This window comes from Zosterops lateralis (genome assembly GCF_965231275.1).
Source record: "Zosterops lateralis genome assembly, chromosome: 5".
In the NCBI taxonomy this organism is placed as follows: Eukaryota; Metazoa; Chordata; class Aves; order Passeriformes; family Zosteropidae; genus Zosterops; species Zosterops lateralis.
Genome location: NC_139766.1, coordinates 8,461,235 through 8,749,592, shown reverse-complemented (window position 1 = coordinate 8,749,592; position 288,358 = coordinate 8,461,235). Strand labels below are relative to the sequence as shown.

The 288,358-nt window shown below is 41.2% G+C and overlaps 6 protein-coding genes across 14 annotated transcripts; 3 read left to right on the top strand and 3 right to left on the bottom strand.

Annotated features, from left to right (window-relative positions):
* Positions 1 to 57,629: 57,629 nt before the first annotated feature.
* LOC310909908 (NELL2-interacting cell ontogeny regulator 1-like) lies at positions 57,630 to 70,765 on the bottom strand (the record flags this gene model as incomplete). Of its 3 annotated transcripts, none has more annotated exons than XM_083862241.1 (4): positions 57,630 to 59,961; positions 63,715 to 63,803; positions 70,302 to 70,459; positions 70,638 to 70,765. In XM_083862241.1, 4 exons carry the CDS (start codon positions 70,763 to 70,765, stop codon positions 59,896 to 59,898), a joined length of 441 nt encoding a protein of 146 aa, XP_083718367.1. In that variant the 3' UTR covers positions 57,630 to 59,895. The 3 variants fall into 3 exon arrangements, with proteins under 3 accessions (XP_083718367.1, XP_083718368.1, XP_083718369.1); XM_083862242.1 differs by having other exon boundaries at positions 70,570 to 70,648; XM_083862243.1 differs by having other exon boundaries at positions 70,580 to 70,647.
* Positions 70,766 to 79,028: 8,263 nt separating this feature from the next.
* Positions 79,029 to 88,797, bottom strand: LOC310909732 (NELL2-interacting cell ontogeny regulator 1-like; the record flags this gene model as incomplete). The annotated part of the gene is given in 5 exon segments (XM_083861844.1): positions 79,029 to 79,560; positions 84,655 to 84,743; positions 86,494 to 86,636; positions 88,713 to 88,782; positions 88,785 to 88,797. Coding segments are annotated over 5 exon segments (387 nt in total). The 3' UTR covers positions 79,029 to 79,488.
* A 24,274-nt stretch (positions 88,798 to 113,071) lies between these two features.
* On the top strand, positions 113,072 to 137,013 carry NELFA (negative elongation factor complex member A). Its single transcript, XM_083861722.1, has 11 exons — positions 113,072 to 113,681; positions 120,767 to 120,938; positions 122,153 to 122,314; positions 123,234 to 123,323; positions 125,127 to 125,257; positions 125,428 to 125,497; positions 126,319 to 126,407; positions 127,544 to 127,655; positions 129,830 to 130,086; positions 131,094 to 131,193; positions 132,684 to 137,013. The coding sequence occupies exons 1-11, from the start codon at positions 113,430 to 113,432 to the stop codon at positions 132,866 to 132,868; spliced, it is 1,620 nt and encodes a 539-aa protein (XP_083717848.1). The 5' UTR covers positions 113,072 to 113,429; the 3' UTR covers positions 132,869 to 137,013.
* A 6,179-nt stretch (positions 137,014 to 143,192) lies between these two features.
* Positions 143,193 to 157,319, top strand: LOC310909731 (uncharacterized protein). Of its 2 annotated transcripts, XM_083861843.1 has the most exons (10): positions 143,193 to 143,515; positions 146,396 to 146,427; positions 146,620 to 147,070; positions 148,355 to 148,490; positions 150,402 to 150,490; positions 152,170 to 152,233; positions 152,605 to 152,693; positions 153,779 to 153,891; positions 154,461 to 154,617; positions 156,715 to 157,319. In XM_083861843.1, the coding sequence occupies exons 1-10, from the start codon at positions 143,461 to 143,463 to the stop codon at positions 156,864 to 156,866; spliced, it is 1,338 nt and encodes a 445-aa protein (XP_083717969.1). In that variant the 5' UTR covers positions 143,193 to 143,460; the 3' UTR covers positions 156,867 to 157,319. The 2 variants fall into 2 exon arrangements, with proteins under 2 accessions (XP_083717969.1, XP_083717968.1); XM_083861842.1 differs by having other exon boundaries at positions 146,396 to 147,070.
* A 1,832-nt stretch (positions 157,320 to 159,151) lies between these two features.
* On the bottom strand, positions 159,152 to 257,959 carry NSD2 (nuclear receptor binding SET domain protein 2). 4 transcript variants are annotated; one of them, XM_083861721.1, is made up of 25 exons: positions 257,908 to 257,959; positions 256,965 to 257,096; positions 218,070 to 218,695; positions 203,185 to 203,350; positions 199,492 to 199,658; positions 198,628 to 199,119; positions 194,532 to 194,676; positions 193,431 to 193,508; positions 191,854 to 191,972; positions 189,680 to 189,784; positions 188,361 to 188,442; positions 187,259 to 187,383; positions 174,405 to 174,536; positions 173,243 to 173,366; positions 172,018 to 172,218; positions 171,157 to 171,336; positions 169,933 to 170,089; positions 168,966 to 169,171; positions 168,414 to 168,517; positions 167,925 to 168,194; positions 167,716 to 167,832; positions 165,805 to 165,946; positions 165,102 to 165,208; positions 163,682 to 163,886; positions 159,152 to 162,771 (listed from the first exon to the last, which is right to left on the bottom strand). In XM_083861721.1, exons 3-25 carry the CDS (start codon positions 218,664 to 218,666, stop codon positions 162,506 to 162,508), a joined length of 4,287 nt encoding a protein of 1,428 aa, XP_083717847.1. In that variant the 5' UTR covers positions 218,667 to 218,695; positions 256,965 to 257,096; positions 257,908 to 257,959; the 3' UTR covers positions 159,152 to 162,505. The 4 variants fall into 4 exon arrangements, with proteins under 4 accessions (XP_083717847.1, XP_083717845.1, XP_083717844.1 ...); XM_083861719.1 differs by lacking the exons at positions 159,152 to 162,771; positions 163,682 to 163,886; positions 165,102 to 165,208; ... (8 more) ...; positions 256,965 to 257,096; positions 257,908 to 257,959 and adding an exon at positions 232,800 to 232,899 and having other exon boundaries at positions 173,145 to 173,366; XM_083861718.1 differs by lacking the exons at positions 159,152 to 162,771; positions 163,682 to 163,886; positions 165,102 to 165,208; ... (8 more) ...; positions 256,965 to 257,096; positions 257,908 to 257,959 and adding an exon at positions 224,860 to 224,952 and having other exon boundaries at positions 173,145 to 173,366.
* A 112-nt stretch (positions 257,960 to 258,071) lies between these two features.
* On the top strand, positions 258,072 to 282,644 carry LETM1 (leucine zipper and EF-hand containing transmembrane protein 1; the record flags this gene model as incomplete). 3 transcript variants are annotated; one of them, XM_083861876.1, is made up of 14 exons in its annotated part: positions 258,072 to 258,150; positions 261,992 to 262,049; positions 265,231 to 265,687; positions 270,237 to 270,380; positions 271,051 to 271,188; positions 274,088 to 274,291; positions 274,747 to 274,866; positions 275,931 to 276,062; positions 276,683 to 276,853; positions 277,481 to 277,636; positions 278,417 to 278,551; positions 279,114 to 279,301; positions 280,846 to 280,984; positions 282,353 to 282,644. In XM_083861876.1, 14 exons carry the CDS (start codon positions 258,072 to 258,074, stop codon positions 282,500 to 282,502), a joined length of 2,271 nt encoding a protein of 756 aa, XP_083718002.1. In that variant the 3' UTR covers positions 282,503 to 282,644. The 3 variants fall into 3 exon arrangements, with proteins under 3 accessions (XP_083718002.1, XP_083718004.1, XP_083718003.1); XM_083861878.1 differs by lacking the exon at positions 258,072 to 258,150 and adding an exon at positions 258,512 to 258,543; XM_083861877.1 differs by lacking the exon at positions 258,072 to 258,150 and adding an exon at positions 260,040 to 260,078.
* Between the last annotated feature and the right edge of the window lie 5,714 nt (positions 282,645 to 288,358).

Here is a 288,358-nt window from a genome sequence, read left to right as displayed (position 1 = left end):
GTCCATGCAGGATGCCTCTTACTTTGGTGTCCTCCTTTTTGGGGTCCAGAAACCAAGAAAGTGTCAACAAATTTGACTCAGGATGTGGCTTGGAAAAACAATCACAAGAAAAAACATCTCTGTGACTTATGAAAAAAAAATGGAAGCTGACTGAGTTTTTTGATCACTGTGTAGCAGAAATCTGACACCAAAGGACTTCATTTTTTATGGACAAAGATGCAGGAGTCCAACTATGAGGAGCTGAGGCCAGGCAACTTCAGAATAGAGGTTTCTACCAGTGATGGAAACTGGCAGCAGGAACAATTTACAAAAATATATATTCCATATTTGATTGCTTCTTGTCTTTAAAGTCTTTGGATCAAGAGAAAGGGTTGTTTTTTTTCAAGAAGATAAACTTGCTGGAACAGAACTCTGAGAAAACTCACATCTCACCTTTGGGAAGTTGTCAGACTAGAAGACTGGGGTCACAGTGTTCTGGCCTTATGAGACACAAATTTGGATTCTGGATTTTAATCAAACATGTTTTGGTATGCCCCTGTCTTGGAACCATCTGCATATTATTCCCTCAAATGTTCCCTGTAAAGAGATGTCTAAGAAGGAAAATTAATTGCAAGTAAGCAGATATTGGTTTTGTTATCTTTATTTAAATCCCAAATACATTCTTATTGGCTTTCCTGGAGTTTGAGAGATGTCAAGTGACCTTGTTCCATTGAGTCAATTGCTCAGATTTAAACCAGGATTGCAAAATTAGCGATCAGCCTAGTGATCAGTGTGCTGCGAGTGTCTGGTTGCAGTTTGTGCCATATGTGCATTCCATTTCAAGGGGGCCTGTGAGAATTTTGAGGACATCTGTTAGCAGCACTGTCCCATAGGAATGCTCACAAGTCACTTGTGAAACAGCCCATTTTAATTTTGAAAATCCTCTGCTTTGTCTATGAGATAGGGGATTTTCTTTACAATTTGTCAGGGTTGACTCTGCTGAATCTAACTGCACCAGCTTTGGCACTCAATTCACAACCCAGTGTTTGAGGGAAAATAGTCCATCTTCACTAGTCAAGATGTCCAATTTGCATTTCATTCATTCATTTTCCATGTGTGCTGCCAGGTGTTCTAAGGCCTCGTGATATCTCTAATCTCCCAAGCAGAATATTTTTTGAAACAGAAAGTATTTGAAATTCATCATTAAAAGAGCTTGTCCACTTTTCAAAAATCCCCTCTCATCTTGACAGACTAAATATTTCATAGGCTCAGGTTTTAGAACAGGATCTTAAAAGGATCAGGAAACTTCAGCTTCCCTGTATTTTGAAGACATTTTGAAATCACACAATCTCAGATCTCAGTGGAAATATTTGATGACTTCATACTTGACAATTACCTCTCACCACAGCCCTTGTCTCAAAGTGTGTTGCTATTGACAGCTCTTTAGTGCCCTCTCATGATGATTTGTGTTTGACAGCATAAGAGAGAACATGCTCTTTCAGCTAACTCGAGTGATGGTTGATGAGCAAACCTTTGCACTCCTGCACCATAAGTGACCCTTTATAATGAGATAAATATATTCAAAAACTACAGCCCTACCACTTATCTGCACCCGTTATGGGGTCAGAGCGCAGGGCTCCTGTACAATCCGTCTATTGCAAAAGAGAACTGAAAACCCAGATGTGTAGGGTTCTGTGTCTGTAATGAGTATTATTTCCATTGCCCAAAACTGTCTAGGTTTTTGCAAGAGGCACAGAAATACAGGCGTGGTGCCCTAAGCCTATGAATGCTGATAACAATACTTGAGGTCATGAAGTTCAGTCTTTAATCAATGATTCAGTCTTTAAAAAAAAAAAAGAAGGTACCTTGTAAACTGACAAAGAGTGGGGAATTAGTGGGGAAGGACTACAACAGAAATTGATCTGGCCTTAGTCAATTTAACTATATGAGCCTAAGACTTGTAGATGTGCGTGTGTGATTGAGCATTATGCAAAATAAAACCAAATCTCTTCTTTAATCTGCTTGATTTAAATATTTGTGAGAAGTCAGCCGGTGAGTGGTACATATCAGAGCTCACTGAAGATCTCCAGGGAAAACAAAATTATCTTAAAAATATTAAGGTCCTTTTCTGGCTAGTCACAGTGCTGGTGCTGATGAGATGCTGAGAAAGCATCCACAAGTCCATTTAGAAACATTATTCAGAGGCATTTTGTATTGAAAAATCAGAGCTCTCAGCAAGCTGATCTCCCGTTCATTGCAGGAGAGTTGTATTAGATGATCCTAAAAGGTCACTTCCTACTCAAAATATTTTATGATTCTATGATCTCTTTATATACTATTGGTCAGTAAAGTTGTATTTTAGACACAAAATTAGTTGTTTGGCCTAAAGAATTTGGGTGGTTACAGGGTTAGGTTTTTTTTTTTCAGTGAGAATACAAACTGACCTGTTAAAGCTCACAAATAAAGCACTTGGTGGAATCTTGCTACTTTTTCACAAAGATACACTTTTCTATTGTGCTTGCTTAATGGCTCAGTAAGCTTAGATTTCCTTCACAGGAAAAGTTTCCAGAGCAATTTATCTGCTAAAATAATGTCTTTAGAACTATGGTAAAAGTAGTCATCTGCTTCATTACTAGCACTTCTCTGCCATTTTTTAATTTTCCAGTATCTCTGGATGAGAAGGAGATATCATGAAAGGAATAATAAAGTATGTCTGAACAGTAGAAGACTGTAAGAACTGGCAAAGTTAGCTGATAGCAGAATCCATACCTGAAAAACCCTTATTGTGGCTTTTTCTGTACTATAAGCAAGCTACTTTCTGGGAAAAGGCCTTTAGATACATAGCATGGTGTAGAGAAAAGTGTCTGGGAGCAGGAGATATGACGTCTGCAGAATCCTTATCAAAAAATTGAACCTGATACGCAACTCAAAGATGACTTTAATGGGAAAATAAGCAAACTTGAACAAGGAGATACGCATCTTGGAGGTTTTCCAGTCCTTTTAAATTATGGTTCCTTTTCCTAAACAACAGCTCTGTTAATGCTTGGTTCTCAAGATCTTTCAGATGGAAACACAAAATCTTCAGATGAAGGGCCACTTTGCTGCTGCTGAGGAATCATGCAATGTCCAGCACCACACAGTGAAGCTCGAGGAATTGTAACGTTAACTATACTGCACAGCAGCTCAGAAGGCGTAAGAGCTGAATCACAGCTTGATCCCACTGTCCCACTGGGCTGCAATCCTTTATGGAATAATTGCACATATGTCGATGGGATTGTAAGAAAGGTGAATTCTGCATGGAGATTTTAACAGAGCAGTGGTTTTGAGAAAGGGCTGCAAGATGTATTTATTCCTAGAAAAGTGACAAAAACTAATTTAAACCAGATTCAGTTACAAAGCAACCGAAAACGAGGATTCAAAACCTGTTGTGCTGGCATTTTGTCTCTGCAACACTGGTGTCACATAAACCTGCAAGTAGCTGCTTGGTGGCACTGTTCTGTGTGGAGCATTTCCAAAACTCACTAAGCAGGAGACAGAGCACACCCCATTGGTGGGACCTTCCTCACAGCCTTCAGCACATCGAACACATCTCACAGTTCTGTCAATTCTTCAATCCCTTTTTAAAAATACTAAGCATCGGTCCTATTAAGAATATTGCAGGGGAAGGTTCTTGTACATTTTTTGGCCTTTTGTAAATGATCTTTTCTTTTCTCTTAGGCAATTTCTAGTCCGTGACAATATTTGGTGTCCTATACCAGGGTATTTGTTTCCCAGATTGCCTCCTGTGGAGGACTTTGTCCTATGTCTCTTGGAAGTCTAAGAAAGTCACATTCACTCTTCTGGCAATGTATTAAAAAAACTCTAGTAGATTAGAGACAATTTCCCTTCAGTGAATCCAGACTAAGTCGTCCCCATTCTGTCATGTTCATCCAACTAAACTTCTGGTTTTGATTAGTTTCAGCCAATGCAGCTGGCACTGGAGAAGGGCTCACTGGTCCCCCATCCTAGGATCAGCTCTTTCTAAAACATGGATATGACATAAATGAGAGGCAGTGTATTTTTGTTAGCAACTCAGCTCCTCTTTCCTTAAATTCCTCCAGTTCTCCTGGGGTATATACCTTTCATTCCTAGCAGCTTGTGCCTCTTTAGCTTCTTCAACACCTCATGTTTTAACATCTCACTGTCTACGATTTGAGCCTGAAAAAATACATCTGGGGCCAATATTTCCCAGCATTCTCTGTGGTGCAGTCTGATATTAATAAATCCTTTAACTCTGATGTAAAGGTCTTTATGCTCCTAAATACTTCGTTATTACCTTGCCACTCTGGGGAGTCTCTCCGAGGCTTCCTGTTTCTGCTGTGGTGAAGCTTGACATTGTGGGCTATCTGCTACTCTGAAAGCACTGTTCCACAAGGTACATGCCTTTGGATATATGCCTCCATAGAACTGTATTTCCATTTGCTGATCTTTGGCACTGAGGCACACTGCTGTCCTCACAGCATGCAGCTGAAATAGATACTCCTAAAATGCACAGTGCACGTGCAGAACTGGAGCTCCTTAGAAGCCTGAACATAGCCAGGTTCTGCTCTAAAATGAATAAAGAAATCATTCAGATCCCCAGTCATGGCTTCTTTTGAGTGTTCAGTTACCACAAAATGAAGCATCAGTCTCACAGTGGTCATGTGCCAAGATGCCTGGTTTGAGGAAGTGCATTCTCTGGAGAAGATATTTCCTTTGAGCCGATAACACTGACCCAACAATTCCTTTCAAAATTGATCTTGAAATAAATGGTGCATTATTTCACAGGCTTCTATCAGTTACAGCTGACAGTGAAGCATACCCGAAGGAAACAGCACCACCAGACTGAGCAAGCTTGATGGTACCACTAGGCTCAGGAGCAGAGCTGGAGGGGTATTTGCCCACCTTTGCTAAAGGAAAGTGGATGCAAACCCTTCTTGTAAATAATTTCTGTTCTTGCTTCCTTCTTTATGGGTGCACATTTTCCTGTCTGAAGCAGCAAACACTGATTTCAGCAGATGCTATGCAAAATGGAGAGGATGCAAAGTGTGGGTGTTTGTTCAGAAGAGACAGTGTTTATCCCCCTTGGATGCTGAAAGTTTTATGCAGAGCAGCTGGCCTGGCCTCCCTCGGTGAGTGAGACAATAGATGTCTTATTCTTGTTATTCTGTCTCTCAGATAGGAATTTATTTGCCCTATGAATATCTTCAGAGTAGCTCTCCATGGCATGGCTCTCCCTGAGCTATCACAACTTCAGAAGCTCAGGCCATGAACCATGCACTCAGGGGAGATTAGATAACAATTAATGACAGTATTTACAAGGCCAAAACTGTGTAAAATTGGAAGCAGAAGACCATAACAGAAGTGGAGAAAATGTCTTTGGGTGCAGTCCAGGCCATAGGTATTTTCCTGACCCAGCTTTCCTTTTCTAATTATTATAATTTTTTGTGTTTATATTGTTGGACCAACATGCCATTAAGCTAAACCCTTCATTCAGCATGTTTTTAGCCACTGGACAGGAATTGCTAACGAAGAGGTGCATCCTTGCTTGGACAGAGCAGGAAGCCATCAAGGGGGACAATAATTTCAGGCTGATGTTAGAAGCTGTCTGTGTTCACACACTGTTCTGGGCTGATGGGCCAATGCTTGGTGTTGTCTCAAGCATTCAGCTGCCCCAATACCAAGGCCATGATTGCCATATCCTTGCTTCAAAAACCCTCCTCAGAGGGATAAATTGGCAGAGCCTGGCCTTTTCTCACCAAGGTTTTTCCCACAATCTAGTTATCCACAGCACTGAGATCCCTCAGCCTGGCCCTTACTGCCCAGGGCTGTGCACTTCTCCATAACCTCTGGATTTTTAATAAGGAAAAAAACTTGGTCTTGTCTTACTCTTTTCAGTGAATTTCTGCCCCATTCAATCTGTAGAAGATGAGGCATGTGAGTCTGCTGCAATTGCCATACTGGCCACAAAGAGGTCACAGACTTACTGTATTAGCCCATGTCACACTTCTATAGCTCTGTTTCATTCTCTGTGCCTTCAAATCCCTCATCTTACACTTGTCACTTGAGACAGCAGGTAGGAACATGCACAAATGTTTTTATAAGCAAACACAGATCAGATTGAAATGTAATTGTGCAGCCACGGTGACTTGCCTCTCTATTTTTCAGTGTCTGTACTTAGATGTGATTTGTGACACTTGGTTTAGGTATACTTTTTACATTGATTTAGCATGTCAGCCTTGTATTGATCCCACCCTTAGGTCTTGTCATTTGTAGACAGTGCAGACTGTAAGCTTCTCTGACTATTTGAGGGCTGTCATCCAAATCCTCCATACATGTCACTGTCCTCCCCCTGTCATGCTCTTCTAATAATTTTCTTGGCTTATATCCTGCCCGAAAATGTGATTGACTGAAAATCAAGTTCAGTTGATTGTCTGTGTTTCCAAGTTTTCTCTTCTTGTGTTTTAAATGCCTTTACTGATCTCATCCCTCCAGCTTGTAATGGCATATGAGAAAATCTAGAGGATTGGAAGATCAGCTGAACTACATCTTCCATCAGTCTCCTTCAGCTTGTCCAGGCAATGGTGCACCATGGCAAAATTCTTGTGTTTTAGTATCTTGTTTCAGATTATGACAAACATAGCAACTAGTAAGTAACGTTTGTTGCCATCATGAAACCTGATGCTGCCACCATGCCGCATCCTTGAAAACAACCTGGGCCCACCAGCACTCCTCTGTCACAGTGTGATGGGTTTTGAGCCAGGTGTGTCAGACTGGAGCATTGTAGGGATATGTGCTGGGGAGAGGGCCCCTTCCTGTGTAGGCTCATAGATTGACAGAGTAACAGAGTCAAGGAATGGCTGGGCTTGGAATGGACCACTGGAGGCCCTCTAGTCCAACCTGCCTGCTCAAGCAGGGTCCCTGAGAGCAGATCACTCACAGTTGTGTCCAGGCACCTTTAGAAGATCACCAGAGACTGAAACTTCACAGCACCTCTGGACAACCTGTTCCAGTGCTGAGTCACCCTCACAGTAAAGTTCTTCCTCACATTGAGGAGGAACTTCCTGTGTTCCAGTTTCTACCCATTGCTTCTCATCCTATTGTTTGGAACCACCAAGAAGAACCTGGCTCCATCCTCTTGACACCTTTCCATCAGATGCTTATGGACATGGATAGGATAGGATAGGATCCTCTCTCAGTCATCTCTTCTCAAGGCTGAACAGGATTCCAGGATGAGCCATTCCATCACATTTTCAGTGACTGAGGTGAGGTATTTAGGGCATCAGAATGAAATGAAATTAAATGAAACAGCATGTTGCTAATGCCATTTGGCATTATACTGGATTTAAATAATCTTTCTGGGGGAAAGAACACGTTTTTTACTTTATTTTAAATGAACCAAGAAAGCAAACTAATTCTTTACATTTCAAGGCACCTTTCTGATCCATTGTTCTATTCAAATTTAGCTTTCAAATCTCATTACTTCTCTAGCTGCTCTGACTGTTCAACTTTCCCTTTGCTTGTCATGCTTTTATGCAATATAGTGGAGCTCAAAAAACTTGATTTAATTACCTTTTAGAGGACCCAGGTTGCAACCACAGAGCTTTCACTCTCACCTAATCACATGTCAACTCACAGGCTGGAATTATTACCTTTTATATCTGCAATGTAGCTCCATGAAGGGAAAAATGAAGCATAAACCCCTCTCTGCTAAATGTAGCAGTGACAGTCCCCTTGGTTGCTGCAATAATGTTTAAGTTGCATTTCTATCTAATTAGCAGGTTGATCCTCAGAACTGACCTTCAAAGATACACAAAGTTCAAACTCCCTTGCCCAGATACTGAGTTGAAGAAAAATAGCACAAACCAAACATTTATAAATCACTTATTTCTTTACTCACCAAACTCTCTTACCTAATCTGTAGGGTGAGAAGGCACAAGCATCTTCCACTTGACAGATGCAAGTAGGTTTACAGCAGGGATGGTGGATTTGCTATAACAGAGTTATCATCAGAGATAAGCTGAGATATGATCACTATCAGGGAGCTATGAGAGCTGGAGAAGAACTTTTCAGAAGGGCATGTAGTGATAGGACAAGGGGGAATGGCTTTAAGCTGAAAGAAGGAAGGTTTAGACAATTTTGTCTATTGACACATTAAGCATTTAGTAAATCAGACTTTGCAATAACGTTTTTGATAAAAATATCCACAGAAGTAGTTCAAGGTTCTTGCAAACCTTGGTATGCTTCATATCTTCCCAAAAGGAAGAAAAAGATGAAAATTTTGTCCTCTCTAAAATATTTTTTTCAGCAGGTCTGCTCTGCTGACAGCACAACTCTCTTGTTCCTGTTCAGTTCTACTTATTCTGTGGCCAATGCAAGATCTTCCCTTCCTCTCCTATTGAGAGAGATCACAGCTGATTTGTGTTTAATCCAACAACTAATTACCTCAAAAATGAGGCTGTATAAGCACAGTCAATGGCACCATGAGGCATTTATATGTCTAAATAATGAGCTAAACAGCAGTGCCCATGCTGTTTCCACTCCTCATCATCTCCTTAGCTGGGATTGTATCAAGAGCTTGCAGACATTATATGTCAAGACATTCACAATATGCCAGGATTTTGCCCCCCAGTTCATTCTTTGTAATTTCGGCCTGACTGAAACATTTACAGCTTGTCTGAAAGTCAAGCCAAGCACTCACTGCCAGGATGTGACTGGTTTTCAGCCACTATCTTTCCCGAACTCCTGGGTGCACAAACCCTCTTCACCTGTGTGCCACTGGCACTGTGGCCCTACAGCCAAAGCTGGCTGTAAAACCACAGGTTCACACAAGGCTTTGTGAAATAATGAGAGCTGGTGAGACCTGGTTTATTCCTGTTCCTGCTCTGCCCAGCATCCCTGCCCTTCTTATTACAATAGAGGGGAGGATTGTGATACCTCTGCCATCCCCAGTGCTTTCAGGGGTGCCATGAGCAGATGCCGTGGAACCCTTCCCTCTTCCAGCAGCCTTGGGTCAAACTCAGACCTGGCTGCTTGCTGCATAATCTTCAGTCTGTTTGCAGAATCTGTGCCCCCTTCATGTCCAATTGGTCTTGTGGAGAGCCTTCTGCACTGCCAATCCTCCCTCAGTGCCCACAGAGCCACCTCTGAGCAAGACTCCACTTGTTCTATGCTTTACCTTCAGTGTTGGCTGTCTGCAGATGCGTTTAAAGGTTTCTTATGTGTAAACTGCAGATACATTTAGAACTTTTGTCTGACCCTCAGCTGTCCTGGATGAGAAGGGTGGGAATAGCACCACATCCCTGGGCACAGGGTCAAGGGAGAAGCTCTGCAGATTCCTGATAAAGTTTCTTTGCTCTGACTATGCAGTTGTGCCTTCAGATAATTGCTCTGCCCACAGACCATGTTACAATTTCTAACACTGAGAAACTCTGCCCCTGAGGGTACAGGAGGTTTGGAAAACAGTGGCTGTGAAATGGGATGGCCTCTGTTTATGCAGGGCCTGTGCAGGGCTCCAAAGTTCCTCAGGAGCTGCAGAATTCTGTTAATATCCTCACCTGGGAGCTGGTACCATGGGCTGAGCAGTTCCCTAGGGCTGAAATTGGTAAATATACATTTCCCCCATGGTTATGACATCTCTTAGGTAATTTCAAGCTAATAAATGTTTGTGCAACAGTGCAGGCATTCACCTTAGCGCATTCATGTCCTCAGACATGAAAACCATGGGATTTCAGTTACAAGGTCTGACTGCAATTAGGAGGGGAGCAGAAAGGTGCTGCTGACATCTAGGGAGAGATTCATGTCCTGGGGTTTTGTACACATTGCACACTGCCAAACCTCAGGCACTGAGTGACAGTCTTACTGCTTAATAGGGGAAAGAGGACAATCTTGCTTAATAAATGACACACAAGTGTGATGATTCAGAAGGGCTAATTCCTCCAGACTAAAAAAAATTATAAGCAAATTATAAGCAAACAGGAGGAAAGCAAAGACAGAAGGCTAATGGAAAACAACAATTTTTCAAATCAAAATAATCATATTCCCACAATCAATAAAGAAGACAATATTGGCTGAAATCCCTTCCAGTTTCTGTGACAAAATGAAGGCTCCAATCAGAAATAGAAAAGCGCCATATGACAGAGAAAGAGAGAGGAAGCAGATCAGAGCTGATAAAAATGCAGGTTCTGAAGCCTAGAAAATTGGTAATGTGTGATAAAAATATCCAGGAAAATAAAGACTTTTAAATAATATACCAAGAACGAAGGCCTTCTTCCATTGGACCAGAGGATACAGATCCCATAATGCAGAAGGATACAATGTCAGGGAGGTGATTCCTCCAGGCCCTTTTCCCAATCAGTCTTCAGGGGAGCTGGAAAGAAAGATGTGCTAGACTACCTTTATTTTTGTCATGATCCAGCATCATGTAGAAGAGTTTCCATCCTCTGGCCTGGCTGTACACATGAACCGTGGAGGCTTCCTTTGCTCTGGTCCCTGCTGAACTTTTGCTGCTTTCACCCGAGCCAGCAGTGAACAAGAGATTTTTGCACAGAGGGGCACACATGAGTCCCTTTAGGGGTGGGAGCTTGCCATATACATTTTCTACAAAAGACCTGTTCTCCTTTGAACACAGACAAGCTGAAATCTTGACTGTGTTTTTACAATATAGCATTTCCCCTGTTCCCCTGTCTGCCAAGTCCTTTTTCTACCAGCCACATTCATACAGGCAGTGGGCAGTAGCTGTAAAACATGACCAGCATCTGGACTTTCATATGCTTGGTTGCCTTTACATTATGTCCCACTCAGCCTCTCATTCAGTTCCTGAAGGAGGCACTGCCCACTAAGAAGCTCTTCACAGCTCTTCCCTCAAGGGTCTGAAGACAGTCAGTGACAGGCCCAGGTCTGCAAAAATCCCCTCCCTAGGTGAAGGATAAGGCAGCCACAGGGAATTTCTTATTCACAGGTTAGGTGCATGAATAACCATGATAGTGACATTCTCTGATGGCCTTCAACTGAGGGCCAAAGTCACCAGCCAGGTTTCCAGTGCTCATTTCTGGCCATTGCACCTCCCTCTTCCCTGGAGGCTGAGTCCAGTGCTGGTCAGGATGAGGCCTTGGTCCTCCTCCTGCCCAGCAGGCTCCTGGTGCCCAAAACCAAGCAGGTGGCCTGGCAGGTCCCTGCAGGGTGTGACACAGACATCCCAAAAGCTCCTGGCTCTGCCAGCACCCACACTAACCCTTCTAACCCCCACAGACATGATCTGAAAGCCTGTTGTTGCTGGAAGTTTGTTTTAACTTTGTGCCATGTTCCTCCCTGCAATACACCAAATATCTCCTCTGTGAACAATCAAGCTTGGCTCTATCTTTTTTTTTTTTTTTTTTTTTTTTTTTTTTTTTTTATTTCCTCTCTCTTTGGAAAGAGAGAAAGGGCATCAGAAGCAGAGCTGTTCTCACCAGATCCATTGCTTATCTGCTCTGTGTAGCAGACCGTTGGATATTGGATCAGCTTCTGACAATACATGAATAGATTTCCCACCCCACATCTGAAAGGTTCTTGGGATGACTCATCTGACTGCTTCTCAGATGCTGTGAGTGCAGCTATAATATAAACCAGCTGTGTCCTAGTTTGAAAAATATCCATCCATGTTGTTGAGGAATAACTGTGACTGGAAATACCTTAAAATAGCTGAAGTAATCAATTTTATTTGTAGGCTGCTGCAAACTGCTGTTCCAGAATGGGCTGCACTTAGTGGGCACCACATTATCCTGTGAACAGGATTTATTGCTACGGATTAAAAAAACAGGGAAACTGTTCTTAAAACATCTTCCTCCAAGGCATGTCTCTGCCTAAAACTATGGAAAATGCAAGATGTGTTGGCAGCACATTGGAAAGGTCTGAGGAAGGGAAACCAAGGAAGACTGAATCCAAAGTGCCATTAATGGTTGTTGGAAGTAAATCCCAGAGAAGGCAACTTTCAGTCTCTTTTCAGATAGATCAAAGAAAACTGGAGATATGAACAAGGCTTTGTGTGCTCTTCCCTGCATTTTGGAAAGTGGGAACTCCTCCACCTGTCAACAGACTGAACTGTGTCAGGGGATGCATCCATCCTGTGCCTTCTCCTGCCTGGTAACACACCACAGAAGTGAAACAAAGCCATTGCCCAAAGCTCCTCAGGGACATAGAGCAACTCAAATGTCTGCAAGGTCAGAAAGCTGCTTATTCACCTGCTGATTGCTCCTGAAGACTTAAGAATCCTTTCAATAAGAGCTAAGCCCGTGATGTTTGACAGGAGAGCTGTCCCACAGGTGCAGGATCACGGGTGGCTCACTAGCATTCCTCTTAAGCCAACGAAAGACTTCCAGTGATTTCAATACTTAACAATTTCCAAGTACCTTAATGAATGAAACATTTCTCATATGGTCTTAAAAATCTGAAAAGGGTACTTGAAGTGAAAGGTCAAGCAATATTATGGAACCTGACAAGACATCATGAGTGCTGCTTTTTTTTTCCTGGTAGCAGAAGTCATGTAAAGAGGGATATTTGCACTCTACATTCAGGCCTGCTTCCATGTTTAGTGAAGAGAAACTGATGTAAGCTTATTTCATCCCCACTCCTGAGACAGGAAACAAACATCCAGAGGCAGAGATGGGAACTTAAACAACCTTTGCTGTACATGTCCATGTACAATCCTCTGGGGTTATTTGTAGGAGAAACTTCAGCAAAGCCTGGTCCAAAGAATCTGCCCACGGCCAAGCCAGTGAGGACTTTGTACAGCTCCCTACAGTGCTTGAGCAGACAGGTAAAAAATTGATGGAAATTCTGAGCCCAGAGACTCTTTTCCCTCTCCCTCTAGTATGAAATTCAGTATTTCCTGCTAAATAATTGTTTCTATATAAATTAATGGAGGTAGTTTGGTAAGTGAAGTATTTTGTGAGAAAGATAAAAATGAGTCAACAGCAAAGAAGTGTTTTCAATGCAATCCTCTTTCATTTACAGATGCTGCATCCATCCTACTGAGAGAGGCTTGAACCTCATGGATGTGGAAACCTTTACCACTGCTGCTCACCATTGACTGCTGGCAAAACTCACCACAGCATTTTCCAGTCAAGCAGAGATGTCTGACCCCACTACCAAACTTGTGTCAGAAGAAGGACTAAAGCTGAAAATAGACTTTGTTTTTGCCCTTTTAGGACAGCTGTAAATGAAACTCAGGTATATATCCAGGAATCCCCACATCATTCAGCCCCACAGTCCCTCACACTGCAGCAGACTAGCAGGCCTTGTAGGGCACAAGAAATACAACTGCCATTACAGCATCTCTTTCTAACCAGTATCACTGGAAACAAGACCTTTACTCCTTTGTCCTACCATAAATTTAAAAATAACAAATTTTATTTGCCATAGGAGTGTAGAGGACAAAGATTTTTTGTTTACATGAACATTTGGAGAGATTTCAGGGCAAGCACAAAATCCAATTTACTTCCAGTTTTTCAGCTACAAAAAAAAGCCCTCAAACCAAAATGAGATATGCCAAGGGCTGGCATCTGATGAAAGGAATTACAGCAGCCCACAGTGTAAGCAAACCAAGAGCAAACCTTTACCACTGCTGCTCACCTTATGGATACAGAAATGACAGGCCCAGACCAAGGCTTGCACTCACACTTACATCATACCCATTGTGTAGGGATGAGGGCTTGTGCTCTGCTGTATTTTAGGAGATTAAAAATGCTTCTGGGCATCCTGCATCAGGCTGGGCAGTAGTTACTGCACAAATCTTGTCCTCTTGGTGAGTAAGTTGCATGCACCAAAGCAAAAGCATTTTCAGAGGGATTTGAGCTCATCAGTTTTCCTACCTGGTTCCATTTCAAATGATCTTGTGGCTTTGTCTACTCCTTTCTCTATTCCATTTTTGGTACATTTTTTTTTTTTTTTTTTTTTTTAATAATCTGTTATCTGCTGCATTATTTTGAACCATAGCCATCTAGATATCACATTTCTTTTTTCTAAATCTCCTGATACTGCTGACTGCTGCTGTTTATGCCAAATTCTGTAATTACATCAGAAATGTGTTGGTTCTTTGAACACACATGGAAACCATGTCCTTCTCTGTGTGCCACTCACATAGCAATTAAAATTTTGTATTTTCCTCCAACCAGATTATAGTAGTAATTTCTTTATGCATAAACTATCTTTTTTATTGCTGTTGTTTCTGTATGCGCCCCTTGCATATCAGGATCATTTTTTAATAACTGGATGACAAAATTGCCAACCACTACAAAGATAGGAAAAGGCAGACAGAAAACTTGCAGAGATTAGAGGAGTTTTGGAAGGTTTCCAGAGCAAATCTGGGAATCTGATCACTTGCAGAAGAGGTGACAAAGGTGAATGGTGAAGAGGAAGGTTGTTTTTCCCTTAGGGCTGCCTTCCTGTGTTGACTTTGACATGCACACATGGGATGACTGAGCCCTGGCTGCTCCCTGTGCCTCTTTGAAATGCAGTGGTGTGGCAGCAGCTGCCCTGCTGCTCTCCTGACTGCCTGTAAGGCAGACCCTGGAGCTGTGACTCCAGTTCTGAGTACACAGGAGAGCTGTATACATAGCCATGATATGAGTAAAGGCACGTCAGAGATGTCAGTGGTAGGAGGTGACAGTCCCTGGCCTTACAGTGTCCCCTGTTGCATTGTTGACACCTGTAGCACTGCAAAGGGGCCTGGTTTGCCCAGGTAGCTCCCAACAGGGTGACCTGCAGTGGGACTGCCTGGGGAGCCCCACTGCAGGTGGAGGAAAGCTTCTCAGCTTGCAAATAGTCCTTTACAGGGAATAAACCATGATGCTAAAATGCTGCCCAGCACAAGCACTGTGCAATAGGAGAGGGAAACTAGAGCACCTTCAGAGAGAACCCAGCCAGATGGCAGCCATGCATATGCTCTGTATCAAAAAATAAGTCATTGTGATCCTGGCTTTCCCTCTTGACACAAATTGTCTTTAATACACTGTTTGCAGAGTAACAATAAAAAAAGTAATTTAAGAGGCATTAGCTGACTGATGGCTGTTGCTTATCCTGTGACATCCTGAGGACCAGACCCACAGGACTGGGGACCAATGCCTGGGAGTCCAGCAGCCGAGAGATACACTGCAAGTCACGTGGGTTTGCACCATCTCCTGGTGACATATCAGACAGTGCAAATGCCAGAAACCCAACACAACTCCTGAGAGAGAAATAATCACTGCTCTCCCCGGGGAAGGGAGAAGCAGCAACTGTAATTTGTGTAGAACAAATTCACCTTATCATCAGCTGTCACGGGAGAGTCCCTAGGCGCTGCTGAAGAAAATGTAGCTGGAGAGAGGCAGCTTATGTCAAAAAGTCCAGCAAGAGCAATCAAATGAGCTGAGAAGGGCGTGCTTGTGATGTGGCAGGCAGAGGATTGAAGGCTTTGCTTATTTGAGCTGACGAGCTTGGCTGGTGGCTCACAGGGCCACTTCAAAAGGCACCTCTGCCTCTGCTGGGATGAGTGTCTGACAACTTTGCAGCACAAGGACTCTTGTAACAAACTAGGTGTTAATTTAATTTGTTCACTGGTGATGGGTGCATGGGTTTCCTGTGTTTTTACTTGGGTTTGAATGCAGTCATAAGATTTACAAGCTGTGAACATCTGCAGTTTGGATTTACTTTTACAGCTACAGCAGGCTTTTCAGATTAATTTGTAAGATTAAGAATTTTCTGCTCACATGTCTTCCTGGGGTTTAAGAAGGGAAGCAGGCAGCAGGGTGGACAAAGTGCTCCTTTCCTGGACTATTCACATTCCCATACATACAGCTCTCCTCCCTGAGCAATCCTACCAGCTTTGGAGAACCTTTTATGTCACCCCTGAGGCTGAGGGATCTCCAAAGCTCACTGAAGCCCAGACGTCTCCAAAAACTTTGTGACTTATTTTCTCTTTGTGATCTGAGGACAGCCTCACCTCAAGCTAAGTCCACCCACCTGCTCTGGGAGAGGATGATGTTGATTTTCCCTGGCTTCCATAACCACATGGGGAAATATTCACAGGCCTACTGTGGATGGGGAGATAGTGGCTAAGTTTGCTTCAGAATAAAGTGGTAAATTTGGCCTGTTTCTGAGTATCTCTGCAGGAGCAGAGAGGCAGCCCCTCAGGTTGTGATATCTTTTCTTTCTTTGTAATGGCTTTTGGTCTGATAACATGAGCTAGCTCTGAGACATTGTGCTGGGAAAATTGATAACAATATCCTCTCTTCTTCTGAGCTGCTGCTAGAATTGTTCAGTGGTTGAAATAAGTCCTTTGATTATTGTTTCCTATTGTTTGAGTGGTTTGATAAGGTATTTTGAAGTCAGTGGAGTAAACCAACTCATACCAACTAATGGTGAGGCTTGCTATTGCTCTGGGATGATTTGCACCACGATAATTTCTGAGGCATTTGGATGCAATGTTTAATTAATTCTGGTGAATGATTTAAACTCCAGTCAATTGCTGCTAACCTGAGATAAGGCTATTTGTATAATTTCAGTATAATCATCTTCTTGCCTGCATTAATTAACACATGCCAGCATTACACTGACTGCTTCTTAACACTTCTCTAACATTTCTTCCAAATCTCTCTCTCCCAATTCCCAGTGGACAATATGTCAATGAAACCCCCAAGTATTCTTTTTGAAAGCCCTTCATGTTTTAGTGTTGTGTTTTGCTGTGTGCAATGATACAGGCTCATACCAAGGCCAGTTGTTCACTGTCTGGCTGAAAGACTGATGAAGAAGCCATGGGGTCTCACTAGCCTTCAAATTCATCCTGAAATCCAGAAGGCACACATACTGCTAATAATGACAGGACTTGGGAGATGTGAAGAACCTAGGGCAAGGCCCCCACTGGGATGAGGAATTGCACAGGACAATTAGGAAATTGACTTTTTTGGGTAGTATTAAAGTGGTCCATGCTCTGCTGCTGTAAGGACACCATAGTGTTGGAAAACGTTTTTCAGCCTGTGAGTTTGTTTCTCATCATCTTTGTTTCTGCCTCTATATTCTAGCAATAGCCTTTTAATGAATTATCATAAGTATTACTGCATTTCCCAAACATCTCTGCAGTTGTTAATCTGAATTCCTGAATATTTTCTCTAACATTTACTGCAAAGCCTTCTGAGTTCTGTACAACACAGACACCCACCTTCACCTCATCAGGGGATAACACCTGGGTCCTCTTGACTCACATTCTCTGTCTCATGGGATCATACCAAACCTCAGATGCCCAAGTTAGATACCCTGGCTATGTTCCCTCTATGGTCTTGGAGACTCCCCATGTGAAGTTATTTCACCAGATTTGTCTCCTGCTACTTTAGGTGCTTGTAACCAACTTTAATCCAGGAAGAATCTGGGGTCCAAAATATATCCACAGGTTTAACTATTTGTTTTTTTAGCTTGCTTTCCCTCATCTAATCATTAATTCACTGCTGTAGCTTACACAAATAGCTCTCCAGAAATGACCCTTCTTATTCCCTGCCGTAAAAATAGAACCTGTCCTTAGATCATAACTCTGCAGAAAAATCTCTGCAATGTAATTTCAAAGAGGTAGATGCAGGCTTTGGAAGGAATAAGTTGTTCACAATTCACTGCTCAGAAATATCTCACAATTGGCTGATGTGGCTTTGAACAGAGTCACAACAGCATGTTTGTGGAGGGAAAGGAACAGCAGCTTCCCAAGCCTGGGTTGTGCAGAGGTTGTTCCTCCACCACCCCTTCACCCTGCAGTCCTCCCTCCGGCTGGCACACAATTTTCTGAGTCACTGGCACTTGTGCATCTTGCCCTTGCACAGTGATTATCATTTCTCAAATCATCAGTAGTCCTTCCTCTCCTGCTGCCTCTATGTCTTAAAATAGCCAATAGAGCTCTGCACCCTGTGGAGAGGATGACTTTGCTCTTAAGCTCTCTCCACGGCATGCAGGTAAAGAAACACAGTAACGAGTATCTAAACAGCGCTTCTCACAGTAACCTTTTCAGCTAACTGCATTTCTTTGGTTATTGAAGTGTAGAGGGAAGTGTGATCTTCTTTGATATATATCGAGCTTTGACTAACATGGTTAAGAACAACCACAATGCTCTGGCCTTACCATCTCCTGGACAATGACTTGGACTGATCCTTTCACTGACTCCACCCCGAGTCACCAGGTATCCAGAGTTTCTGCTAAAATTAAGTACCAGTTGAAATTGCCTGCTTAAGTCTTGTCTAAACTTGCCCAGAAGAACACTAACAAAAAGATTTAAAATACTAAAAAGTTTCAAAAGGATCAATTCGGTGCCTGCAAGTATTAATTCCACAAAGCAGAAAGGTTTGACTAGCTATTCCCTAAGCATCACTTCACGGAACAGCGTTTCTGTTTACTCCAACTCACTCGTATTTTTGAATGCAACACACCATAGCATTTTTCCCCTTGGACTGTGGTTCCTAAAATGCTAATACCTTTTAGCTGCAGGTCCCTCTACATTGCATCTCACTGGTGAATTAAATTCTCGCTGCTTTATGTTCCTGCAGGCTAGCAAATGTATTTGGAGTGCTTGAATGTTAATTGTCAAAAATATTTTCACAGGGTTCTACAAACTAAATTCATTAGAATAACCTCAGTATTCAGTGGGGAAAAAATGATCTGTAACAGAGATCCACCCTTACAAAGCTGTTGCAGGAAAAAAAATAGACATGTATAAAGAATGTTTCTGATAGAGGAAAAAATAACAACGTAGGTGAGTATCTGGGAAGTACAGCTTTGTTATTAAAACACTGGGCTAGGAGATGGATGTCTGCATCATATTTCCAGCCTGCCACAGATTTCCCATATGACCATGGACAAATTGCTTGCAGATTATTTCTAAGATTGGCCTGCAGTTTTTGGGTGACATTTTCTGAAGACTGACGCTTCCTCTTGGCTCCAGCACCAATGATGCCTTTAATCCTGAAAAGCTGAGGCCAAGGCAATATTAGCTTTGCCTGTGCTGCTCAGAAAGATCAGCCTCCAGAGCGGGCTCCGGCACCGTGTGTCCAGTCTCTTGCCCACCACAGTCCTTGTGTCCAAGCCCAGGCTCCTGGCTCATAGCCTGCCTGGGCAGCTCTGCCAGCAGGGTTTACACATTCTCCTGCTCTGTCTGTCTGGACCTGCCATAGCAGATCTGTTGGGTTTACTCCATGTTTAACTAGCCTGATCTACCTGTCACTGACGAGTGCCAAGGCTCAGAGCTCTGGCACAGCATCTCCCCAGCTCACACACAGGCAACAGCAGGGAGCCCTACATGGCTGTTTTGTAGGGAAAGACCTGAGCAGTGGTAATCCTAAACTGAAGTCATTCTGCCATAAGCTTGGATCAAGCAGTTAAAAACAAAAGAAATAGTCACTTCTAGGGATGGTGATTATACTACCTCCCTGGGCAGTCTGTTCCAAGGCTTGACGACTCTTTGAGTGAAGAATTTTTTGTTCCTAATATCTTATCTTGACCACTCCTGGTTCAAATTAAGGCCTTTTCCTCTTGTGCTATTGTTGCCTGGGAGAATAGGCTGACCCCAACCTGGCTACAATCTCCTTTCAGGTAGTTATAGAGAGTGAGAAGGTCTCCCCTGAGCCTCCTTTTCTCCAGATAAAGCACCCTCAAGCTTCCTCAGGTGCTCCTGATCAGACTTGTGCTCCAGACCCTCTCCCAGCTCTGTTGCCCTTCTCTTGTAATACTCCAACATCTTGATGTCTTTCCACTGAACATTCCAATTTAAAAATGGTTTCCAACCAAGTCTGTGTCTTGGTTCCCTCTCTGGTACAAAGGGTTTGGTTTCTCTAATTAACTTGCAGGCTGTGACAACAAATGCTTGTATTTTTGAAGAACCCAAACACCTAAGAGTTCCAGAGACATGCCCAGGAGAAAGTGAGTAATGCTGTATTCAGAGCAGGATTTAAAGATGGGCATTAAATAAGACATCAGAGCCTTCCACAACAGTAAGAATAGAAGAGATTATTGACTAACTGTCCACTAACTGAGCATCATCCTTTCTGAGTACTAAATGAGGTGGGGGACTAGAGGAAATGAGGGGGACTAGAGGAAACATAATCTGTCTTCAAATTCATATGCATGGAGGGGCCTGAATTAAGACTGCACAAACACTATTAGTGACATTTCCTTAGTTGAATGCTAAGTTTTGACTGCTTTTATAACATACTTTTCCCTCTTCCAGTCTTGTATTGCACAGCATTATTTGGGCCAAAGGAAATGGAAACAGAGCAGAGATAGCAAATGCTTCCTTCTATTCTCAAACAGCAATTTTCTTCCACTCTACACTGGTGGGAAATACAGACCTCACTACACAAGAATATGAGGCCTTTGGCATCAACACTGGGAAGCCAAGAACGAGGGTGTCCCAGAATCACAGTTCATAATTTTTGTTGGGACTTGACTGTGCCTTTGTTTTCCTATTTACACAATAACAATGCAGATTCATTTTCCTGAGCGATTTTCAAGGCCTCATTAATATTTGGTGGCACCATTCATAAAGAGCCTGGGAAGAGCAGGTCTGCAGTTTGCAGCAGAACACCTGATGTCTTAGTCCTCAGGCAGTAGTAATTACCACTGATTGCCTGGTCACATTACATGCCAGAATATGAAAGGACAGAACAAACCATAGTGAGAGGATCTGGTTTTGCTACAAGTAGCAAAATCCGCCTTAGACAACTCTTACATGCTGCCATTGACCACAGCCAAGGAAAAAACAAAATGCACTGCTGTCAAATATTTATATATTACAGCTCAAAAATACCCTCCAGGAAGAGCAGGAGAGAAAAGAAGTGAGAAGGCAACAACCTAAGACAGGAGGAGATCATTTATAAGAGATGGGCAGTTCATATATCTGTAGGAATGAATAGAGCCAGTCGAATGGTCCCTGTGACACAGCACAATAGTCTATTGTCTTGGTGTCGATAAATCAGCCTCTCAGCCTGTGCTTTGAGAGCCAGATGTTCATTATTAAACACTGTTCTCTGCTCCCTCTTGTGTTTCCTCACCAGCCTTGTTCCATCCTGTGCACAGGAGAATGCTGCCCCTCCTACCTGGATAAAGCTGTGGTGGGGACTGATCCTGGAAGGGCACTTTAGGTACCACTGTCCCACTGTGGTTGTTTCAGCTCCACACAACACCAACATTGCTCTGCATTAAAGTCTGGCTCCCACCAGTGCCCATCACAGTGCACCAAACCCTCTCAGTGCTCACATGTGCTGCCAGGACCGAGCTCTGCTTCCCCCATTTGCCTGGTGGAGTAGCTTTATGAGCAAGGTGTTGATAGTGGGGAGGCTACAGGGGTGGCTTTTGTGAGAAGCTGCCAGAAGCTTCTCCCATGTCTGACAGAGCCAATGCCAGCCACCTCCAAGCTGGATGGAGGAGACAGGGAAAACTGGGAGTGAAGTTAAACCCAGCAAGAAGGGTGGGATGGGAGAAAGGGGTCTTAAGTTGTAGTTTTTATTTCTTATTATGCTACTCTGATCTAATTGATAATATAATTCTTCCCAAGCTGAATCTGTTTTTCTCATGACACCAAGGGGTTGAGTGAGCCTTCCTGTCCTATCTTGACTCATAAAGTTTTTGTTAGGATTTCTCTCCCCTATCCAGTTGAGGAGGGGGAGTTATGAAGTGGCTTTGGTGGGAACTTGGCATCCAGTTAGGGTCAACCCACAATGACTTATCAGACAAGTCTGCACACCGAGGAGATCTCAGTTCTTGCCTCAGTGAATAGGATCTCCTCCTTCTAGACAGCAGCAAGATCACCTTGGCTAGCAGGTTTCTCTTTAGGGGAAGCCTTTGTTAAGAGTCATACTCTGATGAGCCCAGGAAGGTTATGAAAGAAGTTTTATAATTTTAAGCACTTTCCTGCTTGAGTGCTGTGCAACATCATAAAGATATGAACAGCTTTGTGTGCTGCCAAACATGCAAAATTACTTAGAGCCATCAAGAGCTTTTCCCCAAATGCAGGCTTTGCTCTCGACTACTTGCCGGCAAAACAGCTGCAGCATATAAGGTGGGTAAAGGTACCTTTATCTGCACCTGGGCCCAGCAGGCAGAGGTTGGACCTCAACTCCCCAGAGGCCACTGTTGGCTGAAGCAGATGTAGTGCTGTTTGAGAAGCTGGGCTGTTGATCATGGACAGGTTTTAAGATTAATATACTACCCCTTCCCCTGGGTAGTATATTAGGCACCATGATCCCTCTCCCTTTTAGGTTGCCAAGGTTAAAAATGTCCCTAAGAATCCTTCACTGAACCAAACTAACCTGGGATATAAAAACAGTAAATCCAAGCAGTTTTAGGCACACATTTGTTTATTTTCAGTACTTTACTCAGCTTGGGCAGCAAGCAGAGAACATTTCATTTGTCTTGGCTCCAAGTCAGTTTCTTTCTCTGTTGGCAGAGGTAAGGTGGTGTGTGGATTATAAGACACAATGTAAAACTCTGGTTAGAAGAGCCATGGCTGATAACCAAGAGGACAGCAATGACTTTTTGAGTAAGTACCAGGCCCAAGTACTGGCTACCTGCCCCTATAGAGGGCAAATATTTTGTCAGTGCCCTCTGTGGGAAAATTGCTGGTGGGTGACAAGAAAATACAAGAAAGCCCTTGAAAGATTCTGCAGTCACAAAGGACCTGTGCACAGGTACTGTATGGCAGTACCTTCAACTGCTCCTAATAGATGGCTTTTGCTCCAGATATCCTGTGCTGGGGAGGAGGCAGCCTCCCCAGGCAATCTGCTGCAGTGTTCCTCAAGCCTTGTGTTGAAAAGTCAGGTGTGGATGTCAGACGTGCATTATCCCATCCCCAGAGACTGGCTTTTCCTCCTCCCCTTTGCAGTTCACTCTCTGGCATAGTTCGAGTTGCTTAGTAGCTTGCTGGACTTGAAAGTTTGTTGTTCAGTGATCTATCTCTTGCTAAGAGAGAAATTACTCTTTTTCTCTGGCCCCTTGATTTTTCCTTCCCTCTGTCTTGGGCAGCAGAACTGGATTCTGGTGGGATCACTTGTGTGGGAGAAACTCAGTCTGTGCTCCCAGATATTCAAGCACATTGCAGACCTGCCAGGCTCTTACTAAATAATGCTTTACAAAAAAAAAAAAAAAAAAAAAAAAAAAAAAAAGTGTACAGAGGAAAATTTAAAGCTCCAAAAGAGGGGGCATGAGTCAGTGGCAGGCATATGCCTCTCTCTCCTTGCTAAGTCCCCATACCAAATAAGAGCCAAAATTCTCATGCAAGCAGTGCTTGGCTGAAGGCAGAAATTAAGAGAATGAAGTCTGGCCATGCAGAGCATCTGTGGCAGCACATGAAAAAATGTGATTTACCAAGCAGAAGAAATAGAAGACAAAATTCATGCTGCAGATAAGGACAGACTGAAACAAAATACTGTCTGGGTGCAGAGATTAGAAGCTCTGAAAATCTGACATTATTAAAGGGAGATGTTGCATTTGGGAGCAACAGTCTCATTTAAACATTAATAATAAAAAAATCATTGCTTATAATATATGGCAGGGAATACATCCATCTTCCTAATGATAATAAGACAGATGATTTTCCTAAAACTCATGCCACTTTTGGCTGTAACTGAGGAGGAACTGGGGATTGCTCCAGAGCATATGGACCAAGGATTTGCTCCAATGCACATCCTGTTGTGAACACACCACAGGCTATGATTAAGTGTCTAAAAGCATTTGTGAACAGAAAAATGATATGTGTCTGATGTGGCTGTGTCCTATTGCTTCTGCTTTGAAAAAGGATTTGCAAAGTAATCTCAGTGTTTCTAATGCTTCCCACTGTCTGCATGCAGCACATCCCTTACATTTCCATCTCTTTGGAGTCCTCATTTGTTCAAAGGCAAATGTGTGGATCTGTGGGGGTTTCCTTCCTTGTGTTTTATGGCATTTTTCATGGTACAGCATAACACCTGGATTAATTTGAAAGCAGTCACAGAAAGACATTCCAAAGATCCCAGGCAGAAAAGTCTCTATACCTAGAACAAACTGTAAACTGGCTGTCCCTGCTCTGGGCTCACATCCCACCTGACAGGTCTCCTGCCTAGCATACACTCCTAGATGTGAGAACAAAGCCTAGCCACTACCACAGGGCTGAGAAGGAAAAGAGAGGAAAAACAATAAATCAGCCAAATGAAACAGGAAAGCATTTTTTAATGCTTTTAGGAGCAGCACCACAGAGCAAACACCAGCTCTGAACTAAACCTCTCACTCCTTCTGGAACTCAGAGCAGAACAGCGTGGCTGCCAAGCTACCAGGCCTCTCTCCAAGGCACTGCCAGGCTTTGGACACCTCAAGCCCTCTCAGCAGCTCAATTTTCCCTGGACAGGCTGATCCTCCAGCTGCCCTAGTGCTGTGCTCCAAGCTCACTTCCATATTTTACAGACTAAGCTTACCTCTAATTCTTCTTTGGAAGCTGGTTTGCATATTTCCACTGTCCTCTCTGAATGTGAAACCTCTCCAAATCATACAGCTGGCAAGGTATTGCTGCCCCTCCCACCAAAGTTCACGAACTATGCTTCATACACTCCAGTCTTTTGGCATTTCCTATAGAAATTGGACCCTTTGGGACTATTTTTGTCAGCACTTGCCTCTGTGCTTCTCACTTGCTGCTGAGCAGACACACAATGGGTTTAACAAGCCCTGAGAAAGCAAGGATTGACCATGTCCCGAGCTGTGCTGCTGAATGCCCTGGGCTTGAGGGGGTAGTCAGGGAATCATGGAATGGTTTGGGTTGGAAAGGACCTTATGGATCATCTAGTTCCAACCCTACTGCCATGGATAGGGATGACTCCCACTAGATCAGGTTGTTCTGGGTTCCATCCAACTGGGTCTTGAAGACTTTCAGGGATGGGGAATGCTAGAAAGAAGGAGGAAAGTGGCTGTTCAGGTTTGCCATGGCAAGGGAAATCCCTTGCTGCTGTCATACCCAGCCCCATGCTTTTCCTTAGAGTTTGCCACAGGCACAGGGCTGGGACAGGTGATGAGTTTCAGCCCTGGATATATGAGGTTTTGCAGGTGGAGGGACTGGGAGAAGAGAGGCCACTCCTGGCTGGCCCAGGTTGGAGTGAGTAATTGGGAAAGGCCTATCTGCTGTAGCAGGTGAAGTGTGGCACCTGAGAAATGTGAGTGCTCACCTGAGTATGAGGAGGTGGTTTTCCTGAGCAATGAGTGCGTCTGAGTGTGCCTCACAGCAATGCCTGCAGACCCTGCTTTGCAGCACAGCAGGGAAAAAAAAGAGAAACTTGTGGTGAATCTTTTAAGAGCTGAGGAACACTGGTCAGTTTGCATTCAGTTAGCAAACGGTCAAGAGAAATTCTCATAGGAAAGCAATTTTTCCCTGCTTTTTTGTCTTTCACTCCCATGACTGCCTTTGCCTGTGTCCTGGAGATTGAGAAGCCCATTGGATGTTGTTCAGGAGTATAAATTACTCTTATCCTCAAGAAGTGACTTTTCACAACTGTCTTTAGACCTGTACCTGCCAGAAACAAAGCCAGAGGAGAGGGAATATATCAAGAGACATCTCCCAGCACTGGGTAAAAGAACTCCTTTCACATCTTGAAGGCAGTGTGGCTCCAGACAACACTACTTCAATAATGTAGAAAAATTGGGTCTCCAGAGACTGGCAGATGCTAAAATGAGCTATATATGTGCAAGTAATTACGGACACAACCCACAGGCATAAAGATGGAAGGGAAACATCACTAAATACCTAAGCACAGACTTTGGGATTTCCCTTTCAGGCAATGAAAAGATAGTGAGAATTTTCCATCAGGCAGCCCAGAGGTTTTCTCCCTTTGAAACCCCTTTCAGGGTGCTACAAGAGGAAACACTTTACTGGAACAAGGTATGATAGAGATATTTCACATGAAAAGGTCTATTGTAAAATAAACATGCCCAGTTTGGAAGTGGTAAGGAACTTTTTTGAGAGTCCTCACAAATGTACTTCTGCCTTCCAGCTCTCTTAAAAATATTGCTGTTGCACTGGAGGCAGACTAAGGCAAATTCAGAACCTAAAAGCTTGGGAAAGAAATTTGGAAACAAACCTGGGTTTTATAATGACACCTCTTTATTGAACTGTACTGGTAACAGTATGGACAATCTATACCATAGCCCATGCCCATGGTTGGCTACTGGAGCACTGACACAAGCTGTTCCTGTAGCCTGAGACCATTTGAGAAGATGACTATGCAAAGGAAGCACAGGTCCAAGGGCAGAGTCCTGAGGGCCCAGAGTCTTCAGGCACAGTTCCAGGTGCTGGCACAGAGCAGTTACCTGGGACAAATCAGGCTCTGCCATCTGCCACAGAGAGCTGCAGAGCTGAGCTGGAGGACAAGGGAGGAAGAAACCAGAATGAATTTCTTCTGCAGGCCCCAGGGAGCTCATATAAGCTGCAGAAACCATTTGAAGCTCTTTTTTTTTTTTTTTTTCAGGTGTTTGAAAAGCAGACAAAGTATTTTTGAGGGTCACAGAAAAACCAGGAAAAAGCATTGGAAAAAGCCCCTTGAAGTTACACTCCTCAGAAACAGCTCATCAAGGGGATGATACATTCATTAGGGTCCATGCCCCCTAGAAAGAGGATGACTGCACCCACTTGTCTCAGAACAAACATTTCAGGGCAGCTGCAGATTTAGACTTGTGCTCTGTTGCAAAGATGTACTTACTGCTCTCACAGCCACCCTTTACAGGGAAAACTCAGTTTCTACAGACATAATGATCCTTCTTTTGCTGAAAGGTCAGAACAGTTCCCAAGCACAGTGAGCTCTGCCAGCAAGATGACTTGCCTGCAACCCGAGGTATGTCTGCGTGCAGACTTCTGTTATTAAAAAGGAAAAGCAAAGCTCTAACAATGCTGTGATATTGTCAGGCATTTCTGTAACTTATCCCTTCTGATATGAGCACAGCAGCCTTGCTCAGAGCAAGGTCACAGCTGGGTTTTGGGTTGATGTAATTGCTGTGCAAGAGGAGGCTCTGTATGAACCAAGTGCTGAGTGGCTGTGGCATTTCTGCATCAGGTGCCGGAGCTGCATCACTTGGGCTAAATTAGGTTGTTCCTGATTGCCAACATGGGCCAAAATGCCTCCTTTAGTATGCTTGGTCCTCTACTAGGATAGAAGTGTCTGAGAGCTGTGCCCATATGTTTCCCTGCCATATGGGATTAGCTACACTAGTATAAAATAACTTTATACCAGGCTAATGCCTTCCATTCTGCCTTTTAAAGTGGTTAAAGCAATCAGCTTCCACGCAGAGGCAAGACTTGAGTTTCTTTTCACGCTTGGAAGGTTTTATTCAGAGCTATGAAGGCCAGGCATTTTATCTTTTTTTTTTTTCCTTTGTTTATTGAAAGTCTGAGTCTCAGAGAAGAACCTCAGCTGCTATAGAACTGTTCTGTGGATGGGGACCTAAGAAACAGAAACATTTCATGTTATGCATCAGCTAGGAATTATATGAGAGGAATCTTTTCTTCATTAAAACTGTTTTGTCTTGTCCCCACAGCTTCCAGTGGCTGGCAGTTGACTATGCATGGCTTTTTTTTATTCATGAGCTAATAGCAGAAACCGCCTCTGAGTGAGATCTAACATTGGGTACAGCCTCAAGACACTTCACAGTGTTCTTCCTCCCACTCCAGTTTTCATGGTGTAGCCATCACTCATGCATCCAGATTTGCAGCCAAAACTAAGACAGACACAAATCTGGTTTGAATAAATCCAGCTGAGGGCTAGACTTAGTGGAGGGAATGAGGATGGCCAGCTGCAGCTGGTGAGGTTGTGGTATTTTTTTGTCACTACTGATTGTTATGCCCATCAGCTTGGATCAACTCCCTCCCCTTCCCTTTTGATTTTTGACAATCTGCAGTGTCCACATTGGCTGTCATATCTTTGCTCTGAAACCTCATCAGGCTGAAAGATGAGGCAAGAAACAGTCTTTTCAGCTGATTGGACTTCAACTACATTTCTGCTTTTCTGGGACAAGAAAAATGAGTTTTCTTCTGCTGGCCTTTCAGAGAGTTGGGGCTGCCTGAAATCAGAGGGACATCTTGGATGAGGAAGGTTGGAAAGAGCACTGCTGGAGCTGCCAGCACAAGCAAGCATGGCAGAGGGGACATGGTCCCATGGGATGCAAGGTGGAGTTGAAATCACTAAATCACAGAATCAAAGAATCACAGAATGAGAAAGGTTGGAAGGGAGAACAGATGGATCATCTGGTCAAACTGCCCTGCTCAGGCAAGGTCATCCCAGGGCACATGGCACAGGATTGTGTCCAGATGGTTCTTGACTATTTCCAGTGAGGGAGACCCCACACCCTCTCTGTGCAGTCTGTCACAGTGCTCAGAACAGTAAAGTTCTTCCTCATATTCGTGTGAAACTTCTTGTGAATCAGTTTCTGCCTCCTGCCTCTTGTCCTATTGCTCCTAGAAGAACCTGGCTCCACTGTCTTGGCATCCTCTCTTCAGATACTTAGATATAAATGACGACAAGTAGGAGCAGCCAGCAGTGGAAAGGGAAAGCCAGAGGGAGCAGCAAGAAGAAAAGGTCCAGCAGACCTGGCTAGGGAAGGAGTGACCCCTGAGTGGGTGGCTCTAGGAAAGGCCAGTGGGATTGGTAAGGCCTCTCTGTCCAACAGCCAGCCCTGGGATATGTGGGGAAGCCTGGAAAGCCTCAGTTCTTTTGAGGCAAAAAAGTAAATTCACTGCTTGTCCTCTCCAGTGAGGGGCTGCTGTGTTGGAGCCAAAACTTTGTGTGAAGGAGCCTTAGGAGCAGGACTGGGGAACGTGCAGCTGAAGGCAGCCCAGGTATTTTTGATCTGGTAACTTTCAAAGGCATCATCCTTGTTAATTAGCTTCTAATTTGGTGAGAGGTTACATGGTGAGCCCAGGATACTGTGATGTGCGAATGTGTTCACAAGTTTGTGCCTTTTGAATGATTATAGTTGCTTCCTAAAACAAAGTAGAATTAAGTAACAAATGCAGAAGATCAGCTATTTCAGACACTGTTAAAACCTGCTCCGTGTTTATGTGTGGAGCCAATGGAGTTATTTGTACTCAGGCCAGATTTGAAATGACCTACCAAGTCTAAACTGGCCAGTATAAGTAGAAATTCTGACAGCTCCTTAAGGAAATTTAACCACACAACAATACCACAAACTCACAGAAGCCGATTCAAAAGGGATGACTGCTGAAGACCAACAACAGGAACAACACAGCACTTACAAAATGTGCTGTCAGTCTCTCACAGAACTAGCCAGCAGAACTTTATAAAAGCCTGCTAATGTATAAGATGAAAGGAGACACAGAAGAAAGTTCAGACAACTTTAGTGGACATGCTAAATATAGAGAGGAAAAAAAAAGAAAAAAGAAAAAGAAAAAAAAGATGTTCCTAGACCACACTAGGTAGCTAAGCAACTAACGTACAAAATGCCAAGCTCAATTCCCCCCAAATTTCTCCAAGAACTGAAATGAACTCTTATAGCTGATACAAATCCTGAGTTACTGAGCAAAATCTCTGATAAAAAGAAGAGATGGAAAGAGAAAATAGCCATTAGCAAATCTTGCATAAGGAACTCAAACCCATACCCTACAATGAATCAGGGAAGGAGGAAAATCCACTCAAGGATGCAGAGATGAACTCTAAAACAAATTGTGTGAAAGCCCAGGTGAATAAACTTTCAATTCATATAACCATGCTCCAGAGAATACAGGAAAAGGACCACAAAAACCCTTTTGGAAAAGCAGATCATTACCTCAGGAGATTACTTAAAACAGTCTGTTTGTTTTGTTGTAGGAAGAGAGAAAAAGTTATGAGAAATAATTGCAAGTTTTCCTTATTTCTTCAGACTCTGGGGTATCTTCTTCAAATGGCAGGTCTTAGCACATTTTTAGCATATTTTTCCCTGCCAGAGCTCCTCTTCCTCAGAGCAAGCACTGACTGCACCATTTCTCAGCATGTCTGGCATACACAGGTTGTGTGTGAATCCAGCTGTTTGCCCCAAGAAGTGGGAAGAGCAGGACACAAGAGCAAGGCTGACGTACCATTTTCAAGGCTAAAATTTGTCAGTCTCAGCTAGAGCACTGACAGCATCTCCTGTGCTGACTAAATGTGACACTGGCTGGAAATTTTTTTCTTAAAAGATGCTGCTCTAGGCAGGTTTAAGCTATTACTTACCATGCCATTGCACAGCTCTGCAGGAGGATTTTGCAGGCAAACCAAGCTCATTTAAGGGGGTGTATGCATTACACTACAGAGCTAGAGGAAATGTCTTGCCTCAACTTGAAGCAAGAAAAGTATTACATTCCTTGGGACCAGTAAATGCTCTGTTACATCCAAAGAGATACTTAAAATGTGGCATTTTACTCAAAAGTACAGACACAGTGAAGGTGAAATTTCTAAAGCAAAGCTCTGTAATTTCTCATATATGTGATGACAACTTTGCATTTACTTAACATTTTATGAAGAAGCCAAATTCCAGATGTATGAATACTTTGGCCAAACCACAAAAGCACAGAGGAGGTCAAAGATCCATCATTAACCACATTAAATATTCCAGGCATAAGCTCCTGAATTTAATATTTCATCAACAGTTAGAAATCTATTTTATGAGGATCTGTAAAATACCTTCACTTCTATCCTGCTGCCAGTAGTGAATTGGTTAGCAAACTGTGTCTACTAACTTTGGTTAACATAAATAAGAACATAGATATGCTGGAAGTCAGGAAAATAATAGGCTCCCATTTATAGCTACTGCCAGCTGGTGTAGCTCTGATGCTTTGCTTCCACTGTTGACATTCAGCTCACAGAATGACACCCACATTTAGGCATCTACAGGTGCGCATCAAATTCCCCATTTCAACCTGTGGGGACCTAATTTCCCTCTCAGCTGACAGATGGCTTGATTGGTGCTTTGAACTCCACTCACCACTGGAGCAGAGTTCCACTGATGTACCCCTGGATGCCTAAATCAAGTTATCTTCACAGACCCCATCTGGGGGTCTGATCCATAGTATGAGGAATACAAAAACAATCCAGGTGGGGCAGCTCTGTGCCTACTGCCCTCTCATTGTCATGGCCAGTGCCTCGCTATGGAAAGAAATGGGCATAACTGCTCCCAGTACAGGAAAGTGTTGTCCCTCTCTCTGGATCACAAATTTCCGTCTCCCATCCTGTTCTCTTTCTCCAGATACTCCTATCAATTACTTAAACAGCCTCTCCTGCCAACTGTCACAGTCTTCTAGGTTTAGCATTATTTTAAACTCTTCTGTGCAGAGTTTACTGAATGCTGAGTGCCTGGAAAGATGCTTTTTCTAAAAATGACTCAGTGAGCAAGGTAAATCAGACCTTTTGCTGGAGCTAGTACAGTATTATATAAAAAATCCCATGTGATTTGAAATTTCATGTTCAGTGATTACGAACAACTGCTGGACATGGCAGTACCAAAGTGCTCCCAGAGTGACTTTCTGCCTCTTTGTGGAAACCTGAAGAGAGATATTTTCTTCTTCCACAGAAATGCAGCACTTACTAAAGGTTTATACTGCTCTGAGTTTCATTTTTCTCACTTTGCTTATTTATCTTCTTGCCCTCAACTGTCCTGATGCTCCTTGAAAGCACCTGTTAGATTCATCCCTTTCTTTTACAGGTTATTCCCCTTCTAAGTGGTTTTTGAAGATGAGCCTTTTCCTCTAAAGGAGTGGGGTTTGTGCCACTTTTTTTTTTCTTCTTTTTTTTTTTTTTTTTTTTTCTTTTGATGGCACAATGACAGCTTTGCTCCCAGGTTCCTGGTCTGTTCTCAGTCCCTGTGTGCTCAATGAGCAGGATTACTGCTACTGCTTATCATCATCAAAGCTGCTTTTCTAGCTGTGATGGGCATGGACTTGAGTAAGCAACAGAGGGGACAGGCAAGCAGAGGTAGTTACCAGTGGGGCACCTGCTCTTTCAATTAAAGTCACCTTTTCCTTCAGACTTCTAGGTTGGCTAGAACAAAGAAAGGGAAGAACCTGTGCAATGAAACTCTATTTTTAATCTCAGAGCACAGTGTAGTTCTACAACAAAATATGTGAGAACAGATTTCTGGGGAAAACAAAAAAAAAAAAAAAGGAAAAAAAAAGAAAAAAAAAAAGAGAGAAAATACATAAGATCCACACATTTTTCCATTTCTAAATTTTTTCCATTTCTAAAATTTTTCATTTCTACCCTTATTGCTCTAAACAGAAGTAAGGTACAGGTCCCCAGGTAACTGCTGTATCCTCTGCTACTGCTGATGCACAAACCCATGTCATTTATGGAAGTGTCCAGATATTTGCTCAGACTGTACAGTTGCTGGAGAAGAAGAGTCTTCAAAAATTTTCATGTGAAATATTTGTCAGACTGGTGGCATTATTAAGATGAAATTATTTGCATTTTACCTGTATGTGAATCTGCACAAACTGGGCCCGAGACCAAAATATTTTGATTCAAGCAGAAAATAATCCCAATATTAGGTGGCACTGAGTTAGTTTTGGAACACATTCATTTAAAGGGAAAAAATGGGAGGAACTACTAAACTAGCAGTACTAGTAAACAAGGAAGTCCCTGAATAAATCTTTTGAGGCACGGGGCTTTAGGCTGACAAAAGTTCAGCTGCAAACATAATATCTCATTTCCACTAAAGTATTCTGCATTTAAGACTTTTGGCTCATCCAAGGTGCACTGAAGCCAGCAAAAACACTCCCACCTTTTTCCATGTGTTTTAGGTCAGGAACTTTCTGAGGAAGATGTGTAACAAATCCAGCACATCGAAAGCAACAGACACGTTTCCGGCTTTGCAGAAAATCTAGCTAGGGAGGGAAAACAGGCAAGAAAGTACATGATTTTTGTGATTTTTTTTTGCAATCCATCTGACTATGGATTAATTCTTTTTCCCACTTAATAGTCCCTTGTACCCTTACCTTGCCACTGTCTGTAATAGCCATTTATTGTCTCTTGTCTTACTGTGAGCTCCTTTGGAGCAAGGACTGTCTTTCAATTCTGATTTTGTATGGCTCCTGGCCTAAGGGTTCCTGTCCAAGATGCTGCTGCAACATAAAAAACAATCAATAAATAATGACAATATGTCTTGTAAAGACAGCAAGCAAAAGTGCCAGACTTTGCACAGATTTTGGCTGGGTTGAACTGTCCCCATAGTCCTCTTCTGTGCCCTTCTGGGCTGCACAGTGCCAAAGGACTCCATGACTTTGTCCCAGCCCTTGCTAAAATGCTGGTGGGAAGTGCTGAGCCTTTTTGTCTACTCTCAATGACAAGGATAGAGCCAAAGGCACTCAGCATGTTTCAAAAGATACTCAGTCCCTTGCAGGATGTGACCCTGATGGATTGCAACTGTATCATAATAAGGGTGGATGAGATCTGTTACCAAGGCATGGGTACTAAATTGCCCCTGTAGTTAAAAAAAATGGGAAATTATACATCCCATGCCATGAAGCAGCTCATTTTGGGAGGGCTCGTTCTGACAGCTTGCAGTTCTCCTGAATGCTTTGCACAGATTTTGTGGACAGTGAAAACAACTGTCCTTCTGGCATGATCTGGAGCTAATTCATCAAAAAGTAACAAGTTTTCCATTACTGGCTCCCTGTCCTCTTTCTGTAGGCATCCTGCCATTCTAGTTAGATATCCTGGCATCTTGTGCTGGAGCATCCAGCAGGTCTCTTCCCAAGAGCTGTCCATAGGCTCCATCTCACCGTTGCCTGGACAACACGTTACAGCCCTCAGCACAGGCATCAACATCCCCATCCACAGAGAAATGAGGCTGTGCCACCGAGATCACCTTCTGTGGCTCTAACAGCAGAGGCCCCAAACTGCTAATTAAAAATAGATCAGAAGAGAAGAGAAGCCAGCAGGCCTCGAGCCTCATCTGAAATGTATGAAGCGAAGACTTTGGATGACACCAGGAAGCGCTGACTAAGTGATCCAGTCCCCAGGACTCTCACTAATGCGACAGCCACAGCCTGGAGATGAGACTGACTGTTAGGACTGATTAAGCTGACTCGCCACAAAACGGCCACGAGATCAAAAATTCCACGTAAGGTCGATAACTGAAGCCAGGCAAGTCTTTGTGGAGGGGATGCCCTTGCAGGGGGCAATTGAGGGCCGCGTCGAAAGGAAAACGCCGTGTGAGAGCAAGAAGAAATGCCCTCAGGACCGTGAGGGGAGGCGGATAACGCGCCGCGGGCTCGGCGGGCCGCGCTCGGGGGGCGCGGGCAGTACCGGGCGCTGCCGGCAGGTGGCGGGGCGGCTCCCGGGCCGGCGGCGGGCGGGAAATCCGGGGCGGCGGCAGGGGACGGGAGCGACAGGGACCCCCGGGCCTGCAGAGGCTCCCAGCCGTGCAGGGGCTTCCGGGCCTTGCAGGGACCCCCGGGCATGCAGGGACTCCTGGGCCTGTAGGGACCCCCGGCCGTGCAGGGTCTCCCAGCTGTGCAGGGACCCCCGGGCCTTGCAGGGGCTCCCCGGCCGTTCAGGGTCTCCCGGCCATTCAGGGACTCCCAGGCCTGCAGAGACCCCGCCTGGCCCCTAACCCATACCTATGGCCACCGAAAGCACTTCCCAGCCCCGGTTTGCTACAGCCCCATTTAAATATCCAAACACGTAATGAAGGCAGATGTTTCCATTCTGGTTTGATTTTTTTTTTCTCTTCATTTAAAGAATAAAAATCAATGAGTCGGGTCCATTTTTGATTCTCACTCATCTCACTTTCAGGCCCTCAACACCGCATCCCAGCAGTGCCCAAGGGCATCGATTTGAAAACAAGAATTTCCCTGCTTTACTGTTAGCTGTTGAAATCATTGTGGTTATGAAATACTTTTCAATTTCAGCAACGCTGGCCTTTAAGAGGCAGGCAGCAGTGCTGAAACACTGAAAATGGTTTCCCTTATCAAGGGTGGCAAAGAGGAGAGGGAAGTGACAAGCAAGGACTGCAGGCTGACTGTGCTAAGTAAAAAGTGTGTCAAAAGAGAAGGTAGTTTAAAATGAGTATTGATGCATAAACTACAAGGTCTCCTTGAACCTCAGAGCTGTAAGAGGCAGTGGAAAGAGCAAAACCCCACTCAGAAAAAGCTTGGATTTAATTGTCTTTGTATTACAGAAACTACATGATACTTTCTCAGGGATGAGAAAGGAATGGGAACCCTCATGTCTAGGGAAGAAGGATGCTCAGAAGAGAAAATACTGTTCTTGTTGTTGCTCCATGTACAGAATATTTCTTTCATAACTACAGGTTAAGCACTCAGAGCTCCAGCCACAGAAAAAAAATCAGACCTCTCAGTGACTTTGTGGATTTAAACTCTGAGGTCTTTTTGCTTTGATTTTCTAACTGCAAAAATAGACAAACAATGTAATTTGCCTGCTGGAAGCAGAAAAATGTTGACAGATAACACAGGGGCAGGGGCCATACCTGCAAAGGAAGTCCACAAAGTAGGTTTATCACCAGGGGGTTGATTTATCTGTCATCAGTCAGATAAGTAAAAGTGTTCTCGGCCTGACAAAATCCATCTTGTTCAGCAGGTGAGTGCTAACAGACAGGCTGTTCTTTAGTTTCCCTGGATGGCACCAAAATCTCATGTTTTCCTTACTGAAAAGACTGAATTTCACTCTAGAAGCTGCTTGTCGCCTGTGATCAGCTGTGTCCACCACAGCACTCAGCAGTGAAAATGACAAACACCCTGACACAAAGACAGAAATCCACTCAAACCCAAATATCTCTTTCTTCCTGTTATCAGAGCACCTCTTTTCTCAGGGTAGTGGCAGTTGGATCAGGTCTTACCATCAAGTTTCTATTGCTTCTGCAAAACAGCCAGAGAATATTTTGGATGGAGTTGTCAGCAATAACCCTGGAAACAATCTCTCATATTTACAAGTCAGGAGCAAACTTTCTATGTAAAAACCCTGTGGGGTCAGAGGATGCCAACCTGTGCCGTATGAGGGGGACAGCAAGTTTTATCCAGTATGAAATACTGGGAATACTTTTTCCTCCCACATCACAGCTTCACTTGCTTGCTGCAGCTCACTCAGCAAGCTGTAATGTAAAAATCAAACCAATTTCAATTTCAATTGAAAAGCAAATTTCAATTTTGCACTGAAAAGCATCTGAGTACCTTTGTGAGGGGAAGGGCCCTAAGCATCAACTGAGAAGTTCAACATCATTAACTGTCTCAGTTTACCTCATATACAACAGAGCAGGAGAGAAAGGCAAAACACCTCAGCTACATCCCAGCCATGAGAATGCAGAGTCTCAGTGGATGCAGGGATCTAAAGAGGGGTTTGAGTACAAGTAACTGGCAGCACGCACAAGTCAAGTTGTTTAAGGAAATAAAAAAGCGGGATGTGCTAAAAGCCAACCATTGTCTCCTCCTGGAGAGCTGCCCACTCTGCAGGCACTTACTGCTTCTGTCAGCTTTTAGGCTGAATTTAATATTTACACAGCTCTGGAGATGACCCTATCTGGATTTGTGTGACAAACAGCATGAATATAAAATCCTCCTTCTCCAGAGGCACCTGGTTGGAGTTCTATTTTCCTTGCCAAAACGTCATCTTCTGCCTAATCTAAAGGAACTTGGCCCATCAGTGCAGCCCAACATTCTTTGGAGCATCATCAGAGATTTTGAGACCTACATTAGCTGGGTATCCGGCAAGCTTCCAGTCCCCCTAAATATTTTCTAAGCACTCAGCCCCCTGAGGGAAGAGATTTAAGAAGAAATTGGCATGCAGTAAAACTACTTTTATTTGTTCTGCCACTGTCAGAGAAATGGCTGTGGGTTTCTTTTGGAAAGCTGCAGGTTTCCACTAAGATTTTGACATTTGTGCTGTTTTGTTTGTAGCTGACAGGGCCCAAAATGATGAAAAATCAATTCACCTGGTCCCCAACTGGGTGCTGTAGAGACTGAGCATCTCTGTACACTGCTATTTTATCCTTGCCTCGTGGCAGTCTGTGCCCTTGGGAACTGAAATCCCTGCCCAATCCCTCCCTCCTTTTCTGCAGTGTATTCTGTACTGCACAGCTCATCCCCACTGCCATGAAAATGAGATCTTCTGGCATCCTCCTTTTTGGTATATAGGCAGGGAATTTGCAGCAGATTCTTTAGTTGAACTTATAACACTGGTAAAACTGCCTGTTCTACAAAAGATATCCAGATGGGGTCATGGAGACTGTAGTGAAAATCCCATGGAGAGGAAAGATGGACAGAAGGGCAAACTTACCTGCAGGGTAAGTAGCCCCAGACCCAGGAGAAGTAAGAGATTGTTTGGTTCCATTTTCCTGCCATCTCTTTTGATCAATGCCCACCACAAATTCTACCAAGGAGTTTGAAGCACTGCTGGAGATGCTGTGGTTCAGTGTTCTGTCCTGCACGTGGCATCTCCAGAAAGGTAGAAACTGCAAGTTCTCTTATGTTGGATCTGTAGTTTCAGAATTTTCCTACATTTATTAGAACAGCTGAAGTTCAGTAACACCACAGTACAAACCCAGTGCAAACAGCCTGACCCAGACTTGTCCCTGCATCAGCCAATTCCCCTCTCATGGATGCTCCTCCCAGTTTTAGCTGTTGTAAGGCATAAATCCACAGGACTCATCCCAATTGCCCCAGTCTCTCTCTATGGGGAAGATTTTAGCCCAGTGGTTACAGGCAGAACACCCAGCCCCACAGAAGTGCGAGTGCACTTTAGACAATTCACCTGTGGAGAATTTAGATGCTGGCATCATTGGGAATTCTTGACACACATTGAAGCAAACAGAAGTAAAACAAATACAGACTGAATACATGTGAGGCTGTCTTGAAAACAGCTCCTATGACTCAACATGACACTCTATCAGGCCATGTTTGCTCTGAGGTTACCAGCATAATATCAAAAACAGTATTACTGTGGCTGGATGATAAAACACAGAAAAGTTTAAAAAAAAAAAAAAAAAAAAAAAAAAAAAAAAAAAATCAGATTTTTTCTTTTCCATCCAAGTTTTCTAATATCTGTAGAGGGACTCCTGCTGAAGCAGATGTGAGTATCTCCTGCTGCACAGATGTAACATAGAGAAGATTTGGATTTTCAAAGGCTGTGCAAAAGTGCTGACCAAGTGCCATGGTTAACAGTCCTTACAGGCTTGTACCTCATTAAAAATGTGGCAGCCTTGTCAAGTATCTTATCTTAGCGTAGGTTTTCCCCAAAGGATTTTGCTCTAACTATTTAGGATTGATTCTCTAACACACAAAGAATAGAGATTGACCCTCCTCTTCAGAAGGGTCAATGCAAAACATGCTCTGGGGCTGTTTAAGTGACCAGTGTTGGGATTTAGTGTTGGGAAAATTCTTACAGATATTCCTCCATCCCCCACCCCTCTTCCTGTGCAGGGCATGTCTGGAGAAAGCATATTCTAGTTTCTCAATGTGGGTTTTAGGTTTAACACTGAATTACAAGAAGGTAAAACTGCCAACAACCCACACCTCTGTTCATTGACTGATAATAGAAACAAAGAAAGAAATATTATGAGCAAACCTTTTTCATGAAGTGCTTGTGTAACTTGTCTTGCAAAACTGTTTTGTATGTTTCAATGCATGTTCAAGATTTACACTGCCACAGTTTGGCTGTGTTAATCTTTAACTAGCCTACACAGCACATGGGTTGATCAGACAGGCAGCTCTTAGAGGCAAGAAGACAGAAAATACAGCCATAAGGAAGGAAAAATGTGTAGGAGTTCAGTTTACAAACCAGTGAAACCAACCCATGGGCTATAAATCAGGATGAAGTTAATGTGTCTTACTTCAAGAAGACCCCATGCATTGGAAAAATGAAGTCTGACTAAATTAATGAGACTGATTCAAACATAATGGAAAAGATATTTGGTGCTGGTGTGACAGCAGAGCATCGCCAGGAGCAGTCTTTGTTGGATTTGTTTTATTGCAGACATGCTGTTTTGATTCTTGGCATCACTGAGCCAGGGATGTTCACACTAGGAAGCTGAACCCAAATCATCTTACATTTCTGGAGCTGTCTAAAGCTGGATACTTGGAGCCACCTCTGAAGCAAAGCAGCTGGTTTTTGGTTTTGCTTTGAATTACAGAAAGAAGAGAGAATGTCTGTGCTGCACTGAGCCCTGTGCATGGGTGTACTAGCTTAGCATTCATGGCAATTTTCAGCCACCAGGAGAAAGTGATACCTAATATTGTGTGGGCATGGCAGCTCAGAGGGGTCTTGGTGATCACAAGTGCCCTGTGGCATTCTGTTTGAGATTTTAGGCTTTCAAGGAAGATGGCATGAAAATACACGTAATACTCAGACTGCTCAGAGATCACTCATTATTGTAGGAAGGATACCGCTCTACCATCAGAAGATTGTCAAGATTCAGTGACTGCCAAATTGTGGCACTGTGTCATGCCCTCTGGACACTGTTTTATTATATCTCTGTAAAGACATGCAAAGAGACAGAAAAGTAAGATGTGCCCTACATTCAAAAGAGAGCTTGTAATTCAAGTAACATATAGCAAGTCCTCAATATCAAATAGAATTTGTGAGTTGTACAGACAGATTTAGACACTACCAGGCTGGTTTATTTGTGTACCACAGCTGTCAATAATGATGTGCAGTTGCTGCTGAATAGCACACACACTGTAGGGTCAGTTCCAGAGCTGTGGGGCAGGGGGTTGCAAAGCCAACATGTTGGGTCTGCTGCCCTGACTTGGAGAGTGTGTACAGAATTAGGACAATGTGAGGTAAATAAAATTAGATTTTCATCCTTTCATCACCAAACCTGACCTCCAGGGACTCCTTATCTTTGCACAGGAGCATCAGGCTTTTCCTCTACAGGGACTGGTGTCTGCTTCTGTTCTTGGACCTTATCTGAGGGAGTCACAGAGACTCCTAACACCCAGGAGCTTGCTCTAGGCTTGCTTAGCCATATCTCTGCTGCCACATGTGTATCCAGTGCTCCTTTAGACACCAGAGTGAAGGGACACATCTCTAGGAGCTCAGACAAGATATTGCTACAAGAGCTGCAATATCAGAAGCTGCAGGACTTCAGGCACTCTAGAAAACCCAAACCTTTTCTGGGGGCTTTCCTGATCCAAGCTTGTTTTGATAACCTGGGCATCTTTGGCTGCAGCATCATTTAAGGTCATATATTTCAAGCAAATATCTGGTTTTCATTCAAAAAAAGAGCTCTAATGACCCTGAACTCAGGCTCTAAAACACTGTGAGCTGGGATGTTTTCAGAACTCTCATACCATTACAAGTGAGAATCATTTTAAGGCTCCCCTGAACACAAAAGTTTGACAGACATAAGGAAGTGGGCTTTGCTTCTAGGTCATCATATGTGAAATAGCAGGGTGAAGTTTATTGAAACAAATACAGATAAAAGATAATACAAGATACAAGATACATATGGAGATACAGATACATCCAAATACAGCATTTGGATGCTGCTGACTTTTTTTTCTAAATGTCCTCTTTTATTTTACACTATTATTAGGTACTGCCTCTGCCAATTTTATCTTACTGCTATCCTTTGTCCTTAAGGCAGATCAATTTTCATTCTATCAAAGACCTGGAGAAAGAGGGAAATGTTTTGTATGTCGTTTGTTCCTTTTATTTTCTTTCTTAGTTTTATGGAATTTCTCCACATCAAAAATACAGTGACATTTTGTCTGTCTTTGTGATTGAAATTACACAATTTTAAGAACTGTATATTCACTTAAGATTTAATTTTCAAATAAGCAGTTTCTTCAAGTGACGGGAGTTTAGATGTAACTCTGTCCTTACTGTATATCTGATGTTCCAGTCCCCAAAGAATGTTGAATTAATAGGCTTTGTTCCTTATATAATGAAAGACAGAAGAAAATAAATACATGTAAAGATGTTTACTATTTGATATACTGAGCTTTCTGAAGCTCTGAGTTTTTAAAATTCCCAGTGAATTCAGTGGAAATTGCAAATGTAATAAACCAGATCATTAATGACTAAGGATGAGTTTATGGCTATTAAATAAATTTGCTTTTGGCTGATGATAAAATTAATGAGGTTTTGGATGTATTAATAAAGAGATGAAAAACTCATTTGAAAAGATGATTTATAATGCTTTGACATTCCATTTCTATCTTATTCCTAAAATGTCTTTGTCCCATGAGCACTACAGACAAGTAAATATTGTATGATTGTGTTTACATTCCAGATTAATTTTAAAGGTCTAAAGGATGAACTTGATGATGAAGACAGAAAGTTGGGACTATGATCACTTTTCAGTTCTCCTGTCAACCACTTTTGATGAATCTCCTCACATAAGTGCCAGCACTTCCCCCACTGTCCATGTTTTAGGAGGAAAATCAGCAGGTGGCTCAGAGGGCTGTGTGATGGGAATGATAAGGGCCATGCTAATACTTAGGTACATATCAAAAATCAGCAGCTGATCACCTTAAGCTACCCCGAAGACGTTATTTTGTATAAATTGCACATGAGGTTGCAGGGGGTCACATTTTCTGCTTCTCAGGGGAGCACTGCTGCCCTTCCTTGTCCTGGCTGTCCCTGACGTGTGTGGGGATGGTCATTCATTCTGGTGACAGTGCAGAGAAGTGACAGCCCTGCTAACCCTTGGGAGGTGCTGGCTGCAGGGGGAGCTGCCTGGCTGGGCACAATTCACTCCAAGTTTCCCAGCTCCTCTGATGCACTGGGCTTCTCCTGAGGGCTGAGGTGCTGGTCTGAGGAGTCGTGCAGAGAGTGGTAATGAATCAGTTTGGATGATAATGAACCACGGAATGGATCTGACACTGCAAGGTAGAGTGCAGTTAAAACCCTGAGGTAGTACAATTTTACTTGTCTCCCTAAACATCAGCACATCTGACATTAATAAGGAGCAAAGCCACTGAATAGGGAAATGCCTTACCTTTTTCAGGGTAAAACTGCCCTTTATCTCACCCAAACAAAAGCGTGTGTGGTGTTTTTCACAGTCCCCAAATGAGCATAATAGCTGCTGGCAGTGACTCTACTTTCATCATTATCAAGGGCCCTGTGATTATGTGTGTTATTGGTTCCTGTTGAGATTGTTACAGTGAAAACCATTTGTGGAAAATTAATTTGAATAAAAGCTTAAAAATCTGGTATCATGTTTCACCGTTGTCTTCTAAGGAGTGAAATTAAACTACCTATGTAGGGGAGAAAGCCAAGAGCCCTTGTAAGCAGGAACATCTATTTGCATGGAGTGTTTACATCTAACAATGTGCTTTATCCTTGATAATTTACCCTGTTTGGGTCCAGAAGAGCTCAGACATTATTTAAGCATGGAGTGAGGAACAAACACTTCCACTGTGCTGGATTGAAGTGTGTGCAGAGGTACAAGCCTGCCTGCAGAGTATACTCACCCTTTGGCAGGCTTTGGCACAGGTTAGAAAAGTGCCAGCTGAACTAGAAAAAAAAAATCATAGGAGTGTCATTAGATGGGGGATTAGTTGTCTGGACCAGCTTTCCTGACTTTGGCCTTAACTAGTGTGAGCTGATATGGAGAAAAGTGAGATGAAGGACCAGCCTTGATCAGAGCAGCTCCAACCTGAATCATGGAGCCTGGAAAAGGCTCATGTCCTAAGAACATGCAATGCCACTGAAATTCCTGTCGGTGCTAAAATTCCACAAGGGAGTACTGAAATCAAGAAGGTCTTTACATTTTCTTCCTGTTCATGATAAATCAGAAAATGGCTTATGGGATGGCAGGACATTTAAAGAGGGTCTTTCTAGAAGTAAACTAGAGGAGGCTGCAAAGTTAGAGACATTATTTTTATTTCTTCTAATTTTGACATCACTTATCTCATGGAGGATGATGCCAGCTACATGTTCTTTTTCCTTGAACCTTTGCATTTCTGGTTCTAGCACTGTTAGAAGGTTCTCCTGTGCTAAGCACACTTCTGAGGTATTTTTGAGGAGACATTTCTCACAGTTTTACCTCTCCATTTTCTCTGGCCTCCCTGGCTTGGCACTTTAGGTTATTCAGGACAGCAGAGCCTGATCAGAGAAGGCATGGTGGCTGAGATGGCACTTGATAACACTGTAATGGTGCTGACTGGCTAGGAAAAGCATCCGGAAGATGCATTTGGGGTGATTTTTAGCTCAGCCTTTTATTGATGGAGTTTACTGTCTGAGGGCACAATTCCACAGCCCTGGCAGTGCCAGCAGGAAGGCTGAGGCCCTGCTCTGAGTGCAGGATGTGCAGTGAGGTTCCATACCACAAGCCTATCTTCTCTGTGCCTAACCTCTCCAGAAGGAGTTTAGCTGCTGGCTTGTTCTGTAATGTGTCAACTTTGGTTATGCATCACAAGGTGTGCAGTGGTCACCACATCTGCTTCTGCTCTGCAGCTTCTATTCCTCTCTCCACATCCTGGCATTGGGGAGAATTTGTTCTATCTGTCTTGTTGGGAAGTTGGCAGTCTTGGTATGTGGTGACTGACACATCAGTTTATTTAGGCATTTTTAAATAAAAGACATAATTATCTTAACTGTTAAAAATACAAGGCCAGCTACATGAGAGGGGCCATTTCTTAGTAAATCCAGCTCTCATTTGTGCTTATAGTTCAAAAATTTCTTCATGCAAGTCTCAAGACAGAAGTTATCAGTAGATAAAAGAAGGCTTATCTGCAGATTTAATTGCAGATAACAAAGTATGGGTAAAGTGAGTATTTTGGTACACAAACCCCAGTTAATATCTTGGAGAGATACCTCCAGCAGGATATGGCAAAACAGTATGAAGAATTGTGAAACTTCTGCTTTACCAGAACTTTGGTTAACAGTGGCCAAAATTAAGAATAAGAAAGGGAAAAAAAAGGGCACAGCCAAATCAGGTGACAGAGAGATGACTCTACAGAACTACAGATCAAAAGAAGGGTGCATAAATATACAACGCTAACATCCGCTTTCTACAGCAGGCAGGATGGTGCAGGGCTCTGCTGGTAGCTGTGAGAACTGCTGGTAGCCCTTGTACTCTGTTCTGCTGGGTGTGAGCACTTCTCCTGGCATTTAGGCAGAGGAAACTGGTCTATACTGGGTTTTGCAGCAGGGTGATTTTTAGTATTAGTACCGAAAACCACAAGTTTCTGCTACCACCTGAAGTTTGCTGCCCTCTTCCTACAGGTCACTGCAAATTGAGAGGGCAGCTATTAATCCAAATTGCTTCTAAGAGAAACCGGGCAGGCATTAGAAAAAGGGAATCTGAGTTTCAGTCAACTGATTGGGAAGTGGGGCACATGGGGATTACAGGTGTTGCCAAAACTGCTCTGGAGACTGAGTTGGCTTCTGATGAGCTCAGAAGCTGTATCTGTGAGCCCTACATAAGTAAAGAGCACCACATTGTGTTCCTCAGTGAACTATAATGGTGTTTTTAATGTAGAGAGAAAATTCCTCTTCCCTGACAATTGCTACAGAAGAACAGGTAGTTTTTGGCCTTTTTCTCTCTGTTGCTTTTATGCAAGAACTAGCTTCAACTCTAATTTTTCCTTGAATAGATTTTGTGAGGCTGCAGGCTGACCCAAAAGCCCTCAGCAAGCAGAAGAAAAATGTTAGTGCCAACAGCTCTGCAATAGCCTGCGGCAGCTCAGCAGTGCACTGAGCAGCCTGAGTATCAGAAGGGCAGTTTGGGAGCCCATGGCTGCTCATCTCCACTGCCTAATTGGCAGAAAACCCTGTAATTGCTACAAGTCAACAACACCAAGAGTTCAACACAGAAATCAAACAGGGGGGCGAATTAAATGGACTGTGCATAGCAGGTACATGCTTCTAGGAGAGCCAGAGGCTGTGCATCTCACAGCAAGTGTGCTGAGAAGCAAGTCCTTAACAACACATGCACAGAATCTCCAGCAGGAAAGGGACTGACCTCAGTGAAAATGCTGATGTGCAGGGAGTTGGGCAGGTGTTGAACTCATGGCACAGAAAGTGAGCCTTACATAGTTGGGTTAAGAAGTGAGAAGCATTTGCCTTCTTGTGTAAAGAATTTATGGACACACCTATCCCATGAGACCAGGCATAGCTCCTTCCTGCTTAAAGAGAAATGTACCTCTCCAACTCTGCTGTATTTCCATGTGTGGGGTCCAGGTTTTTAACTAACCTCAGATAAACCTTGAGAAATGGCAGTCAGAGAAATGCACAGGAAATATCCAGGGTTTATTCCTTTTGATTAATGTAATCCATCTAAATGGCCTTCTGCCCAGACTCTCACACGTCCCCTCTGGTGCATCATCTTGTCTCCCACTTCTCTGCAGACTTACAGAAGAGCAGCCAAAACATGAGGGCAGAGTGATTTCAAAGAAGCAGTGCCAGCCTGCCCTATAAATAATGCATATAGATCTTTTGTAGTGGTGAATTTTGCTTCTGAATCATCAACTGTGTTATCTTTCCCATTCCTGTCTTCTGCTGCAGCCTTCCTGTAACCCTCCAAGAATTAAAGTAATGTAAACAGCAGATTTGAAGTGTGGTTTTACTATGGGTTCAGCAACCCATCCATCGAATGGCTCTTTCTACTCAATGATTCACAGATGAGCAGAACTTATCCAGGGAACAGGAAGATGTGGAGCTGGTGCTCAGAGATGGCAGTAGAGAAAAGGCCTTGAATTATAACAGCACTGCAGTGCTTGGTGAGAAAGGACATTAAATACAGTAAAGCAAACAGGAGTGTGTCCAAGACAAACCTGACCTTGACCATCCATTTTACCACTTCAGGGGGAAAAACTCCAAAAGTTTCAGATACTGGTGAGCCAGAAGTAGAAGTTCAAAGATCAAATCAGACATTTTCCTGTAAGCCAAAATCTACTTACAACCAATGGCTGACTTCAAGATAGCACACTATATCAGTACAGTGGTGTGTGAACAATTGGCTGAGATACATGTTTGTGCAGCTTTCTTTCTTAAAACAAATGCAAAAATTTGAGGTTTGCAAACGGAAGAGCTATTGACCCAATAATCTGTTTGTTTTGCTTGAAGAGACACAGATCCTGCTGCAAGTGTCATTCCAGCCAGAAAAAGAAAAGTGATCACTTCAGAAGTTCAGATGTGGGGCTGAATATTGTACTTCCACGTCTGAAAAGTTGCCAGAGGGAAAGAAATAAACGTCATAAGGTCTGAACTGTGGCTCAGTGCATTTATAATTATACCAAGTGCTAATGCCTCTGAAGCAGGGACTAAATGTATGACATAGCCCCCCATGTCTTCTGCAGGAAATCAAACAGATCCTAAAACCAAAGGAGATAATACCATCAAAAATAATGCCCTGCAAACCTCCACCAGCTGAATGATATTTATATAAAGATGCCTGCAGATCCAAAAGCACACAGACATACTTACTGTCATTCCCTCCTGTACATCAGTTTGGTCTTGCTGGCTCTCTGAGGCTGAGCACTGAAGTCAAACAATGCACTTGGCTTCCTAAATGTCCACAGAGGTCACTGCTGGCCAAAGGGATACACTTTTTTCTCTTCTGACCACTTATTCTTCTTTGAGAAGCTGAACCTGATTGTTGACCATACTTGGCTCAGAGGAACTGACACACCAAGATCTGAACTGAGCCCTGCAGTTGTGCCTTAGGTGTCTGTAAGGCCCCATATTTTTGGATGCCAGTGTCATAAAATTAGTTCAATTCTCAGAGAACAATAAATGGAGTAGCTCTTAAAAGATGTGCATCTTCTGCAATGGTTATAAGTAGTGGGGAAGCACTGTAACAACCCAACCTATTAGCACATAAAATGCTGTCCTTCCCTACCATCAATGGGGACAACTCCCTCTCCTAAAACTATATAAGATGGTCCCTTCTTTTTCTCAAGATATTTCAAAGCTCAGGGACGAGATGCACAGGATTGCTGAGCTCTTCCTTTTCTCCCTTCAGCATTTGTACAGTCAGTTTTGGTCATTCAGGGGACAGGATGGAGAGGCCAGAATGGCACTGACTGACTGCTTCCACCCTGGTGGAAGCCTGACAGGACTTGGAGTATCCCCTTGCCTCCTCAACCTCCTGGTGCTGGGAGCACTGGCAGCGTGGGGACAATGCACTGGTGGTCTCTGTATCCTTTCTTTTCTACCTCCATTCCCCTGGGTTTTAATATATTCCAGGCTGCCCCTCTTGTGTGGGTACTCCAGTTTAGCTGAAGCTTCTAAGACAGCACCATTCATACCCAAACAATGTGGTTGATGAGTCATGCCCACTTAATGTCTTGAAGGACAGGACTCTACTTGTCCCACTGCTGCTGTTCTGTTCCTCAGCAACAGCACAGGTTCTCAAGAATTTCAAGCACTTCCACTGCCTCCTGGTATTTTGTTCCCTGAACACTGAGTTCTCCCCATCTATTCCAGGAGCAGGTGGGTACCTGGGTTACTTGGATGCAATTGCTTGCAGCACATTCCTCCACTGGCATTTCTATTCCCCCTAACCCCAATGGATCATTAATGATCTGTAACTTGGATCATTAACTATTATTTATGCAGAAACTCACTATAACATTGTCAATTTGAAAAATCATGTTTTTCAATGAAAATATAAGTTGTTGCTAAAGCTGAAAATATTGACCAAATCTTCTTTTTCAACTTCTTGATACCCTTGCCAGCAAGCTGAGCAAACCTATGCCATTTCCTTTCTGCACTTCCATTTGTATTTTACAGTTCAGTCCTTACCACCACTGTTAGACTCTTCTTGGGCAAAAGCAACAAAACCCAATAAAACCTAATTATTAGAACACTATTTAAGATAAGCTTCCCTTTCTAATGACATAAACCTTCCTTATCACATATAGCTGTGCTTTCCTCAGGCATTTTCTAGCAGTGACTCTTTCAGCACAAAAGAATAAAGCTCCAAAGCAGTGTGATTGAAAGCATGCCAACCTTTATTGACAAGGAAGCGCCAAGGCTTTGGAGAACTGTGAAACAGAAGCCTACGGAGAAAGAGATACATTATGTATAAGAAGATATTCTAGAAAATACCCAAAGGGAAAAATGAGCCAGCCTTGAACAACTGTGACAGACTTCCAGCCTCAGCACTTGCATTTCTGTTGAAATCTGGTGATGAGAGCTGATCAAGAAGCTGAAATCAATGAAAGACAAAGATTCACAGGTTCCATACAGTGATGAGCCTCTGTATAAAGTTAGGAGACTTGGAAAAGAAAAGACAGGTAAAAGATTTGGTTGCCTATTTTCCATTAGTAATCTGTAAAACTGAGGGTTTCAAACTCCGAGAGAAGCAAATTCAAACTTAAATGTAGTAAAAACTCAGGAGGCAATGTGAAATTGCACCAAGCTAACAAATGCATGGAAACAAAATAATTGTCAGCAAGTGTTTCAGCCTGGTTGTCTACACAAATGTGGCAGCCAAAGAGCCAACAGGCACAGGAAGGACTCAGAGGTCCAAATGTACTTAAGACACTGACAAAACAAATCACTCTAAACCAAAAAGAAACAAGACTATGACTGACAACCAGATTTATAGATTGACAGCCTTAAGCCCCTCTCACACAGTTCAAATTTTGATCTTGCACGTGCTTTATTGTGGGGCAGTCACATGTATCTATGCTTTGTCTGGAAGCTCCTAATGTTTCAGATATCTGGTTCCAGTAAGGAGCTTATTCCTTTATAGTTATCATAAAAGCATGATAAAGGAATTGTTTCATAGTAGAGGTTAATTCACTGCAGAAGACCACTCTGAGCATCCCAAAACAGAGCCTAAAATGGCAATAGCCTAGTCATGCTTTTCCAGAAAATAAAGAAAATAAATTGTTTATATTCTAGCTAATCTGTGCAAATGCCAACATTTTCACTTACAATGATACAAAGAGCATTTGTTTTTCTAGAAAATGTATCAGCTTAACACAGCTTAAATCCCACTGTGATCTGCCTAGACCCTTTTTGTCTCATCCACAATATTTTCAGTCCCTAGAAGAAGACTTTTTTAAGGACATCCTAAGGAATGCTATCTCTGTCTATGAAATCTGCAGGCTGAGGACGTTGTTGGTTTGTTCAACCCCTCTCCACAACTTTCCCAGCCCCAGTGTCCAGTACTTCATGCAGGTTTGACAGGAGTCATCCTGAAGCCTTGCCCCTTCCCATTTCCTCAGAGATTCCTGATGGACAGACCTGGGCTGCTGAGTATAGCAGCACCTGCTTATATCTTCATTTATTAAAATTCATCTTTGAATGTTCCGCCCCCCCCCCCCCCCGCAAAAAAAAAAATAAAAAAAGCTCTTCAAGTTAAACCCACAACTTGCTTTTTTAAATATCTTTTTGAAGTATTTGTCCTCAAGGAATGGGCTGGAGCCCTTCTGTTTCCATCAACCTTTCCCAGCCAGAGTGTCACTTTTTTGTCAGGGCCTATTGTGAAGTCCCAAACAATTGTTCTGCAAATGCTCTTTCCAAAAATAGCATTTGAGTAGTTTGCACACTACATTTCCATCTGGAGGAGATCTTTTCTCAGCAGTTCCAAACACATGGATACATAATGGAAAATACTGTCATGGCTTGAATAATGGCTCCATTGAACAGAGAGCAAAACTCACTAAGCAATGAATCTCAAAGCATGCTGAGCCCTCAAGGTCCAATTTTCCAAAGCTGTTAAGCATGGATGTATGTTGTTTTAAGCAAGCTGCTATTGTAGCACCTTGCAAGATTTACTGTTTGTACTTTGGTGGCACATATTGATTCCTGGAATGTGCAGAGCTGAAACAGTTGTTACAGAAAGAACCTCTAGAGCATTAGATCTGGAGTATTGTATCTTGACTCACAGCTCCAGCCAGTTCATCCACTCAGTCTCTCTCCCTCTGCTCATCTGTAGCTATCCTTGCACATCTCTTCTGCCTTGCTTTCCAAGCAAAATTTCACAAAACATCTGTTGTGGTTTGAAAGCAAAATGAGTGAGAGGCTCCAAGTCAGAGATATAATTTAATGAGAAGAAAGGTAAAAAGGTAAAAATAAAATAAAATAAATGCAATAACACAAAGAATCACTGACAGGGTCAGAATACAACCTGAGCAGGATGGTGGAAGCAGTCCAGGTGAGGTGCTCTTCCTGAAGCAGTGATCCTGTAGAAAGGTCTGGGAGCTCTGGTCCTCTGGGAATCCAGTGGGTAAGTGCTGCTTGCACTGTCCCAAATCCCAGCTTATATCCAGGTGAGAATGCTTGGCTCCTCCCCCTGGGCAGAGCATCTCACAATAGCATGAGAAGTGTGAAATGGGTCCTTGATGGCCCATTAACAGAGATAACCCCTGGAGGGAGTTACCTGTGACTCATGGGTCATTAGCAGAAGACACCCCAAAAGTCATTAGCAGAAAACACCCCAAAGGCGTTAATGGGCCATTAGCAGAAAAAGGCAGGGGGCTTGGGAAAACACTAGCCCACCTGGTTTCAACAGTTCATGAAGATGGTGATAGAATAAATACTTTGTGTACAGCCTACACTGCAACCCAGGACAACATCTCAATATTGATTTGATTCTGAGATCACACCTTGGGCCGTTGAGCTCCACAGTCACTTCCTTAGGAAGCATTTGAGAAGCCATCTGTGTGTGAGAGCCCAGTATCTGATTTGCTTAATGAGGCACATCAAACTCACCCAAATCTACATCAAAATGTAATGAATGGCATGATGTAGAAGCAACCTTTGATTTACCAGAGTAAATTAATCAGTAGCTGAACTCTGCGGAAGTTGGTGGAGTTCTCTGACTACAGGCTGCTGAGGTCTTTGCAGTAGGGCTCTCCACGTCTTATCTACTGAAACAATGAAAGGCAGCTCATTAAAAACCTCAGCTCTCTGGAATTATCAGTTTTTCAGATTTAATACAATTTCTGCGCTATTTCCTGCTGTAATTTCCAGCTAGCATGACTTGAAGCATGAAAATCAGCACAAAATTAAGAGAACCAATTTGGATGTATTAATTTCATCTTATGCTTCTTGTGCAAATCCCATGATTTCTTCTTCTGGACTGCTGGATTTGTCAGCACAAATAACCTGGAAGATTCTGTGACTGACCTTTCACACCTTGGTTCCCATGTAATTTCATCACAGTGGTATTAAGGTAACACAGTAGCAAACTGCATTTTAGATCTGCTCCTTCCTTGCAAGCAAACAAAACGCCAGGATTATGCTGGGATCATCCCAAATCCTGCAGTATGGCTGTCTCAAGGTGAAGAGGTAGCTGTGAGCAATGAATATCAGACAGTACAAGGCTGGGATTTTATTAAAGGCTGCAGGGAGACAGTTCAGGGCAGGGGAACGCCCTTCCTAAGGGTCCAAGCCCAAATGCCTCAGGCAAAACTAAATTTGGGGTCTCCATTCCTACAGAATATGAACCTTTGTTCCTATTATCACTTGGCTCACAGGTCCAGCAGAAAGGCAGAGGTGTTTCTGTACCTTTCTCTTAAGGAAGGATGGACCCAAGGGCAGTTTTAATGCTGAACACCCCAGGGAAGTGACAAGTCCAGGGAAGTGGCTCACAGGCCCCATGTGCCAGAACACTTTGCCAGGAGTTCCCCATAGAGCCAGTCAGTGACCCAGGCAGAAGGGCCTGGATGCTTTCTCCAGGCTGTCAGTGACTGGCAGGAGTATATGGGCATCCAGACTCAGCCAGAAAACCTCACACTGGCTAACTGCAGACTGAATTTGATGATAAAGTCTCTGTCCTGATGTACAAGAACCACCAGGTTCTTCTTCATCAGGTGACCTTAAATGAATAAACTGTGGGTCTAAATAGCAACTGATTATAGCAGGTTGCTTTGACTACGTGGGGTTAAGACAGCTGGAACATTGTCCTATTTGTAAAGTTATCAGTGGTGGATAGAGAATGAAGAGACACTGAGCTGCTTTTGGGTGGAAGGATGCTGGGACCTGCCTGACTCGTCAATCCCAAAGTTAAACATTCTGAGGATGTAAAGAACAAGGTTTCCTCAGAAACTGGCACCAGTGAGGATGTAGCAGGCAAATTACTGATAAAGGAACAAACGAGTGATAGTACTGGTAATTTATCTAAAGCTGCTGAGCTAAAGGCTGCTGAGCTGACACAGCTGGCACAGAAACCCAGAGTCAATAATTTTATACTATAAAATCCCACTTTTTAATGTCAGGAACTTCTAACAAACCTTTTCTAAGAGCATTCATGAGATTCTCTCATGAGTGGGGATGCTCCTCAAGGCCAAGTGAAAGAGATTTGCCCACAGTTGTTGGTATGGGATAGTAACATCCAGTGTCTATTTAATAATTATTTTACTGTCTTTAATATCATTGCTTCAATATTGCTTCAGAAAATAGTGCACTATGCTAGTAACTGTAACAATCTATACTGTGCAGTAAATAATTCTAATTAGGGCCTTTCATTCTAATGAGTAAAAGAATCAAGTAATAAAGAATAAAGTAATAAGAACCATCAATAAATAAATAATTAATCTTATTAATATAAGTATATCTGGGTTGCCATCCTTAAACCCACAGAGCAAAGTCGTAAAAAGATTCAATTGCATCTATAAAACCCTTTGACTAAGTCTGGGACTGGGATTGGACCCAGCCACATCCATACTCCTCTCTGAGAAGGAGTTTAGGACAGGGAGTCCTTTCTGCACCTCATGACTCAACAGGACAGCTTCTCTAATAAACTCAGTCCAAAGCTTCTTTCTGCTCGCAGCATTGATCTTCAGGAGGCAACACAAAAAAACTTGCTTACCTGCCATGTGCAATTAAAATTTTAAATAGCCATGGTGTAAATCAGTCCTCATGTCAAATGGAAAGCAGTTAAATGTATTTTCCCAAGTTTATCATATTTGTCTTCCCAACTTTTGCTCTGACTTTGTTTGAGATTTTTTCCCCTCATGTGTTGCATCTTTGCACTTGCTGTTAGAGAACTGACCAAGGTCCAACACTTATTAAATCCAATGAGGGAATTCATTTACATCCAGATTCAACTCAAACTACATCACAATGAAGTTGTTTGCTTCTGTTATATAACTGTACATATGGGAAATAGTTGCTTATTTGCAATGAAGAGGGTTTTAAATTTTGCCACTTCTCCTTGGCTTTTGTTGCATGTTTGGGTTTTTTTGCACAACAATTAAGTGTTCTGCAGTCCTTATAATCCATTCTTCAGAACTGCTTCACAAATTCAAAATCACAATTATTCAATGCATTATTTGGAATGGACTACTTTTCTTTTGCAGGCAATATACAGCAGTCTATTTAAAGAGAGAAGGTCATGTTATGATGGGGCTTGCACATCACATCTTACCTCGAGTCTCTGAACAGAAATTTATAACCTTTTCTTTTGTCCTCCTTCGTGAATGCTCACAAAATAGCCTTGGTATTTTCTTACTGTTGCACATCTTGGTATTGAAACTTACTGATGTGATTGTTTGGAGGAAAGAAATATAAAAAGCACAGCCCAGGAAGAGACATTAGAAATGTGGACCAGATTTTGAAATTAAATTTTTCATTAGTTTCTAAGTAGGAAAACTGGTGATCTGATAAATGGCTTAGATGTATTACACTTATCTCTATATTGCCTGTATATATTACCCAAATGTTAGCTAAACAGCCAATAGTTAGACAATAATTTTTTATATATTTAATGCCAGAAGTCAGACAGAGTTATGATGTCTACTGATTTCACCTTTAAAACAGTTGTAACTTGAAGAATTTGCTATTTTCATACACAATAATATTTGCCTTTAATATATCCACATTTGAGGCACAGTGTCTTGCATTCTTCTTAGGGAAAGAATATTTCTCCTTTGATGAATTTGGAGGCAAGAGATGGCAAAAGAAACATGGGCAGTACCTGAAAACACTCAAGTGGCAAAGCTGTATCACAGCTCAAGAATTCCTGGCTTCCAAATTCCTCTTCAGGCTTGTACTAGACTGCTACTGATGAGTTTACATGCTTTACAGCCTGCTTTACATTCAACTCCCACACCTTGAGTAGTGAGCTATAGGCACACTTTCTTAAGCAATTAAAAAGAAAAGGAATTAAACATGAGGGAAGATGGACTTATTATCATTATTGTATTTCTGTGGGGAAAAAAAATGTAGATCCATAGTTTTACCTCTCCTTTTTCATTTATTATGGAATGAAATCTGACGTAAAGAGAATCTGTCCCCTTGAGATGTGTCATTCTGTCCCCATCTATAATGTACAAAGTGGTAAAAGCAGGTTGGTGTACCAACAGTTGGAAAAACCAGATATATTCAGTAATCCATGCTGCAGGCACCATCTATCTTTAGTATCTTAATGCTTTTAAGATGATGAAATACCTTCTGCACCACTATAAAAAAGCTGGGCTTCTGTTTGCTATTTCACGTGGTCAGTACTCAAACCATGGATAATATTTACCCTCGAGCTCATGATCAGCTTGAGAAACACAATTTACAGGATCAAATTCCTTTAGCCCTCAGCACCCTGTTCTGCATTTCTAGGGATGGGGCAAAGGAGTTTTGCTCTGTCCAGGAAAACCTTTTACAGCACTGTAAGGGGACTGTAGGAGACCCAAAAGGCAGCTGGTTTAGGCACACAGAGGAAACAAAGCACTGTGTTCTGTGAAAAAGGCCTGGGTCACCTCATGTTTTCAGTGAGATCATGGAGATTCCATGTGGGCATGTAAGGGTGGACTTTGGGCCACTGTGTTGAGAAAACAGCTCTGATGATTTCAGCATAAACAGAACCATGATGTGGAGTCCAAAGAATGTATTGAGACAAGCCAGGATGAACAAATGGTCCATCATTTACTGGAGACTTCTCTGAAAGAAGCTATTGCATGGGAAAGATAATGATGGATGCAGTGAACTGGAGATTTTATAATGGGCATTAATGAATGCCATCAATGTTAATTCTTTTTTGTCTGCTAGGGACAGGGCTTTTTTATCTGCTAGGAACACAGACAGGGCAAGCAGATGCCTGGGATTCCTCAGTGTATAAACTTCCATCATGGGTGGCTGCTCTGTGCTGCCACTGGGCCTTTTGCTTTTCCTCTCCAACATCTTTGAGCTCAGTCACCAACTGGAATTACGTGATTCAAGGATCCAGTTGTCTCCCTTTTGCCACTCAGCTCAGTGATGGAGGGAATGCCACAGGTCTGAGGCAAATGGACTCCTGCAAAGTCTACCATGTGCTTCAGTCTCCTCAAGAATCGTGAGCTTGATTAAGTGACTTTTTTAAAGCCTCCTGGTGTTTTTAATTCCTCCCCTCTGGAATTCAGCAAGTTAATAACTTCAACTTGTTTCTAGCCACATACATAGAAAACACAGCAAGAGCACAGAAGCTTGTCCACATTGGACCAAAGGCCCCTCTATTGTGGGATCCTTCTTCACCAGTCAACAAATTATTATGAGCATATGGGGTAAATTAATTCCTTCCTTTGCCTGTGTGGAGGTGCATGTTCTGAACAGAACCAACCCCAAGGCTGGTTCAAGGCAGAAACAGAATCAGACATTGGAAAATCATGGTGAGTTTTCAGAAGTTTAGCAGACCTATCTGCTTCATCACTGCAGCCAGGATTTATTTATTCAAAATGTTTAATACAGCAAAAGCAAGGCTAAATATTTTATACATATTATACACACACAGAGACACATATATATTTGCAATTGATATTAATTTTCCACTTCTATTTAATGTTTGCTGCAAAGAACACTCTTTAAGTGAGTGTTGCCTTTCTACTTAGATGGTAAAAGCATCTGCAAATTAATTTCTTCTTATTCTTTAAATCAGCAAGTACCAGTTTGCAAAAGATGCTTCCGTCTCTTCCATATCTTCTTTAGGAACAAGCACAGCACACAGCCTCCCTGAGACCTCCCATGTTCTGCACAGCTTCAGCTGAGGAACATAGGGATTATTCACAGCCATCTCTTCCATCTGCATTTCATTGCACAGCTCTCAAAAGCAGATTCTGGAAAGTTTGGAAATTTCACATGCTGTGCTTGAAGAGAGTGTGTTGAGAATGATCCCTTCTTTTGCACCAGTGCACACATCTCTGGGCTCCCCTTTTCAAATCCTGCTCTGACACTGCTGTGACACTTTGTCTGCAGCCCTGTCCTCAAGCCAGAGTGATTGCAGCCCCTGCTTACCACACTCAGCGCATAAATCCCTGGGAGGCTGCAGCTCTGGTTTCTCCATCAGGAGCCCTGTTTTGCCAGGAACTGAGCCAGGCTGCAGGGGGCAGGTGTCTTTTCCCCTCCACACTTGCTCCCCTCTTCTCTCATGCACTGAGTCCTGGCCAGGGAAGGACTGAGCAGAACATTGTTTTAGGTAAGGGGGTCTCCATCTGTAGGCCAAGAGGGTCAAGGGCAAATTTCCTGTCTTGTGCCAGTTCCAAAGAGAAAACATCCTTTATGCTTTTCTGCCTCACAAAAGGTTCAACAGACTCAGAGCCTTTCTACTTTTAAATTACCTTTGAACTAAACTTTGAACTGAGCTGGGATTCCTGTTAGCCTCCTTCAGCTCAGAAAGTGCTTTGTGCTCACCTCATCAGGGTGAGATCTATGTGCAAACTGTGAGCCCCACTGCTACAGGAGGAGCTCTCTTCTTTGGGTTCCAGCCTGGGGCAGGTGCAGAGGACAGCACAGAAACCACATGGTCACTCTTAAAGAAAATACTTCCACACTTTATTACTATTTCTCTGAAAAAGGGGAATGTATATCAGCTACTCAGATCACCTAGGAGTTACCTACAGGCTAGTTCTGGGTAAAGAGACATAACTGGTTTCTAAATATGAGGTTTCCATGTGGAGAGGGTATTCCACAGGATTTTCAGAGTATTCCAGAGAGTCCATTCATCAGCTAGATGCAGCTAGCTGAATTTGAAATTTGAGCTTTGATGTTACCTAATAGGATTCTACATTACAAGCAAGGTAAACTGTGTTTCCATTTCCGCAATGAAATCCAGACATGTCTTCAGAGAGTTGTTCTGAGACTCAGTTGAAAACTACTGACTCAGAATATATACAGAATTACACCCAAAGAAGGCACTGGCTCTGTATGAGGTATGAGAAGCTCTGGGGTTGTGGGGATCATTACCAGGATTTCTCTGTCACCTTGCCTGCCCAGAGACAGCACCACACTAACGTGATTATACCATTTCTCTTCCAGGGAGGACTTGGCTGTGAATTTCATTTGCTACCACCTGCATTCCACCCTGTGTACAAATGCCATGCGCCCAGGGCTATCAGCAGCAGCACTGCACCAAGAGAAGAGAAGACACAGCTTTGCTTCAAAAGGTCACAAGAACTGCCTTAGCTCTGCAGCAAAAAAAGTCCTAGAAGTGTTGGGTGGGAGGAAAAAACTTTCTGCTTTAAGCACTCCAGCAATTAAATCCTGCTGCAAAATACATAGTTTCTTGTAGTAAAGTGGAGACTCCAGGGGTTCTGAACTTAAATTAACTTCCTAAGCAAAAATAAATTAAAATTATCTAGCTACATTTTTCCTTCATGCTATCCTTCAATTATAAGGAACTTCATCACCACCAAGTATAGAGAAAGGGGTCCTTAAAGAAGTTCACAAAATCATTGCTGTAACTTTATTTCAAATAAGAGTGAGTTGGATTTTCTACTTCAGCAAGTAAGAATATATTAATACATTTAGTTCAAATGCAAGGTATTTTTATTTTTGTATTAAAAATAGCTTTTTTTCCCTGTGTATTTTCCACCTAATTAAAGAACAGACATTAATTAATGCATAAGCACCATCAGTTTGTCAAATCAGAAACAAAGCACACCAAATACTATAATGCATCTTGCCCTTTTATTGTGTTGCATTCTAGACAAAGAGAAGTACAGAATAATCACTCTGTTACAGCCATAAAGTTGCAGTGTCACTCTGATCCCTTTGGGAGTCAGACAACATCCACTTGTCATTCATTCCACCTTTCTATCGTAACAAGCTGCGTATATCAAAACTCAGCTATGAGCAATCATTTTTTCTTTTTAATGAAAACATGAACAGAAAACCCCAGTTCTTGCAACAGGACTTTGCAAGGTTCTTTAGGGTACCAGCAGAATAAGCATGCACAATAGCAATACCAAACCATAGACATGCTGCCCCCTGAAAAGGGGAGCTGTGCTGGAAAATTCACAGGTTTGTGCTGGGACTCCATCTCCTGCAAAAAGCTGGCTCAAAAGCTGTGCATTACTTTGGTCCAAATATAAGTGAGACTAAAGGAGCCAAAGGCTGATATTTTGCAAGGAAGCTGTGTTAATCCTACTGTTTTCTTTGTACAATAAAATTTGGTCTGTGTGGAAAACCTCTCTTGCTCTATTGACCAGTGCCACAGTGCAGTGTGAAGCTATCACAAGGGAGCTGTTGCTGTGTCATGCTGCTTCTCTTGTACACAAAACAGGTCCCAAGGACCTATAAAGGGGTTTGCTGGAATACCAGAAAGGACAAAGTAGATTTTCTTATTTGAAATGCAGGTACCACACACTTTTCAAACAACTTTGGCAAAATATATGGCAACGCACTTCTTTGTGTTACTGAGTATGACTGTGCATGAAATAATAAGTTGGCAGTGGGTCAAAGTTCCCTATTTCCCTGCGTTTGATGTAGACAAAATGGGAGAGAAGCAGTTTCAAAACATACAGACAGCTTCCATCCTAATTTACTGACCAGGCTGAGAGCAAAGTATCAAAACTACCAGCCATTTATGGAAAGTCAGACATACTGATAAGAATTAGTAAAATTACTTTGAAAATCTCTTTTTTGTTGATCCTGCTCCAATATTCTTGTTTGTATAAAAGTTTCTAGCCTGTAGATCCTTAGATAGATGCTTGAGCTGATACACAAATCTCTACTTTGGGGATGATGTTTTAAGCTAAATGAAAAAAAAAATATTATCAACAGGAACTTTCCACTGGGCTGTTTTCTGTTCTCCTTCCCAAAATAAAGGAAAAAATGCAAACAATGAGAAAAGATTTGCTATTCTCTTCTAAAGAGTAACAAGGCACAATCTTGTTGTTTACACTGCTTAAAATGTTTCTCTCTTGTCTCACACTGCAGCAGGAATACAAATAATGTCAGCACTGTAACCCACCGTGATGGAGTGCAGAGCCCATGCAAGAGCTAAGGACAATTTTGGTAGAATTTAAGTATTTCCCAAATACAACTTACAAGAGAATCCTGGGCAGGCAGGCATTGTGTAGGCTTTCTGCCAAAGCTCTCTGTAGAGGCCAGTTTGAGTGGTTCATTCCAGCATGTGATTTGCTTAATGAAAGACACTTCTCCAGAAGATTTTGGCAAACGCAATCAGTTCAACTGCCAGGCAGTATTCATGTGATTACAAATGTTACTGATCACATTAGATACTTAATAAATCTCTCCAAAAAGATCACAGCTACTGTGTGGCTCTGAAGAAATTAGAATTGTGAGACAGATTACTGTGTTTGCTTTGCACTGGACTATTGATACAATTGGGGAACAAATCCCCTCCTTGGACTGCCAAGCAGTCAGTGGTAACTATTAATTTCTATATAATGCCAAGTCTGCTTGTTTGTAAATGTTTATTTATGCATCGTGGCAAAGTTGCTTCCTTCTCATGTTATTCTTCTATAAATACATTAAAAAATTTGACTTCACTGACTTTCACAGATCTATGGCATTTCACATAAGCCAAGAGGTTGTCCTAAGAGTCCAAGGACAATTTTTGGTGTTATCCTTGCATAAAACCCATAAGCACGACTTTGGCACTGTTTCTTCTCTTGACATTTCAGCAGATGCAATATCACATAGAGTAATGATAAACCACAACAAAGCAAAAATAATCTAACTGAGCTATACCTGTTTTGATAAAAATCCTTTTCCTTATGGTGGAGCACAGCTTGCACTCTGTATCTTCCTGTAATTTACTGAACAGCATTTTAAAAATGAGTAAATGTCCATTGGCCAAATCCCAGTTCTTATTTCAGTGTATTGCACGAAAGCAATCACACAGGCCTCTTTTTTCTGCTCTCAGGAGGAGGGCTTCTGTCTGAAAAAAAAAAAAAAAAAAAACACCAAAAAAAAACAAAAACAAAAAAAAAAAAAAAAAAAAAAAAAAAAAAACATGAAATCAAAGAACTGAATGTATTGCTTTAAAAGAGTATATAATTGATTAGATCTAATCCCTCTGCACAGCTGTAGCCAAGGTGCTCTGCTGAGTGAAAAATCATAGTTATTATTGCTGGTTTTCATCCAGAAGAAGTGATGAAATGAGTATATTCAGAACTGAGACACAGGAAGAGTATTTTTACAGTTTGAATGTTTTCATTTTCACAGTTAACTTCTAGGGAGTAGGCTGTCAAAATTATTAAAGTGTCCTTTATAAGCGCTGCGACAAATTCCACTTTCAACTGCACTGCTCTTAATTCCTTTGTGGTGATTGATGGCTTCCTGTTGACGATGTCTTCAGTCCTGTATAATTTAATTGCACTGGATAGCAAGTGCTGAAGAGCCAGTTGTGCTCTCAGTTACACTGCTGTTTCTCTAGACAACTCTGAGTTGAATCCAGCTGTCAGTCTAACCCTGTTGTCTGAAACTCATAATCTTTCAGGGCAGATTTAGGTCTGAGTGTGTGGTTCCTATTTCAATCTGAGTTAAATTACTGACAATTGCTTTATTACCAGTACTCAAGCAAAAGCTTAAAAACTATTCCCAATATACATAATTTAAAATTTCTTGCTGTTGTATTTGGAGCTCCTTAGTGGAGCAGCATTTCCAAGCTTTTTTTCTCCGTATACAGGGGGAAAAAATAATTTTAGATCTTTAAAGATTTTCAAGTATTATTGATTTAATTATGATCAAATAACTTAAATATTTTGTAGATTCTTGTCATGCTTTTGGAGAAACAAAGGCTGAATCTTTTGCATGGCACCATCGTTTCAGAAGCCAATTTCTCATGAGACCCAAAATTGTTGGTGCAAGGAAGTCATATCAGCAAGTACAATTGTGACTGAAGAGAAACTTCTTCCTGAGCATATCTTGTGGTTTTCACCCTGTGGTCTGCGGTCCCTCAAGCAGTTTGTAGATTGGCTTTGAAGAGTTTCTTGAGGGGAGAACAAAATAACTTAGTGGGCTTAAATTCACTGTGAATGAGTTTCCCACCTGCACTGCAAAAGGTGAGGTTTGAAACCCACTTGTTAAGAAATTGTCTCAAAGCTCTGTGAAACAACAAGGTCTTCAGTCTGCTGGTGTTCCTCCGACCTGGTACCTCCTGACACATTAGACACAGCAAAGGGCTGATTAACAAAGGCAGTGCCCAAAGGAGTAGCTGGGCACTCTTGGGTGGGTCCTGTTCCCCTCCTGCCTTGCTTGGGCAGCAGTACCTCTGTCCCCCAGCAGTGCCCACTCTGTTATTTATTTCTTGTTGTCAGACTGCAAGCTTGTGCAGGACAGGCTGCTTCAGAACGGCTTTCCCTCCCCTCCCCAGCCCTATATCCTCCTCAACTCAAACTTTTGACATCCACCTTTGCATTAAAGAGGGCTTGTTCACATTCCTTGCCTGCTTTCACTTATCAGCTTAGTGCAATGGCAGGCACTGTTAAACACTGCTCCCTGCTTGCACAATGAAATCTTGGATGAGTGAATGCTCCCATTGTTGGGAGCCCAGGAGAAATCATAGAATCATCTTAACATCAAGCAGGCTTATTGGATTTCACAGTAATGCCAACAAGCTGTCACTGCTACCACAAACTCTGCCTGGGCGTCACTCAGGACTATTTACAGGCAGAGGAAGAGCAGCTCTGGGAGCACTCAATTGCAAACTGAAAGACTGTGAAAGAGAGGTATCAATTACAAAAATTAATTGTGGCCTCGATGGCATTGGCTTAGAAAGTCCCTGATATGCAGGAGCAATCCTGCATGAGGCGTGTCCTTGTAGCAACAATTGCAAAGACTCAGGAGTTATTCAATGAGGTTATTTGTGTGTCAAACTTGAGAAATTATAGCTGGTCAGCATGAGCCAAGGCATCAGCAGTGGAGTAAGGATATGGAAGCTCTACCTTTCAGAGTACAGAAGGCCACAGTGTGCCATTTGTAGGGCCTTGGCTGATGTGTTTCACTTTAGTATCTCTGCATCACTCAATAATTTGTGTTTAACCAAAGTGTCTCTGATAGAAAGCCCTTTGGATTATCAGTCCAAAGGCTGGGAAAGGTGCAATACAGCCTTTATTTACTAGTAGTATTAAGCCCAGTTGTCTAAGGATGGGTGATCTTCCAAACAACTGGTTCTGTTTGGTGTTGTGATGCACCGTTCCTATGCCTCTTGCCCTGTAACACTGGGAGCTATCTCAGTCAGTGCCTTGGCATGTCAGGGCTGTCCAGGTCCTCACAGAAACAGAAATTCATTTTGTGGCACTCTGGGACCAGGTTCTCCCTTTATACTCTGCCTCACCTCTTCCAAGACAGCACTGCTCTCTGGTGGGCTGCATCCTCAGTCCACTCTCCAGAGAGAACAGACATCACAGACACATCTGAGTATCTCTCTGGGTGGGATTAAGGAATTGTGCTGCCTTCCTTGCATTCAAAAAAATCCTTAACTTCCCATGCAAAGCCTGTTGACAGTAGATGAACCAGCACAGCTGCAATTGCACCTGGTCTTGATATGTCATGTGTAGGTACAAAACATTTCAGCTGACCCTAATCCAAACAGGTGGAACTCTGCTATGCACCAGAAGAGCCCAGCACAGCTGCTGGAGGTAAAGCCTCTCTACTGACACTTTACCACTTAAGAGTTATTTATTAGTACCCCAGTGCATGGGAAACTTTTGGAATGTAACCCACGCTCAGAACTTTGTCCTAATCACTTTGCTATTGATAGCTCAAGGAAGCTGAAGTCACTCCAACTTTATTGTATGGGGCCTGACATGGCTGCCCAAGGTCACGAGAAACCAAAAGCAAAGCTACAAAATTGTCTTATGGTTTGAGATACATAATTGATTTATGTCCCTTTGGTTGGCTTTGCTGGGAATGACAGTTTGAACTGAGTGTGACTGTAAAGGAGCAAGGAGCCCTTCCCACCTGCCAAGAGACACGGCTCTGCTCAAAGGGAGGAGAGAGACCTTGTGTGGAGGGGCTTTATCAGAGGAGAGAGACCTCCTGCTTCTTGCAAACTTCAGACAGCAGGAGAACCACCGTGGTAAATCCTACCCTGGCCAGTGTGCACACATTTACAAACCCACACATGTATGAATTACTAAAATCGGGGCAGTTAACACACCCTCATTTTGTTCACTGAGACCTCTGGAGAATGGCGTGTGAAGTGGCAGAATCCCCCGTGTACTGTGACAAATGCATGAAAAAATATGCTTTTCCCTTTTTCACCAAGTATCAATCCATGAGCAAAGGGGGTGTGTGCGCTTCCCTTTCCTCTGCCAGCCCTGCCTGCCACCTTCTCCCTCTCCCGCTCCTGCCCAGTGAATAGTCAGTCCACAGCTTGGAAGCAATGTTGTGAGGCAGAGAGTAAATAATCTGTCTTGTTTTCCTCTCCTCTGTACATCTTCTTTCCTCCTCCGTTTGGTGCAGGGACTGTCTGAGGTAATTCCTTAGCCTGTTATGCAAGAAGTCAGACTAGATGATCATTAATGAACCTCTGCAGACTGTGAAAAAATAATCTGTGCTTGGGATAAACCTATTTGCTGGGATGGGAGTGAGTCAGCAGAGATGTCATGTCTGCTGTAGCCAGACAGGCAAACCTGGCGGCTGTGAGATAAAGGCTGAGGGGAAGCATTCCTGCAGAAACACCTACCCGCGTGTCGAGGTTGTACGCCGTCTTCTTTAGATCCTGCAACGCCCTCTGCATGAACTCGAACGCATGGCAGTCAACGCAGGGACGGCCTGCCGAGAGAGGGAGAGCACATCACTGTCACAGCAGGACATTTGGGGTTCAGCAATATAGAGGAGGAATACTCAGACACCTTGCCAGGAGAAACTCCATCTTACCAGGCACCCACACCTGTATGTGGGCAAAATTAGGGCTGCTGTATCTATCTTTGTGCAAATGTGAGAAGATCAGCAAAACCCACAAAGAGTACTTTGCTGTGTGTGCTGTTCTGAACATGGCCCAGACTTGACTCTGCCAGCTGCTTCAGCCCCCAGCCTCTCCCCTTAAAACTGAAATCCTTACCCCGTCTCAGACATGGGTTAATTCTCACCAGATACACTGAAAATAGCAGTTTGCAGTGGTTCAGGGACCAGACAGGCAGGTCTGTTTTTACAGGAGCTCTTACAGAGCGGCTTGGCAAGGGACAGTGCCAGATCTGTATTTGCTTCCTTTCACCTGCTGCTGTATTTTTTCTCTGCCAGGAATGCAAAGCATCCCACTGGCTCTGCAGCTGCTGCCAGTGTGTGTGCACAGAGGGGCAGGGCAGGGAAAAGGCAGAGAGCAGAGGAGGAGGGGACCTGACAACAACTAAAACGGCTCACTTCTGAACCTGGGCATTTCTGTTCTGCCAGGATTCACCCTGCACTGATCTCTGACTATTTGAAGTCAATGATGTGTGAGTTTTCAGAAGAAGAAATTGAAGACACTGGAGGAGATGCAGGGGGAATGGGGAAAGACAACATTTCACACTGATCACAGAGCCTCTGTGTTGGGGGGAGTGCTGAAATCCTTGCCCTGTGCTGCTCTACCAAAGCAAAGAGGGTGCAAAGCTGCTGTCTGGAGCCAGGGACCTGCTGAGCAGCACTGCAGCACCCATCTCTGCCTGGCACCCTGCTGCCAGCACTGCCTTCTGAGTTGTACCTGAAGCAATGGAGCAGCCATTGTGCTTGTCGCTCGCTCTTCAGCAAACCTCTTAGGGGCTTTGATCTGTTCAGGAGGAGTTTCTTTCCCACCTGTCCTTCTCCATCTCCCTGCCATGCAAGTGGCATCTCAGGGAGACCTGGGGATCAAACTAGGGGTTTAATTCCCAAGCTGTAAGGAGATGCAAAGTCCCCACCCCATTGCTCACCAAAGACTCTGCCTCTCCAGGCACAGGAGTAGTGACAGGATGGTTTTGAGCACACTTTGAAGACACTCAACCCCCTCCTGCTTTCAGTATTTCAGTAATTTAATTGTTTCCACTTCAGATCATGAAACAGAGCCCTTAGAAAGAACCTGCATGCTCAGGCTGCTGTCAGCAAATCCATCATTCGCTGGTGTCATGACCTGCTCCCTACCCTTGCTCTAGTCTGCTCAGAAACACCCTGCCCTGGCTCCACCTCGGGGAGCTGCTGCATGCCCTGAAGTGCTGACAGGCACCAAAGTGTTCTCAAAATCAGAACCTGAAGGAGAAAAAAACCCAAAACATTCAGGTGATAAATTAATGTCTCCTGCTTCTGCACTGGGGAGAAAGCATGTTTGAGGAGAGCCATGAATTCCATTATCTGTCACTGCTTATCATGCAGGAAGTCTTCCCAGGTCCTTGTGAAAGCTGTGATGGGATGGTTGTGTGGGATCATTTATTTATGACAGCCAAGTGCTTCTGTGTGGACAGGGAGGTACCAGTGGAATGGTACAACCTTGCCAAGTGGTTATTCTGCCAGCCCTGGGAAAGCAGCTGCCCTGGTATCAAAGCATCTTCTGCAGAAGGGTGGTGGCACAAAGGACACCTGCCTGTGCAGCTCTGGGTGTCCTGAATCAGCACCTGCAAAGCTCCTAACACAGCACTGCCCTCCAAAGTCAGAGTGCACATGTAGCCAGTTTCACCACATTACAGGGTATTCACTCTTGAATGTTGTTTCTTGGGCTGTGTACCATGGTGGAGGGTCCTTCTCCAGGCACTGCTGTCTCTGGGTCAGGTCAGCATCCCTGCCTGCTGGGAGCCAGTAGCCAATGGCAGATATTTGAGGAAGATATAAGAATAAGTGTCTAGCAATGTTCTTCTAGCCTACCAGAAGGCTGGAGGATATCCTGCGTCTGACTGGTGTTTCTACATCTGATAAGCCCTCCACGAATTTTTCTCACATTAATTTGCACTGTTGCTTCCTGAGTCCATGTAAACTTTTGTCTTCTGCAACATCCTGTGGCAATGAGTTCCACAGCTCAGCTATTCACTGAGTGAACAAAATACCATTCCTGTCTGCTCTGAAGTTGACATCTGCTGCTTTCATTTCCTGCCTCTAATTTTTGCAGTGGAAGACATGGTTATTAAACAATCACCAACTTTGTCCCACTTCTGACTTTGATGTTCTCCATCACTCTCTGCCTTGGTCTGCTTTCCAGAATGAGGAGTTGAGCTGCTAAGCTGGCCTGTCTAGGGGGATTTGATCTCTCTTCATGCCCATAATATTTTCAGCAAGGTATCCATGGACATTTCCCCACAGAAATATGTCTAAGCATCTGTTTTGCCAAACAAATCTAAATATGTGCTGTTGCCAATAGGAGCAATCCCACTGTGCTTTCTGTCCTTGGCTATGGCATCTCACGCTTCCACTTGCTCACAGCAGGAGTGACAATGCAGCTCCTCCATCAGCTGCATCACTGATTTTTTTTCCCCAGAGCAGATCCTGAATGCCCAAGTTCGGGGGCCAGAACAAGAAACAGTGCAAGGAGAGGAAGCCAGGTTATGGAAAGGGCAGAGGCAGCACAGGCTTACATCAGCTTAAAGCAGTCATGAAACCAAATCTTAAGTCACATCATAGCAAAGTGTAGCAGAGTGCTATTAATTCCTTGCTGACAGCTGGAAACAGACTATCATTCATAGGGAGACTTAACAGGTCTGTAGATTAACATAATGAGAATTATCAAGAGTCAGCTATAACTCTTTAAATGGGTCCTGTCAGCACAAGGACTGTATGTGTCTGTGTGTTTTGGGAGAAGTAGGGGAAGAGAAAAAAAATATGTTTCCTGGCTTCTCCTTGGTGAAGAACTGGAACTGAAAGCACTGTGTGAGTCTAATTTACTTTCCCTTACATACTCTTGGTATTTATTCTTTGTATTTCATGCACCTTGGCTAATGAAAACTTCTGGTCTTCAGATTCCATATTTTAGCTTTCACAGTGGGTGATCTGGGCTATAAATGCAATGGGAGGTTGGGGAAATAGATATTTATTTTTTTCTACTGGATTGCAGAGAATTTTAAGGAAAATAATCTGTGATTATTAGTAGCACCACTTCAAACTTGAACAGTGTTTTGCATATCTAAGTTCTGTGAAAAAAGTATAAGGACACAATTAATAATTGCTAATTAGAATTATGCATAAAAAGCTGTGTCTGGCTGTGTGACTGGCAGAGAACAGGGGATGGTGCCCCGAGCTGAGATCTCAGTGCTACACACAGGACAGGATCTCTCTGCAACGCTAAAGAGATCTGTGACTCACTCTCATGCTCCTCTCCTGTGACTCCTGCACCTCCCACACTTGTACGGAGCATTGCTGTCCCTGTCCTGCTCATGATGCTGCAGGAGGGACACATTCCTCCCACCAGGTGGGAGAGAGAGACACTGTGTGGTCCATGCGGGAATGTTCCTGCTAAGGGCGTGCTGCCAGTGCCGTGTCACACACTTTGGAGCAGAGAAAAGCATCGAGCACCACGCTGCTCTGTCCTGCAGAAGGACACTAAATATGGTCCATGACCGTCCTATATCCCTGGTTAGAAGGTGCACTAGAGACCCCTTTCCCCTCTGGGTGATCCAGAGTCCCACAAACCAGCAGTTTTCCTGTGCTGGCAGTAAGGACTTAAGTGCAGCAATAGGGAAAGTGTGTGCTTGTGCTGCAGAGGCAGTGCCCCCTAAATGGGTCAGTGCCCATGGGGATCAGCTCCTTCATGAGACATACCCAGGGGAGCATCAAGAAGGAAGAGATCCAGGAGCGTCTGTACTAGATCACATCAAAGGATTGCCTGACCCAGTGTCCAGTCTCCCATGATCTACATGTCTTGAGGAATACTGAAAGTCTGGGAGCATTCCCAAGCCTCGAGAGCATGGGATAGCTCCACTCTGGAATGGTCAGGTCTGTCTTCCTGATAGACAACTGGCCTCCTGTCATGGACACAGGTGTGCCGGGGTCTATCCTAGCAGGTTACTGGTACAGTCATGTCCCCATGCCAGGATGCATCCCTGGGCACTGTTATAGATGAGACCTTTGTGACCAGCAACTGGCTGCCTTGGAAGAACATGAGAACAGGGCAAGTCTGGAGAGATGCATTCCCAAAGACCTTCCCAGGTCCCAGGGGTATGCTAAGGCAGCTCCTGAGCCAGAAAAAATGCCCTGTCTAACAGCCCTTTCTAGGATTTTATTTTTCCCCCTTGAATTTAACCAATGGGCACTGCAATCTTGTGCAAACATTTAGCATCCACAATGTCCCAAGGGAAGAGTTTCACAGGTTAACCATCAGGAAGAGCTCTAGCAAGCAAAGGAAAGTGTCCAGAGCATTTAGCAGCTATGCAGCACTCTCTCAACAAGTGGCTGATGAGGAGCATCAGGAGCTGCTTGTGGCTTTAAAACTCTGTCTCTGCAGCAGCCCCAAACAATTTACAATTCACAATCAGCAGACAGCCTTGCTCCTGGCCTGGTCGCAGACAGAAACAGCATTATGCTTTTGTAGCAATGCTCACAGCCTCTGTTCCTTGGGATGGGGCAGTGTATCTGCAGGAGCACTGCCACAGAAACCCTCCGACCTGCCCTTCATTCCACACTCTCACATTCAGGAGTAAGACAAGACAAGGAGTCTTTCCTAAAGGCTGTTCAAGGGATTCCACAGCCTGGCTAGAGGATGGTAATAAGATGGTAAAAAGACTCCTTGATATTGTAAGAAGGATGGGACAGACTTTTTTGTGGGGCCTGTCGGTATAGGTCAAGGGCTAATGGTTTTGAAAAAAAAGAGGGTGATTTTAAATTAGTAAAGGAAGAAGTTTTTACTATGAGAGTGGTGAAGCACTGGCATAGGTTGCCCAGAGAGGTGACAGATGCCCCTCCCAGGAAATGTTCAAGGTCAGGTTGAACTCGACTCTGAGCAACCTGATCAAGTTGAAGATGTCCCTGCCCATGGCAGGGGGTTGGACTAGATGAGCTCTAAAGGGCCCTTCCCACCTTTCTATGGTTTTATAATTCTGTGAGACTTGGGTCAGAAACCCTGGCCTAGAGTTTTGTTCTACAGTTCAATTGGGAGTTTTCACTACACAAGTAGAAAAAGAAACCACTGTACACATTTTCCCAAATGTGTTGACTTGCCTCTGCTAACACTGACACACAAAGGGTACATACAATTTACTTTCCAAGCCTGATTTTCTCTTTGAGGAGATAAAATGGACTACTCATCACAAAACTAATTAGAATTAATGGATTCCTAGGAATCAGACACACAAAATACTATTGAGGTCTGGTTTAGAATAGACCAAAACTCAGCCCTAATTTAAAAAAATCAGAGAATGGAAGAAGAGGGAAATTCAACATCTAAGTTCCATTAGTTCCATCTAATAGAATTAACTGAGAATAAAATGTAGTGACAAAATCAGATGTTGTATTAAATATTCTGATAGTCATGGAAAAAGATAGCTGTGATACAAAGTAAGCATGACTAAGAACTAGAGATTTGTTTTTATGCAATTATCTTCCTTTGCTTTTTGAGTTTTTTTCCAGAGGACATTTTATGTTTCTAATGAGTAGCTACTTCCCAGTTGCTGTCACCAAAACATCCTGAGAACATCGACTCTGTCCCCTAATAAGTTTGAACTATTGCCTCATTTTGGAGCTGAGAAAGTTTGGAGATTTACTCAAAATGACAGAGGAAACTCATATAGAGCTGTGATCCAAATTCAGAAGCTCCCAGCTCTGTGGTGTGCTCAAGCCAGTCTGTCATATTTATTTATTTTTTAGGTTTGCAAGATTTCAGAAATTTATATCTGCTTTACAAATGCATTGTTTGGGTAAACATTCCCTGTGTTAATTTGTAGAAGCTACAAGAAAGTTGAACTTGACCTATTTTTCCAACCAAATACTAAAATAAGCAAGATGCAATGCCTCAGCAGAACTACACACAAATTTTCTTCTAACAATACTCAGACTAGTAAGGACATCAGATGCATTGTGGCAAATCTGCGTATATCAATTAAAACTGTCTTGTGAAACGAAACTCTCAAGAAGCAGATCTTAAAGACCTATGAACAAAGAGCTTGAGTACCAGTTCAAATGAAAATTATGCAGTTAGCATTTTTTTTTCCTGAATAACTAATCCTTTGCTTGCTTGCTGCTTCTATGACAGTTTTTTTCATGTGCTTTGCTGACATGGCACAAACTCATCATTACTCGCTCGTTAATCAGGCAACACCAAGTTCCCGTGGAGCTGAGTGCCCGTGTGGCTGCTGTGGGTGCAGTGGAGGAAGGCAGGCAGGACAGGGTGCAGCAGGTACCTACTTTCTGCAGGAATGACATTCCCGGGGTCCTGGCCAGCCCCCACGAGCCTGGCGCTGAGCAGGCTGAGCACCGAGAGGAGCAGGATTCCCACACGCATCTCACTCCAGACGGACGGCAACGCCATTGCTCTCATCAATAATTCAAGCTGTCTTCCCTGCCTGGAACAAGGAGAAGCAGTGAAAAATCAGCAGTTTGCTCCCTGCACGCTCCTCACAAAGAAGGGGGATGAGACATGATGAGCACAGACCCCGTGCACACACAAACCCACTTGCACACACCACTGCCGTGACACGCCATGGGCTCCAGATGCACCCCAAGGACCAGCTTGCCCAGTACCTGATCTTTGTCCTCCCCTGTGTGCCAGACCCTTGGAGCAGCTGTGGTGAGCAGGCAAGGCTCCAGCAGCCACTCTGAGCATGCGCCCCTTCTGCATCCCCCCGTTCCCTGATTAGGGTCATTGCCATGGAGATTTGCTATAGCAACACAGAAATATTGGAGCTGCCAAGAGGAGAAGATTTAAAGGGACCACAATGTGATGGATGGTCACTGATGCACTCCTCCTCTGCTCCCAAAGGCCATGCCCTCTTCTTGGCAGACAGTGGCTTCTGCCACCCAAATAAGAGAGTCTTGGGCAATTTTTGTGTTGCTGTAATTCCCGAAGGGGCTGTGCTGAAATACACAGCTCCCATCCCTTGCTTTAGCTGTAACTAACTTAAAGTGAGATTCCATTCTATGAGGTATCGAATGAGAGGAAAACTCGTAAGTTTGCTTGGCTAAATGAAGTTGCAGGCCTGCTGGCCTGTACTTGGGGGAAGAATCCATTATGGTCTTTGTTTAACTACACAAAAATGAGGCCTTGTGGACAACAGCACCCCTGGCATCACGTGGTGCCAGAATGAAAACATGAGTTTCAGGAAAGAGACAGGAAGGAATTACCTATACGTGCAATAACCTTTGATAAGGTAGAAAGCACTGAAAGGTAGAAAGGCATCCTTTAAACACAAGGGGAGCAAAATAAGGAAGACAAAACCCAAGGGAAGAGTTTATTCTCTGTTCAGCAGAAGGGGAAAGTTAATCAAGTTGATGCCTTGAAAAGTGATACAGAACTAAGCATCTCTATTATCTACCAATGAAAATAAGGTAAGCTAGTGAGCAGAAGGCTCACATAAATAATACCAGTGAACATATTTTAGGTGAAAACATTTAGCAGAAATTCACTTTGGTTACTGATGCTTGTAGGTTTGTGATAGGTCCATTTTCTATGTTTTGATCTGCCTGGAGCTCTCTTTTTACTCAGGGCTATCATTAGACATACAGAGATTGAAAGAAGAACCTAAAACAACCACCATCGACAATTACTGCTGAGAGCTCAGGGAAGACGTGACTTATGCCAGTCTTGGAAAAGGGTAAGTGCAGTGGCTGTGTTTAAAATGAGGAAGAGAACTGGAAAAAACACACAAGCCAATTTACCATCCATCCCTGAGAATGTTTTTGAAGCAATAATCCCACCAACATTTTGTAAGTGTTTGAAAAACAAGAACTGGAATTGCAAATAAGAGCTCTTTGTCAAGAATCAAGTCAAACTAGTTTGGTATCCTTCTGTGACAGGGTAACAGGCCTTGCATATAAGGAAAGCCATATTTAATCAATTTCAGGGTGATCTCTACTGCTGTGTCACACAGCATTGTCAGAAGCAAACTAAGGAAACCTCTCTGAGGCCAGCAAAACCGTCTGGGTCACTGCCGAGGGTTAGCAGTGGGTCACTGTCCCCATGGGAAGATGTATCACATCAGGACTGCAAAGACTCAGTTCAAGAGTTATTCAGCATTTCATTAGACAACTGGATAATGAATAAGCAAAGTGGTTATTTAAGGTGTAACATCATCCTGGATGTTATAAGCAATGCTGGGGGAAAGAACTAGAATTCTAAATCAGGCAGACAAGCTAGAAAAAGGGTCCAAAACTCAATGAAATTTTATAAAAATAAGAACAAGGTGCCACACTTCATTAGGATTAATGAACAGCTCATATTTGGAATGGGGAACAGCCCCTTAAGTGGCACTTCTGTGGTGAAGCTAGGGAGTCATAAGCTGAAATTGGTTTATAATATTGTCATTTCCCCCAACAATACAATTATACTGGGACATACAAAAAAGAAGTGCAAGAGCTTAGGCTGCCTTCAGCACAAGGCCTGAGCTGCAGTGCTGTGTCTGGTTTGGTCACTGCAGTACTAGGAGCTATCAGAGACACCAACAGCAGCACAAATAACAACAGGTTTAAATGGCATCCAGAAGGCACAACCAAAGCCCCTAGAAAACTTCATAATGAAGATGGCACTGGGATGAATTTCCTGCAGAAGACAGGGGCACATTTAAGCCTGCAGGTATAAATTAGACATCATTTGGGAATGGCACTGGGGTAGTGGCCCTGCATAAAGACAAGGGAAGGAGTGATTTCTTATTGATACCTTTCCCTTCCTGTCTCTCCTAATTCTGTGATTAAGAATAATTTTGTTCCCCAGGTAGTCACTCCAGGTCTCTGTGCTGTAATTCCAGCACAAACACAGATACCCCTGGGAGAAATTCATTGCCCTTGTGCAGCATATGAAATTCAGACTAATTATTTCTCCTCCCTCAGTTATCAGGGCAAAAGAAATGTTTTTTCTAGTTTAAGCAAGTATGATGTCAGAACATTCCCCTTCTGGGATGGGTCACTGATAAGGCAATTCAGAGACATTTGGCTGCAGGGTAGTTGGCAGGGGCCACAGTTTCTTAATCTGCCTTTAAACAAGTAAACCACAACCTTGCCAAGGAATTGAGAGGTGAGGGACTGGTGCACTATTTGACATTTTAGCTCACAAACAGAATAAATTTTATTGTCTTTTTTTCTGACAGCCATTTCAGGCCTGAGAAGGACTGAAAATAAAATCACCTTGTCCCTCATCCTATGAGAGAATGATTCACCTTTGCTTGATGGCTCAGGATTTTCTTTAAACACTAAGTCAGTGAGGGGAAGTTTGGTGAGGGGGAAAATCTCCCTCGTGAAATGACCAATTTGTTCTTGGCATTATTGTTTGACAAGTTCCTTATCTTAGAGCTTCCTGGAAAACTTTTCAAGAGTCTGACCACAAGCTGAACCTTGGTCAGACTGCAAGGCTTCAAGACATTGAAGCTGTCCCAACAAAGTCCACATGACACTGCAAAACAGGGATGTGACTGCAAACAGGGAGTATGATAGAAATTTAGCACCAAGATCCTTTAGTGTAGGAACAAATCAACTCCAAGAGGAGTTCACCACAGTGTAAGATGTGGGAAAGCACCCAAGCTTGATCAGTTCTCCAAAAATCAACTGAAGCCAAGTGTGACAAGTATCTTTAAACACTTTCAAAAGCTTGGAACACTTTCAGCTATGCAGGAGGGGCTGTGTCAAGCCGTTGTGAAATGAAGGTCAGTTCAGACTTTTGGTTCCAAGAAAAAGTAAGAACCACTGGCAAAATACCAGTTTTCCTAGTTTATTTATGAGGCTTGCACTCGACTGCTGGAAATCCAGCAGGCATCACTGTGCTGGACATGGGGTCAATTTACAGTACAGGCAAGGGTTCTGTGCTGTTTGTGTGCTCTGAATGCCACTGGGGACAAAGCTACTGCCAATCTTATCCCTCTCTAGGAAGACAGAGGCATGTCAATTATTTACTTGCCTGACTTGTGTGTAAAAATCCTTTCTTGAATTTATGTGTTTGGGAAGAAACTCTTGGCAGATATTTTAAGTGCTGGGATTTGGGCAGGTTATTCCATGGCTACCAAAAGCAGAGTGACCAAAGACACAGGCAGGTCTCTGCACAGCCTGTCTGTGCTTACAGAAAGGGCAGGCGGGGAGATCTCATTCTAGTTTAGGAAAACTATTGACTTCCAGGATGTGGTTCGACCTTCCATGTGTAAAACTGTATATAAAACAAATGGGCAACATACCAGCTGTTAAAAGGCATTTAAACATTGTTCAGGTCCTGCTTCAGTGCAAGCCCAAATTTTGAGTTAGTTAAATTTAGTGCTGTTGGCTGAAACCAGACACGGTTCACAGGCTGGATGCTGTGTTACAGTGTATATATAGTCCAGGACAAATGCAAGAGCTGCTTAAGCAAGAAGCCTTGTGTAACAAATTTAGTGCATGGATGAAGTTCTGCTCTTTACCAAGGAAAAAAAAATAGCCCACAATGCCCAGAACTTTAAGAGACAAATTTTAGCACTGCAGGTGGCCTCCATGAAAGCCTGGACTTTAGGCAGTCACAAACATTGGTAACTCTGGGCTTTGTCCTGAAGTTTGTGTCTCTCCCCAGACCCCATATTAAACTGGAAAGTTGCCAGGTGAAACTGCATGGTCATCTTTAGAGGTTGCAGTCAAAAGATTAATAGATACAACCTCACTAAACCTGTGGACTTTAAAGCCTGTTGGGATTTATGCAAAGGAATATGCTAAGTTTCATCTGCAGAAGCCACACAAAACAACAGATTTTGTTAGCACTGGCTGCCTAAATTAACTGAACAAAAGTTAGTGCAGCTTTAGTATTAAAAGGTACTTTCTGTTAGCAGATCTGTCCATTAATTTGGACAAGATGAAACTCTCTTATAAAGAAAAGCTCCTACGCTTTCTATTTTGTAGAAAACTCCCATAGATGAATATCCTTATACACATCAAAATGTCATGTTATAAACACTTATAGCACTCAAAGCTAAATAGAAGCTGTGTTTTTCTCTTTCTCTAATGATTCACACAGGTCTCTAACTGCACAAAAATCCCAGTGATGGGACTCCATTTTTCTCTCCGTGTTGCCAACTTCTTCCACCTATGTTGCTTTTGCATAGCCAAATGCTTTATGGACTTTAGGAATAAAATAAAAGAATTGGGTAAAAATTAAGTTTTAAAAGAAAAGCATCAACTCTTAGAAAATATCTAACAATTAGATGGAGGTTTGGGCTGAGGCTACCATTCTGTTTTCCTGAGCATGAACATTAAGTGCAGCTATTAATGTATACACAGAGAATATTCAGATCCCTCCACATCTAAATAAGAAATTGAACATTGTTCTGCCTTGAAATCTGCATCCTGCTTACTCCGTGGAAGGGTCTAACTTGCATCACCAGTCAGCACTCTTTCCAGCTGATTTGGACTCTCAAAGAAAAGTGAAGATATAAAGAATAATGGGAGGGTTGCCAATCCTGCCCCATTTTCAGACTCTCTTGAGAAAGAGAACAATCTATAGTTTTGTCACTTGAATAACCAGAAAAGTGCAGTGTCACTTACTTTGATTTAAACAGCAAAAGGTGCTCAAGGCTAATGAAGACAAGCTGATATGTTAGCAGATTGTCAGAAAGTTCAGGGTTCAGAGCAGGAATCAAATGATGACAGCCCTGGCAGTGAGAAAGAAAAAGTGTAGGCAGATCAATGTAAAAATAGAATATCTGCAGATATTTCCATTTCCTTTCTCACGGCATCCATGCCTGGAACTCTTCTTCTTATGCTTTAAGTTACTTTTTAAACTTCAGATGTTTAGGAGTCTTGAAAATATAATCACTGCCACTTCCCAACTCTGCAAAGTCACAGCTGGAGCAGCAAGATGGAGTTGGAAGGTTAAGGAATATCTACATAGAGATTAAACTCCAAACCAATATAAATCAATTGCATTCTTGAAACTGGAGCAACAGGCCAAAATATTTTACATTGTGATTTTTATTTAATAAGTTGACAATACCTAAAGGTGTGATGGCCACCTGACAGTGCAATTGGCATGATAATTCCTCTGGCCCAGACAGCTTTCAGTGCAGTCACAAAGCAAGAGGCACCACATAATGCTGAACAGGGAATAAAACAGGACAAGGTAGACAGTGAGAAGGATGCATGAGTGTTCTGATGACCCCATCGTATTTGTGTGTAACAACAGTTTGGATTTAATAGGAACCTTTGGATTTTGAGGAGAAAAAAATACACATCTTGAAGGAAGCACAGCAGCAGATTTCCAACACCTGGAACACATGGCAGACCAAGAGCATCATCCTCATGTTTGCTCTGGCCCTGCCTCCAGCAGATTTGGTTCAGTGTGTCCCACTGTTTGAAAAGGGACAGCAAACAGCCATTCTCTGGTCACTTAATGGTTTCATAAACTTCTGGCATCCTCTTCAGCCATCTCTAGACTAGACTGAAAGTTCCCAGTCTGTGCATTGCTTCTCTTTGTCCTAGCTCCTTTGTCAGCACTTTAGATGGTTCTGCTGTATTCTTGTTCTCTATGAAAATGGTCTTGAGTCTTGTCACTCTGTCATACTAAACCTGATTTTACATATTCAAATTCTTCAAAAGTTTCTTTTCACTTGCCCAGAACAGATATTCTAGTTTCTGTGTGCAATTCCCACACCTCCCTGCCGAGCCTTTTTCAGAAATGGTGGTATATTAGCTGCTCTCCTGTCATTTGGACAGTTTTGAACAATAATTAATACAAAACAGTAATTGAATGAAAAGAGAATAAGTAAGGTGGACTTTAAAAGAGCAAAACTCTCCTCTAGGAAAATCCTGCTTGTACTGGGGCTTTTGCAGAGTGAAAGGAATCTTGGATTTTTCAGATTCTGAGGAAGAGAATGAGCAAGTTATTCCCCTTTCCCCATCCATCCCCCTCCTGGCTGCTTTCTCTTGGTTCAAGAGCCCGATTCTATCCCACATTTCACTTCCCCAGCTCTAACAAAGTGAATCATAAACAGAGGTGCAGCAAAATGACTGAAGGAATTCCAAATGGTCAGATTTTCTTTTGTTCAAGCCAGTGTCTGTGCAATCACCAAGGGGAAAATTCATGAAGACCTGTAGGTGTTTCCATCTGGCAAACATGGCTGGGTTCCTGTCCACACCTGTAACAAGCCAGTGAGATTACACGAGCCTGGGGGACAGTCCACAGCATAATTCAGCTTCAGGAGCAGAGCTTTCATCTGAAAATGAGCCATTCTGGGATTTCCTCCAAGTTCTGCAATAGGAATGTTCATTTTTAGGTAAAAAGAGGTCCTTCCACACAATGTCTTCCCTGGACAGGTGAATTCCTCTTCCCTGGGAATGAGATGCTGATGTTCCTCACTCCATAGCCAGTCACTCCATGGTAAATTGGTGTGTCACTCATTGCTCTGGCAGTGCTGGCAGCTGGACTAAAGGATCTGCTGACCTGAGGAGTATCAGCCCCACCACCCACACCTGCAGCAACTACAGTGTCACCAGATTGAGGGGCCTGGAGTGCACTGAGAAATCCCTGGGACTAGAGGGAGGGCAGTGCCAGAATGAAAGAGGGAATGGAGGTTGAAATGGAGAGGAGAGGGAAGACAGGTTCAGAGCAAAGCAGGGGAACGAAGCCAAGCTAGAACAAGATGGGGGCAAGCCAAGTGCAGCAAAAGCCAAGGAGCTTTGAGAAGGCATTGTACTGCAGCCAGGACCAGCTGCAGCCCTCCAAAGGAGGCTTTGCTCCCAGAAATCCTGAGAGTGCTCTGCCATGGATAAGGATTGCTGCCCCTTGCCCCTCTCTTGGAGGGGAGCTGCAGGTGAGGCTTGCACTGACTGACTTTGCCAAGCAGCCCAAAATGAACAGTGCCAGTGCACCCCTGCTGTGTGAATGGACTTAGTGAAAAACACAGCTGCTCCTTGAGGGAATTTGGATAAATAACATCAGAACCCTCTCTCCTATCCACATTGGGCTTCTATGCTGGCCTGTTGTCCTGCTCACACACAGAAGGGACTGCACTTCTCAGCGTACAGGAATTGATTTTCCCAGCTCTGGACAGGTTTGGGAAGCCACTCAGGCTCCCTTTGGAGTTCCCCTGCTCCCCAGCTGTTGTTACCATACCTACAGCTGCAGTGGCAGAGCAGTAGTTGTGTTTCCTCTCTCACCCATTTCCAGCAAAGTCACACCAATTTATTTACTGAAGCAAGGCCACAGGCAGGAACTCTCTTCCAAATTCAGCTGAAGAGATTTCTACCTTCAGATGTCCCATCCACTTCCCAAGACAGGTCTCAATTTGGAATCATTTGAGACAGTTCTAAATTACATCAGACAAACTCCAAGCACCTACTCACAGTGCTCAGCCTATTTCAGACTTGTGAGTGGACACAGTACCCTACAATAAAGCGGGAGAGGTGAGGATGAAACAATCTCAGCTTTCAGGTACAAAGGTCTTTCTTCATGCCTGAAACAAAAGTAGCAGTTTTCAAAGGCAACTATGAGGGAAAACCACAACATTTGGAGTTCAGTCCCTCACAGGATGGACCAAATATGTGTGACCTAATCACTGTGTTCCGCTTAAAGCAAAATAAGGCACAGTCTCACGAAGAAACTTCTTGACACTGCAAGGAGCTGTCCTTTAGTGTGATGCTGAGCAGCTGCTGGTGGCAGCCTTTGGTACAGCTGGAACTGGCCAGGCTGCCTAGTCCTACCCTGATTCTCCTCTTTACTCTATCCATTTGCTAAAGCAAAGCTACTCAGAAATTCACTAGGTTAAGAATGGAGCATCCAGGGAAGGAGGGGAAGAAACCAAACATTTTAATTAAAGAAAATAATAATCTTCTGCAAGATAACAGAAGGCTCAGCAGTGAGATATAAACTGTTTTGGTCCAAAAACAGCAGACATGTAACTCCTCATGACACACACCCCATTACAGCTGACAGAACTACAAGATGCCTGAAGGTGGTCACAGCACAGACAACAAACAGAAAGGACTTCATCATCTTTAATACACAGGCAAAGCCTACAGAGACCACAATGTCATGTCTCAATGTAACTGGTTCAGTTCCAACAGACGGATGTTCATATTAGAGACAAAAAACAGCTGTACATGTCTCTAGGGCACCGTTCTCCAAAATTATCTTGGGGGTTACACTTGGCAAATTCTGATTTAAAAATCAAAGCAGGTACATTACATTTTCTCTCCCACCCTAATATCAAGAAACAGATTTACTGAATTGAGCCCTTACTGGCAATCCAGCAGATGGGAAAAGAGGGTACTTTTTAAAAAAGATACAGAACAGACAAATACATCAGACACAAGCTCCCAATCTCATCAGTGCATTGGGGCATACATGCTTGCAACATGAACTCCATAAAGCTGTATTTTATACAGCTGCATTTTAAAAACCGTTGGACCGGTGACTCTCCTCATGTGTCGCCAGGATTCAGTTCAGTAGATTGGCAGCTACACAGTCACACAGATTTCTCTTTTCCACCTGAAGAAGCAGAGTTTCTGTCTATAAGAGGGAGGAACAACATCATCAAAAAACAAGTGTCAGCACTGTAAAGCTAATTAGCTGCCAAAGAAAAGTCCATTTTATTTTTATTCTACAAATTGGAACTAGTGGTATGAGATGAATTTGGGGGTAAAAATCAGAATTACTGTTTACTGCTCTGCAAAATGATTTCACTTTTGTGGGAGTAATTGGCACCTCAATATAGCATTACTTCCTGTGACATGGAGGAAGTTATTTTTCTTTCTAACAATCTTATTTCAACTGCACAAACTGGAACATAAGCTCAGAAGTTCATTAGAGGCTTTACCCCCCTCCCCACCCCAACCAAATCATGTCAGAAATTTTATTTCACTTAAAAACAGACTCAGAATTTAAATTTAGACTATTACAGCATGAAACCATCCTCAGTGAAGAAATTAGCTTCTTTAACTTTTCCTGTTTCACTAATATGAAAATTCAGTAGTTACTGAATGTATGCTGTGGAGCCTAAAACAGATGAGAGGTGCTGAGCTGGCATGGAGCCATCACAATTCCAACACGTGATGGGATTTTGGTTTCTCTAAGGAAAAGGGTCCCAAACTGGTGAAAGAAGAGGTCTCTGGGTTGAACGTCTGAGCTCAGAGGTTCATCAGTATCAGGAGGTCTCTGTTGCCCACAGATCTCTGTTTCTGAAGCAATGAGGGTGGATTGGGAACTTCTGAGAGCTGGAGCTGGATCAGAAAGGCCTGCACCCTTCTGATGTTCTTAAGTTTTAGCTTTCATGTTTTTCAGATTCTGTGCTGCCTAGGGATGTAGTTCTGAGTCTCATATTAAGGGTCAGTAAGCTCTCTTCACAGGTAGAAAAAACAAATCCTTTCCTGCTGAAGACCAAGGAAAATGAGTAAAAGTTTTCAGGCCCAAAAGCATAAACAACAGTGGACTGAAGAGAGAAGACAAGAAGGATGGAACTGCCTAATCTGAAAATGTAATTGGACAATTAAACCTCAATATACAAAAGGACCAAAACTTATAAAAGTGTGAGACCTTTTGACTGATCATCCATTTTGTGACCATTTTGGGTCCACCCTGGGTGTAGCCCTGGCCAAGCTCTTGTACTGCCCGAGGTGTACCCTTAAAGGCCTTTTAATAAATACCTACTTTATTCTTTTAGCTCTGCCTAGTCTCTGTTCCAGGTCAGCCTTCCCATGGCATCACTCTCAGTCTACCTGTGTGAGAAAGGGTTGAGGTGCTGGGAGGGGACAGCAGGGCTATGTAAGGAAATTCAGGAATCTTCCTCTCTAGCACACACACACACACACACACACACACACACACACACTCTTGGGTTTTCCTGGCTGTATGGAACACTTGTTGCTTCAGTAGATGCGTGATGCAGCACAGATGTTTGACGTCAACATTGTGTCTTCACCTCAGTTTGTCTATCATGAACTGAAGCTGTACCTCAAAATCAGCCTGATCCAAGAGAGAACTCCCCTGTATTGTCATAGGAGCAGTAGCTGTGGGAAATCCACTCACCAAATTAATCCCTACTGGTGCAACCAGCTACACATAAAACAGGCATTATGAAGACTACCAGCTCTAAATGCCAATCAAACCCATCCTTCATCTGTCTGACTTGTGATTTTTGTATGAGTTGGAGTTGCCATGGGATTAAAGGCTATGTTTTAAAAGCTATGTTATCCATTGACCCACATCAGCTAAAGGCACTTAGAGCAGAGCTGGGCTGAAGCATCCTGCTCTCCACTTGCCTTCTTAGAGCAAGAAAGGCCATCTGCTGCTCAGGCTTTTTTCCCCAGATGATAAATCTCAAGAAAAACCACAGGGCTGTGGTTTTATATTAAATCAGGTATCACTTTTGATTGTTTCAGCTGCCCTGCAAAACTGAAAAGATCTAATCAGGCTTTGCTAATCACTAAAAGGACACTCAATCACCACCTTCTCACCACCTCACTGACATCATCTGCAATGGTTTGAATAAGGGAGGTTGACAGCATGCCAACATCTTTACAGCTGAGCCCCAAGGCTGCTTACCATCTTGTATGTCTTTAATAACATTTTCAAGCCTTTCTTTTTATTTTCAGGGACACATCTAGCCTACTGTGCTTTAAATATTCTAAATAACCACTGACAGTTTATAAAGCAATAAAGAACAAAATGAATGTCAGTAAATACAGCTTTGCTGACTGTTCTGTGAGCATGATCACAAAACTATTTGCACATAGATTTGTCATTACTGCCTGGTAGGTTAAAACCTGTTTTTACAAAAAGAAAACAAAACCAAATCAAAACAGCAACAACCAACCAAACCAAAACCAGGAAAAAAAAAAACCCCGAAACAACAAACCCAAACAAAAAACGTTAAAAGAAATCAGACTTTGAACCTACAAAAAAGATGTTAAGTTCCAGCTAAAAATGCAGTTACTGATCTCTTTAAAGTTGTAATGCAACATCCACTGGTTAACTTTGAAAAATGGGCTGGAGTTCTGAAAACAAGTGCAGACTTAGAGTGAACTGTGTAGCCCCTGGACTGGATTTCTTTTCCAGGATTTGTTTTATAGTTGACGCCCTACTGGACTCTGTTTTGGGGGGCTTTTAGATGCCCCAGGGAGCTGGCTGAGAACTGACTCAGTGGTTGTGGTGGGAGCAGCTCCCTCCCACAACACAAGACCCCTCTCCCCAGTTTATGATCACATATGGCACTTTGGCTGAGTGATGAACCACAGATATTCCCAGAAAATATTGCCCAGGGTTAGCTCTCTCTAAAACAACTACTCCAGCCTGCTCTGAGGGGCCAGCAGCAGCAAAAAACAGTACAGAGAGGGGTAAACAGATCTGATATGTGTAGAAATCAGCCCATCAGAAGTGGTCTGGGACCCTTCTCAAGCAGCCAGCCTGACAATTAGTGAGGGATGATCACACCAGGGTAGGCTACAAACACAAGTGTTGGAAAAGGAAGGAGATCCATTCTATGGCCTTCATAAAAGGGTCTGTGACCTATGCTAGAGTCAGTTTACTTTGAGACAGCATGTAGATCAATCCAGGGCCAAATGAAGTGTGAAAGCTCTTGAGCAATATTCTTGTGCAATAAAATGATATACAAGCTTCCCCTGAACAGAACTGCAGGGCAAGATGTGCAGGAGGAATTAAATGAGAATTTCCTCTCTAAGCTTTTGGGAATCCCTCCCCCTCCAACACAGTTAGAAGCTGCTTAGTCATCATCCAACAATCTTGCCTGCAAACAAAGGGGAGTTTTTCAAGGAAATTAATGTCTCCAGTGGGAATATTAACAAAGGGAATTGTATTTTCAGGGACAGGAATATTTACCCCACAAAGCAGCAAAACAGATTAAAATAGTCAAATGTGAAATATATATGTGGCTGAAAGCAGTGATCCTAAACCCCTCAGTTTGCATTAAATTGTGCCACAGCTGAATAATAAAAGTAAGAATGAAAATATCCTAGAAGGCTGTTCCAAGAAGTCCTCAACTATTAAATATTTCCATGTCTTTTGAGGATGTAGGCAGAATTCCTAGCTTAATGACTGGAATAGGCCTGTTCTAGTCACAGGGAATGGAAGGATTTCAATATGAATTCAATTATTTAGATTTTAAAGTGATAAGGAAGTGATAGGTTTGTTTTCATGGGAATATATCACATTTTCAGTCTTGCTATCAAATCTACAAGTGTGAAAGCCAGTAATAGTACATTAATCTCAACTGACTTTTTTCTATCCTCATTTTATCTCTTTGGCTGTCTTTTATTTTTATTTTTTTTTTTTAAGTATTAAAACACAGTTGGGGTTCTTATCTTGGGGTTCTTATTGCTACTTCTGCTTTGGATATCTGTGTTTCATAAAGTTTTTCTCCTGGTCTGCAAGCTGAACGTTTCATAAAGGTCACTGCCATAGCCAGGCACCCAAAGAAAAGTTTAAGAGATTTTACATCAAGGTCTAGAAATTCTGATGAAAAGTTCAAAGCTTTGTAGAAGGAAGAGGTGTGCTAGAACCACTTCACAGCACAATCTAAACATCTTGTTTGGGTTGTATAAAGTCCTCAGCAGATTCATTAGCAAGATTTCTTCATGAAGCCCAAAACATATTTGACCTGTAATTATTGAACAGATTTTGTTTAGCTGTAAATGTGCTACATACCAATCTGGTTCTGCTGGAATGTTTATTTTTTGTAGTATGTCACAATTCAAGGCATCTTGGCTGATGCACTTGTATTTTCACACTTAAACATCAAGGACCCTGCTTGAAGTAACCTCAAACCATTCCTCAAAGACAATAGTTCAAAGGCTTTGAGCTGCTAACAACCTTGACCACAGAAAAGTAGAGAAGTTTCAGTGCCTTCTGTTGAACAATCTGTGCAGGAGTGTATCTACAGCACTTCAGCTAAAGGGGACACAGGAGGTGGGGACAAAGCCACCCTCCTGGGACATCACCATCTGACAGCAGCTGGGACACAGGTAGGCACAGATTGCAGGTTGCAGCAGCAAGAGACAGATTCAACATTCCCCACGGAAGGAAGGTACCAACCCTGGCAGATTCTGCACTCTGACTGCAAGCCAAACAAGTTTCATTCCCTATGCTGTTCTACTTTGTGGCATTTTTCATCATTATGAAATCAGAGAAATGTAAAAACTCTCTGTAGATGATGTTTTCTCCCTTAAGCTTCTCTCCCAGGATAAAAGCATGTGCAGGGGAGTATCTTATTTGAGTAGGCTTTTTGTTTGAGCTGGTTCTTTCCTTTTGGGTAATAAAAATAAATTATTCTCTCACCTTACGCCCCCTGACATAAAAACCAAGTTGTAGGCTCAGCATTTGGAGTGAGAAGAGCAGCACCAATGGCTATAATTTGGCAAGAGAAGGATAGTCAGTTCATACTTTCCTATACTTTCTATTGTCCCTGATAACCCAAAGCAGAAGAATTCCACATATCATTGCATAGAGAGGTGAAATGTAATTAACCAGCCTCACCTTAGGACAGTACAGTTCACAGAGTGTGCAAAACCCATCCACCTTATCTACCTTTATCTACAGAATTTTCTCTTATATTGGAAAAAAAGAAAAATAAGACATTTAATATTTCCTTACCCTTGTGTCTAGATTATATGCCGTCTTCTTTAAATCCTGCAGAGCTCTCTGCATGAACTCAAAGGCATGGCAATCAACACAGGGGCGGCCTGTGAGAGCATTTAGGAGAGAATCATGACTATATGGCATGAAGAATTAACTAGAAGGATTAAACAGTGATCTTGAGTATCAGAGAGAGCTACAGAAAAGAGTCCACAGAGTGAGCACTGATGTAGGTACTCCTGAACAACTGAGGTAACTGTAATTGGTTCACTATGACAGTCCATGCAGTCTCTCAATTATAAAAGAATTACTTCAAGTTTACATTAATATTTTTTTCCTGCTATATTGTTGTTCCACTTTTTCTTCCACATCTCGTTGTATGGAAACATTAAACCCTTACCTTGAGCCTTTCATTTTGCTCCACTAACCCTGGGCACATTTTCATCTTTATCTTCAGATTATTCAGAAGTTATGTCCGAAAACATGAACCTGTTCCCTAGAAAAAAACCTAATCTCCTAATTTAACAAATGTAAGCTCTAAATAGAAAACCAATGGGATAAAACTGACTACATAAGTCATATAATATCATAAAGACAGACCACTTCAGCCTCTAACTTTAAATATGATACAGCTTTGCCCAAACAAATACCCTGTTATTAGCAGGCAATGCTGATAAGCAGAACTGCTGCAAACTGGATTTATCAGAGTGTTTAAGAGAGTGTTCTGGACTGAAGGCCATGAGTCTTGCTTTGCCCTGATCACCATGTAACACAGATCTGTGCCCTGACAGACAGCAGTACTGAGATAGAGCAAAACCAGACAGGACAAAACAGCTTTAACTCATCAGGCCCTACATCTGCTCTCAATTTTGCCTCTTGGTGCCTGTGCCTGGCTAACAACTTCACCAGAAATACTGCACAAGTGAGAAATTCTGAGCCCAGGTTTAGTTTGCTCTTTGGGGTCTGGATGAACCCAAAGGATGACATCTGGACTGATGTTGGAAAATCCTGCTGCATCTGTAGCTTATCTGTGAGCCCATTTTGCAAACACTTGATGTTGGACTGTACATGTCTCTGACACCCTGGAGACTGAGCTTCCAGCTCACAATCCGAGTGCTAACCAGCAACCAAGAAATCTGCCTGCTGGAGAAGGGGAGCCTGCCAAATTCTTTGCCTGACTAAGAAAAAAAAAAAAGACATAAACACCCCACATTAAACAGTATTAAAGACCTGCTCCATTGTTGTACCATCACCCAACTTCAGTGTTACTATATTTACACTGGACAACAGGAGAGGACAGCAGTTTTTCACATCAACAACTTGATGCAAGGACCTGTCATGTTTATAAATTAAAATAAACTCAACACAGATCAACAAAGGAGAATTAGGTAGTTGAAGCCCCCAAGACTAGGGGTTGACAAAAAGTTTTCTTGGCATCTTCACTGTGAATTTTTTAAATAAAAATTAATTACTTTAAAACAGCAAACATTCTCAAGAACAAAATACAATGAACAGTCAATATCAGTTGAAAAAGAACATGTCTCAGTACTGTCTCTGAAAAGCAAACACGATGATTGCTGGCATAGAAAGGGCTAATACAATGGACAAAAGAAAAGGTGCAGAACAGTGGCAGACTTCAGCTACAAGCAAGACAGCAAAAGGGAAGAGACAAGGATAAGAGAGTGAAGAGCTTTGGATGCAGGAGCAAAACAGCACTGGTAGGTTATCAAGTTGCAATTTTAAAACAATGTAGGCAAGACATATCAAAAATAGTTTGAATTATTTGGGCAAACTTCAGAGTCCTGCAACATGAGAACTGCAGGGGGCTATAGAAGAGGACTGCAGGGTGGTACATACTTTCAGCTGGAATGGCTGTCCCTGCTTCTTGGTCAGCTCTAACAGGCTCCGTGACAAGTAGTGCAAGCACGAAAACTAAAGGAACTGTAAGGATGGCTCTTCTCAGAAGGCAGGGTGCCAGCATCTTGGGAATGGGTGCTTCTCTGCTAGTCAAGAGACAGAAACAAGTTAGTGAGAAACACTACAGGTACACAAGGGTTTTGTTACAAAGAAGTTAATGTTCCTGCTGGCTAAAGCATTGTCACTTGTTCTCTGAAAGAAAATGAAATACCAGAAGATCTAGAGCATGGAGAAAAGTTCTCTGTGCCTTTCCAGAGTGTACGTCAAACTCAACTGGGAGAGAACATCTCTACATAAGATAAGAAGTCCTTAGAGTGTTCTTGATCTCATTTGAAAGCCAGGATGCCAGCAGCTTTGCCTGATTTGTGACTTTTTTTTAACTACACAGTCACAGACATGAATCTGGAGACCTGGTTTTAGAGTTTGAGATCAAAACTGCAGGGATTACAGAGCTGGCTGAAACAGAAACTGGAAACAAGGTCTTTGGCCTCTGGCTTGCTTTACTGCATCAGCTTTTCACAAGTATAATAACTAAAGGTAACCACTAGCATTACACAGCATGCTAATTATAAAAACTCCTTTATGAAAGTATTTGAAGGAAAATAATTTTGTTAGAACTCCACAAATTCACAGGTAGAATTTCTAATAGTAAATGCATCAAAACTCTTTGACCTTCTCTCTCCCCTCCTGATCTGGGCTTCAGGCCATTATTTGCAGCCATCCATTTGTTCCTGAACACCACAGCCAGGCCACACCATGCCCTGAGGTTGGTACAACCTGGTCCAGCAACAGTTTCCCTCCACACAGAGGCAAATTTTTTAATAAGTTTCAAATTAAACATTTTTCTTGACCCAACAGTTAAACTGCTCAGAGTGAAAGGGACTGGCTCAAGTTGCAACTGCCTGTTAGAGATCTCAATACAAGCCTCAAGGACTCTGCTAGGGAGGTCCTTAGCTCAGCCAAGTTTACCTTTCATTCCTGTACATCAAAATGGAAGAAAGAAAGAAAGACTTAAATAAGCCTAAGTTATAGCAAACAATAAAATCCACATTAAAAAAAACCCCATTCAGCTAACTGTGGGAAAGCAGGACAAGATTCTGCCTCTCTGATTTTCAAGTTGGGGCTTACTGAGCAAAAGATGTTGCATAAGAGCATTAGATCTGCATGTACTGAATTCAAGAGTACAGCACTCCCCAGAACAGATTGTATTTCACATTTAGAAAGGCAGTACAGGGAGGCAGGAGAGGGAAGGGTTTTCCCCATTTTGCCACAAACAGAACAGAACAAAACTGCTCTTCACTATGTGCAATCCACCTTTTCAGACACAGCTAAAGTGAAGCTGCAAATTCTGTACGAACACTTGCAGCATGTGCAAACCAGCAATTTGCCCAGGGAAGGAGCAGCATTATACACATCTCCTTCCTGTGCACCTCGACCTAAACACAAGAGCAGGGAATGGTTCAGAAGCAAGAGACAATCATCTACAAATAGAGTCACAGATATACTTGAGCCCATGGCAACAAAAAGAGAGGGTAATGTAATTTATATACCCTTGTATTGGGTTTCCTGTCCCACCCACTATTTAGATCTGATGTGATCCTTTTTCTTATGTCTACAATCCCTAAAAAAAGGGGATTAAAATCACTAAAAGTAACTTAGGTTTTTTGTTTTTATTAATGGCGCTCTGCAATCAAAACAAGTACAATCAAAAATACCAGTCTTTGCAATAGGATGCAGCAGAGTGTCTCCACGTAACACTAAATTAGGACAGCACCAGCCTCTTTTGGAAGTAGCTGATGGAGAAGCCTCTTGGACAGTAGGAGCAGAGGCTATTCTCATAGTTCACTATGAGTACTACAAATGTTCAACAAAACAAACCAGACACACTGTTAAACTTATTTTGGGCACCTTACCCATCACCCACCCCAGAGTCAGCTCAGCTCTGTATGTGAGCCCCACTGCAAAACAGCAGCGATCATCTTAAATCACACCTAACTCCTGCCTCTTAGTTATTGCATGGGAATTTGCAAGGACTAATCATGACAGGCTTCAAGGGTGGTCTCTCTCTGCAATGCAAGTGGGAACAGAGACAGATCTGTGCGTGGACTTCTATGAAAGAGCAAAGTCACCCCCTTTAACAAAGGAAAAAATATCAGTACCTGATCTTTCTCTTGTCTTTGTGATGGTTTCTTTGAAATGGCCGCTGCAAACTGCTAAGAGAACAAGTGCAGCATTTCTGAGCATGTGCACTGTCTCTTTTTAACCTTCTCTGAAAGAGGTTATTACTATGGGGAGATTTCTGCCATGGCAACAATGCAGAGCACTGCAGCACGCAGCGCAGATTTAAAGAGGCACAGGCTGTGTGTCTCTCAGGTCTGGGGAAGGATGTTTCTGCTCTGACATGTGAGATCCAGCAGTGACTCACCTGCTCTGGGTAAGGTTTTTAAAGCCAGGCCATTTGATTAATCTCTCTTGAAGTCTGCTAAATGCTTTTCCTGAAGTCTGAGCAGCTGGATGTGGTGCCTGGTTGAAGCAACTTGCTTCCCTAGAGCCTGAAAATACCCATGACAAACTACATCTGCTTTATGGGAAATGAGGACAGACCAGGGATTGCACTCAGGAGTTGTTCAGTGCGCTGCCTGCCATTTGAATGGTTCTGAGTTACAGGGGTCATAAGCACTTGTGCCTGCTTTCCCAGGTGTTTCTGTGATTCCAGCCCCAGGGCTGCCAGGAGCAGCTGCAGCCACTAAAACTCTGAGTGGGAGCTTGAGCCCAAACTCAGAACCCCTCTTTTCCAGCCTGCACTTCTATCCCCCTTTCAGCCCCGTATGAGCTGCACTCCAGGACAGCACTGACTGCACTTGTTCTGCATGCAATAATACAATGGAATGCAGGTGATAAAAGTGATTTTGTCAAATGAAAGCCAAGTTCAGAGATTACATCACCCCCCGAACCCCACCATTTCCCAACACAAATTGGACACTAGCAGTGCTCGTTTCAGAGAGAATGAGCCCAGCTGAGGGCAGGCACAGCACTGAGGAGTGTGCACAGACATTCAAAAGGACTGTGCACTGTGTTTGCTTTAGCTGGTTCAGAGGTGACTCAATCTTCAATGATTTCATGGTGAAAGTTGGGGGCATTCTGTGCCCAGGAAGGTCAGGAACACAAAGGGTTGTTTTTTTCATGAGCAGAAACTCCACAGAATTATGACTGAATTACTAGCTAACATTTTTCTTTTCAACTTGTTCTATAACCTATCTCTCCTGTACAGCCCTAGAGGAATGGTTTGCTCCCATTAATTGAGGTAAGTAAGTAAGAAGCTAAAATTTCAATGTGTTCAGTGTGTAACTATGCTGCTGTATGAAGTTACAGCATCCATGAGCAGAGTCAAGAGGGGATTAATTACAGTACTGCCATCCTTACACATCACAAAAACAGAAATCAAGGGAAAATAATTTTTAGGGAAAACAAGATTTAGCATCGCAGAGATAACCATTTGGTTTGATTCAGTATCTACCTCTACATAAATTACAAATTCAAAGCTTTATTCATGGTCACTTTCTGCCCTGTAATCTCACACCTTGGCCTGTTTTCCTAATAAATAACATAGATATTCATATAGATGCATGCACACACCACCTGCCCCCCTCTCTCTATATATGCATTTTCTTAGCCTGATCATTCCCAGTAAATCTGTTCTCCTGAATCCTGTCCCTTCTCTATCACAATGGTAACACCAAGCAGCCAGTCCTGGTACCCGGGGTGTTATCACTGATTCATTCTTCTAGACCCATACAATGGGCTTCCAATTCCACTAAATGAACTTCTAAAAATCTATTTCTGCCATTCAGATACTAAATTGCTTGCTCTAAGCATCCCATACCAAGTATTGCAATGTCTCTTCTTTAGCCTTGTCTTAGATCTATTTATCCTTCAAGGAACAACACCCATTTCAGTGTTTTAAAAACATTTCCTCTTTATTCACTTCTTTCCACTCTGCACTCCCTTAATCACCAGTTTTTCTCTTCACTGAAGCTAAAATTTTCTTAAGTGTAAAATATCAGTTCACCAAGGAGGAAGTCGTCCATAAAGGAGGTAGGCATTCCATTTCAGGATATTTTTCATAGAATCATAGAATGTCCTGATTTGAAAGGGACTCACAATGATCATCAAAGTTGGACTCTTGTCCCTGCACAGAACCATCACCAAGAGTCACACCATGGGCCTGAGAGCATTGTCCAAACACTTCTTGAACTCTGTCAGGCTGGTGGCCATTTCCATAGGGAGCCTGTTCTGGTGCCCAGTCATCCTCTGAGTGAAAAACCTTTTCCTAATGTCCAACCTAGACCTCTCCTGACTCAGCTTCAGGCTGTTTCCTCAGGTTCTGTCCCTGTCACCACAGAGCAGAAATCAGTGTCTGCCCTCCTCTTCCCCTCAAGAGGAGGCTGTAGCTTCAATGAGACCTCCTCTCAGTCTCCTGCAGGATGAACAGACCAAGTGCCCTCACCCACTCCCTGTATGGCCCCTCCAGACCCTCAACATCCTCGTGGCCTCCCTTGGACACTCTCTAATAGTTTCATGTCTTTCTTATATTGTGGTGCCCAAAGCTGCCCTCAGTACTTGAGGCGAGGCCACTCCAGGGCAGGGCAGAGCGGGGCAATTCCCTCCCTTGCCTGAGCCTGATGCCCCCAGGCCATGCTTGGCTTTCCTGGCTGCCAGGACACACTGAAAAATTTTAAATTTTTTAAAGTTTTGAAATTTTTATTTGGAAAATATTTTGAAAAATATTATTCTGACAATTTTCAAATTTTGATAATTTCTGGCTTTCTGATTCAGAATAATTTGTTTTTTAAAATGAAGCTTAACACAACAAAAATACATTACACAATCTGTTCATGGAATTGCTGAATGGGAACAGTTCTCATTTAAAGATATTGAGGCACAACCCCAACAGAACATTATAACTCCAACAAAAACTTTCCTTATCTTATATTCCTCATGCACAAAGCACAGGTCACAGAGATGCTAGCTCAAGGGCACCTGAAAACTGGAAGTACAGACCAGGACTGGAACTATACAGCACCTGCACATCCTCAGTGGTAATTTCTCTGGTGTGTCCAAAGTTGCAGTGGTGCTCATGAGGCACCACGGGCTGACTATAAAGAGTGACATTTGCATGAAAGCTGGAACAACTTGACTCCCCAGCTGCCCTTGGGGATCATTTGTGAGGAAAGCAGAGAGAATTTATAGCTTCTTTTCTATAATGAAGACAAACACAATGGAATTTTTTTCAAGATCCCCACCAGCTAAGAAACATCAAAGCACTGTTATGAGATTTCATTTTTTCATCTTGATAGCACATGTCTTGATACTATAAATATTTCTATGGGATTGGAAGAAAAGCTGGAGCCTTTACCTCTAAGCCTCTTCACTGCTTGGTCTCTCCTTGGCTCTTAAATCTAATATCCTGTCACTACAGAAAACTTTCTTCCCTCACTAAGGATAACAGATTCTGTCATTTCTCCTGGAGACATTTTTATGTTTTCTCAAAGCCTGCCCTCTAAATCATGGTAAAAATCTCCCCACAAGGTACCATCTTGTCTTCTATCAACCACACTTTTATGCTTTACCTCTGCCACAAATCCCACAAAGCAGAGCCTGGGAATGAATCTGGCTGGGGCTGTGGATGCCATGCAAATGTGTTTGTCATACCAGTATGTCCCTGCCTCACACCTCTGGCTGTCACCCCTGTCACCCCTATAATCCTGGGCTGTGATATCTCGAGGGCAGGGGCTGTGTTTGCTCTTGTTGGCACAGTGCCACAAGGCTGGAGTGTTGATAGAGGGCTCCAGGCATATGTGATGTATAATAAAGTCAAACTACCTAAAGCTGGTCTCATTCTCCCACACTCTGATAAATGAGCTATTCCTAGAGCAAGCCTCTTATTCTTTTGCCTCCAATGTGAAGCTCTTGAGATGTGTCAGAGTGACCAGATTAAGAAGAAAAGCCTGCCTTTGTTCCCTGAACAGGTCTCGCCTATTTTGGTAGCAGCAAATAATTGCAATTGTTCCTCCTTCCATTTTCCCCACCAGTAATTTTAGGAACAATTTCCTTGTCACTAACTCTGAATCCCACTGTCCCTATCTGTCAGAGTATGGATTGCCTGAAGTCATTCTAGGACCCAAAAATCTTGAGTTTCAGCACAATGCTAAGGCTGGGCTCACATCCAAGTCTGACTTTTCCACACAGATCTTAGGGAGACCTGCATTGTCAGAACTACTTACTGCTTTTTGGATGAGATGTTAAATTGGGGCCGTATCTTCCTGCATCTCCCCGGGAGCTGAGAAGCATCTAAAGATCCCATGGCAATATTCAGGAAGGGTTATCATTAACTGAGACATCCTTGGCTTGCACTCTCCCTGTGCACCCTCCTGCACACACATCTCTGGGGAACAAGGCTGTGCTTGAGCTATTTCAGGCTACATAAGAGTTGCAACTTTGACTTGTTTGCAAATTCCACAGGGATGACTTGAGTACTCTGCAGCAATTAAATATGCAGGCATTTGAATGGGCTTTGAACTAGAGGGGAACAAACCTCTTACTTCCCAAGCTTCCCAGTCTGGAACCAGACTTCAGAGTCCAGGGGCCTATTCTAACACTGGAAAGATCTCTCAACTGAAAAACAGTGCACTGTTTGCCAGTTTCCTTGCAAAGACTGCTTGGAGAAAGAGCAATCGAAGAAACTAAGGAAAGTGAGATTGCTAAAATTGGAAGTTTATTAATGATCTTTTTTTTTATTTTTCCTTCAAAAAGATGGTTATTATCCAAAGTCTGCATTAGGACTCTCAAACTACAGAAATCAGAAGACCCACATTCAGGGGGCTCCAGATCCATTCTCTGCTTTATGAATCAGGCCCTTCACAGCCAAGAGACTAATCCAGGGTGATTTTTATGACACCAATATTTGGATCTCACTGAGAATCAATAATTCTGACATTACGATCTCGATGATTTAATAGCTTAAGGGTCGATGTACATTCACACATTCATGTTTGAAAACTGCATCCCTAACTTGATTTTATGTTTACAAGGTATTTGCAAGCTGATGGATGTAGTTTCTCCTTCATGCAATTTTTTTCTCCTTTCTACAATGACAGTGCTATAAATTGCGAGCTGGATAGTGCAGTACTATCCTGATGTTGCACTAGCTGTGACTGCACAGTTTTCAGCTAAAAGCTTACTCATGTCTGCCTCTAAAACACCTTGTAAATTAATTCCTCATTCATCCTGGGATATTTTTAGACTGACGCCAAAGGCAAATAAGCAATTAAAATTTCATAAGTATCACTACAGTGACCATAATGTTGGCTGAAATCCAGGAAAACAGACCAGAACCACCACTGTTAAAAGCATGACTAGTTGGAGTCTAAGTAACTGAGTCAAGAATCAGTGATCAGAGCTAGGACAGATTCCCATCCTTAGGATGGGATCTCTAGGCAGGGATCAAGTTCTGACATATATTCACTAATAGATTACAATCCCCAAATCCTCAAACTCATCTAGGTGTCACTCTAGAGGGATACACATCGACCACCAGGGCAGGATGGGTTACTTGTTTCTTGAAGAACTTTATTTCTAACTTTCAGCAAAAAAGAGTGAAGGTCTACAACCATCAAAACTACAGATCATATTCAGATTATGAAGAATCCTACATCAGTCTTCTTATTTACTAAGCTACAGTTTGTAGTAGCAACTACTGTAGACCTGTGTTAGTACTCCCAGTGCTGTCTAAATGGGGCATGTCCTATGCAGCAGCTGAATGCCTTCCTGTGCTCTGACATCCAGTCTCAGTTTCTAAGCAATGTGTCCTTTCATTCCTATCACCCAGGGAAATATCTCAGCTTTCTTCCACACTCATGCTCTTGGTTTTGTTATTATTTGGTTTCACTGCACATGGTTAATGTAGTAACCCACATGAGTGTATGCAGAAAGAGTGGCACTTAAATATCTCATGCCCCAGCAGTATCAAATTCATTTTATAGAACACAATCCTGAAGCTCTGAGATTATGCAAAATGTACTTTAAGAGAGCTGAGAACAAATCAATCCTCTTCAGGACATTTGTCAGCATGAGTAGCTTCAGAAGAAATATGGTGAATGCAGAGTCTGACCAGAATTAGAAAATGCTGCAAAATCTTCCTCTCAATAAAAGCCTTTCAATATTTGGCAACCTCCTGGGAGGTTGAAATGCTGAAAATTTCCACTGAAATGCTTCTTTTTCTCTTGAATTTCTCATCCTCACATCTGCCTGCTTAAAAAGCAATGAAAGTCCCCACCATGGGAAAAAAAAAAAAAAAAAAAAAAGAAAAAAAGAAAAAAAGAAAAAAAAAAAAAAAAAAGTGCCCTAAGGAGTTGAGGATGTAGAAGGAAAACAAACAAATATGTCATGGTGAGAGATGTATTAAAAAACTCTAAAACAGATGGCATTTCAGTACATAAAGGGGGCTTATAAGAAAGAGAGGGACAAATTTTTTAGCAGGGCTGGTTGTGATAGGACAAGGAGTTATGGTTTAAAACTTTAAAAAAGGTAGATTTCACTTAGATATAAGGAAGAAAAATTTTTGTGTGGATGGTGAAACACTGTAAAAAGTTATACAGGGAGGTGGTAGATGCCTCATCCCTGGAAACATTCAAGGACAGTTGGACAGAGCTCTGAGCAGAATGATCTAGTGAAAAATGTCCCTGCTCATTGCAGGGGGGTTGAGCTGGATGGCCCTTAAAGGTACCTTTCAACTCTTTGATTCTATGATTCCATGAACTACAAATTCTTGTTCACTTTGCCGTGTCCTATTACCATGATTTCTGTGGAAATTTAGAAATTTAGACCACAGCAAATCAAGAAAAAGGTGATTTTCACAGTTCTGGTGGGACTCAGAGCCGTCAGGACTCTGTTAGCAGGTCTGTCTGATAGGTGAATCTGCCTGCCAAAGCAGCCAAACACTTATTCCAAAATTCAGCACTGCCTGTGTGGGAGTTGGACAGGAGCTTATACAATTTTAATAGCTTGAAACAGTGCTTATGCTTAAAATCAGGAATGGGTTATTTACAGTGCAGCTAAATTTTCAAGGTGAGGAGGAAGAGAACTCACAGAAGATATTTTACCAAGTGCTTAGAGATGTGCACAGGACAGTGTGGCAGTTGGGAGAAAAAGTGTCTCAGCTAAGCACTTCCTTTTCTCACCTTAGCCTCTGCTCCTTTCATATACTGCCCTTGTCTATTAGCTAACTTCTGCTGTAATTACTAATTCTCTCTAGCTTTTATTTCTTTATCCCCATTTGACATCTTTTGTCTCTCAGCCCCCAATATTCTCCAATGCTCAGCTGCAGTGTCTGAATGCTGACCCTTGTTTGGGCACTCAGCTCTCCAAGTGTATTTTATCAACCCTCCAAAGAAATAGTTGCTTCTGCACATCTCCCCTGCCTTATCCCTCTGCAAAATGCTACTGTTCTGCAGAAAGATGGCTGGAAGAAGCACATTAGCTCCTTATCTCCTTGTAGTTGATAGTCTGGCACACTGGACTACAGAGTGCAATGTAAAGGGCACCACAGAGTGTCAGAGAATGACTCCTCCTTTGTCCCGTCTGCCAGAACCAGCACCATCAGCTTGGTGGCCTTGCTGCTCCTCACACAGCCACAGACAAACAGGCTGCAAGCAAGGACTGAGGTGAGGGAAGAACAAAGGGAGACTCCTGTTCTTAAAAGCCACATAACCACCCTGAGAATGCCAAGCACACCTGGGAATCTCTCAAAAGACTGTGGAGCTAGGGACTGGCACAGGTTCCCTGAGATCAGTAATTCAGTATGGGTGCTGGGCCTGTGCTGAGTCAGTGTATATCAGCTATTTGGGTACAGCAAGACACAAACATGCATTTTTAAAAAGGAGAATGTTATAGGCAGGGGAGAGCTGAGAGAAAAACCTGCCCAATCCATCTCCCAAAAATAACAGCTGGCTCCAAGGTGAACAGGAGGCTGTACAAGTGCTGGAAAGGCCCTCTCTAGAGGTTCTCCATCTGTTTCACACTGAATCCCATCTTGCCTTTTCTAGAACTTTCAACTTAATTTTAGGGATATGGGAAAGACAAGGCAGTAACCACCTGGCTATTTCTCTTCATTTCTTCTGGGTGAAGAGTCTGCAACAGGAAGACCATCATGTCCCCAGGAATGTGAGCAGCCCACAGTACCCTCCCATTATTTTAGGTGCTGTGTTTGAATTTGTGATAATGCACAAGCTACTTCTCATGTCCACATCCAAAAAATAGAAAGAACAAGGGAGAGCTCTTGGTTGCACAAATATTTTTCTCTTGCCAAGGAATCTTCTCTGGGCCAGAACCCTGCATTTTTATCCCTGAGAGCAGCATCCTCTCCTCAGAAAACAGGTATCTTTAACTTCATTTCCCACTACATTCTGGAAATTGCATCAGGAGGAAGAAAAAGGAGATGATGTGAGAGTTAAACGGCCCAATTTTTCAAAGCATAAATTCCTGCAATGTCTGTGCTAACAGTGCACTTATGATAGGCTGTTTTTGCTAACATGGGCAGCCACCTCTCCAGAGTTACTGACTCTGAATCACTGTGGGGCAATGGGTTCACATCTAGGGAATGGGGCTCTTATATAAGGAGATTTTTTTAACAAGCAATTTGAACTAAATTGTTTCTCAAGATGACAAAATAAAAAAAATTCTCATGGATTTGTATCATCTTTACAATGTAGTTGAGGCAAAGAGGTTTTCTAGTAATGTTAGATGAAGTATCCTTTTGACAAAGAGGGACCAAGGCTTTCTAGAGTGTTTTAAAAAGCATGCACTATGCAGGCAGACAAACGTGGCTGCAGCATCCTGGGCTGTTAAAGCTGAATTACAACTTTTATTGTGATCCTTACTTAACCTATCCAATTGCTATCTTTTTCATACACTGTCCTGGAACAGAAATAAATTAAGAGAAAACACTTGAAACAGAATTTATATACTGGTGTGAGAACAAAACAAGCCTACCATTCCCTGTTGGTTCCAGTGGGTTTTTTAAGCCTGAAATGCTCCCACTTAGCTCAGCTGCTTTTGTATTTAAATTTGAATGGTTTTGAGTCAAAACCAAAGAACATCTGTTTGGCAGTTTTAAAGCTAGAAGTATTTAACATTTTCCCCTTGATGTGCACAATTTGATTCACTGCCCTGTTGCACTGATGCTACTGGAGGGGCTTTATGCCTGGTTTAGAAGACAGATTGGTGGTGTGGGACACCCGGGATGGCCCATGGCAGCCAAGAGTGCTGCTGGGCTGCGGCAGGGCCAGGAGCCACAGCCCCCTTGCAGAGACATTTGTGAGAGGCCGTAGCTGTCAGCTCCTGGCTTAAATTGAGTTCTGAGCTCAGCATGAGCTGCTGCCTTCCAGAGAGGCAAAGTACCTCCCACCAGCCAACCAGCTGCAGGACCTTGCTTCTTTGGGAGGCAGGATTGCCTGGTTCTGGACAGGTTTCCTTTCTGAAGAGAGAAAAAATTATTCACTTTCAGACCATAAGTATAGCCCTCCTTATTCTGAACCTCAGGAGTGCTTCTCCTCATTATTCTCCTCATTCCCCTCACTTAGACCTGGTAAGCTGCTTTTCTTCTCCAGGTATGCTAAAAAGAAGAAAAAAAAAAAATTAAAGCATGTGCATATTCTGAAATTTTAAAATTCTGAGAGAGAAGAAAATATTTGCTGTTTTACTATCAATTATTTTATTAGTTGGACTGTTTCTACTTAGTCAACTGTTTTATTTATTGGAGGAAGTGTCAGATATATGTTTTTTAAAGGCTGTAATTAAGCAAGTCAGGAGTCATTAGATTATTCAAAAAGCCTGCTGCTTCTCATTAACTAATAGCAACTACCAAAACAAGTGGATTTTTATAGACCATGTCTAGATATAAGTGTAAAAGTATATTGGAAAGCAGAGGCACCTACTGTACTTAGACATCTCATCTTCATGCTATAGAATGCCCTAACTGGTAATTAATTTCATCCAAGATGGACTTGAAAGTTGCCACTTTCCAAACACTGAAATTACCAGAGGATTAAACTGTCACCTTTTCCATAAAAATGGCCTTTGAAGATTGATTATGCCATGAGTCACCTTCTATCTTGAGATCAGCTATTTAAATTTGATGCAGGTTGCACTTTTTTTGCTAGCATTTTCTATCTAGGTGAAAAAGAGGCTGGATATTGTGGTAGAGGATGTTTCTGAACTCATGAATTATGGCTCTCCTAACCAGTGTTTAATTGCAAATGTCATTGGAGAAAAGGAGAAGGGTATAAAGGTAGCAGAAATGGTAACTTTACAGAATAAAGAAAATACCATTTTAAGACCCCATCTTCTGAGACAGACAAATGTTAAAAAATGCCTTTATAGCGCCAGCAAAAATAAAAGCCATAAGAAAATGTCTGGACACTGTTCATGTCACACCATACTATGTTGGTATTTCATTTGACATGCAGACTTGTCAGTTTTGATCATAGATGTGAACTACAGATGCTTTAAAAATACAAGATAGAGGAAAATAGAACCTGTGCTGAATGTCTTCTCCAGGTCTGAAAAGGACTGAGATTTACAGCCATACAGACAATTTTCCAGCTGTGCTAATGATGGAGAGAAAGAACATACTGAGATGCTCTGTTCTTTATCTTCCAAGCTGGTTTTGAAACCTCCAAACAGAAATAATTCCTCTGTTTCTAGAGACCAGCTGTTCAACAAGAGGTGGGAAATGAAGGGAGCAAAGGACAAGCAGCTTTGAAATCTGCTCATATTGGCATGGCTGAATTGTATTAACACATCACCTGGCTGACAGCATGTCAAATACAAGACAATTCACAGAGGATTTTCTCACCTGTGCATTTCTAAGTACATACAAGAATATTAATTATACTATCCTTTTTCTGTCTCTCTGATGATAGACATAAAACCAAGTGTGACTGGTGGGAGGCATCCTTCATCTGAGTAACAGGCTTGCAGTGGCTGGGCCTCACCACAGAATCACAGAACGGGTTGGGTTGCAGGGACCTTGGAGATGATTTAGTTCCAACCTCCCTACCATGGGCAGGTACAATGTGTGCCACTTTTTGTTGGTTATCATCTCCTTCCAGAGTCAATGCTGACAACTGTGGAAAGGTATCTGAACTGTGGATAGATTAAATAGGAAGGCAAGTTCCAGGCACCGTCCAGCCAGGAGCAGCCACTCACACAGGAGCCAACAAGAAGAATTACTGCACACCAAACCACCACCCACCCAGTGCTGTGCTGCCAAGGAGCACCTGGATACAACCACCACATCAAAATCCACCAGCCTCCCTCAAAGGCATCTCTACCTATGACAGACCCAGAGTACTGCCTGGAAAACCTCCCCCATATGTGCTTTTACAAGGCCTCATTGCTAAGTGTATTTTAGTACTTTGCATTCATGTGCTGGGCTAACATTACATAAAATTTTCATATAAGCGTTGTTATTCCCCTTCTACTTTTCAGAGGGAGAATGTGACATTTGGAGAGCTTTTTTAGTTAAATGAATGATGTTTCTGTGTCAGAGACATCAGGCCAAAAAGTATGTTCCATTTGGAGGAATGAGTAATAATTTAAAATGACCCTTAACTTCTGCAAGTGTTGTGTCCTCATTCTGAGATCCTCCCCAAAATGCATCTACACTGGCAATTATGACTGAGACAAAGAATCTCTTATTCTCAGCCACCTAAGCAACCCTCCCTGCATCTGTATCTGGCTTGTCAGCATCAGCTTCCACATCATTCTCCTCGAACCTCCCTCCAGCTCTGATCTCTAGTTGAGGACAATAAAGACAGGAGGAACAATGCCATGTGGGATTGCTGCTTACCACAACCCATACTTGCCAGCTGCAGCAACCTGATGAACTAAGTGTATCATATAACTTCAGAAAAGCTTCTGGGCTCAGACTGAATGGCTGCTGAGACTTGTACTTATGGGAGTTTTTTTTATAAACATCTACAGATTTAGAGATTGAAAGTGACCCTAAAGTTTTCTGTAATTACCAGATATTTTCTTATCCTTCCTGCACACCTGTTCTCCAGCTGGGGCTAACAGAAGTTCTAAATCCTCTCAAGCTGAAGGGCTTTCTTTACCCTTGTGGTAAAAAGCTCCCCAGTGCCTTAGGAACAGCACTGTTAACTCCACCCAACATCCCAGAGAGGGTCACTTACAGTTCTCAGGGCAGGCCCCAGAGCAGCAGGGAAATAATGACTGAGACCTGGAGTTTGAGCATGGGAAACCAGTGCAGAGAGCAGGAATGAGTTTGACATGCATGTGAATGTTTGAGTTGTTAAGGACACACACTGCAGTGCTCTGTAGCAGTTGTGTTTCCTGAGGACTTGGGGCATTGTGCCAAGTACACAGCACCCGTGTAGATCTGAGAGCAGCCTGTATTTCAGAATGCTTTCCTCCACCTCCAGATCTCTTTACCAGCCAAATGGGAACTGGGTGTCTCTGAGCATCTTTCCAGAAGCCTCTGAACTGATGCCTTCATACAGCAAAACTGAACGGGTACATTCACTTTGTCCTTTCCATCTTGGTATTTGCACTACATGAAGTATTTGCCTCACCTTTGCTGCTCCTTGGGGAGCCCCCAATGCCTCCTGGCCTTCTGTCTATTAAGCAAAGCAGGAAATACCTAAGTAGGAAGAAAGCCAAGTTAAAGTCTGACACAGCAATATTGGTATCTGGCTGATACCAATATCATCTGCCTTGGGCTTTTTAACAATCATTAATGTTAACAAACGTGTTAAGCTCCATAGGTACATGTCCCTTCTGAAGTTACACCACTGAGCTGAAATTTAACTCTTCTTCACATTTCCAAAAGTCAATCACGCTGTCATTGAAACAATGGAACAAAATCATCAGACCTTGATCTAGTCCTGTTTCTATTTAAAGGTGATAAAGAGTTGATTTTACATAAGATCTCATCAGTGTTCCTGAGTCTCTCATCAGTGTTCCTGAGTCAGCATGATTGTTCTGGACTTCCTGGCATTCCGACAAACTGAGCAAGTAAGGTTATTCAGGATCTTAGAGCTGGTATGGATGGAAAGGGAAAGGAGACAATATGCTGCCACCTTTTGGTTACAGAAATGAGAACAGATCTGGGCAGATCTCTCAAGTGGAAATTAAGACATCTATGCTTATCTTCTGTAATAAAACAGCCTGAAAGCCCAGATGGTGCAAGATGCATCCCTTCATGCTCTAAACTGTTGCTATAAGCTTAGCTCACCTATTTCACATTTTTCAGTCTTTCTTGAACTAATTAATATTACCAAGGAATAATTAATAATTTATCTAATTTAAAACATAAAGGCTTGACTTCTCTCACCTAAAACTAACTGTTTGCATTACTAAAATGATTTGAGGAACACAGCGTCAAGAAATAGGAGGTACAAGACCTCATGAATTAGTAGCGTGTAAAAGTAAGTGACTGCATGTCATGACTTCTGACACTTTCATTACTAAGTTTGTCATCAGTACTTCACAAATTCAGCTTTAACTGTTTGAATGAGATTTTCTATGCTGGCTGACTGCCGAGGACCTGAAGGGTATTTTGCTTGCTTGTTTATTAAAAGATTGGTTCAGCTGTTTATGAGAATAAAAGATTGAAGAATGGCCATCTTAATAAAAGGAATGTAAGGCTTCTCTTTTAAAATGTTTGTGCACCTCCTAGTTTGATGCAGAGCCTCGAACTTTAACTCTGTATCAGGGACGTGCTTCTCATTGCTCCTATGAATCATTGTACAAATTTGGGCCAAGTGAAAGCCTCAGTTTAAAAATGTTCTGTAAAACCTTACAGGGGCTTGTGAGTTTAAGTCCATGAATGCTCTATTACTTTCTGCTCCCATGAGCCAGAGGCTCTTTATTTACATTTACTGCACATATAGATTCACTGAGCATGCTGCATCCTCATGCACAAAAATCCATCAAACATTTGACTTCTTCTTTCTCAATGCTGGCACTGAGTTCTCAATCTCTTCTCCTGACATAAGGGTAATGTAAAGGTGGATCCTGTCTGCCTGTACTGTAGGAGGAAGAGGAATTCTCTAAGCACTACCGAAGCTGTGCTGGTGGGCCTGTAATGCCCACCTGGAGCAGCTGCAGCCACTCGAGCAGAGCAGAGCAGAGCAGAGCAGAGCAGAGCTGTGCAGCAGACCTGAACCTGGCCCTGCTGCCACCTCAGGCCGTTGTTACTTTTCACACATGGGTGCTCATGCAAGATGTCCCTGTCTCAGGAGAGACCTGCAGGGCTGTAGTACACTAATGGTGCCACCCTACACTGTCTGCAGCACACACCTCAGTGTTCTGCTACACCTTGAGGAGTTCCAGACTCATCTTGAGGAGTTCTAGGCCCTCCTGCCATTTGGAAGAGTATCTAGAGAACTAGAGACATGAGAAAACCACTAAGAATTATCTTGTCTATGCACTCATCACTCACTGACAGTGCCAGCAAAAGCATTCAACAGCTTCCAGACACTGTCACATAGAGATCAAGAACCTGAAGGAGGCCCACGAGAAGGCTGTTGGTAGGAATTTTGAGGCAAAACAATCCATCCCCTATGTGTTATCACTTCTTCAAGGGGTTTACCTCCATCACCCGTCAGGAAAAGGATGAGAGGAAGCGATTTTATCTTGCTCTTTTTAGGGAGGGAAGCGGTGCAATGAATGACAGTGCTTAATCTCTCCGGGTGAGGGGCATCCTGTTATCTTTCACAGGTCAGGATCACATTAACCATCTGGGCCAGTGGTGGGAAACAGCAAGACACATCCTTCCAGAGCTAAATAAGGCCTCCTTTTCCTACCAGCAAATTCCTCTAAGCCTCCTGGCAACCAGAATTCCTCCTCTCCATCTCGGCATTTGTCTTTCACACACCTCATGAGACATTTTTCACCCATCTTTCAAGTAAAGGGGTTTTTATACATTTAACCTACATGCTCAATGCCAGCACCAACACATACTGAAGCCATATTAGGGTAGAAAGGCAAAGGAATACCAGGACCATTGGGCCTGCTAGAAATATTTCAAGAAATGGTCTTTTTTTCCCTCTCTTTTCTTTCTTTCTTTCTTTCTTTCTTTCTTTCTTTCTTTCTTTCTTTCTTTCTTTCTTTCTTTCTTTCTTTCTTTCTTTCTTTCTTTCTTTCTTTTTTTTTTTTTTTTTCCTCCCTCCACCACTTTTCCATCATTTTTAGGGAAGTATATCTAGCTTGTTGGCATAGAGCTGTATATAGCAACTCAGTGAACAGAATGGACCATGGTATGGAAATGAGTCAGGATTGTGGGATGAATCAGATCTTGTCCAGAGAATCCTGGCTTGTTTGTTGCAGACAGTGAACACAATGACTGCAGGAGGAAAAAAGTGGTTCCAGGCTAAGACATTTGTATGCAGCTCAGAAGGACGGGATTCTATTTTTGTCCTCACAGACTACTAAATTAGCCACTTAAAAACCCATTTTTCATGGCTGGCCATGAACTGGGTACAGGGTTTTGCTGAAAGTCTAAATTCTAATCTTGTGCTTTTATGGCTAAAAATGTAGCTGCAATGAAATGTAATTAGCTGTAATGCTATTTTCTCCTTAATTTATGAGGATGTTATCAAAATACACTGAATTCTGTTTGTGAAGCTCTCAGCTCCTACCCTATTGTATATAACTGAAAAATGCATAACAAAACTGGTAACTCTGCCTTCACAGCAGAATTTGAACAGTAAGTAGTAAAGCATGGAGTCCCATATCAAATCCCAAAAAGAGAACAAAATATTGAAGGGTGGCTCCTTAAATGACTATTGTCCTCTGCAGCCACAAATGAGTTCCTGTCACTAATGACTGCCTTGCAATCAAATACAACAGAAGGCAAATCAAAGTTCTGAAAACAACACAAATCCTGGCATTCTTTAGTTACAGAATCCTTGACTTTTCAGCCTTAAAAGCTTTCATATTATTTTTGTCACCCTATGACACAGCTCAGTGCCAGTGAGTCTGTTGTATCTGATGATCAGATTGCTGTTTAGTGTCTCCCTACTATGCCTGACCTCCTAATGATGGTTTCCTAAGTAGGATTTGAAGACACTTTAAGAAATAATATGAGAAATTTATATAATTAATTTTTCCAAAGCATTTACTGATTTTTTTAATTACTAAGGATTTTAATTTTTCTCATTTTCTCTTTCCTCTTTTGCTCTTCTCACTCTCCTCCTCCATCAGTTTGAAAAGCTAACGATGTCATGAAAAGCTAATGATGTCACCTTTGAAAAGGGCATTAAGAACTGCCAGAACATTTTCCTGCAAGTTACTTCACATCACCCAACACTAAAAAATGGATTAATGGACTAAGCTGGATTTAAACATCCTCCTTGTTAACAAAACTGTAAATTGGGAAGACTGAAACATTTTTATCTCCAGCTTTCTCCTCCTTGGTTTACCCAGTTTATCTCTCTCTTTCAGAAGAGTTAAATTCCAGAGGGTGACGAGGCACTGGGACAGGAATTTGGGGATGTCCTGTCCCTGACAGTGTTCAAGGCCAGGCTGGATGGGGCTCTGATCACCCAGGTCTAGTGGATGGCTGCCCATGGCAGTGGGTTGGAACAAGATGATCTGGAATGTCCCTTCCAACCCAAACCCTTCTATCATTCTGTGATTCTTCAAGGGGAAAAACGTCCAATAAAAAACACCAATGAGATGCTGGAGAAATGAATTAAAGACCTGCCTCATCTAGTTTTCCTACCTGGCCCTAAGCAAGGAATTTCATCTATCCCAGTCCTTTTCTGGCTCTTTGTTAAACAAATCTCATAAAATAGCGAGAATCCTTTTTAGCAGGGATTGGGTCAATACAACCCACTGGCAAGCAGAACCACACTAACAGATACCAAGAGTACATGTAAACAAAAATTATGCCATCTGAAGCTCCCTGTGAATGTATTCATAAGGATATCACCTCAGTTACTAGAATACAACAAAAGTCTTGCTGAAATCATAAAAATAACTTTTTTAAAAAGAAAGAAAATTCTCAGCACATCATACTAATCTGAGTTAATTTACTGGTTCTATAATGGATATGCAATATCAATTTGTTCTGAGAGTAGAAATGTCTCAATAATTAATGAACAATCATATACAAATATTCTATGTCTGCCTGCAAAAGCTGCAAATTTGTAATATATTATTACAGTTCTGGAGGAAATCCAGCCATGCGGAGAAAATCTGTGCTGAAAAAGAGAATTTGGAAGGAGAGGCAATATGTTTTATTAGATGAAATCAGACCAGGAGTGTAAGCCTGAGAGATTGTTTATTTTTCCAATTATATTTGATAAAATATAATTATGTTTTGCTACAAGCCTAGCCTTTCTTACAGATTACAGACGTATTACTTTATAAGTAAAGCATTTCCAAGAAACATTTCTACAATAAAGCCAATAAAGCTTAAGATAACTTACAAGTGAGAAAAGATTAAGAGATTTATAATAATTTATATTGTTCTCTACATAGTTCCAAAGTTGTGGAGTCAGCTAGTAATCTTCCCTTGCTTATTTGGATTTTTTCTAATAGCAATGAGAATAGCAAAAATAAAACACTTTCTTATTGTTTCAAAAACAAAAATAGGTAGAGAGAATGCACTGGCATAAAAATCCTTGAAAAGCTTTCACTTCATCTTATCTTTAAGGGACTATAGTTCAAGTACATAGCATCCCTTAAACTGAGAGATGTTTTGATTTCAGCCAGATTCCTCAGATGTGTTTATCTTGTCATGGTATTTGGAGGTGTCTGCATTTTTTTCCCTACTGTAATCTGTGTTTTTCAAAAAAGACTCCACTTCTCATAGCAGAATCTGAACTAACACCAGAGATCTTTACTGACAGGCACTAACTGGTATTTATGGTTTATTTAGACAAGCTGGAGAGATGGGTGAATTTTTATAATTTTTTGATTAATGATTTTCATCAATTTTTCTGTGTATGTGTGTGTGAGAGAAAATTCTTCAACTTTATGCTTGGAACTCAAGCAAATACTGCCTTAAGGGATCTCTCTGTTAATTATAAGAGTAAGAAATGCAGCAGCAGTAACTCGGAAAAGCTCACTGGGCCAAGAGCTAAAAGCAGGAAATTTTGTCTGTGAGAGTTATCAACTTCTACATTTGAGTACTTGCGTTGCTACCACTGTTGACCAGGATTCAGAGGACGCAGAGATGCGCTGCGAAATCCAAATTCTCCACTGACTCACAGAGTTTCAGGCCCAGATACCTACATCTCCCAAATCACACCTGAAACATCCAGCTGTATCACACATGGAGTATCTCAAACGGTGGAAAAAGGCACAATGCTGTCTGGTTAAGATTTAGATACTGTAACTCCTATCCAGATATTTTAGTGTGTCCTTTTTGTGCCACCTGGGCTTTTAAATCCTCTTCAAGTGTTCAGTGTGGGATCTCTGACAAAAAAAAAAAAAAAAACAAAAAAAAAAACAAAAAAAAAACCCAAAAAACCCCACAACAAAACCAAAACCAAAAAAAACCCCAAAACCCCAAAACAAAACATTAAAACCCAAACAAACAAAATACCAAAGCAACAACAAAAACCCACCACCAAAACCAAACGATTTTTCTTCTATTTAATTTATACAGTGACACACACACAAAAAAAAAAGTCTTTTTTGAGAAAGCAAGGGCTGGGCAGCCAGTCTCAAATGGTTTGAAAGCTGGCTGGGTGGCCAGGCTCAAGGAATGGCCGACATGCAGGTAGTGAAGAACACAGTGTGTGTCAGATGATGACACAGAATGCACCCCCAGCAAATTTACGGACGCCAAATTAAGGAGTGCTGACATGAGGACTGGCAGAACTTAATCCAGAAAGATCTTGATAAATTTGAGGACTAGGCCAAGAGACACCTCAGGCTTGATGGAAGAGCTCAGGCATGAGGACAGGTGGGAAACTGGCTGAGCATGAGCCCAGGAGAAGGACCAAGGCATCACACTAATGTCGGGCTGAGCACAAGCCCATTTAGGCCAAAAGAGCATTCTTACTGCAAGTAATGCAAACTGCACCCTGGACTCCATCGAGAAGTGTGCCAAGGAAAGTACTAACCCATAGTCATTAAAACAGAGAAATGAGGAGCAAAAAAAATTGTTACAGAGGCTGAAAAATTCTACTTTAATTCAAAGTTCATCCACTTTGCAAAGAAAGAAGAGAAGAAGCTGTTCATAAAAATGGGTGTAGTCTATGAGACTTCTAATGAGAAATTAGAAGGTAGCAATCCTTGCCAGAGCAGTGAGTTTCTGGAATACTCTTCTGCCTTCAGCATCAGGATAAAACAGTCATGCCAATTGCAACATGGAGTTTAATAGCTTATGAAAAGAGTGATGTAATAATGTGGCACATGACAGCAAGTGGTCATGTAGGACATCTCATCCAGTCCTACATTCCTGAATTCTACATGCATGGAGAGTGATAAAACTTGAAATAAGATAAAGAATAGTTTCTGAAACACAATAAAGATGGAGAGAATAAAGGAAAGAAACTTACGGGTGTTGGCAAACAAAGTCCCAGGGGGTAATGAAGAGGGAAGCATTCTTCCTTGAAAACTTCATGACTTCCTCATGGAAGATCACAACATTGTCTCAACGTGCCTTGATGTCACAACATTTAATACCTCTCATTTCACAGCACAATTTCATTGTGACAGCTGCTGAAAGCATTATGCCTCCAGCAAAATAACAATATGATGTTTTATACACTAAATGCCACGAGATGTCAAGTAACAGATGATCCAATGTAAGGCCTTTCTGCCATTTGGCCATATCATCCTAAGTAGAGACAATTTGAAGCACAGTGTGTAGGCAAATATATGACTTTAAAACAACAAACTTATTTGTGTGCAATACTTGGTGTTTTAGGTCCTAGGGGGTTTTCAAAACCTCTAATGGTCTTTAATTTTGCACATTGTTAAGTCTGATTAATGGTGTTTGGACTGCTCATAGTGATGGTGCTCTTAGAAGAAATTGAGAAGTCAATTGAACTCTGCATTTATAGTTTCATGTTTTAAACAACAACTTTAATTCTTCCTTTTGTTACAGTAATATATTAAAAAACTTTCTAGAATCAAGAGTAAAAGAAAGACAATGGAAGAAGTGGCAAAGGCAACCAAACAGATCTGTTTCCAGACACATGGGTGTTTCCTCAAGGATGGGACCTCTCAGGCAGGCAGGCTGCTCTACAGAGACCTTAGTGAAATTGTATCATCACTGCTGACCTTCAGTGTCCAGACCCCATCAGCCACATATCAGAGCCCAGAGTGGGACTGCATCAAGTTAAACTGCTCTAGAGCAAGATACAAGGGAAATTACAGTCTTGAGTTCACCCTCTCCCTCTTCATGGGCCTTTTTCATCATAGGTCTCAAATCACTACATCATTTTGAAGTTTATTTGAGAGGGAAAATAATCACAAAACCATGTGGCTGAAGTTGCAAGAGGGTATGACAGCAATGTAAGCATAATCCTGGACACAGGCAGCTGGATGGAGCACCATTGAAACAATTACTGTCCATCATGCCATGCCAATTCACAGGACAAGATGTACCAGGACATTTTTCATAGCTTTTATCTTAATTTATCTATATTTCTGCCAGAGGCTTTGCCTGCCAGGAAGGGAGCTGGCTATGTCACAGCTGACACAGGAGGTTCCCATAAGGAAGCTCTGCCTTAGACTTGAGGAAGTCAGATAATCTGGTTTTATTTGAGTAAATTCTCAGCCAGTGTGTCCTTTCAGACCACATTGCTACAGCAGTCTTAAAATGGGTCAAATAAAACTCCCACACAAAATGATGCACCCACACAATTCCATTAACCCATAAGCAGCATTTTACAAACTGAATTACTATAAAATGTACAATGTATTTACAGGTCTTCAAACTGTCATTAAATACTATTTTATAAAATCAACTACTGCTCAATAGCAATTAATCTGTACCTTAGACCCACTGACAAACCTCTGTTGTCAGTTACCATAAAGGATATCAGACTCGTAGTACTACCAGTTATTCAATTAGTGCCCCTGAGCTCTAAACCTTTAACCACACAGTAAACTTACATGCCAACCTGATACCAAAGGATAAAATTTATCCTCTTTTTCTGCTTTGAAAACCTAGGAATCTGCTCTTTAAAAGCATATTGAAAAGATATGGTATTTAGAACTCAAGATAAAAACATAAAAGTTTGCAGAAAAGCTGTTAATTCAGTCCTGATGACAATGTTGGGGGAACAGGAGTATAAATTATATGATAATACACAATCTACTGTTTTGTCTGCCTTCCTGGGCTGGCCCCTGTCAGCATGGCATGAATCACAGCCTAAAGCCTTGTTGGCTCAGACACTGCCATGCTTTCCATTGCAGGATGAGATGCCAGTGGGAACTTAGTGCCACTGCTCCTGCCAACACTGTGTTTACTGCACATGCCTCAGCACTTCCTTACAATCAGTAAAGCAGATTCCTGTTCACTCAGAGATCAATGCCAGCACCAAACTGAAACCTCTGCTTGTGAGTGTACCAGATGCTGTGCTGCTTTCCCTTGAACCAGGATAACTCCAGGCTCTATGCCTGGAACATCCTGCTGGGTACAAACAATTACCCTGAATCTGACAGGTAACACAGCACTCTGCTCTGGGTAGTGCAGGACTAAGACAGACAGATAGATAAATAGATAGACAGACAGATAGATAGATAGATAGATGGACAGACAGACAGATAATATTTCAACATGTAAGAGGCTAAAACTGCACCCTGGAAAATTCGTGGAGCACTGGTTTTGGTGTGAGACAAAGGTGCACCTTTCTTAAAACAATTATAAAGCAGATTCAAAGAAATGAACCCTTGCCTATGTCTGGCTCTTACTTGAATACTGTCTTGACTGGGTGAGTGAATCCAGGGTGTCTCCCCCTGGTCAATTTGGTAGCACACTCCAACTCTTCTCAACAACTTAATATTCAACATCACCACCTTTGACATAGGGACCTGCAACTTAGAGGAGAACACATCTGCAGACAGTTATCTGTGCAATGCAATATATAAAGTATTCCAGAGAAATCAAGTACATCCTTTCCAGCTCCAGAAATCCCTGAGGAATGAACTTTTTTATATTTGACATATCACTCTGAAAATCACTACCCAAGCTAAACAAAATTTAGGTTTTTAAAAAAATAATAATGAAAAAAGCACTTTATTCCAACAGAAATTAAAGGTACAAGTAGCTGGCAGGACAAAAGTTCTTACAGCTGGCTGGTAGTTTGTCTTAATCTCCAGAGTGTCTGATGCCTCTTCAGTTAAGAGTCAGGAGGGACGAATTTGCAGGTGATAGGGCTGAAGCCAAATTGGCTATCCAAATCCTTACATTCCAGATACATATCACAGAATGGGCTCCCTTCTCAAGTCACACTTCAGATAAAAGCACAGAACTGATCACAGCAGCTCAGACGAGATGGCCATGCAGCTCAGTGCTTTAACACTGACAGCACCCAAAAACAAACCACAAGAAGATCACATGAACAGAGTGTGTGTAATAACACTTCCTTAGCTTCCATCAGCCTGCAGTTTGGCTCTCCAGAGAAAGAGAGAGAACAATAATTTTACTGAAACTGAGCTGCCCTTTCAAAGGACAGCCAGTTCAGACACCTGAACTGGTGGAGTTTGTGCCATCTCACAGAACCAGGTTAAGTGTTACAGTCACTGCTTGGAGACAATCAGCTGTGCAACCATTTTCTGATTTACCTCCCCCAACACAACTTTAAAAGGAGTTGGTTACTTTTCTGCACAATTGGAAGGTGAGAACATCACTAGTTTTCCTTGCTCAATTAGATTTTTTTTTACACTATCTCATGGATTTTACCCAATAGATAAACACATACCAAAGACTCACCAATAATGGTGTCTACCTTTAACATAATTAATGGAGGGCAAAGGTTAGTGATAGTTACTAGTGATAATTACATGTTGACTATATGACTAGACTAATACAATTCTTTACAGCTATTTTAAAACCTTTTCCTTTAATTAATTTTCTATTCTGTTTCCAATTTAATAATTTACCTCAATGCCTTAGTCTGACTGAGGTAGTTAGTCCAAACTAACAGATAAATAGTTACTAATGGATAAGTAAATCTCTCCCAGCTACATACTGAACTCACATACCAAGACGGAGGTCAACAGAAATTCTGGATATTTATGTGCTACACAAACTGCATCAACTTTGATTCTGTTGTTCTAAAATATCAGCTCGCTGCATACAAAACGTCTTAAATCAGATTTGAGTATACACTGCCTGATGGTACCAACAAAATGCATGATGGAAAAAAATTCACTAATTTTTTTTCACTAAATTCACTAAACTGTACTAATATATAATTTATTCACACAGAAACTCTTTGCCTCAAAGTACTTCCACACTGACAGAAGCCAGAGCACCCAAGAGCTGCAGACACTCAGCATTTTGGATATCAGTAACATGAACCAAATATAAGACTCCATGATGTCGTATTTGGACTTGATATCAAGAAAAATATTATTTTTACCGAAAGGGTGGTTAAGCATTGGAATAGGCTGCCCAGGAAAGTGGTGGAATCGAGTGGAAGTGTTTAAAAGACGTGGAGATGTGGCATTTGGTGAATGGTTTAGCCGTGGCCTAAACAGTGCTTTGATGTTTGGACCCGATCTTCAAGATCTTTTCCAGACTGAAGGATTCTGTGATTCTTTATTGAGGAAATATAAAACACCTCGGCAACAACTGCTCTCCTCTCCCAGAGAGATCAGGTTGTAAACAATGTCTTTTACCGGCATCACGTTGTAGAGAATATGTTTTCATTCAAAAAAACTTAGGAGAAAGAGATCAGCAGAATCTGCTCTGCACTCCTACAACTCCTGTATTTTAATTTCAACCAGACAATAAATTTCAACAAGCTAAAATGAACCGTTTGTGCTGCACTTGAAAGCCCCTGAATCATACAGGATTTAGGCAATCGATTAATTTTTCATATTTAAATAACAACGAGCCGAATCGCTAGGGAACACGAATGTTTGCGCTGCCAGTTCCTGCGCTACGGCCACCGAGGTCACTCCGCCATGGCCGAGGCGCCCAGCACGCCAATCTCCGGGGAAATCATGGAGGAGGCGGCACCTCGGCCGGTGTTCCCCGCCTCGCCCGAGCTGCTCTGGGCGGACAGGGCGAGCCGCGGCCCCGGCTTAAAGCATTTTAAGGGGGCATTAGCGCCGGGCAGCGGCGCTGGGTGGGAGCACAAGCCGGCCGCGGACAGGCGGGAGAGGCGCGGAAGCAGCGGAGGGCCCGCCCTGGGGGCTGGGGGGCTGTGAGGGACGCAGACGTGGTGCTCTGGGAAGCGCTGCGCCGGGCGGCGCGGGGGACAACCCACCTCGGGCAGGAAGCCCTGCCTCCCAACCCCGCCGAGCCCCCCCCGTTCGGCTCGGCGGCTCGCTCGGGGTTCTCCTCCCATTTCTGCCCAGGAGGAGTCAGGGCGGACTGTGAGGGACAATGACTTGGGACTGACAGAGGAACTTCTCCACAATTAGGCGGCGCCATCTTGCAATACGGACGAGAAGCTGTGGCGGGCGCCATTTTGCATTTGGCCGAGCGATGAGAAGCGCCTTATTGCATTTCGCCTCCTGGGCGCCGCCATTTTAGGTTACGGCAGAGCCTCCGCAAGCGCAACCTCATTGGGCGCCGCCATTTTGGCTTGCGAACAAGACGGCGACCCGCAGGGGTCCTCACCCCCTCCCTTCCTCCCTTTAGGTGCCTTCATAAAATGCCCGTCGAGAATCCCCTCTTTTTTCGCCCCGCTCCCAAGATGGCGTCGATGCGGGAGAGCGACACCGGCCTGTGGCTGCACAACAAACTGGGCTCCACGGACGAGCTGTGGGCGCCGCCGAGCATCGCCTCGCTGCTCACGGCCTCGGTCATCGACAACATCCGCCTCTGTTTCCACGGCCTTTCTTCGGCCGTCAAGCTTAAGCTACTCCTGGGGATGCTGCACCTGCCCCGCCGGGCGGTGGATGAGGTGAGAGCCGGGGGGGAGTCGCAGCGAAGCGGGGCCCGTGTGTGTGTGTGTGAGGGGGAGAGGTCGGAGATGGCGTGAGGGGAGAAGGGGGGGCAGTGCCAGCACCACCTCCCCCGCCCGCCCTTTTTTTTGTGTCCAGACGGAGGCTGCGGGGAGGGGGGACCCCGGGCTGCCCGCGGGGCGAAGCCGAGCGGCCTCAGCCCCTCAGGGCAGCGGCGTGTGGTCGGGCTGGTTCCCACCGCCATCCCCGCCTCTCCCTCGCAGCCTTCCTTGAACGGGCAGGAATAAGTGAAGAAGGTCTCCCGACTTGGTCCTTGGTGTGAGGAAAAGCGCCGAGATTCCCTGTGATAAGGGAGCGAGTGGAGCGGGAGCTTTGCTGCTGCTCCTCCTCTTCCTGCTCTTCGGGGATTCCCTGGTTGGCACCAGCCTTTTGAAAGCAGTTTGGACATGAAACCCATTGTGTGGCCCACAGGGACTCTTTGTAGGGCTGTGTTGTGGGTACCTTTTAGGGAAGAGGGTTTTTCTGAAGCAGTGGTTGTGCGAGGGCTGGGATAGAGGCGGGATCGTTTAGGAGCAGCCGTGTGTGTGTTCAGCTTCCTCCACTCCCTCCTCAGTACTGGCAGCTGTGTAGGTGTCACAAGTCGAGCATCTCGGCTTTAGGAAGGACAGCAGCAAGTGCTGAAACTTTGGGAGTGGAAGATCTGGGGTCTGCACTGGGAAGAGCTTTTCCCTACCCTCCTGCAGTCAGGTCTAGATTGGGGGAAATTGCCATGCTTTTTGTTTGTCTCTCTTTACCTTTGTGGGAACAGCTGGTGCTTTCCTCTGTCGTTCTAGCCCAGCTAATAAAGTGGTTGGCTCGAGTCTGAGCTGCCTCTGCAGACTTCTTCACTTAGCCCTGGATCACACCTCATCTGCACCTGGCCTATTCTTACCTGTAGGCAGCTATTGATATTTGGGGCAATAGCTGGAGAATGTCTGAGAATCTTAAGTTTCTTCAGCCAGACTGGAGGAATTCCTCTCCTCCTTCCATCATGTAAAGTATTATTTCCTGGTAACAATCATGGAAGTGGTGTGTAGTTAGTTTTTACCTTCCTGTGTAGATATCCTCAGCTGTGCTTTCACCACTCTCTTTCTTGGCTAAGACACAGCTGCTTCTTAAGCTTAATATACACATATACCAGGTAGGGTGTGGTATTTAACTTGGATTGTTGTCTGCTCAGCTTTTGTACACTTCTAGGCTGAAAAGGGGCAAGCATCACCTTTAAGCAATAACTTAGTGTATGCCAGTGTTTGTCTTGCCACCTGCATCTGTATGATTCTTCATTGTTACATTGGTGTCACTTTAAAAAAAATAAATCATCTTGTTCAGCATGTTTAATGCTAGTTTTTAAAACATGATATTCATGTTTAGTGCCTGTCCAGTGAACAAGCTGTCATCCTTGTGTGTGATAAATGGGGTCGTGTTCTGGACAAACAAAATAATCAAGGCCAGAAAGGGAGATGGGAGCTCGTGTGAACTTGTGAGTTTGCAAAATTCTTGTGAACTTAGTGTGAAAATCCAAGTAGCCTGGAAGAAATTATTATTGCAGTGATTAGAAAAATCAGTGATGTTTTTAGATTGAAAAGAGGCTCAAAAAGCTTAAGGGACCTTCATAAATAGCACTCATGGCAATTCTTTGAAGGAGCAGCATTCAAGCAAACTGAAATAATTTGTTGAAATACTTCAAGAGTTGACTGAATGTTTTAAACTAAACCCGGGGAAGATGGCAGCCAGCAGCTTTCCTGGATCTGTGCTTGTGTTAGCCGTGGAGATAAAGTGTATGTAGAGAAAAGCCAGTCAGGCAGTCAGTGTGCCTTTTACTGTGCACTTAAAATGATCAGTTGTGTTCCAGATGTAAAGCTCTTGTTGCTGCTGTAACAAAATATTGTGGGATTTTTCAGTTTAGTAGAGTTCATGAATTCAATCATAAGTTTAATCTTTCATTGTAAACTGATGATGCTTGATCTACCCTTTTTAATTATTTCAAGAACATGTGGTTCTTTTTTTTCCTTAAACTGGAAGAAGGGCCTTAAAAAAAAAAAAAAAAAAAAAAAGGGTTAAAAATAGAAAAACTCCTGAGGCAGAAACCCTTAACATTGCTGGTAGGCCTACTATTATTATTACAGGCTTCCTTCTATAGATGGTAAAAATAGCTGATGTAACCAAACTGCTGACAAAAAAGACTGTTGTCTTATCAGATGCTCATAATTTGTGGTTAGTTTGCTAAGATACTTTTCTTTGTGCAGATTTGTCCACTAACTTGCTATCAAGAATTTTGCTGTTTTAATTGCCATAGAGTACCTTGCCCACAATATCCAGAAAACAGATAAATATGTCTGTGTCCAGAACGGCTGTGCCATGCTCATCTCTGCAGCAGCCTTTGCCTGTGTGTGTGCTGGAAGCAGTGCCTTCCTACCCAGACAGGGTAGCTGTAGCTGCCTGCAAATGAATTTGTCACTTGGAAATCATCCCCACGCCTGAAAATGATTAAACTGAGCTCTGAGAGTATTTAATTATTGTCTGTGCAAAGTCATCTGTCCTTGCCGTGCCGTGGGCCCAGTCTGTATCGATCATGTGCGAGAAGCCCCGAGCTGTGGCATTTGGGAGCTTAATTGTATTGGAAAATGTATTGCATCAGCTTTGTAAAGCTTTGGGAGTCTCGACAGCAGCTACAGGATATGCTACATGTTAAAAGATGTTCCCCTCTCTAGATAACAGATTCAACTGAGTTATTTTCTTTTCAAAATATTATTTTTCTGTTTTTCTGTAGAGTAGCATTTTCATGAAAGCTTAGAATAACACAGAAACCACTTGAGAGCAGACATTTGAGTAAAAAGCAACGTGGGGATCAAGGAAACTGGTGGTATTTGGTTTAGAAGGGATTTAATTGCTCCTGGTCCTTTCTAAATCTCTGTGAAAGCTTCAGTCTAGACAAGTGAATCTTCAGTGAGCTCTCTTGAAAGCTCAGTCCTTCACTTAAGTGGTTTTATCCTTATATGTAATATCTTTCAATTTCCATAATGTTTTCATTCAACACTCCAAATACTATATAGATATGAGTGATCCTCATAATACTCTCGTGGGACAGGTAATAAACCTAATTTTTTATCATGCTGTGAACCTCATTACTGCATGTTTGTTCCTGCTGACTAATAAGAATAATTGGCTCTCATTTTCATTTTAAGTTTTGTTTTGTAGGCAGTTATCAAAAATTCCTTTCTCACTGTTGTTCTCTGGGCAGAACTTGCAAACTCTTGAATCTTATGACTTTTCATCTGATAATTTTTTTTCTAGATAATGCACTCATTTGAAATGGTGCCTAAAGCTCAGTGTAGTGCTGACCAGAGTTTCAGTTGTGAATTAGGCAGAACTGTTACTTCTGTTTATTTTGCATATTATATTCTTGTTGACCTGATTCACAATGGCAACTGCAAGCTTTCTTTTTATGCCAGTGTTTAATTTATTTGTTCAGGGTCAGACTGATGTTACAACCAAGTCTGGAACAAGGGCTGTACTTCTGTGCTCTCTGAATTATTTTGAGAGGAAGATCCCTATCCCAGCAGGGACCTGCCTGTTTATTACAGTGGAAATCAAAACTGTTTCTTTGTACTGGCTAATGTGCACCAGGAGCCATCTCTGCAGGGAAGTGGGAATTGTGGAGTGTGGGTGTAGAGGAGTAAGAGGGGCATGACACTTTCCTTTCCCTCTGTATTGAGAACACACGGGCTGCTGCGCACCTCTCTGGCCTGCACTTAAAGTTCATAATTATTCTGTGGTGAAAAACGGTATATTTTAATCCAATATTTCTCTTGGCCACTTCAGCTCTTTTTCATGATTAAAATCCAAACCACATACAATAGTGGTATTGACCCATCCTGGGTTTCTATTGTGTAAATATTAATACTGTGTTTTCAATCTAATGCTTTTAGTTTGATGAAAATGCTCTATAATGATAATGCAGCTACCTGTTAAAATACCATCTTTTCTATAGCCTCAGAAGGATTAAAGGTTCATTTGCTTTATTAGCCAACTGTTGATGCAGTTGTCTAAAAGTATTGTCATGCACATTAGTTTAGGCAGAATATAAAGTAAATAAATGTGAATTCTTTGCAAGCAGTCATCTTGGAGCTGCCATGTTGTATGTTACTAGTAACATTTCCTTTTTTATACCTTCCCACAGTCCTGTTTGTCCTTCCTGCACAGCCATTATTAATCTGCTTTTGTCTCTGTTCCCAGACATTTCCCATCCTGCCTGATACTACTCGCTAGATGTTTCTAGTCATGGCCTGTGCTTTTCCTTGTGTGCTAGCAGGCTGAGAAAAATACTTTAGATCCTTAAATTTTAAATGAGAAAGACACTGGAACATGTTATATCAGATACTGACATTCATGCTGAACAAGATGCTGATGGGAGCCTTACGGACCCAGTGTTGCAATCATAGACAATTAAGAATTTGCAATTACTGTGCCCTGTAAAGTAACAGGAAAACGGCATGTAGGATTCCTTGTTGAGTTGCATTTCATGCATTCTCAAACCATAAATGAAATGTTTCTTTCCAGCTGCCAGTGAAGCAGGAACATGTATTTAAATGGCCGTTTAAAGACAAACCCGAGTCAAAACTTGAATCCAAGTAAATGCAAAGCAATATTCAGGCAAAGTCTCTGGTTAGCTCACAGTACTTGTTAGTGTGCTTTGCTTCCCTGTGTGTGGTAGTGACTTTCTCCCACCATGTTCCTTCTGTCACGAGGCCTTGTGATAATGTTATTTGCCCAGTGCTAGGCAAACAAATTGTTTCTGGGCTCCTTTCTTGAAGGAACCAAAAGCTTGTAAAGCAGGGGGTTTTGGCATGAAGAGGCTGCCTGAACTTTAGCCCTGAGAGTGGAAGGGGATGCAGCATGCTCAGACCAGAGCTCTATAGGCAGGTTGCTCGTAGTAGAGGCATGTAGCTCTGAAATTTTGGTATAGGAGTTTTGTGAAGTAGATATGAAAGGTAAATTATGGTGATGCAAGACACATTTTTTTCCTCTAGCTATTGCCTGACTTTGCTTTGGTGAAGAAAATGACATTCTGTACAGTACCTGTGTTATTGGTATCCACAGAAAAGCTTGTAAAAGCTATGAATTCATCAGCTCTTCTGGGGTGCTTTAGGTTTCCAGGTGTTTTGTGTAAATCAGTGCCTTGATTCCTTTAGGATAGGTGAGAGAGCAAAAGGCTTTGCTTTGATAGTGTTCACAGTCATCCCCATCCACTGTGAAAGTGACTTTTGTTAAGGAGTTTAGGGTTAGAATAGAGAGATGGACAAGTGTGTGGAGGTTCTGGTGGGGTTATGTTTACTGAGGAAGAAATGAGCAATGGAGAACAGCAAAGACTAGAACCTCAGAAATTGATTCTTCCCCCTGGATAAGCGTTGGTTAAATTTGACAGCACATTGAACAGTGTGTGGTGCTGGTTGTGTGCTCAGTTTGATCCAAAGCAAATCAATGGCCCTGCTGAATGAAGATGGGAACTGGCCCATGTAGTGTCTCCTTCTGCTCCCCTCTTTGTGGTTCTGGTGTTTGTGTGACTGCAGCCAGTCGCTCCAAGGAGCTGGTTGAGCTTAAAACCACAGAGATGCTCATTTTGGGTCGGATGGACTGATGCAGTTTGTTTCACAAGCACATGATATGTGAGCCCTCAAACATGCAGGGGGTGAAGGACAAACTGGCTCTGTAGTGGACTTGTAAACCCAAAGTGAGAGGGCAATAACATTGTGTGGATGAAAGGACTTGAGAAATGTCAATGTTTGTTTGCCTCTGAGCTTTAAAAGTGTGCGGGAGAGAAATGGGAAGCAGAAATTTAACTTTTATTTCTTGTATTTAGAGTTTTATACATAGAGTAAGCTTATTTTATTAAACCTTTTCATGTAAGAGTGCATTAAATAAAGAGAAAGAAATACAGCATAAAGGTGAAGATGAGTTTCTTGCTTGTCTTACTGTGTTCAGAAACATGATGACTGTAATTAAGCTATATGTGCCACAATGGGTGGTGAAAAATCAAAATTCATGTATTTCCTTATACTTGCTTGTATATTCTTCAGGGTCAATGCAATGCAGATATAGTATTGGAAAACTACTTTGTGTAATTTTACTGTTGTGTTTTGTGGCTTGTTAGACACGGAATATCTCAAACATCTTGTTCTCTGAAGCTGGTGCTGTCATGCTTACATGAAAATTTACTTTTCATAAGAAAAAAAAATAGTGCTCAGTCTTTGGGGGTTTATACTTATTTGAGAATGAAGTAAACCTGTGACTGTAGTCACCTTGATTTTCATGTCATAGTGTCAACATATATGTCGGTCAGTAATAAAAAAAACCTGTTACAATGAAACTTAAAATTTATTTTATGTGTTATTTTCCATTTTTAAAAATAGAAAAATAACTTTTTTCTGACTATAGAAACTTTGAGTAGATTAAAAAATCTTGTTATTTGTGGCACATTAGAGTGCTGTGTTTACTTCTATAGTACATAATTTTTGTCAAACAGTACAGTATTGATTAGGTTATTTTGGCCTAAGTTTAAGTCGTATTTTGAAGGCAATTATGATACAGACATAATCTGTCTACATAATTATACTGTGGGCTGGCAAGGGGCACATCTTCATTTAGATGCCTGTTCTAAATAACTTGTATTCTATTTGCATATTCCTATCACTGAATAGAAGGTGTGGGTCCACGGGGAGTATGAGTGTAAAACAGAAGGAGTCAGTCATGTAAAAATTTGGCTGCTGCTTTTAGTAAAAATGCCCAGTGCTAAACAAAGCTTTGAGCTGTCAAAAGCTCAAAACAATCTTTGTTTAGTTTGGCTGAAAGCAGTATAAAAACTTTCCTTGGGTCATTCTTTGCCTGGTTCTAGAGTTAATGTACAACTGTGTGGAAACAGTTTCCCTCTTCCCTCCCCCCGTAGTAAAACATTGTGCATGTTTGTGTATTTTGTTAAAATTAATCCAACTATAACCTGTTTAAAACTGTTTCCAATTGGTTGATTTTCTTTTTCTTTTTTTGTTAGATGAAAGGGGCACTGACTGAAATTATCCAGCTCGCTACCTTGGATTCAGACCCCTGGGTCTTAATGGTAGCTGATATTTTAAAATCCTTTCCAGATACTGGCTCCCTTAACCTTGATCTTGAAGAACAGAATCCCAATGTTCAAGATATTTTAGGAGAGCTTAGAGAGAAAGGTAAGTCTTTTCTGTTGGTGAAAATTGCAGGAATGTGGTGCCTTTTTTAAGAAATAACCTGTCATTTCACAGGCAGCCTTGCTCTCTTAACAGTAGAGGTACAAGAACAAGCACTGTCTTGTCTCTGAACTACCACAGTTCATGACCTGGAATGCTACTAGACTGGGAACTGTGGTATTGGGGGAATGGTAGCTTCTTAAATTATCTTTTCACATATCGTCAGAATTTAATGTCAGTGATTGCCCGGAGTGTGAAGGGCAGCACAAAAGTTTGTGTGGATTCATTGGTATCACAGACAGGCTGTGCTGCAGCTTAGTCAGTGGAGGCTTTTTCCATGTTTCTCTGTCTCCCACGTGTGGTACCCAAGACTAGAGCAAGTCTCTACCCTGTGTGGAGGCACCACCAGTGTCCTGGGCAGGGGCTGTCCCTGCTGGGAGTGTCTGGACAGCACAGGGACTGTCCCTGCTGGGAGTGTCTGGACAGCACAGGGACTGTCCCCGCTCGAGTGTCTGGACAGCACAGGGACTGGCCCTGCTGGGAGTGTCTGGACAGCAGGTGGTGGGGCTGGAGGGACGCTGATCTCAGGGACAGTTGTCCTGCTGATGGCCAAGTAGCCGCCCATTGCCCAGCAGCTGAAAATACAGAGTCAGGCACTTGCACAGTTGCTGCTTCAAGCAGTAAATGGTGATGCAAAACTACTTCTACTTCAGTGGGTTTATTTTAGCACATTGTCTAGAAAAAGCCCTCGAGCATCCATGGACAGACATGATCTCGGGCTGGAGATTGCAGCAGAACAATAATTACATGACTTGGAGGTGGAAACACTTTGTTTTCTTTCTATAAGCAAACGATCGTTTGTCTGTCCACACTTGTGATTTGGATTTTCATTCAGTAGGTTGGTTTTCATGTGTAATTTTTAAGGAATCTGAGAATTCAAAAATTTTTATCTTTTTCTGACAATAGTAGCGTATTTAAGATACCTATGATTTGACTAGGTATAATTAAAATGGAAGTTTTTATGAACCTAATGGGAAAAACAAACATACTAATAACTGGTTATATATTGTGTAATAATTGGAACTAAATTACTCTTGGTATTTATACAACTAATCTAAAATTTAAAACCACCTGTACAGTCCAGTTGTAAAATGTTTTGTCATTAGCTGTCAAAGAGGTGCTAATACCCCTGTGTACTGTGTTAACTCTTTATGCAGTAAGTGAATGTGAAACTTCAGCTATGTTGCCGTTGGAATGCCAATACTTAAACAAAAATGCCTTGACAACACTAGCTGGGCCACTTACTCCCCCAGTGAAACATTTCCAGCTGAAAAGGAAACCTAAAAGTGCCACTCTCAGAGCTGAACTCTTGCAGAAATGTAAGTAGTATTAAGATTGTGTACAAATTAAATAGTGAAAGGAAGATTTATATTCAGTATATTCAGTCTTATTCTCCAGAATGGTGATACATGTTATAATTTTCTGTTACAAGAGCTTTCCTGGATGAGGATGGACTGATATGTGGAAGAGCAGGTGCAAGTCATTCCAGCCAGGATTGCATTAAAATGCTAATCTTGATTTAAATGCTGTTCAGATTTCAAGGCATACAAAGAGCTGTTGCTTTTTAAAGCACAGAGTGGTCCTCTGCTGAGTGCTTGTAACAGTCAGTTGGGAAGACTTCTGAGGGACAGCTTTGGTTAAAACTCCTGAAACAGAAGTAAATGAGAACAGTTTCATTTTGCTATGTGCTTTTGGAGCAGGGAGGAAGAGCTGCTAAATAATGCTTTCTTTCACTCAGTGAAAGTATGGCTGTATAGGGTGTAAAAGCCAAGATGATTTTTCTCTTAACAAAAGGCAGCATATGTGTATGTGTATGTATTGGTAGCTGGTTGAACTAAGTGATCTTAAAATAGTTTACTGTAGCTGCTCTTCTGTTGCAGCAGCTTGCTGCTTTCTTGCATGTAACTTGAGTTGGTCTGGTTAAATACAAAATTTGTAACTTTTCCTAATGTGTCATATAACTTTTAAAGATTATTTAAATTTCTATTGAGCCTATTCTGGTAATTTCTTTTAGCTTAGGCCACTTTGTCCATTGCACAGTCATATTGATTTTTCATTTTCTCCTAGTACCGTGCTTACTAAACATAAATGACCTGGGTTTTAATTAAAATATATTTCTTTCTTTGATTGCTGTTCCTATCTCTTTATGCATTAGTTAATAACATTTTATGTAAGAAGCAATGTGTTGTATATTTTCAGCACAGGTTCTGTAATAACTAAAACCATTTTTCCTTTTAGCAACAGAAACTGCACAACAGCTCAAGAAGACTGCAGGAGTGCCTTTCCATGCCAAAGGCAGGGGACTGGTCAAGAAGATAGATACAACAAGTATGGCTCACTTCCATCAGTTCTCAGAAAGAAAACCTGATAAAGTAGCCTTGATGAAGAATAAAATTATCATCTTTTTACAAAAGCTTTAAATTTTTTTGGAAGCAAAGGATTTCTCCCTTTCTGCCTCCCTCTCTCCTGATACTGAAATATTTCTCACATGTCTTGTCAGAAAGAACAACAGTGTGTGGGGTTTTTTAAATGGCAAGTATATCTGCCATGCTTCTAAACTGTATGCAGCTAGATCATGCCTATAGGCTTTGATAGGAATTTAATTTGCATTACTCCAGGAATAACTCCTGACTAAGCCATGTTGCTCCAAAAGGGAGCAGAGTAGATCACACAGTAGTCTGCTGTGCTCTTTGAAATGCTGTGAAGTAGACTGAAACTATCTTACATTTGTATAATTCTGTCTGGAGAAAGAAGAGGGGACAGTGCATTCCCTGCAGCCAAGGCTGAGCAGTGAATTCCACATTGGAAACCTGTGGAGTGATCCTTCAGCTTTGTATTAATGCATTTCACCTGTTTGCTGAAGTTCTGAGCTGCTTGAATTTTTCAAATCAGGTTTGAGAAGAGGGTTTAAAATTAGTTACATACTCTTAAGTTACTGCACAGGTATAACTTTCCTGGCCACCAGTGATGCTGAGGCGTGAACCTTGGAGTGGTTTCTTTATGTTGTGGCTGCCAGCTATGATGTACTTTGTGTCCATGCTGTTTAAGATGTGGCTTTGAGGGCTAAAGTTTAGCTTTATGTTCATGAAGAAAATACAAAAGGTCTAGTTATAATTTGAACTAAAAATTGTTCCATTATAGAAAAGGACTGTTAGTTCTTGGCATTCTATGTAGCCGTTGAATTACTAAAGCCAGTTCTTAGATGTGGCCTTTAGAGCCAGTTGGCCTCTAGAAACAGGAGTTGGGGACCTGCTGTACTGAAAGGTAATCACATGGGTCAGAGCATTGTCCTATGGTTAAAACATTTTCAGTACAACATTTAGAGGGATACAGAGTCTCTAAGCTCAAACTGAAGTTCTCGGTTTATCTTGAACTTAAAGGACATGAAGAGATTTTCAGGAAGCTAAAAGACCTAATAGATATGTATATGTATCCCATATCTTTTAATAGTTAAAAGATTGCTATGTTTAATGGCAGCATTAAGTGTGAAGCAGAAGGGCAGCATCATAGAGTTGGGAGGAAACAGATGCTTACAGGTGTAGCTAATGGTACTGAGTATTGAGAGAGCAGGTGTTGTGTTTGCACTATAGACCCAGACTGGATCCTTGTGCAAACAGCAGCTCTAGAATTTCACACCTCTGTGTGAGGCAGTAACTTACCTTTGCAGTAAATCACGAGCCCTTAGCCCTTAGAGGCTTGGCTAAGATTTTTGGTTAAATAGTTTTACCAAGTAATTAGATTGTGAAAATCAAAGAGCAACTTTGGCAATAATTGGATTCAAAAGATTTATGTCTTGTGCTGTTTTACATGTTCAGAGTTTATTTTTTATAAATAAGGAAAGCATCTGTGTATATAGGAAAAATAGATTTTGTTAGCAGTGCACCTGTTTGATTACCCCATGTGGAATGGGGTTGCAAGCACTGGTCAGAGATTGCCTCTTACTCCTTTGAAGAGTAAAACCTAATCTGACCTTTGAGGGACATGTAGTGTTATAGCCAATTCCACATTATAAACATTTCAATTTAAAGGGCAGGTAGTGTGTGCGTTAAGGGGAAGAGCTGAAGAACTCGTTAAATTTTTCATAACCAGTTAAACACATTTCAGTTGTTGCTTTCTATGCTCTTCCCTAAGCACCACTCAAAGGGATACCAAAACAAGCTCCCTTCAGGAGTACTTCAGCACCCAGTGTTTTTAGTCCTTCTGGAAACAGAACTCCAATTCCTCCTTCAAGAACACCTTTGCGCAAAGAAAGAGGAGTAAAGGTAGGTGCACTCCTTGCTTTTTTACTCACTTCTCTCACCTAAAGTGAAGTTTTGCTGGTGCTTCTTTGAATCAATATATTAAAAGAAAAAAAATCTTGAGGATGATATTTAGAGAGAAACTACATACATTTAACAATGATTATTAAGTTCTCTGTGGCCTTTATTTTTAGCTTCTAGATATCTCTGAGTTGGATATGGTGGGTGCTGGTCGTGAAGCAAAGAGAAGAAGAAAGACATTAGGTTGGTACAGCATTCTACTTACAAAGGCTGTCAGTACACCTGCAAATAGGATTGAGATTTGTAGTACCATTTTGTTCTTAATCTGCTAAAGCTTAGCCTGAGCTAAACTTCAAAAAATGAGGGAATGTGATACCAACCAACCCAAACAGGTTTTAAGGTTTTCACTTGTTTCAGCTCCTACTCGTAGTGCCCTGGCCTAGGTAATATAACTCAATTATGTGAAAGGATTGAGCTAATCATTTGTGCCTTGGGCAGCCCATAGGTGTGTGAGTGGCTTCAGTATTGGAATTTTTCTGAGTTATTTTCATATGCTCACTTCTACTGGCTGTATGTCCATGTAAATCAGGTGAAAGTAATGTTGAAAAACTTTATAGCACTTTCCAAAATTTTGACTGAGAGATCTTAGTGAATGAATAATACTTGATACACTGCTTTTAAGGCAAGTGATGGGAGAGTGCCCTGCTTAACCCTATCAAGAAGATACACTGTGCAGCGTATTTGCCCCAAAGCAACTTGTTTGTATTTGTCACAGAGAGGGAATACCACCTCAGAACAAAACCATAATGGCAATTAAAATGTTGTTTTGGCTTTCGTGCTTTCTAGTATCAGATAACTCAGTTACTATGTCCCGTACACAGTGGTTCAGTTCATTATTGGGTTCATTATAAAACTGTTTGGAAATTACTGTATCTATTTCAGCATGTAACTCTTCAAACATGTTTTAGCATACTTTGAGGGATGTGTTTTTATATCTTTGTTTAAAAAGTATACTCAGTATTTCTGAAAAAAGTTTTGGACTCACTTCTGTTTTTATGCAATAGATACAGAAGTTGTGGAAAAACAAGCCAAAGAAGAAACAGTAGTAGAAAATGCTACCCCGGATTATGCTGCTGGCCTTGTATCTACACAGGTAAAACCAAGCAAAATCAATCAAACAAAAACCAGCCAACCAGTGAAAAAAATAGTCTTGACACATGCTGTTCTAAACCACTTAAACATGTAAATGGTGTTTTACTTAGTTGTTGAAACATGTCTCTTTATGTAAAAATTTTTACATAGTTTTTTCAAAATTCCATTTTCACCAAAGAAAAAGCAAACCTATTGCTAGAAGTCATTCAGTCAGGAGAGGGAGAACAAGTCATGTGTAGGCTTTTTTCCTCTTATTTCAGATACAGCATATTAGAAGCCATGGTGCAGCTTTGTTTTCTCAGTCAGGATGTAGGTTCTACAAGAATGTTATGTCCTCCCTTACATTTGAGTGAGAAATCATCTGTTGGGCTTGTGTGACAAGCCAAGGCCAACATACAGGCAGATCTTGGTAGGCCAGAGTCAGGAGTGAAGGTCATTGGCTTTCTTTCTGCAGATCACTAAGAGAATCTTCGTTTTAGCAAGTTCCACATTTTACAGAATATCCATATTTTATGTAGTAGGTCTATCTTAAATGGTCTGTCTGTTAGATTTATTCCCTGCCAAACTTCTTTCCTTTCTCACTCCCTTATGTTCACAAGGCTGGATCAGGCAGTGAAATCAACAACCATGCTACTGTCTTTATGCTGTGTATGCAGTGTCATGTATAATTAAGTACAAAATGAGGCTTTTTCTGTAGCCTCATCATCCTAGATGGCATCACTCATGTTGGTGTTGATTGCCTGTTTCAGTGGAAATTATGTTTTTGCCTGTGCTGTTACTGCTGCCTTCTACTTCCTCTATCCTAGAGGCCTTTGTGTTCTCCTGGGTGATACCCTATGCCCATGAATGAATATGGTTCTGCTTGCTAATGGTGAAGAGCATGTTTCCTCTGGCAGGTCACTTAATCCTGGAGTGTAATTCTTCACAGAGTGCCATCTGCACAAATTTCTAGTGTTTGAAGTAGAAAGTTAGTGTTGAACAGGTTGTTCTCAGGTAGGAGTCCTAACAGAGGAGTCTGCAATTAAGTTCCCAAAAGGAATATCTTAGTAAAACTAATGCTGAAGTTGTACTTAAAATGCAGAAACAGCCCATGGATACTTGGAGTGTGGCTTTAATACTTTCTTTTCTGTTCTGTAGAAACTTGGCTCGTTGAACAACGAGCCTGCACTACCTTCTACGAGTTATTTACCTGCTACCCCCAGTGTGGTGCCGTCTTCCTCCTATATCCCAAGCTCTGAAACACAGCCAGGTAACAGACACTTCTTTGCTCTTGGGACCTGATAATTCCAACTCTGTACAGTTTTACTGTCTGGCTGCTCTTGTATTTACTAACCTACTGTCCCTCAACTTAAGTGAAACTCTACCTTAGCAATATAAAATCTGATGCAAGACTGCAGCCTTTGAGTTTGGGGAAACCAGACATATCATTTAACCTAAGTAAAGAACATAATTGTTGGCTCTAAATTTTTAAGAGTGACTACTAGGTAAGTCAAGTAAGTGAAACAATTTCCTGGTTTGTTTTTTTTTTCTTACACAGTAATAGAAAATCCAGCTTTTGTAATCCCCAAAGAGTAATCAGTTTAAGTCTGAAGTATATATTCCATGCACACACATGCTAGCATGTACAAAAATGTTGCTTTAAGAAGTCAGTTTTTTTTCTAGAGGCAAGTGTATATTACCTTTCACACAGTTTGGAATTAAGCCATCTATTTTTGTTCTACCTTTGTATAACAAAGATAATAGCTGACCTGCATATTTTGAGAAGTGCTGTTATTTTCAGTTCTAGAAAATTGCCAATAGTAAAAAACAAGTCCTTTCTTCCTACGCTTTTATTTCACCAACTTGATTTTATTTTTCCTTTCCTGCTGTGTGTGAAGTCTTTAAAGGAATGTATCAGTTTGTGCTAACAGATGTCCATGACTGATATTCATTACCAGACCTGTCTGTTAACAGAGAACCAATATTTAAGTTTAATGCATTATTTTTACTTTTGTTGGTGAGCCGTGGCATTTTGGGCACTATAGAAAACTGCATATGCAAAACCCAGTCAATTCATTTGGCCTCAAAACAGTTCAGAATCTCTCTGAAAGTCTATGCACATCTTTCTCTGGCAGAAAATTGGCATCTCCAGAAGGAATGCAGCCAAGAACACATCAGTGTGTCAGCAGCTACAGTAGTATTTTCCAGAGTGTTGGCATTCTGTTCAACAGCAGGAAAGCCTAGTTTAAAATTCTCTATTCTCTACTCTTTCCTTTAGGAGTATGGAGTATTTAGCTTTTCTTATGGACCAGAAACATAAAACTATTTTCTTAATATAAGATGCACACAGAAGATTCACAGATTTGGCTTCATATAATCTAAGGTTGCATAATTAAGACATTACTTTATTAAAGTCAGTTATTCTGACAAGAGACAAAACCAGTAATGAAACTTGTACAAGAATAAGGAGTAACTCATAGTTGCAAATGTTTATCCTCCCAATTGTTCCACATCTACTGAAAAATACCACTATTGCTAAAACCATTGCCATGTCTGTGCCAAGGTGGAGAACCACAGAAGTCTCATTTCCTAAAATCTGATCTGAAGGGCATCAGTGTAGCTGTGATCGATATCTGCCTTTAGTCTGCTGTGAACACAGCGTAAACAGGTCAGCTTAAATCTCATGAGGTTTGTGAGGGGTGCTTGAGCGGCTGTGCCTGTGCCCAAGAGCTACAAAAGAACTTAGATCGAGTGTCCACTGAGTAATTACCACTGGCTGGACAAATGGTAACTTGCATGGTCGAGCTGCTGTGATTTCATGAGTTGCCTTGAACTGCAGCCAAGTTGGATGGAATAGTATAACTTCCTTATTGCAGGTGAATGGATAAGCTTTGAGAAAGAACAGAGTTAAGCCTTGTCAAAGTTGTGGGGTTTTAACTTCTAGCAGTTAGTGTTTAAATAACGAGTGATTTGTGGCATCTGTTAAAGTATATTTGTGTTTTCAGTATCTTAATGGTGCTTCCTTTGAAAGCTGCCACAACATTAGGTAAAAACTGATGAAATATTTTTGGACCTGCTCTGTGCAATAGTACAGCAACAATCCTGGTAGGATCAGAGTACAGTTGTTATAGCTATATAAACTGAAATGTAAGGATAGCTGTTTCAATTTAATAAATTGGATATCGATTAAACATCAGATTTGATGCTAAATATAGTGTATCCATATTGAACAGCTAGTTATTCTGTTGTCTAATTATTTCTAAAAATAATCAAGTGGAAAGAGCATTAGCTTTTAACTTTTTCATGTGGATATTAGATGGCATATTCAATTGTGGTGTTAAAATGGAATCATCAGAGATTTTAGTTTTCTTTAAAGGCCACTGGTGATGCTAATCCCTATTTGTGGATAATAATGTTTTTAATTATCCTGACTCGTTTTTGCAGCTGGCTCTGCACGAGAGGCCTTGCAGACCAACAGACAGACTGAAGAGCCTGCAGCTCCAAATGCTACTACAGCTCTCCCTGCACAGTTCAAACAAAGAACACCCATGTACAACAGTAACTCTAATCCCCCTGCAGCTACACCTACCTCACCCCTAACACCCACCACACCTCCTGCCATCTCCCCTGCAGCACAGGCACCACAAGTGGCTCCCCAAACTCAGCAACAGCCACCACTGAAGAAAAACCTCTCTCTCACAGTAAGTAAAACCAGGTTCTTTTTGACTGATGGTTTTGATGTGAATTGAATTTATACGTTGGCATTTCTTGGCCTTTGGATCACAGAGTGGTTGAATCGGGCTGTTTTTTATAACTGAAGATTACAAAAATACTTTGTGGTTTACCATTGCTATCTTGATGTTGCTCACAACATTTTTAGTTGTGCAGTGTTAATGTTGCAGTAAGATGTCATTACTTAATGCTGGTTGTTACGTAAAATAATGTGTTGCTCATTATATAGAATTTTGGGCAAAAGGTGTATTTCTGGCAGAAATTGCCCAGCCAATTGCACATAATATAAATTGCTTAAAATTGTCCTGAAATTGCTGTAGTAGGAGAAAATACATCAATTATTTCAAGGTAAAAGATTTTATTTCTGACCCACCTCATCCCCCCGTTACACATTTTTCAAAGCCTGAGAGTGGGGATATATCTTGAAGTTTCTTAGTCCTGCTACTTTGGTGTATATTATGTGCATGCTTGGAGGTTCAAGATGCTGCTGATCTGAAGACTTTGCTAAGCACATCTGTAAGCCTGGCTTACAAAATACAAACTTTATAGCAAGCTGGGTGACTTCTTCTTTTCAGTACCTCTACTGCATTTATTAAAGGAAAAGAAATCCTCTGAAATTATTACAAGCCTGGGTTTGTTTGATTGTACAGAAAGCACTGGATTATTTTCTTTTTTCCCTAATGTCATAAAAGACACAAAATTGATAATATAAACATTAAGATTCTCACATATTTCTGTAACTATTTGAAGGTGGAGTGTATTTTTTTCAATGTCCAGAGTTCAATTGTCACTGCTGTGTGTGTTAGGTTCAAGTGTTGCAGAGGGGAAGCCTTGAGGTTAAGATGCCTTTTTTGTTAATTTTTGTAGGTCCTACAAACTTTCACCTTATTCTTTTATGCTCATCTCTGGGAATTAATGTGGTCCCTGTTGGCAGAGTTTTTCTCAACTGAATTGACGTTTGTCGTGTCTGTTACAGAGGGAGCAAATGTATGCTGCACAGGAAATGTTCAAGACTGCAAACAAAGTTACAAGGCCAGAAAAGGCTCTTATACTTGGATTCATGGCAGGATCCAGAGGCATGTATTGATACTAATATAACTTGCTTCTGAATACACAGATCTGAAATACAGCCCAGCATTTCTAAATGTGCATATGAGAGTGCATTACTTGAGCTTTGTCTGTATGTACTGGACTCTACGTCATTTTATGAATTACAGTTCTAGCTACCTGGAAGGGGGGTCTTTAGGCTCTATTTCCACTAAGTCAGCTGGTCTGTCAGAACAGCTGCTGACCACAGTATAACTGGACTCATTGTAGAATCATGGCTTAGGACTGAAGAGAAATGGCAGCTGGTAAGCAGTGAACAAAGTGTTCAGGTGCTACTGCTCTGCTTAGAGGAACAATGAATGTAAATTTTTTTTGTGGCCAGTTGATGTACCAGTTGGGTAGTACAGAACCTCTTTGCTAATTCCTTGCTTTAGAAACTGGCGACTGTTATCTCAGGCTTTAGATGACAACTGGTGCTGTGAATCACAGGGAGATAAGCTGTCTCATAGCTGGATCTGTTATGTATTGGCCTTGATAGACCAAAGCTGTTTTACCTAGAAGATTATCGGATGTAACATGAGAAGGGGCTTAAGAGTCCTTAAATGAACTCCATCATCTGCACTAGCTCTGGTTTCTAATTTGGTATTTGGGGGCTCTTACAACCAGAGTCCTGCAGCCTGAGTGTGGCTCATGCATTTGGAGTAATGCAATACATTAGTGAGAATGGCCAGAGCAGAGTTACTGTGGTGATCCCTGGGCTTTAATTTGGTGCATCATGCATTAATGATGGTGTTTTCAGTACTCAATGCTACTTCAAATTGCAGTAGGAGGCTGTACTTTAATATCTTCATGGACAACTTTTTCTAACGCTAGGTATATTATGTAATATAAAATAATTACATTAATAATATGAAATATTATTTTGGAAGTGTGTGTGATACAGATTCACATATACATATATAGTAAAGTACATATTAATACAAATTCCTTCAGTAATAATGTCAGCACCTTCTGAAGGTTGGATAAATAATTTAACTGCCAACTGATATTCTTGAGCATCATTCCAGTACCTTGAAATGTAACATTTAAAACTTCGACTGGCATGGAACTGAGTCTGGGATAAGTGGTTTCCTTGAAGCTTTTTGGGCTTCCTTAACAGCTAAAAATTCTTGAGGCATTTAACTACAAAATGTCTCCCAAGTAAAGTAACTCTGGTTGTTCAAATTTACCAGCTCCATTGACTCTTGAGGCAGAGAGAAATGACACTGGCAGGCTTTACTCCCTCTTTTATTGTTCTTCCAGTTACTTTAGCCTTGAGCTTCATCTTTTGGGGTCTGGTTTTCTTATTTTTAAAACTCAGTCTCAAGAGTATGGAGGGAGTAAAATCTTTGCTCATCTTTGGGTTTGGGAGTTGTTCGTGTTTTTTGGTGGGGGAAGGGGGTGTTTAAGTATAAGAACCTCCTATCTTGTCTAATATCCTGTTGGAATGTATAACATGTTTCTCTCCTTGTTTCTGCAGAGAATCCTTGCCAAGAGCAGGGTGACATCATCCAAATTAAACTTAGTGAACATACAGAAGATTTACCAAAGGCAGATGGCACTGGCAGCACCACTATGTTGGTTGACACAGTCTTTGAAATGAACTATGCTACTGGTGAATGGACCAGATTCAAGAAGTACAAACCTATAACTAATGTTTCCTAAGAGATGCAGCAGCAGCAGACTGGACCAAATCAAGCTTAGAGTCAACCAGCTCATAGAGTATGTCAACTGTACAAAATGGCATTCATGTGTACATTTCTTATTACCCTCCAGAGTAGAAGCTGTGCTCTTCAAACTGAGCTCAGTAAACACAGAAGATGATGGTGTCAAACTTGCTTTTTTTTTTTTTTTTATTATTACTATTAATCTTGGGAGAGGGAAAGATGATCTTGACAGGGGGGACATTGTTGGTGTGTTTTCATTTTCCTGCAGTTCAGAATGCTGAAAAAGGAGATCACAGATGGAAGCAGTTTACTGCTAAGTACCAGAAGAGAAGACTACTTGCAGTCATTCACGGTTTACTGTTAACTGAGGGCACAGATCTTTATTGTAAACATTTTCTTTGGCAACATGAGTTCTGTCGTAAGAATGGGTGTTTGAAGCGCCACAGGTCGGTGCTTGATAATTTTGTGTTTCAGCTGCACTATAACTATTGCAGATGGTAGATGTCAGTGTCTAAAGGTACCCACTGTATGTTTAGCTTATTTATGCTTGGGTCATAGGATGAGATTCAGCAGCTTTGTTGTTAACTCTCTGTATTGTCAGTGTACATGCCCAGCATGAGTTAATCTGTATTTGGCATTATTTGAGATAGACAGAAACTGAGTATCATAACTTTCTGAAGAAAAGCAACTCATCAAAATTATAAAAGTAACTGTAGCTTGTCACTGCCTGGAAGTGATAGTTTCTTGCCACAGGAGTTCTTGGGGTAGAAGTTGATCCAGGGCTCTTGCCTAACAAGCCCTTTGCATAGCATAACTTACCTGGAGGAAGGGAAACAACTACATCTCAAAACCAATTTGAGCTTAATTTTAAAATGGCCCTAGAAATGGTTGAGACACATCTGAGTAAAGAAGTAGTTTTGTTGTCTTGAGGTGCTGTTAATGCATGTTTGGTTGAGCAGTCATAAAGTGTTTGATTGCCAAGCCCTGACCCAAAGAGTTTTGAATGACTGTAGCTGTGGTTATTACCAGTCTAGTTTTATCAGTATAATTGCTAATGTGACCATAATTACACTGGCATATAAATGTGCCTTGAACTTGTCCCCTGCTAGTAGAAGAACATTTTTATCTTTATAACAGCATTCATACCACTGGTGTAATCTGGCATTAATAGTACAAACAAAACTGGCATTTACTGGAAGGATTTATGTACATAAGTCAGGATTCCTTCTTGGGAAACTTGGCTTCATCATTTGAAGGAGTCTTGGATTCAGTGTCTGGTTTCTGCCAGTACTTGTGTGTGGAGCTGTGCTTGGTTGGGAATGCTGCTTAGAAGGAAGAATACAAAGATGAGTAGCAGAGTGGTGATGTGTTGAGGAGGTACCTTGGGCTGACTCTGAGGTTCCTGTTGAAATAGAACTTTATGGACAAAATGAGGCGCTTTTTTTTTTTTTTGTTCCTTTTTTCTGAAAAGAAAGCAGACCAAATCCCATAGTACACTTGTATACTAATGAAGACATTTAGATGTTTGATTAGAGTTTTTTTTTATTGGGGAATTTTTATTGCATTTTAATCTTAGTTTTTCAATGAAACTACCCAACAGGACAGGGCAAGTATAAAAAATATTTTAAAAAATGCCCTGTTAAATTCTACAGTGTTTTAAGATGTGACCAAAAGTGTAGATTTCTTAACTTTATTTATGCAAATATACAGAATGTTCTAGCTCCTGTAACGGGCAGAGTATTTGATGGTAACTGCTGCTGTTACAGAGTGTTGTGCATGTTTTAGTGTGAAAGTTACTCACATATAACTGTCACATCGGGGCTGTCCTCCCCAGAATTACCCATCTCAGAAACAACGTAGATTGTAATTTTGATTCCAACTTTTCTTTTTAAACAGCTAGAAAACAGCTTGACAAGTGAGGGTGAGTAGTGAGTTTTAGTTTTTAGCAGTTTAGTAGAATGTGTTATGGTTATAACTTATTTGGTTTTTGAGTGTTACACACTGAGGGCTAATGATAGGATATGAAAGCATTCATCTTTTAGAAGAAAGGTTTAAAGAAAAGTGACATTCCTTTTGTTGTCTGCATTCAGATTTTAAAGTTTCCTTGTGATGACCAGTTTTCTGTAAACATATGTGATACTTCTGTCTTAACTGTTCCTGCTTGCTAGATGAGCTGCAAGTTATCAGATACAGTTGTTAAGAATGAGCATTTAGAAAATTGGCTGGCTTGAGGGGCATGTACTGTCACTGTAAACTGCTGATGCAAGACCTGTGCATGTCAGTTGTGGTCAGGAGCTGCTGTGGGGTGGCTCTTTTGACTTGCTTGGGATTAATGGTGGGCCCTCACTAAATTTTATGGGTCCATAGAAGTCTGCATTTCAGACCTGTGCTTTGGGTGGAGATAGCTGTCCCTCTGCTCTTCAAGAAGCCCTTCTAGAATGCAGTGGAGTCATTTGAGTGCAGTAGTATGTAGGAAGCTTATAACCCTGCTGCTGTTTGTAATTGCTGCATAATGCAGTTGGTCTCTAGGCCTGTTTGTCTACAGTCAGTCATAGGCAATTAATGGAAATTCTAAGTAGAGCTATAGTATATCTTTAATTCCGTTAACTCATTAGGATGAGACAGTTTAACACTGCAAAAATAAATTATTTTTTGAAGTCACTCTATGACCCTCAACACCAGAGCATTACTTCAGCTTGGTCTGTGAATCTAGAAAGTGTTTAAATGCCTAAAGAAAGGGAAGATTCTGCAACATTATTAAAATTGTACAGTATAAGAAGTAAAACTATGTGGACTTCTTTGGTTCAGCGAATGAAATAATCAAATATGTGTTCTGAAAGTAGGAATAATGCCAGACAAATCAGAAAGGGCAACAAAACTTAAATATTGAAATTCCAGTATATTGGAATTGTTACATACAGAACAAAATCTGGCCTTGGAACTTGACGTTTTTTGTCTTGAATACTCAGTCACTTGGATGTGAAGCTGTTCAGTGAGGCTCAGTGTGTGCTGTAGGTTAAACAAAAGCATTTCTTTACTCTAGAATGACTTGCAGATGCACTGAGGTGACCAGAGAAGTAATTCAGTTTTCTTAAAGCTTTGCTTTTGTCCTTTCCTCATCCCTTTATCCAAGCATGAAGTTTTAGGAAATAGCAAGCCTAAACTTTAGACCTTTGGGCTTGAACTGCACCTCATCAAGGCGGATGTCCCAGTCTCTCTTGCCCTTGCTTGTAGAGAAGCCCCTGTCTGTGCAAGCCTAGGCATGATATGAATCAGCTTCTTTGATTTGAATATGAAATACTGGAGAAGGAAGAAGTGAAAGGGACTTGTTTTCCCTGTCCTGTCCAAACTTTGTTTCTAGGGGAGAAAGAGCACATTCATCTTACCCAGGATTCTTCAACAACTTGTCCCATAGTGAAGTTTCTGAAGGCTCCATTTTCTTTCATGTGTGCTGTGAGGACCAGAAAGAGTGAAATGAGTGTAATGAAGAAAGGGAGCCCAAGAAGGATGCTGAGCAAGAGTTCTGATCACAGATTCCATCTTTCTGTTCATTCTTTTGCTACTCTAATGCTTTGTAGTTATCTCCATACAAACCAGTCTAGGCCTAGTACAGTTAACACTCTAGTGTTGGGCTGGTATTTTGTGGGTTAACCTGATTTTCAGTGCTGGCTTTGCCATTTAATCTTTCAGTTCAATACCATAGGATCCTGGATACAGTGGGGAGGAGCCTTTGGTAGTTGTTTGACATCTCCATGTGGAATTGGTCACTTCTCTCGCTAAGTTGTGTCAAAGTGCAGACCACTTGTTCAGATAAAAGAATCTTGAGACTTTGACCTCACACGGTTTAAGAGTGAATCACATTTTCATAGTAAGATCTGACTGGAAAAAAAAAAAAAAAGACTGAAAAATGTTAAGCCAGAGCCCTCTGGGAATCTGGTGCCTTTAACAAAAAACTGTCATTTTGTAAAATGTCACATCTATAGCATAGCCCGTATGTTTTCTATTGGGTTTTGTTTGTTTTTGGTTTTGTTTTTTTTCTTTTCTTTTTTTTTTTTGTACAGATGTAAATTCAAAATATTCTGTCTTTGGGTACGTATTTTCAGTGTAATACAGTATGTATAATAAAAAATTTAGATTTTCTAAGGAAGTGGACTGATGCTCTTCTTAATAACCAAGTTGTTCGTTGCACTAACAGTTGAGTTGGTGTACCAGCAGCCTGAGACCAAACAGCCAAATTGCCTGATAATGTGTATCGTTTCAGATTTGTGGCATTGTTTCTGTAGGTGCATTTCAGAGTTGGCATTTCAAAGCTGACAAGTGCTAGTTTTGCTGGTTTAGGATATTTGTGAGTGGATTTACTGAAATACCTGCTCTTGCTGTGTGTGTGGGTTCACTGAAAGCTGCTGAGCCCTGTGTGCTGTGTCTGCAGTGTGTGGGTGTGCCTGTGGTGAAGCACTTGAGCCACAGCTGAGATCTGAGGGTATGAGGCACATCTGCCATGCCCAGGTTCTGTGGATGGGGTATGCAAGTGTGGAATAAACCCTGTCGTTCCTCAGTGTTGCCTTTATATGAGTTGGAGCAATGGTGGCTTCTCTCAGTGGGTGTGTGAAGAAGGTGGGTGTGTTTTGGGATTACTGGTTTTTAGGGTGGGGTCTGTTATGGGTTTTTAGAAACTGTTTTCATGCTCGTGTACTGTTCCTAGGGTCTGGTTCTGTGATAAGAATGAAGGTTTGTCTTGCAGTGTTATGTGGAGATGTGTGGCTGGCCTTATCCCAATTTCTCTATATGCAGCTGTGTGAAATGGCTCTGTTCCACTTGCCTGTGCTGGGGCAGTGCCAGACAGTCAGAAGTTTTTATTTTCTGTGTCAGGTCAACCTTATCAAATAGCCAGGAAAGGAATTCTGTTCCAGGTCAGCTGCTTTGGTAGAATGTTTGGGACAAAAGCGTTGGGAGAGGTTGTGATGCACACTTCATTTGTTATTTTATAGGGGACTTGCTTTCTGAGATTTCCTGGAGCCCTGATACACTCCACATGAACAGGGATGTGCCAGATCACCTGCCTGCTGGGGCTGGCCTGGGCAGAATCAGACCCTGCTGTTTTTAGCAACCTCTGTGCCACTGGACACTTTTGGAGAGGCTTAGCTGGTACAAGACTGTAGGGGGTTTAATGTTTAGGATGTTGCTCTAGTGCTAACCCTTCAGACTGATGAACCAAACATTGACCTCTTCCAGACCTGGGCAAACCTGTGCCAGATGCTGTCCTATATTCCAAGTGCCTTTAGACAGAGCTTGAACATCTGAGACTCCACTCCTCTCCCTGCCACATGTGGGTGTTTACAGGCTCTCCTGAGAGCAGGAAAGGGAAAATTAGGCAAGAAGCAAAACCTGAGTGTTCAAAAGTAAGTGAGGTGACTGTTTTCAGAACCTGCTGAGTTTCAAGACCACTTGAATTGTACCATCCCTAAAATTGCTCAAGGCCAAGTTGGAAGGGGCTTGGAGCAACCTGGTCTAGTGGAAGGTGTCCCTGCCCATGGCAGGGGGTTTGGAACTGAGTGATCTTTAAGGTCCCTTCCATCTGAAAGCATTCTGGGATTCTGTGACCTTCTCCTGAGGAACTTGGAGATTCCTTTATTTGGCTCTCAGAATGTGGTTCCTGTGTAGTATTTGCCTTTAGAATATACTTATTCCTTCTTGGTAGAAATTTAATGAAAACAGGAAGCAACTGGTTTCTCTGAATAGTTGATTGAACCACTGACTAGCATGTAAGCTTGGCTCTAGTGCCTGCCCCATCACTGAAGTCCATAGTCTTTCCTCTTTTTCATCTTCCAATTAAAATTATATTTTTTAATTGGCTGTTTCCTGACATAGGAGAGTTGGCAAGGGAAGCTGATCTTGTGCTAAAATTTTGTGAACTGCATTGATCCAGAGCTGTTGGCAAGGGGGACCCAAGCTGTGCCTCAATGGAAGGTGTTTCCTTCCTTCTCTCCCCCAAATGCTGCTGGCATGAACAGCACAGGCAACAAACACCCCCTGCACTTCTTCTGCCTAAAGGACCAGCTGGGTTTGACCTCCATCCTTAGAACTGACACCCAAGACACACTGGTCCATTTAACTGATGGGAGGACTAAACAAGAATTAAATGTTCTGTGCTCCTTGTGAGAAAATAAACTTCCAGCCTCTGTATATGATTATGGTTGGCTGAACCATCAGATGATCCCTGCTGCAGTACACCACCTTTCCTTTGGCTAGCTTTATTTATTTTTTTTTTTACGTTATTCTTTCTAAACCCATGCACAGAAGAAACGCATTTTTTTAAAAAAAGAAGAGGTGTGAGGTTTTTGTTTCAAAGTGTAAATACTTTTTTTTTTTTTAACCTAAATTCCTCCAGCTCCCTTTTGTGGGTTTCCTTATTCCACGTCCACAACAGCCACCGCTGCCGGAGGTTTCTGCTGGCTCAGTTTGGGAAGAGCGGCTCCCAAAGGCTGTTTTTGGGGGAGGTGGTTTTGGTGCCGGCTGGGGCGTGGCGGTGTCCCCTGCCCAGCGCTGTGGTGCCATCGCGTGGCCGTTCGCTCGCAAAGGGGTTTCGCCGTCCGGAGCACAAACCCTGCCTGTTTCTTTGGGAAAAGTGGTGGTGGGGTGTTTTTTTCCCCCCTCACTTCTGTAGGAGTGTCTTGGCCCCCTCTTGGGCACAAAGCTGTTGAGTGCTTGTTAGACCTGCATCCCTAAAGCGTGGGTACTTGCCCTGTTTTATGGGAGTCAGTGGGTATACCTTGGAATAACCTTGCATCTAAAAGAGGGGTCTGGATTCACTGTTGCTTCCCAACACAGCCCTTGGGGTGGTGCATCCCTGGGGCCTTCTGCTTTTTTGTCTGCAGAGAAGCAAGTGATGCCTGCAGGTGGTACCTCTTTTACACACGCCCAGGTTTGGGTAGGAATCACAACTTATATTGCTTGAAGGAAAAGTCTTTTCCAAGAAAAAGCCCCTGTCAGAATCCAGCTTGCAGTTTGCCTGAATATGTTGCTCTTTCCCAGCCACAGCAGCAGCTCAACCCACCCCCTGTTTCTAGCTCAGCAACAGGGTGAGGGTCAGCAATGCTGCCCAAGGACCACAGTCCTGTCAAATAGCTGGATACAGCACTCCAAGCACCACCATTTTCCCTGGAGTCATGGGAACAGGACAGCTTTGAGCACCTTGCCTACCTTGGACCATGACAGCCATTTGCCACTCCAACAGGTGTTTGTCTCTTAAGCCTAGGACACCAACAGTGCAGTGGAGTGGTGGATAACCATGGAAAGAGCCTAAGAATACAAGGATAAAATTATCTCAGTCCAGAGGAGGGCCGGTAAGATCCTCAGTCCAGGAGCACCTCTGCTATGAGGACTGGCTGAGAGAATTGGGGTTGTTTAGCCTGGAGAAGGGAAGGCTCCAGGGAGACTTTACAGCACCTTCTGCTACCTCAAGGGCTATAAGAGCACTGGAGAGGGACACAAGGCCATGTGGTGAATAGGACAAGGGAGAATGGCTTTGAACTGAAAGAGTACAGGATTAGATTGGTTATTAGGGGAAAAAAAAATCTTAACTGTGAGGATGGTGAGGCACTGGAAGTGGTTGCCCAGAGAAGCTGTGGCTGCCCCATCCCTGGAAGTGTTCAAGGTCAGGTTGGATCAGTCTTGAAGCAACCTGGTCTAGTGGAAGGTGTCCTTATCCATGGCAGGGGGGTTGAAACGAGATGATATTTAGCAGCACCTTTCAAGCCAGACAACTGCTCTCCTCTGCTTGTAGTTAATACCTTACTGACTTTAAAGAGTCACCTGGTGGCCTACCATTTTCAGGCTGATGGATGTGACAGTCTGCTGGCAGCTTGTGCATTCCTCTCCTTTGCACCGTCCCCAGTACAGGACCTCACCTGGGGATTTTCACCCCCCCAGCACTTGCAGTCACATCCCAGTGACAAAAGCTGAGGCAGTGGCAGGTCACACGTGACACTGCGAAGAAGGCTGGTGTTTGAGAGACTCTTCCTGCTTGGTGTTTCTTATTAACCAGGCAGCTTGTAAACAGATCACTTAGATATTTAACACCCCCGGTGACTTGCAGGCACTTAATGCAGAACCCTGTGGTGATCCCTGGGTTTGTAAAGCCTGGGAAGCTCAGAAATCCAAGTCTGCCCTCAGCAGATGGAACCTCTAATGGCACATCCTTTGCTTGCTCAGCTAGGATGGATCAGGGTAGCCTTGGACAAGAGCTGTCCTTTCCAGGCTGGGCAAGGCCAGAGAGTTGGCACAAACTACTGGAGTGTTTGAAGAGGATGCTGTGCTCTTGGGAGAAGTGTCATTGCCCCTGTCTCTGCCCTGTAAGCTCTGAGGGTGGAGGGCACTGTCTGGTTTGTTTGGGGACACAAGATCTGCCAACTGTGGAAGAGCAACAGAACTGACAAGAACAGGGCCCTGTGCCAGCCTAGGGCATCGCTTTTGATAAACCATGACAATGCTTTTTATTCTCTGGGAACCAACTAGCAAAAGCATTTAATCTCAATGGAGACAGGCCCAGGCAGGTCAAGAGTTTATGGATTAGTCTGTTTGTACTTTTCTGCCCTGAAGTGTCATTAAATTTTCTCTGTCAGAAGTGTATTTCCAGCTTGCCCAGTTGCTAAAAGAGTTAAGAGGAAAGCAGCCTATCTCATCTCTCACCTGGGCTATGGTAGCTCACCCAGAAAGGAGGCTCTGAGGGTACAGGAAGGGCTTTAATGCACAATTTCCCTTTCTCTTCCATGTGTTGGGCTGAAACTCACTGTGAAAGTGCTGCCACATCCAGTTCTGAACTGCTTTTCCAGTGTGTACATGAGTGCTGTAGCTGCTCAGCAAATGTGTGACTTGGTTCTGGGACCAGGGAGTATGGGGAAGCTCCCCACTAACCAGGGATGTGCAGCTTGTGGGATGGAGGGGATCTGCTGCCAGCTTCCCTAGCGGGATAAATCCCACTGGGCAATTGCTGGCAGTGTTCTACCACTGTACAGAGCTGCCCCATCCATCAAATGCTGCTCCTGCAGAAGTTGTCCCTCACTGCAGAGGGACAACTCACTGGGGAGTGGATGGCCCTGCACAGGTTCTTTACACAGACTGAGATCAAACATACTGTGCAGAGACTTGTAAAACCTGTCAGGCCAAGCAGAGCAATGTCACGCTGAGAGCTCTCCTGCCTGCAGGGAAGGGGCAGCCCTCTACCCACCCTGCCCTGTCCAGAGCCACTGCAGTCTGTGAGGGACTGCCAGGGCCACGTCCTTGAGCCTGGTGTCTTCCTCATGATCACTTTGGCAGTCATCAGTTCAGGTTAAGGTTCTATCTGACAGTGCTGGAAGACAGCTGGTCACAGTCTGACCTGCACCCACCCAAACTGGTGATACCAGAGTGGAGGACACTGCCCTGTCTCTGTGCAGCTACCATGAAGAAGGATAGTTAGGCAGACTGTCACTGCCAGAGACAGGAGGACAAGAAAGTGTCTCTGGCCCCAAACCGATGCCACCTGGGCCACAGAGGAAGGCCTGAGGGTTTGTGTTAGAGCAGGCAAGTTTTGGCTGATCATGTTGGGTCCTATTGAGGATCCTGAAGCACAAGGTACATGAGCAGTGTATGACAGTGCCTGATCCCACTGAATGTGCAGCTATGGGGGCTGCATGTGGAGCATCCATAGTCCTATATGAGCAGCCTTCTGTTCCCTCAATTTGGGCAAAGACGTGACATGTGAGATGTGACATTCAGCTGAATGCTAAAGGAAATCCTCTCACAGTGGGGACTTGGCAATGCTGATTGCTGAACAGTGGGGGCAGAGGGAAATGGAGGAGCTTTCAAAGCAGGGCTGCAAGGTAAGGAAAACGTGGGGACATAGGTGTTCTCAGGTGGCCCAGCAGGCAGTACAGACACTGGAACCCATGGAAAATGGGATGGGGCTTCATTAAACTTAATGGTCTCACCTCAAATTCATCATCAGGATCTGTGGGCTTGATCCTGATAACAACTTTGATGCATCCAGCTGGACACTGTGTGGACAACAGGAGAGGGAAGGGGAGTGAAATGCTGGTTGGGAAAGCTCTGTGCTCACCACAGGCTGTGTTCTGGTCACAGCATGATTGGCCTCAGTTAAAATGGGAACTCTTTGGGGGTTGTTTTTCTTGTTTTTCTCCTCTCAGGAAATCTCATGTGTCTGAAAAATGAAATCCTCTCACTTGACGAGATCACGGGGGGCTGGCCCACAGCCAGGCTGGGTTCCCAGGCTGCTCTGCCCCTTCCTCCCCAGGAACCCATCACTTCCTCCAGATCGCTCCTCTGACACGGATTTCTGCAGTTCTCTGGGGGGAGATCTGGTCCTCTGAGTGCCTGGGGTATGCTATGCTCTGAGGAGGCCGTGTCGTCTCAAGACCTGTTGCAGTCTCTGAATATAAACCCCCCTTTGTTGGGGAGAGGTTGACTTGACTGAGCCGCATGATCAGTCAGGTGACAAAATTGGGCACAAAAGCGGAGGAGAATGAGCAGCTGGGTGAGGGCATTGGCTGCTGATCCTGCCTCTTGACAGGCTGTGTTACTCCTCAGGGAAAAATGAGTGCCTGGGCCTCTCCTCTGCTGTGGAGCTTGAGCATGGTGTGTTTAACAGGTAAGTCCTCCTGACACAGGGTTTCTCTTCGCTGGCTGAGCACAGAGGTGGGTAAAGCCTGGGCTTCACTGGCATGGGCTGGGGGAAGGCAGGGAAGGAAGGAAGTGTTGAAACACAGGCAGCGTTGGAAGTGGGATGCATGCGGTAAATACAAAAATTTGCTTTTACAAGAAGAAAAGATAAAAGGAGAACTAGAGCTGTATTAGTCTGCATATTGAAGATTTGCAGAGGCTTTATCTTAAACCCCAAGGAGGCATGTTGGTAGGTTGGGAAAGTTCAGCTCTCTCACCTTCTCTGACATGCTCAAGGCTCTTGTTTGTACCAAGGCATCACACGCAAAATAACTCATCCTTCAAGTTCCCCTGGAGATAATTTGGGTGATTCACAGCACTCCTTAAAAAAAAAAATGTCTCTAGAAAGCAAAATTGCTGTTCCGTGACATAGACAGTGTAAGTGCAGGAGAGAAAATGGTTTGTCTGAGGAAGCTGAGGTTGTTTGAGTACTGGTTTTTCATACCTGTGACTGAATATAACTGGTCAAATGCACAAACATTTTACTAGTGATCAAAACTTTTTTTTTTCAGCCTGCTGACTTCCTTTTTTCTCCAGAATATGTTTAAATTATTAAGAAGTACTGGCTACCAAAGGTTATTGATGGCTACTGAAGTTTTGCAAACAGCTCTATTATTTGTGCTAACGTGTTATGGAAAACTACTTTCCATTCTAAAAATATTCCTCTTAAGAGCACCACAATTTGACATTAAAACCAACCAACCAATGAAACATTCAACTAAAACCCCCTCAAAACAACAAAATTCATCCAGCTGTGGACAGTCCAAGTTGTTGAAATCTCTGCAGTGTCTCTGGCTGGCAGAGCTGAGCTCTTGGGGACAGGAGGGAGCCGTGGGAGATCAGACTTTGATCTCAGACGTCCTTGTGAAAGGTTTTCCCTGGGAATTTGACACTGCCCTTAACTTAATGCTAGTGTTTAAGTTAGGATTAGTTTAATGGATCTCAGGACTGACTCAGTTTGTTGCCAGAGGTGAGGAAAAAGCAAGCAGACTGGCTTCAACCCCTAAGGTAGGGGAGTCAGGTGAGGGGAATTGTGGATCTTGGTTCTGGTGGAGGTGTGGGCACAGTAGCAGTGTCCTGTGTGGGCACTGTGGAGCTGCTGTCCCTACCCTGGACCAATGCTGGCACCTCTGTCCCTTGGATTTGAGCCTGGGGCAAACCAGAGTGTTACAAAATGATCACTCTTAGATTTGGTGTCTCTGTTTTAGGGCTACAACAGGAAAACTAGATTTAGTTTGATTGGTGATGAACATTATTGGCACAATGCCAATAATGCCAAAAATTGTGGGTTTGATCCACATATGGATTCCCATTCACTCAAGAGCTGGAGTCCACGATCCTCTGGGTTCCTTCCAACTCAGACTATTCTGTAAATTCTTTGAAACCTGGGCAGTGGCCCACATTGCTGGGTACTCATCTGCTTTACTCAGTAGTTACACCAAGATGAGTTTTGGCACAAAACAACAGGAGGGAGCACTCCCAGCAAACTGTCTCCATGTGATCACAACCTTATAAAGACTCTTTTATCCACTGTGCTGATGATCCTGGTGCAGAACTTGAACTGGAGCTGCCATCAGCTTGGTCTGCATTTTGAAGTTCATACCGTGGTACTGAGTCCACAGTGGTGGTGCCCACAGTGCCTGGCCTTGCATGGTGGGTACAAAATTGAGAGAGAAATTAAAGGCTGGGAGTGAATCAGGGGAAAAGCCTGCAGTGATATGGGTCTGACACCTGACAGCTTGTGCAGTCACCCATAGTGTCACCTTGCCCTTCCTCACCTACATCCTGCTCTTGGGTGTCAGCTGCACTCTTTGACCTCCTTGAAAACAATAAACCAATTTCATAGGAGTCCCTGTGTTTTCCATGCCACTGGGCATGGATTTCCAATGGGCCTTAGCAGGCATGTGCTGCTTGGAAGAGCATTAATACCCCTCAGTGTCAGCTCCAGTTGCCTACTGGTGCTGTATAAGGTTGGGTGTTTACAGAAGTTGCTGTGAGTATTGAGTAAATCCCTGCCCTGAGTTCCTGAACACAGCTGCTGTGGCAAGAGCTGCCTGTTCTGGTTTTGCTTTTCTTCCTTTGTTCAGTGCCACACTGATAAATTAACAATAACCTGCTGCTTTCCATGCTCAGTCTCATGGGTCTCTCCTCTGTTAGAAACTGGAGGACATTACCCACGCCTGTGCCAAGGGATGCCTTCCATCAGCAGATGATATTCCAGTCCACCATGTGCCACAGCAAAACAACCTGAGCTGCAGTAATACCTCCTTTCTCTACACATTTCAGCAATCCTCACTCTGAGGAGGGATTTCAGAATTAAAACAAATCTTGGCCTACAGGTTCCCTTCCGGTCACTGGATGTACCACCAGAACAGCTTAAAAAACCCCTGAGCCCATGTCTTTTCTTGGCTGATCTGTTTAAGGGTGATGGGATAAAGCAGTCAGCAACTTGACACGCATCTTAAATCAGGTTGTCATGAGGTCTCAGTGTAAACTGTTTCAAGGAGGTAACAGAACTGACTCTTTCAGGCAGTTCTCACACCCATGAGTCAGGCCTCCCAGGTATTGGCATCTACTTATTTGTGGCCTCATGGACCCACTAATTTATTTTCTTGGTAAGTCTCTCATGTGCCAGACATGTTCAGATGCTGCCTCAGATCCTTGTCCTATAGTGGAACACAGCAGAGGGGAGTTTCTGGACATCAAACAAGGATACATGGTTTAAGCAGGTGATAAAGACCTAAATGAGAAGCTGCCATTAAATGGAGAACAATAATTCAGCCACTAATTATGTTTTTTCTTCTCTTAGGTGTTGCTTTAGGCCAGACAACCAGTACTGAGGTTCCCATTGCATCAACCCCAGCACTTCCCAGTGCAACCAGTACTGAGGTCCCAGTTGCATCAACCCCAGCACCTCCCAGTGCAACCAGCACTGAGGTTCCCATTGCATCAACCCCAGCACCTCCTAGTGCAACCAGCACTAAGGTTCCCATTGCATCCACTCCAGCACCTTCCAGTACAACCAGCACTGAGGTTCCCATTGCATCAACCCCAGCACCTTCCAGTGCAACCAGCACTGAGGTTCCCATTGCATCAACCCCAGCACCCTCCAGTGCAACCACTGCTGCAGCCTCTGCTCCCTCAACTGCTCCTGCAACACTCTCAGCTGGACTGACCCCAAGCACTGCAAACCCTGCTGCATCCACAGCAGCTCCATCTGCTGATCCCAGCACAAAAACCCCTACCGAGATTCTGCCCACCACGGGGTCTATCCCCACCTCTGGCAGCAGAGCTGCCTCTCAATCATCTACAGCACTGACAGCCACATCCAGCAGTGCCTCAGTGTCCCCTGCAGGAGTGACCACGTCCCCTGAGGTCCTGTCCTCGTCAGCTTCACTGCCCAGCACCCCCCAGCCCTCCAACTGCAGCAGAGTGAATGTGACAGCCTGTGCCCTCTGCCCCTCAGGGACTGTCCCCACCCAAGGTAAGGGTCCCTGCTCCCAGCTTCTGTGTTAGAGGGAAAAGGGGAAGTGGAGCCACCACTTGTTCTTGTGTTGGAAGCCTGGACAGCCAGCAGGAGAGGGACATAATTAATTTCACCCTTCTGAAATCAAAGACTTGGTCTTTCCTGGCCTTGTGCTGTGTTTTGGTCTTCCTGAGGCTTCTCCAGTGGGGTGACAAAGTAGTGGGATTGTGGCAAAAAGTGTAACACAAGTACAGTTCAGTTTATTGTCAGAACGTAATTTTGGGGTCCAGGGCCAAACACAAGGTCAGTTTCCTGCTGTCTTGAATGTTTGAAAGAGAATCTCTGCTCTAGGGACAGCCTTTTTCCATGGCCTTGAGAAAATACTCGATCAACCTTTGTTGTGCTCAGCAGTGCATAATACAACCTTTCCCAAAAGTTATTTGCTGTAATGTGGTTTTGATGTCAAACACCGCCTCTTCATCCCACAAAAAAACCACAACAACAGCAACACAAAAAAACCCCAAAACAAAACAAAAACCCCAAAAAGAAAATAATTCTCCAAAATACAAGTCATGTACTTTTTGCTTATTCTCTGCACAGCAGGGCACTTTTTAAAAGCAGCTCTGATGCTTTAGGGTGAATCTGCAGAGGACAGGAGTTGTCTCCACCTCCCTTTTGTGCAGGATCTTCTTTGACAGGGTTTTTTCCTCTTGCCTGTGTTGGTGGTGAAGCTGCAAATCCCACCCAATTCCTCTGTGTGGCTGGGATTGGTTTTGTGGAGCAGACAGGGGTAGAACTTGCCTGCTGGGAATGCCATGTATTTGTGCTCAGAGAAAAGCTGTTGCTGCCTAAGGCAGATCCTCAACTCTGGGGCTTTTGCTCATCAGTTTTGCTTCTTACAAGCTTAGATTATCAGTAATCTAAAGAAGTGTATTGGGTGGAGGAGATTTTTTTTTTTTTTGGGTGGGTGAGGGGGTGTGTGTGTGTATGTGGTGGAGGGAAAGCAAGGAAAATTTTCCTGGCCCCTCAAATTAAAGAAGGTAAAAAGCAGTCAGCTTAATTACTGACAATCCACACTGACAGCTCTGACTCCTTAGATTATTTTTTGGCTGTTCTGCAGCTTGCTAACAGTGGACAGCAGCATAAGTAGCATGAACATTACAGTTTCTACCATCTATGGGTCCCTTGCCAGAGGAACTGCATCCCAAAGCTTCTGCCTTTGTGGCAGTGGGCTGTCCTGGCAGACACAGGGGTTTCAGGCAAGTCTTGCAGTCCTGATCCTGATTTTTTGTTCCAATTTAGGCACCTTGAGCTGCTCGTGCTGTGCAGGGGGCTCATGCACAGACCCCAGTGCCTGCAACCCCTGCCCACCAGGCCACTTCCAGCCCCAAAGTGGGCAACCATCCTGCCTGCCCTGCCCACAGGGGTATTACACCAGGTGAGTGACTGAGCCCCTGGGCCTGGGGACTGCATCGTACTCCACAAAACATTTCCTAGCCAGAAAATTCTCTTCCTTTGGGCTGTAGGAAAAGTGCTGGTTGCCAGGGTTGTTTCTCAGGGGCTGAATTCTCCTTATCAGGAACCCTTGGTGTGGATATCCTTGTGCTAAGGGCTGCCCCTCTGTGGGCTTCCCTTTTTTACCCCCATGCCTTTGGTCTGCACTGAGGGAACACGTTGTTTTGTGGTGGGGAGATGCTTGGGAGTGAGGTGTGGGTTCATCTCCTCAGCTTTTCTCTAGGATGTGTCTGACCAACAGGCTCCATCTCCCTGCTTTGCCCAATTACACTCTCAATCCCTGTTTTCTTGTCCCCAAGGCATCTCATCACATTTGAGTCAATGGCATCCAAAGCAGTACCCTCAGCTGATAGAGTGTGGAAAAGCTGACAGGACATCCCAGCCAGGAGCTCAGCCTCACAATTCCACCAGGCTGCCTCATCCAGGGATGCTGTACAAGCGTCCTCTGGCTCCAGGGACGTGTGCATGTGCTGCTCTCTCAATTTCCATCGGATTTTCTCTTGCTGTATCCATGACAGCAAACAGTGAGCTTGTCCTTTGTGTGTTTCAGGGACAGGAGGGGTGGCAGGAGCCTCCCAGCACTGTGTCCATTGCAGAGCAGCTCCATTTGGATCAGTCCTGGGGAATGGGCAACAAAATCTGGCTGAAGGAAGGGTGACGTGGCTGTGCAGTTTATTTGCAGCAGCCCCTGAGTTTGAGGTTCCAGCAGGATCTTCCTCTGTGCTCCCCTCTGTGCTCCTCCCTTGCAGTTTGTTCTGTAAGGACCTGCCTTAAAAATGTGCCCCTAAATTGCTTTAAAAACCAGTCAGGAGCAGTCTCCAGGGCACACAAAGCTGCTGCTGGGATGTAGGAGAGGGCCAGAGGGGGCCAGGCTGCAGTGCTGGGTTGGTGTGTCCCAGAGCAGGGACCAAAAGTGGAGAGATCTGGAGGTGCAACGTGTGCATGGCCATCTCCTGGTGGCTGCCTGGGCCTCAGGGCTTTGATGGGACCATTCAGCATTTCTGTGGTGTTTGGAGAATTTGGCCTCCCTGCAGCTGCGAGCGGCTCTGGCTGGTGCAGGCCCTGCATTGGTTTGTTTTCAGCGAAGCATTTGCTGTTTCCAGCTGGTTTGGGGGGTTTTGGTTTGTTTTTTTTTTCTGCAAATCTCATGCAGCCCTGCAGTTTCTGAAGGAATTAAAGAGCATGTCCTTGTTTTCCTCGAAAGCATCTCTGAGTATGTTATCAAGTTCTCATACCCACATACTTGTTGAGGGGGATTTGGCTCTGCTAGTGATGAATGTAAAAGCTTCCTCTTTCCCTGCCTTTGCCTCATTTCCTCCCCCTCCTCCTGGAGGTCTGACATTTTGCCTCCCTTTTCCCACAGTCCCTGCTATTTAACTTCAGGGGTCTCACGTGTCACTGCCTGTGGTTTAGGTCCTTTTCTCAGCCCCTGGTTCCCAACAATGGAGCAGCTCCTTTTGAAATGGCTGATGGATGCTGAACAGCAAACACCTTCCCTATTCCATTTCCAAGAGTGGATTTAAGAGTCTGACTTTAAGCCAAGGGTTTTAAGCCTGACCACAACATATTTTTCAAGACCTTCAATTCAGATGGTCCCTTTCCATATTGCCCACAGGCACAGGGTCTCTAATTGAATAATACAGAAAACTTCAGTTTTTTAGTGGACCTTTAACATTCAGGTGAGTTCAAACTGATGTTTTTCTGCCTGAACTTCTTTTTCATAATTGCTCTATTTCTAGACTTGTCAGTGTCATATTCTGCTCTTTCCCTTCTCCAAGTGGATAGAGGCTTGGTGACCTAAAATAGTGTTCCACTCTGCTCCCTTCCCTCCCAGCTTCCCAAGGAGCACCATGTGTCTTCCCTGCCCACCAGGACATTTTGCTAATGAGTCTGGGGCTGCAGCCTGCAGAGCCTGTGAGCGAGGTAGGCTTTGGTCTGTGCTCAACCCAGATGCATTTTCATAACACGATGCTTTTTCCCAGGGCCAGATGCAATTACCAGGTAACTTAAAAGCACTGAAGAGTAAACAGGCTAAAAATAGCCCTGCAGATCTCTTCCCTGTTCTGTTGTTATTAAAATGAAAAGAGCAGATCTCAGCCATGCTTGTTTTTGCAACAAGTTAATGCTAACTCTGCAATGAAAGTCAGGAAAAAAGTTTCATGAAAATCAGTTTTAGTACAAGGGGGGATCGTTGTCAGGAAAATAAAATATTCCCTATTTCTGATAGCAAAAATGGTTCTAAACCATCTTTGTTTTCATTTAAGCAATCTTCTGCACCCTGAATATTAAGTGTAATACTCCCCTTATTTTCCACACATTAAAACTGGGGTTTTAAAAAGGAGCTGCTTTGCACCTGGCTAATGCCACTCAAGCCTGGTACAATGTGTTTGCAGACGGGGTAACAGCATGTGCAGAACAGAACAGCACTTACTTATGCAAAACCCTAATTAACACATGCAGTGCAGCAGCTCCTCTGCACCCAAAATGGGGTCCTGCTTGAACATGCACAAGTGTTCCTTTGAAAATCCACCCACCAAGCTGCTGGGCTGTGCCGAAACCTTGGCTGTCACTTGCTGAGTTTGGGAGGAACAAAATCTGACTGGTGACAGCAATGGGGTCTGTCACTCCCTTTACTCAGCAGATTTGAGCACTGTGTTAGACAACAGGGGAGTCTGTGGGGGTGGCCCCTAAATACTGCAAGTATAAATGTAAAAAGTTCCTTTTTCCTTGCAGGGAAAGGGGAGGTGAGTTTCGTTTCACTCTGCTCTGCTGCAGCCTCTGCTGCCTGGTGCAAATCTAGGTTTGAGGCAGATCTTACCCCCACTACATCCAGCTCCTCTCTGAACCTTAACTCTGTCCCATGTGGGCAGTGACCATGTTGTGTATCAGGCACCTCCAAGCCCACCTGAATTCCCAAGTGCTGCTCTCAGCTTTCTTCTTGTTGTGGTAGGACTCAGAAGTTGGGTCCTGCTGGCCCCTGGGCACTCTGGGGTTCTTCACTCCTTTTGTGCTTTGGGAAGGGTCTGTACATGTCCTCCTGCCCATCCTGGTCCTCCTGGTGAAGGGAAGGAGGCTTTGCACCAGCAGAGCCATCTTGGCTGGTGGATCTTGTGTCCTTCCTTTTGCAGGGCAGAAGATGCACCCCAGACTTCCTGGAGTGGGGGAAGGCCTGGAAGGGCTGGGGTGATCAGAGAGGTTTCTCCTGGCCAGAAATCTGCTCCAGATGAATAACTTGGGAGTTGGCACTGGGATCACCTATTCCAGTTTCATTCCAGTTCAGCCTGTGGTGCTGGGAAGGGTGACAGGTGTCTTTGTCTCCTTGGCAGAGTTTTGAGTGCTGTGAGATGTGACACCAGGGGAATCTGCCAGAGCCTTCCATGCATCCCTCAGCATGGCAGAGGGCAGCAGGGAACCTTCATTGCTCTTTCAGAGATTTTGACAAATATAACCCCCAATATCCTACATTAACCCCTGAAATGCCACCTGAAGTGTGTTGTGGGGAGTTGTTTGGTTGCTTGTAAAATGGACGTGAGCAAATACACAACGATGTGGGATAGAGTTGCAGAGGCAGGATCCTGAAGCCTTTTTCTTCTCTTTTTCAGGCTATTTTAGCTCCAGGCAAAATGAAACTTTCTGCCTGCCTTGCCAGCCAGGATCATTTTGCAAGTAAGGAGCCTCCTGGGGTGCAGGATCTCAGGTGGACAGGGAGGGGAGGATTCTTTTAGCCACTGAGCTGGAACCACCAGTGTAGTGTGCCCAAAGACAAGTCACTTGCCATTTCAGCTGTAGGAGAGGGCTTCAAGCAAGTGTCCCTGACCATGGCATGGGGGTTGGAATGAGATGATCTTTTGAGGTCCCTTCCAACCCAGACCATTCTGTGATTCTGTGTGAGAAACTGCACTGCAGACAGACACCCACAAAGAGGTTCCTGGTTGCTGTGGTTGACCCTGGAGACTCCAGTTTGTAAGAGCTGGCTTTGGTGGGCTGGTCTTGGAAGTGCTCATCCTACAGTGTGTCCTGCCTCTCTCCCCTCCCAGCACCACCAGCTGCTCAGTCTGTCTGTCCTGCGCCGCGGGGCAGGAGGCGCCTCGGGAGGCGTCGGAAGAGTGCAAGCCCTGTCAGCCAGGTAACTGCAGGGTCCTGCCCCCCAGGTAACTGCAGAGCCCTGTCAGCCAGTTAACTGCAGGGTCCTGTCCCCCATGTAACTGCAGCCAGGAGGGGAGGCTATGCCCAGCTGGGAACACACAGCTCCAGCTGCAGCGGCTCATTCCAGACTCATCCTATCCAACCAAGGGGCTACAGGTCCCCTGCAGAGAGGAGCTGTGCCCTGGCAGGGAGTGATAGTGCTGGCGTGGTTTGACTGGGTGCTGGTGGAGGCTGTGCATATGCCAGACCTTCCTGCCAGGCTGGTTAATGGCTTGGAGGTGTGCTGGTCCCTGGCATGCCAGGGACCCCAAGTCCACAGCTGGGTAACAGTTCCAGCAAAAAGGTGGTGGTGGTTTTGGTGAGGAAAGCACAGCCTTGTTCTCAGAGGTGGATGCTCTGCAGGGGCAGCCTGGGGCAAAGGGACACGGGGAGGGGATGTGAGAGACATGGCCATGCTCCTTCCTGTGCTGAAACAACAGCAGGGCTGGGCAGAGCTCAGGCACTGCACTCTGGCCACCCCCATGGCAGTGGCCAACCTCCAGTCTGGACACAGCACCAGGGGTGTCTCGTAGCCAAGCTGCAGTTTAAACATGCAGGAAAGCATTTTACCACTTTGAGACTTGGAACTTCTGTGACCTGTCTCTCCCACAAAGCTTGGGAAACTGAGTTGTGCTTTGAAGTCTGCTCAGCAAGTTTCAAAGAGCTGGAAAAGGTGTTTGAATCCAGAACTGGGGAGGATGAAACACTGCTGACCTCCAGCTCCCATCTTCCCTCTGCATTAAAGCCAGAGCTCACTACTAAACCCTCTCCCACATACTCCTACTCACACTACTCTGTTTGCCAAGGTCTGACCCCAAATATTCTTTAGTCCCTCTGTCCCTGTTTGTTCTGTTCTGACCCTTTGCCACCGAACCAGGACCAAAGTTCAGGCTCAGCTTTTGTTATGCACATGAGCACTTAATGCTCTTTCTCCCTGTGGCTTTGAAAGCTGATTCATCCATATGCAATTGCAAAGGTCCTGGGGTTTATTCTCAGACCTTAATATTGTGCTTATTTGCTATTTAGGTACATTCAAAGGTCCCAGTGACAAAAGATGCAAGGCCTGCAGGACAGGAGAGTACCAATTACAGCGGGGCAAGGAGAGCTGTGACCCGTGCCCAGAAAACCACTACTGCCCTGTGAGTCCCCATCAGCTGGGGGCAGCCTGTGTTAACCAGAGCTGTCCCATGACAAGCTAAATACACTTCAATTAACACTTTTTTGATGTTTTTTTTGGGGGGGTGTGGGGCTTTTTTTGTTTGTTTGTTTTGTTTTGTTTTTTATTATTATTATTTGTGTGCGGGGGGGTTGTGTGTTTTTGTTTGTTTGTTTTGTTTTGTTTTGGGATTTTTTGGGGTTTTTTTGTAATCTGAGCTTCTTTCCTCTTAAACATAGACAGGGCTCTGATGCAGGAAGATGATTAAAATTATAACTCCAGGAGTATGGCTTTGTGCCTGGAGCTGCCTGCTCTGAGCCATGAGGGGATGATGTGTGGATTAATGAGGGGGTTTGAGTATGGACTTGCTGTGTAACAACCTTCTGCTCTTCCCCCACGCTAACACTGCAGGGGCAGACAAGGCTGAATGTAATGATTGCAGGTTCATTCCTTTATTTGTTTTTTCCCCCTGCAATGCTAAAATGTTACCTTCCTTTGCCCTGGTTACCTTCTGCAGTTTGTTGGTGCTGAGTTACTTCTTCTCTTGGGCAGAGTCCAGATGTGAGCCCAGTAAAGTGCCCTCCTGATGCCTTCTGCCCCAGGGGCAGCGTGGAGCCCACCTACTGCATGGAGCTGTTCCTGTACAAGGCAGGGGACTCCTGCCAGCTGACCCCTGCCACCATCATTGTCCTGGCCACCTTCTCAGCAGGTGAGTCTGGCTCCTCTCTGTCCTCTGGCACCCCTCTGCAGCTGTGTGTTAAACCAAGCATTCTCTGGGTGGTGCATTTTGTGTTTCTGGGAAGCTGGATTTCTAATTACAGTCCTTCTGGCTGCTTTCAATGCCAATGACAGTCCTTCCCTTGCTCTGAAGGAAGGTGGCACAGTGCTGAATGCTTGTTGTTTGTCCCTGGGAAGCAGAGGAGTGTGTATGGACCCTCAAACAGGGATTCCTTGGCTGCACAAAAGTAGGAGAAAGGACAATTTCCTTTTGGTATGAGACTTTGTTTCCCAAAAGCATTCCTGCCTTAAGTCATGCCACAGCATCCAGCAGGATGGGGAGCTGCTGGCTCATAAAATGTTGATTGTATTGATGCCAAATGTACCTTGTATCCAACAGTCAGGACCTGCTGAGTGTGGGGAGCATCCCTTCAGATGCCACCTGCTGTAAATTAGCTCACTAGGGTAAGCTAATGAGTGCATGAGCTTTTCAACTGGGAAGCTGCACCATGAATAATCATTCCAAAACAATGAATATGCATTTTTAGTCTTAGGAAAGGGAAAAATAGACTTCTTTTCTTTTTAATCAAAGTTGGGGGGAGGTTTAATTAGAGAGTTATGATGAAAATGAGCAACTATTACTGCTGTGGATTGCAAAAAGGGCAGATGAGGAAGCTGAGAGGAGGAATCTGTCTCCTGTGCCCAGAGAGACGAAATCCCTAAGTGCCACTTACACTACCAGAGATGAAAATCTTGTGTCAAGAGAGCCAAGTCCTAGAGATGAGTGAGCTATCAGAGGATAAAGAATATCCAACAAGCCTCATACTCAGTGTTTCAAGTGTATTTTATGTACTTCCTGAAGACCCATTCTCCACTTGGCTCGCTGCTGTTCAAAGGAGAGAAGAGATTAAATGCATGTGTTACTCCCCACAGTGAACAAGACACAGCAAAGCTGCTTCTCCAACAGGAAAGCAACATTCTCATTACACTTGTCTCTCAGCAGCTGAGGAGGGGACCCCACGGAGGCACAGGAGGAGACAAGGACAGCAGGGGCTGCAGGAGCTCCAGCAGCACCCTGTGACTGCTGTCTCCGTGGGGCTGGAATCCTGCTGGGAGCAGATGAGGGTTGTTCTCACGTGCTGTGGCTTGGAGCCATGAGAAAGCTCCTCCACTGACCCCTGTCCCCTCATGCCAGGCTGTTGTCCAAAAATCTGCCAAAACAGATGCCATCTGAAGCGAGTATTAATTTGAAAAAGTAGATTAAACTGAAGTATATGAAAAGACTTCCCAGAGAAGGACAATGGCCCATTAACCAGCATTTGTGATAAACAAGCCCGAGGGTCAGGGCATTCCTGCCTCTCCCAGGGCTTGCTGCAAAGAGGGGGAAAGGAAACAGCCCACGCAGGAACCCGTGAGCATTTCACGGCTGGGCTCACAGATCAAGTGTTTACCATGAGACTGTCTGCTCACACAACTGAAATTTGGGCATATTTGTCTGGCCATATTGCATCACAGCGACAGATTTGTGCTCTTCTGTTCAGATCAGTTTTCTCTGATGATGCTTCTGCCAGAAACAAATGAACAGAATGTCGCACTACGTGAGATTTGCCAATTACTTCCATGTCTATGCCCAATCCAAAAGTAATTTTTCCTGACAGCCCTGATCTCAGTCTAGACTCAGAGTTAATCTATGTTAGTTACTTCTTGTGCTTCAGTGTGAGTGCTGCACAGAGCAAACTAATTTCTCAACAAGATCCTTTCAGTGGGGTCTGCAGTGAATAAGATGCCAAGTGGAAAAGAGTGAACAGAGAGTAAACGGGAGGAGCAAAGTTACTGAATTATTTCAGTAAAACTTGTCGTTATTCCTTGCAGCTTCCAGAGTTAAGCTGAACTGCTGAAGCTGAGTGTTGTTATTGCTAGTGGAACATTTTTTACCCCGTCTTTTTGGAGAGGGACAGAGTATGCAGGAGAAAAAAACTCCACCCTTATTTTACCAGAAGAGAATATCTGAGTTGAGAAACCTTGGAGGAAACATCACCTGACACTTTACCTTCCCACCTGTGAATAACAACCATTCCCTTCTTTCCAGGTGGAATCCTTGTTGTCTTCCTAATAATCCTGAGAAGGAGGCAAGAGCCTGGCAAGAACTCCTTGAAGTCGCTGCTGCTGCCCCGGGGCTCGGGGGGACACCCCACCTACGGGGGCACGGAACACACAGAGCCAGTCTATGCTGGCTGGTAGCACAGGCCAGGGTCAGCAGCCACCTGCCTTCTCTTTCAGCTAAAATCAGTGCTGGCAATTAGAACTCAGTGTTTGAGTTGCGGCTACTTGTGCAAACCAACCCAGCTCCCTGCTCTGCCGCACTGGACTGATGGGGGAAGTCTTCCCTTTCCAATTCTCGGCTTTGTTCACAAGTAAATCCCTTTTCTCCTTTCTACAGGGGGAAAACCCCTCAAAGAGCAAACAATCATATCTGTTTCTCCATTTTAACAGTCAGCTCAACAGAGTGAGGACTGACTGTTCCAGTTATTGAGATCCCTTTGATAAAACACTCACTTCCACTCAAGCACAAACTAACATAAATATGCCTCCCTTTAACCATATGCAATTTTTTATTTTGTTCCCCGTTCTCAAAATTTCAGCATAAGCACAAGTCAAGGGAGGGGATCCTAAAGCTCTCCCCTTCCTTTCAGCTGTGGGCAAATGTGCAAATAAAGTAATGGTTGATTCCTGGACAAATATGTCCCTTTTGTTTCCTGCTGTCAGGTGGTGCTTCAGAGTGGGGCTACAAAGCAGCAGCATAGTGCAGGCACATGCCTTGCACCTTTCTGTATGCTGAGGAGAGGGGCCTGGAGGAGACCCACTGCCTAAATGCCTGGACAAAGAAAGTTCTGTCCCTGACTCCATTCATCCCCCAGCCAGGAGAGCAGCAGGAGTGGTTTGTACCTGTTTCCTGTGGCATTCCAAGCCTCCTCCTGTGCATCCAGCCCAGTTTAACCATCTGCGCAGACTAACGCGATTTGTATTTTCCAGAGATGATGTCTGTGTGTGGCTGGTTTACTCTTAACTTCTTGTTTGCTCTATGTCCCCTATTATGTTTTTCTCTGGGCAATGCTTAGCCAGCATCCCAGGCACTCAAAAATGCCCATCACCTGCACTGGAGCCAGTGTCAACTGCTCCATGAAACCAGTACGCGTACCTGTGGCCTCTTAACCTTCCCACCTTGTTTTCCTTTTCCTCCTACAGGAAAAGTGACATTCCCACAGAGGTGCTGTGTAAACCCAGCCCAGCCAGCTGTGACCCTTTGTGTCAGTGCTGTGCTTCACCAGCCCTCCATGGCCAGCAAAAACAGTATCTCTGTCAAAAAATCCACGATTTTAAATTACTCTGCAAAGAGATGGTAGCAGGTGTTACTTCTCACTTAGTCTTGCAGCAGCAGAGATGGCTGAAGGAACCCAGCTGTGGGGGGTTAAGTGGTTCCTGCCCTCAGCTCCTTCTCTCCCCAGGGAAGGTGCTAAAAGTGTTTAAAAGAATTTAGAAAATATATCAGTTCTCTGATCTCTATCAACTCTGTCAGGTGAGGAACTGGGTGGAGGAGTGGTACATCAGCCATTGTGGGCAGACAGAGTTCAAGGCCAGGTTGGACGGGGTTTGGAGCAGCCTGGGATAGGGGAAGGTGTCTCTGCCCATGGCAGGGGCTTCCAAGTGGATGGTCTTTAAGGTCCCTTCCACCACAAACCATTCTGTGATTCTAATCTGGGTCAGCACGAACAGGGGTGGTACCTACAACCCTCCCCACTGCCCAGCACAGGCAGAGCTCCCTGCAGTCTCTTCCACTGCTGATTTAGGAGAGATGAGAAGTTTCTCTCTGGCCCAAGGCTGTGGTTTTCCTCAGAGCAGCAGAGGGACACAATCCTGATGCACTGCACCAGGTGACCTCAGCAGAACTATCAGCACCAGTATCAAAGCAAATCTCTGAAATGCTTTAAAAAAATGTACCTACTGTCACATGTGGGAGACTCCACACGTGAAGCCAAACCAGATCCAAAAAAACTTGTCTGGAAAGCCAAACAGTCAAATTCAGACCTGACTAAGCAGGACCTGCATTTGTGACAGCAAAAGGACCCTGAGGGAGCAGTGCTGGCTGGGCTGGGTAGCTCCAGCTCAGTGTCATAAAAGCCTGTAAAATTATGAGCAACAGAGATCAGCACTGGAAAAACTGGGCTGCAAGAAATGTCAGCATTTCTGTGATAAGCAACAGTGTGAAAACAAGCCACAGCACAATCATTATCACCTCTGTAGAAGCTTAAAACAGTATTTCCAGGGCGTCTCTTAGGAAGGCCTGGAGTGTAAGTTTTCCCTATGAGAGAACAAAGCCCTGTTCCCTCACTGCCAAACCATGCTTGCTTAGTATGTATCAATTCCACTTTTTTTCTTTTAAGAAAAAAAAAAAGAGTGCCAAAGTAAGTATATAGAGCTGTTTTACAAAAGAGACTTAGCAACTTCTTAAATAACTAGGAATTAAATTCAACATTTAATAAGACATTGAAGTTTCTCAAGCAGTCAAACATGGAATAATGAGACTCAACAATGTGGAAAAATCCCATTAATACGTCTTTCAAGATATTTTGCTTTTCCAAGTAATTCAAATAAAAAACCTCCTAAAACCTGACCATGAACACAAAGCTATTGAACAAAACAGACATTTACTCTGATTATTTTTCCTAGGTTGTATGAAAATACATCTAACATACTCAACTGAAAATTGTTTCCATGCTTGCTCATGTGATAAAAGAACAACAAATTCTGAAATTGGCTGTCATGTATCTAGCTTTTTGCTAGAAAAGTGAAAGACATTTTGCTACTTTGATGGGCAAGACACAAAGAACATCATTTAAGGCCACATAATATGCCACAGTTAATGTTTAGATTAATTTATAACAGAAAATCCTTCAAGTTGCTGAATGCTAAAAGGTATTGAGTTGCATCATGAGAAAGCTCAAGTCTTAAGGATTGTTTTACCTCATGTTTCAAGAATGGGAGTAGGAAAACAATGTCACAACTTTTCTTCTGTCTTATTTTTAAAACAAAACTTTAGCCCGTTTTCCCAGGCTGCAGAGCAAGGTACAGAAGCCTTCATTACAATGCACCTAAACCCCACCTGTCCTGGTACAGAAACCAAAATTCCCCCAGATCACCACCTGAGTGCCTGAGCAGAGCCCAAGGGGTTCCATGGCCAGTACATATCAAGGGAGAGTATGATCCACATTCCTCCTCAGGACCAGTCTCCAGGACGTGCCCAGCAGCAGGAATGAATTCCTGGGAACTCCCAAGTGAGCTCCTGGTCTGCAGTCTCAGTGATTCAGAACTCAGTGGGCCCAGAGGGTGGAGCAGTAAAGAGCAGGGAGAGGTAGAAGAAAGCAGAAGGTCAAACAGCCCCTGGCTCAGAGCTGTTTGTGTGAACAGAGAGTCCCTCTGTCCCCACAGACAGACACAAGGGGTGGCTGTCCTGCATCCTGCTGTGCTGAATGTGCTGTGAGCCCCAGGAGAGGCTGTGGGCTCTGTGCCTCAGCCCAGAGCCCAGGGGTGCTGTTACTGCAGCACTGCCTGTCAGGAACAGTCAGTGGCTTCTGCAAGGGGGGATCTGCCTCTTAGCACCTGGGGCATCACTGTTCCAGAGTGACAGAGCTGTTGCACCTACACATGAAGAGGAAGAAGCAACAAAACAACTAAAAAAAAAAAATTAACGAATTATGAAAGCAATGGAATGTAAAGGAAAAATTTTATAATAACTTATTAAAAAGTATTCTTACAAAGCCTTCCTTACATGGTATAGTATTCAAAGAATGGTCCCAATGACATCAAATTCCTTCATTTTGTTTCAAAGCAATGAGGAAAATATTTCTGCTTTACTACCTGACCTCATTTTCCTTCCCTTGAAACCCAATACTAAAGAAACATCCATAATATCATTTTTTGGTTTTGATTTTATGCATGGGGCTGTTCTTCAACCCCATGGCAGAGAAAAAGTTTCCCTCAAAATCAATTAAAGAATCTTGAATTTTAACTTGAGTGCAAGGCTTGGCATACCATTTTAAAAAATACAAACGTGTAACACTTCCCCTGATTTTGAACTGTGCTATTTCTTCAAAATTATTTGAAAAAAAAAAAAAAAAAATTAACCTTCCAACAGTGTTTATAAAAACTGCTTCAAAAAACAAAACATTTTGGTCACAAATCAGAAACCAAAGTGTTCAGCATAGGGCAATGCAACTTTTATAACCTCTTTCAATTAATATCTTCTAATAAAACCAAAGTTTTTTACATGTTGGGAATAAACGGGGGTTTTGGTAATTCCAACAACAACTAAATCAAATCCTGAGGAAATACCTTGGGGAGAAAACATACACTTCCATGATATAGCAAGGCTTCATTTTCAAAAGGGCTACACAGAGTTCCTGCACTATTAAGGGCAAACTAAGCTAGAAGATACACAAATGGCTCAATGGACATGGAGGTGCACTGGGAAGGAAACTGGCAAAGATGTTTTTCTTTACTGTTTTTTCCTAGTTCTACAATTATTTCCATCAACACTAAGTCCTGTATATTCACCTCACTGTGAGTTAGTGAGGACTTAATGCTAATGGGAGTGAGGAATTCAAAACAGCTTTGCTGGCACAACACAGTGGTGACAATCCAGAGCAGAGCTCCTAAAAATGTAACAAAAAATTTCAGTCTGTCATGTAGCCAGTTTTATACAAACTTTATCCAAAGGAACGAGTAAGGCTAAATTTCCCATCAAAATTCTTACATGCTTCTTCAAAAATCTATTTCACTTTTACTTAATTGTTTTGAATTTAGTTTTTGCACTTCAGTCAAGCTTCACTTTCTCTTTCACTCATGGGGCTGGTCTTGCTCCTTGTTGGGCATTTCTTGTATTATCACAAAGTTGAAATGCTTGGATTCCAAGCATTCCAAAGAAAAGTTTGCCTCTGCATTTTACCTGCCACTGAGGGAAAAAAAAAATCAAGTATTTTTTTCCAAATAATGGCTTTTAAAGACTTATCTTTATGCAGACACAAAAATCCTAGACTACTGGGCCTAGATTGCAAGACAATACCCCTTTAAGTCTAGACCTGTACAGCTCTGCAAGATCAAGTAACTTCTATTTTGCTGGGATGAAATACAGAAAAAAACAGTATAGAAAAAAATCTCTTACAAAGATTCCTCCTCTCTGGTACAGGGTGTGCCTTTCCCACCACACACCACATTTCTTGGTGGAAGGATGTTTATGATCATGATTGCTTAAGAATCCTTTTTGAAGAGCACAAACCAATTGCTGTGTGTGTGGCTGCAGGGAGAGACACACCTGGGTCATGACTGGCATTCAAGCACTTGCTCAAAAAACACACAAGGCAAGCAAATTTCACTGGGACCACAGACCAAGCCATTTCTTACTCAAAAGGACTTGAGAACTAACAACTTCTTTCAAGGATATACTATTTTAAACATCTGTTGGTTGACAAATACTATCTCAAAAAACTATGTTTACACCTACCTGGTTTGATTTTAACCTACCTCCAGCCTGCAAGTATTTTGGAGGGAACATTTTACATTCGTAACAATTCAAGTGTAACTGTAATGCTGAGTATTAAGTTTGGTTTGTCCTGAAGTTTGCTGAACTATGCAGTTCGTTATCAGTGCAGAAGCAGCAGAAGACTGCTGTGGTTGGCTCAGTGGATTTAAAAAAACAAAACAAAAAAATCCCCCCCCCGCCCCGCTGTAACCTTTACAGAATATACGTAAAATTGTGTCCTTCCCTGGTCATATTCACAACTTATCTACAAGATAGTGTTAGCAGTAGAAACTGCAGTCCATGACTATTTGCATTCAGCTCTCATCCATCTGTTCCTCTTTCTCCTGGGCTTGTACTTGTTCAGTTTTTTGCGGGGTTTCTCAGTCTTCCGAGGTTCAACAGAATCCACCCCGAGAACATGTTCAGAGCAGCATAACTGTCCATTCAACGTGGAATTTAGTACTGTCCTGTCTTGGTGCTCCTTGCAGAAAGAGTTTGGGCAGAAGTGGCAGAAAGCAACAGAAGGTTTGCCACAAACATCACAGTGGTGCCAAGGACACTCCCACTTCCCTGCAATCAAAGCCAGAGAGTCCATTAGTGGGGAGTAAAACACAGCATCATCCCTTAAAGAAGTTTTGTGTTGTAGCAGCTGAACAAGGCACAACTTTCCTGACAAAGCAAATGACAGCAACTACCGGGGCTGATCTCAACACACAAAATACTGTATCATACTTGTAAAGCTCAGCTGTCAGCTGCAAGGAGCAGACTTGACACACTCTCATTTAAATACAGGAGTCAGCTCCAGCTAGAAGAAATGACTCAGGCTTCACTCAATAGCATTTCATAGAACTCAAAGGCTGGTAGAGCACATAAACATCCGGTCACCTGCAGCCCACTCTTACATCAGGCCCCTGTCTGCTGCCAGTCTTGCTCAGGAATGACTGGTGTGCTTCACTTACAGCTGCTTTTTCACTCCAGCATACTTCATCAGTCCTTGTTTTACTTTTTTCTGAGATAACAGGCTTTGCCTGCTTCCCTCCTTTATATCCCACCTGACATGGCTGACTGGAACCAGGTAACTCCTGCGATATCTGGAACTGCAGCCTGATGTCTGCTGCTCTTAATTTCCCTACCTGCCTTCTTTCAGAAGGTGCTGTTCTTCTGGCTTGAACTCAAAGGGCTTCATGCATTTCTTAGACAGAATCAACTTTCCTGTGGCAGGAGCACAGTGCTCCTAACCAGGTGATGTGCTCACTTACCTACATTTGTAATACAAATGCCTTGTTTTGCCAGAGGGGCAGAGGAGGCCACCATTTTGTCTTCAAATCCAAACGGAGCTGCTCCCACATGATGCACAAATGAAATTCCTGCCATACATCCCCAGTGTTTCCAGGATGATACCCCCCGAAAAGGTTTCAGTGCAATAACTGAGGTACCTGCACAAGTTATTTATACAAGTGTAAGACATGGGTTGACTCACCAAAAGGACGTTTCACCAAACCAAGGCAGGAGAGATGATAAGCTTTAGTACAAGATTTCCTGTCACACAGAACCAGCTGGCCTCCATCACCACAACGGAAACAATCGTCTTCAGATTCTTTCTTCCCTTCATTTTTCGTTCTGCGTCTCCGTGTTCTCTTTTTGGTCTTTTTGCCTTTTTCTTCTGAGGCATTAGTGGAAGAATTCTAAAGGAGTAAGATGTGAAACTGTAAATGCCAGTTTTGCAAAGGAAAAACATTACACAGCCTAGCCAAGCTGTTGGCACTCCTGGCAGACCATGCACACAGCCAAAAACCTGACTTGGGGCAGACCTGCCCAGTGCTTCACTGATCTGTGTTGACAAAAAACCTACACTGACCCTTGTGAAAAGTCATCCTGAAACCAGATTTTCTCCCTGCAGGACCTTCCTACTGAAAAAAACCCCTTTGTTTTCTTGTCAGTGACACAAGGTCTTTCAATTTCCAGTCTAATCTACTTGTGGCTAAGATACCCTCATTATGTACTTGTACCACCAATCACTTCAATATCCATTTTTCTATTCCAGCTGTGAATACTCATGCTGGAATCACCAAAACCTGTCCACATTTTTCTTTGAGGAACAGAAAGCAGAACTTCAGGAACTCTAGTTAATGACAGGAAGAATATACCAAACCTTAACCTATTTCAATCTAACTTCAATTCTGCCACTTGCACTTTAACTGTCCTTCACCACATCATATAAAATTTTGGATGATTTTTCAACATCCCTACCATCATTCCCTCCCTCTCACCCCAGTAATCACTACCTACTTTCTTTAAAATTAGCCCATTCTATCTACCAATGCAGACAGCTCCATAAAACAAAACCGTAACATTTAATTTCTTCATGATTGTCTGTGTAAATGTTCACAGGCTTATGTGAAACGTCATTTAAGTCCATCTCTTAACAAAAAACAGCTGTGTGGGTTCTGAAGATTCCCAGTTCACCCTCTGAAGTGGCTGGTATTGAGCAGTGTGAAGGACTACAGGAAAGCACAGCATTTCAACATTCACAGGTGGTACTTGTGCCATCCCTCACACTCCTATGCTAGCCCTTCAGCAAGCTCCATCAACTTCTGCTGGATTACAGGTTTCAAACTAACCTGGACAGGAATCATACAGATCATTTCTTGATATATGTTGCTAACTTCTTTTCCACATTCAAAACTCACATTTTTTATTCTTCCATTCAATATAATTTTTAAATTAATCTTAGCAAAATAATAATACTGTGTCAAGTTTAAATGGAGAAATACAAATTAGAATGTCAGAATAATCTCACTGACCACAGTTAGGCACATTTAGTCAGTCTGAAGCTTCTACACCCTTCCCCTGCTAAGACTGTCAAAATCTCTTGATGTATTACTTGATATATTACTTGCCTTTGGTCTGTCCCCAAGAAATCCACTGCAGTTTGGGGCACCACATTTGCAGACTGTTTTTTCATTGCCCAGACAGTCAAGGTTGTAATTAAAAGTCAGCTCCGTCCCTGAGTGTGAAAAGGACAAGGTAAGAAATTCTATCAAAATGATTGCAAACAAATACAGCTGTTACTATCTGTCTGCTGGTTTGGGACTTGCTTGTTGATGTATTGTCAGAGGATTTTCCCTCCTTACTTATAAGCACTGACAATGATTAACTAGAAGCCCATATATCATGACATCTTATGCAATTACATTTTAAAATAAATTTGACTTCACAAAACTGCGCTTGTGTCTGGCCTTCACAAATATCTATCCATCCATCCAGCTAGATATGTACACAAACCAGAAAACACACACTTTTAAACAGCCTCCCACATCCATTCCTTAAGCTTATTATTCTCTTGGGAAAGATGCATTTGAGAGCTCCAAAACGAAAACTTACTAAGGATACTTGCCCTAGAAGCAAGCAACAAAAAGCAGCCATGGGACTCACAATTAGGAAACACTAAAGTAAAAAGCAGATCATAAAACATTTCCTCTGTGTGCCAAGTTCTCTACAAAATATTTGCACAAAATCAGTTAAGCCACAACTGTCCCACCAACAAATGCACAAAAGGTTTAACTTAGAGAATGAAACCAAAGCCAACCCGAGCTGAGGTACCTGCAGGAATGTCACACACAGCAAAGAGCCCGACACGAGTGTCTCCATTCACTGTCCACTTTAGAGTTTCACAATTTGGTTGGCAGCTGTGATTCATAAACCGAGAATAGTTTCCTTTGGGGCCAGCATCAATAATACGGTCCTGGAGAACAAACCAGCAACAGCATGAAGGTTTTTTCTCTCCTCCTCACAAAAAAATATAAAAACCATCCGTAACTGATTTCAACAGTTGCATTCAGAACTGACATGTTGCTATCCAGAGCACACAAGCCAACTGCTGGTACATGTTGTATTGGAAACTGTAGTGTCCCATGTGGCCTGGAACGGGACACTCCCAAAGCAATACTTGTGCTCTAGCTCACGTTTTCCCAGCACCCATCACAGCCACATGGCAGGACAAGTGTTTTTGTGAGCATTATGGTGGGCATGGTAAGGAACCCCCTTCCCCAGGAAGCTTCAAAACTCAAACTCAGTCCTTTACCATTTACTTTGTATTCACAAAGCTGTGAAGTATTTACCAGTACTGTGCTTCATGGCATTTACACCAAATCACTGCATGATTACTTCCAGATATTACCAGTTTCTCACCAGATTTCTTTCCCCAAATCAGCCTAATTTGAACAAAACACAAGCTCTTGGTAAACTAAAAACATCCCATTCCCACACACAATTGCTCTTAAATTTCTGTCTCCACCAAATATACCAGACATGAACAAAATAAAATAAAGTCTTGAAATCACCAGATCTGTGTTACTTTGCAGAGCTGCTTGAGAAAGGCTTTGCTTATTTATGAGGTATTGTTATAGTTTCCTTCTAGCACATTTTTATAAAGCACATGTGTGACTGTCCTGCCTGCGTGCAAACACTTCACTGCATGGGCAGCTCAGCCTTGTAATGGCACTGGTAGTTTTGGCAAGATACACCCAAAATGAGCATTTATTAATTACAGTATTAGTCAAATACATGTTCAGTTCAGATATTTAACACACTGATATTTTATGTCAATCTAGCAGAGGAGTGAGAAACTTCAAGCGTTCAGAGAAATGTGGTTTATCATTCTGTAGTGGTAACTGCTGTGCACAAACTCCTCAGTTACAGGACTAACGAAAACAGTAGCTGTGGAAATACAGAACCTTGAGAAAAAGAATGCTGGTTGAGACTGAAAAAATGCAGGACTGGCAGCCAGCTCTTGTTTTTCTCCTAACTAGCTGTCTGGGGACTGAAGAAATGTAATATAGATAATCTATAACTCCTGCTGTCCAGGTTCTTCACTTTCTCTTCCTCCCAAGGAGGAAAATACTCAGAGGTGTGCACAGAAGCACAGGGGCTGAATTATTTTGGTGTGTTAATTAATCTGCTGCAATAATTTGCTGTGAATCAATCTGTGAAGGGCTCACTGGATACTAACAGAGAATGCTTTCAGAAAAAAGTTTTTACAAAAGCACAAGCCTAGTTTTGCCACAAACAATGCAAGGGACAGATGGCTGGAAAAAAGATTAAATGCCCTATATAGGACACAGCCTCACAATTCTATTCCACATTCTCTCAAGCGAGAATTTTATTTTCTGTTGTTGAAATTTTAGTAAAAGGATTGCTAACAGCAATTCCTTCCACTGTATCACTACTATTTCTCCAAACTTCATACTTCATTTTAAGACTAGGCAGGTAAGTACTGTACTTAATTTCAAACAACAAAGCCCAACCTATAGACCTTAGTATGTAATTTATGACATAACACAGAACTAAGGAGATTCATTAAGAACAGAGAGTGCAGACACAGAAGATGCAACGCTGTGAATATATGAAACTGTAGAAGGTCAAAGGTTGCAGAGTGCCCTGCCAGGGTGATCAATAGAAGAGATCAAAGTAAGGTTGTAAGTAAATAATGGCAAAAAAAATCAAATACCCTACCTTATCAATAGTAAGCATATAGAAGTGGGTGATGTCATTTTCATGTGCATATTTGATTCTTGCCATACATTCCTCTTCGTCAATCAGCTCTCCCACATACTCATTCACAAACTCCCCCTGAAAGACACCGAGTATCACTAGTGAAGTATATCCCAAACCCACCAACAGCATCGCAGGCCACTGATTCTCTGGGTAAGAACAATTCCTACCTTTTTAATGTCCCTCTTGGCAACCAGCCCCCAGCCCTTGCCATCAGTTTTGATGATCTTTGTCTCGGGGTACTGGCGCTTGGTGAAGCACTGGTTCTGGCACCGCTCTCCCGCCGGACACACTTGTGGGTGGCACTCGTACATCAGCATCCGATTGAGGCACTCCGAGTCAAAGCCACAAGGGTTTTCATCCGTGGGCTTGCAGTTGCACTTGGGAATCTCAGATATGTCAGCAGTGTATATCTGCACTTTACCACAAGGTTTATTCACCTGAAAAATGCATTCAAGTGGTGAAAACATGACTTTAAAACAGTCAATTTTACGGCAAGAGTTACAAAGCGGTTGCTAATTTGGTTTTGCACCACTACATGCTCCAACAAAAGCAAAATTTTACCATCTCATGACTGTAAAAGCAGTTACATCATTACAACCTGACCCTATCTCACTGCTCAGCTCAAACCTTTGAGAACCCATGTCCTCAAACTTTACCTTAATGTGTTTGTATGGTGGAGGTTTACGTTCACTCTCCTGGGTTTCTTTGGCTTCTCGCTGTAGTTTTATTTCTCGAAATCGAGTTTCAGCTTCTTGCAAAGCTGAAAAAGATTGCAGCATCAACATAAATGCCTGAAAGAAGATTATTCCCCCCCAAACTGACTTGCCCATTTCCATGTGTGTTAAAACAAAGCATTGTCTATTTCCTAGTCCAGTCATTCAATTTTCTTACAAACAATGCTTCTGGAGTGTTAATGTTCTTAACAGATGTATAAATTCTACTCTTTCAGTCTTCCAGTGTGAGAGAGTCTCTCTTAGTCTTTTTTTTAGCTTTCCAGAAAGTAAAAATCATCAGATGCCAGTCTTTTGTAAGACATTAAAATAATGTTTTTACGCAAAGACAGTAATAGCGACTGCTGCCCAGGACACCACAAATTTCTTTAATTCAATATTGTAAAACATGTGTTCAAACCCCAAGGCTATGCGTGAAGAAAGCAAAGCATGCATATCATATCCCAGGATTATTTTTGTTTACTTTTAGCTATGTACCATTTTTGAAGACTTTTCCAATTCCTTTGATCCCTTGGTATCTACTCCCTCTGTCTCCCTCCATGTAAGGGAACACCCGTGCTTGGTGCGTCCAATAGTAATCCTTAGAACCAAAGAAAAACACAGGAAATTCTCCGATTTCATGCTTCATTTTCTGGATATTTGGGGGAACGTTTTTCGGATGGCAAACTTCTGCAGGCCACCATCTAGCACAGAAGTACAAATAAAAAAATACAGCATTTTAGTCAAGCTCTTCCTTCAAGACACAGTTTAACAAAATCACTTGAAACAGCAGTAACTGATTATTATTTCCAAGATCCAAGAGGATTTAAAATCCTTTCCTCTCCTCTCTTAGTAGAGAGTGAGAGAAGACTAGAAAAGGAAAGCCTGACACTCAGACCTGTGGGACTTCACCTGCCTGCAAGGTAAGAAGAAAACACACAGGACTCCCTGTGTCTGGGTAGCAAAACCATCATCTTTACAAGACCTGCAAATATTGTAATTGTCAAAGATCAAGAGAAGGTTGATAGCACTAATTAATGTTTCAAGGATAACCCCCAGCTGCCTCTATCTCATTCAAATCTCATCCAAGTGTGAAACACCAACAACCTGAATCACTGATGTCCTAGCCAGCGAGGGAGTAATTCAGCCAATTACCAGTTTACCAATTGTAAATTACCTCCACCAATTGTGTCAGAGATCTCTGACACAAACAGGGGTTGAAAGCTTATACACTGGAGGCAGAAGTCAGAAGACTCGAGGAGTCCTGTATGGGTAATGCCTTGGCCAAGGGCAACAGCAAAGCTGCAAGTCTTTGAACCTGAAACTTGCAAAGAGGTGAGGTCCCTAGTTCAGAGAGGAGTCAGAAATCAGTGTGCAGCAAGGCTGGCCTACAGGAGCAACCAGTTGTATGATCCTTAGTTAAACATGCCAGTACTGTAAAACAACACAAATTCCTTCATCAGACCTGTAATTTCCCAGCTTAACCCAAATAATATCCTGGAAATGGAGCTTCTTGCCCGCCCTGCAGTCATTGCAGTACCAGCTCCCATCTGGCATTTCAATGTTTAAGCAGTCAGGGTGAAAGGCTGCTGGGCAGGACTCACAGCACAGCAAACTTCCACCTGCAGACACAGAAAAGGAAAAGAGGTTGGAAAACATCAAGATCAAAGTATAAGTTTTGAATTCCAGACAGGTTAGAAATTATACACATGTGGTAGGTTCAATTAGAAAATGAATGGTTAAAACATTTGTTGCTGACCCTCAGCAACAAATACACACATCACTTAGTTGGGTACAGCAGCCAAAAGATCCTGACTAATCTGAATGCCTGGCAGACTTGGCTTAGTAACACATGCAAAATAACAAGCAAGTTGGTGATAAAAATGCCAGAATAATGTACAAATTATAATTACTTTGCTGTACTTTAATGATTACAATATGTTTAACATAGTTTTAATATATATTAACATTTCTTTGTAAAAAGAATTGTAACCACAACAGATTTCTCTATGACTTTGGGGTTTTTTTCCCCCTCTTGAAGGGCTGAAGGAACAAGGTTGTTAGTTTGTTCCACAAATTATCAAGTGGAAAGTTGGCTGCAGCTTAAAAGCTGCTATGCTGCATGTTAATTTGTTAACAAATCAGGTAAAGTTTCACTGCTACAAGTTTAATCAGCACTATGTATTTTGTGGTTCTCAATAAGGAACAGATTTATTGTACAGGATAAAACAAAACACACTTAATTTGTGGCAAACCCAGCAACAACTAATACTGATTCCATTTGCAGTCTGCTGCTAAACTAAAAGCAACTCTTAAAATATTTACGGTGTAATATTACATATTAGCAATAAAGAGACACAAAAAGCTTTAGTACATTGAACACAGGGGAAAGAACAAAAAAATACTCATTAGGTGTCTCTCGTAAAGAATTAAATTGGGCTTCTGATTGATGGGTAAAGCCCAAGTAAAAACATTCTTTAATAAATTATTGCTGGGGAAAAAAAAATTAAAACCCTGAAGCAGCATAAGCCAACTTGACATTACAGCAAAACCTAACAAAGCCTAACTCAATATGCCACATTACTACCGATTTGCTATGAACAGATTAGAAAAACAACGCTTAAGCTGAAGAATAAAACGCTTTGATGTTGCATTTCTGAAGGAGCTCCCTCCCTCCCCAGCCGTTTACCTTTGGAGCACACAAAGCACCAGCTGACATTGACATGGGCGTGGTGGCTCTTTCCCTTCATGGCAGTGAAGTGGTTGGTGCAGATGATGCTGTTGGAGGCGATGACGGTGCACCCCGCGGCGATGCAAACGTCCCCGGCGTGGTACGCGACAGGGCAGCGCACGCAGCGCATCATCTTCCCTGCAGGGCACAACACCCACGCCTTACTCTGGGGCAACACTGACTCGTGCCACAGCACAACACTGCTGAGTTACTCTGGGACAAAACTGACTTGTTATTTCAGCAAAAAAGATGGTAGTGCTGAGACATTCTATACACACACAAACCCCCAGCCGTTATGTTTTCAATGCTTGCATATTTGCAACAATGCTGAATTAATAAAGGTTTTTGGAGAACCCTACAGCCAATTTAAAGCACTCTAAGACTTTAATTATGCACACCAGCTCTTCCTGAGTCAAGTAATTTTGTCTGCAAATGTTGCCCAAAGCTAAGAATCAGAATCAAAATGTCTCCACGTTCATTGAGCCTTGCTGCAGTGTTTGTACATTCTTGGGTCCTGCCCTCACTACTTTGCCTCTCTCCTTGATCATCTGAACATTCTAGATTTCATTCTCTTGAGAAGAAAACATGGTTAACCATGGTTAACTGAAACATAGTTTAAAAAAAGGAACAAACAAGGTAAATACTAAAGCTGACTAAAACTTACCCTACTACTACTTTTTAAAAAATTCTGAATCAATTGATAGTCCACTTATGCCTAACAAAACTGCAGCTAGCAGCTCTCAAATGGACACATTCCTTACCTTAACATACCATAAATAAAATGAATTCATCAGTCATAAAAACGTAAAGTGAAACTACCTTTTGAAATTCGTGGATGTGAGGGGTTACTAACATGACAACTGAGGCAGCTATGGAGAGGACATCGAAAACCCCTGCTCTCAAACACAGTGAGATGAAATTTCTTCACACAAGCTTCGTGGTAGAATTTTCCACAGTGAGACACAACACAGCGTTTCACATCTGCCTTTCTCTCCTTACATACGAAACAGGTGTGCACACCTAGTGGCAAAATAAAAAATAGAATGTAAAATCCAAACACATGAATTTAAAAAAACTTCTCTCATGCCTTTATGTTATGTATGACGGAGTTGCTTTTGTGGTGTAGAGGAGGTTTTTTTCAACAAATCAAACTGCATTACTTGATGCAGCAATTTGTTTACTTTAGCTCTTTAGTATTAAATGCTGATCTGCTCAGATACAAGTAAAATAAAGTTACTAAGCAAGCCCATTTGCAGTTAAAGTGTACACAACAACACCCAAAGCCTCACCAATCTGATTTTATGTTCTTATTTATAAGCCTCAGTACACCAGGACAAGTATGAATTTTTAGTTTTCAAATTTTTTTAAACCAATGAAATAGGATGATGGCTTGTCTGTGGTCCTCTGAAATTTGAAGAAGGACCAAAAACCAAAGACAAGCATCCTCCAATTTTTTTTTCTGGACTAATTGGAACAGCTTTATTTTGAAGAAGCAGTTCCAACAAGGTTTACTCCATGTACTGAAATGAGCTTACAAGCAAGAACTAAATCTTATGCAAAGTTTTGAGATTAAGAACTTCCAAGCAGTTATTACAGGATTAAAAGCCAATGAAATTAATAGCAATAATGTAGTCTTTTAACAGGAAAAGCAAAAGACTGATACAGACACACAAAGGACTGAAAAAGAACTCTAAATGTTTCACTCGCCACTCTTTTTTCTAGGATTTCTTAAGTCTTTGTGACAGACTTTAAACCTCATCCATAATTGTACTCAGAAAGCAAATAATCTGCATTTATTAAGGCAATGGGATTCTGATTAAATTAGCCACATTGCAAGAGAGTTCTCACTGAAAACAGGGAACTTTGTAAAACATGGCACACTTAGTGGTACTCTATCAACTCCCAACCCTGTCAGGTCCCAAAGGATAAATAAGGGTTCTCTGAGGATACATACTCTGTCCAGGAGGATGGCCTAGAACAATATATGGGGAAACTGTAACTTTTTTTTTTTTTTTTTTTAATTAATAGAAAGGGACAAACTTGCCTGATGTGCATTCGCTACAAATGAATTTTCCTGCTGGTCTTCCAGAGAGCCCAAGGCAGCTTACATGAAAAGCTCGATAGCAAAGTCCTTCACACAGTAGAAGATCACCTGTTTTTTCACACAGCTTTTACAACACAAAGGCATTGAATGTTAAAGAAAAGTTCACATGTGGAAAATAACTGTTTTCTTTATTCCTTTTCATATACTGCTCCTCAAAATATCTTTTCCCATTGTTGAAATCAAATTTAACAAGTGAAAGATAATTTTAAAAGCATTGTCACATGCCCTGGCTTCAAGTTGAAACAGGTAACAGAATCATTAAACCACTAGAAATATCCCTCTCAGACCATGCTTCAGGAGTAAATACAACCTGACAGAAAAAAAGGAATAGAAAAAAAAAGCTGTAAGAAATATTCCCTGAGCACACTGATGCATCTGAGTAGGGTTAAAAAGAATCCACCCTTTCCTTTGCCTTGGCAAAAGGAAATCAGTCCAGCTGGCACAGTGACACTTTTATATCTGAGTGGTTAGCAGTGACACATGCATAACTAAAGATGAACCAAACAGTGCTGGCACAATTTAAGGATTACCCAACATTTACAGACAGATACATCCTCATTCCCACTATGTACAAAAAATGGAAATGTAACTGCTTGCCCAGTCTCACAGAAACAAATTTCATTTGTCCACTTGGATTGTGTTATCATTGCATAGCCCAAGAGCCTTTCTAGAACAGTCTGAGGAAAGGCTTTTGCTTTCCTGCCTGCACACCACGGCAGGGCAGTGCTGGATCTCTGCTGCACACAGAGCACAAACCCCACTGGGCTGGGCTTCCTCCTCTGTGCTAACAGAGAAACCAGCAGCTCTTCTGCATCATCTGACCAGTCACCTGGCAACACTCATGTGCTTCTTCTCAGCTACAAATTATGCTTATCTTACAGACCTGGAAACTCAAGCAGAAAGGCTAAGTCATTTACTAGAGGTCAAGAAAAAAAATAATTAGGTATTAAGAATTCCATTTACTGCCATGGCAACCTTGTCACTAACAGACATCTTAGACACACATGATAAACCTGTTTCTGGCCTAATATTGTCGTTTTCATATTTAAAAAGACCTTTCCTGGGAAAGCTCAGAAAACACACCCCAGCTAACATCTCTCACCTGACACACATATTCTTTTTTTGCTCCCGCTCCTCGCTCAGATTTTTTGGATGATATAGACACTTCAGTCTGAGTCTCATCAGCACTTTCATAGGGGGACTCTGAGCGCTCATCTCCTTGGCCATCAGAGATCTGAAGATTAAACACAGGTGTTAGAGCAGGCACAGATGGTCACTTTTGCACAGCATCAGAACTGATGGGAGCAAACACACTGCAATTCAGACTAGCAGATTTAGGCACACTCTTCTGGTTTGGTTTCCCCCACCTTCAAAAAAACACCTTGATTAAAAGCAGAATACCCATTTACAGAAGTCTCATCGAAAGGATTACACAACAATCCCCCTCACCAGCAACTTAACAGCAGCCAAAACAGAACACCAAAATGTTGTAATATGGCACTTTATTTATACTCAATTCTATAATACAGTTAGCAAGAAGTGTCTAGTCATAACACAGGAGTATCTTCAAATCCCTCGATTAAAGTCTGAGCATGTACTTTGAGAGCAACAGTCAATTTTTAAAAAGAAACTTGGTAAACTCCAAGCTGCATACAAAAGTCTCTGACCCAAATATTCTCCAAGAAAGTGTGAACAGCATATAGAAGAGAAGAAGAAAAGAACAAGCAGCTCTCAATACGTTTAAGGAACATTACAGTCAACAATAAGCTCAAAATACTATAGAAGATAGCCCTGTTACGGAAAAATATCATATAACAGATCTAGATGTAATAAACATGGCGTGTTTTTAAAAATAGTTGTAATTTACTTTTTAAAAACCCATCCTAAGTAACATATTTAAAAGAAAATACAGGGTAGTTTTCAGTTCAATAGAATAGAATAGGTTAATGAACAACCAAGTAATTTGTCTCATCCCACATTACACCAGAAGAATTTCAGATGCAGAATTTCATGCTGTTGCCCCCAGATGATACTCAGTGAGTTGTGCCCCACTAAGTACATTCTCCAGGAGAAGATCACAATTTCAAATTGCAAAAGGAAGCCTTAATTTCTCTTTTAGCTCATTCTAATGGTTATTCACACATACCATCAAAAGTACTGCCTCCTGTCCCTTCTGGGTTGTCTAACTACAACTCAAGAGTTGATGATGCCTTCTCCAGGCATTTCAGCTATATTAAAGTCCCTTGGAAGCAGACGTTTTCCTCCTGTGGAAGCATGCTGCAATTAAGCCCGTTTCAATCCTTTTTGTTCCGCCCTCTAATTTTCTCCCTAGGGGACTTTTTCCAGCATCTAGAGCATTTTAGTGGGGTTTCTCTACACCTTTTCTGTGCTTTAAAAAGGTTGTTGAAAAATCAAGCGTGAGAACTGGAGGCAATAACCCATTACAAGTCTCGTAAGTACCGTATCCAAAGGAAGCCAACATGATACCACTCTTCTCCACTTCTGTTCTGCTGTGCAAGAATCTCCCCAAGTCTCATCAATATAGCACTGAAAGTCACTCTATATTGCTGTGTTATTTAAGAGATCATTTTGGCCAATAGCCATTTGTCAGGACACAGACACACCACTTTATATAAAGAATTTACTCTCTGTTTTCAGACACAGGATCTCATATTTATCTACAGTAAACCATATTTTTCTACAAATGGCCCAGCTACATGCGGGAGACAGCTACATGCAACCTCCCTATCAACCAGTCCATGTAATGTGCAAATTTATAAGAGGTCATTTATTTTGAAATCAGAAAGAAAAATGTAAGACCAAACCAGGCCTAGATTTAGTCTATATAAAATCCCTTTAGAAACACTGGTTTTGATTGATTAATTCTCACTGCTGCTGCCAGCTAACTTGCATTCCTCCATTTAACATCTGCCTTCTTGGATCATGTCTAAAAATATTTCATAAATTGGATCAGACTGACAGTTGTCATTGGTTGGTGGGTTTTCCCCCCTGCATTACTTGGAAGGGTATAAATGAATTTCCTCTGTGCAAATTCTTACCTCCACTTCATCTATGAAAATTTCTACAACTGGAGTGATTTGGAGATTCGGCCTGACCATTTCATAAGTGGTTAAAAGAAACTGAAAGTAAAATCACTGCTTTGTTCAGGCACCAGGAAATCTCTGTTCTCTGGAAGGAGCTGTGAAATAGTGAACTGCAAAGTTCTTGCTGAGAGGGGGCAGATAAGGGAAGGCAGCATGGGAACACAGCAAAACCACAAACCCAGTTTCCCTTATGGTTTAAGTAAACTTACACACATGCTCATTTTTGTTTAAACTATTCCCATTGAAACATTAATTAGTGTAAGCAGTGCACTGCTCTAACATTTTTAGAACCTCATTATGTTCTTGTTTGAACTAGTCGGAATTAGTCATGGTTAGAAAAAAGGAAAAATAAGTTGGAAGGTCTTAGATCCACATTTCTTTTCCACTTAAAAACAAAACAGAACAAAACAAAACAAAAGCAAAACAAGCAGTCTTGCTGTAACCTGACACTAGGCTTCGCACCTTTCTCCCACCTAAACCCAGAGAAAACCCATTTGTGCAGCACTCCTCGAGTTAACAATCTTCCCAGCAGCAAAAGCAAGAGAGCCTTGCCCTTCAGGAAGATGTTTCTCTTCCTCCAGCTCACTGCTTTTGAACACAGAGCAGAGAAACAGAACCTAACCAGTGATAAATATATTCAGTTAAGAGAATGAGTCAAAGCAATGTTTTCCAAGATTTTCCTTGGTTTATACACTCTGTTCAAACGAAGGATGCAGACGTCTATATGTAAAGGGAACCCTATTGGCAGGAGGCAGTTTTTCAGAATCCCCCTAGATATGGGTGACAAAATCCCAGCCACTTGTGAACCTCAGGCTCACATCAATTTTCCTACAGAACGGAGATTTTACCGCCTCAGAACTAATGCACCAGCCCTTTATTTAAATTATATGGTTACTGAGCCAAAAAAAGGAGTAGTGCTGGCAAGAATCAAATCTGACATCACAAATGCAAACACAAAAGCCAAATTCTATCAGTCCATTTCAAGAGAAAACTTGGCAATTTACATCCACCTATCGATTACTGCCAGATTTCAAGCACAAATACCAACACACAGAGCATGAACAAAATACCCTCAGTTCATCAACTGAATGGCTACCAGGCTGAGAGTATCTTTCAAAATCTCTCCTTTATGGCTGTCAGGAGTCTCACACACTTTACAAATCAAATGCTCTATTAAGCACCAGTTTTGTATTACACAGACAAGACTGGACACCTGCTCATGGCTGTCTCAGCTCCTAAGAGTCACTACATTTACATGCAGCTCAGTGATACACTCCTGTGGCCTGGTGCAGGCTGCAGAATACAGCTCTTCATCCCTGCCACCACGACCAAAGGTTTAACAACCCTCTCCAACAGCCATAACCTATCCACAGCTCACAGACACTTCATTACCAGATTTCATTAGGGCCCTAATAAAGGGGAAGGCTGGCAGATTTCCTGTGGTAAGGGATGCATTTCTTTAGGATAATTTAACTGGACCCTTATTTGTATCCTGCAGAAGGTGAAACATGGTCTATCAGACATCTTTGAATAAAGTTCCCTCTATGAAGAGAACTGGAATTCAACACCTCAGCACTTGAAGTTATCCCAGAATAGCCAATGGAAATACCAGGGAAGTAAAAGAGCATAATCTATTCCTTGAGGCCTCTGGAGAGGAGGCTGAGAAAACACTTCATCCAATGTTTCTCAGAGATAACTTAGAACCTAAGAGAGGTATAGCATGAGGAGGTTGGGAAAACTGTATTTGCACCCCAAGCAAGCTGTAGCAGCCCTATCAGGTTCTGATTTATCCAGGGGACACTGAGTTTTGCAATTAAAATAAGTGTAGATTGAAACAGTCACTAAGTAAAGATGATTTACAAGAAGATTGCTAGAAATCAGTTCATGCTGACGTGACACAGCCACCTCTGCAATGAAACATAACACTTCTGTGGAAATTTTTAACAGTTCACATACCAGAGCCCAAAACACAGCCTTCGATACAAATCTGGACAGGTTTTGGGGGGCTTGTTATTTTACTTCTTAAGTTACAAATACAAATATTTCCCTGGCAATCATACCAGAGCTTGTCTTGTCCATAATTTTGTAATATAATCCTTCTAGCAAAGAAAATTGTATATAATTAACTCTTCTGAAATTCGGGCTGAGGTTCAAAGTAATCAACATTTAAATTAGTGGCAAAAGGTGTTAATTGGCAATTTGTAGCTATTTTATTCTGCTTTACATTTGGAATAATTTCTTATTTCTCATAAAGGCAAAGGACTGTTTTAAAGAGCGTAAATTTAGGGGGAAAAAAGCCAAGGCTGTTCACTTCAGATTTTTAGCAAGTGCCAAGTTTCTGCACTGAAACTGTACCTGAACTCTATCATCATCTTCATTTTTCTTTAGCCATTACTGCTGCTGTGACATGGGAAAACACCTTTCCACTGAAGGGTGGATCATTGCAATGCACCATCAGCCTTCACATACTGCACATCAGTCAGGCTTTCCTTCCCACTTCCTTCAGCTACTGAACGTCAACATTATTTTGTGAGGACTCGCCTGCAGAGCCTTTCACACTTCACTGCCTGAACACTGAGCAAGGGTGGTATTTCAGAAATCAAATGCAGCTCTTTCTACTGGAAACTGTGCACCTGCATACACAAGTGAGAAAAAGGGAGGAAAACAGCCTAAAAACCAGTTTATGCTCCTCATGTGGGGTGGGCCAGAACTTATTTCAGGGGTTAGTGAGGTTCTGAATACAATTACTACTCACAGAAATGACCAATTTTCCGTCAGGCTCCTAAGGCAATCCTTCCTTTCCCACGTGTCTCAGCCATTATTCACTACTTACACATGTAAGACTCAAAAGGGAACATGTAGGGACACATTACTGCATTTTTCCAAGTTCCCCATAGCTTTATTATTGAAAAAATACTTCACTACTGAGTCAAACTGGGACAAAATTTTGGCATCTCTGTGAATTCTTTGTGTTTAGTATTGTATTTTTACCCCTGAAAGGACAGAAATTGTAGCAATGGGTCATTAAAAAATTGGGTTTACTCATCTCAAGATATTTTGAGCATGTATTTTATACTACTCCTGTATTTTTGGAACAGCTACTCAGGCCCACAATGGTACAGGGACCAGCATATAAAGACTTCAAATCCCCCAAAGTATTTTTAATTTTCTTTTGAACTGTATGTTAAAATTCCCTATTCACAATAACCAAAAGGAGTGCTTAAGGGTTTGTTTCAGACAAACAGCAATCTATTTTTAGAAAGACTATGTAACAATGCTTGTAAAAAGCCATCTTCAAGATGAATTCATAACTGAATGAACATGTTTTGCATACTGCAATATTTGACGTACAAAGCCAGATTACATCAGCAAGCATGCTGAACACTGGGTAAATGTTTAACTGCTAAATGTAAGGATGAGATTTACTTTTTTTTTTCCCTGCTTCCTGGACTACTTTTACCTGTTATGTGCAAAAGGCACCTAAATGTGCATATGGATGCAAGGACTGTTGGTGGAATAATGGAGTTTCCTTGGCATGATTATATTGAGTAATTAAGTGTTTGGTTTTCAGAGGTTGCTGAGCAGGCTTAGAGGAGGAAATGTGTGCAACTCTATACAATAGTTACCATAAGAAAACACACCAGAGCATTGAAAGGAATGAAACTGAGTCAGCTATGTGCATTTTCTGAGTTTATATGTTTATATTCTTAATTTTATCTTTTGTCTGAAGCACTCTAAAATGATTAAAAGGGGGTGAGCAGGAAGTCAATTTGACAGAAGACTGTACACAGATTTTGTGTACAAAATCGCTTCCCAATGTTTTTCTCCTGCAAGACTTCCTCCAGCTGCAACACCACGAGTCCTGCAGCTGCAACACTGAGTCTGAGTTAACTGCACAGCTCATTGCACCACCAATTAAAGGTGAAAGGATAAGCACTAATGTAGGGAAACATTTCTCACAGTACATCGAAATACTGAAGCCAGATCTACTATCAATTTTAAAGCATTTTTTTCCAACCAGGTGCCTGATTCCGGTCTCAGCCACACACCTCGGCAGAAATGCAAGGTAATTCTTCATTACCTCCAGCTTTTGACAAAAAAGAGTTAAATAAGAGCTGGGATGTACACTCAGCTTGCATATTTCTAGAACCACGTGGGTGAACTTTGCAAATGGCATTGTTCCTTCCACATCTGGGTGGCTGAAATGTCACTTATTTTAAAAAAAAAAGTAGTGACATACTCTCAGTTGGCATTCAATCATACTGATACATTATATAAGCCGTGAATCTGTGAAAGGCTAGATTGGAATTTAAAAATTCAAATCATGCTGTGGTTCAAAGGAGCAGATGAAATCAAATACTGACGTAGACATTTGCTCCACCCACTTGAAGAAAAAAAAAAAAAAATTCTCCACTTAAAATTGCCTCCTTCCTTTCAGGTGGCTCCAAAATCAGAGTAAATACCAGAGCCAGCAAAATCACTGCTCTGTAATTTCAAGGAAAAAAAGCTTCAGAAATTCTAGGTCTGAAAATAAAATGTCTGTACTCATGGAATCTGGAGCCTGGGAATTTAAGAAGTTATGACAGTAAGAACAAAAAAATGCAAAGGTTCTGCTTGATCAGCTGTGACCTGGTTATTAAAAGTGTCTTTTGTTTTACATTTAGGATTAAGTCTTCATTTTAAACAGCTGATCTAAGAAAGCATCCTTGCTAGCTCAGTGTTAGCCTAGGAGGTGGAGAGGGGGTCATGGTGTGTCTTTTTTTCTTCCTTAGAAGTACTTCCTGGCTAAAGACTGTCCTAAAGGACCAGCATTAGTATTTGTTAAGGCAAAAACTTCTGTCTCATGGAGCAGAATCAAGTCCCAAATACTATTCACTGTGTATCAGCAATTGCAGACTGAGCACCATCAACACCTCTGTGCTCATCAGCTTCCTTGGGACTTTCTCCTAGATCCAATTCAGACAAGGTTTTCCTGCTATGTTTGAAGGCTCAAAACAAATATGGAAATTTAGCCAGAAGAAGTTGTTAACATTTGACCATCTATGGTGCCCACACTGGGACAGGCTCCAACAGTTGCTACTCCACCAGTCACCCACCCCTTTAGATTTTTCCAGCTACCAAAGTGCAATTTTTGTCAAAAAAATTTCCTCTTCAGAAAACTCACTTTATCAATTCATTGTCTAATAAAAGCACTTCTTGTATTACTCACATATGCTTGTGTAACAGCCTTCTTAAGACTTAGGAATACAAGCTTTGGTTTTAGTCATTCAAGACAACGATGTTCTTCTGTCACGTTCTGTGCAGTAACAAAAACAACTAAAGGGCAAATTTTTCAAGAGTCAAAGGCAACCCCTCCCACATCCTGTTGGTTTACTTGAGCATCCCTTGCTTCATAATGCAGGCTGTAGGACACCAAAAGGAAACACACCCCACTATATACACTTATCTTAAAGCTAGGGGTTTATAACATGAAAATAAAGCATGACAGGGAATTATTTCCTCCTGCTTGTTTGGCAGGCAAGTCTCCTCCATTTCAGGAGTAGTAGGATCCATAAAAGAAAGGGCCCACAAAGAGTGACCTGCACCTTTTACAGGGATGTCTTAAGCAACATCCTCTCTCAGGTCACGTGCTATAATATATATGATGATCATATAATATGAACATATATACAAAAGATACACAGCATCTTTTCACAGGCAATTAGAGAGGCATGTCTTCATGAGTTCTGAATGCCCTCTAAGTTTCACTTTCCTTAACACTCAGGACATGGCTACAATCTCAGACTTCCTGACAAGACTTTAGAGTCGGTGATTTCTACACCACAGTCACCAGGAGGAAGTGGGCTGGGCAGGCCAAGAGCTCTCTCTATAAAGTTGGGAGCATGCATGTTCTGATAAATAAACTCTTCTGTCTTGCCAACAGATAAAACCCAACTGCATATTTTTTTCTTATTAACAAAATCTGAGCAGCTAGAAGGTTGGGTTCTTTGGGTTTGGTTTTGGGTTTTTTTTACTCTAAGAACAACTTATGAAAGAGTAAGTCAATAAGCAACATACAAACAGGTCAGGCTGTATTCAAAAGACAATCTATCGTGCACCCACACAGAGACAGAAAAACTGACAGAGCCAATTGAGTTACAGTTAACATTTCCTTTATTTCATATAAGAATTCCTGAACTGAATGAAGAGTGATATTTTGGCCCATACTGCTAGACTAGATAAATTCTTTAAGTATGCGGTGCCACAAGTGTACACAGTACTATAATAGCAAAAAAAAGACAGCCTGGGACAAGTTTCATTTTTATTATTAGCAGGAGTTAGACGTTTCAGATAAGGATATTATGCATTTCTGAATTTGCCTGGAAAGTTAATTAAAACTATGAGAACATTTTAAAACAGTATAAAATTGCCTACAGATACTCATGATACTCTGGTAGGGGATGTGGAATAAAAACCTACATCATGTAACATTCAGTTAACAGATTCTCTGCACTCTGAAGTCTAAGTAACACACAAGAGGAGAATAAGTACATAAGAAACTTAATTTTCTACACAGAATGTGCCATTGAAGAACAGAACTGAAGCTCAGAACTTTTTTCCACATGAAAATAGAACCATTGTAACAAAACTGTATGGTCTGGTGGATGATACAGGTCATGTAAAATGTTAGAGGCTTTAGCAGAGGTTTAGCAAGGAACAAGTCCAACTACTTGCAGTGTTCCATAAAAATGTACCCCTGACTGCTTACTGGTGCTTTCAAATGAGAAAAAAAAATCATAGGCATACATAAACAAACACAGGAAACAACTGTCTGCTAAGTCACAGGATGTAAGGTGGCACTATATATTAACTTATCCTTATGCAATGTTTAGAAGAGAGAATTATATTTGCAGGAAGCTTGAATGAAATGCTAGAAGCACAGTGATCTTGTTTAACAACCTGCAAGGCCAACTGGAACTCTTTTTCTTTAGGTCAGTAGTTCATTTAAAATAACATGAATTCCCTTCTTCCTTCCTGTTCTTAGGATCAAAAAGTCAGTTATTTTCACCTTCAGTAAGAGCTTTTAGTTGCATACTCTACGACAACTAGACTCCAGGGTTGATAAATGGAACTGACGTACTTTTTGAGTTGCAAGCTGCGCATGTCTCACGACTGCCTCCTCAAGCAAACACCTTACCTTTTAAGAGCTGTACGTGTTTTCTCCTTCATGTACACATGCTAATAATGCCCATTAAAAACGCAGCAAAATGAAATTTGTCTCAAATCAGTAATGGGAAAAAATCCACTGTTTAATATGCAGAAAAAAGCATTAAGGCTCGATTATAATTTGCATTGTTAGGCCTTGGAAACACGAGAATTTGTAGCTATAACCAGGAACTGAGCTTGTTTTGACACTGGGTGTTACAGAAGGAAGAAAGAATTCCTCTAAGGAAGATGTAATGAAATTAAAATAAAAGCACCTCTTCAAACCTTTCTCAGGCTTCTTTAAGCTGCCATCTGCTGGTCAGCTCAGACTTGAGGGTGTGATGAACGACAAGCTGGCTAACTTAGAGATTATTACACGTGCTTTATTTTGTCCTCTCTTAGGAACAGATTACAGTTTTTTTGACAAAGTTTGTAAGTAGTACCTATGGTCTGCATAATACTTTGACACTTATCTGCTGTCAACAAATTCATCCAGTTTAATGAACCCAGACAATAATCACAAAAATTGATTGAAAAGCTAAAGCAGATATGTTTCATGCAAACACACCAAGTGTGCTAATAATCCATCAGTAATGGTAATGTAAAGTCTTTTTTATTTATTAAAAAAATACTGATTACACTCTTACTGGCACCTACTACATTATTGGGGGGTGGAGGGCCAAGGTAAAAAAAGAAATTAAAATACACCACTGCATCTCTTCTCACAAATATGTGCTTTTGGATGCTTACACCAAGTCTTACATAGCCAGTAAAAAACTAATCTGAGCTTTTTCAGACTCCAAAGTGTTGAATATCTTTTTCACATCTGGCCCTACCAGTTGCTCATTAAGAATTATATTTCAACAAAATCATATTTCACATAAGTGACTTGTGTCAAGTGCCTAGAAGTAAAATTATTCTGTTTCAAAATTAAATGCAGGTATGAAATACATTTATTCCTGTATTAATACTTTACTGCTTCTGTCCACTCATCTTAAAACAACTTCAAAGCCCAATTGTTTGAAGGGAGTGAACCTCTAATCTCTAATATGTCACATCTATAAATCTGTTTTAACAAGTCCACACTCCCACTCGTATCTCCCTCCCAAAGTAATTTATCAATTGAAAATTGAGCCTTGTCTGATTTTACAGTATTTCAAATAAACCCCATTTTAAAAATATCCCCCAATAACAACAAAAAGCATTCAAAATATTTTTTAAAATGTCAAATAAGATGCATCTTTCAAACAAGAAAGAAGTGAGCATATCTTTCCTAGAACCTGGTTGTAAAGGACAGACATTTAAGGGGTGTGTAGCCAACAACAGTTCTTGACAAGTAACAGTCACATCCAGGTTCCATTCTGGAACAAGTTGTTCACGAAGAGTATGGGAGAAAAAGAAAGCAGAGGGGAAAAAAAATAGACTAGAATCCTCATATATACATCTTGTAGAGATGTATGTGCTTGTAGAATACAGAGGACTTTTCCTATACTTGTTAGGAGAGCACCTAAAGCAACACTAAGAAGTATTATAGTGAACACAGAAATGTGAAAGTTAATCATTAAATCTATTTAAAGTTGAGGAGAATTACATCCTACTCAATTAGCTGTGCAAGGCTTTCACCACTACCTGACTGTTTATTTTAAAAAAACTTTCCCTTAATACTGGGAAAGTTTCTCTCCAGATGAATGCCCTCAGGACATGTACATATTTAACTGTTTAGACGAGTGCTAAATAAAAATACAAAAGGGGAAAAAGTTTTTAAGAGCCACCCACACAATCCAGAACTTCTGTCTTTCCTTGTTTTGTAGAGCAGGTCAGTATTAATTTCTGAAACACATGCCTGACACTTTTGTTTTTATTATTTTTTAAAAGGCAAAAATATATCTAATATAGGAAACAAACTGGGCCCAATCTTTAGTTGGTCCAAGTCCAGGTCAGGGTAGCTTTAACCAATCCAAGGATTTAGTCCAATTATCTACTTCCCCCTGCACCCAATCCCCCAAAGTTATTTAACAAGGTGTGTTTTCTGTTATGCTGTTTGGGACTTTTTTTGATATCGTAATCGTTTGAAAACAATTAATTCACTTTCTAGTTTGTGTATCTGTGTTCTGTGTGCATTCTATGAAGTTAATTTTTCTCAGATCTTTTACTGTTTAGCAGCAGCTGAGTAAATCAGTGCTAAGTTTTAGAATTTCCATCTCACCCATATCCTGTCTTACACATGAACCATTATGTTACAACCCAAAATCCTACAAAAAAGGAGGTTTTTGATAAGAAGGACTTCTGGATAATTCATTTTATAATCATAATCTCGAGAAAGATACAAATCTTTCTCCTGAGTGCCCAATATTTAGAGATGCACATTTTGAGCCAAACCCACCCAGGTTTTTCCTTAAACTAGTCTGGTTGAATAGAAGGTCCCAAATAGACCATTACACAGACTATCCCATCAGCAAAGCCAATCCAGCAGAAGCTGGTAAGCCAAAAGATTGGAGTCTCTCAACTGAGAAAACAAAGTAAGTATTACTTTACTTGGCTGCTGCTATGGACATTATTTCCTGTGAGACCTCCTTGCTTGTTTTATTGGGGTACAGGAGGGAGTATTTATTGAGGTTTTTTTTAGTTAAAATGTTTTTCCAGTCACAGTTAAGATATACAGCCATTAACATGCAATCTTTTTTCCCTACCCAAAGGTAAACTGTTTACTGAACATTGCCTAGATATTTTAACTGCATTCATTATAGCACCTCATGCATTTTTTAGGGGAGATGAAAGTCTCTAGGAGAGCTGGAAGCCCTATTCCCTTGTTAGCAGGCAAGTATTTTCTCTACAGTTTTTGTAACACAAACTGGGTGAAGCTGTTTGTCTATGGATATTTTCTAAATCCTACCAACTACAGATCCAAACCCACCTGCAAAACAGCATGCATACTTCACCCTCATGCTGCCACTCTTTGGCTGATTGATTTTAACAGTGTAGATGACTTGGGGAATGGTTTAATGGATTGTATGAATACACTTCTGGTACATACATTTTATTTATTGTATGCCAACTGAGAAGAATTACAGTTCCAAATATGCAGAGCTAAGACTATGATTAGCAAGTATCAAAAAGATACATCCTTCACTGCCTGTTTAACTCTATTGGAGTTGGAGCTATTTGCATCACAGAGAAATAGCACTAAAACAGCCTGAAAACTAATTTGAGTTAAAAGGGGCTCTGCTCAGAAGACTGTCCAGTTCTAGATCAAATAGAGGATTAGGCAATTTGCTTTGATATAAAAGCTATGGCAACATGACAATATTGAGTTACATAATGTAACTAATGTAGTACACTTACATAAAAGTCTGTAGAAGAAAATACAGAACACACGGGCATTTTACTTTGCTTCTAATAGAAGGTTACAATTCTAAAACGTTGTTGGTAAATACATTAAAAACCACAATAATATCTCGACGTCCCCAAATCAGACGTTCATGTTACAATAAATGATTTGCAATGCACACGTTAACAGGTTTCACAGAGGCCAAAACTGTAACTTGTCTAGAGCACCAACGTTAGAGAATTCGCCTTTGATTTTTGCTTTTTTTTAAAAAAAAACAAGATTCACACCTGATAATTTCTGTAATTAAATGGCTGTGTGCAAACACCACTTTTTTTTTACCTCATTCTCAGTTAAGGAAGCTGAAGGAGATGAACTCTTGCTAAAAGCAAGAGTTGAAGATTCTGCTGCTGAAGCCCGATTTCGCTTCTTCAGAGGTTTACATGCATCAGACAGATTTTTCGTTGCTGTAAAATAATTTTGGTTTACAAAGTGAAGTTTGGAACTTTAAAATGTTATCTCCCTGAAGCCATTTAAAATACTCCTTCAGATACAGGAAGGAATTATTTAGGTATGTCTTCTGGGCACCTACATAGGACTAAGTGAACATGAAGCTTCTGAAACCATGTATTTTGGCTTCATTTTAAAAATAAAGGTTTCCATTAATCAAACATGTACTAAGAAATATTTTCCCAATTTTTTATCATCTCATTTCTATTAAAATCAAAGTACCCTGTGACTAAAGACCTCTTGAAAGCAGAGGTAACAGTTATAGGAGAAGGCCTACGTGAGCTCATCACAATCTGAGTACCACTAACACTTTGTTAAGAGAAAATTTATACACAGGAGCCAAGTGCCACACATTAGCTATGGCACATCACCACTTCTACACCATGCAGGACTTGCTGAAGCTTGCTTGTCTTTGGCAAATCATGGCAACATCTGAAGAGACATGCTCTGATAGCAGTTACCTTAAACTTGAGCATCATTAACAAGCCTGACTTTGGTGTTTTGATCCAAGGTTCTACAGAATTCCCTCTCATGCTCCACACTGCCTCCCATCAAGCACCATTTTGAAGGACTGAAGTCCCCAAGTACCTGATGACACTGACTGCAATTGTTTTACTGGGCCAGTGCAGTGGGCAAACAGCAGGAGCAGCAGGGTTTGCTTCCTGCTGGCCAAGATCTCAGGGCACCAGCTTTAATCTGGTGCCATCACACGGGGAACTTGTGAACTGCTGCTCTCAATCAGCAATACACAACTTCAGCCCAGGATCGAGCTGCAGGAGGGCAGTGAAGGAACAGGGCTCCCCCCCAGCTGTGGCACAGTGCCTGCAGCTGCTCAGAGTCAGCAGCATTTATAGCCGGCTGCCTCGGACAACCTGGGCATTTTAAAATTATTTAACTGAAAAAGTTACATTAAAACTTATTCTGACCACATTACCTGACTGGTTCTTTTGTGAAGAGGAGGTTTCTGTGACCTTAGAAGAGTTTGTTTTTGCTGTTTTGTCATTGCTTGTCTCCCTCTGTCACAAAAAAAAATATGAAAAAATAAAAAAACTCCTAATTTATGAGTGGTTGGATACAACTGGCAATTAGTTCTGGATTTATGTTATTAAAAAGAAAGTGTCTTTACAAATATCTGAATGGTACTGTAGTTAAACTAGCCCCACTCAAATGAATTTTAAAACTCATTTACAGCACAGGGTACAAACCCATAAACGAATGAGAAATATTAAGGAACATAGTACTTCAGCATCCCACTTATCCATCCCAATTTCAGCATATCAAAAGGGGGAGTGCTAAATGAACACAAAACTTGTAAGTTATCCTTACTACTCTTTGTACAAACTGGTCAAATTAAAACCTTTAATTATTAAAGGTAAATCGCAGAATTAGTATAGAAATTTGAGAGTAAACCCTGTGCAGAGCTCTATGTCTCAGAGAGGCTTTCTTCCAACTCCACAACTTATAGCAGTGCCATTTTTAAAATTACTATGGTTAAGATTGTTTCAGCATTTCCAAAATAAAACCACTATTTTCAAAGGAGAATTAACAGCACCTAAATTTGCTCCAAATTGAGAATTCATGATTAAAAGTTTCAGCCAAAAACTGGGGAAGTTTTTGTCAAATCTTTGTCAAAATTAAGACATTGTTCCTTACACATGCCACTATTTTTTTTTACATTTCTTAAGTTACAAATTCAGTAAAATTACTAAAACTGTAACCTAGAATACTTAACCCTGACACATGTTCATCTGATTAATAAGCATAACTCTATTGAACAGAGAGATTTACACACATTTCCAACAGTTTATGTGCTTTTTCACAGTCTTCATCTGACAATCAGTTTTAGCAAGGAAAGATGTGCAGGTGAACACCTCAAAGGCCAGAGAACTGATTTCTTTTATAAAAATAAACATGAATGGCTACAGATGTGCCACTCTGTGTTTTTACTGAGCTTTAAGCAGACTAAGCTACCCTACCAACAATGCCACCAGAGGCTCCCAGTTTCTGTCTTCTAAGATTACTGTTACATTTCTGGGCAGAAATGAAAGAAAAGAGGGTGTCAAGAGGATGGTGCCAGACTCTTTTCTGTGGTGTCCAGTGACAAGACAAGGAGTAATGGCCATAAACTAAATAAAACACACCAAGTTCCACCTCAACACGAGGAAGATTTCTTTACTTTGGGGTGGCAGAGCATTGGAACAGCTGCCCACAGAGGTCGTGGAGTCTCCATCTCTGGAGACATTCCAAACCCACCTGGACACATTCCTGTGTAACCTGCTCTAGATGACCCTGTCTTGGCAGGGGAATTGGACTGGATGATTTCCAGAGGCCCCTTCCAATCCTAAGGATTCTGTGATTCTGTGAAAATGTACAGGATATTTCATTCAATTTAAATTTAAAGCACACTTTACAGAACCCCCATTTTGTTAATGTGCATTTTATATACAGCATCAAAGCAACAACAAGCAAATTAGTTTTTCAGAACTTCCATATGGGTACTCATGGCTTGGTTACTTTACGTGAAAACATTCTGATGTTGTAAGTAAGAATTAAGGACAAAGGGAGAGTATAACCCACAACTCTTGTGCAAGAAGTAAAACATCATGAAATTAAAGCTCCTCCTATTCAAAATGATCGTAACCAAAGCCTGCAGGTAAGCTGGGAATAACAGAAAGAAGGTGTATGGTTAGTGTTTGCTTTTTTGAATCATTACATAGATATTTTCACTGTCATTCACTGAACGTTCTACTAAGCAGCAGCACATACAGCTTGAAATGCTTTGGGATTGTGAAGGCAGGGAAAAGACTATGAGAGAATTCCTAAAACAAACCACAAACCATATCTGACCCTTCTGTGGAGCATAAACCCTACTAAATGCATTTAGAGTTTCCAAACTATCTAATATTTACACACATCAGCCCCCTTGTAAGCAGTTCTGATAAACTGACCAGAGAGAGAACAACATTTTTAAAGTGCACATTATAAAGTCAGTGCCATTAGTGCTATAAATACTATAGGAATAATTCAGCTCATTTATTTATTTTCCTGCTAGTATATTCACATGTGAATCACAGCACTAAAGATACCAGAACCTCCCATGCATGAACTGTACTGCAACCACCTTTCATCCTATTTCTGAGAATGCAGGCTAATTGTAGTGTACAAATGCTGGTGGGACAGGAAAGTACCTTTAGAACAATCAAAACAAGGACTTTACAGGAGGAATTAATTATATTAAGTAAACTTCATTATTCCATGGATCTAGTGTATTACAGTGTATTCAAATCAATTAGACAAGTTTAAAAAGGTTTGAAAAACTGCTCCTAGAAAGTCACATGAATATGCAACAACTAACCCATTCCAGCAAAGAAGTGCAAAAAACAGTTTTGGACCTTCTTTCTGCAAAGGTAACAGCATTAAGAACTACCTCTGTCCCTTGCTAATCAGCTCATTAAGCCGATCTGAAATTCTGGGGGTTTTTTTATATTAAACTCTAAGACAACAAGCTGTCTTAATATCTACAGTATCAACAGAAGTAGCAAAATAACCAGCCCACCAAACAGACTGACACAAATAAGACCTCCACAACTCATTTAAAAAATAAATCTACTATATTTCCTTCTATTAGGTTGTTTAATTTGATTGCTGTAGCACTGAAGTTCTTAGCTTAGGTCTATGGTACTCACACTACAGTATGATACTGCAATAAAACACCTGAATGTGTGTGAGCTAAGCTTTACACACAAGTAAAACCCATAAAATTCACTGCTCTAAATATATGACTAAATAAACCTGTGCCTGAGTCTCTACAAGATACGTGCTGTGTCCACATACAAAGTGACCTATGCAAGGAAAATTCTCATTCTCACAAGCAAGCTAACCACAAAAGAAGCCTGCATTTTGTGTGATAAATATACTTTTATTGCATAAATATAAATTTACTGCAATGTCCTAACCCAAGAAAAGGGTCAGCATGCCACTCTACAATGTCCTATAGCCTTCCAGTTTGTGAAAAGTAGTTTTTCTGTTTTGCTTTACTTCTTTCCTCTCTTCTGACTTCTGTCTAAAAGTAACTATTGACTAAAGTTGTTTTTTTTTTACATTCTAGTAAAACTAACTCCAAATCAGGAGGAAAGAACAAGAACTACAGAGCATAACAATACAGGAGGTCTTGCCTCCCTCTGCACAATCCTTTGGGAAACAGTTTAAGTAGCAAGTGCAACTTGTCATACCTCCATCCTCAAAATCAAAGGAAAAAAATCCCACAGTGGTAAGCTCACATGTATCTTTGAATATTGACAACAGGTTGGTATGATATATGGACATTTCTTTTTTAATCCTGAAAATGGAAATGCTGACAAACTTAACTACAGCAATGTGACTGGTGCTGCTATAAATAAACCCCAACAAACCAATGACATAATTACCTTCCGATTATTCTGTTTATCCATCCTGAGTCTTTTCCTAGGTGCTTCCTGAACTTCAAAATCTTCTGTAGGCTCCTTTGTCCTCTTTTTTTGGTTTCTTTTATTTCCATGTAAATTACCTTGGGATGGGGGATGGGGGAAACTCACATGAAAAATAATCTAAAACCCACTTTGAAATTATTTGAACTGATCTAGTTATTTAAGGTACTTTTCTTTCAGTCATTACTTTTAAAACATGATTAAACATTAACACAATTAGATGACCTCTTAATGCTTAGGGTCTGGTTTCTGGTGCTGAAGACTAACTCTAGAAAAATCCAAATCAACTGCTTCATACTCAAGTTATTTTACACAGATGAGTCTACCTATACAAGCCCTAGTTTAAGATCTGAAATGTTACTGCCCAACATTTATTTCATATCATCAGACTGCATGTGATTGATCTATACAGCTTTTAATTCTCCTGCCACTTTGTAACACTGTCTGACCACTAAAATTACTTCCTAAGTCTCCTCCTTAAGCCTACTTTGAAGTTCTCCACACAACACAGATGAATATACTGGTGACATCTATTAAGGGGCCTCTGAAAAAGACAAGACAGCACCAACTGTACAGATTAATTCTCTTTCTGGTAAGGCAATTCCAGACTCTAACAAGCTGATTGTATTTTACACGAGACCATAAGATCCCTTGCCTTTATGAACCAGAATCCTAGGAACAGAACCACACTGGCCATTTTAGACCAGAAAGTTACTCGTGTATTTAGATGGTTGTTCACTGCAAAGTTCAATCAGCTGCTAAATACAAAGGGTCAGTGAGTAATCTACATACCCAGCCACAGGTTCCACTATTGTTTGCACCTCAAAAAGATAGATGAGGGTTTGGGAAGTGGTCTGTTTCATCAAGATGAAATGACTACATAATTCTACTCTCCAGTGCTCTCTACTTTATGAAGCTACAGAGTATTATTAGTATGAAAATTGCAAGCTCCAGGGGCACAAATATGTTAACTGAAAATCCCCCTACAGCTACAAGCATTCTATTCCATTGGGAACAAGTATCTGTAAATATTAAAAATATAGCAACTTGAAAATATGAATAATTTTCAAATTAGTGTTCTTATCTAAACAATCTAGTACATATTCTATGATCAAACTGAATCCACAAAGCAGACTGAAATGGCTCCAGGAAAACCTGCTACTTACAAAAAGCCAGTAAAAGAAATCCCACAACATTCTTCCAAGTTTAAGATAAGAGGATTTGAGATGGGGAACAAGTGAACTGACATATTTTCATCTGTAGGTAACTATAAATGTACACAATGTATGTACTAGAAACACCTGGTACAGGTACAATTTCAATTACATTTCTTGCAATGACACTGAGAAAGGTGAACAAAATTCAGCACTACAGTGTTAAGATATTTAATTTGGGATCCATTGAAGTTCTAACGTCAAGGAAGACAACATCTGAGATAAAATAAAGAGATTATGATACGTGGGTGATTACATTAAAAAATACACTCAGTAGCTACTTATAATGATGAGCTATTTGCACACAACACAAATTTCAATTACTTCTGGATCTTGATCTCCTTTTAGGTGAGTCTTGAAACACTTTACGTTTGGCCTCTCCAATATTCTTCAATGATGAACCTTGAGAGATACAGAACGTGTTTTTTTTTTAAACTGATATCCAAATATTTAACACTTAAAACTTAAAGTTAAAAACTTTTCAATTTTCCACAAAATGATGTTATTTCACACACACACACGCACAGATAGTTAACAAAACTGACTGCCATTTTTATACAAGTTTTTCCAAGTCTCACAAACTTTCAAACACTCCCTCTCATTCTTGTCATTGCCCAAAGCAGCACCTGTTGGCTTCTAATACTTCCATAGTAATTCTTCTTACAGTGCTGTAAAGCTATTTAAATTTGAAAAAGGATAGCTAGTTAAATTTGATAAAGTTCATGCAAATGGCAAACTATCTTATTCCTCCTCCTTTCTCAAATAAGTGACTCCAAACCCCCTCAAATATTTTGGAAAACAATTGGGACTTCATCAAAAAACAAATACCAGAAAACAGCAACAAGAAATAAAAGGACAAAAAAATAAAGTATTTGCAAACTTGCACAAAGTCCTAAAAACTTTGAGTAGCACAATAAAATGCCAAATGGGTTAAGGGTTCAGAATAAAGTTTGGAATAGTTCTTCCTGAGCTGATGATGATGTGAAGTAATACACTTTAGGTATATATGAAGAAAAGCAGTAGTACTGATTAAATTTTTTAAATTATTTCTGTTCTATAAAAACAATATCTCAAATTTTACTAGCAGTAACACTTCATCTTCCCTTCCCACCATCCACTTGTAACAAGCAGTGGATGAAATGGCAGCTGCTTATGGGCAGAAGAAGAATGAGAAATCAGCAATGTCTAAACAGCAGAAGGTTTACATATAACAACTTTTCAGAACAATGAGCAAGAAATGTAGACTTCATGGGTTGCGTTTATTGTGACCATTGGCATTCCTTTGCTATTGGCACAAACACCAAGAATTAAAACTGGAAAACAGTGAAAGCTGTTTTCCCTACAGGGTCTCAAATATGTGCTTAGTTTAACGCCACTACGTATATCAAATTTAGTTAGAGTACACTAGCACAGTTTTACGTTTACCAGAGTCTTCTTCAGATTTGGGAGAGGTCACTATGGCAAACTTTGTGTTATAGCGAGCTTTCTGTTTTTCACTAAGCATGTTCCACTGCGATTCGAGCAGCTCTTCAATCTCCTCACTTGAAGCATCTGGATGTTCAGCAACCACCTATATACATGCAGAAATAGGGTTGAATTAAAAAAAAAGGTGACCATTGGAAAGAATGGTGTACACACTTCCATCTCTTTGGAAAACTGGATACAAACAAGTTATCTAATATTTCTGCTGAAGACAGAACTAGAATAAAACCTGTATCCAGTTTTGCTTTGAATAACCACTTCTATCTGTGTCTTTTAAAAAAATAACTGACTAGCTTATTGAGAAGTATTAAGACTAATTTTGGAAGTATCTATTTGCTTTTTACTGTTAAAAAAAATGGACTAAGTGGAGTAAGTATAAATCTTTTCCTGTGGTCATTCAAAAAGAAAAAAATATTGTTTCTCAATGAAGTTTAAATACAGATTCACAAACGACAGGCAAGCAATACTGGAATATATGCTTGCCTAGAAAGAAATCCATCAATTCACAGCAAAACTCATTTATCACAGAACTCAGTACACCTAACTCAGCAGAGAGATTTACACAAGTTAGCATCTGATGCAACATTTTCCTGTATTGATTCATCATTTTTGTATTATGCATATGAACACCAGGAATTCACAAGCTGTGCATCTTTTTTAGTGTTATAAGCAGGACAAATAATATCCATCAACATGGAGTTGATAGGGTTTCTACACAACAAAAAAATTCTCCCAAACTCTTTCAAGTATACCCTTACTTCTACTTAAGGAAAATCAGATCATACCAGTCAAAAAACTCTACGCTTGCATAGAAATGAAAAGTATGTTTAAAAGCAATCCTTCTCATCTCATTACCCAGCATGCCCCCAAATTCTCTTTGACTGATGCAACTGACACCCCCAAAACACAGAGCAAATTAAAAACTAGGTCAAGAAAGCCAATCATTCAAAGAGCAACACCATCCAACAGCAAACATAATTTTTCTGGTAAGGTGAAGTGATTAAACCTAATTTCTTGGAATTTAGGGTCTTAAAAGTACATTTCCTGTTATCAAACAGGATGCAAGTGTGACTGTTGCTTTTCCAGGTGTTAAAATACTTGCAGTACCTTTCTTCCACTGGTCAGTGTCTAGTATGGAAATCCATGCTTTAATTTTTCTCCTAGTACAGTACTAAGAATTGTCTTATTTCTGTCTGGCATAATCCATCTGCATAAGGCTTGAGAAGTTCAACTACCTTAGAAAGCTTCTATTCAAAGTTCGATTAGAATCCAACAACTGGACTCACATTATTGAAAGGGAGGAATATAAATCCACAAGATACCCCTTCCACAAATCTCACTTCTTCAGGACATGAAACTGGCATCAACTTTTGACTGTTGTCACAAAGGTACAGGTCATTGTGCTCAGTGAGGGCACAGAGCCATTTAATTCTCCAAGAAATAACTAGATCTATTCTGACAAATGAGATACACATTAACATTACTTCCAGTCTCAACAAAATAGGAATAAAAATAACTTTCAGCTGACTAGCAGTACTGTGAAATGACAAGGAAAAGACACTCACAATTCTTAACTGTGAAGGGACCCTTGTAAATAAGGCCTTCAAGGAAAAAGCTCAGTAGTCTTCTCCAAAGTCTCCCTGTTCATTAAATTATTCCTTCATTTTCCTCACAACAGACTCAAGGCTCAAATCAATTAATGTAAACACTGTAGCTGTCTGCCTCTCATTTGAATGACACCTTGTTCTCCAGTCAGACACTTCTTTCCAATGCTTACTAAGCTTGTATTTTTCACAGGGGAAGCACATAAAACAATAGTACAAAATACATTTTTACTCCTTTGGTAACAGCACAAAATACTTAACGTGTCACTACAACCACAAAAGTGCTCCAAGCTTTCAGCACCTCCCTCAGGGAAGTGTGTCTCTTAAATCATTAAAAATATTCTCCAGCAGTTAATAATAAAATCAAACCGATATATGAATCTCACTACCACACAAAGCCAGACTCCAAGCAAGAGACAGCAAAAATGGCTCTACTTTTAAGAGAGCTTCGTATTATTGGAATAATAACAGCAAGAGTAGTCTTCAGTCATTCCTTTCAAGAAGATTCCCAAGAATCTTCTGCATCTGTAATGTCCATTTTTTTCTAAGTTTCTACATACAAATATTAAGAAGGCCATACACTAAACTCTCTAATGCCACCAATACAAGTAGCTCAAAACCAGGCTTATTTTTAGCTAACATTATCTCTCTAGACCATCAGAACATCTACAACACAACAAAACAAACTCTTGGTGAAAGCCATAGAAGTTGAACCAGATAAGCCTAATGGAAGGGGACACACCAAATACTAGATTGGATACAATCTCCACCTTCCAGCAATGGCACGAACTTCCCACTCTCTAAGCAACATTAAAGACAAAAAGCATAAATATCTAAAGTGGTGTTTCCTCACTTTGCCAGTTCAATTCAAACCAAGACAAAGGGAAGACAGGTTGTTCTGATGATCAGTTAGAGGTATCTGCAGCTTTCACAACCTAGTTCTGTCCTACCCACAGAAGTGTTTCTGTACTTGTTAGAATGGATCACACATTCAGGCAGGTTTGGGTTTTCATGACAGATCTTATTAACAGGTATTCTAGGCAGAAATGGTAGGATGTCCTCCTTCTAAAAACATGTAGTATTTTTAAACTTCCTTCTACTTCAACTTTGTGCAACATTAGCCACTATCATCACTGAAAATTTCAAGTTCAAGAAAGTAATTCAATTTCCTGAAATGACACTGAAGACAAAGAATTTCCTAAATTTCATATATTCTAACAGTCTTCATATTTTCCATCTCTTAATTTGAGAATTACAGTATAACCACAGTAAGGAACAAAGCCTGATAACTGGCACAAAACCCAGAAATAACAGAGACTCAGCATGTCTCTTCTCTGCAAAGTATGTTTGGCTAAGAGTCCATAAAACCAGCCATCATAATCTCATTTCTTCCAGAGAAGTAATTTTATGTCCCTCACTATTGCTAAAGACTTCTTGCTACATACATTGAAGGCCAAGATAATTCCCTCTTCCAATGTCACTTACAGAAGAATTGTGAACAGAACTCATGTGTCTCCAACATGAGACAGATGATTTACCCATACAGCTTTTCATAATTAATATGTCAAAATCTGTATTTAATGGTCTGGCTACAAAATCATTTCCTTTCCAGAGCCAGCAAACTGCAGTGCCAGTGCTTTTCTCAACTTAACCAAAGCCACTAAAAGGTTTATGTAACACTGTACTCATTTTCATTCTCATTATTACCTTAAGTTTCAATGATCTAATAAGATCCTAAGTTGAACCACAGCTACTTGACTTCCATACAACAGAATCTGCTTTCCAGTATTTCATTTTAAAGTTTACATCTATTAATTCTTTTCTAATACAAATATGCTATAATGAAATCAACCATTCAGTAGCTAAAGAGTATGACAGAGTCACCACTAACTTCCTGTTCCTTCTGTGAACAACATGTAACAGTACAAGTACAAGAAAACAAGGGATATCACACTAGCTTCAGATCATGGAATAGGACTGCAAATGGAGCAGAAGGTTGTAAGGAAGAAAAATGATAGTCCTGATTTTAAAGTAATGAGCTAGACCAGCAGTAGTCCTTCTACACTTTTAACAGTCTTCCTAAAATATGTTGACAATAAAGTATTTATTTATTCTACCTTGTACTGGAGTATAACTACCTCAAGAGGACCTAGTTTCTGTCCCAGCAGATTGCACACACTGACAGTGGTTTTTACAAGCCTTGGTAAGCAGCTTCTTATGAAGCTCAGCAAAAGGTTCTGGGAACCTCAAGCAAATGAGGTTTTGAGGTGTTCAAAGATCTGAAGTATAATTTGATATGGGCATACCTTGTCAAATCCAGAGTATTATGGACTATGCAGTAACAACTAATTTTTGCTTACTAAAGTAAAGAAGTTTCTTCAAGTACAGAAATGAGAAGAGGCAATCAACAATAACAACAGCTAGAAGAGACTAACCTCATCTCTGTACTTCTGACAAAAGACCAAAAACTGAGACACTGCATCACCCTTTCTGCTTCGTGGAGTAGACGCTGGAGTTTTCTTTCTATTGAGAGGGGAGCCTATCCCTCTTTTGGATTCTGCCTGTTCAGATGACTTTTGAGGAGTAGTATTCTTATCCTCCAACTGACTGCTCTCCTGCGTGTCATCAGCGGCAGACAGTTTTGATGTCCTTCTCCTCCTCTTGCTAGGAATGCCAGATTCTTTCATCAACTTCAGATTTGGAGTGGTTTCTTCATTTGAGTAGGATGACTCATCCATCTCCTCCAAAGGCTCCACAGCAATGCCAACCTCCTTTGCCACTCGAGGGTTGAGGTGAGGTCTGTCCCTGACATAGATGAAGGTGTACTTGGCCTTGCGTTCCTCCACTGTCATGCCCACTGCTTCACTGGCTTGTTTCACGCCCATCTCCCACTGTGGCCGCAGCTTCCCTGACACGGGCTTTAGCATCTGCAACAGGACACAACCCTGTGAGGAACCTGCCCACTTGTGACTTCAAAATGCTGACATTAACACAAAACAAGCCCAAGAGACTGTCATGCAGATGTGTAATTCAGAGTTCAAATGGAGCTGTATTTGATAGTACTGATACCACACACGAATCCATGAGAAAGCAGAAGAGTACTAATTTTTACTGGGTAACAAATAGTGGTAAATCATACCATCCTTTGCATCTGTAAAAGAAATGTAAGACTGCAAGCTCCTATAAAACAAGCTGTCTTTAAGCTTTTTATGATACCTATTTATATCTGTTATACCTGTAAATAACTGCAATGCCAAAATAAAAAGCTTGAAACCTTGCCTGATTTGATAACCTCTTACCTTTATTTTCTCTGATTTAGTGAGGGCTTGTCTTGCACTCTCTTGGCATAATTGTTCAAACTGGTCTTTTTCTTTGAAGGGCACCAGGCTCTTCTCAAATATCCAGGCTCGCTCTGGGGCATCTCCAAAAAACTGAACGTGATATTGACGGAAACTCTTTTTCTGTCCTGAAAATTTAAAAACCCCACATGTATTAAAGCTGCAGACTCTGGTAAGTCTCTGCACTTTCAGACTTGAAGTCTGCAAGCTGCTGCAGTTGCCATAACAAAAGCACAATAAAACTGGATAACCTTTCAAAAACCCACTTAAAACAGTCTGAAAGTCTCTGAGATATAAAGTAAGAAGTCTGATCCAAAAGCTCAATAATTTAATTCCCAGCAAGAACAGGCTTGGCTAAATTAACTTGAGGTTACAATCACCTGTCAGTTTTCCATGTATATTAACTTTACATGTAGGTCTGGGTGTTTCTGAAAATTAATTTAGCATTCATTTCTTGATGAACACTGAAAAAGTTCCATAGCTTGGAGAGCTTGTGCACTCAGCCTCCTCTCTGAGTCTCCTAAACTTCATCTTTTAATATTCTTAAACAGAGACACATACTTCACCTGGTTTTAACCCTTGCAATCAAAACTTCATATTAATCTAGACTTTTCAGGAACCAAAGAAATCAGTAAAGGATTTGGCTGATGGAAAGGAGAGTGGAGGGGTAAGAGTACATTTCTGAAACCTAAATAAGACACTTCTCTTCTAAAACTAGAAATATTCCCTTTTTTTCCTTTAGAAAAACAAGAGAAATATTGTCTCACTGTGGTATGATACAGCATACAACCTTTCCCTTCCAAAGGTCTCATCTATTCTACACAGAAGGGGGAAGAAACCACTTTCAAAATTCATCAGAGGGCTCATAACGATGAATTTCTAAAAGGCAGAGGTAAGAGATCACACTTAAGATGTCCTTGTTCATTAGAACTTGTAGATTTGGTAAGTGTTCAAATTATGGTCTTGTTCAAAAATAGAAAAGGTTTTAACCTGCACTTCTGTGTTTGCAAATTCAATCCTGCCAGACCAATTATGCTCCCTACAGGATCTGTGGTTCCTTCAGTGTTACCAGACCAGTTTGTCCAACACACAGACTGGACAGCAGAGGAACTCAGGTAAGGATGGACACCCTTTGTTTATGGTACAAAAACCAGCCACAATTCTCTGCTACAGGTGACTTCAAACTAGGTCTAGATTCCATCAGGTTATCCATACACTGCATGTCTTCAGGCTTAGTCACCAAACAGATCTAGCTGATTGCTTCATACACTATTTTTGGGGTTCTAGAGTTAGAAAGAGCTTTCTTTCCATGGCGATTCAGCCAACTGTTATTTAATTAGGGGATTAATCTTGTAAAATGTGGCATCTGGAAGGGTAATATGAAACCAATCTAACTAATAGTATGGGCAAAATTTTTAATATAGACATGTTTTATAACAATTATACACACTATATATAAAAACATCAATGAGAACAAATAATAACTCATCTGAGATCAGATATGAGAATCTAGAGCAAGGGCACAGGGAAAGTCTTGGGATTGTAAACATCACACATCCAATCAGTAGTCTTAACACATGTTCCAGTATTTTGTAGTCAGAAACAATTCTCTTGCACAGTTACTTTGTGATCATCAAGAAAATGTTTAAATAGTGACTACAGAGCTCTTATGACTTATTCTATGACTTAATCTGTCTATTTTACCAGGATGCCCTGGTACAGAGATGCCACAGGCTCTGTTTCCAACCACCTGTAAACATCTGCCAACAGCCCATTTGCCAAGCAGACACTCTGTTCCTTTTGCACTGTACTGCTGGACAGCTGTAATTGCCTAATTAAGGAGACTAAGTAACAGTGCCTACCACCAGAGTGCCTACCACTGAACCCAGTGGTGAATCTTCAGGAATCCTCTGAGAGTTGAATTTGTACCAATGCTCCTGAATAAAATAATGGCATTCATTAACGGTCGTTACATAGGGAAGCTTAATTTTTTGGCCTACAGAATCCTGAAACAACTAGCTGTTGGCAGTTTGGGAGAGTGTTCTAGGAACCCACCACTTCCCTGGTGTTTCTCTGTATCTGAGCATCTGTGGTTGACCACAGCCAGAGACAGGATATTCAATGAGATGGAGCTTTAGCTAGACTCAGTACAGACTTTCTCACACAAAAATGCACTTCCCACAAGTGTAAAGTTATTAATTTTTATCGAGCCTAATCAGCTGGAATGATCAAGTATTAAGATACAGAAATTCAGACTGCTTAGAAACACTTGATCTTAAGCCTAGAAATGAGAAATACACAGATGTAGCTCAGTATTTCTACAACTCCCTGATGAAAGATCTTTTCTTTTTGCAAGAAGAGACTTTTGATAGTGCCTAAATAATAAAGAGTAGGTGGAAGGTAAGGCTGGAAATACCTACTGATGGAAATACACACATCAGAGTGGATCTAGTAGTCAGGATGGCTGCCCAAATCCTGATTAAACTCCTCAAGGGAAAGGCAGGCCCAAACCAACTCCAGAGCAAATATGAGAAATCACCATCATTCCCATTAGTTCAAAGAGGGGGAAATTAACATTACAAAGTACATGGGCCCTTCCTTCTGTTCATATTTCACAGGCTGCGTTCAGACATTTGGTACTGGGTTTTGCTGGGTCTGTCTCTATAGTATCTGATAAAGCTATACCACAAAATTCTTGATAATGAACATAAAATTGTTCCTTTCAAGGAACAGGGTAATTGTCATGAACAAATAAACAGCTCTACTACTCTCAAAATCCATCTCTTTATGTTATAATAGACCTAATAATCCAAAGACTAAAAATGGCAGGGACTGCCTGGTCCAAACTCTGAAAGACTGCTACAAGCCAAATTTGTCTGAGGAGTCTATAATAACCATTCCAACAACTGTATTGTGAATGCTTGAAAAGGTTCTCAAGAAGCCATTTAGTTTGCTACCAATTTTGAATCTAGCTATAATCCTCGAGATATTAATTCAATTTGTTCTTAAAAACCTCCTATGAATGAGATCAGTCCATTTCTCTGAAGCATCCACCCCAATGCTTCACTGCCTTCATCCCTTCTAACTCTTTCTTAACGTGCAGTCAAAGTATTTATTACTACTAAGCCTCAAAAGTATCAGGCATCAGAACTGAGAACAAAGGTGCAAATGAGATAAAGAAATTGTACAAACTCATACCTAAAAAATTCATTACCCCTTGGTAGTTCCTGCATTTAAAATCAGCCAATATTGTCTGTAGATATCAGTATTGACTCTATGAATCAGAGAAAATTTAGCTACCTGAATTATGGACTGCTTTTAGTAAACCATAATCATCAGGAATATTTAATTCCCATCGGCTTTAATAAAATGTTTAGCCTGTATCAATTCACAAAGCATCTCCACAGAAACAGTGAAAAACACAGTCAGGTTTGTTTTTTTTTTTTCTTTTTTTAACAAAGCTCCACACAATTTGACAAATCACAATTCTGGTATCTTTCAGAGAACACTTGAGTTAAAAGATACTGCTGTATGCTTAAGAATAGCACTTACATGATTTTATCGTTCCTGTTGACAAGTTACTGATCAATTGCACAGAAGAGATTTTTTCCAAAGCAATCATTTTGTATACCTGAAGAAAGAGGAATGACTTACCTTTTAGTTTAGTGTAGGCGTGGAGAACAGGATCAGCAGAAACCATACAGGGCCACCATGGGAAACCAGACACTTTTGACCACACTAGATCTCCTATATTATACTTCAACAGATGGACTTTTTCCTCTTTGTTAGTACTTTGAGCTGTATCTCTCTTAGCAGGACCCTTAAAAGAAAAAAAAAAAAAAAAAAAGCCAAACTGATCATTAACTTTTTTTAATATGAACCATAGATAATAGAAGGAGGAAAATAAGAAATAGTTCATAAGAATAAAGTGTTGTCATGTTTGCTATAATTGCATTTACAATAATTGCATTTCATGTACAATGAAAACTTCTAAGTCATAGCTTTTGTTGTCTAACAGTGAAAAAAGCACACATTCTAGCTATGGCTTTGTTTTTAATTAGAAATATTGCCAAGTAAGCTGTGGTTTGCCTTTATCTTTTCAAATAACTGCTGAGAAACCATCAGGAAGGCTTAGTTTGATTTCAAATATGTTACCTGAGCACTGGATACAGATGTAGAAGAGTCAATCTCCCTCTGTATTGAATATAATTAATCACATTAAGTGCTATACACATCAATGCACTATTAGATTTTAAAATAACCTCAAAATAACCTCAAAACCAAAACCAAACAAAACCCCCAGATTACAACAAACTGAAATACTGTCTTTATGTCTGAATAGAAACTACATAACCAGTTTTAAAATCCCAAGTCCTCCATCTTTCAGCTGCTTTTTCTCATACTGAGAACTTGTAACATGAACCATTCCCCACACACTTTTGTGAGATTCTTTTCTGTTCCAGTTCTAGCAGTAAAACTTTGTGACTGTTCCATCGATGATCCAAAGCTATTTTAGCTATTGGAAAACAGTTACAGAACTATTTTCATTTCAAGGACCAGATTTAGCTACAAGGGTGTTTGATGTTCCCCTATGAGAGACATTTTTACTACATCATAACAAAGTTCAGCAACACAGACATCTATTCCCCAACTAAAACCATTTCACACAGCTGCATTTTGTCTTTTTGGCTTCATCTGTTCTATCTGCTATAAAATAGAGTGCACCTTTATTCTAGGTAAGCACTAACTCTGTAAAAGAGCACAGAAGGCATCTCATTGCAGATAACATCACATATTTTATAAAACCACATATTTTGAATCTCCTTTTTAATTTTCTAGTACTAAATTTATATGCAACTTTTATCATTCATCTTGTATAGTACCAGCTCAGCACCCAGAAGGCAGTTAAAATTAATTAAAAGTGGCAAGAAGAAGGAAAGAAGACGGTTGAGAAAGCAGAAATCTAGAATTTAGAAACAAGTACCTGGAGCATTACACTGAATCAGAGTAGGTCATTTAACCTTGTACAGATTTTCAAATCCAGAAAATACTCCCATAAATAACTACACATTATTTTCCAAACACAAACAACTAAGATCTTTGATGTGCTGCAACTGCATAGAGATTTATTTGCGACTCAAACACGGAGGTGCATCCAGTCAAAATCCCTAAAACTCAAGTACTCAGAAATCCATTTCTCAAAGCTTTTAAAGCTCTGCTTCGTAAACATACATGAAGCTATATCCTCTAATTGCTAGGGACAATTACTCATCCAGTGATTCAGCTTTTCTGATGAATACAGACTTGGTTCATGTGACTCCCGCTAGAGCTGTGAGGATTCTCTAAGATTGTCAGAAAACCCCTCCTGCAAGTTTGCCTCAAGTCCAGCACTCTCAACAGACCTAAAAGATTCCAAGTAGATGTGAAAAACCAAATGCTTTTTCTAGCAGTTAAACATGATGCGAAAACTTATGCTTAAAAGCTAAAAATTAAGAAGCCCATATATCAGGGGTAAGTCTGTAAAAACATTAATCCTAACACACACAAACCAACCTCAGCATTTCAACTGAAGAGGTAAGATGAAATCTTTTTTCAATGAGTCAACTTTTCAGAAATGCAAGTTACTCAGGAGTCTGCAACTCATTTTTAATTTATGACTCCCTGTACTCTTCAAAAAGTGCAACTAAGCTACAAAGATTTATGACTCCAGTCTGAGGGAGCTGGCTGGAATAATGAAAAGGCTCTAGAAGGGCTTCTAACTGCAGCATAATATAAGGGATGGCAGTACAGGGGTGAGTATCACATTCCAATATGTCTACAAGCACTTCAAAAAATTTTAGAAATGCCCAGAATTTTTCTACTATACTGGATCATGATTAAAAGCTTGAAAATCACAGGCTCTGACAAAACCTGCAAGGTTTATCTATGGCAGCCTTGGTGTATTTACCTTTTTTCCTACTGATAAACATTCATACTTTAAAAAAATGGCAATGAAGAGCATTCTGTATCCATGGAGCTCTCCTATGAGATTTTTAAAAAGTCTACAGAAAATATCACCACTTGCTCACTTCCATCTTAATTTCCCACACCATTCTGGTTTAGTTTGATTTTCACATTCTGAGAATTGCTCTGATGTCTTCAATAGGTATCTCAACAATAAACAATGAGGTGCAATTCCTGGCATGCACTTCGGACATGCAGCTGTAGGACATCAACAGTTTCTTCAATACTTCCCTCTCAGAAATGTTTTTGCAAACGAAACGCAGTAATATCTATAGATTTTACTTCAGCATCCATGTAGGGTTATTTTGATTATTAATGTGAAGGGAGAAAGAAGTGATTTCTAAACAAATTTGCCACCCACTCTCCTCATGGCATCTCTTTTCTCATACACTGAGGACTGAAGCTTCTTTATGAGACACCCTCTGGTTCTGTCACTGCTAAGTAAGTCTGGACTGTCCTGCATCTGCCCCATCCCATTATCTTTTACTGCAGGTTGGTGTTTTTTTTGTGGTTTTTTTTTTTTTTTTTTTTTTTTGCCACTATTAAAGACATTTAATTGCACAATTTCCTCTCTCCTTCCTTAATTATAGGCAAGCTCTGCAGCCCAAGGAACTCCCACCTCAGTCACCCTAGCCCCAAACTTTAAACCAGTTATGCTGAGCATCAGAAGGAAACAGCTTGGGATCAGCTTACTTTTCTACTTTAAGGAATCTGAGGATTTTGTTCCCCTTTCAAACATGAGCCTGCAGAGAATTTACATACAGAGGCAACACCGAGGTGAGGAGGTGATGACTCCCACACAGGCTAATCCTAACACTGAATACACACAAGCCATTCCACAGGCTTTGCACTACTCAGCATGGCACACACAGAAATTCCTGACTTTTTGAAGTAATTTTCTGGAGTAATGGAAACAATTGCTTGGAAAGGCACCTAGATGGATTTCAAGTTTATTTTGTCCAGGAGGATGTGGAGCGTTAAAATTGAGTAATTCCTTTATAGCAAATAAGTATTCCTGAGTATTCCTTTGTGAAATCATGACTTGAGGAGAAGCAGCATCCTTACAAACTCATCTGGATCAGCAGCTGCAATGGGCTGAGAAGGACTGAAAAACAAAACAAAATTTAACATGCATTTCCTCTTTCCTTAGCATGTGACAGATTTGTTTGTCATTCCCTCAGCACTTTCACAGGCAATGAGTGACAGGCAGATTGACAAGAATTTACAACACTGCTGTCAGCGTTCTACCAGCTCAAAGAAGTGGCTTGGCCATAGACAATACCAGCATTTAATTAACTTTGGCTACACTTGCTCAAAAGAATCCAATCAACTTCCATTTAGTTCTAATCTGCCTAATGAATATGATGAGACAAGAACAAACCACGAATAATAGGTCATTTCAAAGCTTAAAATTATCTTAAAATGACCAAACCCAAAATCATTTAAAGACAGCATCTTTACAGTACTGAGAGCTTTAGGTTTGTTTGTAGACTTTGCTATGAAAACACAATGGTGAGTGTATAGCAAACAAGGTAGAAAGGTAATTTTTTAAAAAACAGAAGGCTTATTAGGTGGTGTTAGATTGAGATTACTTTACCCCTTTAAAAAGTATTCAGTGGTGTTTTGTGTGTATTTCAGCTATTTTGTGTGTATATGCTCATATGCAGACATATGCAAGAAATTACAGCCCTTCAAAATTATTGCAAATTACCTTGAGCATCAAAGAACTTCTACTTCAATATGTGAAATTGAAAAGCTATAGAAATCATAAAAAAACTCCTTCCTCTGCTAATTGTCACAAAGTGACTATACAAAAAACAATATTGAAAACTGGTGAAGAGTACATCACAAGAATTTAGTATTGGACAAAAAAGTACAAACCATTAAGACATGTGAAGACAGTAAATGCTCTTTCCTGTATAATGAAACTAGGCAGTACATATTGAACAGCTTAAGCCACAGATATTTGGTATTTTCGTTTTCATTTTCAATTCAGTTTCACTCTGTACCAAAGAACTTCCACTTTCACTCTAATATAAGGCCCTGCTACACACACAGACTGCTGGAGGTCCAGTTGCAGGCCAGGATAAAAACAGAACTCCTCACATTACAAAGAAACTAAACCAAAATAACCAAGGCCCCTAAACAGAATATATGCAATTAAATATATGCAATTAAAATGCATTTTGAACTGAAGTTAGAACACAGAATCTTAGTCAAACCTATTTATTTCCTATGAAAAAAAAAAAAAAAAAAAAAAAAAAAAGATTTACTATGGAAAAAGCCAAGACTGGTTGTTGACCCACTTGTTTTTTCCCTTCCTGCTATCTACTTGTGCTGTGCTTCATCAACTAAAACTCCTATTGTCTCTCATGGACCTGTGTAATGAAAACAAAAGTGAAAATATTTTGTCTTGTCTTGCCTGTCTATCAGCACAGATAGAGAACTAAGGAAATGGTTGTAGAAAAAATTTCATTCTTTTCAGAGGTTCAGGAGAGGTGGTTGGTGTGTCTGGAGAAGAAAGGAGCAACAGAACAGAACAGATTATTTTTGTAATATTTTGCCGCTTGAATTCCCCAGTGACTAAAGACATTATAACCCAAAAAACGAAAAACCAAAATAACAGGACAACAACTCGATGCCTTCCTTCCTCAGAAAAACCACCAACACAATTATGTTCTTAGAAAGGCTCTTGTTTCATGAAAAATTAAGGAATTTTGTACGACAAAAGACAAATCAACATTCAACCTTTAGCCAAAGGAATCCAGGGACGCAGCTACTGTCCCCAAGAGTGACACCCTGCCATTCCACACAGAGAAATGGCTGCTTCTCACTCTGTGACTGATGACAAAAATCTCATTAAATCCAATCACTTCAACCCCGAAAACTACAACTACAGCCGATCAAAAGCAATGCAAACTCCTCAATATGTACTATAGCTCAAATAAAAAACGTGGCAACTTAAGTCTGTGCTCATTCTAAGTGATTCTGTCTATAAAAATACAGTATCCTCACAACCTTAACGGCCTAAGCGGTTTTTAATTTTTTTTAATTATTATAATTCACACATTGTAGTAAATCTGTTTATCCCAAAGGGCCTGAGAGCCCCTGTGTTTATCCAAATAGCTCCCACCTTCTGGGATGTGGGGGAGTATATTTAGATAGTAAATGACAAGTAACTGAATACATTAAGAATAAGATTAAAGTATTTTTCACTTGTTATATTCTGTTCACTATGTAATGGAAGAATGCTATGCAATAACATACTTTGGAAACCACTGCCTACACAGAGAATGTTTCAGGCAGAAGAGTAAAGAGCAAACTAGAACCTCACAACATTAAGGAAAAATATGGAATTATTACTGCATAATGGAGAAGGAGGAGGAAACATTAAGAAAAAAGCAGTGAACTAGCAAAGGTTTATGCTCCATCCTCAGTAAAAAAGAAAAGGACACTTCAACAGAGCATTCTAAAGACTGCAGCTCCCAAAAGGCCATTGCATCCATATCTGCACAATTAAATCTGCAATAACCTCATAAAATATACAGTGAGATAAAGACCACTGAGGGGGAAGAGGACATGAAATGTCTACATCAAAACAGAAAAGCAAACAAACTCTATTCTGAACTGGCTTGTTAAGATATTCAGATTTTTAATTGTTTTATACCAAACTAGAGATATGACTAAAATCTTTCAAATTCAATTTTGAGAGCAATTACATTAAATGTATTTCTTCAAGTTATCTTTCATTTTCTTCTATTACTAACCACTCACTTAATTACTTCTAGCTCTAAAAGGTGGTCAAATTTGACAGTGTGAAAAATTATGTTTGCAGAAGACAATATATTTGACAATGTATTTTCATCTTCCTGACACAACCCAGATCATTTTTTTTCCCCTCAACGTGCTTAGATGGTAAAGCTATAAATTTATGTCAAAAAATGCTGAAGAAAATCACTGCAGATCTGAAAGCTCTTCTGCGCTAGCTGAGGCTGTTTGAAATCACATATTGAGTTTTATGACAAAAGGTTTGTTTCCTCCATTTCTTTCCACAAACTCATCTAAAGCAGTTAATGGACAGCAGGTTGAGTATCACCATGCAGGACCCTTCTCTCCAAGAGGGAAAGCCAACAAAAGATAATAAAATTCATTTAAGTTTAGACAGGAATTCAGAATGTAGGTTGTGGATTTTAAAACAAGACAGAAGTTCAAATTTGTCTTTCAAATCAAGCAGTAAACTCCTGGTTCCATTTCAATTCTTTTTTTTCCTGGCTTTGATTCCCTCATTAGCAAGTCTCTAGCAGAAGAGAAAATTTCATTTAAAAGCAAATCTGTCTACTCAAATCAGCAGTCTTCCTTTACCCAAACACTATATAAGCAAGTATTTCAGACATAAAGTTAACATGACATTTTAGTAACTAGGACACAACTCTTCTTTCAGAGTAAAGAGTTGAAGAGAAACAGATCCAATCACTCAAAGATTCAGTAAAATGTGAGTTCTGGAGCACTTCCCAATCCTTGGTTTTCTTAAAAATGTGGAGATTAATTTCTTTCACCTGTTTTACTGAATTTCTTCATTTTAATTTAGATGACCTCATAAATTTTAATTATTAATGAAAGATTCCATGTTTCAGAAATGTAAACTAGATTATGTCTGATCAGAATGAATAAGCCCACCTTTTATACTGAGTATTACAAAAAGATTTCTGCTATATCCCATGTATCTAACCTTCACCCACCCTCAAAGGTTTAAACTTTTGATGTAGTATCCAGTTGTATAAGACAGTGTGGATACAAGATGCTACAGAAGTCTGTAAAAACATATCTGTAGAGCCATGAGGAACTCTGGCATGAGAAATGATTATTTCTGAACAATTTCCATATGAACTTCACACAGGATAACAGAATGAAAGCTAAATCATCTCAGCATACCTACAGATTTTCAGAATGCCATATCCATATGCAACTTGTTATCTGCATGTACCATGGTTTCACATTCTTCAAGATCAGAACCTGCAACAGGACCTTAGCACTTGTAGCACTCTTCTACACCCTCACAGACTTTTCCCAAGACACTTACTGAACAGGTATCCTCCTCTTGGCAGCTCACAAACATCCAGGACAGCATGGATACATGTTCTGAATCCTAATGTTGTTAGAAAACTGAAAAACCCAAGTCCAGACAGCACTGCCAAAAGGCCACTAGATTTACAGGACACTGTTTTCTCATGAAGGCAGAGACTTATCTCTACCCTTTTTTTTAAGTAACAAGAACACTTCTGAAGGCAGCTGACTAAGCTTAAAATGTTGATTTGGCATATAAGGGGTCTGTTGGTTAACCAATATTTTGACATAGTCCAAGTACTACTTTGCTTTAGAGATCAGACCTTTGAAATGAATTCCCACACCTAAAGGCAGGCAGGAGAAGTGTCACAGGTAGTGCTGTTACATGTACCCAGCAGGTTCTCTCCTCTTCTACAGAGGAAAGGCCAAATCAGTGGTTAATAAGCCTGAGACAGGTGGGGGGAACACAACCAAGAAAATCCTGAACAGATTTAACAGACATTACCTTAACTTGGAAATGCTGAAGCTTATTTCTGAAAGATCCCTTATTTCCAGCAATAAAAATGTACAGAAAACCTGGGAAACCCCACCTCCAGAAGAATATTAAAATAGGGCAATCTTTGCAGTGCAAAATCATGATGCACGTAACCAAAGTGCTGTCAGTTCCACCAGAACTAACAGCCCAAATTTCACTTCATCACAAGCATCCACAACACACAGTCAAGCTGACATTTATTTACCAAACAAACAAAACAGCAAAAATAAACAAAATCAAGCTTTTCTAGCATTAGTTGCTGCTATGATGTCACAAATCCACTTCCCATCCTCACACAAGCACGGCAGGGTTTGTTTAAAAAAAGATATAAGGAAGATTCAGTTTTCTGTCTTCCAGTGAGCTTCCAAAATAGTAATTTTTAAAATGGTCCTGAGTACTGAAATAATTTCTGGTTATTGACAACCTACAGTTTTAGCTACTGCCATTTTATGATGCATGAGAGCACAACTCATATAGGTACTTTAGGTATTCACAAAAAGCAAAAATATAAAAGCCCAGTTGGAGCTCTTTATTTATAATAGAAAGATGACGAAAGATGGTAATAGACAAACATAAAATCAGTGTCTGTGGACAAAGACCTCTTTTGGAGAACCTAAAGTTCATCTGCCCTATGTGAAATCCACCCTAAAACAAGGAAACTTGTAAAGAAGGCTGAACCCACTGCTCCAAGACAGATCAAAATATTTTGCTTTTGCTACTTTGCCTAAGGGTTACTACAAAATATCTTTCTTTCTTGACAGAAGGGAGCTATAAAGGCCAGAAATTACATCTGGTACAGATCACTAGTGTTTCCCAAATATCTGCCTGTAAAGCCATCCAAGTAACACAACCCTGAACTGCAGATCTTACTCCTTGCTACATGTGAGACTTAGACGTGCATTATTTTGGTTAAGAAGAACAATGAGCAGAGCAACAGAAAAGCTTTGCCATATCTCGGACAAAAAAACCCCAAAAAAACACCAAAAAAACAAACTCACAAAAACCCCCAGCAAAACACGCAGCAAATACCCTGCCAAACCCACCTATAGTGGTCAATACAGGAGGAGGAAAAGCTGAGATTTTAAATCACTGAAATTGTGACATTACCTGTGCAATGACCGAGAGTAAATCTGGTCAACTTTTAAAACCAGAAACTGCCATTAATCTCTCAACACCATCTGCTGCTGACATGTAAAGGGAAGTTAGTCCTTCCAAAGATGGCTTACTCACCACTTCATCTGTCATGTCCACCATAATGCCCAAAAGACCAAAATAAAATAGAAAAAGCTCTGGAATACACAAACCAGTGATTAATATGAAAAAATGCAAGAGATGCTGACATTCTTTGAATTTGACTTAGCTGCATCTGGTCAGCTGTCTTCTACAGAAATCTGGCTCAATGTTCAGAACCAGTCAGGAATCAATCATATGCTAAGTATTATTTATAATGAAAAATAATGAAATTGAGAACAATTTTGAAAATCATTAACATGCCACTGTTTGTATTCACAAGACATCTGTATTTTGAATGTCCTCTCCTGTTCTGGTTCCTTATTCTAAAAAAACCCACAAGACAGCAGAACCCACAGGGCAGCACAGTTCAGAAACAGCACACCATGAAGCAGCATTCTGGAATTGCTCCCTTAATATGTGGAACAACACACTAGGACTGGTCAAGCTGAAATTAAAAATAGAGCAGGTTTGTGAGAAATCTATACCACGAGCAGCAACAGAAGTCTGTGATCCCTATTTCTATTATTATGAAAGAATCTACCAAAATGAGTAGGTACCAAAGGTGAAAGAGCTGCTCTGTTGTCCTCTTACTTAATGTACTGGGTGCAAAAAGCTCACACTGGCTCAAAAAGAACCATGAATTTAGCCATCTACAGCCATTAAATACAAAGTCACCAGCCCCAGAAACCTCTGAGTCACAAATGCTGGAGGCTGAAAATATTCAAAAGGAGCATCACTCTATGATTTATGATAGCTGTACTCTCCATTATGCCTCCTCCACTGAACCCTACCCTGAGCTGAGGTGCTGAATTAAATGGCTCCTTGATCCAACTTGGTAGTGCTATTCTTAGATAGTATTTTTGTCAACACTTCAAGGTATTTCATACTTGATTTGGATTCTCCCGCCAATGTGTTTATGAAGATAGAGGACAAAAAATGTATTTAAATAATACTTATTGAGACAACAGTTTTACGTAAAAAGCGTACTTAATTCAGCCACTTTTACATACAAGAACAGGAAGGCTGGTATGGAAAGCCTGAACAAATACTCAGGCTTTCTGCAATTAATTTTGTAGCCACTCTGAGAATACTCACAGCTTCTAATCTCCCCTCAAACCAGTATAATGCTGTATGCTTTTTGGTGCTTCTTAAAGAACAAGTAGTTCTTTAAGATACTTTTCCAATGAGGCATTAAGAAAAAACAATTTGAAGTTCTGAAGTAACAATTACTGCTGCACATCATGAGCTGCTTAACACTAACAAGTTCTCAAGGCTTAGCTAAACTTAATCCTTTACTAAGGGCTAATGCAAAACAGTTGTTCAGAAACTCTTGCAAAAAGGGTAAGAAGTTATTTCTCTTGTTCCTGAAGGGATCACCCAGAAGAGATTTTTAGGATTACCCCTCCCTTGAGATCCTGATGACATCAACCAGACAACCTGTGTTATCACTCGCCTGAAGACAGGATCTGATACCTCAAGGCAGTCTATTAAAAAGGAAAACATAACTGAGTTCATTTTATCCTACAACTGCAGATCCTGACTCCTGTGGCAGCTTAAGCTGCACATTTTGTAAACAACTACAGTAACTGTACCTTACCAGGAATTTCTAACAACTGATGATAAGAAAAAAATCAAGTCCTTCCCCTGAAAACACAAACTTATTTTACTTTTCTTTTTATTTCTGAAATTAAGACAAAATGAGCAATCTTGGGATTTAGCTGTACCATCTGCAATGGGATAATAAAATATTTGATGAACTCCATTCTCTAATATTACAAAGAGAACTTGTTGCTTTGTGCTGGCCTCTGCTGATTAGATGCAAACATCAGAGAAATATCATCACCTTCAGTGGTCCCCAGCTTCCTGTATTTAGTTACCACAGACACAATTAGAAGATCATCCTCAGACTGTTTCAGTTCTACCCTTACTGAGTTTTTAAATCTTTGCCAGTATGTAGATATTGGATATAATGGAGCTAGCCAGAAAGTTTTTCTCTGTGAAGGTGAAATGGTAATATAAACATATGACAAGTACTAGTGGAATTTCTCCAGCAATTTTCAATTGCCCCCCACGTAGCTACTGCAAGGTCATTACAAGCCATATCCTGCAGAGAGAGAGAGTAAAAACCTGCCAAGTTTCTGGTATAATACTAGAAGAGAACTACAATAACAGTGGATAGGAAGCTATGTGGAAGGTACAGGTTTTGGATCATGTACATATATTACACAGCTGGAAACCTTAAACTAGCAAGTAGACCAGAGTGTGGACTTCCAGGTTTGTTCTGGACACAGTGCTGCTGCTTTTGTGAGCTACTGCACCCGTGCTGGGAAGCCAGGCCAGGAAGCCTGGCCAAAAGGGCAAACTGCCACTTGTAGGCCCTTCCCAGCTCCTGCAGAACGAGCTCAGATGTGCCAGGATCACACACTGGGCTGCTCCCACGGTCAGAGAGCACAGACCTACCCTGGGACCCACAGCATGAGAGCTGCACACGTATGTACTTTCTGTTTCCTGTACAGATTGCTCTGGGGATTGTACTTGGATTACTTCATATTAATATATGAAATAAACCTCTGCCATTCTCCTCCAAACAGGATTGCTTCACTTCTAACACAAGCGATGAGTAAGAAAATCTCATTCCTCACTGGTAGCGAAAACAGTGACTTAAAAAGCAGTCAGGACAAAACCCAGTCCCAGAGCACCTGGCACATGAGCAGCTACTAAAGCCCAGGAGTCTGGCGTGGATCCAAACCTCTAACATGCGATCCCCCCCACCCATAACACAGACCATGCAGGGGTGCAGTGCCTTGGCATTAAAGTTGCTAGACCAAGCCTTATCATGAGAGGCCTGGGTTTTAAAGTAAACTCCTCAGCTGTAGAGATACAGGGGTGGAGGAAGAAAGGTGAAAAGAGAGAGGGGAGGAGGAAAGAGCCGCAAGTTGTCACACTTCATCTTCTTTACCCTGGGAAAATGAAAGCATTACAGCTGCCTCTCAGAGGCCTGGAAAAGCTGGTGGTTATCAACAGAAATCTAACTCACGTCGGAGCCAGGCAGATCACATTTATTCCCAGGTGAAAACTAACTTGCAGACAAAGTCTTAAATAACCTTCGTTTCTGTTAACAAAAAAACGCCCAAACAACAAGAACGCCCAACAGCAGAGCACTGGAACATTTGTTACATGATACACCTCTCACCTCAGTGCAATAGTAATCTGCTGTGTCCATCAGACAGAGATATAATTACCCTACACAAAAGGCTGCATTTGAACCATGGTGATTTTTGCTAAATCAAAAGAGTAAGAAGCTGGTCAACAAGAAACTGAGAGAGAAACCAGCAGAAAAATAAAACCAGACAAACAGGTTCTGCCTTAACTTGTAACTTACAATAAACAGGTATCTGAGTGCAAAATTAATCAGCTTTTACTCTAAGGATATTTACCTAATTTCCACTTTGCAGCCACAATCAGCTATAAAAAACCACAGTATGATGCACTAACATTAAGGCTTTGGATGCTGGCCATGAAGTAACAGCTAGAGCCTGAAACCAAAGAACACTGATACTAAGGTATTACAGTTATCATCACAGAAAATACATATACGTCACAAGCCTGACAAGTACATGTGGACAAACATTTGAAAAATCTCCTTCATGTTTCCTTGTATTTGTTTTTCCTTATTTTAAACTTGCACAGTTGCAAACCTTCCCTGAGAGAAAGAAAAGCCCCATTTTTTTTTACAATCAAGGAGTTATATCATAAAATAACATCTTGCAACCTTTAAATGCTTCTCCTTTTGACCTTTGTACTTTAAAATGCACTATACTAGGAAAAAAAAGAAGCCGGAAGCCTGATCCTCAGTTTCAAACTCTCTGAAAAGAACAGAGTTGTAATATTATTGCAAGGTCTGAGATCAAGCAGGTGTTGCCTTGATTCTCTAGTGTGGTAGCTCAGGGGTTTGGCACAGGAGCAAATCACCCTATCACTCACCACCCAACCACTCTGGGAAACAGCACTGACGAGATTTTCTCCTAACCATTTCTGCCCAAAAGACAAATTGAAGAAATCAGAAAAACCTTTCTTTTCATTTTAAATGAACTGCACACCAGGAAAAATTAAAAGCCTTAATGGATAACCAATTTAAAAGGCTTCAGAACAAACTGCATAGGTGGACATACTAAATATCACCTCCTCTTTCTGAAAAAGCCAAAGTAACAAATCCACACAAATATACTCCAGTTGTCAACGCTATTAAACATGTCACCTTTTAGTCCAATTTATCCTCATTAACAATGAGCTGGATAAAGAATTACTCGAAATATTGACTCTGCCCATACCTTTTACCTCTGAGTAATGAGTCAAAAGTCTGAACTAGTTAGTATTAAAACATTCTCCTTAACAAAATTAAGGAAAACAAACTCTTGAACAACATTCCTGAAAACCTAAGTTTAGGTAATTTTATGATAAATTACGCATTCAAACCATAAACAAATGATAAATATTCTGATACCTAGAAACACATTTACACAGTTCTGTGAAGTCATTTATTATTTAGTTTTATTGAAAAGAACTGTAAATAAAATCAGCAATACAGCAGCTGTGTTTCTTCTCTGTATGTGCGACCTTGAAAGAAAGTAAGAATCCACAGGGCTATGTTATGGTAGGGCTGGATGGTCTTAGAGGTATTTTTCAACCCACAATTCCATGATTAACTGCAGCTGACAGAAAACTGTAACACACATTCTGTGTTTAAGGTGTGCAAAACCAGGACCTTTTAACAATCCAAAGCATTCATTAACATTAACCATTGTTACACAACACCACTCTGAATTATTCACCGAGAAACTTAATATACATAGAAGTATCCCTGCTATGTAGGGTTTTCCTCTGAGATAGAATTATTGCAAACCACATTCCTTTAAATGGAGTCTAGCAACAAAAGCTAAATAAATGGGGGAAAGGCTTGCAGCAGCATTCTTATTTACAGCTTGGTAAGGCAAATTTAAAAAAAGTGAAATATCCATTCTGCAAATGTTTCAAAGAAGCAAAAAACCAAAGAGCTTGACCACAAAATTAGTGACACTCAATACCAAGTAGATCTAGATATTTTTAATTAAAACACGGTTATAACATGCAAAACTGCCTCTTTTCAGATGAAAAATAGGCATAGAGACTACATTCCAATTGCCAAAATCTGATGGCAAAGAGGCCGGCTGATCAGCCAACTGACTGCTGAATACATTTTTCTTTTAATTCAGAATCAGAAATAGAGAAAAAGGTAGGTTTTTTTCTGAAACATCTGCGTATTAAGAAGCCAGAATACCTCATTCTCCAGGAGTTAAAGATCATTTCTATATGTAGAGGCCTCCTCAGATCCCTTGCTCAGGTGCACATCCTGACTGGGTCTTGGCTACACGTCTAGAAGAAGTTTCTGTTTCATACACTTCATACTTCCACATACCCTGGTTTGCTCTGGAGGCTTGCTTTACTGATATGGGAACAGAATTTAAGGGGTATTCCCATCATGGGGAAGAAACAAGCACCTCTGGAGTGCATCTCTCCTTTGTTGAGGCAAAGAGAGGCATAAAAAATTACTCCCTATTTTGTGGGAAGCACCTACTAAATGCCTGAAAGATGAGCATACAAACACTGAAATTCCTGTACGACCAACAAATCTCACAAAACACAGAAAACATAAAAAAAGTACTACCTTCTTTTCAGTGGTGCTTGAACTCTTTGATACTAACGCTGTTTCAACAAGACCCTGCTCAAGTAAGGAGTCATATTTTATGCTTCTTTTTCTGCTTCTCCTCTCCTTGTTCGCTGGCTTTTGTTCATTTTCCTCGGCCTGAGACACATCTGCACCATTGTCTCCACAAATGGAGGATTCAAAAAGAGGCTTCCCATTCATGTAGGTTTTAGTGATTTTCAGCTTTATCTCTGGAGAGCCATTCTTGATAGGAGTAGTGTTGGGGGGTGTTCCAACTCCCTTTATTTCCTGAGGTTCAAAGCGCAGCTTGGCATCTTGAGCCCCGGACTCGCCATTAAACACCCGAGAGGTCAGATCTTTCAATTTATCAGCTGGAATAAATGGAAGAGTCTCGTGGCCATTATATTTCTGTATGACACCTTCCTGTAGAGTGGCAGAAAGTTGTGTTTTGCCCAAGTAGACAGAACATTCACGGTTCACTTCACAATTCTGAGGTTTCCCATTGGTATTTCCAAGGATCTCTGGTACCTGCTTCATTTTGATGTAGTTAATTTTTTGAGTTAACAGTTGAGAACTTCTTTTGATGCTAAAGTCCATTCAGCCCAGATGTTTCCAGTCTTACACTGCTATATTAAGACAAAAAGACAGTAAAAAAATTTAATAAGAAATGTCAAAAGCTATTAAGTATTCAGAAACATGTCAGCAGTAATATAAAACTCAATGTACTTCATTAGAGTTTTACTAAAAAGAGCTTTGTTTACAGTCTTCAGAGGCAAAATGCCTCAATATCTGTTAATATGCATTACAAAAAAAGTCCAAGAAAAACAGAACTATGAATCATCTATTTTATTAAAGCAAAAGTGGAAAAGCAAAATTACAGCTTTCATTTTAACCATTTGTTAACCACCTACAACATTAGTCTTGCCTACGATAATTACACAAAGGTACTGCATGATACAAAACAAGTAAGAGGTTAGACCTAAGACAAAATCATCAGTAACAACATAAATCAGATGAGTTTATCTTCCTGTAGCACCTACACTATGGACAGCAGCATCACAAGCTTCCCTTCCTCACTCTAAAAAAGAGATTTCCGATCTCCCATCAAAACACATCCCCTGCAGAAACACTACGGCTTAGACAGACTTCAGACATTTCCCAAAGAATTCTGGCAGTAAGAATGAATAAAGAGTGAGTCTTTTGGGCCAGGAACATCAGCCCACTGGGAAACAGCTAATCCTTCAAGCCAGTGACCATACTGGGCAAAATTTAAATTATCAAAGCAACTGCTGGAATTTCATATTTTTCATGGCAACAGTATGATCTAACACTCACTTTTCATACAGAAATTTGCAAACATGCAGCAAGCTAAAACAGCCCTAAACACTTTCTTCCAAGGGTTCTAACAGTTAATCCTGCCTATTTTGACGTTATACCATTGTATCAAACAAATTAATCTGGTAGAATGACTCCTTTGTGGTCCTAAGCCAGGTAAGATGATGGTTTCAATCTTTAAAATTCATATGCACAGATTCTTTGTATTAGTGGGTCCAGCATATACATGATATAGAAAAATACACCATTCTAAATATTATGAAAGCTCAGCACAATAATCATCATATCCATGCTCAAGGTAGCCAATTTCATATATGATTAAGTCCAAGGACTGTCACATCGAATCAAAATTTCATCAAATCTAGTCTCATTTGCTTGAAAAACGTGCAGAAAACCCTATGATGAATAACTATTGAATTGTCAGTTGCTATGGAAGAAATCACTTCTGAATCTCACCTTGTTTATGAATACACATGATTATAATGCTTATAACTGGTATATTCCTCCAACTTGCATTTTTGATAGCTCTACATCAGGAGTAGCAATGTAAACATGTTCATAACTGAGCACTGCTATAGCCTGGCAAAGCTTCTTAAGGATGTCAAACCTGAATTCAAAGAAGCTGATGAACATGAAACATTTTCACTTACAAAGATGCAGAAAAAAAACCATTAAATATCATAACTCCGTCACTCCTTAGCAAATGCTTCTATCTCTCCAACATGCTGCTCTAAAATATCTACAAGATAAAAGGATATCTTTCCACAAAAGCTATATAGATTCATTTGAGAGATGAAAACTCCTCTCTCTCCAGGCACAAACAGCAGTCTGAAAATCTGGCATGAAACAAGGCAAAAACAGCACCTGAACTCCAAGTGAATCTGAAAAAAGGTCTAATCTTTCTTTAGTCAGATGAAGTTTGAATTTCCAATAAAATCTCTGATAAAATGAGTAGAAAGCAGCCAACTATATTAAGTCTTCTTAAAAGGAATCAAAGATAAATGGAAACTCAAAACTCAACCAGAACAGAATAAATGACTAAACTAAAAAAGAATTCATGTCCTTTCACATTGTCTTCCCTGAAAACATGGACATGAGACAAACTCTCAACCCAATTAATAACATGACAGTGTTTCAAGCTGTGATTCAGCAGATTTAACTGAAATCATATTTCTCTTTAGAAACAACGAATGACAAATTCTATAAATCTCTGGCCAAAAGTCAAACCTGCAGGGAAGCAAGTCACAGAGTTACTTTAAAAATTCCTTTAAAAAACCACCAAAATCAACAAAACAACCCAAACACCGAACTGTTGCTAAATCTGTACTTCCTTCCCAGGGATTCTTAACGGAGGAATAAAGCAGAGATTAGATTTGGGCATCTCAGTTCCGAATTCCCCCGGAGGCGGCGGGGCGGCTCCGCGCGGCCGCAGCGCCCCCCAGTGCCCGCTGGGGTTTTAGGATGGCTCCAATACCTGCTTTATTTATCCACTACTTGCTTTCATCCGGGTGTGGATTTCTGGATGGAGCCATCTGCATTTTGTAATCCAAAATTTGTTCTGTGCTGCTTAATAATAATAACTCTTACTCTCATCACACACGTCTCGAAGCTACAAAGCCATCGAGCTTTAGGCGCGCCTCCAAAAAAGCAGTAAATAATCCAGTTAGACTCTTGCTGGTGCACTCCATGTCAGGACACTGGATGAATTAAAATGGATATCTTAAGAATGTCAAAACATAAAAACCACCATAATCACAAAATAACTTAGGCTGGAAAGGATTTCCTCCGATCATTTATTGTGACCCCTTGTTTAAGCCAGATCAAACTTCTCAAGGCCTTGTCTGAACAATGACCTGTAACCCAAGTTAAAAGCTACGGTTTAAAAAAATCAAGTTATTCTCTTTCTAGCTAAAAAAACCCCAAACAACAAGAACAACAACAAAACACCCCACAAAAACAACAACAAACAAACAAACAAAAAAGAAGACCAAAAAGGCCATGCAGTGAAAGATCCTGAACTTTTAGCAGTTACCTTGATTTGCCTGATCCATCTGAAGACAGACAAATTTCAAGAAATTCAGTGAGTGAAGGTTCAGTTAATGATTCTCCCTAATACAGGCCACTAAAAACAGCTGAAAGCACTGAAAAAGGCTCCTCAAATCACTGGAGCCCAGAGACAACAAACCCAGGAGTAATACTGGTAAAAGGAAGCTAATGTACCCACAACAATAGTAAATGGGAAAATGAAGACAAAGGCAGTAATTTGAAACTGTAAGATATCAGAACCAGGAGATACAGATTACAAAACATGGAAAATAGACCATGTTTGTACAAAGATTTAATGGAAGCAAATGAGTAGAGGCTTAAAGTAAGAGGCAGAATAATGGGCTAAGATAACAGATGTGAGTACCTAACAGAAAATATAATCCCATGGGGAGATGAGACATGTAGACAGCAATTTGCAGGTTAGTCACCATCTCTAGGACAACCAGTGGGATGGAAATTAGTGATATACATCTCAGTCCTCCTTGCAAAAAATAAGCTTTATTGTGGGGGTCTGGTTAAAAGAAAAAAGCTAGAAAATCTACATGTGGGAATAACAAAGGGTTTCAGGAAAGAAGACCAGAACTGAAGCCAGGTACATTTTGTACCACCTTTACTATACAAAACTTCATGCTAACTCTGTAAGGAAGAAGAAAAAGGACCAGGCCTTTTGTGAGAAGAGGATACAGAGCAGAAAAGAAGGGGCAAGGAGAAAATAACCACCAACCAAGCAGTACTGCTATGAGTTTGGAATGAATGCAAGGAGATCTAGAAGACAAGAAAGAATGAAAAAAGATTACAGACAAGATCTGGTTGATTCAAGTTGTAAGATTAAGGTCCTGAAGCAGCTGAGCATACAATTAGATTTGGTAGCTAAAATCAAGTGCCCTCATACTGGACCACGCTATCACACAGAAGCAAAGGCAATCCCTCATCTTTTTCTAGATGACTCTGTATCTATTGAAAAGGAGAGTGGGGGGAGGGCAGGGAAAGGAAGGGGACAAAAGCACCACACGCTAGTAGCAGCTAATGAGCTTAAGCCAGTATCGTCCCATAAGGAATGTCTGGTGACCCAACAAGTACCATTTTCACTAACAAAAGGAAAAAAAAAAAAAACATAACCAGGAGTCTGCTGAATAAACATGATATTTTGGCTTGTGAACAAATAGGTTTCAGCATGTAAAAGAAGATTTCTTATCAGATGAAGGTCTCAAGAATTTTTAATCAGACAGTGACAACTGGACAATCCTTGCAGTGGCTTTGTACAAATTTTCATACAAAAAACAGGTTCTATATAAGGCAAACTATCTTGGGGACATTTTAAATCATGTATTAATTACTTGAAAGTTCATCATCTGACAGGAGTCATGAGCCAAATACAGTTACTGTGCATGTCAGATTCCTTCTTCACTGTCGAGGCCACTATCATTTATGTGATATTTATTAGTCATTTCTTCCACATCTGCTGTAATTTCAGAGATGCTTTTCTGATGTGTCAGAAATAATGGAGTACTCCATTCCTTTCAATTCTGCCAAAGGAAGGGAACTGAGTAAGTAACCATCAACAAGCACCTCCACTAAATATCACTTTTGTTTTGTCTAAGGGTTTTCTTACGCCGGTGAATAACTCAGGGCAGGCACAGGGGGGTGGGGAAAGAAGAGAAGGATGACACACCTCAATACAAATTCACAGTAAAAGAATTTTATCCACAAAAGCTATTTTTATTACCTACAAATCAGGCTTTCAGCTGGCATGAAAAAGCTAATAGATGGCTGCTGCTTTTCTGTGTTAAGGTTGCTTTCTGATAAGTGTTCTCCATTGTCTCATCAATTTTAAGACAAAAGGTTATTCCTATTTTCAGACCAGAATGAGAGAAAATACTTAACGAGATTAAGGTTACAGCACTTTTTTTTGCTAATACATTTGAAAACCTGAATATGCTTACTCATATTATCTTGTATAAAACCCCTAAAATACCAAACCAAAATATAAAGTAGGTAAGTATTTACTATTGGGTAGTACACTGCAACTGTTCTTCACTACATCAAAACAATGAAAAATTACTACAGGATCTAAACAGAATTTTATTTTAGAAGAAAACACAACTAAAAATTGCAGTGCAAGTTTGGCCAAAAGTTGTCACATACCAGTTCTAGCCAGAAAATTCAAAAGCATTATCTCTCATGAAGAAAACCTTTATTGTAGTAGTTAAGATAGAACTGAAAATAAATATACCAAACCTTTCTAAAAATTTACCACGTGTCTTAGGAAAATTAAAAAAAAAAAAAAAAAAAAAAAAAATTGTCCAAAGGAGACAATTGTTAGTGTAAAAGCACCTGAAGTAAAGAGTTCACAAATCTTACAGTAGATATAACAAGATAAAGCACATTTTGAAAACTTTGTAAAAAAAGTTAGTGTACTTACAGTTGCACTTACTACCCAATATTACTTGCCACCAAATATTTTTTTGGAGGGAACAAAAAAAAGTATCTATATTTTAAAATTTGTTTTGGATTTGCTTTTTTTGCCTGATGGATAAAATTTCTGAACTTGAATGTCACAGCCTATTTTCATGAATCAAAACAAGTATTTACTGCCTTCTTATCATGACAATAGGTAATACCAACTTGTATCCTTAAGAACTGTCGAATGGAAAGCAATTTCTTTCCTTTAAATGGCACTTCTACTGCAGAAAGCAAGCTTACAAAATGGATGGACTTGCTTTCTTGTTCCTCCTTGGGAAAAGCTTTTGCAACCAACCCTTTTCTGTGGACAAGGCTATAAGGTTCCGCAATTGGATTCCTCCTGATGAGTTCCTTTTCTTAAAATCACAGACAGAAATATTTTCTTTTCCACTGCTGCAGAAATTTAATGTCAGTTCCACTCCTGCTGCTGCTGGTGGGTGAAGCAATGAGATACGTTTGAGTAAAATCAAATTCTTCTAAGATGTTGTAATTCTGTCTGAAGAGAGACTACACATACCACTGTGGTGGGACCACAGATCAAACAGAAAAGAAAGGCTTCTCCTCTGCACATAGGTAGAGAGGAACACTGGTGCCTAAAGTGGTAGGAACTAGTGAATATGCCACCAATATTTAATAAATAGAAAAAGACAGCCCCCAAACCTGAGACTTCTCTGTGTCCTGGAGAGCTCCAAAGGGAATGGTCCCTCTCCAGCAAAATAAGACTCAACAATTCAACACTTCCTCAGTTTAGGTGTTTGCTCACCAGTGAGATGATGTTTCTCCTTATCTTTCAAGTGGGCCAGAGTTGTGCACCTGCAATCTACATAGCTTGGGAACGAAGAACCAAACACAATCACACAATCTCAAATAGTGCAGCATTTCGGTGCAGAGTTCCTTATTTATACTGCTTTTTCATCTGGTCTAACAGTACTTTAATTTCCCATACCTTTTTTAATCACATTGCCTTTTTTTGTCAGCATCCCACCTCTACTCCTTGCACCACGTTTTCAGGATCTGGATCCTCTGGCTTACATAATATTCACTGCAGCAGATAAACACACTATAATCTGTTTCCTCTTCACTGTGGTCAGTGATTCTGGCCTTATGTAGTTCTGCCTTATATGTAGTTGTGACAGCATACCAATTGCCTGCAATAACAATAATATATAATAATAATAGTAATCATAATAATAATAGTAATAGTAACAATAATAGCAATTTCTGATCATGCAAATTCTGAGGGAATTCAAGGGAAGATCAAACCTGAGATGAAACCACAAAATGTTATAGGTAATGAATCAGGGTTAACAAAATGTTATCTGCTACACCTCTACAGAAATCAGCGTTTCCCAGATCTGACCAGACAGCAACTAACTCTAATCCAGAGGCTAAAATAACCTTGCCTAGACCCTGACAAGTCTGCTGTCTTTGTCTATCACAGCATTAAAACCTGTTCATCCAAGTGGGTACATTTAAATGCCAGAAGCACACTTGGCGCACTGGAATATTTCTAGGAAGCAACAGTGACACTGCTGATATGTGAGGCTTTGCCAACACTATGAAGACCCAGCTGTTTGTACACAGAGAGGCCATAATAATCCTAGAGCAGTGTTTGGTCACATCTTTTGTTGTTTACAGAAGCAGCAACACACCACACTCATCATGCACCTCTCCAGTGTGGACAGGTAATGTGTACAAATAGCTGATTTTTCACCCACTACATTCAGCTTCACATCTCAGCATTAGGTCAAGATCTGAAGGGCACAGTTCACAGGTAATTAATCCTGACTCCACAGCACTACAGTATTTTACTTACAGATATGCACCATTCACTAAAAACTGCACTATCCACACCTGAACATAACTGACTATAATGTGATCCTGGCTGTACTGTGCTAATTTTGATCTACTCTACACAGATCATAACCATTTACATGCAGCTACATTAATAATTCTATCAATGTATTACCTTGAGGCAAAACGCACACACACACAGAGGGAACTGGTAGATGTATGCCAGGAGCACAATTAAACAAGGCCTGAGACTTCAAACATTAGACACTCTTCAAACAAATCCAAATACTTGCTATGAAGTGGCCTTTCTGGTTTGGACATTACTTGAAGTATTTTTTTGTGCTGCTGGAGCTTTACCATGCTCCTGCCAAAAGGTATTACCATAATTCTCAGGGTTCTTAATTCCTTTTTTATTTCTTTTGCTACATCTACATCAAAAATCTCTCAGAAAGTAATTAGTGTAAAAGGTTTGGAATTTGAGTTTTAAGTTTCTATAGATATAGTGTAGCTTACCCATTCCACTTGAAGACAGAAAGATAAAACACTTTCCTGTCTAACAAACCAATTCCTTCCTGTCCACTTTCCAAAACTTCTGTGTAGAGAGGTTTGCAGTGGGTATCTCTTGCAATTTTTTGTTTTCCTTTCAGCACAGTACTAGCTTTGTGCATTACTTCACTGCCTTATCAAATTTAGTCCTTTGGACAAATTCTGTTGTACATACTTCTCATGGGAAAATCTAGTTCTGACTGTAGAAATAAGCAGTGTTCAGCAATTGTAGCTGCTCTCCTTACTTACAGAGTTTCTGAAGGCTCAGCTATCACTACCATTTTGAGCCAGGCTTTCACCTGATGAATAGATGTTGCACATGCACTTTCAGATACACATTTTATGACTGGAACTTGTTTTTTGCACTACTGCTGAATTCCAGTCACATTCCACATTTAATCCCAGCATTTGTTTCTAGTTTGTTCAGGAGTGCTACTATAAACCAGCTTCTGATAGTCTGCATTTTGCACTCACAGAAAAATCACAACATTAATTTCATTCTGAAGTATTTGAAAGTTGTTGGCAACCACTCCATATAGGGAAATGATCCATATTCAAATCTTTCACCCTATACTGTTCTATGTGGTTCATACTTTGGCTTAAATCCCTCTGGCTTTATTACCAGACTAGAATCTGGGCATTCTTTACTACAGAGATAACTCCCCAATTTAGTTGTTTCTGAGTGCCAGTGCACTCAGGATCTTTGCTCTGATGGCATCCCACCAAGGCTGGCGAGTTCCAATTGATTTATCTGATATGTGATCTTGGGAACCTCAGCTCCAGAGTCTAACCCATGCCACAGCAGGAACATTTTCACTTCTGCTTATTAGAATTAATAAAATGTGAAATGGGTCCCAAACACCATGGCAGAAGGCTGCATTACTGCATGTTCTTTCTAAAGCTTCTCTTATTCTTTAATCAGTAGCTTTTCAAAATATTTCAAATTACATTTAAATCACGTTTCTGATGAGATTGAGATTTTCCCTAACCTCAGCCTTTTCTCTTAAAGATATTTTTGTCACAGAATATCTCATCTTCTCCTCCTTTGTGTATCTCTTGTTTACTATGGCAGAAAACAGAACAGAACTCCTGTTATGTTCTTTGACTTTGGCAAAGAAAACATGGAATTCTGATCTTAGCCCTCAAGGCCAAATACGTTTGAAGATGATTTGTATACCCTGAGTTTGGCTCAGTTGGTTGGAGCATGGTGCTAATAATAACCCAAACATCGTGGGTTCAGTCCCTGTACAGGCCATTCCCTTCAGCATTGGACTCAATGGTCCTTGGAGGTCACATCCAACTCAGAATATTCTGTGATTCTGTATAAAACACATTTTTAATGTGCATTTTAGCATGGATGTGAGATGCTAATATTTTAGTATTTTGTACAAGGCACAAGCCAAAGAGATTTCACAGACAGTTAAATGGTCATCTCTGTCAGCCAACAGAACAAGACATCCTTGTGCTTCTTGAAAGAGACACAGAAAACCAACAGAATCCTTCACAGACAGCAGAGGAAAAATGGTAAAGTTTCTATGAAAACCAAGTTCAATAGCACATCATGCTGCAATTTTCCAGTCATTTGCCACCTATGAATCCTTACCCTAAACAGGAATATAAAATAGCTCCAATTTGTGCTGGGGAGCTGAATACCAAAGTAAAAAAGAAGATCAAATTGCTATCTTGCACCAAGATAAAAATGGGACAAGTTAAAAAGATGGTAACAAAACTAGAAACAGAGCCATCACCTGTTGAGCAATCCTTGCAATTTAAAATATTCTCAAGTCTCCTATACACTTTACTAGTTTCACAGTAAGTCATATATGAGAACCTGCATCAGTGGTGCCTCAGGGCAAAGTCATTTTGCCCAATGTATGAAAACTCTGAAGTATATTAGGTTAGTAGTGCACTTTTCCATACTCACTAAGTGCAATTTGATTGCTATGAAACATTCAAATACATTTTCAAACACCTACTTTCCACACCTAGCTCACCACTCCATGGTACCATAAGAACAACTTCATGCAATGGTATTATTTCCTACATTAGCAAGGACAGTACAAATCTTGCTTTTGGTGCAATCATGATTCAGAGGTATTTGTTTATTTCACAAAACATGCATTTTAAAAAATTCAGTTTATGTTATAATCTACTGTATGCTTTGGACAGAAGTTGCTTAATGAATTACTCTCTGGTAAGCTCAGCACAATAATCATTGAGAGAGTCAATTACCAGAGAGTCAACCAGATTATCTGGTGCTAAAGTTTAGAGTTGCTTGTCAGGAAGGTTATTGTATAGTCCATCATGCTCTGCTTATCATCACAAGGTATTAATATATATCAGTATATATTCTTGTTCATCATGAACTTTGAGTATTTTTGTAGCTTGCTATTCAACCAAAAGGGCGGCAGAATAGAGTATGGTCTACATTTTCCTTCTACATATTGCAAAAACTTCACTTCTTGTTGATGCTAGAAAATATAAATCAACTATTATAGATGTTGCCAAACTTGATAAAAACATTGAAAATAACACCTGATGAATAATTTTAGTAATTTATGTCAATGTAAAATGACAGGAAAAAGGCAAATACATTTATACAGCTACCTCCAATGACTGCAGGTCATAGAGAAGCTAATTTGAAGGTGCAATAAAGGGAGAAAATTTAGGTAGTTTCTCTCTTTTCCTTCAAAAAATGTTCTCAGAATCAAAACCTTCCAAGTAACCATGAACTATATAAAATAGCTGACTGACCCATTCAAACAACTACATGAATTTACAATCAGCAGGGTGACTACTGGCATATCAACAAGGCCATCATTACCAGCTCCCTTTCTCCCAAGTTCTCTGCAATCATGCACCAAAGGAAATTTGGACTCACATGTCAAGCTCTGATGAGAAATTATTTTCTCTCTTCACTTCACCATCTGAGTACTTATCCTGGTGCCATGTTCCATCTCCACTTGTCATTTACACTACCAAAATCCCAGTACATCCTTGGTGAAGACATTTCTCAAAGCTACAGCGTAACTGGAAAGTGATGTTCCCTAGAAGCATGGGACTTACTGATACACTTAGATCCACTCAAGGAGGGGCTCCGAACAACCTGGTCTAGAAAAACATGGCCCCGCACGGCAGGAGGGTGGAACTAGATGATCTTTAATGTCTTTTCTAATTCAAACCATTCTCTGATTCTATGATCTCCATTCTTCCTTCTTCCCAAGGCTATATTTGGGAATTTACCAGATCTATCACATCCACTCAACCATAAGGCCATTTCAATTCTCTTTGCAGGAAAGTGATGAAAGAGCTCAAATGATATAGCCACAAACACAGTACTAAAATATGTAGTCATCATCTATGACATTATTATTAGTCCCACCCAAGCAGTTCTTCACTCACGCCTGATTACTGACTGTCAGGGAATCTGTTGTTTTCAGCAATACCACTTAGTGGATGCTTCTCACTGTGCAGCACACTGCTCTGAAGGAGAGGTTTAGTTTTTTTCCCAGAAAAGGCCTGGCCCTTTACCTTGCTCTACTTATCATGCAATTTTCACACATTAAACCATCTTCTAGGCTTAAAACCTAAGAAATGTGTAGTTGTATCACCAGCAGCGACCAAACTGCTGCAAGAATTCTGTTTGTATCTTCTACTCATCACACAGCAGGTCCCTGGTACAGGAATTGAGCAGAGCAGGGGAACATTTACGCACATGGAGCTCCAATCCAGTCAACAGGCTTTGATCGACCACAAGGAAACACTCACATTTATCAGGCTGGAGAAACAAGACCTCACTTGGGAAATGTATTGACACTGGTGGAACAAAAAGCAGGCTCAGTGCAAAAGTGAGAGGTGAAAGGGCCACAAACAACAGGACACTGAAAAACAATCTCTTCTTGCCATTCCTTTGCCATTTTATTAGTGCAGTGTTTTGGACACAAACTCACATGTATGTGTATATTCACCACCCAAATACTAGAAAGCCACCCACCAACAGTCATTTTTGCTTCCAGTCTAAACCCAAGCACGGTTGGTTTTGCTGTACTATCCAGTCTATTGCATGCAGGCAGTATTTAAATGCAATAATCTCAACTGCAAAACTACCACTGGCTTCAGAAAAGACATGTAGCCTTACAGACAGTAAAACACATTTTTTAAATCTTACTAGCCATTTGTTGGATTCATATTGAACTGAAGAGAAATATATTTTATTTTTATTTTCCATCTTCTAAATGACTTTAAATCTAGACCCTTAAAGTATAATGACTTAGTTTCTTCTGACATTTTCAAATAATACTTGATAAAGCAGTAGGTTTTACTGTACTTTTAATACCTGGATTTTTCCAAGCATGTATGAGGGTGGGTAGCCCTATAACCTTCACAACAGCTAGTCACACAGTCTCCAGTAATATTTACAGCATTTATATTCACATATTGAAAAAAACTGTGAGATTTTCTGATGGTTGCATACTAGATAAAAATGATTGTATTATTTAATACATGGGATATAGACAGTTACGGAAGAAGTACTGAGCCCTGAGTAGCCCTGCTAAACAGTGGTTTAATTCAGTTATTTCATCCAACAGTCAAACAATCCACAGTGAACTTCACCACACTGTGAAACTGAGGAGTTTATTAATGCTGATATGCTGCATTTCCCAAGCAAAATTCCCACAGCAAGCAAGCAAATAATAGCTTCAGCAATAAGTTTACAGATATTCTACTAACATATGAACATTTTGGTAAAGAACTGATTTATTCTTGCAGCTGAAGCCACACTTTCCATGTGCAAGAAATTTTAATAACCTTATACATACATACATACATATGTATGTATGTATGTATGTATGAGATATATATATATCTCCACTTAAGTCGCCAGCAAGGACTCTTTGCAAAATCTATTACAAACTTCACTGCCACCCCAGTGTTTACCTTCCTTGGATGTATGCTAAGGCTAAAAGCCAACCTTTTTTTTTTTTTTTTTTTTTTTTTTTTTTAACCAGACCTATTTAGCTTACTCAGTGTGGGGTGCACTAGCTCCTAAATTTAACAATCATTATAAACCAATTTTAATGCAAATGCCAATAAGAAAATATTAATGCACACGAAATACATAGGCAATGGCTGATCCCAGCCTCTTGCTTGCCTTATGTCTGTTATCAAGAAGCCCATTTTCTCTGAAATCTGTTTAAATATGGTGTTTACCGTCTCTGTACTTCTACTAGTGTTTACTCCTTCTTTCAGCCGACATATTTAGCAAAAAGCCCAAACCAAAAAAGCAAGTATAAATACGTTCAAGAACTATAGCAAATTCCCTTCTCCACCCCCAGAGCGGTAAAGCCACAGCAGATGAGCTGTAACTATGGCCTTGGGAATACAAGTTCCCCAGGCTCTTTTACCACACAAATATCAATTCAAGTTACAAGAGCCCTCTCCTCTTATGCTTAATGAATATTGAGCCAAGGAGCCCGCACGCCTTCGCAGGAATGTTTTCCTCCCATTTTCCTAACAAGGCTCTGCTCCCATACCGGTCCAGGATGGACTGCAGAAGGGTGTAAGTGGAAGGATCATCACACCAGTGTTTAGTGGAGGAATAAATCAAACATGGCTTCCCCCTCCATACATTTCCAGAGTTACATTCACTCCTGCTGCCGCACAATCCCGGTCCTGCCCGGCGGGAAGGGGCAGGAGCAGCCTCCACCCCCCCACACCCCAACGCCACGGGGGGGACATTTGCAGCCTCATCACTACCCCTTAAGGGGGCGGTTTAAACCCTGGGGAGGGTTTTTCCCCCCCTTCCCTTCCCCGCTCCGGTTTTCTTTCTGATTTGCACTGATTGATCCCTCATTCCCCGGGGAGGGAGGTGGGCCGGGTGGGCACCTCTCCTTTACCCCTTTATGCTGCCCCCGACCTCCCGCAGCGCCGGGGAGGAGGAGGAGGCGGTCAGGGGGGAAAGGATGAAGCTGCAACAGCCGGGACTCCGGCTCGGCATCGCTCCTTTCCGCTCCTCCGCCACCCAAGAGTCAGGCCCAGGCAGCGGCACCGATCCTGCGGCAGCCCCGGGGGGGCCGAGGGCAGGCGGGGGACCCGGGCCCCGCAGCGAGGGCCAGGTACGGGGGGAGGAGGGGGAGCGAACAAAAAAGCCCTCCTCCGGGGAACGGGGAAACCGGAGCTGCGGGCTGCCCGGGCAGATGGAGACGGTAAGTTTGAGGGGAGCGGAGCCTCGGCGGGGAGGGAGTCTCCGGGGAAAGCGCCGGGGCGGGAGGGGGGCGCGGATGCGCCGCCACGGAACCCCCGTCCCCCCCCGCCGCCTCCGCTGCGCTTCTGCCGCCCAGGGCCCGCGGTCCCGGCCCGGGAGGGGGCTCCCGGTGCCCGCGGCGAGGCGCGGGGCCGGGCGGCAGCATCCCCGCGGGCGGGCGAGCCTCGCCGCCGCCGCTCCCGCCGCTCCCGCCTCCCGCCCGGGGCCTGCGGGAACGTGCCCCGGGTGCCTCCTCCCTTCCCGCGGGGGGGGAGAGCCAGCCGCGCTCCCGGCCTACCGACCTGTGCCCTAGAGCATCCTTCTCCCCGGGGAGCCGGGCGAGGCGGCGGCGGTATCTGGGTGCCGGGGAGCGGCGGGAGCCGAGGCGACACAGCGGCAACAGCGGCGGCGGCGGCTCCGGCGGGTCCTGCGCGGCGGCCCCGCCCCCTCCTCCGGCCAGAACCAGCGCGAAAAATCGGCGGCGCTGATTGGCCGCCGCCGCCGCGCGGCCCCCGGAGCGGCCGTTTCAAATCCCCCCGCGCGGAGCCGCCCGCACGCACGGCCGCCGGGAGCGCCGCCCGCCGGGAACGGGAGCGGGCCGGGAACGGGAGCGGGAGCACAGCCGGGAGCGGGAGCAGGGCTGCCTGGCGGAGAGGGGAGCCCGGACCCGCTGCCAGGGGAGGGAAGGCCACGGGGTGAGGTGGAGCCAGGCCCGCTCGGGGGAGCCCGGCTCGCCGCCCCCAGGTGGGCGAGAGCGCCTCCCACCCCGGTGGGAAACGCTTTTTTAAAAACATCTTTATGTTGTTGTTGTTATTTATCTCCCCAGGGGTATGAGGATGCTGGCCACGAGCCGTCCCCAGGTGCGCCAGAACGCGTTAAACCCACCCCCCTCACCCCCTCGAAAGGGACTCTATAGAGGTCGGCGAAAAACGTTTAGTTTTAAATGTCTTTATATTATTATTTATCTCTTCCTGGCCGGCTGAAAAGTGGTCTCCTCACTGCTGGCCTCAGCCACCGTACACGTGCGCTTTCTGAAAATCCTGATTTAAGCCAAATGTTTTGACTTTCAGTACAACTGCACACAATTTGGAGGCTGTCGGATGGTTGTAAGAACCGAAGTGTGCCTGGCTGCAAATTATCCGGGCTGTCTCTTCTGGAAGTATGGCCTGGGTTATATTTTTCCTTAAGATTGCATCAAAATAAGTACATGTGCTTGCAATTTGCCAATTGAAAACACAGCTTTTTTTTTTTTTTCGCCTTTTTTTTTTTTCTTTTTAGGTCAAATCGTTAAAAAGCCGTCATGTTACAATAGGAACAAATATTCTCATGAGCTGTTGCACCAGATAATGTAAAGCAGGTAATGGCCCGGTTTTTCAAGCTTTCTATGGTTTAATAAAAGGATTTATGAGCACTGAGAACCTGTGTTTGTGTACAAGGTGGAGAATGGAGTTCCTCGGTGCTATGGATACTGTATTAACCTGGTAGCTAAGGACCTACGGCAACTCCTGCCAAAGGTAAACAGATGATAATTGAGGAAGGGGAGCACACCAGCATCATGCTTCATGGATAATGGTGAAATTAGGCCATCTGTTGCAGAAAGGCTCAGACTGTTTTTGTTGTTTTTTTTTTTTTTTTTTTTTTTTTTTTTAAGTGATCCTTAATTTACTTTCATATGTTAAAGTTTGTTGATGTTTTTAGATGTGTTTAATGGTGGCTGCATGGCAGTTAGCAGTTGAACAGTGCAAATTTAGTGCTAAGTACTTAGTAATGAAAATCTTAATCATTAGCTGATTAAAACTTAAGGCTGAAGGTGGCTGGAGGAGATCTGTCTGCAGTGATAAAGGTACCTTAACTTGTTTTACAGCCTTTCTGTGAAAAAAAAAAAAAATACACTATCTTTAAGATGTTAGACAAGATTTAGTTTCCAAATGTCAGTGTTTACAGCACCTAAAGAAAAAGATAAACTGCTGTTACATCTTAAAATAGCTAATTTGGATAAAGAGTCGTGACAGTTTTATCCAGCTTCCTTTCTGAAGTTCAGTTAAAGGCAGTCACAGAAAAACTAAAGATCCTTTCCAATTAGAAATAGAGACACCAATATCAATACAAATAAATAGAAGTACAAGTATGTGAATCCTGTTGTTTATGTAAGGGAATATACAGGGTTGCTTTTCTTCATAGCTGAACAATAAATCTAACTTACTGAAAGTACAAAGCACGCCATGTATACAGAGGTGTTTCCGTTTCCCCCACAAAATGCTCCAACTTCCAAAAGAAACATTAATTGTCAATAATTTGCGTGATAAAAATACTTTATCTCCATTCTCTTGGTAATAAATTCTTTGTGCAGGCCTGATGATATAAATTCATCTTTATGTATGACTTACAAAAGAGAAACAGATTTTCATTTTGTACTTATCACTAATGCATAATATCCTACAGATAACACAGTTCCTATGTTTGCTTTGTCAGTTCTTTAAGGTGTAAGTGGAAGGATTTTGTTATCATGGTCAAGGTGACAAACCTTCCTTACTCCTTACAGTTCCTGTAGATCACTGGCCTTGTCTACGAGACCAAGATTTGCAACTGTAATTACCTCTTGATAAACCCACCATGCAGACTTCCAGGAAAGCTTTCACGGGGAGTTAACACCTTTAACTGGAATACCACCAGTTTATATTGTAGATAGACGCTGGTGCAAACTTGTCCAATGTCTTGACCTTTTAAATAAAAATTGTGGTTGCAGGTTTTTTTAATTTTCAAAACAATTAGCTGTTTCTTTGAGGTCTTATTGTGATAATAAAGATACCTCATTTTTCCACTGCAGTACACAAAGAGGCTGGCCCTTTGCAAGGGGGTATAGTTACATGATGCTTCTGAAAACTGAGTTTAAAAAGCTTTAACTTCTCAAGGTGTAAATACATATGGAGTGCAGAATAAGCTTGTGCTGACAAATCACTGGCATGCTGCATTACATCGGAGAGATAGCTTTGAAGGAGTTGAGGGAAACGTCCACTAATCAGTTTTTAGTAGTCAATTTTCCCAGCTGAACCTCTTGGAGATTTTGTTCTTTCATTATATTTCCTTGTGACTTTAAATTAGCCAGTATTTTTTAACAGTTTTGGTTTCAATGGCCTATCCAAGATATATCAAAGATGCACAACTAGAGCAAAATAAGTATTCATTTATTAGTGACTCCTGTTTAGTTTGGTGACTAAAATTTTATTGCTTCTCACTTTCAACTTTTATGGATATATTATGTTAAACTGTATCACAATTAATATATCTCTTTCAACTCAAAGGCATTTAAATTAATGTAGTGGTAGCATGCTGCCCTAGAAATACTTAAATATTTTGGAGATTATCAATTAGTTACTAGGCCAAAAGACAATTTGCAATTCAAGCACTTTTTCAAGATCACTTATTCAGCAACAGCTGAAGTCAGTGCCCCTGGCTTTAGGCATGTGCTGGAACTCTGAAGGTGATAGAAGTTTTATTTTGTTGCCACCACAGGGACAGTGAGTGCTGGACAAGCCAAGGCCTTGCACTGCAGTAGCTGCAGTTTCACTGTGTTAGACAGAGGTCAGGAACAAGCAGTGTGTGTGGCACTACTCTGTGCAACGCTGCAGAGCTCCCTGCTTGGAGAGCTATTGACAAGGTGATGGGTCACATTTTGGGGTACTTGTTGCCATTAGAAATGATGGGGACCAACAGTCCCTGTGCTGAAGCTTTTCCATTCTCCTGCCAAAGGCAAATAGCAAAGACAATGCAGTTCGTGAGCACGTTTAATCTCACTGTAGATCTCTGTGGCAGGAGCCTTGTGTCTATGTTTCTCTCCTGTATGGATGCTATGGATTGATAGCTTTCTAAATTCCTTTCTTGTACCCCTTTTTATTTTTGTTTTAGGATTTTATGTAATAATCTGTCTAGCATGTATTTTCCTGTATGCAGATTATCTTGGTGGCAATGTTAACTCAGAGTAGTGCTAAACTGAAGTTACATGAGTGTAGTCCATGTGTTTATTGTAGTAAGGTATTGAATGAGATAAGTACTGTATTAGGCCACATAGAATCTACAGATGCAATTTTTTCGTGTTTCACACTTCCACATAATAAAGGTGAACACTGAAGACATTACAGCTCAAACCATGAGTGCAGTGATAAAGGCAATGCTGCCCGTTGTCCCGTTTTGATGTAGCACTGATGCAGAGATACCTGCTCAGTGTTACCCCTACTATCACCATGACACTTTCAAGCTGGCAGCCCCATCACCTGTGCACTGACTTTGGTCAGCAGTCCATGCTTTTCTTTGGATTAACAGAGAGTAGTCGTTGTTTTCATCCTGTCTGAACCTATCCTTAGCTATGTTCACTATAGCTAGACATGGACACTGATCTTCAGCATGTCAGTCCATGTATCATCACAGCTGTTAAGAAAAATCTTTATCAGCATGTATATACATGTATACATCATGCAGCATATTGTATGCTGTTTAATATGGACACAGGAAGCTGCTGTTCTAGAATTAAGAAACAATGAAATATGAAATTTAAAATCAGTATTTCAAAGTGTTTTATATCAATTGTAGCACATTCATTGTAAAATGATAGTTGTAAATGTGTTCTAGAGAACTTGAACGTATATTTGCTTGTTAATTTGAATGAAAATTCATTGAAAATGGTTACTTGGAAAATTTGACATGTATTAGAATTACTTTTAAATTATCTTGAAAATGAGAAGGTACAGGCTTTTCAGACTCTGTGTAACCCCATATAAAAATGGAATAATGGTATTTTTTGGTAGAAAGTTGATTCTGTGGGAAAAAGAAAATAATCTCCTTTGAGAATTTGAAATAGAATTAGTCTCTGTCCAAATGAGGGACATCTTAAGTGCAGCTACAGTTCATGGCTTAAATGCTGATCAGAGTAAAATGCAGGCAATACCTGATCAAAAAAAAACCAGTTAAATGTGAATCTTATTCATACTATGAGTTACACCAGCCTGTTTACCAGTTATGTTTACAGATAGGAAAAGAATGGAGTAAATATCACTTTTGATGCAAACACCTGTTTGTGTTTGCACTATTTGTGTTGAGCAGAAGAAAGGGAAGTGTAATTGAGGGAGCAAAAGGAAGAGGAAAGTTGAACATATGAGGGAGTGGGATACATCTTCAGGGCAAGACAGAGGCCACGGGAAAGGAAAATTGAGGAGCATGTCCCTGCTGTTTTCCAGTGTTGGGATGATAAAAACCAGCTGTATACCCGTTCTCGGCAGCTAACGCGCTTCAGCTTGGTATAAGTAACTTCAGTGAATCAATAAATTTATCTATAGAAGTTGTATGTCTCTAATTATCTTCCCCATCAGTATGACTTAATTTAAACATTGCTGACATTCAGAATAAAATAAATCTAATCTATGTAGAAACACACAGCTTGAGGATTCAAAATATATTAGCTCCGCTCTCTATTGACAGCATAGTGTTACTGTGTTTCTAAACATGAACTTAATCTCACTTAGAAGTATAAATTTCCAAATACATTTTTAATCAGAATTAGTGTTTAGCACAACAGAGCAGAAATATAGTTTTTTGCAGTATGTTTGGCATGTGTTTCTAGATCTTACAGAGTTAACCTTTAGCCTTAACAAGCCAAGTCTTGGCTTTTGAAGAGCTGTAATATAGGTTTGAATGTTAAATTCTTCTGCATTTCAAATTGCTGACTTATGTTTAATCTTCATATAATTATTGGTCAGCGATAATCACAATGTGGTAAGTTATATAGCAATGGAAGCCTTGAAGAGTAGCATTTTTTTTTCATTTTGGCAGAGAAGTGACTATTGATATTTCCACTCTGCTGGGGCCAAAGAACAAAGTTTGTTAAGGGTTGAATAGGCCAGATAGATAATGCTACTACTGTTTTCAGCAGATGCTAATGCAGTGTTTTATTTTGCACACGTATTAATCTTTGCTGCCTCAGTACAGAGTGGTGAGGGTAACTCTGTAGGTCCTAAAGGTTAATTTCATTCTTTTTTAAGAGATGCCATTATTCTGTTAACCGTAATTGCTCTTTTTTGAATGATTAATTTGATCACATGAACTGTTTCTAATTATGTTGGTGACTGGCAATTTCCTGTACTGAGAAATTGTAGTTGTGATCATATCCTATTTACTCAGTGTATATGCCTTGAGAAAAATGCTCACTGACAGGCATTTTCAGAAATTGCCACTAATTTCAAGAACTGTTTGGAGTCTTTATACAAGATGCTTTGCACTTGTTTTACATTGGTGTTGAGTATGTGCAATGTACTTGACAAATGAGTGCTGAAACAACTGGATGTGAGGTGCACGATGAGCAGGTTTGCAAATGCAGGCCTATCTGCTAAATTATCACCTGTGCTGTCACTGCTGTGAAAACTGAAAGGAGTGGGATGTGTTTCTTGCGCATTTTACAATGTTCTTACACTGGAGCTGGATATGCTCACTGCTGTGAGCTCTGTTTGCTCGCTTCAGTTACTGTTAATGAGCCAGAGAGTGCGCGGTGCCAGCCGGTGCAGCACTGAGAGGCTCCTGCTTGGTGAGCCAGCCCTGGCAGGGAGCAGGGGCTGCTGGGCTGCCCGCAGGAGTCACACTGGACTGCTGGGCTGCTTGCAGGAGTCACACTGCGCTCCAAGGGCTGCTGGGCTGCCTGCAGGAGTCACACTGGGCTCCAAGGGCTGCTGGGCTGCCTGCAGGAGTCACACTGGACTGCTGGGCTGCTTGCAGGAGTCACACTGCGCTCCAAGGGCTGCTGGGCTGCCCGCAGGAGTCACACTGGGCTGCTGGGCTGCCCGCAGGAGTCACACTGGGCTCCAAGGGCTGCTGGGCTGCCTGCAGGAGTCACACTGGGCTCCACTGTCACAGCTCAGCCCTACGTACAGCACTGACCCCACCAAGGCACTTCTGCCTCCAGTGCCAAATCTGCATCCAGACATCGGGCTATCTCAGCTGCATTTACAGCAGTTGAATTAAATGTGATTCAAATGAAGAATGTGCCTAGCAGAGAAGAAAGGTGCTGGGCTTGGCCAGGATGTAGGACACTGCCTGCCTGAAGATTCACCCACTCTCTGTTGTCTCACGCTGAAGCTGGGCATGGTTGTAGTACCACTGTGCTAAGAATAGCATCATTCCCATGGACACAAGCCACTGGGAGTTGAACACTCCTCCTTTTGCAATTGCTACAGCATCTGGGCGTGTAGTGTTTGCTGAAGGGCCGATGTTATGTGCATTTTCTGGTTCTGAGCTGGTTCTTCAAAGCTGTTTGCACTGATTCCACATGGCATTCAGAATCAAGGGGCCTGTGATGCAAAGCCCCAACTTCTGTCTCAGCCCAGAAGTGCTTCAGAGGGCCCAGAAGTAGTACTTTTGCCTCCTAGGAGAAGTACACCACTGATAACATCACCAAGAGCTGCAGTACCAGGATCCTGAAATTGAGCATTCTCTCTGGTAATCTGACATTCAAAGCCTTCAAATGAACATATTCAAGGCCTTCAAAGTGCAACCAAGTGCTTTGCACAACATACCATCTTAAATGCTCATTCTACATGTGTTCCTTACTTCACTTACACTTGTAAAGCTGTTATATTTGACTTGTATTTGGAATGACTCTGGCAATTAGATGTACATATCAATAAGTAGTCTCTGCAGCCCCAGTCATGCATGCTCTAGTACAGCTGTAATGCCCAGTGCCCGTGGGGACTCTGGTCTAGTCTACTGTAGACCTGCAAGGAACAAACAGCTGCAAGCCTTTTTTATGTGCTCCCTGTTTTGCCTGTAACCTGTCCTCAAGGATTTTTACAGGCAGGCAGCATGTAGGCCTTATATGGATATGTCCCTCAGAGTAAATTAAAGAACTTCATCAGATGTTCACTGGCTCATTAGAGAGAGACCTGTGATCCCTGCCCATTACACACAGGCTGCCTGTCCAGCTGTGTATTGCCCTTCCTGATTACCTTTGCCACTTCTAAGGCTGGGGCATTTACCTGTTTGTGAATGAGCTCAGGCATTCCTTTAGTTCTCAGCCAGGTGTGCAAAGGTAAACCAGCTCCTTTCATGAGTGGATCACGAGTTCTGCTATAGTGTTTTGAGCCAGAGAGCTTCTGCTGCCCAGGTACAGTCCACTGTCTGCCTTCATCTGCCTGGTGCCATCCTAATAAATTATGAGGGGTGTGCTCAGAATTTACCAGTTTGCTGACCGTAGAAAAGCAAACAGAAATCTGAAGGATGCTTTGGAGATGCTTTTTACAGTGCAATTTAAACATAGTGAGTGGGCCTGTTCAGAAGTGTGTGGATATGCCCACACACTTCTGAAGATGGTTGCTGGGCCTAGCTGATTCAGGAAAGAACATAAAGAAGTCATTGATTCAACAGGAAACATTTACCCAAGAGTTGTGTTCCAACAGCTTAGGTCTCAGAACGGAATTCCACTTTGATAATTGTCAATATTCATTAAAAAAACTACTTTGGCTTTTGAGAATTAATTTCTAGGTTGGTTTAAATAACCAGTTATCATATTCTTTCCTTTTCTTTTCATGGCATTGTTAATTAATTGTGGGTTAAGCCTTGAATAATTTTAAAGATATAATTTATGACCCAACTATACCTGCCCCTTAAAAAGTCCAAAGAGAGAGACTTACAAGCCTTACATGTTCATATGGAACCAGCAGAGAAGCCCTCAGCATGTGGGTGTCTTGTTAGCAATATTGAAATATAAATATTAAATAATGATGTCTTCTGAAGGTAAAAGCTGTGGTTTTTGCCACCTTTTGCACACTTGTGTGTGTGCCAGGCAGACAAGCACTCTGGAGTTTGAAAGATGACCCCCTTTTGATCTATAAGCATCCCATCTCAGTATGATTCTTGGGAGAAAATCTTGTTCCAAGCAGTTTGGATTTATGTAGGCCCTGTGGAGTTCACTGGTGGGTTTATTTGGCAGGTGGGCCATATCAACCTGCCAGCAAGGGACTGTTTGACCTGCTTAGGTTCATAGAGCTTGTAAATAAAGATTCTGTCAGGGAAGAGAGATTCTCTTGTGCTTCAGACTATTTATATCTCTTCTAACTGTGGCTGTTAAAGCTTATAAAGAAACAGAAGGTCTGGGATGTGAGACAGAAAACCCTGAGGGAGTTTTACGTGTTGTATTTGGATTGCTGTGTTAATATCCTAAAATAAACACAGCATGCCAGAAAATGGGGAATATTTTTATTGTAATTATTATGAACCCAAAGACATAAATTATTGGTTATTGAATGGAACATGGCTGAGCTTGGCTGTAAAGGACAATAAAATAATCTCTTAATTCAACACTAGCAGCTATTGGCGATCAATGGGAACCAGACATTTAATCAGCTTCATTTCCCTCTTTTTTTTTTTTTGCCTTTTTTTTTTCTGCATTGTTTTTAAGTTTAATAATTAGTACTATTTACATTTTTTTACAGCTCAGGTTTATAATGAATACAATAAGTTTACAATAAATTGTAATCCTAATAAAACTATGATAGACTTTCCATCAATAGAATAATTTTAATTGGACAGAAATATTACATTGAAAGGTGTGTTGTATTACAAATTGAAAAAAATCCCTTTAAGAAGTCTTTCCATCTGTCTGATTGCAGGTCTGCAATATGTAATTTTTAACAGGTGTATCTTATTCAGTGAAAAGGTTATGTTGTTTTATTTATATTCCTTATAATGTAAGAAAATGTTTTTCCTTTAGTCAGAAGCTACCAGTTTGGACTAGCTGAACAATCTTTCTGGGAACAGTTTCCTTCTGTTTCAGCAGACCTACTCAGATACCCAAGTGCTACTGCAGATCAAATGACACTGAATTCAGTGTCTGCCAGAGTTGAGATTTTGAGTCTGTATTCCTTGTTCATTCATTTGAAAGTCAATTTTGGAATATTTCTGCTTTCTGTCCTGAATGGACTTGACAAATGTTTTTTGACCTTAATCAGGTTGGACTGATCTGGTACTTAGACATTTTGTTTTAAAATATTTTATATTAACAGTCACCAATTTATAGAGAATCTGTTGAATCTACAATTGCAAACATACTGTCTGCAAAAGTATTTCACTCTAGAGCTGCTGCAGTGTCCAAGGAGAACTCGCTATTGAGGAAGGACAAGTAGGGTATTACTGCTGATGCACACTGAGTGGAGAATAGCTTCCAAATTTTTCTAGTCACCAAAACTTTGCAAGTTACAGGAAGCCACTTAGGAGAAACATGAAGACAGGCCCTTTCTTCTTTTCTTCCACCTCCTTTCCAGTGGGCATCTCTTTGTGAGCTGGATGCCCTGGCTCCCAGCCCTGCTGTGATGTGGGACTGGCAAACTGCTGTGCACCTGTTCCAGGGGGATTAGGCACTGGTGACAGCCCATATCCAGAATTTCCTCCACAGATGGTATTACCCTTCAACAAGTGAGTCAGAACCATTTGACTTGGAGCTTTTTATAGTTGTTGAGGGTAATGATAATCATCCTAATAAAGTAGTTCTTAACCTCTCATACTGAATAGTTTGCCATTGGTTGAAGAAGATACCAAGCTGCCCTTCACTCCCATCCCTATCAGCTTTGCCAGCACTGGCAAAACGCTGTTATGCTTTTACAATCATCTGTCATTGCAGTAGGAAGCCAGTGTTGTCTGGTGGATGAGATACCAGGCTGAGGCCAGAATTGACTCTGCTAATTAATTCACCATTGAGAAATCTAAGACTATATTACTTCCTCTGCCGTTTTGATTTTCCTAATGATAAATACATTCATTTGAGAATTCAATAAACAACTCATGCTGAAAATCAAGTATGCCAGGATTGGTTTGCAGAACTGGGCTTTATGTTAAGTTTTCTAGTCTGAAGAATCAAATATTATCTGTATTGTATTCCTACATGTTGATATGCTGATTACAGAAATAATAGTCATGTTTTTTTCCCTTTTCTCTGCTGCTTACAAGCCTTTATGTCATTCTAGTAGAACAGAGTTTTTGATATAAATACTTTATTTTCTTACTTTGAAAATTGTCCATATATAGTTCAGGGAATAAATGTCCTAAATATGATTCCACCCCAGTCTCTCTTTTTTCTTTTTATAATTTCCTCTTCTCTTTTTTATCTCCTTCTTTTCCCATTTGGTTTGGTTTTTTTTTTTTCTGTTTTCTTTTTCCCCTCCTTTTCTGCAAGTACATAAAAAGAATCAGGCACTTCCTGCTATCCCTAAGCACAAATTTAGTTCCTGGTATATCCACTCTAACGTATTCAGGAAGGAAGGAATAATCTTTCTGAGCCTGTAGTGCTTTTATAGTGGCTGCAGTAGCTGTAGCTCAGACTGTAGCTCCATACTGGAGGAATTGTGTAATATTTGATCTTTGGAAGTAGTAAGGAACAGGCCCTTTCATAGGTGAGAATAATATGCATTGTGCAGTACAGTGAAGCAGACAAATGTTCCTGCATAGAGGAGACTACCATCTGCTAGAATAAAACAATTCATACAAGCCACAAAATTCACAGAATAACAATAATTTTTTTTCTAAAATAAAACCCTCAATTTCCTGGCTAGGATAAAGTAAGACTGATTAGGTACCACTTGTAAAAGGTGGGTTTTATGAAAGAAGAGGATGTTAAGTGCTCTGGAGGAGAAGGATTTGCAGGAGAAGCATGATAAGATAAAGATTTGTCTAAAATAGGACTGGGAAATGGCTAAGTGGGAACTGTGAGCTGAGTGTGTGGGAGGAAAGGAGGCAAGCATTCATTTCACCAAACATTAAGAACAGAAAAAAGACACGGGTGGAAGGCATACTTCTTTTTGTTAGTCTGCTTTAAACTGACCTGTTGATTTCAATTCCTGCAGGGAATTAAGACTATGTTCAGTGGGCTTTTAATGTACATTTATCAGCCAGTTTGTTGTGAATGGTTTCTATCTTCTCTTTCTTCTAACTACTCTCTTTATTTCACTAAAAAAATCCAAGAAGTGACAACCAGCCTGATTCACCTTTCAATTTAAGAAGATTCTACTCGTTTTAGATCCAGCTGCTTTGCTTTAAAGATATCAGCTGTTAATTTTAAGCAGCACACTGTAGGGCTGCTCAGGTGCAATGTGCCCTCACACCCTTACCAGCCTTCTCCTGGCTCCCATGGCAGCAGATATGAAGATAGAATAGCACGGAGTGGGTTACACTGTTGGTGTGGGAGGGAAACAGCTGCCTGGTAAAGCAGCCTTTTGTGGAGTATATCGAGTTCTGGCCCTGTTTTGCCATAAATTAGCTGGTTTAATAAACATTTCCTGCAGCCTTTAGTAAACAGACTGTTTCATGCTTGAACTTACTAACATGTTCTTATCTTTGCTATAAAATGTATATAACTGTGAGAGACTTCCGAGTGACAAGAGTGGATTTGTGAAAACATCCGCATAATGTTTTTCCACTTGCTCTCAGCTCTGTTCATGGATTTGCTGGCTGAGACAATGTTTGGAGTAAAGTCACATGATCAATCTGCATTTTCTTGCAGTCTTCCTGAGCTTTTGCTCCATTCTTTTTTCATGCCAGGTATTCTGCTGATCTACAGATCCAGGCTCCTTCTTTTAAGGGTAATAAATCAAAATTATACAGTGTTTAGGATTTCAGTTAGAGAGATTATGTCAGAATTAGAACATTCGTGAGTGAAGGTCATATAAATCAATCCTTCAGTTATTCCATTTTCAGTTTCATTGTAATGAACAGTCCCCTGCTTGCAGTGAGAAAGCTTATGGTGCTGGAATACTGATAAGACGATACTGCATTGAGAGTACATTTTTGACTATTGGATGAAATCTGCAATGCGATATATGACATCCATGCAAGGGTCTGAGTTGAGAAGCCTTGAAATTGTCAAATTACAGCATTCTAGGGATGAGGCTGGTTTGCAAAATCACTGAATCCTCTTTATAGCAGAAAAAAATTTAATGTGCAAAGTAATAACAGAGGACGTAGTAGAAATGTAAAAGAAAAACACACCACTCTTTCAAGCTATCATGTTAAACAGTTTAATGGTATATTGTTGTGCATGCTTAACATGGGGGTGTGATTTTTACCTGGGTAGTAATGCACAACAACTAACATCACTTTTCCTACTTAAAATACTTGACAAGTGATGTTGCTTGTAATAACATAATGTAGCTAAGTAGCCATTTTAGTTGCTTGCAAAATTGTAATAGTGAGAAGGAACTTGGCATTGGGACCACTGATGGGATTTGGTGTATGCTGCCAATTACTCAGGTTATTGTCTAAATTCCTTGATCAGACATACACCCTATATGTACTTCCTAATTTATATATTGAACTTGTGCTCACAGGACAGTATAAAGCAAATACTACTCTTTGAACACACTCCTACTCACTTTACCCTGGGGAAATTGCTAAAACATGAATATCTCTATTTATTTACAATACACAGCCCTCTGACATGCCAATATTCCAGGGCCTGTACATTCCAGTCTATTTGCTCCCTTCCCTTTGACTAGCTCTGCACTCCTACTAGCTTCCCCCTGGGTTAGACATATTTGGTTACCACTCAGCCCTGATTTGCATGTGGCTTCCTCCAGTTCTTGTGCACCCCTGCTTGAGGCCGCAGGGAGGAGGAGGAGCTCTCCAGGGTTCTGCTCAACCTGAGGTGCAAGGATCTGGGGAGAAGTTCCTCAAATCTGGCTTTCAACCCAGACAGCTGGAGTCCGCTTGTAGAAATCACTGGTAAAGGCTCTGCACTGCAAGGTTAAAAATGGAAAAGGGAATTCTGACAAGTCCTTATTTACCTGCCTGCATTGTGTTGTTCTGAGTAGTGCCCTGAGGGTGGAGCTTGCAGTCCTCCACTTGGTGTTTCTGAAGGGATGGTAGACCAATGAAAGTGGGAATGATGGTTGTGGAGGAGGAGATGACAGACTTCTAGGAGCAATGATGAAACTGTGAAGTGACCAGAAGTGGGCCTGCAGCTGATGGATTCAATTTCTGAGGATCCATTCAGGAGCAATCTCATCATGGTGGGAATTGCAGGTAGCCCTGAAGCAATGTGAAACATAGCTTCTAAACAGAATTTTTAACAGGAATTTTTAAGGAGGTGCCTTCAGCATTATCTTTCTGGTTTCACTTGAAATCTAACAGCATCACCTTTTTATTGGCAGCTTCAGCAGGTACATTTGAAAGAGTCAGCCTCTCCGTGCTACCTGATGGATTGATCTGGACTTGGACTACACAGGGAAAATATTTGCACAGTTTTTATCAGGCAGCGAGCCTGCTGTTCCTGATTGTAGAAACTGAGGGATGACAAGCTTAGGACAAAGCACAAGGACCACAAAGGCCAATGATGATAACCATGTGAAAAACAGAGGAGCCAGAAGGAATGGGGAAGAGATAAAGGGGCACAATACGAAGTGCACTGGGATATTATGCAGCTCTTCAGGAAAAAATCACAGATGTTAAGCAGCTCATTAGGGAGAAACAAATCTCTCCATAATATCAGACTTGATCAAACCCAGCCTGAATGTGAATGTGGCTACAGGAACACGAGCACGGGTTGTCTGTGCCTCTGCAGTGCAGAGGCTTGAAGGCAGGTTTGCCACCCTCACACACGAGCTGGGACACAGCGATGTGCAAGTAACCTTGGTGACAGAGGCAGGACTGAAACAGTGGATTCACAGCTCCCAGCTCTGTGCTCAGACCACCAGACTCCTTTCTGTGTGTATTTATCAGCAGCAGTGAAATACAAGTCACTGCTGCAGGCAGCAATGCTCTACGCTCACCCTATTTCTCATACTCCTTCCTTAAGCACTCATTTCTGACTATGATCAGAGATTGGATAAAGGGACTCACAGGCCTTTGGTTTAGCCCAGTGTAGTCATTCTAGTTTCCATGATGCCAAATGACGCCTTCATCCAACATAAATAAAGAACAGGATGTGGCACTCTAAGTTTCTCTGTTTACTGTGTCTTAATAAATTCTAGAACAAATGTACTCAATTTGGATGCAGAAGAACATTCTCTTACTTTCAGCTCTACACACTGGTCCTGAAAGCTGATAGTCACTGAATTCTTTTTGTCCTGTACATCAATGAAAGGAAAGCTGTGGAGACAAAACCTGTAAATTTCTTCTGCAGTACCTCTTCCCTGCCTCCACATCCTGCCTCAGCAACGTCTGCAATTCTTACCTTCAGCAGGTTTATGAAATGTCTCAGCTGAATAAAATTATATTGCAACTGATATAGGAGCAGGATTGGAATTCATTTCATCTTTATTACAGTGAAATGAAATTAGTTATATTGACAACTCAGTTATGAAGAGAGCAAAAACTACAATATTTTTTATACCCATGTTAGTAAAATAACTTGACAATCCTGATATGTTGTATAGAAAAATTATTTTTGTATGATGCTCTTTCACAAAATAATGTAAATATATAGATTGCATAGATGTTTCTAAGTGCAGAATTTGCTCACAATAATCTGTGATCTTACTTTGCTTCAGTAAAATTCCAGTTTATATTCATTTTATTAATTTGCTTTGTGATACCTAAGTTTGCCATAATAATGATTCTTGGGGTTCTAATTAGTGACTTTTGTGGAACACCATTTACCGCAGTGATTTGGGATAAAGGTCAGTGCCTCCAGGAACCTGGAAAATACTTGGATTGGAGCACGATGTCTTTCACGTTGGTTTATTTAGATAATTCAAAGTTTGAAACAGAAAGGTAACATATAATGATTAATATGATGCCTGCTATCACTGGAGGAATATATTATCAAAGCCTGTCCTAAAAATTTCTTTCAACCAGATCTGTCATTTTTCATTTGGACAATACTGACTTGTTCGTCTTTTTGTTTGAAATGCGCTTTACCACACACACACAAGAAACCCCAGAGTAGTCAGAGAAAGGAGATACCTTTGAGAATCATCCCTAATATATTTCCATTAATCTAAATGGAGTAACAGTCACAGTATCCAGCCTATATGCTCTGCAAGGAGAGAAATGCAGTTCCATACACAAAAGACATGGTCTGGTTAAATCAATTTCTATAGCATCTTGTCTCCACATATTTCAGAGCACTATCCTTCTCAATTAATGTCAGCTCTGCTCTGGGAATACTCTTTGGTAGTTAACTGTTGCTGTTAGAGAGCTAACTTCAGATTGAACACAGCTGGCTTATGTATTTTGCTGTTAATAGTTTTGGTAATGGAACAACAAATGCAAGGGGAACAAACTACTAACTAGAATGCAGTAGATTTTCAACACAAATAAATCAACTTTAAGGATAAGAAAACCTAAATGTAAATTTCCTTTGACTGGCTCCTGATAAAAAAAAAAAATAATTACAAACTTAAGATAGGTCTTATGTTTTTCTTTTCCCCAGATTTCTAAGCTTTCAGAATATTGGGGGTTGCACACATACCACTGTGCAAACAGCACTTATCTCTAGAATATTTAATTTTAAATTCATTTTTTGGTGCTTCTTTACTTTCATTTCCACTTACACCAAAGTCAAACAGAAACCCCTCAAACACCCCAACATCTCACAGAGCACAAGAATGGAGAAGGAGCAGATACAAAGTTCAGGGAGGGTATGAAAAAAACACATAATGCATGTGTGAGAAAGATCACAGATGAAAAAAGAAGAAAGTCAGCTGAAGAACAGAGATGAAGGAAAGCAAGTGCAAGGCAGATTTTTAACACATCTCAATCTTGCTGTGGCTTTTATGGGTAATTAATTACCCACTAGAGGGAGATCAACTGTAACTTGTTGCCAGGTGGATTATGGCAGAAGTTGGACTTTGTAAGGCAAGAGAAGATGCAAGTTCCTTTCATTGGTAGAGTTTCGTTCTGTGTAAGTTACCACCGGACTGAGATCTCTTCCCTTTCTGACCTGGCTTTCATGGTATTTCTACACAAAAAATCCCCACCTTGATTAATGTGTTTGTTCTGTTGGTGAGAGGAACACGTGGAGTTTAAAGGTGGCAGAAACAGTGCAGTGCTTGTCTAGGACTAACCAAACTGCCATAGGCTCCCAGCAAGGGGTGAGCCATGCATGACTCAGTCAAGTGCCTCGAGACACCCTGACAGTGACCCTTTGGTCCACCTCAAACACCTCCTTGGTTCCAGGTTAGGACTTGCATCTCACAGCTTTTATTTATGGTCTCTTACTCTCACTTCTATTTGTGCAGAACAGAGGAAGCTTTTAACATTCAAAGCAGGCTTAGGCATGTCCTTTCCTCAAGGGAAACCAAGAAAGGAAGTAGTAATGGATGCTTAGAATTGGAAACAGATTATAGGAAAAGTAGCTCCTACCCATTTGTGTCATTCCTGCTTCTGAAAATCAGTAGTTTAGGGATTTCCTGATTTCCAAAGAGGATGTTGCAGCTAGACAAGCATGTGTCAGGGACTTCATTAAGCCTAGCTCCCTTGAGTGTGTCTATTTTCTTGTTGAGCCTATTTATTTATATTTTGGGGGTTTAGAACATCCGGAGGCAATGAGTTTATATGAAAATATATTTCCTTCTGTTCTTTTTAAAGCCCTGCTCCCAGATAAACTGGTTAAATTAATATGGCATTAAGAGCAGCAATAATAACCATTTTTTATTCACTTTCCTCCTACCTTCATTATTTTCCAGACGTCTACATGTCCCCTTCCTGTTGTAGTACAGAATTCTAACCCCACTCTGGCTCCACTTATACTAGGACTTTTTAATAATATGAAGGCTTTTCATAGTCAAGCTATTAGCAGTGAAAATGGTCTTAACTCTAACTTTGCCTTTCTGCATGAGAACTGATGGATACAGAAGAATGTAATGCGAACTTGGAAGAGCTGTATAATTATTTCCACACAGGAAGTTTGCAGTTGATAGTTCGGTGTCACAGATATAGAAATGACTAGCCTAACATGCCATGAACTAAATTAGAGCCAAAACAATTATCTAATGCCTGTGAACCCTCAGGGTCAAATATACTCTCTGCTACCATGTGCAATGCCAGAAAAGTTTGCTGATAAACCCCAGCCATCAAAAACACTTCTTCCTCACAAACTCCGTGTCATAGTTTCCAAAGTGGCCTGCGGTTACATCCTGCTTACCTTCAAATTCCCTCAAAAATTCTCACCAGGAGCACTGGGCACTGGGCACTACTGGTTCAATAACCCTGGTTTAATAATTATTAAAAACATGGCATGACTTCATTTATCAGTGGCCTGATATGATCCTTAAACAAATCAGGTTAAGGTAAATGTAAAACAATGAATTTGCAAAAATCCAAATATAAGCAACACATTCGCATTGCTTATCCAAAGCAATCCACAGAAAAGAAATAGGGTATAGAGGACATTTGCAGACCTAGCAGAGCAGCTGGCTGTGCTCTATAAGAAAACTAGGCACAGGTGCTGGGATTGTGCCCAGGGCCCTGATTCCCAGCTGGCACGCTGAAAGAGGCTTCCCACTCAGGGAGAGTTAGATGTCTGTTCCTTGGGAGGAGAGGCCTCGCAGAGGGGAGGAGGTTGTTCCCTTGGCACAACAGGGAAGCACTGCTAGCTGAGCCAGCTTTTTGTTGATATCTGTTGGGCATATTTCCTTTTTCAACTGTTGCATTAGTGATTAGAAAAGAAAATGACTGATATGTGTCATACTGGAATGAGTGTGGGGCTTGCCACTCTGACTGATGAGCAGGCTGGATGGCTCACTTTTACCTGCTGCACAGATTAGTCCCATTGAGCTCCTCTTGCTCTATTCTGCTGATGAACTGCTAGAATTTGCAGACCCCAGCTAAGCCTTCAGTTTGTACACAAAATTCTCTCTTGAAATTGCTTTCAGAGGACTGGACAGTGCATGCTTTGGGGGACTACATTTCCCCTGGATACTGATCAAATCCAATGGTAAAGCTCTTTTCCGTCAACTTTGTGTTTTCTTACACACACGACTTGCTGGCCATGCTTTATACACACGTGAAACCAGGATTAAAGCATATAATGTGTTACTGAGAAAATACCTAATTCCTTGAAGGTAACAGGATGTTTAGGGGTAAATGCCTCCCAAGTCTGTCTCTAGGGGATACTATAATAGTAATAAAGTGAATAGAGGCCTAAGATAGGCAGGAGAGAGGTTGCTGATTACATGGGAAAGCCCAGACAAAGCGTCTTCTGTTTCTGGTGCCTGAAATTCAGCCGCACAAGAAAAAGGCAGGATACTGGCAAAGCACCACTGGGATGTACTTGTGCTGATGGCTCTTTGTTGTTTTTCTATAGCTTCACATCACATTTTAACAGGTATTTCCCCTCAAGATTCTCATGTATCTACAAGTCATGTGTTGTCATTAAGCTGCCACTTCACTTGCCTTGGAGGTTACCATTCTTTCTGTCTCATAAAAAACAAAGATTAAAAGGTTAATTTTTATCTCTGTCCAAAAATTTTATGATGCTATCTGGCAAGCAACAGGATTTGATTTTATAAATACATAACTGCACTATTCCTTTATCACTCTGTGAATGTCTCTGATAGCAAAGGGACATGGCATACATATGCACGTGTAGGATTGGGGGCCAACAGCTTAGGTGCTGCTGAGGTCAAGGCACAGACATCCAGACAAACACTGATTTGGAAAATTTACAGTATAGAGGATGGATGTAGAAAGGGAAAGTGCACTGACCATTCCAAAGGAACCAACTCCTTTTTTAAATCTCTTAATCTGCTTTTCATTATCTCTGTGGGGAGGCCTCTTGAGAAAAGCAGCTCTTTGACTTGAATAAAGGAGGGGCTGTGGGCTCATATGCTGGAATGGGGAGGTCATTGTACGGCAGCATGGAAGAGGGGAGTGTTAGTCAGGTCAAGGAGAACAGGATGAAAAAGTGTGAGATCTGCGTTACAGGCTTGGTCTGGATTATGAAAGGTAGGAGGTTTGAAGCTAAAAGGTAAATAAGAGAGAGTGAATTCAAAGGTTGTAAAGACACATTCCAGTAGGGTTATTCAGGCTGACTGTAAGGGACAAATATGAGCCAGGACTGATAAGATCATCAGCAAAACCAGCAAGAAAGAAGTAATGACAGCAGAGGCCTGAGAGAGCTAAATTCTACACAGGAATTTTAAGCATCAGGCTTCAGCAAATGAATACATCCATCTTCAATATTTTTCTTTGTTCTTTTAACAGAAATTATTAGCTCTGCTCACCTCCTCTGAGGCAGAGAAAGCACAAATATGCCTGGGGGACAATGGGGCAATGTTGCATTTTGCCTGCACCAAGTGATATACAGCTGTGTGCATGTGCTGGCTGTAACCTGCTCCCTTCCAAACCAGTACTTACCATAAGCAGTCTCAGCCTTGCAAAATTGCTCTAGAAAATTACACTGCTGCCATTAAAAGGGCCCTTGGAAGTAGCACATTTTTCTCCGTTTTAGAAGACAAAGGTAAAAATTCTCCTAACGTGGTGTGCTAACCTTCTGCTGTTTCTTTAACGGACACAAACTGAAACATATCTCTGTTTTGCAGGGACCTCCTGTCTTTCCAATACTCCTATAACACTGCCTGACTTCACCAGGAATTTTGTGATAGACAAGAAGTGCAGGAACAAGTCTACAAAATCTGGGATGGGGTGGAGGAAAGCCTCTGCAGTCACACACATTTCTTGTCTTGCTTCCTGATAGGTGCATAAAAGCAGCAGTGGCAGCTTTAGGGCTTTTATTGACAGTAACACCCTTGGTGTTTTCTTAAAGACCTAACTCTGAGAGGCAGATAATGACATAAAATTGTTGGCTTTCTGCATTTCTAATTAGAGACGAGAACTTGCAAACCCTACAGCCTAAAAAATCCTGGAGGCAAAGAATAACTCTAAATGCATAGGTTTAAAGCCTGTCATTCATAAAATCAAACCAATTAATTTGGAAGAACAACAGGTTATTTAAATACAGCATTGATGATTTTGCAGCAAAATTTCAGTGTTTCTCATATCAGCTGGAGCTAACAGGTGTGTTTGTAACACTGGAGTCTCCTTTTTTCCCTCCCTCTGTATTTCTCAAAGTCTAAATCCATTTGCTTTTTATAGCTACATTCACCCTTTTTTGTTGCACACATAGCCCGAGCACTGCCTGCCCTCCCTCTGCTTGATCCTGCCTTGGCCAGAACCTTGTGGCTTTCTCCTCATGTGTTCCTCCAGTGCCTCGATCTCACTTTGTGCGGTGGTTCCGCAGCTTCTCCGCCTGTTTGTTTCACATAAGCTCCATCTGCTGGGAAAAGGGAGAACCTCGGTGGTTTTCATTCTGAACTGCAAATGCTTTTCCCTCAATTTGGAAAGATTTTCAAAATTACCCGTTTCTGCTCCCCCAGCTGTGCTCCTGCCTGCCTGCATGCCAGATTTAACTAATTATAACCCAATATGTTATTTGTATGGCATTTTGTGTTGTTAATTTGGGTCAAGCTTAAGCTATCTTTCAAAATACCACTTTTTGACTTGAATTTGAGCAGGTAGTTAATTATCCTTGGATGGGGAATGACTGTTTGCAACACGTTATTGCCATCAAGGCTCTCTCTGTGTGGCCTTTCAGGGCAGCGTTTGAAGAGGCGCCCAGGGCAGCCCGTTTCTGTGCTAATGTGTAGCCAGTGCCGCTTGTTTTTGGCACATTTACAGACAGGAATGAACTTGTGACCTGGACATACACACAGCAAATCTGCAATCCAGCTACCACTTGAACTTTTACCTTTGGGTGTAACACTGACAGAGCAACAGGCTTCAGTACCCCATGAATCTCTCCTAAAAATCCCTGATAATGAATGAAAGTATTTTTTTTTTTAAACTACTAATAATCTGTTGGTTTTCCCCCTGGAGTAGAAACTTAATGCAACTTGCTACACAGTAATGTCCTTTCCCCCCCCCCCCCCCCTCCCCTTTCTTTAGATTTACACTGAACACTGGTGAATAAAGATGAGGTTAATCCTGAATTGTTGAACCTATTCAAGGAGACAACCTGGGGGTTGCCATGGAAACAGATTCTACAGCCTAAAAGCATAATTCTACTTTTAAGGACTGTCTATGGACCTGTACTGATACGTAGCTTATTGAGCCACACTGTGTACACAAACACGACGTTGCAGCAGTGAAATGGCAAAGGTGCCTCCCAACTCATCAGATGCTAATTACGCCCCCACCTCCTCCCACTTAACAGCCCAGAGAATCAAACACTGCACCTCCTCCCCCTCCACGCCCTGAATCCCATCTCCCCGGCCTTGCTGCCAGCTCCGTTCCTCATCAGGGTGTACCGGGAACCGAGGCCGTGTCTGTGTCCCTGTCACAGGTTTGGTGCTGTCACACGCTACACGGGAGCGGGGGGAGCTGCTGTCAATCCTCAAAAACATCAACAGGATCAAGGAGTGCTTCCTGGGCCACGTCTTCAAGAAAGGAGTGACAAACTTACAGTTCTCCTCTCTGTTCATATAAACGTTTACCCCTCAATTTCTAGATAGATTTCTAAACTTCCTCAATAAGAATTATAGATTCATTGCTCCTTTGTCATGTCTGTGCAAGTAATGCACAGCCCTGGGCTTGTTCTGTGCTTTTATAGATCTTATGCACCATTCCTCTTTCAGACAAGTGAAACAGTCATGCCTTTGTCATATCACTGTATCTGCTCATACAGCAATAAAATACATATTTCCGTATTTACACGGCCTGTAACAACCTTCAAATTTTCCTTTTATTTGGAGGTTGTTTTGAAGTGGTTTAGACAATTCCTACCTTGCTTTTGCTTCTATTTAATATCCAGGGGGAAAAATATATTTAATGTGAAATAGTAATCTTAGTTTTGTTCAAATATTACATTTATTTTAATGATTCTCAGATCTTTATTATATGCATCTAGAAATAAGGCTTTGTATTTATTTCTTTTAGTCTCTCTTATCCTATTCCTGCTGGAAAACAGATTTTTCAGCAAGATGGCTGACGAGTTTTCCAGACAACATGGTTGCTTTAAGACCTAGGTCTACAATGGCTGTGTAGCAGTTGGTTTTGGATTGTTTTTTTTTAACAAAACCCCAAAACCCTAGAAACTATGTGGTATCGTGCTTTATTCTGGGGGTAAGTGTTTCCTCTGTGAGTTCATGGGGTGTTGCTCCGGCTGGAGTAGAGGATGTTTTTCTTTTCAACAAAAACTGACTCCTGTGGAAGGCCCATGTGTCACCTACAGTCACTTGGCCTTTTCATCTGGGAGCAATTTGTACAAATATTTGAAAATTTTTAATTCTTAGTCTTTTCTTAAGCATTACTTCACAATGCTTGGTAAATGAACACAATAAATTAGTACTTTTAAACTGTATCTATTTGGGAATTTTTCAGAGCATATTATCAATCCTTTTTATATACAGTAGCAAACCCTGTAACTTCCAGGTATAAACAAATCTGGAACAAAAGACTGTACAAAAACATAACGAATTCAGCTCTGAAAAGGCCCATGCATCTACATTGTCTGCCACCCTGAATACTAATGAATTTAATGAAACTATTGAAAGGCTGGTTACTTGTCTGCATAAATGTATTGAGACCTCTGTAATCATCTGTTTGCTGTCTGAAATCTCTTGTCAATAGTTTAATGACTTCAGAGCATATTATTCTTCTTGTATAGGCTTCATATAATGTTTCTACATAATTAAGCAGCTTTGTTAGAGGAACTGCCATTAGTTGCCCCATTTCATTTGGTTTTGTTATCAGCCAACTAGAAAGAAAAAAAGAATAACAAGAGAAAGATACGAATGCAGTCTAGTGAGAGATGTGTAGATTGGGAAGACATTGTTTGGTTTTTTTTCAAGACTCTATTAACATAAAGCACTATTGTCAAGCTGCACATTTTAAATCATTTTAACCATTTAAATGCAGCACATATTTAAATACTTGTAAAGCAAACACAGCTGGCTAAAAAACTTGCAGTGCATTTGGGAGCCCAACATTTTAAAAGTAGCTGTAATAAGTATACAAATAGTAGCATCCATTAATTTGTTAATTATCACTAAATGTAAACAACGCTACCATTTGTATAGCCATAGTGAGAAAAACGTCATGATTTTTTTTTAATTATTCAGACAATTGCATATTCCATCTTTTGAATTAAAAATATTCCATCTTTTGAATTAAAAATATATTAAAATGAATTTATTAACATAAATTTAATCTAATTTTTTTTGTACTTTGGAGAAACCTCCCCTGAGCATTTTCTGTAAATCCACAAAAGAACTCAACAAAATCACCAACTAATTTCCTGCATTTGCCTAGCCCTACGCACGAACAGATAAACTGCAAAACTTAAACTTGCTCTTTATTGCTACAGGACGCTGTTTTCAGCCATGTTTTGGGTCAAACCTGAACACTTCTGCTACTCCTTATGTACAATGTTAGGTAACATGTATTTTCTCTGGGGTTGAGACAGGTGTAGTAGAGGTGAGCAAGTGTCTGGTGCCGTGGGTTACCTGTGAGGCAGCAGAGGTGCGATGGTCCCACAGCTCCCTGTCCCCCTGTCCTTGGGGCAGCCATCTTACTGCAGGGCCGGCAGCCATCTTGTCCACACACAGGCAGTCCCAGCAGCGGTCCCCCCATTTTTTCTGGAACAAGGAAGGCATTAACACCCAAACCTCATGCACACAGTCTGTAAAATGTCACTGTCCTCGGATTGAATTATGATTTCTTCAGTTTGGTTCTGGTTATTCGCTGCATCTGCCATTACAGTTAAAAATAAGGAGAAAGACAGTATCAGAGAATACTGTGTTAATTGAGTACTGAAATATTTTATAAGAGATCCTACTGCTGGTCAGGACTTGACTAGTTATCTGAAGAATAACACGCTACATGTACTCCAACTATTAACCAGCAGTAGCGCGGCACATCTGTCAACTGACTCATTTATGTGCCATTTCCGATCAAAACCATCACGGCTCCACCAGAAAGCCATTTTTTCCTGTCACATCCCGAGATGTACAAACAACACAGGTGTGAGCAGCAGAACCGCTGCTGCCAACCTTGGGCCGCACACACCGCAGGATCACAGGCTCCTCAGGCCTGGAAGGGACCTCTGGGCATCATCCAACCCACCCTCTGCTAAAAGGGAGAGCACAGTGCCGTGCCGGAGCGCGGCACTTTGCGCTGGGGTTGGTTATGTGTGGCCACGGCGCTCTGGGCGGCTCCGTGAGGCGCCGGTGCCCCCCCTTCACAGCGGGCACGGCCCGTGGCCTTCCCGGCGTGGCGGGGACCTTGAGCTGCGAGTGAGGCACGCTCGGGGAAAGAAGACACCACGATACCCCGAGCACCACCGCAGGTCCCGCCGCTCCCTCGGGCGGCTGTAGGGAACACTCCCAGCCGCGCCCGCCCCTCGGTGACGCCATCCCTCCCCCCGCCCGGCGCCGCCGCCGCTCTCACCGTGCGCTCCCGGACTACGGCTCCCGGCGTGCCCGGCGCTGCGGGGCGGTGCCGGCCGAACGCGGCTCCCTGGGCGCTGCTTGGGCGTGTGGGGGATCGCCGCGGCCCGGGCGGCGGGACAGGAGCGGGGCCGGAGCCGCCCGCCCCGTCCACCGAGCGCCGCCATGGCCTCCATGCTGCTGCAGAGCTGCGGGCGGCGCGCCTGCCGCCTGCCCCGGGCGCTGCGCCGCCCGCCACGGCCCGGTGAGGCTCCCCCGCCGGCTCCGGCCCGCCGGGCCTGCCCGGGGAGGGCGGAGGGAGGGAGAGCGGCCGGAGGCGTCCGGGGGCTCCGGGCGTGGGCCGAGAGGCCGCCGCGGGAGGGAAGGGCCGCGGCCGAGTCCCCGCCGCTCTGTCCGCCGGGGCTGGCGCCGCTCCCGGCCCGGCCCACGCTCGGCGGCGGCGGCTGCGGCCTCTCCGCATGTGCTTCCGCGGCAGCAGCGGGCTTGGAGGGGATGATTCACCCTAAGGGCGGTGGGACACGCGTGTCTCCTGAATGCCGGCTGGCTGGGGAAGGAAAATACACGTGTTTTTTGTTAAAAGTGCAGGAACGCGTTGCTACGTCTCGGTCCTGCCTGCCTTGCTCTCGGCGTGGCTTGGGTGTGAAGTGGGGTTGTCACAAGTCATGTGCTTCTTCTCTTTAAGAAAGCACGAGGGGGTGTTTTCTTAGTCTGTGTTAGGGACGAAACGTGAGTTTGCCTTTTTCCAAATGGCTTTGAAGGCTTAGGAAAATAAAAAGGAAGCGCATCGTGTGGTGCTGATTTATAATGAAGATAATTCGGCAGTTTGAATATCTCTGGTTGGTGAAGCTCAGTGGCGTGAAACAGCTGATAACGTGTGACGTACACGAGGCCTGTGGCTGCTCTTTATGCCCTGGGCTGGAATGGCAGAGGTTTAGTGGGGAATTGCCTGTCACTGACACAGAGCCCCGGCTTGTCACAGGAGTGCTGTCACTGAGAGCAGGGCAGCTGCACGCTCACATACAGGCAGACCTGATGAGCTGTAGGGATGCTTGTTCATTGCAAAGAACAGCTGTCCTCTTGGTTACCAATAGTCACTCAAGTGTGGCATCTTTCTCTAACTGATGGGTTTTGTGAGCTACTGTTGTAAAGTCATTTATTTAGGTTAAGCCTGGACAGTGTCCTGAACAAAATCCTAGAGTATCCTAACCATCCAGTTTATTTAAAAAGGGGAAAAACACATCCATGTACCTTCAAATTAGATGGGAGCATTGATTACTCTAGTGGCACAGCATAAAAAATAGTGCTAATGATCACTGCAATTTTGGTTGTTATAACTCTTAGACAACCTAAGCTGAAATGCTGTGATAGAATCAAATAATTAGTGTGCTTTGGTGCACTGTGGTTATGATACAACCAATACTTTAATTTGGGGTGTTAGTCTATTATTAATGCATTCTTGTATGGTGTATTTTTTTTTCTGTAGTGTTTTGCTTTACTTAGCTCATCTTCTTTGCTTTACGTGTAAGTAGTCTAAGATTAAGTTAAAGCTAAGTGCTTCTAAGAATCCTAAATGTTATTCCTGTGAAGATCAGACTGTTAAGTACTGCAAGCTTAAACTTCTCTAGGGACTTACTTCATGATAGCATTTTATTTTTAAAAATTCTAAACATAGTAACAGTATGGCCATTCTATATTAAAAACTTTGGATTTGATGCTTCATTAAATTCAACTATAAAGTTTCCCATGACTTCTTTTCCATGAGGAACATGTTAATATACAGCTGCTTTGGCACTACTGCTCTTCTTTCTTACTAAGCCAATGCAAATTTCTTAAATGAATAGTGTTGGTTATGGTTAAGCAACATTCACCTTGTTCAGACACTTGAATGTCTGTATTATCCCAGAAGCAAGGATTATGGACTTTGCTTTTTCTGAAGGAAGTATATCTTTTATTTCAGGGCTCATTTACTCTTAAGTACATGGTTATAAGAGACACTGCAAAATCTAAAGAGCTCTTATCAGAACTGGCAAAGTTGGAATTAACATTTTCTGTGGGCTTGTTCACACTCTGAACATGCTGTACAACAAGAAGCTTAGTCAGCATGTTTTCGTAACAAAGAATTTTGTTCTTTGACCCCTTCCTTAACGTTTAATGAGTCTGGTGGGAAAGAAGGTAAGCGAAGTGAAAGTGTCTTGCTGTTATGGAGTTTTATCTAAGAAACTCCAAGCCAGTTTTGAGCTCCAGATCATCCTTCTTAGGTCTAGGGGCACCTGGCCATCCACAGCAGGCAATGTCCTCTCCTAGTAGGACTCTTGCTTTAGGCTTTGTGGCCTTCCTGGCACTCAGGTGAGGCAGATTACTGTGCTGTCACTTATCCCTCCAGACACTGAGTACTTCTAGGCTTTGCTCAGCTGCTCCTTGAGGTCAGGGATGTCCTTCTGGGTTGGCCTGTTGGGTGAAGTAATTTAGCTGCTGTTCTTTCTGTTAATATTGGAGAGTATCACAATGCTTTCACAGATTCTCAGGGCTTGCTTTTTGAGCCAGAAAGAGTCAGTTTTTCCCTGGCTCTACTTGCAGTGGCAGCAAGTGTTAGAGTTTCATACAATTTGACATGTGTGAATCCTTGGACTTGATAATGCCACAGCTTTTGCTGTAATTACTTCAGAGCTCACTTAGCATGGGGCATCCCTTGATTATCAAGATTTTCCTTGGATAAGTTAACTTATCTTCTATGACCTCTGATTGTCCCACCTTGATTTTGGCAGCATCTCTTTTCCCCTGCCAGTTAGGGTATTTGGCTGGGGAAGGATATTGGTCATCAGCATTGAGTGCTGTGTTTTCTCAGGTACAGGTTCTTTCATAGGCTGTATCTTGGCTTTGATGGTGGGAAAGGGTACCACAGACCTCTCAAATGACCTTTGTATCCTGCTGTCTCTTAGGATTGACCAGAAATGGTAGATTCCAGATGGGAGAAACAAACCACAGTGTACCTACTCTATCCAGCCTTCCAATTTTATTTTGGATACAGTGAATTCTAAAAGATTGGTCAAAAAGAGTCAGCACATTTGAAGTCTTCCTTGTGCAATTTTATAATATGTCCAGAAGTATTTTTGCTCTTGGTAGTAGTTACCTATTGAGTTACTGTAGCACGGTGTTGAGACAAGATTTATTTTTTTTAAAGTTGCTTTAGGAAAATGAATTCCTTTCTAGTGGGATCAGGGCTGACTTTCAGTGATTGTAGATTGTGTGCAGCCACTAGGTAGCATTTTATGTTTTCCTGTTGTTTATGCATGGTCAGAAGACTTTCAAACACGGCCCTTTATTGAAGCACGTGACTTAGATGATTTATGATTTGATGTTCTTCTCAATTTATTTCCAGAATAGATACTGTTTGTCTGTGCACCTGGATAGAGGGTGCTCCTATATAGATGTCAGGCCTTCTTTTAGGCTTTATTAGCTACTATTAGGACTGATTCTGAGGTAGTGTTTCAAATAAAATTCATTTTGAGGGATACTGTGTTTTCTGGAAAACTGACTTTACCTCTGCTTTGGGTCAGCCTCTCCCTTTAAGACAATTTGTATCCTTTGCAGGGAGGTCATGGGTAGACCTATTTTTACCAGGTGTTAATCAAAATGGACAGCAATGTATTGAAATGGTGTTGTGGTTCCACCTCTCTAGTGAAGTGTCTTTAGGTTCCTGCTTGTGTTTTGTTTGTTTTGCTTAAAATGAAACAAAAAGCCATTTTAATACTAAACACTTGGCAAGGGCTCCTTTGTGGTCATCTGATACTATGTTGTCATAGAGCTGTTAAGAATTACATTTGATTTCAGTGAAGTTCCTCTGCAATATAGTTTCTCACCTGAGGGACTTGGAAACCTGTCCTCAGTCTGCTGAACAAGAGCAAACCAACCTCACGCATCCACAGTTTGACTCTGCATGTTAAGCAACATTTTTTGTGTTTTCAGTAACAGCCATTTCTATGTAAAGATGAATCTTCTCACTCATGTATTTGTGTACAATTCACTACATGGATAAATGTCCTCCTGAATTTCAGAATTGGTGCTAATTATTGGTATTTTTCTAGGTAACTTGGGAGACCGGGCATGTCTTAGCTGTACATCTCTGAGGCTGGCAAACAAAATGTGAGTAAATATGAACATTTTTCTGAACTATCACTTAGTATACTGTCATAGAATGTAGGTTTAAATCTAGATGATGAATGTTAGCTAAATGTTAGCTTCAGCTTATGTTAATGACAGATTAAAGGAAGTCTGAGTGTTACTCGCTTGACCTGGTTGGTTAAGTATGGGAGAAAGAAAGTGAAATCTTCCCCTTTTTGCCCACTTCCTTCCTTTTTGTTTCACTTCTGAGGTGGGAGCAGTAGGATATTGATCTCTATCTCGAGTTATTCCAGGTGTCATAATGGGATCTGATAAGCCTCTTGCATACTTTCTCCATGGGGTTCCATGGAGTAAACATTCAGTCTCAGCCAGTTGAAAATCACTGTTGACACATGAGAGTGCAAAGCATCTGAGTGGGATCTCTGTTAAACCAAAGAAAGGAGTTTATTGTATGTTGCAGCCTTGGATGATGGTGTCCTCTTCTGAAAACAAAACCAACTGTTGTGTGTCCTTATGGAACTGAAGGAGTTGAATGTTGGCAGAATCCATTCTCTTTTCCTGACTTGGCTCACAAGGCAGACCCATAGATAAGGATTTCCTAATGCCTTTCCTTGGAATGTTAAAATATGAGTTCTGTAGTTCATTTATAAACTAACTGCTCAGGATGCAGGGACTATTCTTTGATTTCCTGTGTTTTCATTTTAATATAAGGATGTGTCTAGACACAACCCTCTAATACAAAACAATTCTTTTTTAGACATGTTAGTTCTATATCACTTGCTGTAGAATTAATTATGATTATTTTTTAAAATACATAAAGCATTTTGAAATATATATTTTCAGTAAGTTAGTATATAAGAATTCCTCTCTTGGGAAGCTGGAAAATTATGGTTTTAAACCTGTTAGGCTATAGGAGCACCTCTCCTATGAAGAGAGACTAAGAAAGTTGGGTTTCTTCAGCATGGAGAAGAGAAGGCTCCAGAAAAGCCTTACAGCACCTTCCAGTACCTAAAGGTGTTACAAGGGAGCTGGAGAGGGACTCTTGTCAATTGAATGGAGTTACAAGGCAAGGGGGAATAGCTTTATAAGGAAAGAAAGTAGGTTTAGATTAGATATAAGGAAGAAATTCTTTGCTTTATGCTGGTGAGGCACTGGAGCAGGTTGCCCAGAGAATTTGTGGATGCTCCATCCCTGTAAGTGTTCAAGGCCAGGCTGGACAGGGCTCTGAGCAACCTGGTGTAGTTGGTACAGTGCAAGGTGTCCCTGCTGGTGGCAGGGATGTTGGGACTGCGTGATCTTTAGGTCCCTTGCAACCCAACCATTCTATGATTCTGTGATGAAATGAGCAGCAGAATATTTGGACAGAAAATCTTACTCTATTGAGAAGTTTTGGGGTAGGGATTTTTGTTTATTTTGGTTTGGAGGTTTTTTGTTGGTGGTTTTTTTTTCTTTTTTTTTTTTTTTTTTTTTTTTTTTTTCCCTAATCAAAGCTGCTATTAATGTAACATTGCTGCTTAAAATAAAACAAACTAATGCCCGCACCCCACATGACCCAGATCTGAATGCAAGGGACTCCAGTGATAAGTACTGAGGACAGATGGGATAGAAGCTGTGTGTCTGACATCCTTCTTGTGAAAAGAAAGAAACACACTTTTGTTTCACACACTTGTGAAAGTGTGTTCAGAGAGGCACATTTCTTGCAAAATTTTTATTCCCTGCAATCTCAGAACCAGTTCTGCTGTCAGAGCTTTCTTCCTCTCTGTGTGCAAAAGAGTGTCAATGTATGTAGGTGGAACTTGGCTTGTAGGCCTGGAGCTCTGCTTTTGGGAAATGCCTTAGAGTCAGGGTGGATTGATTTATGCAACTGTTTTAATCTAGTTTTGAATATGTAATTTATTTTCTTAAAGTAATCAAACTGTAATTCTTACTAGTTAATATCTGTGAAATGTGTAATTTTCTGGCTAGCCAAGAGACTCTATATGTTCCAGCAGCTGTCTGATCACTCTATGGTCAGATGCTAAAACTCCATTTTAAACTAGAAAATAGTGTCTCTTTAAAAAGTAATAATTTAGTCCTTTTTTTTTTTTGTACAAAGCTCTATGTGAGCAACATTGGGTAGAAGGAGCCATCAAAGTAAATTAAAACTCATTTGAGTGTGTAATAATTAAATTTAAAGAGTGTTTCTGTCTGAAAATTGAGTGAGTGAGACTAACACTTTCAAGGGTATGATAAGCCTTTTTTTCCTTAAAATGTTACCAAGACCTGTAAAGCCACTTGCACCTGTTTTCTGTTCATTGACTGAAGGCAAAAACACAATTCTGATTTTGTTTTGATGGTACAAGGGCTCCACGAAGAAAACACCCCAGTCATTTCTGTCCTGTAGATGTTAATGCCAGTATTTCAGTTTTAGAGACACTAATGGAACTCATTTGTATGGAATATTTTATCTACTATTTTATTTTTGTCCCATCTTTTATTAAAAGTGTGTACAATCCTACTTGCATATAACAAGTAGTTCTCCTGTAATATAAAGAGTGTTAGTGGTGTTTGAGCAGTGCTTCCCTGCTAATTTCAGTCTACATTTAATTAAAGAAAAGAACAAAGTTCTGTACAAAGCAGTTCTGAACAAGGTAGAGGAGTGTTGGTTCTCTCTGTCCCAGCTCAGTACCATGATGGAAGTTTTTACAAAAGGTTCTGCTGAATAAAGAAAACTGGATGCATGGAGATAGTAAGAGAGGAATTCTAATGGAATTGGATTCCTCTGGTACTAATTCTCTGACTCAGCACCTATCCCAAGTATGTGACTTCTATTTTTTTTTCCTCAAGTGTTTTGCACAAACAGGAGAAGTAATAGAAGGGATTTTATGTTACTTATGAATTTGCATATTAGTTTCCAAATGTAGTTTTCTAAATGGAAAGCACATGTGGTGTCTGCTCTTTATTTAATTGGAGTAAAACATTGTACCTTTTCAAAGTCATACAATGGAAAATTCCCTGCAGGTTAATTTTTTTTTTTTTTTTTTGTGGGTCATGAAGTAAAGCCAAGTGTTCTTTTCACGTATAGACATTGGTTTTAAGAGTCAGAAATTATTCTTCCCTTAAATATGCAGTAGATATTTCTCAATTTTCATGTTTTATAAATATATATATAGAAATAGCTGATGATCTGTTGCTAATTCTTGAATGCTTTTTTCTTTTGAAGGACTGTACACTTTAAATATTGCACTAGTGTCCCTCCTGTTTACGCCTACTCCAAAAAAACTCACTATTGTTGTTGGACTAAGGGATCTGAACAAATACACTTCACTCTTATGAGCTCTTCTGGCTCATGGACGCCACTGGCAACCCTGGGTGTTTTAGGTCCCCAGTACCTTCCCGTTAGGTGGTGGCATTCTTCACGTCCCCTTCAAGATGACTCCATAGTTGAAAAGTCACTGAAGTCCTTAAAGGACAAAAACAAGAAGCTGGAAGAAGGAGGTCCTGTATATAGTCCAACAGAAGTGGAAGTTGTAAAGAAATCTCTTGGGCAGAGGATTGTGGATGAACTGAAGCACTATTACCACGGGTTTCGGTTGCTGTGGATTGACACAAAAATAGCCGCGAGGATGCTCTGGAGAATCCTGCACGGAAGCACTTTGTCTCGTCGGGAACGGAGACAGGTACTGAGCAAAGAACAATTTCCTTTGGGTGTCCTCGGTGGTTGCTCTGGTTTATCAGAACTCAGTTATTCTTTCTGTTGTCTTCTGTTCCTAGAATTAAAATTCTTCGGTATGTTTCCTTCTTCCTCGCTATGTGGACACTAAAATTTTTGGGTATTCCCCCAAAACTTTTTTCCTGTGTTCTCCATTATTGAAAATAAATTTGCTATTTTCTTGTTGGAACAGCAGAGGATTCTTCTGTTTTGTCACATAGGCAGCAATTGTGGTTTGTTCCCATGTTTTCAGCCATGTCCATATACAGTCTGCTTTTTCACTCCAGCTGGAAAAATAGTGGGAAAACACTGCTAGTAAAAGTTGTATCTGTGCCAGTTCTGTTCCTGTTTGTTACTTCATGGGGTTCTTTTGAATGGGATAAGAGCTGCAGGCTGAAATGCATGATTGATAATGTACTATTTCAGTTATAAATATATCTGAAGTAATTTTAGCCCAGATATATTTCCTTTATTTATGGCATGTTGTTTACATTTATGAAACTGTAAAAAAAATGCAACTGATAGTTTTAAAGAAAAGAGAGTGAAATATGGAGTGCAAAATGTGAGTGCTTTCAAATTTGGATCATATGTATGTATTTCAGTAGTAATTTCAGTTTTTGGATGAAATAGGCAAATTGAATTAGAATGGAATATAATAGTAATATGGATATTTAAAAACATTAGATACAAGTTCATTTATGAAAAGATTACAAAATATTAAGCTGGTATAGTTAATTTCTCCTCTTTTTTTGTAAAGAATGCATTGATAGTCAACTTCAGTTCATTGGCAAAATATCAAACATGGTGATTTGACAGTTTTCATTTTACTGTTTTTGAGGACAAACCATTTAAGCAGTTTATAGAGATTAAAAATTCAAGTCTGTTTTTTTGCCATTATGAAAAACGCATTTCAGCTGTTGCTGGAAAGATTTTCTAGAAGAAAAGCTGGAGAGCAGAAGGTGTGTGTGCTCTGGGGCAGGAGTGCTGCCTGTGGGCACAGTGTGGCTCTCTGCAGTTTGTACACCTGCACACACAATGTGCTGGGTTCACATCTCTGCCCTTAAAACTTCTAGTAGATGATCAAAACCACAAGTATCTGCTCATTGTTCTTATCATTTCCGGATAAAACTTGGTCACATTTGAACAATTTGATGCGTTATTAAAACCCATCACTCTTAAATGCAGTATGAGAAAGTTCTTTCTAAATTCACAAGGTTAGACAAGTAACAAAAATTGTTCCAGGCACGTGTAGCAGTTTCTATCTGTGGGTGAGTGTGGTTTCCTCTTGGGCTGCTCGATGGTCTCAGCATCTTCATGCTCCTTTAGTTTTGCCATCTTCCTTGGCTCGCACAAGGGAATGCTCGGCAGCTGACCCAGCCGAGACGTTGCTCAGCAATAAATAAAACTGTTTGTGCTGACGTGAAGAGGGGATTATGTAGTACCAGAAAGAGTAACTGAGGATAGGGGAAGGTGAGGGCTGCAGGACTTCTTGAAGCAGCAGTTCAGGCCTGTGCTGGCTTATTGAGAGCTTTGGGGAGCTTGGAAAGCCAAGCGAGACAAATTAATTCATGGTTTAAAACAGAATCGGAAATTCTCCAGGGGGAAGATTGGAACCATTGATTTTCCTGCCTCTTTCATGTTTAGTGAGCCATAATTCTGAGAAACTACATAAACAGCAGTAATATTCCATCAATAGATAGATTTATTAATTTGATTACATTTTGATTTTGTGATCTAGTGATGATAGAGCTGTCTTCTTCATGTTTAAGTAGTGATCTGGCATTTGGCCTTCCTGGATTTGTTTTTTTCTGGAAATGTTCACTTTTGGTATTAATTCTCTTTTTAAATGAAATGGACATTTATTTGTTTGCATAAATTAATGTTTACATTGGTGTTAACCTGTCTCTTATCTAATGATGTATGATGTAGGCAAATCCAGTGTAGGAGAGGTAGAGAAAATAGTTTTAATAACTACAGTAATGCTAGTTTCTCAAATCTACGTTTTGTGTTTTTTGTATTTGGAGGAAGAGGACGTCCTGTCTCTGGAGTTGAGGGCATGGTAGGCTCAGAACCCGGGGTCACTGAAAAGCAAACCAGCCTGCAGCTGAACAAAATCCTTTTGGTGTTTTCTTTTAAACCTTATTTCAAGTTTGTTTCAACACAGCTAATTTTTTTTATCAGTTCAATCATAAATTGTAGTATACTGACTGATTTAAAGAAGTCTTAACATTTTGGTGCTGGATTACCTCCTGAACTTCAAAAAATATAAAATAAAAGTTGAAGTATATACTGCTTTAAAAGTATTAATCTGCACATGAGCTGACAGTCCTAGAGAAATCTTATCTTCATGCAGGCTGACAAATGAGTTATTTCTGCCTGCCCTTTCCTTCCTCTTTGGAGGCAATAATGGAAAGATATCCAACTAATCTAACCACATGAACAAGCAATTGCAGCACGGCTAATGCAAAGGGACCTATTGCTTATGTAAACTAAAAGTCAATTCCAAAATTCTTCTTGTACAATTGCTGGCAGGATTTGGATTCAGCATGGTCACACATCTAGACTTAGGAGAGAAGGCATGAAGAAGTGAAACATGATCCTGACTTTTAAGAAACTTAACTGCTCTAGTGCTGGCTCCGGCAGCAGGGTGGCTCAGGACACGGCAGTGAGGTGGCAAACACAGCGGAGTTTGTGGCAAGCCCGCCAGCTTTCCAAACCCTTCCCTGCAGAGGAAGGAAGAGTGGAATACACGAGCTGTAGCAGCAGATACAGAGTCGTCACAAGGTCCCCGTGCTGTGCTGCCAAATGCTGTGTGTGTAATCGTACACCATTGTATTAGGTTCCCGCATAAAGCTGTTTTCCTTGAGTTAGCCGAGGGTGCAGCTCCATGATTTGTGAAAGCTGATCCAGGGCAGTGCTGCTGTGAAAAGCTTGGTGCGTAAATCAAGTTTTCCCGCCCCGCCCTCGCGTGGTTGTACTGATCCTTTTTCCCTTGTCTGTGTGTGCATTTATGGGTCAGTTTTAGCTGGATCAGTGGTGTGGCTGCCAGTGCACCTTCATGGCTCTATACCTCGTCTCAGGTTGGCATTAGATTGGCTTAATCCGGTGGCAAAACTGCTTCCTTGGATATGGATTTTGTAAAATCCTTGCACACACTGTCTGAGAATAGAAACTGGGGAAAAATAGGAACTCTATAGAAATTTTTGAAGTAGGGTTTGTTTCTTTTTTTTAGGGAAAATATACTTTCCCTCTGAGTTTTAAAATTTTCTTCCAAAGTTTCTTTTTTTTTTTTTTTTTCAACTCCATGGTAGTCATTTGCCTTCTGTTGTTGGAATGAATGGAAAAATCCTTGAGCCTGTGAACAATGGACCAAAGCATCCCTTCTGGGAAACTGAATTTTTTTATACACAAAGAAAAATACCAAACTTTGAATCTGTAGAGCATGTGCATTCCACATACAGTAGTGCTTAAGATTTTGGCTGGTCAGAAAATTCTGAATGAAGTTTTACAGGTTTTGTATTCTGGCAAATCAGTCCTGAGGACATGGGATCTGTGCTGGTTGTTGCTGCTGTTCCCCTTGATTGCCATGAGCTGTGGGGAGGGGTTGGAGTGGGGAGCAGGGGTTTACTTTTGTAACAGTGTTCATATTGCCAGTTTTTGCCACTCACAGCTGCGTTTATCAAATCTTGATGTGGAATGAGCAGTGCTGTGGCAGTAGAGTACCAGAGTGTACCTCTGATTTAGGAACTCATGGCATTCCCAACAACCAGTTTTTTCCTTTGTAAAACAAGGTAGAGTCAAGCAAAATCTTCAGTCCCCAAGATAAACCGAATTATTAAGCTTTCAACAATTACTAGAAGATTTGATAATAGACTGTACAGCCTGATGTTTATATTAGTCAGTGTGCAAAAATCACAAGGACAGTATTTATTTCATGCAGTTCAGGATTCAGTAACGAATGGTGCCTGCTTCAGAGGATTACTGCTCTGGAAAAGCAGTGTTTTTAAAAAAAAAAAACTACCAAGCTGGGCTCATTACCCTGGATTTAAACGTACATTACAATTGTTATAAGGCAGAGGGGGAGGGATCTTTCATTTTATTCTTGATTACTTAGTCCATAGTAGCTCATGCATGTAAGAAGTGGTGGAGCACAAATAAAGATGCATAAAAGAAGTTAAGCAGCTTTAATGACAACAAATGACCACCTCCTGTTTTCAGGTGCTTTTAAGAGGTTTAAATGAGATACTTGTTCAATAATCCTATTGAGACACAGTGAGGCTTTTGAAATACTTTCTATAGTGTTGAAAACTGGTGAAACTCCAGCACTTTCTGGTATATAGCAACTTGAAAAAAACACCAAAAAACTGACTTTGCCACATCCTTTTATTATGTTATTTTAAAATTTCTTTATGACAAATACATATGTGAACATAAGTGATAATTAGATTATCAAATCAAGTATTTTTAAAATAAGTATTTAAATTTTAGCTTATCAATTTATTTTTTTTCCTTTCCAGTTTCTTCGAATATGTGCTGATCTTTTTCGCCTGGTCCCTTTCTTGGTTTTTCTTGTTGTCCCATTTATGGAATTTTTGCTTCCAGTAGCTTTAAAGTTGTTCCCTAATATGCTTCCCTCTACATTTGAGACAAAGTCTAAAAAGGTAAGCAGGTCTGAATTTATAATCCAGTGATATTTTTAAATAAAATTAGAAATTTCTTGGTAAAGAAATTAGAAAAATTCTAAAAAAGTTGAATTTTTTTTTCAGTGTTGGGTAGTGCCGTTATCTTCCTTACCTTATTTGGAAGGTCTTGCTTTTTAACATATAATCATGAACCAGTGCCATCCTGGTTTTTGTATGTGCAGGTGCCAAGTTATCAGGGTTGAAAGCCTCTCTTGTCTTTCCTGCTATCCTCATTTCCATTTTCTGACTCCTACAAAGGAGAAATACAGCTACTTTATTTTTCTGGTTATATTAAAATAGACATTGTAACATTTGTAGCCAGATACAAAGTTTTTCATACGTATACTTAATATTTAAAATAGCTTATTACACTTTTTTTGCTGTTTAAACTTTATTTCTTCTAGTTAGATTTTCTCAGAATTGTTCCATGAAAAGAGCCCCACAAGTTTTCACTTTCAGGGCACATAGTGAGCTCTTCAGCTTGTTCATTGTGATTTGGGGATCTTTGGGAAGAGTGAATGCCCTCTTGGAATGTGTGTATTATAGCAGAAGTCCAGAATTGCTCCACGTAACTTTTCTGGGGGCAGAAGTGATATTTAGTCCTTGTGTTTCTGGCAGGAACTTTTAAAAACAAATATTTTTTTAACAGGAGGAAAGATTGAAGAAAGAATTGAGAGTAAAGCTTGAATTGGCTAAATTCCTTCAAGACACCATTGAGGAGATGGCCTTAAAAAATAAAGCAGCCAAGGGAAATGTTACAAAAGATTTTTCAACATTCTTTCAAAAGGTAAAAAATTTAGAAAATGTATTTTCTCTTCCTACAAAAAAGTAACTTTGTGGATTTTTTTGTCAATGCTAAGCATCACATACCTTTATTTTGTTAGACTCGAAGAAACACGATGTAGTAGATCTTTTAGGATAAATTTATTATTTGTCAGTGTTATGAAGTTTTCCTATTATTAACTTTGGTGTTCTAGCTGGTGCTTTTACTCTCCAATTCTATAAGCACTATATTTCTGTTCATTTGCTTCTTGTTCACTTATTTGTTAATAAGTTAACTCTAACATGAAATGTGGTGTGCTCAGTGGTTACTCGTGTAGGTTTTGACCTCTTTTTTTATCATGGGGTATGAAAACTGGGAGAGGACTTCTTTACTAATTAACTGATTGGAACTTAATGGGGAGGAAAAAGTAAATTTTTTTTGTCAAATTTAAATCTGCTTGTAAAAATAGTTTTTAAGTGCACAGTTGTTTTATTGACTAGAATGTAGTTGCTGTGCTTGGTGCAAAATTTTTCTGTTTAAGTTCAGTTGCTGACAGAGAGACTTATTGTGTCAGACATCTGCCTCCTACATTAATGGCCTTCAGGTTTCTCACAGCATTTCCTTTCACCAAACTGTAGGTGAGAGTAAGGAACTCCCTGGAAAGATGAAAAATGCCTTCTTAAGTCTTCTCAGGACAGTATTTATCTCTGATTTCTCTTGATTGTGGGGCTGATGAATAAGAGGTAGAGCCAACAACATCACCAGGTGCTTTGTTGAAAGAAGGGCAGTGGTCCCCTCCTTTGGAGAGAGTGTGTATTTGCACAGAAAAAGGCACATAAGCCCAGGGGTTTCAGACATGAGCTTTACAAGCCATGTAAAATACCTTAAGCTTTTCCTGCCTGTCAGAGCTAAGAATAAAGTATAGGGCGGTAAGATGATGTTGATAGTGCCACGTAGATCACCTCACAGAGCGCCGAATTTTGCCATCCAGTAACTTGTTGCCAAGTCTATGTACTTTGAAGCCTCTATGCAGTCATTTGTTTCTGTTCTTTTGAATCTGCAGAACATTGTAAGTGGTGGTTAGTTATAGCAGTTAGTGGCTGAGGCATTGCCCCTGCAGGCTTTGGGAACTTGCCACTGCCATGCTTCATGTTCGGAACATTTCATTTTCTCCTGAAAGAACTGCTACTGAGAATTTACATTTGGCCGTTAATTTCCATGGAAATAAATGGCGTTTCACTGTGCCTTTTGCTGGAGGAAGTCCCAAGTTCCTCTGATGACTAAAAAAGAAGTTTCAAGCCCTGCATTTCATATGTGTGGGTGTGCTTTTTACAGCTTTATATTTCTCATTTGTGCCACAGAGACAAACTTCATTGATCTCATTTCACTGTACCGGATAATAAATGTCAGAGCAAGAAGAAGCTTAAATGTTTCCCACCTTTTTGCTGCTATTCTTTTACAGTGGCTTCTGTGGTGAAGTATTTGATGCTTCAGAATTTGTCTCTGTTGCTTTGTAGCTAAAAACCTTCAGTTTGTACTTTCAAGAAACATGTCCTTGGCTCTGTCAAAATTCATCTTTAAACAAGAGAGAAAATACTTCCTGTGTTTTTGAACTGCCATTTTTGGCTCCTGTGGTGAAGACACTGGCAAAGTGGGACAACAAGGCCTTTGACCTTTCTTTCTTCAAGATGGTTTCTCTGCTACAAAAGTATCCTGGAGGTTAATGAGCTCCAGGCCATCTTGTCTCCTGATTTTTACCTTTTCCTGTACTCAGTAGCTGTTCACTAAAATATTTGAGTTTGCAGGTAAAACAGGTAGGCATGATAAATCAGGCTGTACAGGTAATGTTAGGTTTTCAAACTGTACTTGATGTCATCTAGTTTTATGGTTTCCTTACAGGATTTAAAAAAAGCAGAGGTATTGGGAATTTTTTTCTTTTTTTTGTATTTATGATTAGACCAAAGATGTTAAGTGACTAGGAGTAATTAATTGTAAGTTCTGTAGATTTTTGATGCAGTGATGTCACTTATAAGCTCTTGGTGGCATACTTAAAATAGAAAAATCAACATATATACAGGTGATAATGCTTTACTGTGACCTGATGAGACTAGGGAATTTTTCTCCTACTTCTTTTGAAGTGTTATTTCAGCTTCCAGTAATTGGATTTAATGACTGGAAAGTCATTGGCAACGCATCACTGAAAAGCTTAACTTTGCATTTGTACAAGCAGTTACATAGAACCTGCCACCACAAAAGATACAGACTCCTTTCCTAAACAGTGCTTTATACTTTGAAATAACTTCAAGTAAAAAAACATTTGCACTGGGCTGCTGCTGAACATGTAAGAATTGAAAGCAAAACAGTATTGTAGCAAATGTGGTTGTGGAGAGAAGCAGGTAGTTAAGTGTCCTAATCTGTGTTTCCTGAGGACACCAGTGTTGCAAAATTTTTGCCATTGGGTGTACTTATTACTTCATCTTCTCATCTTTATCTTATGTGTTTCTGTATTTAGTAAGTATGGTACCAGAACCAATGCTTGCCAGTGTGATTCCTGTAGCAACCATTTATTAACTCAAAGGTGTATATAAATATATTTCTTGAGGTATCTCATGGCAATGCGATTCAGTTAGATTTGCTCCTTAGTGCATAGGTGCATCTAATTTTTGTTTTGTTAGTTTTATCTTAAGTACATTATGCAGTGTTGTGGAAGCTGTCAACACCATCAATTCTTTTGCCTAAGTAAGTTGTTTGTTTTTTAAAAAACTTCTTTCATTGCTTCCTTATGTGCCATTTCTTATTCCCAAACTGTTGCAAAGTGTTGTTTGTGTTGCAAACAAACAAGGAGAGTGTTTTTATTAAAAATAACACCCAAACATAACATTTGCTTTGAAAAGCTTTGTATCTCTTTGGTTTTTTCTCACAGATCAGGGAAACTGGTGAAAGACCCAGTAATGAGGAGATCTTGAGGTTCTCTAAACTGTTTGAAGATGAGTTGACACTGGACAATCTGACCAGGCCTCAGCTGGTGGCACTTTGTAAATTGTTGGAACTTCAGTCAATTGGGACAAATAACTTTCTTCGCTTCCAGCTGACAATGAGGTTGAGGAGCATAAAAGCAGATGACAAGGTGAGTCATTCTGAATAGGCACTGGGTAATCATTTTGACACATAACAGTAATGAGTATGTGTGGATATACGTATGCTTGTTTTTCTAGGCATTTTCCTTTTTTGTTTTAATTGTCTTGTTTTTGAGAACTTTGAACGAAAAGGCTTGAAGAGCTTAAAATTAGAAGCATCCTTACTTGTTAAGGAAACACTGACCTTTTTTAAATCTACCATTCATTGAAATGAAAATAATTATATCACGAAGAAAAACATTTCTAGGAAACTATAACTTGCGAGGGAGCTGATAGAAATATCAGCTTAGAGGTTGTCTGGCCATGCTGGAGCTGTGGGAGCAGCCGAGGCTGTTTTGTGTTACCGCAGCAGCCTCTAGTGGCTGTTGTAACACGTGGCTGGGCAGTGCTGGTGGTGTCTGTGTTTCGAGCTCTAACACGGTCAAATTTCCTTTCCATCGTGCAGATGATTGCTGAAGAGGGAGTTGATAGCCTGACTGTTAAAGAACTGCAGGCAGCCTGTCGTGCCCGAGGGATGAGAGCTCTTGGTGTGACAGAGGAGCGTCTCAAGGAACAGCTGAAACAGGTATGGTTTTGCAACGCTGAATAAACAGACCTAATTCCAGTTGTTAGCTCTGATGCTCTGATTATTGTCCTCGTTCTGAGAAGTCATTCTGATCCTGTTCTTGTGGAAGGCTTGGTTAAAACAATCTTTCTTCATAACAAGTTTTTGTCACAGGTACTTTGTAAGTATGTCATAGCTGTGGGTTGCTGCCTTTTGACCGTGATGTTTTGATGATGGAGATAGATAATTAAATTTAAACATATCCAAAATATGTTTGCAATTTTGAAAGTTTGTGTTTTCAATTATTATCTTGCTCTAAGGAAGTTGTCACCAGGTAAATCAGTTGTCTCTTGGTTCTGCCTGGTTCAGAGGAAGGTCTGTTGGAACATGTCTGGAGGAGGCCACTAAGTTGGTTACAGGGGCCTGGAGCACCTCTGTTATGATGATGAGCTGAGAGAGTTTGGGTTGTTCGACCTGGAGAAGAGAAAGCTCCAGGGGCCTTATAGCACCTTCAGTACCTAAAAGGAGCTTACAGGAAAGCTGGGGAGGGTCTTTTCACAAGGACATGTAGTGGTAGGTCAAGGGGGAGTGGCCTTAAGCTGAAGGAGGGCAGGTTTAGATTAGATATTAGGAAGAAATTCTTTTCAGTGAGAGTGGTGAGATGCTGGCATAGGTTGTCCAGAGATGTGGATTCCCCATCCCTGGAGGTGTGGAAGGCCAGGCTGAATGGAGCTCTGAGTAACAGTTTAGTGGAAGGTGTCCCTGCCTGTGGCAGGGGTTTGGAACTAGATGGATGATCTTTAACCCAACCCGAATGGTTCTGTGATTTTAATATGCATGTGAAACAAACCACTTGTTGAAATATTTATTCAATACTTCTTGAAATACTTCTTCAAACAACATACATCTTCCTATATTTCATTGCAATGGCTGTAATTCTTAGCTGGTTATAGTAGTTCCTGTGCTAGGATATTGACTGACAAGTAGTGGTAGAAGAAGTTGTATTTACTTCTGCTTGATTTTATCTGTGAAAAAGAATAAAACATCCTGAAATTGAAGACTCGTTTTTTGTATTGCACTTACAGTGGTTAGATCTGCACCTGAACCAGGAAATTCCTACTTCGTTGCTTATTTTATCCAGAGCCATGTATCTTCCAGATACCCTTTCTCCAGCTGATCAGCTCAAAACAACCCTTCAGACACTACCAGACAGTGCTGTAAGTATTGACGGACATAGTATGTAACTAACTTTCAGTGTCATGACAGAAAATCCATCCACACAAGTACATGTTTATCTCAGTTCCTTGCTTTTCCTTGAAAAACTAAATCATAGATAGGTTTATTTGAGTGACCTTCAAACACAGAAGTTGTGTTGTCTGTGAAGAGGTATGAGGATAAAGCAAACACAGGGCAATAGTGGATTACATGACAGCAGACAGTAATAGCATAAGAAGATTTAGAAGACACCTTTCACTTACAAAAAACCAATGAATGCTTCAAACCATATAAAGACATTAATGCTTGAAAATACATGATGTTATGTAGGGAGAAAAATTATCAGAGTAGATTGTTCATAGTCTTGAGAGAAAGAGAATGAAGAACATGTATGATTTCAGGGTGAAAAGTTCACATTTCTGCCAAAACCGAAAACTTTCTCAAGAAAGAGTAATTTTTTCTGAGAAATGCAGAAATAGGGTAACATTTGGGGGCTTTGACTTTATTCACTGGCATATCAGCTGTACCAGCTATCTCAGTCAGGTTATCTAAACTTACATTATGCAGCCATACCTGTATGTATGCATACACACTTCTATTAGACTAATTTTATTATTTTTAGGCCAAAGAGGCTCAAGTGAAAGTGGCAGAAGTTGAAGGTGAAAAAATAGATAACAAAGTGAGGCTGGAAGCAACACTTCAGGAAGAGGAAGCCATCAGAAAAGAAAATGAAGAAAAGAAAATGTCTGAAGCTGCAGAGAAAGCCAAAGAAACCCTTGAAATTGCAGCCATGGTAAGTTCTGGTCACAACTATTGAGAAGTAAATGTCAAGTGATGTGAAAACTAGCATGTTATGAGTTATTGCCTCTGCTCTGGGTATTGTCTGCAAGAAACTGGACTTTAAATCCACATATGGAAGATGTGAGAGAATATTTAAACTGACTGCAACACAAGAGTTTACTATGAAATATTGGCTTAGTCTTATTTATCTTTGATTTCTCTTCCTTCTTAATTAGAGCAGTAAGAGAAGACTTCTTTTTCTGTAGTAAAGGTAGTGCTTTTGTTTGGTGGGTTTTTTTAAATTTTCTACACTCCATATTTTAAATGTTCTTATCTTTGGCTCTTTCTATTTGTCATTAACATGATAATGTTGTTGTATAATATTTGACTATAAAAGCTGCTGGCCTGCTTTATTAGTGAATTAAGCCACAGGAGCTCACAGAAGAAGTTCTTTAAATACAAATGGGTATGATAATGTGAAACCATTCAATGTGTTGCAGTTTTTTAACCTCTTCTCATAAAAATGTGTGTATCTACTTCAGCCACTATTTCTGTTTTGACAAGTCATTCTTTACTGATGGTAATACAGCTAATGCTTTGGTTGTTTTAAATGAAACCTAATGAGGTGTTTTAAATTTAGAAAGCGGTGGAACCAGCAGCAGATCTTGAAGCAACTGCTCTGCAAGCTAAAAAAAGCCAGGTGGCAATGGATACTGAACCAGAAGTGGCACGGGCAGGTGCAGCAGTGCACTCAGAGACACTGATAGATACAGCACCAGTGCTGGAAGGCATTAAGGTACTTTGGATAACCACTTTTTCATACTTTTGAATGTAAAGATTCAGAGCATTCATGTGAGAACCATGATAAATTGCTTGTCTACCCTTCAGTTTTAACCCTCTCACCACATTCTGTCAGTTAAAAACAACTACTTAGTGGATTGAAAATTCACCAATGCAGAAGCTGAAGTCAGCACAAAACATCTCAGTGCATCTCCTTTATCCATCTGCATTATTGAAATTAATATACCTGTTTTGGGGGGCACTTGCACCATCTGTAGATGGGATGGGCCTGTGCATATTTTACTCCTGGTTTTTCAAGAGACAAGTGAACTTCACAAACTATGGATGTTCGTCCTCATTCTCACAGAGGTTATTGCAGATAACTTTTCTACAGCTCAACTTTCCAAATGTTACAGGTTTTTTTGTGTAATTTATCTTTTCTTGTACACGGTGAATTGCTTCTCAGCTGTTTTAGTTGCTTAACCCAGGAATGAATGAAGTAAAACGTTCTAAAATAAGATGATAAGGTACAGAATTTTGGATAGCAAAAACTCACATAATCAATCACATTAGCTGAACTTATTTCTGATACACTGAAAAAAATTGTGTACCATAGCAAATTAACTGCCTTACCATTTAAAAATCTTTGCATTAGCCTCAAAATGACTGTGTGATAGTAGTGACTCCAAACATGGGAAAAAGAATCTTGAGTTTCTGTTTTCTTCAAAAAGACTGAAAATTTTGGAGGAAGATCACAAGTGTGCCTTTCACTGATTTGTGTGTGTTTTCTGTACAGGGTGAGGAAATCACCAAAGAGGAGATTGATGTGCTGAGTGATGCTTGCACCAAGCTGCAGGAACAGAAAAAATCACTAACAAAGGAAAAGGAGGAGCTTGAAGAATTGAAGGATGATATCCAGGAGTATAATGAGGTGAAGACTGGGGCATGGAAGTTCTTTTTCTGTTTAATTTTAGCAGAAATGATCCACAAATTTAAAGATTATCTTTCTTGGTTGTCTGTTAGTCTGAAGTTGGAAGCTGAGTGAATGAATTTTGTATGTGTAATGCAGAGCCTCATTTGTTTAACATGTTCAAAGCCTAATTATTATCACTGGAGTAATTCCCAGCAGATGAGAATCCTGCTCCTGCTCTTGTTCCCAGGGTGACTGGGGTAGCAGGAGATGAGTGACTGCTTCAATGCTGCAGTTCTTTCTTAGCAAGTGTAGATGTCAGTATTACAGAAACTTCCAAGATAAGTAAAATTAACTTTATCCAGTCTTATTAAAAGTATGGAAAATAACATTTAAGGAGTGCATGAAAAAGGCAGCAGTGTTAGAATGTGTTGTTCTAATTCTGTCTGGCTCTGTATGTCTCTACATTTGTATTTTGTCTACAAATGGCTCATGTCTTGAAATGCTGGTTTTAGTCAGTAGTGTCTGTTGTTGCAAATTCAAACCAGCAAAAGCTTTTCTCTCTCTTCACCATTTCTTTTAGGATTTGCAAGAGATAAAGGAGCTTTCTAAAACTGGTGAGGAAGAGGCAGTGGAAGAGTCAAAGGCAAGCAAGCGACTGACAAAGAGAGTGAACAGAATGATTGGTCAGATAGACAAAATCATTGTGGAATTAGAAACAACTCAAAAGACAGCAGATACAAAGGTGGATGGTGAAGATACTCCTGCTGGGTAAGTGGCCTGGGAGCACTGGATCTGTCTCTGGCTGTTCACCTTCACTCTTGCTTTTGTCTGATGTGTGGTTAGAAAAGAATTGGTGAATAACTTGTTGTTTAGAATATTGAGATAAATAGAATATTTAGAATATTGAGATTTCATTTAAAAAAATAAAATTAACAAAATTGTGTTGCAGATTTTCTCTCTTCTAAGGTTAAATATGGTTGAACTGATGAAGGAAAAAAAGATGTATAATTCCCCAAGTCCTCACACAGTAATTTTGCCCTGTGCCATTGACTGAAAAAGTGCACAATAGTGTGTGATCATGTCCATATTTGTTGCTATTTAGTAATAAAGCTGTTAGTGAGGAAAAGAATAGCAAGGGTCTATGGTGTCTGAAGACAAGTGGAGACAATGGAAGTGAGGAGATAATTTTACACACGCCCTTTCCAAGAGATTTACTTAATTTCAATTTTTAAAAAATTTTCCATAAAAGATCTTTCCCAATAGTTTCATTACAAAATTCATTTATCAACACTTAGCCACATCTTAATATTATTGGAGAGTCTTTCAAGCAATTCTACGTTAAATAGTCATATACTGCTTGTTACACACACTGAAATACCTGGAAACTGTGACACAAATTCTCATGGTTGTGATCATGAATGCTGTATTAATCTGGTTTATGCTTGCACCATTTTGTGTGATTCATTAAGGGAGTATCCCAGCTCCCAAAGAGCATAACTAAACAGAAATAGGGATTCTGCTTTTGTGGCTTCTGAGCTCTGTGTTTTCCACTCCTCAGGGCAAACAGTCATTTGTTGCAGATTTTTTGTAATGGCATTAAGGCAGCCATATGAATGGTGCTACAGAGAACTTGTTGATCAAAACCATCTGAATTTGTAAACTAACAATACAGTGCAGAATCTGCTTGTACTGAATGTAATTATATTTTGTAATTAATAATAACATGTAAATAAAGAGAGGGTTTAGGTTGCAGCAGATAGCTTGAACTTCATGAGATTGTGTGAACACGGAGTGTAACATCTGAAACCTGCTAGTCCTTCCTTCCTCGGAGTCTGGTCCATGACAGGAGCAAATGAAGCTGATTTAACAAAACAGCTCAATTGCTCAAGTGATTAGTTCTCAGCTTTTGTTTTCCTGTGACTCATTGATTTTCTGTCAGCCAGCCTCTAAATATAAAAGGATGCCAGAAACATGGCACTGTATCTTTGGTAAATGGCGAGTGAGAGGACAAAGAGCATTAGATACACAGTCTGAGAAGCACAGAAAACTTTATTTCAAAGGCTTTTGAGTACTTGTATTTGTTCAATAAAACATATGGAAACTAAAAGCATGACATTTGATGGTAAGATAAAAATCTTCTTGCTGATCGGTAACTCCTTTTTGGTTTTTTTTGCATTCTGTTCAGGATTATAAATAATTAATTAATAATTTTACAAGCATCCTGCAGTGTAGTAGCTTCCAGTACTGTCTTTTGTCAAGCTTATTCCTTTGGAGTAACTGCTTGTCATGTAGAGTTTGTGCTTTCTCTTCAGGAAGAATCTCATCAGCATTGCTGAGCTAATTAATGCAATGAGGCAAATTCAGAAGATTCCAGAGGAGAAACTAACAAGGATTGCAGAGGCACTAGATGAAAACAAGGATGGCCAAGTTGATATAGATAACGTTGTTAAGGTAAGATTGTGGACGGCTTAAAGAAACTAAGGCTGACCATCCTTCAAATATTGGACCTGTTTGGGCATAAATTCATAATGCATTCTTTTGCAAGAGTCTTTGCAAGAGACTTGATGCCAGTGAGGGTTTTGGTATGTATTGTAAATAGATCTTAAGAAACAGCATCTTGAGAATCTATGTGGCAGGTTTTGGAGGAGAAAGAATCCATTACCACATTACCTTAAAAGCTGTCAGTTTTCCTATATGTCTCTGTCAAGTTCTCTAAAATGTGGTAATTTTGTTACTACTTACAAGTGGGAGGGAGTAGAACTACCACTGTTGGCGAAAATCTTGACATAACATGGATAGATATATTTCATATCAATACAAAAATAGTAGCTTCTCTTGCCTACTTGTGTACTTCAGATGTTTCATTGAGATCTGTATTTCCTGTGCTTGAAAGACACCAGACCACCAGTTGTCCTTTAAGTCCACTGTAAATGGCTTGTGTTTGTTGCCTGATTTGTCCTGTTCTCTCATTTTGCTGAATGTTATCAGGTTTTCTTTGCCTTTCACCTTCATTTTCATGTTTCTTTTTTACTTGGTGAATTTAGATTTGTCCTGAAACTTAGTTTCCCACAAGTCATTCTGGTACTCGATACAGAAATAGCATTGAAACTATGGCCAGCTAGAAAATATAGTATCAGCCTTTCGAAACACATTTTTCCTCTCTACTGGCCCAGTGGTGATTATCTTCCCTGTTGCTCTAAACAGCCGTTGCACATTTAGCAACACAGATAAAATGTACTTGTAAATTCTGCATGTATTGCAGAATAATTCTAGGAACTTGAGGAGATATGCCAAGAATACATTTGTACAAAAAGCTATTTAAAGGAATTTGGAATCATTTACTTGATTTTTTTTTTTTTTCATTTTCTTTCTGAAAGGCCCACCCCTGCCACTTTTCTGTTTTTCTAAATTTGTGCCTGTCTAGTACAGTAGGTCTTCTTAAATAAAATTAAAAGAAAATTAAGCCTATAAATTACTGTCTTAAAACTTTTTCAACAGGCACTGAATCTCAGCTTTCCATTGAAACAGATAAAATAAATGGGTCTGTTTTACTAATGCTTTAAAATATTTTTGTGTGCTGCACACACCAAAGTCAAAAGTTCTAGGTCTTTTAGTGTACATTTTAGCTTTTTTTAATACTCTGCATGTGTTTGAGGTATTGGTTTTCATTTGAATTTGTCTTCCATGTACGAAAAAAAATGTTGCTTTTTTTGGACATGAGAACTGAACCTTTGTTGTCTTAACAAAATTTATTATAGGAAAATGCCTCCGTGATGTAAAAACTAAATGCACTCTCAATTTCATTTTATGTTCATGTAGGTTGTAGAGTTGATTGACAAAGAAGATATTGATATTGGCACCAACCAGGTTGCTGAGATTATGTCACTGCTTCAAAAAGAAGAAAAACTGGAGGAAAAAGAGAAAGCAAAGGAAAAGCATGATAAGGAAGCTGCAGAAGCAAAGAATTAAGCTTCAGAATCTGAAGCTAATTGCAGTTGTAACCAAAATCTTGTATATCTTTCTGTGTCTAATGGCTACATATTACTTGAGCTTTGTGATTATGGGAGGTGTTTTGGGCTGATTCTGGTAATAAATCGTAGATACATTTTCTGACATATGGAATGAAATTTCCGTTCGTCAAAGAAGTGATTTAGTGTCATTCCATACTGATGAAAACAGAATATGCTTCTTTAGCAGTGCTCCTGCCCACAAAAACATGTATTTGCACTCATTGTTGTGGTACAGTGATCCATTAAACTTGGAAGTTTGCTGTATAAATTAAGTGTATCTATCATGGAGAAATGTTTCCCATTTATTTTCTTCCATTGTTACATGGGGCCCAACCTTGCTCTGCTTCTACCTTTTAGCTTTTTCAGAATTTAATACAAGCTTTCTGTTCCATCACAATATTACACATTTTCTAATCTGCTAGTGAAGATTCTGTGGCTTCAGTAGTAGCTCTGTAGTTTTAGCGGGTTTTAAGCTAAATATCACTAAATTGTTGCCTCACTGACAGAGAATGTGGCATTCTGATCACTTTTATGAATTCATAGTTATTATTATTTTCTGTTGAAGGGGAAGATCAGATTTATTTTCCCCTAGAATGAAACCTTGGCATGAAGTTTGCTACTTATGGGTGCCTTAAATTTCATAGGACTAGAGAGTAGGGTATGTTGCTTCTACTCAAAACTCCATGAATTATTAAAGCATTGGAATCACAGGAGCCTTTCAAATAGTTTCAGAACACAATCTGTCACATGGTAAAGTGTTTGTCGGATTAGCAGAATGAAAGTAATCAAAAGAGGAAAATGTCAGTTGTGATCTTTTTGCATATATTTTAAAAAATGTAGCTCTCTTTGTGTGCTTGTTTTTCATCTGATAATTATTTACACCATAACTAGTTCTCTTACCTCTCAATTTTCATCTCAGGTAAAAAGTCATTAACCAAGTATAGTCAGAGTACATAAATATGTTCATCTCATGGTTTTGCTTACTGTGCAGTCAACAAGTCATTTCTGGTATTGCCAGTGCTTTGATGACATTATTGGTTTTGTAATTGCTTATTAAAGTCACTGTCTTTAAATGTGTGACTACATACTGGCACTAGGTCAAGGTTTTCTCATTCATATTTCTTCTTAGTAGTAAATTTTAAAGTTCTAAAACTAAAAGACTAACTCTGGGATGTTCCATAATTCATGGTAGCCTAAATTTTACACTTATCTTAAACTATTGTGAAATATATGTAGTATGGTTTGAACCAGCAGGGTTGCGGTTTGGGGTTTTTATTCTGTTTATTTTGCACCCAGTATTATAAAATGTACAATGACCATTCTTGATTTTGTGTACATTATAGAGAGCACATCTGACAATGGCACTGTACATGGTGATATTGAGGTGGGCAGTTAGTACTTAATGCTTTTAGTCATGGTAGCATATTTTTGTAGAAAGTATCAACTCCCAAGCTTATTTCAATGTAATTCCATGTGCAGTATTTATCTAGATTGGCTAAATTATTTGTACAAACTTATTTGAAGTTAGTGGAACAAAAGAAGTTTTGACAGTCTCATGGCTTGCATGATATGGACCATTGTATTTAGTTGTTTCCAAAGCAATATGTACAGTGAGATGTACAGTTCTAGAAAAAGTCAGTGTCTAGTTCAGCTATAGAGTTCATATTCTGTACAGTTTGCAAAGAAAGCTGCTTACAGCAAGATCCTCCTGAGAATTACTGTAATTGTATCTGAAGTGTGAAATTGCTGTGGTGAAGCTGAAATTTCAAATCAGTACAATCTTTATGGTTCATGTATCCCAAAACAAGGGGGCTGTTCTCTTCCTCATAAATTGAGATTACCTTCGAAATTTCAGCATGGAAGTCACTTTTGTAGATTTTTGAAGATCCAACTTCACTAGGTGCTTTTTTTTTTTAGGCCAACGCTTGTGTTAGACGAAAATTCAAGAATAAAACTGATTTCACAAAAATACAGTCTAGAAACTAATTTTCCATTTTATAATTTGCAGCTAGGATTTCTGGGCTTTGAAGTATGCTAAAATTTTACAGTGGCAGATTTTCAATTTTAAAACAATGCATAAGAATATTACTTGACATTCCTGAAACGTGGTAAAGATACTCTAAAATTGCCTGCTACCTTTCATGGAATATCAAAAACCTAAGAATTGTATTCACTTGAATGCATGCAAATTTAAACCAGGGAAGTAGCAGAAAAAGCTGTTTTCAAATATTTATTGATTGAAGTTTTACAGAGCTTTAACTCTCCTGAAGGTAAATTGGCTGAATGCAGTATTTGGGAGTTTAAAACACTTGGCTGCTGTTCTGTGTTTACTGTTCACTTAAATTTTCTGTGGATTAAATAAGAAGGGAGCCAAAAATAGCTGATTTTTTTATTTTATGAAGAATATTCTGATTAAAGTAATTGTGATACGTTTGGACTTGGATGAAATTTTGCATATTCTGAAATCTTTACAGATTACATAAAATTGGTTTAAATGCCAGTCACAAATGCCAGCTTTCTGCTGTGACCTAAAGTAATCACAGGACATGCACACCAACCATGGAAAGGACTTTCATGGGGAATACCTTCCTTCTGTTGAAAGCAGGCAAACCCATGACACCTAACTTGAACAACAAATGTTCTGCAAGCTTTAAAAGATTAGGAAGCTCTTGGTGATCCACTTTTACACAACTTTGAACCTCCCAAGCAGCTCTGTCCTGGCAATACAGGCAACTGCAGCAGAGTGGAATAACTCCAGATAATGTGCTTGGTTGCCCTGGGTGTTGACCAAAAAACCAGAAGCTGCGGTACTTTCAGAGAAAGGATGACTTCCAAGTGTACATTAACTGGTCAGAACTTATTCCTGAGTGAATATTTAATCAGGAGATGTAAATATTTCTTTAATTTAAAGGATATGCGAGATTTTGATGACTTTGTGACTTACACAGGCAAAGCCTCTGAGCTCAGACTTAGGTGATTGGTAAGACCATTGATGGGGTTGTTGCAGATTCAAGTAAGATTTTGTCTATAAGCTATTCAGGGGGAAAATGTAAAACACACAAAAAGCTTTTTTTAAAATCCATTTAGCAACAGGGAAGAGAAGTAGAGTAGGATGTGATTTCTTTTCCCCCTTCAAAACAAGTGTGTTATAGGACCTATTTTATTGAAAAACTTGTTTCTGTTTCATCTTGGCCCAAAAGCTGGTTTTCACAGAGATTTTCATCACTGACTACATGCTGTGAGAGTCAATCTGCCTGCAGGTTAAGTTCCAGAAAGCTGCTTCAGTGGGGTTTGTCAGCAGGACTGCATGCAGGTAGAGAATGGTCTCTTGCCAGGATAGTACCTTATTCTTACATAGTTTTTGTCCAGGGAAGGGGGGGGAAAGTTACATCTTTTATACAATTCCAAAATACTTCTTGTAACTTTATATCTGCATACCTTGCTAATAATTTTAACTTTAGCTACTTCAGCATGTATTTAAATACTTTTAAATTGTTACTATCAAATAATTGGGTATACTTAATTAAAAGAATAATCCCATATTCTGTTCTTCATATGTATTCCAAGTTTTGCTTTTCAGCTGATGAATTTCAGCCTGTGTTATGAATTTAAGTTGAAAATCATTTGTCTGTGCTCTGAGCATACTGGTCCTGTGTTTGCCATAACTCAGTATAAAAATTTTATGTTAATTGGAGCTTGTGTCCTTTGTTTAGTTACAATAAAAGTATCATTTTGAAACCTAATCTCTCCATTATTTTTCTGTTGGTTTTGATTATTTAGTGTTAATTTATTTCTCTTCAGTTGACATGCCAGGCACAGGGCTGGATGCTGATGAGTTGTGTCCATGAAAGTAACCTCCTGTCTGCTTTAAAACAGAATTTGGGAACATGCAAATACTGAATCTGCTCTCTGGTTTTAAGTGTTTCAACAAGTGGCTGAAGACAAACCTGCCTTGACGTGCTTTTAAATTAATAATAAATAAGCAAGGTTTTTTTCCTTCTGCTTAAAACTAAATACCAAATAAAAAGCTTTAAAAGTGGCAGAACTTGTTCCTTTTAAGCTTTTGCTTTAAGAATTTCCTTTAATGACCCTTTAATTAGGGTCAATAGGAATGGTGTGCAGCAGTGATCAAACTAACGGAGGAATTGGGGTTTGAGTTTGCAAATTAAATGTGGACATTGGCAAGTGTCCTTGGTCATATTTACTGAACCCCCAAGAAAGAGACTGACTTCTGGGTCCACTGTTCTCTTTGCTGAGATATATTGATTATTACACTCTTTAACGAGTTTTTATGACATGTTTATAACAATTGTGTGTAACTGTTAAAATCTAGGAAAAATGGGGACAGCTTGTAGATTGAGATAAGGCAGTTTACTAAGGCAACAGCAAAAGTTTGTGCATGCACAAGCAAAGAGGAAAAAAATAAGATTTATTCTCCCATCATCAAGCAATGTTCAGCCACTTCTGGGAAGCAGGGCTTCAGCAGGTGTGGAGGTTGCTCTGGAAGACAAATGTTGTAAATAATGAATGTCCATCCTCCCTCCTTTCCATGGCTTTGTATCTGAGCTGACATCACATGGTCTAGAATATACCTTTGGTAAATTGTGTCTGCTCCGAGGATTTTGCCCACTCCCAGCCCATTGATGGGGAGAATGTTGAGACAGCACTGATGCTGTGCCAGCCCTGCTCAGCAGCAGCCAAACATGGGTGTGTTATCAACACCTTCCCAGCTCCCAGGGGGATGCAGAGCACTGTGAGGGCTGCTATGGGGAAATGGACTCCAGCTCAGCCAGACCCAATGCAATTACAGACATGGATTTGTGCATTGTCTGCAAATATGCACAGAGGGAATGGCAATTGCCTGCTCTAATAGCAGATAATGAACATATATTGCTGTGACTTCATTGGGTGGAATCTTCTTTTGTATCAGGCTGGTGTTGCTGGTGGGCAGAAAACTGGTTGGAAAAACCTCTGACTTCATGACGTTGCGGCCTGAAAAGGATTAATATGGAAGTTTTATTGCAAACTATTTTTGTGAAATGTCATTTAGAGGGTGAACACGTCTGCATAGTGGTGGTGAGAGATTGATAGCCTTGTGGTTGTTTCATCGACCTGAGGCTTGGGAAATCTGTGTTCAGTTAATGCCCAGTCTATCAATAATACATCACTTGGCTCTTGTGCCACTGTAACATAAAACCTCCTTGACAGTGACTGGGTAGACAACAAGTTCCCCAGAGCAGAGTCTGTGCAAGGACTTAGTACAGAATTTTGTAGCAATAAGGCTTTTCAATACCAAATGCAGACAGTGACAGGTCACACCAAGGGGTTTCTCTGGTTAAGGATTCTCGCTTTTCTTGCTGCTTATATATTTGATATTTTCTTGAATTATTTCTCAATGCTGATGTGAGCAGGAGGATGTTTGCAGTATGTTTCCAGTTCCCCATACTCTGTGTTCATTTCCACTTTTGTGTATTATTGGATATAAATCTTTCTCAGTAGTTAAATATCCTTCACAGGTCAAAATTCTTTGGGGGCTCATCAGCATGTACAATTTTACCCTTGCCAAACCTTCTGTGGTTTGCAAACATCAGTTTCTCTCATCTAACTGGTGTAAAGGATTTCTGCTGTGCTAGAGATGGATCTAATGCAGATTTGCTGCTTTCCGTCTAGTATTTCTCTCTATGTATATTGGCAGAGCAGCCCCTCCATGAATGGCCTGATTTATGTCTCAGGGAGTGCTGCAGCCAGCAATTTGAGATGTCAGCTCTCCCGTGCATGTTGGGAGTGGCTGCAGATTCTCCATCCCCCCCCTTGT

Bases quoted from the DNA above. Each gene is read 5' to 3' on its own strand.
- NELFA (XM_083861722.1), top strand. From the start codon at position 113,430: ATGCCCGTCGAGAATCCCCTCTTTTTTCGCCCCGCTCCCAAGATGGCG. The intron at 120,939-122,152 runs GTAAGTCTTTTC...CTCTTTATGCAG, and splicing joins AGGAGAGCTTAGAGAGAAAG to TAAGTGAATGTGAAACTTCA. The intron at 130,087-131,093 runs GTAAGTAAAACC...TGTCTGTTACAG, and splicing joins AGAAAAACCTCTCTCTCACA to AGGGAGCAAATGTATGCTGC.
- LOC310909731 (XM_083861842.1), top strand. From the start codon at position 143,461: ATGAGTGCCTGGGCCTCTCCTCTGCTGTGGAGCTTGAGCATGGTGTGT. The intron at 147,071-148,354 runs GTAAGGGTCCCT...GTTCCAATTTAG, and splicing joins AGGGACTGTCCCCACCCAAG to GCACCTTGAGCTGCTCGTGC. The intron at 153,892-154,460 runs GTGAGTCCCCAT...TCTCTTGGGCAG, and splicing joins CAGAAAACCACTACTGCCCT to AGTCCAGATGTGAGCCCAGT.
- NSD2 (XM_083861721.1), bottom strand. From the start codon at position 218,666: ATGGACTTTAGCATCAAAAGAAGTTCTCAACTGTTAACTCAAAAAATT. The intron at 188,443-189,679 runs GTGGGTTTGGAA...TTTTTGTGACAG, and splicing joins TTACACAGGAATGTGTCCAG to AGGGAGACAAGCAATGACAA. The intron at 187,384-188,360 runs GTAATGTGGTCA...ATTATTTTACAG, and splicing joins TTCACAAAAGAACCAGTCAG to CAACGAAAAATCTGTCTGAT.